Source organism: Tamandua tetradactyla, chromosome 11, assembly GCF_023851605.1.
Source record: "Tamandua tetradactyla isolate mTamTet1 chromosome 11, mTamTet1.pri, whole genome shotgun sequence".
Lineage (NCBI taxonomy): Eukaryota > Metazoa > Chordata > Mammalia > Pilosa > Myrmecophagidae > Tamandua > Tamandua tetradactyla.
Genome location: NC_135337.1, coordinates 88,416,384 through 88,648,826, shown reverse-complemented (window position 1 = coordinate 88,648,826; position 232,443 = coordinate 88,416,384). Strand labels below are relative to the sequence as shown.

Here is a 232,443-nt window from a genome sequence, read left to right as displayed (position 1 = left end):
CAAAGCAGCTGGGTCCCCAGGCCTGGCTTGGGCGGGGCTTCTGAGTTGAGGGGGCCGGGGGCGGGGGGGGGGGGGGGGGGGGGGGGGGTGCTGCCCTGGCCCAGCCCCAGCAACTTGTTAATTGTCTCTCAGGGTCACGGATCTTAAGGGCCCGTCTGGAGGGACCTCGGCCAGCTTTCTCCGAATCCATCTCACCTAATCTCTCCGCAGGCGGGCGGGCCTCTAAATCCTCCTTAACTCTCGTTTCCTGCCCTTTCTGGGCAAGGAGGCCCTGGGGCAGGGTTTAGCAGGCAGAGCAAGAGGGCTGGGAAACCGGAGGACTTTGGGGTGGGGTGGGGGTAGGGGAGAACATCTGGGCCCCCCCAAGTAGAAGAGAGCACAGTGGCATGGATGTGGGGGGCGCCCCTGGCCGGGGAAGGCTGGCTCCCCTTTCCTTTGACCCTGAGCAGCTCAGGACACCAGCCTGCCCATTTCTCTGCCCCTGTCTTGAAATCCACCATCGTGGGCTTCAGAATCCTGTAAAAAGCCCCTCGGGGTCAGTTGAGGCCCCCCGGGCCCCCCCTCTCCCCCCAGCAGGAAGGATTTGGGAGCTGGCAAACGGCCCCGCTTTGCTTTTCTTTGCCTCTCCTTAAAGAAGTCAAAGCTTCTGGAAACGTAGAGCATGGAAAGCTGCTTGGCCCTGGGCTGGCTTGCCTCTGCCCGGTCCGAGGAGGGTGTCTGGGATTTAACTGGCATGGCCCACACTTTTGGGGAGTCAGGTCAGTCGCTGAGGGGGCTCCCTGGATGGCGGAGAGGTCTCGGATCCCACCTTTGAAGGGAGCCCCAACTGGAGGACGGCGAAGTCGGGGCCTGGGGTCTCTGGCTGTCGGCATTGCTGTGCCAATCCCTAGGGCTGGGTCCGGGAGACAAGGTGGCAGGCAGGAGGCTGGGGGGCAATGAGGGGGCCAGCTCAGGGGCCCCAAAGGCGGTGTCCGAGAGGCAGACCCGTGAATATATAAAAAACTCTGGAGTCACAGCGACCTGGAATGGAGTCCAGGCCCCACCAGCTGTGGGTAGGAGACCCTGAGCGCGTGACTACCTCTCGGAGCCTGTCTTACCTTGTCGTCTGTCACCTCCTCTGGTGGGGTAAGCAAAAGGGACCTGGTTCCTAAGAGCTTTCCCACCTTGACCAAGAGAAAAATGTATCAGTCAACAGATGTGTGGAACCTAGCCAGGGAAGGAGAGCGGGCTCCTGGGCTGTGGGCTGAAGCTGGCGCGGGCACCTGCCCTAGCCCAGGTGGCTTGGAGGGCGTGGATGTGGGTATCAGTGCTGGGGGGGGGTGTGGGATGCCTTTACCCAGGAAGGGAGGGGCAGGCTCCAGCTCACCTCTCCCTGGATGCATGATGGAAATTTGCAGCCTTGTCTGAGCGCCTCATCGTGGGACATCCTTATAGCCACATCTAGCACACACTCTCCAGGCTTCCGGCCAAGCACTATCCAAAAGACATCAGGCATCTGAGTGAGATCACTTTTCTTGATGAGAAACAAAATCGGGACCGTGCAAAGGGCTCTCCTGGCGTGCCAGGCATTGTCCTGAGCCCTTCACATTCATTCATTCATTTAATTTCTGCAGCCACCCATTCATGGGAAGGAATTGGTGCTGTTGGCTAAATATTTCCAGCTCGCCCCATTCTGGGCACCCGGTGGAATTGCACTTCCTCCCACCTGCTGAGGGTGGAGGTCACATGACTTATTCCTACCAATGAGCTGTGAGTGGGAACTTCCAGGTGACAGCATTTGATTGCCTGTGTGAGACCCTCCAAAGTACTGATATCTGTCGGGCACAATAGCAAGGGATGTTCTAGAATGTGGTTGCCCCATCAAGGATGACCATGAGCACAGCCTCCCCCACTGACCTAAAACAGACATAAAGTATTGTGATTTCAAGCCACCGAGATGTTGGGCTTATTTGTTTCTGCGGCATAACCTAGACTCAACTGACCATTACAAACTATATCCTCACTTTGCAAGTGAGGAGCCCAAGACACAGACAAGCTAAATTGTTTATCCAAGGCCTTTGCTGTCTTGTTGCCCCAGATTGTTTGGAGCTTTTTTGTTTCTCCCTCTCTTGAGTGCTAGTTCTTCTGGAAGGTCTCTTTTATCCTCAGTCAGCTCCCCACCTAGACACTGCCTGGCTTAGCTTAGCTTTGCCCAGGCTGCGCCCAGTCATCTTCCCAGGCCTTGGAGGTCCCCCTGCCATCTCCAGACAGCTAGAATCATGGGCTCTCTGCACTCAGAGGCTCCCAGGGAAAACCAGGCAGCTGGGCTCAGGACATCTTTGTGCAAACCTCATCTCCTCCCCACTGACCAGTTAACCAGACACTTATTCTACATTAAATACCAATTGGACCAATTTTCTACTGTAATTAAACCTCTGCCAACATGTTCCCTGCTCGTCAGTGATGAGTTTATTAACCTCCAGCTCTGAAGGAATGTGGGAGCGGGGAGGAGAGAGGATGGGAAAGAATTTGCCTTGGGAATTGGGAGAGTGGACGCTGGGAGAGAGGCTGTGTTTGGAACTGTCCTGCTCCTTGCTCCTGTGCAGGGAACAGGTAGATGTCCATTTGCAAAGGCATAGCATCTCTGAGCTTGCTGCTTGTGCAGCAGACACAGAAATATCTGTCCCCTATCACCTTACCCCGCTGAAAATCTGGGCCTACCATATCAGAAGCAAATGTCGTTGTTTTCTTATGCTCCCATTTTCCAGGTTGCTGAAGGCAGCGTGTCTGACGTCCAGCTCAGGAATCTGGGTTTGCTGGGAAGTGTTTGTTATTGTGGCATAACCTAGGCTATTCTGACTGCTACATATTACATCCCCGTTTTATAGATGGTGAACGGGAGGCCCAGTTTGCTTACTAATGTAGCATAGTTCTTGGCATGAGAGTCCAGATCCTGGAGAGATCTCAATACCATCACATAGTTGTGTATTCATCACCATGGCCATTCACATCACTCTAGAAAAAGAAATAAAAAGAAAAAAAAAACCCTAAAAACTCATATATCCCATACCTCTTACACCTCCCTCTATTTGATCACTAGTATTTCTTTTTTTTTAACTTAAAAAAAATGTATATTATAGCATATATACAAAGCAAAGAAATAAAAAAGCAATAGTTTTCAAAGCACTTTTCAACAAGTAGTTACAGGACAGATCCCAGAGTTTGTCATGGGCTACCATACCATCCTCTCAGATTTTTCCTTCTAGCTACTCTGGAATATTGGAGGCTAGAAGGCTTTAATATTTTTTTTATCACCACAATTGACTATTTTTCCTTCTTTTTTTTTCATGAAAAACAATATATATACAAAAAAGCTTTAAATTTCAAAGCAAAGCACCACAATTAGTTGTCGAACATATTTCAGAGTTTACGTAGTTTACAATTTCACAATTTTAGGTTTTTACTTCTAGCTGCTCTAAAATATTGGAGACTGAAAGAGACATCAATTTAATGATTCAGCAATCACATTCATTTGTTAAAAATATCTTCTCTATATAACTCCACCATCACCTTTGATCTTTCCATCCCTCTCTTTAGGAGTGTTTGGGCTATGGCAATTCTAAATTTTTCATATTGGAAGGGTCTGTCACTAATATGGGGTAGGGAGATGGAATTATCTGATATTCTGGAGAGGCTGGGCTAGGTTTCAGGATTTATCTGGACCAGGAACCCATCTGGAGATTGTGGGTTTCTGGAAAGTTACTCTATTGCATGGAACCCTTATAGAATCTTATATATTGCCCTAGGTGTTCTTTAGGATTGGTTGGAATGGTCCTGTTTGGGGTTGGCAGGTTATGACAGGTAGCAAGGTCTACCTGAAGCTTGCATAAGAGCAACCTCCAGAGTAGCCTCTCGACTCTATCTGAACTCTCTCTGCCACTGATAATTTATTAATTATACTTCTTTTTCCCCTTTTGGTCAGGATGGAATTGTTGATCCCACGGTGCCAGGTCTGGATTCATCCCTGGGAGTCATCTCCCACGTCACCAGGAAGACTTTCACCCCTGGATGTCATTTCCCATCAACAGAGGTCCTCCAGAAGTAACTCTTAGGCATGCCTATAGGTAGTCTAAGCTTCTCCGTTACCTACATAAGCTTCACAAGAGTAAGCCTCATGATCGAGGGCATGGCCTATTGATTTGGGTGTCCCTAAAGTTTGACACAGTATCAGGGGTTTCCCTGATGGTAAGGTTTAATAGTTCCATATTCTTTTTCACTTCCCTCGGGGGACTTTGCTAATACTTTTTTTATTAACTGCTTAATATACTCTAGGACGTATCCAGGCATTGCAATAATCTATACAGGATTAAAAGATCTCTTTCTCATTCTGTGCTCAATGTGTGTCAATCGTTTAAATGAGCTATACAGATAGGTTGAATTAGATGATGCATTAAAGAAAATTTCAGTTCTAGACCAAAAAAAATTTTCTTCCATTGATCTCAGGAGTATGTGTAGTTCTAAAATATAGACACTGTCTTCCTTACCCCATGCTCTGAATTACTTTAACCCCAACCTGTTCGGCTTCGTTCTTATCTCTAAATATCAGGTTATGTATATAAAATAGCCCCTCAAAATCCAGAAACAATAATCACCACTCTGGACTTAATGGATCACTAGTATTTCAATCTACCCAATTTTTTTTTCACCCTTTATCTCCCCCATTATTTATTTATATTTTATTCTTATTTTTTAAATTTGTCTGTCCATACCCTGGATAAAAGGAGCATCAGACACAAGGTTTTCACAATCACACGGTCACATTGTAAAAGGTATATTGTTATACAATCTTCAAGAATCAAGGCTGCTGGAATTACAGGTCAACAGTTTCAGGTACTTTCCTCCAGCCACTCCAATACACCACAAACTAAAAAGGGATATCTATATAATGCGAAAGAATAACCTCCAGGATTACCTCTTGACTCTGAAACTTCTCAGCCACTGAAACTTTGTCTCATTTCTCTCTTCCCCCTTTTGGTCAGGAAGGCTTTCTCAAGCTCATGTTGCTGGGTCCCAGCTCATCCCTGGGAGTCCAGTCCCACGTTGCCAGGGAGATTTATACTCCTGGGAGTCATGTCCCACCTAGTGGAGAGGGAGAGGGCAGTGAGTTCACCTGCAGAGTTGACTTAGAGAGTCTTTTTTTGAACTCTGAACTTTTATTGCTCTCTACCACATCTGAGCAATAAAAGAGGTTCTCGGCGGGGGGTGGGGGGGTGGAGGGTGACACGTAGGCATAATTATCAGTAAGCTTAGCTTCTCCTTTGCAGGAATAAATTTCACAGGAATGAACCCCAAGACTGAGGGCTTGGCCTACTGCATTGGTTGTCCCCACTGCTTGCGAGAATATCAGGAGTTTCCCAGATGGGGAAGTTGAATATTTCCTTCTTTCTCCCTAGACCCCCAAGGGAACTTTGCAAATACTTTTTTATTCTCTGCCCAAATTACTCGGGGATGTATCAGGACATCACACTAACCTGTACAAACCAACAAGATCTCATGCCCTATTCAAGATTCCATGTAATTATAGTGTTCAAATAAACTGATCATACCAGTTAAATTAGATATTGCACTACCCAAAACATAGATTTTGCACCAAATAAACATCTCTTCCTTTGGTCTCAAACAGAAATTGAAGTTTTAAAATACGGGCCATATCATCCTTTACCTTACATTCTGATTTACCTTAGTCCTGTCCAGATCAGCTTTGTTCATATCTCTAGGCGAAGTCTGATCACTTTTTTAGCTTTTTTTTAAATCAGTTCCTGTGTTGGGGTAATGTTGATTTCATAGCTTCAGTGCTCTAACTCTGAGTCTCAGTTGTTGTTCTAGTTTGCTAGCTGCCGGAATGCAACACACCAGAGACGGATTGGCTTTTAATAAAAGGGGATTTATTTTGTTAGTTCTTCAGAGGAAAGGCAGCTAACTTTTAACTGAGGTTCTTTCTTATGTGGAAGGCACAGGATGGTCTCTGCTGGCCTCTCTCCAGGTCTCTGGGTTCCAACAACTTTCCCTGGGGTGATTTCTTTCTGCATCTCCAAAGGCCTGGGCTGAGCTGCGAGTGCTGAGATGTGGTGTGCTGAGCTGCTTGGGCTGTGCTACGTTGAATCTCTCATTTAAGCACCAGCCAATTAAGTCAAACATCATTCATTGCAGCAGGCACGCCTCCTGCCAACTGCAGATGTAATCAGCAACAGATGAGGTTCAGGTACTATTGGCTCATGTCCACAGCAACAGAACTAGGTGCCTTCACCTGGCCAAGTTGACAACTGAATCTAACTACCACAGTTGTCATATAAACACCGGAAGTTTCAGGGAATGACCAGGCTATAGACAAATAGCTCAGCATCTCAGAATTTAGAAATAACAGTTACAACTACCAAGTATATATGAGTGCTGTACGAGCTTTCAATCTAGGAATCTTTACAATAGGCTCCGCCCTGATAACCCATGCTCTCGACTTCAATTCTCTGAGTTTGTGTATTAAAGTTACTCTATATGAGTGAGGCAGGATAATATTTGTCTTTTTGTTTCTGACATTTCATTCAATATGCTGTCCTCGAGTTTCATTCACCTAATTGCATGCCTCACAGCTTCATGGGAATCTTTCTCTTTTTTGACTGAAGAGCATCTCTCAGTTTGTTACTGTATTTCCTTAGGGTGTTGATATGCTCTGTATCTATCACCCAAGCAGACTTTAGTTGCCATGAGCCCAGAGGCTGGATTTAAAAAAAAAAAATTTTAATGTCTTTTATTATTAAATATAACATACATCCAGAGAAAAGAAAGAAAAAGCAATGATGTTCAAAGCACACTTCAACAAGCAGTTACAGAACACATTTCAGAGTTTGTTATGGGCTACCATTCCTCTCTTTGAGATTTTTCCTTCTAGCTGCTCCAAAACACTGGAAGCTAGAAGAAACTTTTCTTCTTTCTTTCTTTCTTCTTTTTTGTAAAATAACATATATACAAAAAAGCAATACATTTCAAAGCACATCGCAACAGTTAGTTGTAGAACAGGTTTCAGAGTTTGGTATATGGCTTACAATTCCACAATTTTAGGTTTTTATTTCTAACTGCTCTAAGAGACTGGAGACTAAATGAAATATCAATATAGCGATTCAGCAATCATTCTTGTTTTTAAACCCTACCTTCTCTGTATAACTCCACCATCACCTTTGATCTTTCTCCCACTCTTTAGGGGTATTTGGGCCATGCCCATTCTAACTTTTTCACGTTGGAAGTGGCTGTCAATAATATGGGGTAGGGAGATGGAACTATCTGATGTTCTGGAGAGGCTGGCCCCTCTGCATTTCAGGACTTATCTGGTCCAGGGACCCATCTGGAGGTTGTAGGTTTCTGGAAAGTTACCCTAATGCCTGGAACCTTTGCAGAATCATATACAACCCCCAGTTGTTCTTTAGGATTGTCTGGAATGGTTCTGGTTGGGGTTTGGCAGGTTATGATAGGTAGTAATGTCTACCTGAAGCTTGCATAACAGTGACCTCCAGAGTAGCCTCTCGACTCCATTTGAACCCTCTCTGCCACTGAGACCTTATTTGTTACATTTCTTTCCCCCCTTTTACTCCAGAAAACACTGTTGTGACCAGGGTGCCAGGGCCAGGCGCATCCCTGGGACTCCTCTCCCATGCCGCCAGGGAGATTTTCACCGTGCATGTCACGTCCCACGTGCGGGGAGCAGAGGCCGGCTTTCGCTCATCATTTTGTCCCCAGCACCTGGCACAGGCCTGGCGCCTGACTTCCCCTTCCATTCAATGCATTTCCCGCTCCATCCCACAAATCTTCATTGTGCATCTGCTCTGTGTCTCATTTGGTCCTTTCAGTGATCTGGTGATGGAGATACGAGTTTCCGTGGCTGCTATAACAGATCGCCACAAACATGGTGGCTCGAAAGAATGGAAATTTATTCTCTCGCAGTTCTGGAGGCCAGAAGTCCGAACTCATCACCCATGGGCCAGAATCAGCACCTCTGCAAGGCTTTGAGGGGGGAGGATACTTCCTTGCCTTTTCCAGCTTCTGGGGGTTACTGGCCCTCCTTGGCCTGTGGCCACTTCCCTCCAGCCTCTCCCTGCTCCTATTCCCCTGTGTGTATTTTCTCCATGCATCATTACAAGGACACCTGCCATTGTTTTTAGGCCCCACCCAGCTACCCTGAGATGATCTCATCTCAGGAGCCTTAATTTAAACCCATCTGCAAAGACCTCTGTTTCCAAATCAGGCCGCAGTTGCTTGGGTCTGGGTATTGGGATGTGGTCATATCTTCTGGTGGGGTGGAGGGAAGCATCATTCAATCCATTACAAGGTACTGTTGTTACCCCCATTTTACAGATGAAGAAACAGAGGCAGAGAAAGTCCAAAGCAGGTTGCCCAACACCATGCAGCCTGCAAGAAAGGAGGTGGGCAGTATGCAAACTCCGGCAGCCTGCTGCACAGCCAGACTTGCAACCATATTTCCTGATAAAAACTCACGGAGTTTGAATTCTGGGAGAGGACATGAAAACAAATAAGTGAGTAAATGGACACACAATACTGTGCCAGGAGAGAACTGTGGAGCAAAATTAAGCAAGCATGAGAAAGGGGCTCTCTCTACAGCTGGAGCATTCAGGGAAGGCTTCCTGGAGGCAGCAGCATTGAAACAGAAACTTGAATAGAGCATGAGAGTGAGCAGGGCAGATATGTGTGTGTGCTGGTGGTGGTGGTGGGAAATTCAAACAGATTACAGAAGGATGAAGCAATGAGTGAGCCAGAAGCGGCCTTTTGCAATCATCTCTGCACCTTCAGCACCAACGCCTGGGCCTGGCACCCGGCCATGGCCAGATCAATGTTTGTTGATTGAATAAATGAAAGTGTAGAGGGTCTTCCACAGTACCAAGTATCACTCCTTTGACCTCAGCCCCTGAGAGACATAATAAATTTGGAAGACCTACAAAACAGTGTTTTCCGCCAGAATGTTCCACATTGATGGAATGTTCCCCGGTGATGGAATGTTCTGCGATGATGGAATGTTTGTGACGATGGAAAAGGAGCCCCAGGCCAGACGGTGAACTGTGGCTAATGCAACTGAGGGAAGGACGGGAGGCTTAATTTAATTTTCACTAATTTAAATTTAAATGGCCACATGTGCAAGTAAGCATCTGCCCCATTGCACAGCACAGCTTTAGACCCGAGGTTGGAAAACTAAGGTCCCAGGGCCAAAACCAGGCAGCCACTTGGTTCTGCCAATAAAGTTTTATTGGCATGCAGCCAGGCCCAACCGTTGCATATTATCCGTGGCTGTTTTCCTGCACAGCTGAGTAGCGGCAGCAGAGACCAAGGGATTCACAAAGCCAAGTTATTTACCATTTGGCCCTTTACAGGAAAAGTTTTCTCACCCCTGCCCCAGGCTCTCCTTTGGATGTCTCCTACTTGTTTAGCTGCGGCTGAGCAAATACTCCCCCTCTCTCTGCCTCAGTTTCTCCATCAGTAAAATGGCGGGGGGGGGGGGGTCCCTACCTACTGACCAGGCTTGTTGTGCAATTACAATCCCATGTTATGCATGAAGGGGCTGGGAAAACGGGGAGGGCCCCTGCAGTTGGCCCCTGCTGTGGTCTCAGTAGTCCTGAAGTTGTTTCCCCTTGGCCTCTGATTTCTCCCACGGCTGTTTTCCTCTCCCGGTCTCCACACCCCTCTCCTCCTTCCTTCTCACACCTCCACCTTTTCCTTCTCTTCTCTTTCCCTGGCTCCCTCAGTCTCCACTGCTTTCTTGCCCCGAATGCATGCATGTGAGAAAGTTCCTTTAGAAACTGCAATCTCCTCTCTCCTCTCAGGCGGCTGCTAGATAAGACAGTCAAAATCCGATTTTCAGCAATTTGCTGCATTCCTGATCGCTGGAGTCTCCCTTTCGCCCCCCCTGCCACGAGTTTAGCAAGATTTGCGGGTTTGGAGTGGTTATTTTTAGCCGCTTAGCAGGCAGAGAGGTTGCTTACAAAGTTTTCCAAGGCTGTGGCCCCAGCGCTGTGTGGCCCCAGGGGAGGGGCAGGCGGGAGGGCAGGTGCGAGGGCTTCCCGGGAGGAGAGATCACAGAAGGGATAAGGGCTGGGAGCACAAGGGCGGGCAGCAGAGTTACCAAAAGCAGAGAGAGAGAGAGAGAGAGAGAGCAAGCTGTGGGGAGAGAGCCGTGGCCAAAAGGAAAGCAATCTCGACCCTGGAAGGTGGGGAGAGAGTGGGGAAGTTAATGCACCAAACTTTCTTGTCTCTACCCACCCATCTCCTCCCAGTGTTTTTGTTTCCTAAAGGCTGCTGTAACAAAGTAGCACAAAGAACCGCAAATATGAAGGCTTAAAGCCCTGGAAATGCATCTTCTGGAGTCTGTAAGTCTGAAATCGCAGGGAGAGAATCCCTCCTTGCCTCTAGCTAGCTCCAGGCTGGTTGCCAGCAGTCCTTGCGCTTCAGCCTCTGCTTTTGGCATCACACGGCCTTGGGTCTTCTCCTCTGTCCCGCTCTGACTCCTGTCCCTTTCCTATACGGGCATGGGTCACTTGGCATTAAGACCTTGTCCTACTCCAGTATAGTTTCTTTTTTTTCCTCCCACCCCCCCAGGTGCATGGTCTTGGAATTGAACCCGGCTCTCCCATGCATCTGTAATAGAGTCTCATTTTAATGTGCCTAATTCTACCTGCAACGACCCTATTTCCAAATAAGGTCATTATTCAGGGGAGGTTCACTTAGGACCTGGGCAGACCTTTGTGGGGAATGCAATGCACCCCCTAATGCTGTGCCTCCTGTTGGCTGAGTCCAATCTAAAACCAGAGGGCACAGGGTTGCAAGGACAGCTGAGTGGTAGAATTCTCCCCCTGCCACGTGGGAAACCCGGGTTCGATTCCCTGGTCCATGCGCTTCCCCCCCAAAACAAACAAACAAACAAAAATGCAAGAAATGGCTCTGCAATAACAGGATGCTCGCATGGAAAAAGAATGAAATGTGGCCCCGCCATACAGCATAAAACAACAACAGCAGAGGGCAAAGGAGCCTGTGGTGCCCACGGAGAGACCAGCAAATAAACCCTGCAACGGGTGGAGAGAAAGACCAGCACAGGAGCTCTGTGCTCTGTCTTCTAGAAACACTCCTTGCTTTCCACCCCGGAAGCTAGCCTACAGACCAGCTGCACCTCCTTCCCAAAACCAGAGGGAGAGAAAAAAATGAACATCTACTGAGCGCCTGCTATGTATTAGGCATGTGTTAGCTTCTGCGTTGATCTGGCTCCCTCCTTCGCCTATCACAGTCTGTTCCCCTCACAGCCACCAGAGGGCGCGTGTGAGCGCCAGAGCAGGTGATGTCCTTCCTCTGCCCAGAACCCTCCATGGCTCCCTATGGCTGTTGTAGCAAATTTCCCACAAACTCAGCATTTTAAACGGCACAAATGTTTTCTCTCACAGTTCTGGAGGTCGGCAGTATGGTGCCACCCAGATAAGGTCAAGGTGTCAGCTTGAGGTAATTCCCTCATGGAGGCTTGGGAAATGGGTCTGTTTTGTGCTCATTCTATTGTTGGCAGAATTCAGTTTCTGGCGACTATAGGACCAAGGTCTCGCTTTTCTTGCTGCTGCCAACCGGAGGCTGAGGCCAGCTTCTAAAGCCTGCTGCATTCCTTGGCTTGGAGTCCCTTCCACCATCGTCAAAGCCAGCAACAGTGGGTGAAGTTTTTCTCTTGTTGCATGTCTCTGACCCCCTCTTCTGCTTCCATCTTCCACCTGAGAATCCAGAATAATCGCCTGTCGCAAGGTTTTAAACCTTAATCATATTGGTAAGATTCCTTTGGCCACGTTAGGTAACATCTTCGCAGCTTACAGGGTTTAGGATGTGGACTCTTTGGGAAGTTGTTATATTGTCCACCATCGGTTTCGCTCAGAACAAAAGCCAAATTGTCCCCACAGCCCACCAGGCCCTGTCCCATCTGCCCATCACCTCCCCACCACCTCCCCGCCCTCACCTCCTCCCACTTCCTCCCTCACTTCCTCTGTCCCAGCCACATGGCCCTCCTTACTGTTCTCAGACACACCAGGTGGGATCCAGCCTCAGGGCCTTTGAACATGCTGTTCCTTCTACTGGGGACACTTTTCCCCCAGATATCCGCATGGACTCCTCCCTCATCTTCACGTGTCCCCTCCTTGGGGAGGCTTTCCCTGACAACTTCTGCACCCCCTGCCCCATTTGCAGCTGCTGCAGATCCTCATAGCTGCATGATTTGTCCCCATTGTGCTCATAAGCCCGGGGAAGCAGCACCGATGTCTACTTGTTTAACTTGTGCCCTGTCTGGTTTCCCCCTCGAATGTCAACTCCACCAGGGCAGAGTCTCATTTTCTGAGCTGTTCTTTCCTGCCTCAAAAGCAGCTCTACCCACCCGCCCCCAGCAGAGAGGCTGGCAGTTGGACCAGGTGGGGACAGTACAGATGGGGAGAAGCAAAGTGATGAGTTGGATGTGGGTGGCCAGAGAGAGGGAGAGGCATCGAATCAGGGCTGACCCCAGGCTGCAGATCTGAGGCCCGGGAGACCTGGTCCCCAGCTCCACCCGTGCCCACCTCCCTCCGGTGTTTCCTTTACCCCCTTGCCCTGAGATCTCTCCCCCCACCCCCCCACCCCCGTCCCATCTGCTCTCTGTGTTCTCAAGGCAGGAAACCAGACCCGGGCTGGAGAGGGGCCAAGGAGCTACCCCCACCCCCAGACCCCAGGCCCCCAATGGATCCGTGAATCTGCTTCATCCACCCCATTCTAGCCAAACCAGCTCCCAGCCCGGCCCCTAGTCTCTCTCTCTCTCTCTCTCTCTCTCTCTCTCTCTCTCTCTCTCTCTCATTTTCTTTCTCTTTTTGGTAACTGAATTATCCCTGTCTGCCTCTTGCTGGTGGGGCTGCCTGCCGTGGCGTGGGAGAGGAGGGGGCCCGGGTCGCAAGCTCGAGATATTAAACCATTAATCACCCGCCTGTGCTGGCTCCCACGTGCCAGGGACCCTCGGCTCAGGCACCCAGAGGCAGCTCCCACGTGCCCCGAGGCCGGGGAGTGGGGGGCGACACGGTGGGGGCCGCGGAGGAAGCTCCCGGGTTTCCCTCCCACCTGGGCAGGTCCTGGCTCCGCAGCCACGGGGCTTGAGTTCCACTCCCCGCCCTGCCTCTCATCTGCTTGGGTAAGCCACTTCATCCCGTTATGCCTCAGTTTCCCCGCTGTAAAATGGAACTAATAGTGGAGGGATGGATCTGCAGATGAATAGGCAATTCGAATGATAAGTGACAAAATGTTCAGAGTTGGTGGATATGGATTGTTGTGGTTGTTTTTTGGGGAGGGGCAGGTAGGTTGGTGTTTCCTATATGGTTTTTTTTTTCCTATGTGGCTTTTTATTATTTTCACAACTGCCCTGCGAGCTTGAAATGATTTCGAAAAAAAGTTTGTTTTAAATGGAGATAACAGTTTACCCATCACTGGGGCTCCTTGCTAATGCAGGTGTGCTAGAAAGTTCTATCTGCAATTTGCTGCTACTATTTCCCGTGTCTAGGATAGAGGCGGTCCTTGGTTAATGATGAAAATCCTGGACCCAGACCAAATCTAGAGGCGTCCGTTTCAGATTACAAACGGCCTCAGCACTTTGCACTGGCTCTTCCCTCTGCCCAGAATGCTGTTCCCTACACAGCCTTGCTCCCAGGCCTCACCGAAATGTCCTCTCCTCAGCGAGGTCACCCTATTACACTTTCTCTCTGGGCCCTGCCAGCCCCTCCACCCCCTTCTGGTTTGGTGTGCGCCTGCACCTGACTTACGCCACAGTGTGTTTGTCCAGTTTGTCTGTCTGTCTGCACCATGGGAATGTCAGCTCCTTGGACAGGGTTTGTTCACTCCTGGCTCAGCACCGCACCAGCTACACGATAAGCACTCAATAAATACTTAGCGAGTGAATGAAAGAAGGCACGAGGGAGTGGATGAATCCCATAGGCTGCCCCCAGAGGGCCTCCCAAGACTACTATGGGTCTGTCGGCAGGGCTGACTTTAGGGGGAGTCACTGGGGACACCCGCAGGGGTCCAACTGGTTCTTCGGCATTTTCATGTAGATATATATAAACTTGGAATAAAATCAGCAGCACATACAGTTCATCATTTTAAAGCCAACGCTTCAGTGGCATTTAGAGAGGCACAAACCACCACCTCATCTAGTCCCAAAACATCTTCCCCACCCCAGAGCCAACCCCATACCCAGGAGCAGCCACTCCCCATTCTCTTCTTCCCCCAGCCCCTGGCACCCACTAATGCGTCTGTTACTCTGGACTTACCCCTTCTGGAACCTTCCTATAAATGGAATTAGACAGTATGTGGTCCTTTATGTCAGGTGATAGTATCAAAACTTCATCCCTTTTTATGGCTGAGTAATATTCCATTGTCTTGGCTCGACTGTATTTTATTTATCCATTCATCCACTGATGAACTTTTGGGTTGTTTCCACTTTTGGGGGAGTATGGAGCTTTAAAAGGCACACCTTCTTTGGGGGAGATGGTGGCGAGGAGAGCAGATATGGGATTTCAACCCTGGCAGCCTGCCCGGGTGCCGTCTTCCCTGAGTGGCTCGGGAGGTGGGGACATCGCACAGAGAGTAAGCAAGGGCTGGACATCCTCGCTGAGCATTCAAATGCTTAGCATCCTACATGTCCAATCCCCTCCGCCTGCAATACAGCAGATTCCAGCTTTCAACTCCTTCTACACTGCCTCCCCCACCCCTGGGGAAATCTGCTAGGAAACTGGGGTCCACTCCCAGGGGCACTCCCAAATCCTCCTTCTCACTGCCCCTGACTTACTTCCCTGCCCCTACAGCCTCATGGGGACCCCTTGCCTTCCCTAGCTCTTCACCCCGTCTCCCCTCCCCGCGTCTCACTCCCCAGGATCCCTCTGCACCCCACCTGTTTCTTCCAATTCTGTCTCTCCTGCACAGCGGCTATTTTTATTTTTCCTTCTTATTAAATCTCCAACTTTTGCAAACACCACGGCCCCTGCTTCACCAACCCCCCCCCGCCCCCCCCCCCCCCCCCCCCCGCCTTCCCCGCTCTTTCCCTCAGAGCGGATTTGATTCACTTGCGTTTTATTAACAGATTAACGAAAGAAAGAAAGAAAGGAAAAAAAAATCCCGCAGCTGCCGCCACACTCCGCTTTCTCCACTCTCTTGGAGATTTGAGGAAAAACTAGAGGGGAGGTGAGAGACTGTGGATTGCAGGTTCCCTCTGGATTTTAAATCCACCCTCCATCCCACCCCCTCTCTGACACCCCTGGGATGTTGGGCTTTTCCACCATAGCCTGAGGGGGAGGGAAAGGGTTTTGGAGATTGAGGTTGGGCCCTTTCCAGGTTTTGGGGGGGATTTGATGGGGTTTATGCCTCTGTTGTCCCCGAGCTGTTGCCTGGTCCCAAGGCAGAATTGGAATATTTAAAAAAAAACAAAACAGAAGGCAATCTTCTGTTGGGTGGCCCGCCTTTGACACTGGGTGCAAAAGGCTTGGGTGAAAAGCACAGGGATTCTCTGTGGGCCTCGGAAGTGGGGGCTGGGATTAGAGGCCCCCCCATTCAGAGCCAGCGTGGCCCCCACTCTCTCTCCTTTGGGATGGCTGGCTGGGAAGGGGCAGCAGAAGTTTCCAGACTCAGCTTTCCCTGTCCCAGGAGATTCTGATCTCTGTTCCCCTCCATTCTTTGCCGCCCAGAACTGAGAGTAAATTGCTTTTTCATGCCCCCGGGGTGTTTCCCCCCCTCCCCAAATACTTTGTGGCAGTTGCTATGGCAACCAGGAACCGGGTTCCACTTTATTTCCCCAGGATAGTGGATGGGGGAGGGGAGACGGGAAGCAGACTGGGTCCTGCTGAAGGCGAACTTCTTATACACCCCCCCATCCCCGTGCCCCCTCCCTTGAGATCCCCTCTTTATATGTCCTGTACGGGGCCTGGTCCCGCGGCCAGGATGCCCACCTGGATTGCAGGGCTGCCGCTGCCCTCTGCATCCTCATCAGCAAAACAGCCTGTTTCCCCCCAATCCATGGGGCTGCGATTGAACGGTGTCCCAACTCCTGTCGGAATCCCTTTCTTCCCTCTTCATCCCTTGCCTTTTCCTCTGACCCCCTAATCAGGGAAGGGCTGGTGCGGCTGGGCAGGCTGTGCACTGCCCAAGAGGAAGCGAGCGGGATTCGAATGCAGATCGCGAGGCCCCGTTTCTCCTTTGCTCATGGGCACCCTGTGGACAGGCCACGTGGCTGACGCCGTCTCTGTCCGCTACCGGCAGAGCCAATCACTGCAATCAAATGTTGCCATCCTGGCCACACGTCAATGCACGGAAGGAAGGGAAACTTTCTCAGGGGTTTTGAACAAACACAAGCTGCAATTCCTTCTGGAGCTTAGAGAACACAAATGTGGGGAGGGGGGAACTTCTAGAAGCGTCAGACATCGGGGTGAAGATGGGGCAATGACTTGGGGTAACCAGAGGCAAACGGGAGGTGATTTTCCAAAGCCCCAAAGGAGTAAAGGGGCTGGCGGGAGATTGATTGTTAGAATGGCCCCAGTTCTACCCCTTCTCCACACCCTTTGCTTCGGGACTTGTAGCCCCTCCCACTGGGGGTGGAGCCTATTTTCTCCACCCTTGAACCTGATGGTGACTTGATTTTAGCCAATAGAATGCAGAGGAAGTGGGGGAGGGGCTGCAGTCCTGAACTTACCCCTCCAGGGGCACTGCCTCGTCCCGTGCACCTCCTAGAAACCCTGTTGCTCCTTTGGAACAAGCCCATTCTCCTGGAGAATGCCGGAAACCAGAAAAGAACCCAGGAAGCCCAGCCAATGCCATCCTTGCTCAGCTTACAGCCAGCCAAACCTCCAATGCATGAGAGAGCCCAGCCTGGAGTAGCAGAGCTGTCTGGTCCAGACCCACTGCTGACCACAAGCACACGAGTGAGTCCCCCCGAGAGCAGAGACTCCTGAGCAGAGACTCCATATTATTCATATGCTGACTGTCCCAAACTGATGGGTTTTGTCGTTGGTTGTCGTGCAGCATAACGGGCAAATGGCAACTGACCTGTGGCCCATGTCATCAGGCAGAACATGCTCTCCTGCCTTCCAAAGAGCTGGACCCAAGCCCCGGGACACTTGGATTGGGTTGCCATCTTTTTCCACTTCCTAAGGAATCCTTCCGTGTTCCTCCATTCCTCGCTGTCTTTCTGATCTCTTCCCCTGTACTGTCCCCTCTTCTGTCCATTCCAGCCACACCAGCCTCCACGCCTCTCCTCATACTCTTCAAACTTGTTCCCACCCCTGGGTCTTTGCACCTTGGGTACAGAACCACTGGGTACCCAAGGAAATAATTTGCTGAAAGAATTTGAAGTTGGGAGATGAAGCCAATGGAAAAAAACCACAACAGGTTATTTGTTGTTCAGGGCAAAAATATATGGCACCAATCCTCTTGCCTCTGAGGTCAAAGCCCACCCAGGTCCAACCTCTACGCCCAACTCCAGACCCAACCCCAACCTCCATGCCCAACCCCAACCTCCATGCCCAATGCCAACCTCCATGCCCAACCCCAACCTCCATGCCCAACCCCAACCTCCATGCCCAACCCCAACCTCCAGACCCAACCCCAAACTCCATGCCCAACCCCAACCTCCATGCCCAACTCCAAACTCCATGCCCAACCCCAAACTCCATGCCCAACCCCAGCCTCCAGACCCAACCCCAAACTCCATTCCCAACCCCAACCTCCATGCCCAAACCCAAACTCCATGCCCAACCCCAAACTCCATGCCCAACCCCAAACTCGACCCAACCCCAACCTCCATGCCCCTCTCCAACCTCTTCTGGATTCCAGGCTTGGCCAAGAGTCCCAGAGCAGGGCCAGCCCTCTGCCCGTCGGTGCTTTCTACCTCTGTCATCACCATGATGAGATCGTGGGCTCGGTGGGGGCTTAGAGAAGGAGAGAGATTGTCTGCCTGTAGGTATCAACATTTCTCTCTTTAAAAAAATTTTTTTTTATTTTAAAACTCCCCACAATTCAAACGTTTCTCTTATTATCCTCTGCCAAGGGAAAAAAATTAATAACACGGCACAATATAAAATACTAAATTAAAGGCATTTTGGAACCAGCAATTATTTCATAAGCTTCTCTTTTATTGCGGCGCTAATGTGCCTAATTGCTGTCTTAATGAGGACATTAATTTCTGGCTAATGCGATGTTATTATGGAAATTGCAGTCAATCTCTTAAAAAGGGGAAAGTGCTGGAAAGCCATCCCAGGAAGCAGGGCTTCTGGTCACCCTGGGGCTGAGGGACAAGCAAGAGGGAAGGAGATGGTGCCGGAATTCAGGAAGGGGGGTCGGGGGAGAAGAACACAATGGCCGGGAGCCAGGGAAGGGGTAGGGAAGGGAGGCCTGGGGAGAGCCGGTAGCCTGGGGAGGCTCCAGTCTGAGAACCAGCTGTCGCCATGCCCAGGAGCCTAAGAGATGAGACTTTGGATGGAGGAAAGTGTTACAGCTATAATAAAACCTAATATCAGGGCACTGTGAAAGCATTTGATATTTTAAATCTTGCAATAACCCTACAAAATGGCATCCTCAGCCCCATTTCATAGATGGCAAGGCTGAGGTATAGAGGCATTGAGTAACTTACTCAATGTGGTGGTAGGTTCATATGTCATCTTGGCCAAGTGATGGTGCCCAGTTGTCTGGTCAAGTAAGCACAGGCCTAGCCATTGCTGGAAGGATATTTGGTGGACCTAAATCATTCGCCAGTTGGTTTCATCTGTGGCTGATGACATCTACAATCAACTAAGCGAAGGGTCTCTTTCAAAGAGGGATGTTTAATCCAACTAGCTGAAGGCTTCTAAGGGACAGATGATGACTTCTGTAGTCAGAAGAGAGAATTTTCGTCTCCACTTTTTTGCCAACTTCTCCTGGGGAATTCATCGAGGATTCATCGGAGTGCCAGCTTGCAGCCTGCCCTGTGGAATTCGGACTCACACATCCCCACGGTTGCATGACACATGTAAAATCTCATATTTATACTTATTTCCTATTGGTCCTGTCTCCCTAGAGCCCTGGCTATTAAATCCGAGGTTGCACACACAGCTCTTGCCTGGTAGAGATGGTATTTCCATCCCAGCCCACTTGGCTTGACCACTTGCTGCCACTCAGCCAGTGCCCAACCCCCCATGAAAGTAGCAATATCAAATAGCTTTGTGGATTTATTATAGGCCAGCACTGTCCCAAGCCCTTCACACACATTATCTCCTAGTGGGCTTTGTCTGAGGGCGAGGCCGTGGGAAAAGAGGGGTGGGAAAAGCTTCTTTTGAGCAGGGAGGACAAGCTGAGACTTGAGGCTGGAGGCTGGGGCTGCAACCCCCACCACAAGGACAGGAAAGTCATCGTGCAGGGGGCACACCCCAGGGTCCATGGGGTGGAAGTTCCTTTGTCCTGAGCCCCACCTTCTGGCAGGTTACTGTCGTGAATTAGAGTGGACTTTGAAGGCAGCTGGTCTGGGTTTAGAATTCTAGCTTTTCCCACTTCCTGTGTGACCTTGGGTGGATGGCTGGACCTCTCTGTGACTCAGTTTCCTCTTTCAGATTGGGGATAACATTGGAACTTACAGGGTCGTTTTAAGGATGCAGGAAATCAAAAGATTGTATTAGTCGAAAGAAACGAACGCACATTCCCCAAATTCCAATGGCTTAGCACTCAAGGTTTATTTTTCATGCAACAGCGTGGGGGGCTCTGCTTCACTTGGAAACCCAGGCTCCCTCTGATTTATGGCTCTACCTTCTCTCAGAGCCTCGGGACCCTCCAAGAAGTCCAGCTGGCAGGCAAGCAACAAAGAGACACCCATCGGGGGAACGGACAGGAGGTTTATAAGGTCCAAATGCAGGGTCCAGTGCTTTCCCCCACAGTAACAGAAGCACATCAGGTATGGAATGGGTCTGGGGGCCAAACAGCCCCTTGTCCCACATCCCACTGTCCCCCCAAATCCCACCTTCTGCACAGCCCCTTGTCCAAAGGCAGTAGGATACCACGTGACAGTTTTAGATTCAGACGGTTCATTACAGACATAGAAGGCGAAGGGGAGAGAATCCGAAGGGGAGGCAGAAGTCTGCAGGGCGAGCTGGGGGGGACGCCCCATTACTCAGGAGTCAACTCGGGACTGTGGTTAATGGTTCTTTGTCCTGCAGCTGTCCCCCAAGGCGGCTGGGGCCACGAGAAGTGTCCGCAGCAGGACCCAGGAGGCAGGTGATAAAGAATTGTCTCATCACCCCCTCCCGAGAGAACAGCCTCTCACAGCCTCTGCATCTCTCTTGATCAAGGCTTTCAGCCTGAGACTTGGGTTGGCCACGGTTCCAGCTGTGCCTGGCAGGGCCTTGGTGGACCCAGCAAAACCACCAGGGTGGAGTTGCCCCCCACCACTGCACAGTTTCTGTTTTCCTTTCCTTTTCTTTTTTTACTGCATTTATAAAATCAACTTAACTTTGTTTTAAATGTCAACAAATTCACCCACAAAGGAAACTTTCTGTCCCGGCTGCAAAAGGAAAACCAGAGTGAGTGGCCACATTAAAGAAAATGGAAGTATAAAATAAATAACATAAAAGCTATACGAGGCTGTCCAATTCCCGGTGGATGTGTTCTCCTGCTTTCTGTGTTAAAAGGATGGATTCACTATGTGATGATGTTAAGAATTACTGATTGCATATGTAGAATGGTATGATTTCTAAATGTTGGGTTAATTTCTTTTTTATCTTTTTTCTGTTAATTGATAAAAAAAAAAAAAAGGATGGATTCAGGTCCTGGCACTGTGGGATTGACAGTGCCTTCCTGATCAAAAGGGGGAAAAGAAAAAAATAAGGCATCAGTGGCCAAGAGAGTCCGAATAGAGTTGAGAGGCTATTCTGGAGGCTACTCTTTTGCAAGCTTCAGTTAGACAGTGCTAAGTGCCATGGTTTGCTAAACCCCAACCAATATCACTCCTGTTGACTCTTAAGAACACCTAGGGCTGGACTGAGACTCTACAAAAGCTTTATGCACTAGGTTTGCTTTCCTAGAACCTAACATTCCTCGAGAGTTCCTAGGTCAGATAAATCCTGCATCCCAGAGGGACCATCCTTTCCAGGATTATCAATGAATTACATCCCCCTATCCTTTAGTGTGGACACCCCTTTGCAACATGAAAAAGTCAGAACAGGCATTGCCTAAAGATCCCTATGGATTGGGCGAAGGATCAAGAGAAAAGGAGGTAAAACAGAGAAACTAGGATTTAAAAAATGAGTATGACTGCTGAATCTCTATACTGATATTTCTTCTAGCCTCCAGTGTTTTGGAGCAGCTAGAAGGAAAAATCTGAGATGGTGGAATGGTAGCCCATGACAAATTCTGGGATCTGCTCTATGACTATTGTTGAAGTTGTGCTTTGGAAATTGTTCCTTTTTTTCTTTCATTACTTTGTATATATGTTATATTTTACAATAACAATGTTTTAATAAATTGGGTACATGGAATACTAGCGGTCAATGAGAGGGAGAGGTAAGGAGTATGGGATGTGTGAGGTTTTTCTTTTTTTCTTTTTCTGGAGTGACGCAAATGTTCTAAAACTGATCATGAATACACGACTGAGTGATGATATTGTGAGCCATTCATTGTCCACCATCTACGGACTGCATGTGTGTGAAGATTTGCCAATAAAAATATTTTTCAAAAATGGGTCGATTTAGACAAGAGTGGTTGTTAAACTGGATGAGGTGATGACATGTCTCTACCCATTTGGGTGGGTCTTGATAAGTTTCTGGAGTTCTATAAAAGCGGAAATATTTTGGAGAATGAAAGAGACTTAGAGAGAGCAGAGAATGCTGTAGCACCATGAAGCAGAGTCCAGCAGCCAGCGACCTTTGGAGATGAAGAAGGAAAATGCCTCCTGGGGAGCTTCATGAAACAGGAAGCCAGGAGAAGAAGCTAGCAGATGACGCCGTGTTCACCATGTGCCCTTCCAGATGAGAGAGAAACCCTGAACTTCATCGGCCTTCTTGAACCAAGGTATCTTACCCTGGATGCCTTAGATTGGACACTTCTATAGACTTGGTTTAATTGGGACGTTTTCTCAACCCTACAACTGTAAACTAGCAACTTACTAAATTCCCCTTTTTAAAAACTAAAAAAAAAAAAAAGGGTCAATTTAGAAACATCGCAGGGCACCCAGTTAAGTGAGGATTTCCAGCAGACTTTCTTTTGAAGGGCTTGAGTAGGGAAGTGGGAACTGCCTTCTCACCGGTGATTCCATGGTATCTAAAGCCAGGATTGGGCACATGTTGAGGACAGAGAGGATGAGCCCAGTGCCGGAGCTCCTGCCCTGTACTGTTTAAACCTCTCTGCTGCCTGGATGGAGAAACAAATGAGGAGGCTGGGGGTGGGGGTGGGGTCAGCAAGTATCCCAGACATCTAGAGGCCCTGACTATTGGTTGCCCCCCTCCCTGGTCCTCGGTTTTCTCATCTGTAAAGTGGGGTCAAGTGGGTAGATGCAAACTGGAGATACACTTTGTAGCACTCTGCTCAGCTCCAAACTCGGTTTTCTGTTACAGTGTAGCTATTGTGGATGGAGGTATGTCCACCACCACCCCCCAACCCCCCACCCCGTGGCCTGCCTCCTTCACTTACACTCCTGGATTTTGCTGAGGCTTTGCACTGGTGTGCTGGGCCCCGGGAGTGACACTCAACCCACAAAGGATAGATAGAATTGAGTGGATCAGTACCCCAGCTCGCTCCCCCTCGAAAGGGGGGAGGGACTCTGGGGTGTGGGCTCTCTGCTGCCCCCATAAGGAACCCAAGGGGATTGCACTTCAGCTGCCCCATAGGAATCTGCTTGACACCACGTGGGGAGCCAGCTGTCTGTCCTTCCCCTCTTGTGACTCCTGGGATCACGTCCCAGATCAAACTTCTTCCACCTAAATCCTTAGCTCAGGGTCTGCCTTGGGGGAACCCAGCCTAAGACATGCGGGGTTCCCTTTTAGCCCCTTTCCCAACCCTATAGCAACAAAGAACGAGAAGGTGGAAATAAGGAGAATTTATTTTCTTCGAAAAGTGAGGCACCCTCATGAAAAAATGGCAAGAATCCAAACCCTCCTGAAAAGGGAGTCCCATTTCCCCTCTGTTTTTGGTTTCCTGGCTGCAAAAACAAATACCATGCAATGGGTTGGTGTAAACAATGGGAATTTACTGGATCATGGCTCTGGGGCTAGAAGAAGTCCAAAATGAGACATCAGCAAGGCGATGCTTTCTCCCAAAGAACTGCGGCGTTTTGGGGCTGGCTGCCGGCGATCCTCGGCCCTTGGCTTTCCTGGCACATGGGAACGCATATGGTGGCCTCTTCTGGCTTCTTCTTTCTCTTCCGGGTTCTATTGCCTTCCAGCTCCTGGCTTCTCCCTCTGGCTTTCTCTCTCCATGTGACTGTCCCTAAATGACCTTCAGTAGTAAGATTAAGACCCATCCTAATTGGGTCTTAACGGAAGTGTCTTCATCAAAAGATCCTATTTATATAAGAAAAAACAAAACAACAAAAAACCCCAAAGATCCTATTTATAAGGGTTAACATCCACAGGAAAGGATTAGGTTTAAGAACATGTTTTTTTCTGGGAAGACGTAGCTCCAAACCACCACACCCTCTCTGTTCTGCTCCTTCCCTGCAGCCCCCACCCCCAGCCCCATAGAACTCTGCTAAGAGCTACTGCCAGTATCCACTCAGACGATTCCATCCACTCACCAGCACCGATGTGGATAGCCTCCCTCTTCCTTTCACAAATGGGGTCCTTTACAGACGCACTGTTCCACGCTTGATTTTTTTTTCCAGTTAATTATATACCTCTGACGTCCTCCCCAAACTGGCTCGTTCAGACCCACTTTATCCTGCCTAATGACGGCAGAGTGTTGGTAGATGTGCATTAAGAGAAGAGGGCACCCGTGCGGTGCTCCCCCCGAAAGTTCTGGATCTGGGCTAATGGGATGGAGAACGATACTCCAATTTCTCCTTCATTTCTTCTGGCTTCTCTGTATTTGGGGAGCCAACCAGGACCTGGTTTGGGGTCAGCCTCATCTGAGGGGACAGGTACAGCCAGTGTCTGGGTCAGAGTAAGGGGTCTGGGGCTCTGTTCTTCATTGAATTGGGACCGCTCTGTGCTGGTTTGAATCTGTTGTGGACTCCAGAAAAGTCATGTCTTTTAATCCTCGTTCAGTATTGCTGGGTGGGAGCTTTTTGATTGTTTCCATGGAGATGCGACCCACCCAATTATAGGTGGTAATTTTTGATTAGATGGTTTCCATGGAGAATTGTCTCTACCTATTCAAGGTGGGGTTGCTTACTGGAGCCCTTTAAGACGGAACCATTTCGGAAAAAGCTTCAGTGCCCACGCAGCCAGAGACCTTTGGAGAAGAAGGAAAACGCCCCGGGGGAGCTTTATGAAACAGGAAGCAAAGAGAGAAAGTTAGCAGATGTGGCCACGTGCCCTCCCAGCTGAGAGAGAAACCCTGAACTTCATTGGCATTTCCAGAGTGAAGGTAACCTCTTGTTGATACCTTAATTTGGACATTTTTTCAGCCTTAGAACTGTAAACTTGCAACTTAATAAATTCCCCTTTATAAAAACCATTCTGTTTCTGGTACAGCACATTCCAGCCCTGTAAATGTGGACTTATTTGTAAATAGGATCTTTGGAGATGTGATTAGTTAAAATAAGGCCAAACTGGGGTAGATGGGCCCAATATAACCGACCTGTGTCCTTATGAGGAAAGGAAACTGGGACACAAAGGTGAGACAGAGGGAGACGGTCATGGGACAGAGGCAGAGATTGAGTGATGCCACTGCAAGCCAAGGGATGCCATGGAATGTCATCCACCCCTTGGGAGCCAAGGAGAGGCGAGGGATGGATGCCCCCCCTTCACCTGGACTGGACTTCTGACCTCCAGAACCACGAGCAATACACGTCTCTTGCTTGAGTCACCTCATCTGCCATGCTTTGTAACAGCAGCTCCAGGGGGTAAGGCCAGCTCCTCATCTAGCCATCTGCAGTCATGGGGAAAAAACCCATCCAGACCCCACAGCCAGATGTGCGTCAGGTCACCGTCGGGCTTTGCGGGGCCTGTCACGGAGGGCAGCTGGCATCTTCTCCTGGGTTTGCCCAGAAAGGGCATGTCCCACCCCTGTGCCACGACAATCTGGGAAGAGTCCATTTCCTACCCTAAATCCCCATCCATGCTGAGTGGTCATGCAGGGGGGTCCCGACTGTTCTAAACCCCTCTGAGGTCCCTTCTCCCTTTCTGTTAATTGGTTCAGGCATAGCATGAGTGTCCCACCCGTGTCCCCTTAGGACTCACTGTTCCAGCACAGCAATCCATGCCCAGGTGCACCGTCTAATTTATCTATCTAATTTTTTGTTGTTGTTGGGGCTAGTGCATGAGCTGGAAATCAAACACAGGTCCCCCACATGGCAAGCAAGACTTCTACCACCACCCATTTTTGTAAAAAAGTTTCATTGGCACACCGCCACGCCCATTCATTTACGCACGGTCTCTGGCTCCTTTCGCACTGCAGGGACAGAGTGGAATAGTTGCAACGAAGACCGAAAGCTAAAATTCTTTGCCATCTGACCCTTTACAGAAAACAAATTGCCTGCCCCTGGGCCAGGGTGTGGCAGGTTGAGCTGTGTTCCTCCAGAAAAACATGTTCTTAATCTTTATCCATTTTGGTGGGTCTGAACCCATTGTAAGTAGGACTTTCGAAGATGTCATTTGTGGTGAAGGTGTAGACAGCTGCATTGGTCAGGGGTCTCTACAGAAACAGAGCCAACAGGAGATATCTGTAAATAGGAGATTTATAAAAGTGCCGGATGAAATTGTGTGGATGCAAGGGTCCGAAGTCTATAGGGCAATCTGTGAAGCAGGCAAGTCCAATGAAGGGTCTCGACAGACTCCACAGGACAGACTCACTGGCTGAACAAACAATGAAAATTCTCTTTTCTCCCTTAAAAGTCTTCAGCTGGGGTGGTGCAATGGCGGCTCAGTGGGAGAATTCTCGCCTGCCATACTGGAGACCCAGGTGCCTGCTCATGCAAAAAAAAAAAAAAAAAAAAAAAAGAAAAGCAAAAAACTAAAGGATAAAAAGATGCTTTAAAAAAAAGTCTTCAGCTAATTGGATCAAATCCAACTGGATTATCTCATTTGTGGGAGACATACCCTTAGTTGATCATAGATGTAATCAGCCACAGATGCAATCAACCAGTTGATGATTTAATACACCACCTTCTGGTTTATCAACCAGCCACAAAATATTCTTGCCAAATGGGCAGGCCAGTGCTTGCCTGACCAGACAACTGGGCACCATCACCTGACCAAGTTTGACACCAGAACCCAACCATCATACCAACTGAATCAGATTGGGTCTTAATTCCATTTCTGGAAGAGAGAAAGCTATGGGAGAAGCCAGAAGCTGGAAGTCATTAGAACCCAAAGAGAACAGGGAGGACTTATTATCACGTGGTGGAAAAGCCAAGGAACCCACGGTTGTTCCTGACCCTGGAAGAAGCAAGCCTTCCAGCCTCTGAAACCATGAGACAATAAATTCCTGTTGCTAAGCCAACCCATTGTGTGGCTGGAAAATAAAGACACAGTATGTCCTACAGTCACCTCTCAGACACCCTGCTTTGTGCTTGAGTTCTTACCTCTGAGGCCGCTTCTTGGGGACTCCAAACCAAGAGACCATGGGATAAATTTCAGGTTAGGAAGCCCTAAAGGCAAATACCAGGAAAAGATTCCTGCCTCTTGCAGAAACACGGTTAAAGAAATGGTCTCTTTCGCTCAATCCACAAGGTCTGTGTGAGAGACCTGGAGTATTTGGGAGCTCTTGTGGTGAGAGACCTGTAGTGAAAGGGAAATAGTTGATTCCAATGGAGTAAAAACATTGAGCTCTCATTCTTAGGGTTGGGTGAGGTCAGAGGTGAGGTTTTTGCAACAGCTGGGAAAGTTTTTTTGCTGCACGTTGTTAGAAAAGGGATTTAATTAAGGAATTGTTATTAGCAAATTTCAAGAAAAAGATGATTATTTTGGTTTGCTAAAGCTGCCAGAATGCAATATATCAGAAGTGGGTTGGCTTTGTCAAGGGAGGGTTACTAAGTTACGAGTTATAATTATAAGGTCATAGAAATTTTCAAATTTAAGTCATCATCAAGAGGATGCCTTCACTGAAGAAAGGCCAATGGCATTATGGGGTTCCTGTGTCACATAGAAAGGCACATGGAAACATCTGCTGGTCCTTCTCTCCAAAATATCTCTGGACTTGTGTGGGCTCTTGCTTGTTTCTCCCAGGGCATTCTGGCTCTCGCGCTCTCCTCAGCTCTCTTAAGGGACTCCAGTAAAAGATTAAGACCCTTCTTCAGTTGGGTGGGTAACATCTCCATGGACACAATCTAAACAAAAGATCCTACCCATAAGAGGTCTGCTCCCACAGGAATGGATTAAAAGAACATATTCTTAAAGCAAAAAATGTCTATTGGGTACAAAATTTATATTTTGGCTAGTGCATTTCCTAATATAATTTATGTGGACAGCTTAATTGAACACCATGAGTACACGGAACCTTGAGTAGGGCATGAGATTTTGTAGGTTTGTCCAGAGTGATGCCCCGATAAATCCCAGAGTGCTTTGAACAGTGAGTAAAAAAGCATTTGCAAAGTCCCCTTGGGTGAATGGCAAGAAAGGGGGAAAATTCACCTTCCCCAACTGGAAAATTCTTGATATTCTCACAAGCAGTGGGGACAACCAAAGCAATAGGCCAAGCCCTCAATCTTGGGGTTTGTTCATATGAAACTTAACCCCACAAAGGATAGGTCAAAACTACTTAAAATTAGACTGAAGAGTCACCCCCATGAGAACCTCTTTTGTTGCTCAGATGTGGCCTCTCTCTCTCAGCCAACACAAGCAAACTCACCGTCCTCCCCCTGTCTACGTGGGACATGACTCCCAGGGGTGTGGACCTTCCTGGCAACGTGGGACAGAAATCCTAGAATGAGCTGGGACTCAGCATCAAGGGATTGAGAAAACTTTCTCAATCAAAAGGGGGAAGAGTGAAATGAGACACAATAAAGTGTCAATGACTGAGAGATTCCAAACAGAGTCGAGAGGTTTTCCTGGAGGTTATTCTTATGCATGAAAGAGATATCACCTTGTTAGTCAAGATGTAATGGAGAAGCTGGAGGGAACTGCCTGAAAATGTAGAGCTGTGTTCCAGTAGCCATGTGTCTTGAAGATGATTGTATAATGATATAGCTTTCACAATGTGACTGTGTGATTATGAAAACCTTGTGTCTGATGCTCCTTTCATCTACCTTATCAACAGACAAACTTAAAACATATGGAATAAAAATAAATAATAGAGGGAACGAATGTTAAAATAAGTTTAGATTGAAATGCTAGTGATCAATGAAAGGGAGGGGTAAGGGGTATGGTATGTATGGATTTTTTTCTGTTGTCTTTTTATTTCTTTCTCTGAATTGATGCAAATGTTCTAAGAAATGATCATGATGATGAATATGCAACTATGTGATGATATTGTGGATTACTGATTATATATGTAGAACAGAATGATCATATGTTAAGAATGTTTTTGTTTGTTGTTGTATATATTTTTAAATTAATTTAAAAAATTAAAAAAAGAACTTAATCTTTTCTGAGATACATACAGATTCAAACCAGCACAATGACATTGTAATATGACTGAAAAGTACAGCCATGGGAGAACTTCAGGCATGGCTGCATCAGGTGTTCAGATGATGTCACCAGGCACCTGTTTCTGTCCATCTGCTAACTCAGATTTCTCCTGATAGCTTCTCTCTCAGGCCACTCTCACCAAGCAGTGGCAAGCTGGTTTCAATTCATTCCTGGTTTACATCCCAACCAGCTTAGCAACCCCAGTAGAGGGAAAAGTCTTCTTTTCCAACAACTACAGCAGAAGTCTAAGGGCTGACTGTCATCAACCTGTCTTGTATCCAGCCCTGACCCAATCTGGAGGGGTGGAATGTTCTGATTGGCCCATGGGGGTCAAATGCTTATCAGGAAGTGAGGGGGAGTCAATCTCTCCATGATTCCCCAAGTGAGCCAAGAGGGAGAGGATGCCAGGGAGGTGGAAACAAAAGACTTCTACCAGCCTGGACTCAGTCTAGGTTGGTGTGTTAGTTTGCAAGCTGATGGAACGCGATATACCATGGTTCAAGAAGGCTGATGATGTTCAGGGTTTCTTTCCCAGCTGGAAAGGTACATGGCGATGTCTGCTAACTTTCTCTCCAGGAATCTTCAACCGTTTCCCCAGGGCTCTGTCTGTTCTGGTGGCTTGAGTGGCTCTAAAGCTTTTTCCAACATGGTCCCCAGTAAGTAAACCCATCTTGAATGGGTGGAGACACATCTCCATGGAAACCAACTTAATCAAAAGTTACCACCCACAACTGGGTGGGTCACATCTCTATGGAAATAATACCAAAGATTCCACCCAGCAATATTGAATGAGAAATAAAGGACATGGGTTTTCTGGGGTACATGATGGCTTCAAACTGGCACAGTTGGTCAACAAAGCAGAAGGTGCTGTAAACCTAGAGCTTTAGGATCTTGAACAAATGACGTTTGGACATAATCCCTGCCTACCTCTTATCTCTCCTACCATGGCGTTGACTTATGATGCAATGTGGGAAGATTTGCAGACTGCTGTTCAGAACATTGGAGTCAGGCAGAAGGTGTTAGGAATTTCTGCAGACAGGAATGGAGGAGCTAGCTCAGCATCCAAAAAGTAACTTGATGCTGTATTAGTCAGACCCATGCCATGATGCTGTAACAAAGAGGCCCCACGATTCAGTGGCTATAACAAGATATGAGCTTACTCCTCTCTCATGTAAGTGTCCAGAGATTAATGGTCCAGGGTTAATGGAACACCTCTGTCCTTTGCATCCCTTCTGGATTCCCTCTGGGGTCCCAAGGGTCCCTCTCAGCCCAGGGAAGCAGGAAAGAGGACATGCCTTGAAGTCATAATACTGCTTTTGATCACATCCCATTGCCCAGAACTTAGTCAAATGACAACACTCAGCTGCAAGGGAGGCTGGGAAATGTCATCGTTTAGAGGGCATCCATGTGCCCAGCTAAAACTCAGGGGACCCTAATTCTAAAAGAGAAAAGAGGAGAATGGGGGCAGTTAGTTTTCCACCCGGCAAGATGGATCTCCATCTGGGAGTGGGCTCTGTGATTCAGGACCACTGACCCCATAGGGAGGGGCAGGGCCCCCCTGCTGAATATCCCATACCTTCTTCCCAGGCACGAACATCCCGTCATCACTTTTATTTACCAGTACTGGATAGGATAACATAGATAAAGTACCTGGTACTTGGTAGGCACTCAAGAAATATGGCGGCCACACCCTGTGTTTGATGCTTCTTTTATCTACCTTATCGGCAGACAAGTAAAACATATGGATTAAAAATAAATAAATAATAGGGGGAACAAATGTTAAAATAAATTTAGTAGATTGAAATGCTAGTGATCAATGAAAGGGAGGGGTAAGGGTATGGGACGTATGAATTTTTTTCTGTTTTCTTTTTATTTCGTTTTCTGAATTGATGCAAATGTTCTAAGAAATGCTCATGATGATGAATATACAATATCATCAACTATGCGATGATATTGTTCATTATTGATTATATAACAAGAATGGAACGAACATATGGTAAGAATGTTTGTGTTTGTATGTGGTTATGTTTCATAAATAAATTTTTAAAATTAAAAAAAAAAAGAAATATGGCGGACACAAAATCATGGGCTCCCCAGTCCTGTTTCTTCTTCCTGTCCATGAAGAAGGACTACATTTCCCAGCCTCCCTTGCAGCTGGGTGGAGCCATTCCCACAAGTCAGTAATTAGCCAGAGCATGACAGATATGTGCTCTCCCCTTTGCCACAGTCCCCAGCACTCCCTATGGTGTCCCATAACTGTACCACGTACCAGCCTTCTCACAGTGTTTGCTGCTCTCCTTATGATAGAGGGAGAGCTATCCATACCCACATCTCTGTTTTAAAAGGACAAATGAAAGAAGTCCAAGAGGACTATGTGCCTCTCACCCTGGACTGGCTTTTCCCTTTGCCTTTCCTATCCAGTGATCTTTGTAGACTTCTGAGTTTGTCATCTCTGATGGATCATCAGGACATAAAGCGGTTTTCTGTGCCAGCTCAGAAGTGTGGATGTTGTCCTTTAGGCTATAGGGAACTATTGAAATAATTTTATTCAATTATTCAACTAATAGTTCGTAGCAGAATTTCACTCATGTCCCTCTGGCTGTATCATTTCAACAGGCTCCTGTTGATATCCTGCTGCTGAAATCGGCAGCCCCTTGCTGGAGGACTTTCTTGGAAGCAGTGGAAGTCTGTTCTGCCCTGAGCTTGGTCGGCTGGAATGATACCTTCATCCTGGGAGCATTTCTCAACCTGATAGGAGATGGTTGATAAATACATCACTTCCCTCCCCCTCTCTGCAGGGCCCTGAGCTGCCTTCCAGAGGTGCCAGCAGGACTGAGTTTCAGTTGCCCACGGTGGTTGATAATGGGCTTGTTTTTGGCTGCCTCTCCATCCCTGCCTCCCTTCCCAGCTCCCCTATAGGTGTTTCCTGGAGTCACCACCCATGTAAACTACTTGCACTTGAATCCTTGTGTGCTGGTCTGAATCTGTGGTGGACCCCAGAAAAACCATGTCCTTTGATCCTCGTTCAATATTGCTGGGTGGGAGCAAGATGTGACCCACCCAATTGTGGGTGACAACTTTTGATTAGATGATTTCCATGGAGGTGTGTCTCCACCCACTGAAGGTGGAGTTGCTTGCTGGAATCCTTTAAAAGAGGAAACATTTTGGAGAGAGTCCTCTTTTGGTAGAGTCACGAGAAAGCCAGCAGACGCTGCCATGTTCGCCATGTGCCCTTCCAGCTGAGAGAGAAACGTTGAACATCGTCGGCCTTCTCGAACCAAGGTATCTTTCCCCAGATGCCTTAAATTGGACATTTCTATAGACTTGTTTTGATTGGGACATTATCTCGGCCTTAGAACTGTAAACTAGCAACTCATTAAATTCCCCCTTTCAAAAGCCATTCCGTTTCTGGTATATTCATTCCAGCAGGTAGCAAACTAGAACACCTTGTCTTAGCTTCTACTTCTGAGGAACCCAAACTAAAACAGTTATTAAGCAGCTACTCTATGCCGGGAGCAAAGAAGACTCAGTTTCTGCTCTCAGGGATCTTATAGTCTAGTAGTGGGGGAGAAAGACCACAAATAAGAAATTATATATAATATAATTATAATTTTAAGTGGTTATAAGAGAAGAGAAGGAAAATAAAATAGGGTGTGGTTGTTTTAAAAATATGTCCACACTCTTAAACAATCGATAGGCCAAAGAAAAAATCACAAGGATATTAGGAGATATCTTGAGTTGAATGAAAAAAATTCAACATATTGAAATTTATTGGATGCAGTAAATGGAGTGCTGAGAGGGAAACATACAGCTCTAAATGTTTACATTTAAAAAGAAGGAAGATCTCAAATCAGAGAATAACTTGACAACTCAAGGATCTAGAAAAAGAAAGGGAAACTAAACCCAAAGGGAGCAGGAGGGAAATAAAGATTAGAACAGAAATAATGAGCTAGAGAACAAAAAGGCAATAGAGAGGATCAAATAAACCAAAAGTTGGTTCTTGGGAAAAATCAATAAAGTCAACAAAACTTTAGCCAGACTGACAAAGAAAAAAGAGAGAGGACACAAATAACTAAAATCAGAAATGAAAGGGGAGACCTTTCTCCTGACCCCATAGAAATAAAAAATGACTATAAGAGGATACCATGAACAACTGGACACCAACAAATTAGATAACCTAGATGAAATGGGAAAGTTCCTAGAAACACACAAACTACTTATGCTGATCAAGAAGAACTAGAAGATGTCAACAAACCAACAAGTAAAGAGATTGAATCAGTATCAAAAAAATTCCCAACAAAGAAAAGTCCAGCTGTCTTGACTGGTGAATTTTACCAAATATTCCAAGAAGGATTAATGCCAATCCTGCCCAAACTGTGCCAAAAATTTGAAGAGGAAGAAACACTCCCTAATTTGTTCTATGAAAAATGTGCAAAGACATGAATAGACACTTCTCCAAAGCCAATTTGTATTGGCTATACAAATAGCCAATAAGGACATGAAGAGATGCTCAACATCATTAGCCATTAGGGAAATGCAAATCAAAACCACAAGGAGATACCAGTTCATACTCACTAGAATGGCTACTATAATTTTAAAAAGAAAGAGGAAGACAACAAGTTTTGGAGAGATGTGGAGAAATAGGGACAGTCTTTTACTGTCGGTGGGAATGCAAAATGGCGCAGCCTCTGTGGAAAGCATTTTGGTGGTTCCTCAGAAAATTAAGCATAGAATTACCACATGACCTGGCAATCACACTGTTCTAGTTTGCTAGCTGCCAGAATGCGATATACCAGAAATGGAATGGGTCCTTAAAAGGGGAATTTATTAAGTTGCAAGTTTATAGCTCTAGGGCCGTGAAAATTTCCAAATTAAAGCAAGTCTGTAAAAACGTCTAAATTAAGGCATTCAGGGAGGGATACCTTGGTTCAAGAAGGCCAGTGATGTTCGGGGTTTCACTCTCAGCTGGGAGGGCACGTGGTGACGTCTGCTAGCTTTCTCTCCTCATTTCCTAAGGCTTCCCTGGGGGCATTTTCCTTCTGCTCCAAACGTCTCTGGTTGTGTGGGCCCTGCTGGCTCTCTAGCTTTTTCCAAAAATGGTTCCCTCTTGAAGGGCTCAGTAAGCAACCCCATCTTGGATGCGTGGAGACACATCTCCACAGAAACCATCTAATCAAAAGGTACAACCCAAACGGAAGCTCTATCCCCATTTATGGGTGGGTCAGGTAGGTCTGGGTAGGTCATATCTCCATGGAAACAGTCAAAAAGACCCCACCCAGAAATATTGAATGAAGATTAAAGGACATGGCTTTTCTGAGGTCCACAACAGATTCAAACCGAAATACCCACTTCTAGGCATACAGCCAAAGGAATAATTTGCACTTAGCCAAAAAAATGAAAGCAACGCAAGCATCCATCAACCAATGAATGGTTATACAAAATGTGGCATATACATATGATGGACTATTCTGCAGCTATAAAAAGGATTGAAGTTCTGACACATGTGACAACATGGGTGAACCTTGAAGATGCCACATTGAGTAAAATAAGCCAGACACAAAAAGACAACTATTGTATGATCTTGCTATATGAAATAATTAGAATAAGTAAAATCTTAGAGTCAAAAACTCTAATATAGGTAACCAGGGGCTGGGGTGGGAATAGGGGGTGAGAAGTTTAATAAATGGGGACAGAGCTTCTGCTTGGGGTGATGGAAAAGCTTTGGTAATGGATGGTGGTGATGGTATCCCAATATTGTGGACATAAGCAATGCCACTGATACATATTTGAATGTGGTTAAAGGGGAAATTTTAGGTTTTACATATGTCACTGAACTAAAATGTTTTTTTAAAACCATAGGACTGTTCAACACAGTAAACCCTAATGTACCGCATGGACTCCAGATAGTAGTGTAATTACGGTAATATTGTTTCATCATTGTAACAAAGTTCCCACACTGATGCAAAGTGTTAATAACAAACAGGGAAAACTGTGTGCGTGAGAGGGGGTGGTAGAGGGAAACTCTGGATTTTCTACACGATTTTTTGTAAATCTACAATTTCTCTAATGAAAGAGAGAGGAAGGAAAAAGGAAGGAAGGTAGAAAAGGAGGGAGGGAGGAAGGAAGAGAAGAAAATAATGTCACTTTGAGTCTCACCCATCTGTACCGAAGTGCATGCATCTTTACAAACGCGGGTCATAGAATACAGGCTGTCTTGTAACCTTTTCCTACATAGCGTCTCGTGGCACCTTTCCTTGCCAATAAGAACAGAGCAGCACCCTTTTTAAATGGCTGCACATTGTTTGGTTTCACACATGTACCGAAATCAATGAGGCAACGCCCTGCTGATGGATTTTTAAGTTGTTGAACAGTTTGGCTATTATAATCAGGGTTGACACACTTTTATATTTTCAAAGTCCGCAGATTCTTTGATACTTTCCCCTTCAAGAGATGTCCCCTTCCCCTCCCCTTGAGGGGCTGCATCACATAGCAACAAACTAGCGGGGAACAGGAGAAAGGGCAGAAACAGGAGGTGGCGGAGCTGCAGGTTCTCGTCGCTGTCCTGGACTCCCCACTCCGGGGAAGCCAGCCGCCATGCTGTGGGGACCCTCGACAGCCCTTGCAGAGGCTCACGTGGTAGGAACTTGGAGCCAGAACCTCGCAGCTCAGACAACACTGTGATTTCATAAACGGTTGTTGCCTTAAGCCACTGAGTTTGGGGATAATTCAGGACAATGGCAATGGATAACAGAGGGTGAGGGAGAATTTGAGTGGCTCTTCAAGGAAGGCTATGTAAGTGGTCATGTTTGAGCAAAAGACCAGAAAGGAGTAAAGGAATGAGCTATGTTCGTTCCAGGCAGAGGGAAAAGCAAAGGCCCTGGCGTAGGGACGTGATTCGGGTATTCAAAGAGCAGTGGGGAGGCCCAGTGTGGCTAGAGTTGGGGAAGGAGGTGGGGGGGGGCTCCAGTGGCTCATGGAGTGGGGCCATGCCACCCCTTTCAGAAATGTGGAGAGTTTGGAGTTGTCACAATGATCGGGGGTGCGCCTGGCATTTGGGGGTAGGGGGGCAGGGAACCTTAACACTCTGCCGCTGAAACCAGCCAAAGGAATGTTTCGGTGGTAGAATGCTCACCTGCCATGTGGGGGACCTGAGTTCGAATCCTGGCCCGTGAGCCCCTCCCCACACCCCCTCAAAAAGCTGCCCTGCCCCAAACATTCAGAACATGGCGTGGGAGAATTTTGAGCAGGAGAGACCCATGATCTGATTTGTTCTTTTAAAAGATTTCTCTGTGCAGAAGGGAATGTAGAGTCTGGTGTCTTTTCTGGGGAAAAAAAAAAAGTGGGGGGGTGGGTCAGAAAAAAATAGAAAAACATATTCACATTTGCCTGTATTCACTCCAAGACATGTAAGGAAAGATACATTGGACTCTGATCATTATAGTAATTTGTTGGGGGGGGCTACCAACGGGGTCCCTTGAGGTCTGGGGTAAAGAAGAAGACTCACTGGTCACCTCTTTGTATAGTTAAAAAAAAATTTTTTTTTAATTGTTCAACGTGTGACTCTATAGCCAACACCAATTAGACAAATAAATAGAAAAGAAAAAGATCCCTGGCTGGTGAGCGGAAAATAGGCTGCAGAGGGCGGTAGGGGGGGCGTGAGGAGGCCTGATGTGGTTAGAAATGAGGGTGGGATTCTGGGGGCAGAGGGCTGGTGGCGGTGGGAGCGCGGTGTGGGCGGTTTTCAGGACCCCAGGAGGAGCTGGGCTTGTCCACGGGAAGGGAACTGTCTGAGGCTCCCCAGAAGCAGAGCCTGAGGTGGGGATTTGGTTCCCGTGATTTATTGGGGGGGCTAGGGGAGAGGTGCAGAGGAAGGACCCCAGCCAGGAGGTGGGTTTGGCTGGGTCTGGTGTCCACTGGATCCCCCGGGAGCGCTGGAGGTCGAATTGGTCGTTCCCTGGTTGTGGTTTGAAGCCGCTTTTCCGGCCTCTGGATCGCTGTGAGCCACACACCTAGGGACACGGGAGTCCCCTCCCTGGGGCTCAGAGGAGGGGGCTCCCATCAGCCCCAGAAAAGCCCCAGAGAAGGGACAGGTGCCAGTCATGGGTGCTGACCTGGGGGGACACCAGCAGTTTCTATGCCACTGACCTTTGGCCAGGGACCCCTGGTGGTGAGTGGGTCAGGGGCTCAGCCCTGTCCTGAGTCTTACTTTTGTTTAGCAAACGCTGATGTGTCTCCTTCCGCGCACCAGGCACGGTTCCATCTTCAGACACCCCCCATGAAATGGGCACCGTTTTCCCCACCATCCCTCTGAACTCCAGCCTCCGGGGGTCCCTCGGTCAGCGCCTGCCCCCACGGGCCTCCTCCGGCCCCCACCTGTCACCCCTTCCCCCTTCCGGTGCAGGCCCCCAGCTCCTGCCTTCCACCATCCTCCTTCCCGCTCTGAATTGATTCTTAATCTGCCGCCTTGGTGCAGCCGGCCCAGGACGCAGGTGGAAATCATTTTCTCTGGCGCCAGCGGAGCCTGGGGCATCTGGGGAGAGACCCCCTCCCCATTTCTCACAGCCGACAGCCCCCTCCCCGACCAAGTCTGGTCCCATGTCTCCTCTGTTCCCCCAGCCACTCTCTCCTCACCCGCGGATTGGGAATGGGGTGGGGTGGACAATGTGGCCGAAGGGAAGCCCCCTCCCAAGGACCAGAGCTTTCTGGAGGGCGCTGGGAGACAGGGGGTGCATGAAAAAGCGCCCCTCCAGGCCCACCTATCTCGGGGCTGGCTCCACTCCCCGCCCCCAGGTCCAGTGTTCGGGTTGTCACGGCTGGGGAAGGGGCTGCCCGCTTCCACGCAGAGGGTCGGGGCCAAATGTCCACACTGCGGAGACTGGGGACCCCGTTTTAGGCTCTGCCCCGGGCCTCGGCTCGCAGCCTACAGGCTCCCAGGGGGTGGTGCCGGGGGCTCTGAAATTTCTCTCTGGGCCTCGCCTTCCAATGAGGGGGTCGTGGCCACCTCGAGGGCGTAGAGGGGACTCCCTGTCCCTTTGTGGCCCCTTGTCCCTCCCAGGGAATGAGGTGATAGCAGAGGGGACCCGGGAACTTCGTTTTGAAATCAAAGTCAAAGAATGAATGAATGAGTGAATGAATGAATGAGGTAGGAGGGTGGGAAGGGGAAAGAAGTGACCCCAGAGGCAAAAGGAGATGGGGGGGGTGGGAATGAGGTGAGCTCGGGGTTGTTCTGAGCAAACAGGTAACCCCGTGTCCCCAACACACACACACACAAACACAGTCACATACTCGCATGCACGCACACACACACACACACCTGGACACACTCAGTCAATTGAGTTTCACACCTTCATTCACTCTCACATTCACACACAGCCTCACACCTTTGTGTGCACATATTCACACCCACACACACTTTGTCACACTCACATTCACACACATTCACTGTATTCACACTCATACACCCTCAGTCACACACTTACATACAGTCTCACACATACATGTATCGTCTCACACCCTTGCACTCTCTCACACACCCATATGCACCCTCATACACACTGACACACTCACAATGTAGTCTCACACAACACGCAGTCTCACACGTCCACACCTACTCACATAGTCACACCCTCTCACATGCAGTTTCAAATACTCATACACACTCGCACACGCATTCCCTCACCCTCAGAGTTACGTGCAGTCTCACATTCGCATGCAATAACACACCTTCACACTCTCCCACACTTGCCTGCCCTCACACACTTGCATGCAGCCATACATATTGATGCACAACACATTCACACTCACACACACATACACACACACACCTGTGCTCCGCAAACACCTGTTGCCCCGCCCACTGTGCCCCCACCCCAACTGAAGCTCCCTAAGATCCTATAAATGTCACTAGCTGAGCTGCTGTGGCCCAGGCGAGAGCGTAAGACATGCTGGGAGGAGAGGGGTGGCCTCGGGCTCCCCCCACAAGCTGGCAGATGCCCCGAACCTTCCCAGCTCAGGACTGGGCCGATTTACAGAGAGGGCTGGCTGCGCTTTGGCAATCAGAACTGCCCCCTGCCCACCCCACCCTCTAACCCCAGAACCTTCTGGGCTCAGCAGAGCTCAAAAGAGTGTGTTCCTAGAGAACAACTGGGTCCTTTGGTTCTCTGTTTATTTACGAATTCATTTTGCATATATTTTTTAGCAACTCCTGGGTGCAGGTACTGAGGACACCGAGGTGAGTGAGAAGAGAATCTCTCTCCACGTAGAGCGGATGTTCAGGTGGACAGACAGATAGCAAGCCCATAGAAGGGTGCTGGGAGTAGATATGGATGTGGCTGCAGGGGTAGGGATAGAAGAGGCAGGGGGCCTTCCCTCCCCTTCCCCGAGTGTATGGAAATGGAGAGTCTGACTCTGGTGAATGTGTTTTAGGGTGTCCAGCTCACAGCCGGTGGCATTTCTGTCCCTGGTGGGGAGGGAGCAGGGTGATTCCACTGCAGCAGCACATGGACACAGAAGGAATAATGTGCAGAGAACATCTCCTTGCCACGGCTGGCCGAGAATTGAAATCTGTGGCAGTGGGGCACCGACACCCACCTGTGAAGCTGATCCTTCTCTGTTTTCCCTCTAGGCGAGCCAGACATCCTTCCATCGGAGCCGGTGGGAGTTGGGCTTTTGCAGGCCACCCCGACACCTGCATTGGAGGGAGGTGACATCTCTTGAGGCATCTCTTCCTCTGTCCTCCAGTAGACCTGGATAGAAGCAGAGGCAGGGAGGTACAGACAGAGGCACAGGCATAGATAGATGTGGATGTGGAAATGAAGTTATAAGGGATGTTCTGGGTTGAATTGCACCCCCCAAAATGGGGTTCAAGCCCTAACCCCTGTCCGTAAATAGGATCCAGAAATAGGGTCTTTGAAGAGGCGATTTGCTAAAAGCCATGCAACAGACAATAAGCAATATGCATGCAATGGACTGCTGCAATGCGTAAATGTTGCATATGGAGCCTTTATAAGAAGAGGAGAATTGGGCACACACAGGGGAGAAGTGGACGCGGAGACTGCAGGGCTGCATCTGTGACATAAGAAGCACCAAGGGTGGCCAGTCACCCCCAGAGGCTGGAGGAAGCAAGCAAGGACCGTCCCCTGCAAGTTTCAGCGGGGACGTGGCCCCGCCAACACCTTGGATCTCTGGGCTTTGGAACTATGAAAAAATACACTTCTGGGTATTTGGTTTTCTTTTCCTTGTTTTTTTCTAAACAAACACTTCCCCTTCCCCCATCCCATGGTAAGTTCGGTGAATTTGCTGTTCCTGAGGGTCGAACATGGGTGAGGCTATTCAATGCTTGCTCTTACACGCCTTGCTGGTTTTACTGAGCATCGAGTTTTCAAGGGCCTTCCATGTCTCCGAATTCCATCCCTTTTTATGACCGAGTCATAGTCCACTGTCGGTATAGACCACATTCGGCTCATCCACTCATCGGCTGCCTCACACTTGGGTTGCATCCGACTTTTGGCATAAAGCCGCCATGATCCTTGTTTGCGGTTCATTGTCGCAGCAGCCAAAGGACTCGAAGACAAAAGGGATAAAGGAGAAGAATGCCAGGGTGGGCTATGAGCGAGGGAGGGCTTCCAGGCTGAGGTTGAAAGGGGAGAGACGGCTCCAGGCAGGGGGGTCAGCAAAGCCCAAGCCCTAGGGCTGGGTGTTCAAAAAGCAGTCGATGCTTACTCTCTCCAGGCTCAAGTCTACAAGGGAAATCACTGCCCTCCCTCCTACGTGGGACTTGACATCCAGGGGTGAAAGTCTCCCTGGTTGCGTGAGAAATGACTCCTAGAGATGAGTCTGGCCCTGGCACCACGGCGTTTAACAATACCATCTATTCTAGTTTGCTAGCTGTCGGAATGCAATATACCAGAAACGGAATGGCTTTTAAAAAGGGGAATGTAATAAGCTGCTAGCTTACAGTTCTAAAGCTGAGAAAATGTCCCAATTAAAGCAAGATTATAGAAATGTCTAATCTAAGGCATCCAGGGAAAGATACCTTGGTTCAAGAAGGCTGATGAAGTTCAGGGTTTCTTTCTCAAGTGGAAGGGCACATGGCAAACACAGAGTTTCTCTCGCATCTGGAGGGGCACATGGCGAACACGGCGTCATCTGCTAGCTTCTTCTCTTGGCTTCCTGTTTCATGAAGCTCTTCAGGAGGCATTTTCCTTCTTCATCTCCAAAGGTCGCTGGCTGGTGGACTCTGTGCCTCATGGCTACGTCATTCTGCTCTTTCTGAATCTCCCTTTCTCCAAAACGTTTCCTCTTTTATAGGACTCCAATAAACCAATCAAGATCCACCCAAATGGGTGGAGACATGTCCTCATTTAATCCAGTTTAACAACCACTCTTGACCAAATCACATCATCCAGGGAGATGATCTGATGACAGTTTCAAACATACAGTATTGAATAGGGATTATTCTACCTTTATGAAATGGGATTATAATTAAAACATGGCTTTTGTAGGGGGCATATATCCTTTTAAACCAGCACACCATCCTGACCAAAAGGGGGAAAAGAAGTGCAACAAATAAGGTATCAGTGGCTGAGTTTAGAATTGAGAGGCTACTCTGGAGGTCAGTCTTATGCAAGCTTCAGTTAAACATTGCTACCTATCACAACTTGCCAAGCCCCAACCAAAACCATTCCTGCCAATCCTAAAGAATACCTAGGGCTTTATATGAGATTCTGCAAAGGTTCCATGCACTAGGGTAACTTTCCAGAAACTTACAACCTCCGGATGAGTCCCTGGACCAGATAAGTCCTGAAACCTAGAGGGCCCAGCCTCTCAGAACATCAGCTAGTTTCATCTCCCCACCCCATATTATCAACAGCCCCTTCCAACATGAAAAAGTTAGAATGGACATAGCCCAAATACCCCTAAAGAGTGGGACAGAGAGATCAAAGGTGATGGTAGAGTTATACAGAGAAGGTCAGGTTTAACAAATGAGTATGAATCCTGAATCATTAAACTGGCATTTCTTTTAGTCTCCAGTATCTTAGAGCAGTTAGAAGTAAAAACCTAAAATTGTGCAACTATAACCCATACCAAACTCTGAAATCTGTTCTACAACTAATTGTTGTGTTGTGCTTTGAAATTTATTGCTTTTTAGTATATATGTTATTTTTCACACAAAAAAGAGAAAAAAGTCAATTGTACTGATGAAAAAATATTTATTCCTTCTAATCTCCAATGTTTTGGAGCAGCTAGAAGGAAAAATCTGAGAGGGTGGAATGGTGGCCCAGGACAAACTCTGGGACCTGTCCTGTAACTACTTGTTGAAGAGTGCTTTGAAAACTATTGCTTTTTTCTTTCTTTGCTTTGTATATATGTTATACTATACAATTTAAAAAGTTAAAAAAAAAAAACCCCAAAAAAACCCAAAAACCAGCTGATGAATCTGTCGTGCGTGTGGAGAAGGGGGTTGGGGTTCAGGAGAACTCAAGTGGAATTTAATCCCAAGGGAGCATGGTCCAGGGAGGGTTTGAGAGGCAGAAGCTAAAGTGTATGAGTTTCCTGCAGCTGCTGTAACAAAATACCACTAAGTGGGAGACTTCGAATAACAGAAGTTCAGCATCTCACAGATCTGAAGGCGGCAAGTCAAAGGCGGAAAGCAAGGTGCTGGCAGTCCACTCCCTCCAAAGGCTCTAGGGGAGGCTCCTGGAGTTCTTCGGCTTGTGGTTTCTTCCTTCCCTTCTTTGCCTCCTTCTTCCCTTGCCCCGCCCCTCTCTGTGCTCGTCTGTGTCTGACACTCTTTCTCTTTTCTCTTACAAAATCATCAGTCGTTGGAGTGGGGACCCTCCCTAAATCCAGGCTGATTTCATCTCGAGATCCTGAACTAAATACACCTGCAAAGACCCTATCTGCCAATAAGGTCCCATTCCCAGGTTCCGGTTGGACCTGAATTTGGGGGACATTAATCACCCCACTACCCTTGGGTTGAAATAGCCGGAGCTGGGGGTGTCTCCGGCTTGGAGCACCCCTGGGGATCTCCCTCTCTGAGGGTCTCCTTGCCCTCTGCACACAGCCTTGCTTCCCCATGCCTGGGGCCCTTGTCCCTGAGAGCTACCCACGACCACATCCAGTCTGGTGTGACCCAGCCCCACTGCCCCTCTTCCGTCACCCTAGGATGTCTTGGAAGGGTGAGACACCTCTGCCCCAGAGCCCCCACTGGGAGAGACCGTGGGCAATTCAATCCCATTCCCTCCACCCCAGAGGCCCGGTAGAAAACAGGTAATTACACCCCCCACGGGGCGACTTCGGGCAGGTGAGCCCAGCAATCCACGGGCAGTCAGTGCCGCAAACACACCTGGATTTCGATATATATTTTTAATTAATTCCACAGCAATACTTTGATTAGAGAGCCGACGCGTTGCATACGACCTCAGGGACCTCATTATTTTTCTAACTCAAATAAATACGGCGTTGGGAAAGCAGGAAGGGGCAGAGGAAAAGAGCGGCTCGGGAAACCTCCTCCATAAAAGGAGCTCCAGCCTTAAGGAGCGTTTAAAACTTGCCAGCAGTCTCCCCAGCCCCCCAGCCCAATCCAGAAGCAGAAGAGTTCGGCTGCTCAGTCGGGCTGCGGGATTTGGGTGGGTGAGGGTGGCCGGGAGCACAGCGGGGGTGGGGGGCTTCTCGCTGGGGGAGGCGAGGTGACCCGGCTGGTAGCATCTGCCGATTTCCGAGGTGTAAATCCCCCCACCGTCCCGATTTTGAGGTCTGAAGGGGATGCCGCTGAGCCCAGCATTAGCAAAGGATATGGGCAGTGGGCTCTCCGCGGCCAGTTCCAGCGAGCTCCAGGGTAAAAAGGGGGTAGAATCTCCCGGCTGGGGTGGAACCCTTTCAGATTTTAAGCTCAGGAAGAAGGGAGGAAGGCAGAGAAGGTGGAGCGGGCTGTCCCCACCATGCCTTCCTTCCAGGGCTTTTACACTCACTCTTCCCTTTACCTGGATGTTACACGCCATGTTCAAACACTGAGCACCTCCCATCACAGTACTGCGGGGACAGTCCAGCCTTGGGTCTGCCCAAACGGGTGTGTGGGAGACCCTCTCTCCTCTAAGCAGCCAGCAACCCCCCACACAGGCCACCGTGCAGGAACTGTTAGTGCAAGCTCCCTACTTTATGAGTGGGGACACTGAGGCACAGAGAAGTCAGGCACTTGCCCAAAGGAGAGACCCAGAGAGCAGGGGACTAGCTAGCAAGCGGCTGCGCGTAACCACTGGATTTCCTACAGCACAATTCCATCTCCCCAGCCCCCACCCCACCCCCCACAGCCCGACTCCCTATCTCTGAGCCTCCATTTTCCCTTCTCTAAAATGAGTTTATAATTGCACCTTCCTGAACTGGTGGTGTGAGGTTTCACCCAGGGAGTATTTGGCTCATGGGACTCTCCAGCAAGGCTTCTCTGTCTTGGGGCTTGGGGCTGGAGCCTTCTTTGCCGTGGGAAGCTGTCCTGTGCATTTTGGGGTTTTTAGCAGCATCCCTGGCCTCCACCCACTGGATGTCAGTAGCACCCGCTATCTCCAGTTATGACACCCCAAGATGTCTCCAGACATTGCCCAATGCAGGGGAGAGGGGAGCCGGGAGAAGCAGATTTGCCTCAGGTTGGGAAACACTCAATGGTCCTTAACAGTGTTTGCACCTTAGAATCACCTGGGGAGACTTAAAAATCCCCAGAGCCTTTCCCATAGAACTGCACTGTCTGGGGCAGGGTCTGATGTTTTCAGAGTTCTCTAGATGCTTCCAGTGTGTGGCCCAGGTAAGAAGTGGCGATAGGAAATGGGGGCTGCACCCAAACTGGGCAACGGAGGAAGGTTTGATGGAGGCCGTGGGCAGGGGAGTTCTGGAAATCACGGAGGGGTGAGTGGTGCACCCAGGGCTGGCAGGAAGGAAGTGGGGGGGGGGGCTGGGACAAGGGAGGGAGCAGGTTCTCCACCTGGGAGACAGAGGGGGCCGCCGGCAGCAGGTGGAAGAGATGCAGAGGCTCCCATAATTTTTCTCCGCTTCCTTCCAACTTTCTGCAGAAGGAGCCAAGGGGGAAATAAGCCCCAACTTCTTTCCTCCCATCTTCCAACTTACGGCTGAAGGCAGACTGCAAGGGAGCTGTTGAAGGCTCCTGCATGGAACAGAGTAGGGAAGGGAGGTGCTGGAGGGCAGTGGCTGGCAACCTCCCCCTACCTCACTTTGGAGACATGCCCCCCCACAGCATTCTCGCTGGGGCCAGCTTCCCCCAGCTGCTCCCACTAAGGATTGAGCATGGCAGGGGTACCGGAGCTGGGTTGTTTAGTTATTCTAATGGGCTAACTGGATCCTTTGGCCCAGGCAAGACTTTCTCAGAATTGCTGGGCAGGCGGAGGCTCTTCTTACCCAGTCCTCCTCCTTGCACTGGAGACAGCCTTGAACCTCAGTCCTTCCCCCAAGAACCTCCTCCTTCCCCCTCTCACAGTCACCCCCCACCCCACCCCAGAGGGCCCAAATTGATGCAAGCGGTGGATGGAAAACCATCAGCACCCGGCCAGACGGCGAGCTTCCCAGCTTTGGGGTGCTGGGTACACAGCCCCTTCCTGGCTGGGATGTGCCGGGCTCCTGCGGCAGCTGATACAGCCCTGGGTGGAGCATGGGGTGGCCCCTGTCAGGGGCCCCTCAAAAAGGTGATTCAGGCAGGACAGTCTCCCCAGAGCTGAGGCTCCCCCAGTCAGGGTCCCCGGACCCCATCCCGTGTCCACCAGGGCTGGACAGAGGAAGCTGCACAGGGGACAAGGGCATCTCCCTGTAGGTGGGGCTTGAGCCCAGTTCTCCAGCTCCTCGAAGTGGGCGGGTGCTTTCTGCTCCTACATCTGGGCAGGAGGGGAATTTCCCATCCTCAAAAATGTTTGGAGATGCTGGGAAGATGCAAAAGGAACTCCTGGCGAGTGGGTCAGGGATGCAGGAGTGGACGGCATAGAGGTCAGCTCAACAGGGGCAGGGAGGAGGGGTGACCGCGGCGCCCTCAGCATGTAACCAGCCCATTCCCCGGGGAGCAAGGCAGGTGCATCTTTAAATGCAGATTCACTTATCCTTCTTTCAACAACTATTTCTTGAGGCCCTACTGTGCGCCTGGCAGTAGTGAATGCACCAGGGGACGAAGCCACAGAGACCCCTGCATTCCCATGATGGGGAGGCAGTCCACGGATAAGTTAAATAGACTAGAAGGTGATCATTTCTGCAAGGGAAATAAAGCAGGGAAGGGAGGTGGGGAGGGTTAGGGTTGGGAGTTACAAGTCTAATTGGGTAATCAGGGAAGGCTTCCCAGAGGTGGTGACTCAGGTGATTTGGAGATGTAGGTAGCCCAGAAAAAAAAATGTTCTTAAACTGAATCCACTGCTGTGGGTTTGAATCTATTGTGAATAGGACCTTTTGATGAGGTGACTCAATTCAACTGACTTAATCTGATGACTGGAGTCCTTTATAAGTAGAATAAAATTAAGAGAGAGAGTGAGATAGCCACGGAGGAAGCAGTCAAAAGTTGAAAGTTAATGGAACCCAGAAGAGACCAGATGACGCTGCCACGTGCATTGCCATGTGACAAACTAGGGATAAACGATAGCTGGCGGCCAGCCCCAGAAGGCCACAGTCTTCAGGGAGAACGCCTTGCCTGATGACACCTTGATTTGGACTTTATTTTAGCCTCAAAACCATGAGAAATAAATATGCACTGCTTAAGTTGACCCACGTCATGATATTTGCTTCAGCAGCCAAAGAAAACTAAAACAGTGACATTTGAGCAAAGAGCTGAAGGAGGGAGGAATGTGTATTAGTTAGCTATTGCTGCGTAACAAATCACCCCAAAGCAATAAAATATATCATCTCACAGTTTCTATAGGTCAAGAATCCAGGCTTGATTGGGTCTTCAGACTGTAGTTAGTTGTCTGCTGGGACTGCAGACATTCCCAGAAGCAGGTGCTTCCACGCTCACCGTGTCACTATTGGCAGAACTCAGTTCCTCGCTCACTGTTGGCTGGAGGCTGCTTTTGGTTCCTTGTCCCATGGGTCTCACTATAGAACATCTCACAACATGGCAACTGGCTTCATCAGAGCAAGAGGGAGAAAGTCCAGCGAGATGGAAGCCACCGTCTTTTATCGGCTAATCAGGTGGTCTCCCATCCCTTTTGCCATGTTCTTTTTGTTAGAAGTGAGTCATTAAGTCCAGCCCATACTGAAGGTGGCAGGGATTGCACAAAGGCCTGGACATCAGAAGGTGGATCCATTGGAGACCATCATTGAACAGGCAGTGCAAAGGCCCTGGGGCAGGAACAAGCTTGGAGCATGGTAGGGACAAGGGGGAAGGCAATGTGGCCAGAGGAGGGACTGAGAGGGAGACGGTAGAATGTGAAGGCACAGAGGCCAGTTGAGAAGAAAGCTGATTTTTTTTTTTCTAAGAATGATGAAATCCATTGGAAAATTTTAAGCCAGGACATTATGCCATCTGATTAACATTTTAAGATTCCTGTGATACATATTTGAGGATTTGGGGGTGAAATAATATGGGATTTGCTTTAAGATATTCCATTAAGAAAGAACTGGCCATCAATGGGTAAATGGATTAAAGAAATGCAGACTGTCCATTAATGGGTAGTGGCCCTGGTACTGTGGGATCAACAATGCCCATCGACAACCAAAAGGGGGAAAAGAACTGCAACAAATAAGGTATCAGTGGCTGCGAGAGTTCAAACAGAGTCAGCAGGCTACTCTGGAGATCACTCTCACACAAGCTTTAGTTAGACATTGCTACCTACTATAATTTGCCAAATCCCAACCAAACCCATTCCTGCCAACCCTAAAGAACACCTAGGGCTTTATTTGAGCTTCTACAAATTTCCATGCACTAGGATTACTTTCCAGAAACCTACAACGTTCAGATGGGTTCCTAGGCTAGATATGTCCTGAAACCCAGAGAGCCCAGCCTCTCCAGAACATCAACTAGTTCCATCTCCCTATTCCATATTATCGACAGCCCCTTCCCACATGAAAAAGTTAGAATGGGCTTAGCACAAATACCCCTAAAGTATCAAAGGTGAGAAGGATCAAAGGTGATGGTGGAGTTATACAGAGAACATAGAATTTAACAAATGAGTAAGATTGCTGAATCATTAAATTGATATTTCTTTTAGTCGCCAGTGTCTTGGAGCAGCTAGAAGGAAAAACCTAAAATTGCAGAACTGTAATGCATACCAAACTCTGAAACCTGTTCTACAACTAATTGTTGTGATATGCTTTGAAATGCATTGCTTTTTTGATATATGTCATTTCACAATAAAAAAAAGAAAAAGGAAAAGACTAAAAATAAAAAGAGCAATGAAAACCACTGAAATTTTCAAGCCAGCACATGATATCGTCTGATTTACATTTTAAGACTTCTGTGATACGTGTTGAAGAATTTAGGGGGTGACATAACATGGGATTTGCTTTAAGATATTCTTTTTTTAAAAGAGCTGTACATCAGTGGGTGAATGGATACAAAAAATGGTGGACTATCCATCCAAATGGAATATTATTCAGCCACAAAAAAGGAATGAAGTTTCTGATCCTATGTCACATGGATGACATTGAAAATATGATGCTCAATGAAAGAAACCAGACATAAAGGGTCATATGCTGCATTATTCTGCTTATCTGATCTGTCTAAAATAGGCAAATTGATAGAGATAGAAAGCAGATTAGAGGTTATTAGGAGTAGGGAATGAGTAGGGTTTTGTTGTTGTTGTTGTTTTTTGCATGGGCAGGCACCAGGCATCCCACCTGGGTCTCCGGCATGGCAGGCGAGAACTCTGCCTGCGGAGCCACCGTGGCCCGCCCCTAGTAGGTTTTCTAAAGTTATTTTTTATTTAATTGCGGTAAAATATATATAAAACATAAAATTGGCCATTTTAACCATTTTTGAGAGTATGCAATTTTAACCATTTCTAAGTCTACAACTCAGTGGCATTATTTCTATGCATAATATTGTGCAGCCATCACCGCTATCTATTTCCAGAGCATTCCATCACCAAACAGAAACTCCCCACCCATCGAGCAATTATTCCCCATTCCTCTCTCTTCCCCTGGCTCCTGGTAGCCTCTAAGTTACTTTCTGTCTTGATAAACTTGCCTATTCTGGATATCTCACACAAGTTTTTGAATCATACAATATTTGTCCTTTTGTGTCTGGCTCATTTCACCTGGCACGATGTCTCCAAGCTTCGCCTACATTATAGCATACATCAGCGCTCCATTCATCTTGATGGCCGAATAATAATATTCCATTGAATGGATATAGGAGACGTGTGTTTTTCTGGGGGTGATGAAAACGTTTTGAAATTAGAAGCGATAGTTGCACAACGTTGTAAATGTATCAAATGCCACTGAGGTGTCCACTTTATAATGGGCTAATATATGTTATATACAATTCACCATGATTGAAAAAAAAGTTGGGAGGTGAGAAAAGAAACAAAACTGGATAAATGATGATAATAGTAGGGTGGTGTGTGGGAACGCTGTATTTTATGCATTATTTTTCTGTAAACTTACAACTTCTCTAATAAAAAAAAGAAACAAGATTAAAATGTGGGTGATTGTTGACGCTGGATGATGGAATGGTCGAACTGTTTATACTCTATTTTTGCACATGCACGAATATTTTTGGTAAGAACAAAGAAAAGGAAATACATAAGAAAGATAGGCATATGGTTTCTGAGGAGGAAAATGACGCCAGGATGGGAGAAGAGACCGAGGTGGGGGCAAATACACTGGTCCAGGCTGCAGACATCAACTTGGCTCAAACGGAGAATGATAGTAGCAAGTGTTGACAAGGCATGGAGAAGCTGGGATATCAGGTACCGCCTGTGGGAGTGAAAACTGCTACAATCACTTTGGAATTGTTTGGTTAAAAAAAAAAAATTAAATTACACACTTACCATACAGTTCAGCCATTCCACTCCTAGATATTAACCCAAGAGAAATAAAAACATATGTTGGATGTTTACCCAAGAGAAATAAAAGCATTCGTCCGCACAATGACTCGTTGGCAAATGTTTATAGGCAAAAACACTCGAAACAGCCGGGACGTCACATGAATAAACACATCAAGGTGGGTTCATAGCATGGAAAACTACTCAGCAAGGAAAAGGAACAAGGCGCTGATACATGTATCAACACGGGTGACTCTTCCATGAATTAGGCTGAGCTGAAGAAGCCAGACAAAAGAGAACAGGCTGCATATGATTCTATTAATAAGTCATTCTCCGAAAGGGGATTTCTAATGCATGGAGCTACAAGTCAGGACACTGGTTTGGGATAGGGGGATGAAGGAGACAGCTTTACTGGAGGTAAATTATCCCGGGCGTGGGGGCGGAAATAATTGCATCTCAGGTCTGAGGACTGGTGGTGGGGGGTGGAGAATGGGGTCTGGGCTCAGTTTGTAGGCAAAGTCGGCAGGTGGTACCGGTGGGGCGGGGGGGTGGGAGCGGGGAAGGGATGGGTGGGGAGAGGAAGCCCGGCTGCCTCCCCCTTTGCGGGGAGTGGGAAGCCCCCATCTCTGCCCCCGCCGCGCCGCGGGGGATTCGCAGGCACTACTGAAAGCTTCCCCGCCGCGGCCAAGGCGGTCGATGGCAGACACCCCGGCTCCGGCCCCGCCTGCCGGGCAGCCCGGCCCCTTTCCCGCCAGCGCAGCCCCGGGGAGGAGACCCAGGCCCGAAGGCCGGAGCCCGCCCCGCAGCCCCGCTCCTGGCTCTCGGTTCCTCCCCGCGCGCGTCGCTCCATCCCCGGAGCCTTGGGGACGCTGGAAGGGGCGCGCGGCAGCCGGGCCTGGAGGATGCGCTGGGGTGGGGGAGGGGATGGAGGGGGGAGGGGCGCAGTCTGCGCGCACTTTCCCGCCATTGGCGAGGCCCCGGGGACCTCCGTGGAGAGCCTGGGGCGGGGGGGTGGGGGTCCATCTAACCGCGCACCATGGTGGGCCATTCCCACCAGGTCTCCACGACCTCATTCATTCATTCATTCATTCAACAAAGAGTTACTGATATTTGTCCCAGGCCACAGTAGAGAACAAAACAAACGTCCCCACCCTCGATGGCTGACCAATAGAAATAGGAGCTCTGAACAGGGGGAGGGCTGTATATATTATAGTTTTCCAGTAGCCACGTTAGGGGGGAAAAGTGAAAAAGAAACATGCAATTCATTTTAATCCCATATTTTATCCAGCCCAATATAGCCCAAATCAGAGTCTCATTTCGACATGCAAACGATATTCAAAAAAAATTATTAATGAGCTATTTTGCATGCTTTGTTTCCCTTACCAATCTTCGAAGTCCTATGTGATTTATACTTGGGATACATGACAATGCAGTGGGTTGGTTTCAAGTGTTCAGTGTTTTCACTGGTAACCGGAGGGTATGTGGAGGATAGTGGGGGCGAGGAGGACAAGGTGGGGACACTGGGGGGGGGGGTGGAGGGACACAGAGAATTTCACTAGGCATAAAACAGTGACTTGGGTTTCAGGGGCTGCCATCACAAAGTGCCTCACTGGGGGTGGCTTAAAACAACAGAAGTTTGTCTCGTGATTCTGGAGGCCAGAAAAATGAAATCAAGACATCCTGAAGCCTGGAGGGGAGAACTTCCCTTGCCTCTCCCGGTTTCTGTGGCCATCCCTTGGCTTGTGCAGCTCTCCAACTCCTGCTTCTATTTTCCCATGGTCTCCCTGGTGTCGTTTCTCCTCTTCTAATAAGGACACTGGTCATGTTGGATTAAACTCCCCATCCTCAGCCCACCCTCCCTACTCCCCTATGACCACGTCTGGGTCTACTATTGGCATCAGCAAATGACCATATATCCAAATGAGGCCACGTCCTGAAGTCTTGGGCATTATAACTTGAACATATCTTTTGGGGGGAACAAAAGTCAACCCATGTGAGATGGGAACCCCAAGAAGGTTTCGAGCAGGGCAGGAACATGTTCTGACTTTCCAAAGATCCCGTGGCTGCTGGGTTAAAATAAATGGGAGCGGGGAGGTGTGGACCCTGACACTGAAATGGCATTTTGAAAAATGAGGTTAGAGGGACCGAAAAGGACAAAACAAATACAGCCAGTATCAACTGCAGCCTCTTGGTGGTAGACAATTCTTTCCACTTTTCCAGACGTTGGATAACATTTATGATAAAATATGCAAGAATAGACTGCCTTAGTTTCCCGTGGCTGGTGTAATGAATAACCACAGACTGGGGGATTCAAACAACAGAAATGTATGCTCTCCCAGTTCTGCAGGGCAGAAGTCTGTTCCCGCTCTCTTCCGGCTTCCGGTGGTGGCCAGCATTCCGTGGCTTGTGGCCACATCGCTCCAATCTCTGCCTCTGTCTTCCCAGGGCCTTCTCCTCTTCTGACTCTTATAGGGACACCTGACTTTGGATTTTAGGGCCCACCTGGGTGATTCAGATGAGTTCATCTCAAGAACCTTAATTTAATTCCATCTGCCAAGACCCGATTCCAAAATAAGTTCCCATTCACAGGCCCCAAGGGTTAGGACATGGGTGTATCTTCTGAGAGGCCACGATTCTTGTATGACACATCAGCTGTGGGCCTGAGACCCAGGGCACAGCCTCTCTGAACTCAGCCACCCAAAGGGAAGAAGATAGCATCCTGTCACCCATACAGACTCTGGCATCGGAAGGACGTGGGTTCAAATCCTGGTCCTCCCATCTGAAAAGTTCGGTGACCTTAAGCAGGTGACCTGTTACCTCTGAGCCTCAGTTTGCCCATTTGTAGCAGAGAAGGAGGATGTCCTTCATTTGTTCAACAAATATTGATTTGTTGATCACCTACAGTGTATTGATTGATTGATCACCTACAGCTGCGTCCAGTACATCACAAAGTACCCCACACTGGGTATGGGGGATATGGGTGGGGGCAGTGGGTGTGGGAGACAAGAGATAAAACAACAAAAGTGCTATTTGGAGAATTAAAACGGGCTGATGGGTTGGTGTAGCCGAGGCAGGAGGGAGGGCTTCTTGGAGGAGACGACGCTAAACCGGGCTCGTGTGCAACCAGCAGGAGCCAGCCACACGGGGGCCATCGTGAACGCCCAACCATGGTGTTTCCGGTTCACGGCGTCGGGGTGGAGGATCCATTCAATTGTTCACTCGTTCCTTCAGCAGATCATCTGTTCGGCACCTTCCATGCACCGGACACAGCTGTGGACAAAGAACAAAACCTTGACACATCGAGACTGTTCTCCACGGTTCCTGGCCCACGGTTAAATGCTCGGTAAATGTCAGCGATTATCGACCTTCCGTAAATCCGAGTTCCTCTGTGACCGTCTCCTTCCCTAGAGCGCGGGCTACCCGGGGGAAGTGTCTCGGAACTGTGATCTTCTTTCCATGATGAAAACACATCCCCAGGGAGAAAATCTAGGCAAGTAGAGAAGAGAGGGAAATCCCTGAATTTCTCACCTTCTGGAGGAAAGAATGGGTCATGCTGTGAGGCCGTCTTTCTGGATGTTTCTCTGTGCACACAGGCAAATGCACACACCCACGTGTACCTGCACGCATCAAGGCACGCACACCTGCAGCTGTGTGTGTAAATGTTCGTGCACACATATGTGTCAACACTGTGAAATACACACACACACACAGGTGCATGGATGTGTGCATTAGTGTGTGTGCTCACACCCCCACACAGCCATGCATACTTGCATGCAAATACATAGGGGAACACAGGTCCAGCGTCAGGGCAAGTCTTGCAACGCAAAATCATCTTCTGGCCTGATTTTAAAATGTGCTGTTTTGTACCGATGGATTTCTTTGGGCATTACTTTTGCTTTTTTAAAAATATCACATTAAAATTTGACTTATCTCAGGGACTGGGGTTTTTTGGCGCCCACTTGAAATTTGCACCCAAGGCACGTGCTTCACTTGCCTCACCCTGATTTCGGTTCCTGCAGCCACACGTCCCCGGCATACACATATGTGCGTGCACTTGTCTGCACACGTACACACATGCTCACACGCATGCACCAATGCCCATAAGTGGGGTGAAATCAAATTAATCGGTGGGCACATCACTTTTTCACATTCTCAAGTTATCAAGAAGCCATCCTTCTTGAAGAGAAAAATACTGTACCACTTGGGGTGGGTGGGGGGAGCTTAAAGATACAGACATTTATTCGCTACTATTTCTGAAGTCTGAAACTAGACGGTCACAGGCCCACGCCCCCTCTGGACACTTGGGGAGGGGGGAAAGGGGGTGTGCTGGTTTGAAAGGAAGTATGCCCCCTAAGAAAAGCCATGTTTTAATGTAAATCCCATTTCATAAAGGTAGAATAATCTCTATTCAATACTGTATGTTTGAAACTGTAATGAGATTATCTCCCTGGATGATGTGATTTAGTCAAGAGTGGTTGTTAAACTGGATTAGGGGATGACATGTCTCCACCCATTTGGGTGGGTCTTGATTGGTTTATTGGAGTCCTATAAAAGAGGAAATATTTTGGAGAATGAGAGATTCAGAGAGAGCAACACTATGAAGCAGAGAGTCCACGAGCCAGTGACCTTTGGAGATGAAGAAGGAAGACGCCTCCCGGGGAGCTTCATGAAATAGGAAGCCAGGAGAGAAAGCTAGCAGATGATGCCTTATTCGCCATGTGCCCTTCCAGCCGAGAGAGAAGCCCTGACTGTGTTCGCCATGTGCCTTCTCACTTGAGAGAGAAACCCTGAACTTCATCGGCCTTCTTGAACCAAGGTATCTTTTCCCTGGATGCCTTTGATTGGACATTTCTATAGACTTGTTTTAATTGGGACACTTTCTCAGCCTTAGAACTGTAAACTAGCAACTCATTAAATTCCCCTTGTTAAAAGCCATTCCGTTTCTGGTATATTGCATTCCAGCAGCTAGCAAACTAGAACAGGGGGGATTCCTTGCTTGCCACTTCATGACTTCGGGTGGCCACCGTTGTTCCCTGGCTTGGAGACGCATCACCCCAATTTCTACTTCCAATGTCACATGACCCTTCCTCTGGGTGCGTACACCCAAATTTCCCTCCTTTCACAAGGATTCCACTTGAGCCTTAACTTACTTAATTCCACCTGCAAAGACCCTATTTCCAAAAAGGGTCCCATTCACACTTGACGGGAGTTAGGGGGTGGGTGTATCTTTTGGGGGGGACGCAGTGCACCCCAACCCGACGATGGGGTCCAAGGGACCGCTCGTATGCATGGTGTGGTTCTCTTTATGAGATTGCCTGACCTTTCTCAGTGGGAGCCCTGGCCCACGTCTCCAGTCCCGAGCCTTAGATTCCCTTCCCTGTTGATTTCCGCCATCCACTGCCCCCTTAACATGCCCTGAACTGTTGTCAGCATCTCATGAGCCTTATTTTATTTATTCTTGGCAACGATCCCCTGAAATCCGTGTCCTGCTAGCCCCATTTTGCGGACAGGAAAGCAGATGCTCAGATTTTGGGGTTCTTGTTTGAAGGTCATGCATGGTGAGGGGTGGAGTGGGCGCCCCCCCAGACCACACCACCTCCTGGCCGTGTGGTCAGGAAACCCACGTCATCGGGCTTCACACTTTCTCTTGCGGTAACAGACGTACAGCACAAAATTACCCACGTGGTCCGCTTTGGTGGGTTCGGTTCGGCGCTGTTAGTTACCATCAGAGGCTGTGCCACTGGCACCACCGCCCGTTTCCAGAACGTGTTTGTCACCCCAAACCAACCCGCACCCGTAAAGCAGTCTACATCCACTCTCTGGCCTTCATGAATATGCACATCCCAGCTCCTTCCTGTAAGTGAGATCAGACAGTGTCTGTCCTGTTGTGTCTGGTTTCTTTCACTCAACGTGACATCTTCAAGGTCTGCCCGTGGTGTCCCGGGGACCAGAACTTCCTTCCGTTTTACAGCGGGAAAATATTGCATTGCATGGCTGGACCGCATTTCGTTTACCCCTTCATGCGACCCTGGGCGCTTGCGCCGCTTCCACCTCTCAGTTTGTGTGAATAAAGGTGCCACTTATCTGTTGAGCCGTGTTCCAGTGGCCTTGATTCTTGAAGTTGATTGTATAACAATGCAGCTCTTACAATGCGACCGTGTGATTGTGACAGCCTTGTGTCTGATGCTCCCTTTATCCAGGGTATGGATAGAAGAGGGAAAAACATAAGGACAGTGCAATATATAAGATTCTTCGAAGGTTCCATGAACTAGGAAAACTTTCCAGAACCTACAACCTCCAGGTGGGTCCCTGGACCGGATAAGTCCTGAAATGCAGAGGGGCCAGCCTTTCCAGAACATCAGATAGTTCCACCCCCTACCCCATATTAGTGACAGCCCCTTTCAACATGAAAAAGCTAGAATAGCCATAGCCCAAACACCCCTAAAGAGTGGGAGAAAGATCAAAGGTGATGGTGGATTTATACAGAGAAGGTAGGGCTTAACAAATGAGTATGATTGCTGAATCATTATATTGATATTTCTTTTAATCTCCAGTATCTTAGAGCAGCTAGAAGTAAAAACCTAAAATTGTGGAATTGTAACCTATACCAGACTCTGAAATCTGTTCCACAACTAGTTGTTGTACCGTGCTTTGAAATTTATTGGTTTTTTGCATATATGCTATTTTTCACAAAAAAGAAACAAAAAGTTGACTGTGATGATAAAAGAAATCTATTACTTCCAGCCTCTATATTCTGGAGCAGCTAGAAGGAAAACTCTGAAAGGATGGCATGGTAGCCCATGAGAAACTCTGGGATCTATCCTGTAATTATTTGCTGAAGAGTGCTTTGAAAACTATCACTTTTTGCTTTCTTTGCTTTGTATATATGTTATATTATACAATACAAAAGTTAAATAGATAAATAAAGACAATAAATAAATAAATAATAGGGGGGATAAGGGGTAAAAAAATTGGGGTAGATTGCAATGCTAGTGGTCAATGAAAGGGAGGGGTGATGGGTATAGATGTACGAATTTTTCTTTTTATTTCTTTTTCTGGAGTGATGCAAATGTTCTAAAAAATGATCATGGTGATGAATACGCAACTGTGTGATGATATTGTGAGCCACTGATTGTACACCATGGATGAAGTGTGTGGTGCATGAAGATAACTCAGTAAAAAAAAAAAAAAAAGAAAGAAAAACGTTTTTTTTTTTAAAGATGTCAGTATCATTTATTTTTTCCTAAATCTGGCAAGGCAGAAATTATCCCCATGCTATGGATGAAGAAACTGAGGCAAGGGGCCACAGTGTCTCAGCAGGCAAGAATGCTCGCCTGCCATGCCAGAAGACCCGGGTTCGATTCCCGGTGCCAGCCCATGTAAAAAAAGAAAAAGCAAAAAAAAGAAACTGAGGCAGGGACAGGTGAGTGGACTTAGCCAACGTCACACGGCAGGTGCTGGAGCCCCAACCTGAGCCTTCGGTGCTGACCAAGTGGCTCTGAGAGAGGGACCAGAGCCTCTGCCTCCAGGCGGCTGGAGCCTCGCAGCCTCCTTCTGTGGCTGAGGGATGGGATTTGGGCTCCAGCCCCTGGAGACACCCCGACCCCAAGCTGTCACTCATGGTCTGTGCTCTTGGGCCACCCTGTGTCCAACCTCCACGTTGCCAGGGACCCAAATCAGCCAGCAGGTATTTCAGAGCTTGGGGACCTGCCCGGCACTGCCCTCTCCCTTCACGGGATTATTAATTAATGCTAATTAATATGTGTGTTCACAGAGCCAGCCAGGCCCCAGGGCTGGGAAAGCCCTGGGAAAAAAGTGTGAGCAACCCAGCACCCATCCAACAGCGGGGATTATGGGCTGTTCTGCCCAGGGCCAGCAGGGAGGGGTTTGTGGTGGCCAAAAGGGGAAACTGAGGCACGGACCAGGACCTACAGCCCTGGACAGCCTCGAGAGTGGTTGCCATTGGAAAGGAACAAGGACTCAAGTCTTGCAGACCCGAGAGCCTCTGGCTTCTGCATTAACTCTGGGTCTTGCTTCCATTCCCTGCCCCCCCCCCCACACACACCGCTGCCCCAGCCTCAGTTTCCACAGCAGTATAATGGGGACGAGTATTCCTTTTTGACATGCACATGTCAGAAGGACTCATCCAGTTTCTAGGCTTGAGGAATTCCTTGTACATATGCTAAGTGAAAGAAGCCAAATACATACTGTATGATTTAATTCCTAGGAAAATCCAGAATAAGGATATCTATAGGGATAGAAAGTGTATTAGATTAGTGGTTGCTTAGAGCTTGTGGGAGGGGGTGGGGGAGAGGGGAGGAAGGGTGACCGCTAAAGGTTATGGGTTTCTCCTTGAGGTGATGAAAATGCTCTAAATTGTATATATTCACAACTCTATAAATTTTTTAAAAACCATTTCAGAGTACACATTAAATAGGCAAATTGTAGGTCTGTGAATTATAGCTCAATAAAGCTAATTAAAGGGAAAAAAAACACCTTGTACTGAATTGGTTTCTAGTACGTGCGCAGTCCCTCCCCTCGCTGCTGCCTGAGAGGCCTCCTGCAGCCATATGCCTCAGTTTCCCTCTTCTGCACATCAGGAGCGAGCAAGATTTTGCTTGCTCCCTCCAGGAAATGTCAGATGTGGGGCCCAGAAAGTGCAAAGCCCGGGTGGATTCCAGGACGGGCAGAGCGCCTGGGGCAAGGCCCTGGAAAGCCAGCGACGATTCGCCTAATTAACGAAGCCGGCGCTAACGTGGCAGTAAGCGAGTTCCCTGGCCCCTGATTAAAAACAGACGTTTCCTCCACATTTCACCGAGACGGAGCAGAAGGGAAAACAAAGACGTTGCACGCTCGCGCCAGATAAATACAGACGCAAACACATGCAGGCCAGACAAACACACGCTGGCGCCCCAAACACAAGCGCAGCCGGCTGCACGCGCCCGGCCGCTGGGATGGGTTCCGGGGACAGCCGCGCCAGGGGCAGGAGACGCCGCCCGCACACACGCCGCCCTTGGGACTAAAGCTCCCTTCGCCTGCCCCGGGAGCAGCCCCCAAACCCCGCACGGAAGGGAGCTGGCGGATCAGGGTCACGCACCCCAGCTTCCTCTCCCAGCAGGCGCGTGAGCCCCGCTTGCGGAGGACCTCAGCACCGCGGAACCCGGGGTGCCACGGTGGCAAACAGCTGCGCGCCAGGCTGCCTCCTCTGTCTTGCGTTTCCTTCTCCCCATCCTCTCCCACATAGACACGTGCCCCGGGATCCTGGTTAGGCTGTGCCAGAGACTCCGATTCGCGCACTGAACCAGATGCATCCCTGCTGAAGAGGGTGATCAGGGATTCTGCCACCAGGGGACGTTCAGCCACATCTCGAGCGGTTGTCACCGCTGGGCTTGAGATGGCACAAGTGGCATCTGATGTCACCCGAGACCCTCTGATTTCCCCCACTGCAAAGAATCCCCAAGAGGGGGGAGTGTAGAAGTGGAGGCCCCTTGTCTACAGGGATCCACCGAGGACACACTCCCAGCCCCCAGCTGGGGACGATTAATCACCCACAAGCACACCCAACACAGACGTGGCCAAGAGGGGGTTTCCAGGTGGCATCAGGCCACAGCTGTGCATGGAAGGCGGGGGCGGTGCTGGGGGAAACAGGAGCCAAGGCGGGGGTGGGGGGGCTGGGGAGTGGGGGTGTGTGTGGGGTGTGAGGATGTGGGGGGGGGGTTGGGGGGGCTCCCTCCCGCCAGCACAGGATGGCTAGGCCACCCGGTGGACGTGCATGTCCCGGGCCCTGCCCAGGCTTTGTGTGCAAATCCTCCCAGCAGCCCTAGACGTGGTTCAAAGAGCATCGGACCCATTTTACAGGTGAGGCAACTGAGCCTCAGAGAGGGGAAATTTATTCCCGGTGACTCAACTAGAAGCTGAGACCCTGCAGTGAAGGCACCCCGTTACCATGTAAAGGGCTCGGAAAGCAGGCGGGAAGGACACCCCCCTCAGGACTTAGACGGGAGGGTTGGGGAGAAGCCAGCTTCCAAAACGTGTTCCGCTATCATTTTGGGTAATTAAGAAATCCATCTCAATTTTAAAAATTATTATGGTGGAAATCTGGGCAGGAGGTAGGTTGGAGTTCTCTGTCTGGGTTTTGTATGATTTTTGCAGCTGTCCTGTAAGTTTGAAATTATTTCAAAATAAAAGCTTTAAAAATGTTTTTTGTAGTGGTAAAATACCTGTACCATAACGTTTACCGTTGTCATCATTTTAGTGTGCAATTCAGTGGCATTTATACATCCACAGCGTGGTACAACGACCACCTTTGTCTACTTCCAGAGCTTTCTTATCACCCCAAAAGGAAACCCCATACCTATTAGCATTCACTCCCCACCCCTCAGCCCCCAGCAAACTCTCATCTGCTTTCTGTCTCTGTGGATTTGCCTATTCTGGGTACTTCCTATAAATGGAATCATATAACCTGTGGCCTTTTGTGTCTCGCTTTCCTTCAGCAAAACATCGTCAGGTTTCATCCATGTTGTCACATGCATTGGGATTTCCTTCCTTTTCACAGCTGAATGCCCTTCCATTGCAGGGACGGCCCACATTTTGTGGATCTGTTCACCAGTTGACTGACACATGGGTTGCTTCCACCTTTTGGATCTTTTGAGTCACGCTGCTATGGCTATAGGTGTACAAGTCTCTGTTTGAGTTCCTGCTTTCATTTCTTCCAGTCCCAGGACTGAAACTGCTGGGTCATATGATAATTTTATGTCTAACTTTTTGAGGAACCCTAAAATACTTTTAAAACCTGCTGACTCCTGAGTCAGACAGACCTGGGGCTCCACTTCCAGCCTCGCCACCTTCTGGCTGTGTGAACTCGGCCGAGCCAGGGACGCCTCCCTGAGCCTCAGTTTCCCCATTTGTAAAATGGGGACGTGTCCATTCGCCATCCTTCAAAGGAGCAGTGCAGACCTATATAGGGCTAGCGGAGGACATGCAGGTAGTTTGCACTCTAATCCTCCCCCCTTTCCCTCCCCGCTGGCTGCTTAACTAGTTTCATGGGGGTGGGGTGGGGGAGCCCCTCAACGCCCCCTCCTCAGCCCAGCCTCCGGTGCCTCGCGCACCCCCATCTGAACCAGGAGGTGGGACCCGAGGCAGCGTTCCAAGACTTCTCGACCAAATCCGTCCCCAGGAGGCGGACAGGGGCGAGAGCTCCAGCTGGAGGCTACCCCCACCCCCACCCCACCCCCACCCCACCCCCACCCGTTTTCCCACCTCCGCTTCCGCCGCTGCAGCGCGGGGAGCGGGCGCCACCTGTGGGCCGCCACTGAGAAGTGCGAGCGACTCCGGGGAAATTGGGTGGGCGCCCGCCTTTCTCCCCTCCCGGGCGCTCTGGGGTCCGCGAGCTGCTTACGGAGAAGCCACCGCCTGCGAAATTCTCCCCCACGCCCCGCTTTTCCCAGCCTCTGCTCCTCGGCAAACTTGCCGTCCATGCATTCCTCTGACAAGCGTCTATGGGGCACCTACTGTGTACGTGCGGAAGGAAGGGAATATGCCAACACTCCCCCCCACCCCGCCCCCGCCCGGTCCTTTTGCAGCTCACGGTCTGGGGTAGGCTCAGAGGAGTAATGGGGCAACCACCCTGGGGGAGCGTTGCTGCGTGTGGTAAGTGTTCTGATGAGGAAGTCACTGGAGGGTTGTCATCAAGGGCTCCTGGAGAGGGAAGTCCGCTTTCGATAAGGTAGGGGTGGTGGGGGGGGCACTCTTGGGGTGAGGGTGGGGGGTTGAGAAGGAAACGTCCCAGGTCCACCAAGAGAGGGACAAAGGCAATCCAGGTGTGGGGGTGGGGGGCAGAGGGGAAGGCAAGTGCAAAGGTCCTGGGGTAGAAGAAGGCTGGGAGTATTGAAGGACCAGAAAGAAGGCAGGGAGGCCAGAGCTGGGAGGGGAAGGGAGAGGTAGGGGCGGGGGGATGGCAAGGCCCCTTTTGAAGACAAACTCAACCCCATGGTTCTCCTGGGAAGTGGTCTCCAAAGAGCCCAAGTGGAGAACACACCTTGCGCTGAGTCTAAGGCCTTCCCTTGCCTCCACCTCCACACAGATGCCTCCATCTTGCCCACCTTGGAGGTTGAGACCAGGTGGGGTGCCCTCCCTCCTCCCCCAGGGAGAAGCCTGGGCCCTTCTGCCACCCCTCCCCCACCCCCAATTTCTGCTTCTGAGCTTAGTGACTCCGTTGGCATGGCCAAGTCACATGCTCAGTGGGAACCAGGAAATGGCCACACATAGCATGTTGGGAAACGGGGGTCTGGATTGTTGGGGAGGGGGCTGCAGCATGGGGGGCGAGCTATGCCGATCTGCAGGTCCCAGGATTCCTTCCATGTGAGCTGCTCCATGCCACACACCCCAGGGACACCGGGGCGGGGAACCAGCTCCGCCCAGTGAAGCCCCCTCCGTGCTACCTGCTCACCACCCTGGGAGACCCTGGGGGACTTCGTGGCCAGGCTGGCTCCTGGGACGAAGGCCTCGTTCTCAATACTAAGGGACAATCAGGGTCCAAGGGTCCGCCTGCCTATGTCAACCTGTGGGGGGAGAGTCCTCTGTCCCCTTTGAACAGTGCCCCTTGGGTCTGTGGCTAGTGTGTGTTTTGGGCACCCTCACCCCCATTTGGGGGTCTCTGCTTCAGCTCCCCCCTCCTGCAGAGAGAACAGCCCTGAAGGGCTGTCACCCGCTCCATACCCGGCCCCCAGCCTGGCTTAAACTTTGGGGACTGCCTAGCTCTTGGGGAGCGGGCGGGGCCTCCTGGCATTTCTAATTATGTTTTCAGAGGCACAGACTTAATTACTGCCTGGCGAAGGGTTAATTACCCTAATCAGTGGAGAATTCTCGCCCCTTCTAAGAACCAAAATATTTCCTCCCAGAAGCCCCCCCTTCCACTCCTTTCGCTGTTTCCCAGTTTCCCTGCACGGAGAGGAGAGTTGGGTCAGGCTGGGTTGGGAGGCCACGAAACCACCAGTTTGTCCTCAGAAAACCCACTTGCTTGGTCCCACACAAGCAAGGGCTGAATTCAGTGAAAGATGTTCCTGGATGGCTGGAGCAAGTTGGGAAGACTTCCTGGTAGAGGTGACCTAGGCTCAGTCTCAAGACCTCAAGTCCTGTCCCACCTAGGATGTGGCAGAACCTGGGGAAAGAAACTCTTCTGTCCTCATCCCTTCTGGCACCCTCTGCCTGGGTGTTTAGCAAGCCAGAGTATTTGCATTCCTCGTGCCTGCCTCCCTGCCCTTCGCTCCCCTCACCCTCTCACTGAGCCACACTTGTTGCCACCACAGGCCCTTTGCACATGCAGTTCCCTCTGCCAGGCTTACTTCCCCTATGATGGTCTGGGAATGTTGCCTCCTCCAGGGAGCCTTCCATGACCGCCCCAGCTGTCCATGAGCTACGTCCTTCCTGGGGTTTCTCCAGTTCATCACACTTTTACCCATCTGAGAAATTGTGTTGCTTTGATCCTGGCTTGTGACACAGCCTCTGTGGCCTCATCAGTAAAATGGGGGAAGGGGTGGCAGCACACACACCCTCGGAGGGCTGTGGGGAAATGAGGTGAAACCGTGAAAAGGACTCAGCGCAGGATCTGGGATTCTTCCTGGGCCCTCAGGAGCCAGGGTGAGCAGGAACCTTTTGTTTTTCAGTCCACGGGATGGACTTGTGGGGTTCTGAGCAAGGCACAAGGACTGTGAGCCGGAGAGCTGGAGCAGGGAGGCAAGCGTGAGGCTTGGATGATCAGAAGCTAAAGTCAGAGCAGGTCAGAGAGGAGGCTGGGGGTGTAGGAGATTGGGAGAGTTCAGGGGTTGGGGTTATTATTGCCCTCGTTTTACAGATAGGGAAACGGAGGCAGAGAGGTGCAGTCATTTGCTGAGAGCAAATTCTCACAGGCCCAGGAGGAGGGAGGGGTTATGGAGACATGTCAATTGGCCTGGGGAAGGGAAGGGAAGATGTGATGGGAGGATGGTTGCTGGGTGTGTGTGTGTGTGTGTGTGTGTGTGTGTGTGTGTGTGTGAAAAATCCAGTTTTCACTAGACTAAACGTTTAGGTTCAGGCTGGATGTGGTGAGGATTAAATTGGAGATGCAACGGTGGAAGGAGGGAGGGAGAAGGAGAGGTGAAAGAGAGAGAAAGGAAGGAAGAAGAGAAAGCAAAGAAGAAGAACAGAGAGGAAGAAACAGAGAAAGAAGGAAAGACGGAGAGAGAAAGGGAAAATGAATTGGTCAAGATTGTATGAGCTGCAGGTAAAAACCCATACCCAAGCCAGCTTAAAAACAACAACAACAAAATAATGTATTTGGTCCTTGTAACTGAAAAGTCCCAGGGATGTTGGCTTCAGGCACAGCTGTATCCAGGAGCTCAGACAAAATACTCTCCTCCTCTAGACTAAGCTGCCCTCTGCGGGGGGGGGGGGCAGTGCTCCATCCCCAGGAAACCGTTTCACATGGGGGGATAACAAGACCTAAGCAATCCCTGGGTTATATTTTATCACCCTAAAAACCCCAGAGAAAAATGAGAGCTCCTCTGCAGAAAACTGCAAGAAAATTTTTAAATAGAGGGGAGGTCAGGGGAAGCCTCGCTGAGGTACAGTGATATTAGAAGATGATATATGAATAGAGAAAAATAAAGCAAGGAAAATGAAGAGTGAGGGCTGGGGAAAAGGAAATGAGATTTTAAATAGAGGGGAGGCCAGAAAAGCCTCGCTGAGGTAGGTGAAGGAGTGGGAATTTCTGTTCCAGGCGGGGGGAACAGCCTGAGGCAGGACCGTTTCTGGTGGGTTTGGGGGGAACAGCAAAGAGACCACCGTGGCTGCGACAGAGTGAACCAGGGGACGCGTGGGAAGAGGTGAGGGCCGGGAGGTGATGGGGCAGATTGTTCAGGGCCTTGAGTTTTCGTCAGGGTGAGGTGGGAGCCATAGAGGGTTCTGGGAAGAGGAGGGACCTGAGCTGACTCAGGAAGAATAGAAGGTCGGAGGAGCAAAACAGCCATTATTATATACAGAGAGATTTTGCCTCATGAGAAGCTTGTTCTCCACCCTAGGCTGAATACCCACCCCCACCCTCTCCCTGGGTCTCCCTGCAGTTCAGTTCGATGCTTTTCCCCACAGCCCCTAACTGGGAGAGGCCCAGATGGCATGAGTGGCCACCCCGGGGTTCCCCACCTGGAGGCACCCTTGGGCAGGCCAGCTGCAAGTGTTTGCTTTTCCTTCCTCATTCTGTGAGAACAGGTGTGGTTGGGGGTTCGGGGAGCGGGGACCCAGTGCAGGCAGTGCAGGGGATGGGTGTGTGAGGAAATGCATGAGTGCAGAGAGTGGGGTCGCCCAGAGGACAGAGCCAGGGGCTGCTCTGCCCGAGAGGACACAGCCAGCTGCCGGCCCACCCTGTTTGGATGCTAAGACTTCTGCCCAGCCCGAAGCCAAAGGAAGGGGCATGGGTGGGGTGCAGCAGTGCGGCCAGGCTGGTTGATGCAAGTCTGATAAGGACCTCGGAAGGCTGGGTTTCAGCCCTGAAAGACTGGTCAACATGCTGCTTGGAAAGGTTTTTATGATTTTTCTCTCCTCCAGCCGTGCTCTGGCCCAAGAGAAGGAATTTCAGGCAGGAGAGCACGAGCCAAGTGTTTGGTCCTTTCCAGAAACCAAAAAAATACAGACCCTTCAAACTGCCCTAACAATGAGGTGTGCACATTTTTAAAAGGACAAAAAAGGAACTTAGTCCCTTATCTCACACTCTGCGCAATAAGGATCTCAAAACGGATCACAGACCTGTATGTACAATCTAAAACCGTAGAACTTCTTGGAGAAACATAAACGAAAAATCTTTGTGCCCTTGGGTGAGGCTAAGATTCCTTAGAGAAGTCACCGGAAGCACAATCTGTAAAAGAAAACATTGAGAACCTGAGCTTCAGCCGAATGAAAGATTTTGCCCTTCGAAAGCCATCATTAGGATAAATGAAAAAACAAGCCACAGACTGGGAGAAAGTATCTGCAAATCACACATCTGCTAAAGGACTTGTATCCATGATATATAAAAGACCCTCCAAACTCAATAATATGAAAACAAAACCCAGCTTAAAAATGGGCAAGCAAAAGTCCCTTGAGGGACGGGAGAAAAAAAATGGAACTATTAAACTTTACCACCAGGGAAATACCTGATGCTGTCTCAAACATTAGGGACGCCCAAGTTAATAGGCCAAGGCCTTGACCTTGAGGCTTGCCCTTGTGAAGCTTATATAGTGGAAACTTAAACCTACCTACAGTTACACCTAAGAGTTACTTCCAGAGGACCTCTTTTGTTGCTCAGATGTGGCCTCTTTCTGTCTCTCAGCCCAACTCTGCAAGTGAAATCATTACCCTCCCCCCTACATGGGACATGACATCCATGGATGAAAGTTTCCCAGGCAACGTGGGACATGACTCCCAGGGATGAGCCTGGCCCTTCGACAATGCTCTCCTTACTAAAAGGAGGGAAAGAATTGTAACAAAGAAGGTATCAGTGGCTGAGAGAGCGCAAATGGAGTCGAAAGGCGTTTCTGGAGGCTACTGTTATGCAACTTCAGCTAGGTATTGCTATTCATCATGGTTTGCCAAATCCCAGTCAAAACCATTCCTTCCAACCCTAAAGAACACCTAGGGCTTTATCTAAGTTTCCACAAAAGTTCCATGCACTATAATTATTTCCATAAACCTATAACCTCCAGATGGGTTCCTAGGCCAGATAAGTCCTGAAATGCAGAGGGCCCAGCCTCTCCAGAACATCAGCTAGTTCCATCCCCCTATCCCATTTTAGTGACAAACCCTTCCAACATGAAAAAGTTAGAATGGGCATAATCCAAACTCCCTCAACATTAGGACAAAGATCAAAGGAGAAGGAGGACTTATAGATTTAACACATGAATATGACTGTTGAATCATCATATTGATATTTCTTTTAGTCTCCAGTGTCTTGGAGCAGCTAAAAGGAAAAACCTAAAATTATGGAATGGTTTACCCATACTAAACTCTGAAATCTGTCCTATAACTACTTATTAAAAAGTTCTTTGAAATTTATTACTTTTTTTGTATATATGTTATATTTCAAAATGAAAGAAATGTTTATCTAGCTTTTTTTTTTTAGATGTTTTTATTATCAGTCCTACTATCCAGGATATTTTCAGGGTCTCAGGTCTTTCTTAATGTTGTAAACAGAAATCTGTCCAAATTATTTTGCATTTTTCTTACTCTATTAATAGCACATTATGTTCCATATTTAGAATAAATCAATGTACTTTTATGACAAAAAAAAAAAAAAACCCGAGTGTTAACCAACAGATGAATGGATTAACAAAGTGGAATACTATTCAACTGTCAAAAAGACTGAAGTTCTGAAACATGCTGCAACGTCTAACCTTGAAGACATCATGTTGAATGAAAGAAGCTACACAGAAAGACAAATGTTGTATGATTCCAATGATATGAAATATCTAGGATAGACAAATTCATAGAGACAGAAAGTAAACCAGAGGCTCTGAGGGGTGGGGAGATGGGGAGTTATTGCCTAATGGGTGCACGGTTTCTGTTTGGGGTGAGGGAAAAGTTTTGGCAATGGATGGTGCTGGTGGTAATTACATTTGCACGACATTGCAATGCCACTGAATTGTACATTTAGAAAAGGCAAATTTTAAGTTTCTATTTCCATATCTATCTATCATCTGTCTATCTATCCATCTACCTATGTGTGTGTATACATTATCACAGTTTCTAAAGTGGGCAAAAGATTTGAACAGATGGTTAGCCAAAGAAGATTTATGGGTCACAAATAAGAGTGCAAAAAGGAACTTAACGTCATTAGGTGTTAGAGAAGTGCAAATTAAAACCACAATGAAATATTACCATGCACAGCTGTTAGAATGGCTAAAATAAAAAAAGACTGACAATACCACGTGTTTGTGAGAAAGTGGAGGGACTGGAACTCATGCATACCCCTGGTGGGAATTTAAAATGACACAGTCGCTTTGGAATACAATTTGGCAGTTTCTTAAAAAACTAAACATACTCTTACCATCTGATGCAGATGTGAAAGCATGTCCACACGGGGACTTTGAATACACATGTTCCTAGCAGACTTATGTGTGATAGCCTCCCAAACAGGAAGCCACCCCAATAGCCATCAAAAGGTGAACGGACAAACGCGCCGTGTTCATCCATAAAATGGGCTAGTACTTGGCAATAAAAAGAATAAACTATTGATAAATGCACCAACCTCAAAAATATTATACTGAATTCCAGCAACCTTGATTGTTGAAGACGATTGTATAACTATATAGCTTTTACAGTGTGACTGTGTGATCGTGAAAACTTTGTGTCTGATGCTCCCTTTAGCCCGGATATGGCCAGATGAGTAAAAAAAAAAAACAAATACAAAAAATAAATAAATAATAGGGAGGGTATAAGGAGTAAAAAATAAATTGGGCAGATTGAAATACAGGTGGTCAATGAGAGGGAAGGGTAAGGGGTATGGGATATATCAGTTTTTTCCTTTTGCTTTTTATTTCCCTTTCTGGAGTGATGCGAATGTTCTAAAAATGATCATGGTGAAGAAGACACAACTATGTGATGATATTGTGAGCCACTGATTGTACACGATGGATGGACTGAATGTGTGTGAAGATTTCTCAAAATATATATTTAAAAAATATATTATACTGAGCCAAGGAAGCCAGACACAAAATATCACACGTTGTATGCTTTCATGTACGTGAAATTTCTAGAAAAGGCAAAATTATAGAGGCAGAAAGCAGATCAGCAGTTGCCTGAAGCTGGGGGTGACAATAGCTGTGCAACTGTGTAAATTTACTAAAAATGACTGAATCGTGTGCTCACGATGGGTGAATTTTGTGTTAGGTAAACCCCACCTTGATAAAGCTATGTATTTTAAAAGTTCTCCCAACAAGCCACAGATGGGGTCGTCACCATTCGATGGATTGAATTAATGAGCACTTCCTGAGCTAGACTCTTTTCTGGGCCCTAGGGACACAACGGGGAGGAAAACAGAAGATTCCCCGGCTGCTTCTGGGGCTGATGTTCTCCCAGGGAGTGGGGCAGAAAGTAGGGCCAAGTAATACAGCCTATAGAATGTCAGATGGCAGTAAGAGCCAAGAAACCCTAACATGGGAAGGAGAGAGTGCAATTTAAAATAGGGGGTCATATAAGTACATGGAATCTTGAGTAGGGCATGAGATTTTGTAGGTTTGTCCAGAGTGATGTCCTGATACATCCCAGAAGGATTTGAACAGTGAATAAAAAAGTATTTGCAAAGTCCCCTTGGGGGAATGGTGAGAAACGGGGAAAATTCACCTTCCCCAAGTGGAGATTCTTGATATTCTCACAAGCAGGGGAGTCAACAATCTTGAGGTTTGTTCATATGAAACTTATCCCCGCAAAGGATAGGCCAAGCCTATTTAAAATTAGGCCTAAGAGTCACCCCCAAGAGAACCTCTTTTGTTGCTCAGATGGGGCCTCTCTCTCCAGCCAACACAGCAAGCAAACTCACCACCCTCCCCCTGTCTACGTGGGACATGACTCCCAGGGGTGTGGACCTTCCTGGCAACATGGGACAGAAATCCTAGAATGAGCTGGGACTCAGCACCAAGAGATTGAGAAAAGCTTCTCAACCAAAAGAGGGAAGAGTGAAATGAGACAAAATAAAGTGTCAATGGCTGAGAGGTTCCAAGCAGAGTCGAGAGGTTATCCTGGAGCTTATTCTTACGCATTACATAGATATCCCCTTTTTAGGTAAGGTATAATGGAGGGGCTGGAGGGAAGTGCCTGAAACTGTGGAGCTGTGTTCCAGTAGCCATGTGTCTTGAAGATGATTGTGTAACTATATAGCTTTCACAGTGTGACTGTGTGATTGTGAAAACTTGTGTCTGATGCTCTTTTTATCTATGGTATGGACAGATGAGTAAAACCTATGGATTAAAAATAAATAAATAGTAAGGGGAACAAATGTTACAATAAATTTAGTAGATTGAAAAAATAAAATAAAATAGGTGGCCGTGGGAGGCTCACGGAGGAGCGATATTTGAGTGAAAGGCAGAAGGAGGTGAGGAGAGAGCCATAGGGGAGGTTTTGGGGGAGAAGCCTTCCAGGTAGAGCGAACAGCATGTGCCGTGGGGTGGAGCTGTGCCAGGAATAGCAAGGAGGCCCATGTGGCTGGAGAGAGTGAGCGAGGGAGGACTTGGGTTTCTGCTCCGAGAAAAATGGGAGCCGTGGAGGGTTCTGGGGAGAGGAATGAGGTGATCTGATGCAGGTGCTCACAGACGCCCTGTGGTGGGAGCTGGGGGAGGCTGCAGTGGTCCAGATGGGCGATGATGGAACTGGACCAGGTAGCGGGAGTAGGAGGGTGAGAAGTGGGTGGATTCTGGATAGAGTTTGAAAGTAAGAGCCCCCAGGATTGGCAGTGCGTGGGGGAGAGAGAAAGAGAGATCCTGGCTGACTTCAAGGGTTTTACCTGCACACCTGGGCCGACAGGTGAGCAAACAACAGCAGTTCAGGGGGGAATAAGCGTCGTACCTGGCTGCTGGTCCCCAGCTGGGGCGTGGCCCCACGCCTGCTCCCTTTTGGCTCCTCTGATGACTTGGGGACCTGAGAGATTGGAGGTTACTCAAAGTAGGCATCTTCTCCCTGGTATCCCCCTAAGCCCTGTGCCCCAATACTCCCTCTGGCCCCGCTCTCTTCTCTTTGAGTCCTGTTTCCAGCCTTCTCCTTGGGGAAAGCAGTCCCTGTGTTTCTCATTCCTTTGTCTTGAACTCATATGCGTGAGCATCCCCAAAGCCTTATGTGGAAAAGTCTGGAGGCTGTTGGGGGCGGGGGGGGGGGGTGTCCATTTCTCCTGGGAGGACGGGGCTGTATCTGGCATAGCCCATGGAGCTCAGAGGCAGGGAGGCAGCCTCCCAGGCCTGGCCAGACACGCTGCCGCCCTACCCAGGCTTTGGGGGGAACATCCCAGCACTGCCCTCCACCAACCCTGGCTCCGGCCACCCAGCCTCCCGCAGACCTCCCACATGCTTCCTCCTTGAAGCCCTGACCGTGGGATTTGGCCTCCCCCACCACCACTGCCGGCTCCCTCTGACTTCCTCTTTGGGTGTTCATAGCTGGCTTGGTTCCATTTTGTAGGACCCACAGCTCCCAGCAGCCCTGCAGGCCACAGCCACGGGAACATCTCCCTTCCTTGCTGGCGTCTCTGAACCACCCTTTCCACCTCCCACCATCTGGGTGCCTTATGTGGCCTCCTCCTTCTCCATCGAAAGTTCCCTGAAGAGCCCCCTTTGATCACTGGCTTTGCGCTGCTCCTGGGGACACAGAGTGACCCACTCTCAGAAGATAATACTTGTAGAGGCCTTATTGTGTGCTAATAAATTAACCTATTGATCCCCCATACAGAAGATGCAAAAGCTGCTTGCCCACGGCCACACTGCCAGAAAGTGGCAAAGGCAGGACTTGACCTGCAATTATTCCCCTGCTGCTTTTCACCTTGTCGGATAGAGTCCTTCCTCTCTGGAGTCCTAGGTGCAGGGGAGGGAAGACAAATGACAAATGAGCCAGAACGCATCACTCAGCAACACAAAACAGGGTGGCTCCATGGCAGCCAGGTGCTAAATTTGCAAATGGACCAAGGACGTGGAGGGTTGCATGGTCAGGAACCTGAGACCATCCTCTGGCTCAATGATTTGCTAGGAGGACTCACAGGATTCAGAAGAGCCGTGAAGCTTGTGGTTATGCTTATTACAGTGAAAGGATGCAGATTGAAATCTGTAAAAGCAAAAGGTGCATGGAGACAGCTTCCAGCTGTTCTGTCCCGGATGAGTTGTGGAACAGTGCTTAAATCTCTCAGCAACGATGCGTGACAGCATACACGGAGTGCTGCCAGCCTGGGATGTGCGCCTGAACCCTGGTGTCCAGGGATTTTTATTGAGGGTCCCCCCACCCCCAGCCTAGGCCTGGAGCACACACAGGGCTGACCTTAGTCACTCAGTCTCCAGTCTCCAATCCCTCTAGAGATCAAGCTGGTAGGGTGGGACCAAAATCACACTACCAGCCCAGACTTTCTGGTGTGGCCCAAGACCCCAGGTACACAGAGACTCTTCTTCCAGACAGGACATTCCGAGGACTGAGGCAACCTCCCAGGAGCCAGTCAAGCACCAGGCTTTTCCTTGGGATTTTGCAGGGTTTGGACAGCCGAGGCCTACTGAGTGGACCCTTCCTTGATGTACCAGGGAATTCTTCTTTGAGGGGTTAACATTAAAGCCAAGGCTGGAAGAAGGTAAAGCAGGAGCCATGCACTTATACAGGGGCAAAGAATTGCAGGCAGAGGAAACAGCTGGTGCAAAGGCCCTGGGGTGGGACCGAGCTTCCAAGAACAGAAGGAAGGTTAATAGGGCCAGTACAGGGAGAGGGAAGATGAGGTTAGAGGGGCCAGCTGGAGTCAGATTAGAGGGACAAGGGGACTGAAAGAGAGGAGCCCCAGAGGGCTTCTGGGTGGACCCATTCACCACAAGCGGAAAATCAAGGGTGGCAGGCATGGCAGACACACTCCAATATGGCGCCAGTCTTAAATCTTCCAAGCCTGCTGGGACAAACCCTACACAGTGGATTGGCTTAAACAACCAGAATTTATTCGCTCAAGGATTTGAGAAGTGATGGTTAGGTTCAGGTGTCACCTTGGCCAAATGATGATGCCCAGTTGTCTGGTCAGGCAAGCACTGGCCTGACCATTGCTGCAAGGATATTTTGTGGCTGGTTGATAAATCATCAGTCAGTTGATTGCATCTCTCATCTCTGGCTGATTACATCTCCCATATTGAGATAATCCAATCAGTGGAAAGCTTAAGGGAGAAGAAAGACTCTTTCACTGCTTCTTCAGCCAGGGAGCCTCTCCTGCGGAGTTCATCCAGGCACTTCATCAGAGCCGCCAGCTTCACAGCCTGCCCTGTGGATTTTGGACTCTTCCACTCCCATGGTTGCCTGAGATACCTTTATAAATCTCATATTTACAGATCTGACCTGTTGGTTCTGTTTCTCTAGAGAACCCTGACTAGCACAGAGTCCAAAATCGAGCCTTCAGCAAGGCGATGCTTTCTCCCCAAAGTTTGTAACATGCTGTGCTGGCTGCTGGTAATCCTTGGGCTTTTTTTTTTTTTTGGCTTTTCCACCACATGGCGATCTCGGGTGGGAATGCTCCTTTCTCTTGTGGACTCCTGCTGCCTTCCTGCCTCTGCGTTCTCCCCGTAGCTTCCTCTGACTGTCTGAATTTCTTCTGCTTTTAAATGACTCCCTCCAGTAATCTGGAGGAAAGCCCACGCACCGTTCAGCTGGGCCACAACTTAACTGAAATCACACCTTCACGAGGTTCACCTTAAAGCAGGTGCATTCCCCCAGGAATACAGCTCAAGACCAAGTACATGTCTAAATTGGGGTACATAATTTAATCCTCTATAGGCCCCAAAGCCCCATATCCTGGCATCCACGCCTTGGTTTACCCCCTCCCCTCAAGTGTGAGCTGGACCTGGAGATTCCCTTCTAATTCCTAGGTAAAGCAAAGAAGGGGGCTGTCACCTCTGAGATTAGGTAACAAAAGATGGTGACTCCTGTCCTGCTGGTGATGTCTCTCTCCCTCCATCTCTATCTCTCTATATAAGGAGATCTCTCTCCCACCCCCTGCCCCTTGCTGGTGTTGATGAAGCCAGGTACCATGCTGTGAGCTGCTCACAGGGTCCCATTTGACAGGGAAGCAAGGGCAGCCTCCAGCCAACTGCCAGCCATGGGGGTGAGCTTGGATTAGGGCCCTTCCCTCCTTGGGCCTTCAGATGAGACCACAGCCTCATAAAAGACCCTCATAAGAGAACCAAGCCAGGCCACACCCCATGCCTGATACCCAGAAGCTGAAAGATAACAAACGTTTGCTGATGCTTCAAGGTGCCACGTTGAGGGCTCGTTTGTTACACGGCAATAGATAACTCGTACACCTGGTCTAGGCAGAGGATAGAAAATGGATCAAGTGTTTTAGCTTTTGCGATGTTGAAAAAAGATTGTAATAGACATCCGCTTGTGGGGAGTCCCCCCAGTCAGAGACAAGGATGTGAGAACAGATAATTGATGAGGAGGGGTCCTGAGTGCCGGTAGAGAAGACAGAAAGTGAGGTAAGGAGGGGATGGCAGCCCACACCAGGAAAATGAATGCGTAGATTACGGCACTGGGTTACCGTGGTTCAATCCTTCTGGGGACCCCCGAGAGACAGTATATAGCATGCACCCCAGAGGGGTGAGGGAGCTGGGGTACTGATCCGCCAAAATTGGTGGAGGCTTGTTCCAGGGGACATGCCCAGGTACAGCTTCCCAGGCGTTTCCTGGGGCTGGGTGAGGCAGGTGAGAGCCAGAGACACTTTCAGCATTACTGGCATTTTCCTTTGCGCCAGGCCCCAGCAGCACTGTTACCGCTCCTGCCTTTATCGAAAATGTTGCCTATTTGTCCATCCTTGACTTTTTGGTATTATTATTTTTTTAATTGAAGTGAAATCCGTATTAGCATAAAAGTAGCCATTTTAAAGTGGGAATGCCACGGCAATTAATACATTCATGATATCGTGCAACCACCACCTCTCTCTCATTCCAAAGGTTTCCATCACCCCACAAGAACGACCCCAAACCCGTTAAGCAGCTATTTGTCATTTCTCCTCTCTCAGCCCCCGGTGACTTTCTACCTGTGTCTGTCTCTACCAATTTACTAATTCTGGATATTTCATGTGAACGGGATCATATAATATGGGCCCTTTTGTGTCTGGTTTCTTTCACTGGGCATAACGTTTTTGGGGTTCATCGGTGTTACATGAATGTCGTTCCTTTTTTTACGACTGAATAATATTCCACTGTGTGGCTGGACCACGTTTTGTTTATCCATTCATCCATTGATGGGCACTTGGGTTGCTTCCCTTTTTGACAATTGTGAATAATGCCGCTATGAATATCGGTGTGCAAATGTCTGTTTGAGTTCCTGGTTTTACTTCTTTTGGGCTTATACCTCGGAGCAGTAATTCTATTGTTTAACTTTTTGAGGAACGGCCAAACTGCTTTCCTTTCTAAAAAAATATTGCTTTCTGTTTTGCTGCCATCACCACAATCCATTAACAAGACCTATTTTGTTTGACCCCAAACAGAAACTCAGCACATATTAAGCAATAATTCCCCGTAGCCCCTTCCCCCAAGCCTTGATAACCTCATCCGTTTGTCTTTATTAATTTGCTTCTTTTAGATATTTATATAAATGGAATCATACAGTGCTCGTCCCTTTGCATCTACATTATTTCACGTGGCATGAAGCTTTCTAGGTTCATCCAAGTCGTAGCCTGTTTTAGAACTTCACTGCTTTCTGGGGCTGGATAATGTTCCGTTGTTTGAATAGGTGACATTTTGTTTATTTAAAAAATTGCTTTAAAATATTATTTATCTTGAATGTTGAGTTTTAGACGTCAGCCTGGGCAGAATGCCTCACTTGCCTCGCCCTGGCGTGCCCAGTCCACCCAGGACAGACTCAGCAGGGTGGCGACGGCGTCTGCTTGCACATCCACAGGGCAGGCTCTGATATGCTGCTGTAACGAGCAAGTCCCAAATTTTAGGGGCTTAAGAGGCCAGAGATTTACTTCTCACTTGGTCCCCATCTAGAATGTTGCTGGCCACTGCGGCAGAGAGAAAATAAAGCGTTGTCGGTGTCATCTCTTAAAGTTTCTGCTCAGAAAGGACAGTCCCCAATTCATCCACATTCACTGGCCTCAGCAAATCGCGTGGCCCCCACGAATGGGTGGGGCAGTGTCCCCTACCCTCCTGTGGAAGGAAGGGGACAAGGAGGGTTGTGGACAGCCCAAGGTGAAAGGTGAGTGGTCCAGGTGGGGATGGAGATGTAAGAAGCTTCGGGTATAATTGGTGTCTCCCCTGGGTGTGCCCGTCCCAGACGCCAGCAGGCGAGCACTGGCTCTGATGATGCACAGGGTCCAGTCTCAGTCCTGTCCTAACCTCTGGTAGGATCTGAAAGGGAGCTCAGTGTGGGTCCATGAGCTTAGGACTCCCCACGGGGTCCCCAGTTGTTTTAGTTTGCTAAAGCCGCCAGAATGCAATATACCAGAAATGGACTGGCTTTTGAAAAGGGAATTTATTAAGTTACAAGTTTACAGTTCTAAGACCATACAAATATCCAAACTAAGGCATCCAGAGAAAGATACCTTGACTCAAGGAAGACCGTTATGTGTCACATGGGAAGGCACATGTCTGGTGTCTGCTGTCCTTGTTCCTGGTCCCATTACTTCCAGCTTCTGATGCCAGGGGTTTCCTCTCTAAAGCATCTGTGAGCCTTCACTTAGCTCCTCTGGGACACAACTCTGGCTTCTGGCTTTCTTAGCATCTCATGAAGAGGTACGTGGCGACGTCTTCTGGGCTCTGCATCTCCTAACGTCCGTGTCTAGGCATCTGTCCCCTCTATGGGCACTCCAAGCATCTCCTCATACCAGCATCTTTGTTGGTTCTGAGCTTTCCCAAAATGCTTCCTCCTTTAAAGGATTCCAGTAAACTAATAGAGACATATCTTGAATGGGTGGAGTCACATCTCCATCTAATCAAAAGGTCATACCCACAGCTGGTGTAGCACATCTCCATGGAAACAATCCAAAGTTTCTACCCCACAATATTAAATCAGAGTTAAAAGAAACATGACTGCCTTCTCAAGACTGGATCAGGGAAAAGGACATAGCTTTTCTGGATGCCTTCCTTTGGACATTTAATAGCCTTAGAAGTATAAACGTGTAATTTAATAAGTCCCTTTTTTAAAAAGCCATTCCATCTCTGGTATATTGCATTCTGGCAGCATTAGCAAACTAAAAAGCTTCAAAGCAGCACACTGGTGGAAGGAAAACTTGTAGACAGCTGACCACCACTAATATTCCAGGACTTTACTTCTCCAAGCTCATGTCTTGTCTAATGTAGTTGTTATACAAATGCTTATCTCTTAGGGTGGGATTTTAGAAGCTTAAGGTGTAGAGGCAGGCGGGGCAGGGATGCAGATCCACGAGGGAATGGCTGCAGAGCCTCTTGGCATGAAGGTCCACGCCATAAGCCACGGAAAACCCCAGTGAGGCCTTGACTTCAAGGAAATGTCTCAGAAACGTCCCCCTTCCCACCACACAGAGAAAGCCAGGCTGTTGGTCCAGAGGAGCTTCTCCCCCTTCCCTCAGCTTCCCCCCCGCACCAGCCCCTTCCCCCCACCCCCAACGACAGCCTCAGTTGGACATGTTGCGCAGGTGGGATTGGTCTGAGGTTCACGAACCTTCACCTCCACATGCTTGGGGCAAAACCCATGGGTACCACCGATTTTTCCATAAACCGACTTGCTCTTTTTTTTAATTGTACGCGGAAATGAATTTATTTTGGAAGGAAATGTTACGTCACTGACACGAAACAAAACCAGGGCCTTTCCCACAGGCAGAAAGCAAAGCACAAAGGAAATACATGCGTTTGATACAGATTCTTTTGCAAAGGCAGATTCTTCTGCCGAGGACGCATGCACAGGACCAATTTCTGAGACACAGGGGTTTCAAAGAGAGAAGGAGTCTATCGCTAGGTAAAAAGCAGGAGAGTTGATGACCTATGGGCCCCAACTCTGGCTCCCCAAACTGTAATAATTCTGCTAGTTTTATAGTATCAAAAGAAGGGCAGGTTTTATGGCAATGAGCCCAAAGGTGCCAGATGATGTAATAAGAGGTGATCTAATGAGCGAGAAGGCGCAGATTCACCACGTGCTTAGTCACAGGGCGTATATAATCCAGATTTTCTTGATATGCTGATGGGCATGATTTTTAGTATTATAACAAGGTGTAGGTGACTTATAGGTTAAAATCTCAGCTATTGTGCATGTCAGGCAGACCCATTTAGGTTAGATCCACTTTCCGTTATCATGACGACTGTGGATTTGGGGTGGGTTAGTCCCAGCTGACCCAGGATCTCAGCAATAAACATTAGGCATTGTCTTTAGTGATCACAAAACTCTAAAGTTAAGAAAAAACAAAACCGGATAAAATGGGTACGAGTCACAAGGTTTACAAACACCAGGGCAGGAGATAAAGGCTATCCAACCATTATCAGCAATCAAGGAGCCTGGGTCACAGTGCAGAGATTTCACATATTTCCCTCTGCCTACTCCAACATACAAGAAAGCCGAAAGGAGTATCTATATAATGGCTCAGCAACCATCATCATCCCTTAAAGCCTAACTTTTCCGTTACAGCTCCTTCCTCTCATTCGATAATTCTCTCAATCTTGAGGGATATCTGGGCAACAACTCTTCTAACTTCATGTTGAAAAAGGGGTGTCGACCTTATGGGGCAGAGAGATGAAACTGTAGTTGTTCTTGGAGAGTCCAGTACTTCTGGGTTTCAGAGCTTATCTGGCATGGATCTGTAGGCTTTAAGTCTTTGAAAAACAAACGCAATAAGTGAACTTTTATACATCTCAGGATTTCCTTCAGGGTTCTCAGGAACACTGCTGGTTGGGGCTTGCCATACTGAGGCTGGTTGCAACATCTGGCTAAAACTTGCATATAATAAACTCCAGAATGCTCTCTTGACTGGATTTGAAATCTCTTAGACATTGAAACTCTATTTGTTTCTTTTCTCCCTTTTTGTCAACCAATCCCACGATGCCAGGGCCAGGTCCGTGATTCTGGGAAGTCATTTCCCATGTAAGGTGGGAAGGTCAGAGCTTGGCTTAGAAAGAGAGAGAGACTCCATCTGAGCAACAAAAGAGGCTTTTGTGGGGGGGGGGGCGATTTCTTAGGCATTAATTATAAGTTGGCTCAGCTTTGCTGAGCTTTGTAAGCACAAGTCTCATCATAGAGGGCTTGCCTTATAAGATTGGGGGTCCTTATTTCTTAAGAGAATGCCAGAAATTCCACAGGTGGAGAAGTTTAACAGTTCTACTTCTTCTCTAGTCCCTCAAAGGATTTTGTAAATACTTTCTCATTTTCTGCCCCAAATACTCTGAAATGAATCAGTGTATGACATTAACTTGTACAGAATATTGAGATTTTATCCCTCATTCTAGGTTCCATGTCAAATAAAGTTGAATTAGGGTGTTTAAAGAAACTGACCAGAAAGGTTAAATTAGATAGTGTGCTGTAGACAATTTAAATTTTGAACAAAATAAACATTTCTTCCTTCGGTCTTGCACAGAACTTGAAGTTTTAAAATGGACAATATCATGCCTACCCTGTATTGTGATTTACCTTATTCCTAACCAGATCTGCTTCAATCATATGTCCAATTGAAGTTGACCTCTTTTCAACTTCTTTAACAGTTGCTGTATGGGGTAATGCTGACTTTCAGAGCTGCAGAACTCTAACTCTGGGTCTCAGATGCCACACAGACTCTTAAAGTACCAGGGAACTACGAAGTTATACAAAGAGCAAAGCATCTCAGATTTTAGAAATAACAGTTAAAACTCAAGAATAAATGTTCCTGACCAAAGGGGGGGAAAGAAATGTAATGAAATAAGGTGTCAGAGGCTAAGAGAATTCAAATAGAGGTGAGAAGCTATTCTGAAGGCTACTTTTATGCAAACATCAACTAGATATTGCTAATTTCCATGGTTTACCAACCCCCAACCAAAACCATTACTGTGAAGCCTAAAGAACACCTAGGGCTCTGAGATTCTACAAAAGCTTCATGCACTAAGATTACTTTCCAACAACCTACAACCTCCAGATGGGTTCCTAGGCCAGATAAATCCAGAAGTACAGAGGACTCAGCCTCTCCAGAGCATTAGCTAGTTCCATCCCCCTATCCTATATTATCGACAGCCCTTTCCAAGATGAGAAAGTTAGAATGAGCATAACCAAATAATTCTGAAGACTGGGAGAAAGATCAAAGGAGAAGGAGGAGTTATGACAGAGAAGATAGGATTTAACAAATTACTATGAATGCTGAATCATTATATAGATATTTCTTTCAGTCTCCAGTGTCTTGGAGCAGCTAGAAGGAAGAATCTAAAGTTGTGGCCTGTAGGCCATACCAAACACTGAAGTCTGTTCCATAACCACTTGTTACAATTACTTTGAAATTTATTGCCTTTGTGTATATATGTTTTATTTCACAATTTAAAAATTTTAAAAATGAAAAAAAAAGTAAATGTGACTGCTATAAGAGCTTACAATTTAGGTCCTAATTTTCTTATAAATATTTTTAAGTGAAGGTACTTTCAGAAATAAAGACACTTGAGAGTTGTTTTACATTGTAGTCAACCACAAATCATAGCAGAAGTTTTATTCTGTTTCACCTTTACACATTTATCAGGATTATATTAACAGATAAAACATAGTTTATGTCTTTGTCCTGCCTCTTTTTTTTTTTTTTAACTTTTTTTGTCATGAAATGTAACATATATACAAAAAAGCAATAAATCTCCAAGTACATTTTAACAAGTAGTTATAGAACAGATTTTAAAGTTTGGTATGGGTTACAGGTCCTTGATTTTTTTGTTTTTTCTTGAAGCTGCTCCAAGATATTGGAGACCAACAGCAGTCATATTCAATTTGTTAAATCCTATCATCTGTTATACACTTCCTTCTCTTTAAATAACATATATACATAAAAGCAATACATTTCAAAATTCTTTTAAAGTCTCTCCTGGTTGTAGATGAAGCTCTAACCTGTGGCTGACCACATACACATTTAGAGATGCATCAGAGCAAAGCTGTATGGCTGACAAGTAAATCTGGCTGTTTCTATGATCTGTAGCCTTTTCCTAAGAATAACTAAAACCATGACTAACAACATGATAGTATTGTCTAACGTACGGATATTATCAGGATATAATATGGACAGTTGAGAACATTGTCAGGCTTTTAAGAATCTTAGACAATCTCTAAATATATGAATAATATTACATTCATGCAAATTTGGCTAATAACCAGATAGAAAATCCATTTAACCACTGTAATTCTTCTCAAGGACCGCCTGTGGAATATGTTAAACTGTTTTAGCACCTTACTTACACAAGGCGAGAGAACAAATCCTTTGTAACAGTTTTTCTTTAAAAGTGAAAAGACTTGTCTTATGAAATAAAGGATGATAATGCCAACATAAATATTAACAAACATAGTGTTCTGATATAAAATCTTGGTCTTTCAGACAGAGGACTCAGATGGTTAAGAAAAACTTTCTCGAACTGAGCCGGTTTATTATGTACCCCAGAAAGCCATGTTTTAATCTTGATCCAATCTTGTGGGAGCAGCCTTTTTTTTTTTTTTTTTTTGCATGGGCAGGCACCAGGAATTGAACCCGGGTCTCCAGCATGGCAGGTGGGAACTCTGCCTGCTGAGCCACGGTGGCCCGCCTGGGTGAATTTAATTTATTGAATTATTTAATTCTGATTCAATATTGCTGGGCACAAACTTTTGATTAGATTATCTCCACAAAGTTGCAGCGTTGCCCAGTTGTGGGTGTGGCCTTTTGGTTAGATGGAGATGTGAGTCCACCCATTCCAGGTGGGTCTTGATTAGTTTACTGGAGTCCTTTAAAAGAGGAAACATTTTGGAGAAACTTCAGAGCCGACAGAGCAATGCAGACACAGAGACTTGGAGAACAGTTGCTTCAGGGCCAACAAGAGACGTTGGAGATGCAGAGCCCAGCAGGTGTCATAGTGTACCTTCCCAAGCAAGCCAGAACCCAGAGTTGTGTTCCAGAGGAGCTAAGTGAAGGCCCAGAGATGCCAGGTGAGGAACGCTCAAAGGGAACAGAAGTGAAAGCCACAGGGTCCAGGAGCAAGGGACAAGCAAATGCCAGCCATGCGTCTTCCCAGCTGACAGAGGTGTTACAGAACCACCAGTCTTTCTTGAATTAAGGTATCTTTCCCTGGATGCCTTAGTTTGGACATTTTCATAGGCTTAGCATTGTAAACTTGCAACTTATTAAATTCCATTTTTAAAAGCTGTTCCATTTCTGGTATATCGCATTCCAGCAGCTTAAACCAATACAATAACTTTTCATTAAGACCAGACTAACAAGCCACATCACAGAAAGCAAAGTAAACTTTATAGTTTTGTTTAAATACACAGTTTAACCAAAATCTCTTTCTAAAAAATATTATGAAGAGGCTTATCAAATTTTGATCAGCATTGACTATGACAGACACAATTCGCTTTATAAACCTTCTACTATTTCCATAGTCATTCAGTGCTTGTAATGACTACAACAGACAAAATTTGCTTTAATCAGAAAATACGGTCATCTTAGTAGGGAAAATACTGTCCATCCCACCTACAGTTTTTATTTATCCAGACTGCATACAATTAGAAGTAAATTTGATAAAAAATTTACAATCCTCTTTGAACATGAATAATACCTTCCAATAACTGTACTCACGAAGAGGAGAAGAGACAGAGATACTAAAAATAATGGAAGAAGGAAAAAATTTATGCTTGCGTTTAGAACACAGCCAGGTATCTATATACTTTATATTCACAACACACAAATGATTACTTTACAATATGTCTAAAATCTCTCAGTACAATCCAGCACCACCTTCAAAGGGCAGAAAAGCCCAAGTTTGAAATACAATCAGCTCGTCAATAATTAAGGTATGTATATCCAGAAAAGACTCACATTTTTTCTCAACAGTACTCCCAAGCATGAAATAATATCAGAATGTTAGTTTGCAAAATTAAGTTATGGCTTTTAAAAAACTAGTTTAGAGCTCTGTTTATTCAAATTCTATTTTCTTATTTAAAGGTCTTACAATTGTCATCTCTTCTAGGAATTCTTCATAGGACATTCTTTATCCATCAAAAATTTTCCAGTATTTTTATTCCTTTAGGATAATCAGCAGGTTCTTTAAATATTACTGTCATTCTATCCCCTGGTACGCATATATTTTAACTAGAAATAAAACTATCAGAAGCTAAGAATTATGTCTTCCCCATTCATAGCTGCACTTCCTAACCTAATTTTGCAATATACTCACAAAACCTAAATAAAACCACTACAAATCTAAATTCTTCCACAGACTGGGGTAATTAACAACAAAGCAATTCAAAAGCCAGATTCTTTGAAATCTAGGTAAACAAGTTACCAAAAAAAAATCTCTTTTATATTTCTTACTAAACTTAAGTGATTTCTTAAATAAGATAAATTTAAAGCATCAGCACATCTTTCTTTTTATTATATTTTACGTAAGGGTCATCATTACCAGGTACATTACTGAGTCTATGCAACCTGCTTAGTTAAGCTATTTTTTTTTTTTTTTTTTTTTTTTTTTTTTAAAGAGAGAGGGAGGAAGGGAAGGAAAGACAGAGAGAAGGAAGGAAGGATGGAAGGAAGGAAGGGAGGAAGAAAGGGAAACATCTTTAAACATTTTCTTGTTTTATTATATTTTGTTTGTTTGTTTGTTTTTTACATGGGCTGGGGCCGGGAATCGAACCGAGGTCCTCCGGCATGGCAGGCAAGCACTCTTGCCCGCTGAGCCACCGCGGCCCGCCCAGTTAAGCTATTTTTAAGAAGAATTTTGAGAATGTACCAGCTCGTTTTTACCAGTAAGCTTGTATAAATTTAGGGAGAACATAACATAAACAGAATAAAATTGCATTTGTCCAATTCAAAAATTCATCATAAAATTCCTTCTATTGGAGATGGAAAAGCCTCTTTGTTTTCATACTATTTTAAAATGACAAACAACTTTAAAAATACATTGACTATTAAGCTCCCGAAAATATACCACAATTGTTTAATTTGTCCCAAGTTTAAATCCAGGAAAACTTTTCCATAAGTCTCAAAGACATTTCATTTTATTTACTGAAAATTTGGGCATTGGATTTTATTCAGTTGCTCCTATCCCAAGGCTATTTATATTTCACTAATGATTTGTTTACCACAGTTACCATCGCAAAGGCATTCCTGAAAAAAATTATAATTTTTTAACAAACAGCCTATTTTACGACGCTTCTTCTATACTTACCATTTCTAAACTCCAGGCCCATAGAAAGAATGCTCAACCACACCTTCCCAATTTTTCATAGCTTCCCCCATAGCTGCCTTAGGTGGCTAAATCCTGGGGGCAGGGGATGATGAGACAGAAAGAATGAGGCCTGGCCTGTGGATTTTGTATTTTAAAGCTTTAGATGAGGGCTGGGAGATTTGAGACTTCCTACACCCTCATATTCAGTATTTCCAATGATTTGATCTTTTTCACTTGAGGCAGTGACCCGGACAATTGGAAAAGGTGTTTGTCTTTTCCAGAGGCAGCTCTCTGGAAGCCTCCTGCTGCCTTAGGGAAATTCCAGGGCTGATTTCTTTCCAATGTCCAGGGTTTTTTTTTTTTACTAGTAATTGCAAAACTAAGACTTTGGACTCTGCTGCCCAGAGGGGTTTTTTTTTCCCTTCTGGGACACACACACACACATATATAATGTACTTATTCATTTTTAAGCTATTCAAATAAAGTTCTTTAAGATTTCTTTTTGTTAATTTGCTATTACCACCTGGAGGTCTGAGGATATACACTGAACAGAGAGACAGGCACAAACAGAAAGTCATTGACACATAAACACAGAAATACTTTTGACTGGGACAAAGAAAGGATTGAATGAACATCCTCTCATCCCATTTCTGCCCTTTTGCAGAACAATTTTTGAGCCATTCCCAGGCCATTTCTCCCCTGATTTAAAATCATAGTGAGACCAAATTGTATTACAGTAATAAACCGTTTTCTCATAGGCTCATAACTAAAATCTTTCCAATTTTTCAATATAGCCCCAAAGTTCCCGTTTTAAGGAATTTCTGTAATCAGTAACCAGTTAGGAACCCTCAACTAATACAAATGCAGGAAGACACCAACTAACACATTTAAAGACACTTAACATTTACTATATATTTAAGTAACACACCCATTAATAACTAGACGGAAACCCCCAACTAACCATTAAATGCTTAGCACACCAATTAACAATTAAACAAGCATTAAACACTTAACATGCTTAGATAACACACCAGCTAACAGTTACACGGGCCTACTGAATTTCACTGAACGCCAGTGAATTGTTGGATTACTTACTTTCTAGGAGTATACTCAACAGACAAACTCACGTCAGGGTTTTCAAGCCCGGACCACTTATTTTACCCAGAAAAGTGAAAGTGTAGCGGTCAGAGTAAGGGCGCTGGTTCTGGAAACGGGACCCACCGTACTAATGCCCCTTCCCCTTTTACCTCCATGACCCCGGTCAGATGTCCCGACTTAGGAACTGGAAACGGTTTCTCTCTTTGAAACTTTTTAAGGCGCGGCAAGTCTGGAGTGCCGGCAGAAGCGAGAAAAAACCCTGATTGCCAAGTTTCTGGACTTAGCAGCTGTAAAAGGCTTGGCTACTGCACTCACCTCGGCTGCCAGGGCCCCAGAACCTCGGGCCTCGGGCCTTTTTGCTTCTTATGACATTTTGGTCCCCACGCCCCCACTCTGTCCCCCACAGTCACCAACTGATACTGCACAAAGGCAGTGAATTCTCTGCCTGGTGCACGCAAATGACCTATTCCTGAGACCTCGGGATTCAATGAGAGGGTTGGTGAAAAGCAAGAGAGCAGGTGGCCTGTTGGCCCCCAAATCTGTCTCCCCGAATCGCAGTGATTCTGCTAGTTTTATAGTATCAAAAGATGGGCAGGGGGCGGGCCACGGTGGCTCAGCAGGCAAGGATGCTTGCCTGCCATGCCAGAGGACCCGGGTTCGATTCCCGGTGCCTGCCCATGTTAAAAAAAAAAAAAAAAAAAAAAAAGATGGACAGGTTTCAGGGCAGTGAGAGCGGTGGCCCCAGATGATGTGATTAGAGGGACTCTATTGAGCATACGTGGATCGATTCCACGCTTAGTCACAGGATGCGTGTAAGAAAAAGGAGGCTTAATATGATGATGGGCCTGAGTTTTAGTATTATAATGAGATAAAGGTAATTTACAGATTCAGGTCCAAGCTACTGTGCATGTCAGGTGGGCCCGTTTTGGTTAGTTCCAGCTTGTGTCATCATGATAACTCGGCTACCCAAGTCCCTTTGTTAATAAACATTAGGGGCTGTCTTGAGTGATCCCAAGAGTCCAAAGTTGAAGAACCGGATAAAACAGGTAGAAGTGAGGGTCAGTCACAAGGTTTTTACAATCACGCAGGGGCGCAAGATAAGGGCTAAACAGTCATTATCAGAGATGAAGCTGATTGGGTCACAGTTCAAAGATTTCAGGAATTTCCCTCTGTCTGCTCCAATATACGAGAAAGCAAAAAGGAATATCTGCACAATGGTTCAGCAACCATTGTCATCCCTTAAATCCTAACCGCTCGGTTATGGGGGCGGGGATGTGGGGATGTTCTGTTAAGGTGGTGGCCGGTTGCAGGCCCAGAGCTGGGGGGTTGGGGAGGCAAGTGGGGTCCCTGGGTCTCCCATTTAAGGGGCTGCTCTGTCTCAAGACCCAGCTGAAAAGCCACAGCCTCCCCAAGTCCAGTTCTGGTTGGAGAGGACTGCTGGTTTTGCTGAAAGAAAGAGTGAAAAGGGGAAAGAGAGAAAGAGAAAGAAAGAGAGGGAAGGAAAGAAGAAAGAAAAGAAGGAAGGAAGAAGGAAAAGAAGAAAGAATGGAAAAAAGAAGTAGAGACAGAAAGAAAAAAAGGAAAAAGAAAAGAAAGGAAGGGAAGGGGAAAGAAAAAGGTAAAAAGGGAAAGGAAGGAAATGAAAACAGAGAGATATTAGCAAGGTGTTTAAAGATGTCTGATACAGCCACCATAAACTCAGATATTGCAATCATTTAGCCATTATTGGGCACCAGCTGTGCGCAGAGAACTGTTCCAGGTGCAGAGCCAATGCACTAAAGAGAGGGGAACCGTGAGGAATGGGTTCTGGAAATGGGGAGATTCACACTGTCTTAGAAAGAGGTAAGTGCCTGGGGAAAAAAAAAAGAAAAAAGCAGAGCAGGTTAAAGGGGATGAAAAGAAAGTATGGGGAGGATGCAATTTTAAAGGGGGTCAGAGTAGGTCGCAATGAGAACGGTGACATTTGAGCAAAGGCTTGAAGGAGGTGAGGGAGGGGCCGTGAAGTTATTGGCGTGGGGGGAGGATTCCAGGCAGAGGGCACAGCACGTGCAAAGGCCCTGAGCAAGGGGGGAGAGTGGGGCAGAGAAGGTCGGGCTGTGCCTGGTGGGCCGAGGGGAGGACTTGGGCTTTTGCTCCCAGTGAGGTGGGAGCCATGGAGGGTTCTAGGGAGAGGAGGGACGTGGCCTGACTCAGGTGCCCACAGGCGCTCCCTGGCGTCTGTGTGGGGAACAGATGATAGGGGGCAGAGGCAGGACCCGGGGACCATGCTGGGGGTGACGGCACTGTTTCGCAGAGTGATAATGGGTGCGGGGGCAGAAATCACCCCGAGTTCAGGCCCTACCCTAGCATAGTAGTTCCGTGGACCTCCAGATGTGCTGCCAGCTGTGTGATTCCAGGTGGTCCCACCCCTACTCTTGCCTCAGTTTCCCCACCTGTGCTGTGACCCGGGGGTCTTCCTGCTTCATGATTCTAAGGATTAGATTTCAGGCTCAGAGCTTCCGATCCCAACTTAAGTCCTCGCCAGCCTTGGACACAACCTCGAAGGTGGGGTTCAGTATATATGGGGGGAGTGGGGGGGGGTTTCTGTGCAGGAGGAGACGCCGTGGAAAGTTCTGCCCTCTGGGGGCTCAGTGAAGGCCAACGCAGATGTGGGGGGCCAGGACAGAGGAACTTGAACAAAGCTGGTGCAGCATTGGTGTCCCAGAATCACACGGCCTTGGGGGCCCAGAGAACTGGGTCTGAGTCCCTTTGGTAGTGTCCATGCTGTGTGCCCTTCAACCACCCCCTTGACTTCTCTGTGCCTCTGCCTTCTCCTGTGACAGGGACACACAGGCAGGGCTCTGGCTAGGGGACAGCTGCCCACGGACAGCAGCTGTTCGAGCCGGGCAGTGTCTACACTTTGCTGGGTGTAAATATTTTGAATATCTTCCCCTGACTACACTGCCTGGCGCACACCAGCTGGATCTCGTTGTCTCTCCTGCCTTACCTCCCACCTCTCTCCTCTTTGCTCATAGGACTCCAGCCACCCGGGCCTCCTTGCTTTCCCAGCTCCAACCTCAGGACCTTTACACATGCTGTTCTCGCTGCCTGGACCCGCTCTTGCCCCAAATATCCCCAAGCTCCCCCACCCCGCCTCCTTCTGGTCCTGGCTTAGATGTCACCTCTTCAGTGAGGCTTTCCCCAGCCACTCTATTTAGTTCCACCAGCCCCTCCCCACCCCCAGTGTCCCTTCCTCCTTGGTTTCCCTGCTTTGTTTTGCCATAGTCCATATTTTCCTCCTGAATGCACTTACTTCTCTGCCTCTTGGTGCCCTCCCATCCTGGAATGTCAGCCCCACAGGGTGGAGGTTTGGCTCTGGCTCGTTCCTGGCTGCACCATCCCCCCACCCCCACCCCAACTCTCTCCTCCCCTACTGCACACACCTGCAACAGGACCTGGCACAGTGTTTGTTGAGTGAATGTGTGATGTTAAATTTGTTAAATGACGAGAGAGCCATGGCCATCCCTGCTCCAAGCTGTTGAAAGAGCCCACAGGTAGAAGGGGTCTGGGGTGGAGCTTGGGGGTCTCTGCCCATGGCCCCCTCAGTTGTTTTTTGATGTCTGGGGACCTCTTTCTTTTCTTCCAAAGCCTTACTGTCCAGCCCCCTTTCTGGACTTTCTTTAAAGTAGCCTTGAGGATGAACTGTGGGTGTGCAGAGAAGGCTAGAGGAGACCTATTTTCAGCCACACCCAGACCCCAAGCTCATGGACAGAGCCTTTGGAGACAGGGCTTTTGTTTTTTTAACTTACAATATTTCCCTTAGAGTACTTGTAGGTTTACAAAAAAATCATGCAAAAAGTTCAGAGGTAGAGAAAGTTATTTTTATTCCAGTCCCTGGCTTCTTTCCAGGGATGGCTGTGATGGTGGGTGCCGTCTCTATGGACCCTGGAAACCTGTGACACAGGGGGGCCTGGCTGGGGAAACTGAGGCAGGGCCAGAGGGTGCACCCAGGCACCCAGCCCCAGCCCTTTTCCTCCCCTGCCCCACCCCTGCAAGTCCAGGGCTGAGCTCCAGGACTCCCCTTGCAGCACCCTCCGGAGGCCGGACCCAGCTCCACGGGGGGGCAGTGGCATCCCCCAGCAGCCTTTGCAGAATGGGGAAGAGGCCACAGCGGTGAGAACGTGACGGAAACCTCACCAGCGAGCAGTGTGTTCCCAACACAGCCCACAAAGTTTCCTGTTGGTCCCTGCCAAACCCCTCCCTTACCACACACCCCCAGCCTCTCCCCCTCCTGGATCAGCGGAGCTTTCCCTGCTCCAGCCATTGCACCACCTCTCTTTCCTCCACTTTCTTTGACCACTTCTCACCATAAACAATTCTCTCATTAAATTTTTTTTTAAAACCTCAGATTCATAGACTCAATTACACATAATTCTTGTTGTCATAAAGGATCTATCATATTTTTAAAATATGCGTTTCCCACGCATCGATAAAGAAGATGTGACCTGACTCCCCTACCCCACTTTTTTTTTTTCAAAGTTTTAATTCACATGCTCCTAGGTTATTGAAACCACACTTGCTCGGCTATCTTTGGATCAGATTTCTGGAGAGGATGCTTTTGTTTATGCCTCTGGGGCCTCGCTTTCTTGTTTCCTCAAGCATCTGCTCAAGCTTTTGCCATGTGATGCAGCAGACCGTGGCTTGAGAGCATTTGCCCTCGACTACATCTTTAAAAAATAAGACAAGAATGTGTTCTGACGGCCCAGCCATCTTGTGGTACATGCCTGGAGTCCTTTTTTCACAGCTGTATAGTATTCCTGTCCTTTGTTCCCATCAACTGTGCCCACTGCTTTAGGGTTTTCCTTCAAGTCTTAATGCCCACCGTATTTACATCCCACCTTAAAGGATAGCTGCGCTTGCTCCTTTCAAACCACTTATCCTTGATTTCCCCTTTACTCCCCTGAACCACAGCCATTGCCCCGGGAGGGGTTGAAGGGGGAACTTCCAGGCACACCTCTCCTGCAGAAGCCCTTTCTGTTCTAGCCACCCCCTGTTTGACTGCTGGGGCAGCTGCTTATAAATGATCTATTAATAGTTCAGCCCCCACCCCCTGCCCCACGTCACCGGCCCCCAGGCGGGTAACCAGTTAGCTCAGCTGGTGAAGGGAAAAAGGAAGTGGGGTTGCCAGGCGCTGAGGTTTGTTGGGGGTTCAGGGGTATCCTGCCAGCTTCCTGAATTGCTCTGTTTCCTAGAACCCGAGAACACTGGGGTAACAGCTCAACCCCTTCTCTTACCGCAGTGCATTGTAGGGGTGAAGGAGGTAGAGGGACAGGGTGCAGGGACCCCGAAAACAAACATGCACCCTTCTCCTAGTTCCTGCAACCCCTCAAATGTGGGAGTGACCGCCTAGCGAACTGGAGACCGGTGTAGCCTCCTGTTTCCCGGGTGGGCACGATTTGGCATCTCTGCCGTGTCTCTCTGTACCCTCACCCAAGGGTACACATCACCCGGGAGGCCTCCCACTGCCCCCCAATCCTAACCTCAAGGAGATCGAGGGGGCAGGGCGGTCTGGGGAGGGGCCTGGGGAGCTGGCCTGGGAAACACACGCTCCGTGTCCCCGCCCCACTCTGGCCCCAGGCAGCCTGGCTTCTATATTTAGGAGGCTTGCTCAGCAAAGCCAGGGAACTATAAATATGGCCCCGAGCAGTGCCTGCCTCCAGACTCCCCAAACGGGGCTGGAATGAGCAGTGGGGGAGGAGGTTCAGGGGGTGACAGCTGGTGGGCTCTGTAGATGAGGCGGGGCTGGGGGGAAATCCAGGTGGCCTTCCTGCAGGAGGAGACAAAGGCCCATTGTCAGGCCAGCCCAGGGTAGGGGGGTCAGCGCAGGCCAGAGGCCTCCCAACCCTTTCCCTGGTGCTTCCTGGTGCAGGGACAGCTGTCTGGGCTCACAATTGCCAGGCCGCCCTCCTGGAGCCGGCAGCCCGGCTCATCTGTGCAGGGAACGGTCCAGCCCCTTCCTCTGCCATTGTCTCCCAGCCAGGGGACTTCCTGTTATGCCCCTCCGAGAGGACCCAAGCTGACCCCTGCCCCAGCGTGGGCTTGCATGGCCGTGGGTGGCCCTAAAAGAGGGGGCTAGGACCTCGGTGTCCCCTGGGAGACGGGACAGTGGAGAGAAGGTTCCCAGGCCTTGGGGTTGTCTTAACACCCCGATACCCCAGTGCTATTGTTCATTGAATGTCTTCTCCAAGCCACGCCCTCACGATACATCAACTCGCTTGGGGTCCGCCCTAGAGGCTGGAGAGTTGCTGACCGTTTCCTAGATGGGGAACTGAGGCCCTGAGGGGTTCCCCCCCGCCTGCTCCGCAGCCGAGTCCACTTTTCCTGGAAGGAGAGGAAGCAGGGTCTGCCCAGGCCCTCCGAGATGGGACAGGCCGTGCTCGGTGACAGGAGCCGAGCCAAGCTGTTTGGCCGCTCTGGGCCTCGGTTTCCCCATCTGTTAAATGGAAGTCATACTGCCCGCCTCGCGGGGTCTGGAAGGCGACGTGAGTGCGGTTGCTGTGATGTGCTTCGAAGAAGGCGCTGGCCGAGCGTCATCCTCGAATGTCGCCACATATTGCCATTCTATTGTTGCAGCGCTAATAATAATATATCAATAATAATATAAAATAAATACAGATAGAAAATATGCGATGAATATATAATACTACATATTACAGTTTTATACCGAGGCCAGATCAGGAAGCTCAGAGGAGAGGCTGTTGGGGGTTTGTGGGGGGACAGGGTAGCAGGAACGGTGCCAGTGGGGGGGCACTGGGGGGCATCACTAATTCACTTAATTAGCAGAAAAGTCAGTGAACCAGAGGGGCTAAATTCCTCACCTCAGGGACTGCCATTCTGGCGGCGGCGGCGGGGGTGGGGCGCATTGGAAAGGGAGGCACAAGGAGCAAACAAGGGAAGTAGCTAAATTACATGGTGGGTGGATGGCGAGAAGGGCTGCAGAGAATAAATAAAGTGGGGAAGGGGCAGTGGTGGTCAGGGTGTCAAAAATGACACTTTAGATAAGGAGGAGCTCTCAGGGGGTGTATGAGCAAAAACCTGAAGGGGGCGAGGGAGGGAATCACGAGGCTACCCAGGAAAGAGCTTCCCAGACAGAGGGAACAGGCCATGCAAAGGCCCCAAGGCAGAACTGTGCCTGGTGTTTTCCTCTAGGTGAGGGGGAGTCTGGGAGGAGTTAAGAGGCAGGGAAGGAATGGGGCAGGTTGGTGGCAGAAAGGTCTTTGACTTTTGCTCCAAGTCAAGTGGGAGCCATAGAGGGTTCTGGGGAGAGGAGGGACATGTCCTGACTCAGGTGCTCACAGGCGCCCTCTGGCTGCTGCAGGGGAAACAGACCTTGGGATCCAGGGTGGGAGCCCCGGGGGGGCCCAGGGAGGAGGTGACTCCCCTGATTCCGGTGGGAGATGGTGGTGGCTGGACCAGGTGGAAGCCGAGAAGGGTTGAGAAATGGGCGGATTTGGGGTGTCCGTTGAAGGCCGAGCCACAGGACTTGCTGACGGCCAGTTTATGGGGGTGAAATAGGGATATCCCTGTCCTTCCTTCCCCAGGATTGAAGCAATTATTTTGAATTCCTTTCCCTGTTCCATCTCCACCTTGTTCTTTGAGGTTAATGGGTAAGCATTTAGTGTGTCTTTAGCAGATAGGGAAACTGAGGCTCAAGGAGGCTAGACCTGCTTTGAGGGCCTCAGACCCAACCCCAGGGGGAGAAAGCACAGAGGGGAGTGGAAACAGCTCTGGGGCAGCACCCTGACCCCCCAGCCCCCAGCTTCTCTGGGCACAGCTGTCTGACCTGCCTGTCTGCAGGAAAAAGGACACCAAGTCTTGGGGTTTCCGGCTTTCTGGGAAAAAAGCCAAAAATCCACTCGGTCCTAGTCTCTCTGCCTCCCCTCCAGCCTCCTCCCAAGTCCACTCCCTTCCTCCCTGGCCCTGGCTCCCCTAAAGGCTCAGGCAGGAGCGTGGGACTCAGACCCCAATTCTCTGTGCCCAGGTCAGGGGGCAGTAGATTTGCTTCCTGGAGCTGCCCTAGCAAAGCACCACAAACCAGGCAGCTTAAAACAGCAGAAATGTAGGCTCAGAGTTCTAGAAACCAGGAGTTGATAATCGAAGCATCGGCAGGGCCGTGGCCCCCTCCCCACCCCCCAAAACCTTTAGGGGAGGCTCTGCTGTGGCCTCTCCGAGTTTCTGTTGAGTGCTGGCAACTTTTGGTCTCCCTTGGTTTATAGAGGCTACTTTCCAATATTCTAGCATCCATGGCCACCTTCTGTCTGTCTGTCCCCATGTACAAATTTCCTCTTCTTATATGGACACCAGTCCTATTGGATTAGGGCCCACCTTAGTTGACTATGACCTCATCTTAGCGAATTCCATCTGTAACGACCTTATTTCCAAATAAGGTTCCATTCTGAGGTAGTGGGGTTAGGATTTCAATATATCTTTGGGGGTGGGAACACGATTCAAGCCAGAATAGGCAGGAAGGGGTTAATCCAGGGAATTGGGCTGGGGTAGGGGGGAGCTTTTAACCACCCCAGGATGTCACTTCTAAGACTCTGGGCCCTGGAGATTTATTTTCCCAGGACCGCTGACCTCCCCTTTGCTTAATATGATCTTTTCCATTCATCTTTCTTTTTTAATCATTCATCATTTTTGATGATGATGAATGCGTTAGTTTAAAAAGAAAACTTTTATATCTGTGCCCACATTGGAAAACCCTTGTCATTGCCCCTGTAGCAGATAAACAAAAATAAATATGAATATGAGGAAAATAAAAACAGCTGTTTTGACGTCTGGCTGGACTAGACTTCTGCTAAACCTCAGGTTCCCCGTAAAAACATACTCGTCCCCAGCAGAGAGTTTCTCCTGGATCTTGGGCTCTTTGCAAGAATCTTGGCTTGGCCACATAAGAGCCGAACAAGTGACCTGTACATCAGTTTTCTCGTCTGTAAAATGGGAATCATAACAGCATTTATCTCCATGGGATTGTTTGGGGGAGTCAATGGGCTAAATAAAATAGGTAAAGTGCTCAGAACAAGACCTGACTTAGATGAAGTGCTTTAGAAATAAAAACTTTTTAGCAGTAGCAGTAATATATGGCTTGAGAGACAGTCATGTGATTTATTCAAAAAGAAAACAATTCTATCGTGATTCTGTGTGTCCAGGAGCCCCTGAAATAAGAGTTTCCCACGAGGAGAAAGGGCCCAGAAAAGTCAGTCTTAGGGACGGTATGGCCTGGTGCCCTGGTCTTCCTGTTTCCTGCCTGGCATCCAACCCCCAGCCGCTGCTTGGATGCTGTTTCTCTGAACCTCTGTCTCCTCATCTGTCACACAGTGGCGACTCAGATGGTGCAGTGGGAGACTCAGGCTTGCCGAAGCTTTTGGCACATTTTGGGGGCCACTCAGGAGCAGGGAGCTGTTTCTGACTTGCCCCCTTGCCCAGCCTAACACCCTCAGCCCCACCCTGACCCATGCCCTGTCTAAGGGGAGAAGCACCAGGCAGGCACTAGGCGAGTTTCCCTGCTTTTCCCTGCCTGCGGCGGGCCTGTTGTGCAGGGGCCCGGGATCTGCCAGAAGCTCATTTGCCGGGAGGCCCAGGCAGAGGGTTGGAAAGCAGGTGACACCTCAGAGCCGCCCGGCTGGCCCACGTTTCCTTCTGTGTGTGTGTGTGTGTGCGTGCGCGTGTATGTGTGTGAGACTGTGTGTGTGTGAGTGTGAGTGTGTGTGTGTGAGAGAGAGAAAGAGGGAAAGAGAGCGCTCGCGCAGCGCCCCTGGGTCTGTGTTTTCACTGCGCTTTCCTGTCGCCTTCTCGTTGCCCCGCCAGTTCCGGGGAGGGCCCTGGGCCAGCGCTACCCCCGCGCCACCCTCCTGCTTAAAGACCCGGCCTCCCCGCGGCCCGCGCAGCTGCCCCAACTCCGCCACCCGGGACGCGCCCTGCCCCACCCCCCGCTGCGCCATGGGAGACCCACGCCGCTCCGTCCTTCTGGGTGAGACTGCGGGGCTCCCCCGGGAAGACCGCACCCCCCGCCTTGGCTCCGCGGCGGGGAGCGGAGGAACAGATGGGGTGGTGGATGTGGGCCGGTGGTTGGGCGGGCGGACGCAGCCACAAGCCCCGGCGCCCGCGTGCGCTCGGGGACAGGGGTTGACAGTGTCCGGGCACCCCCGGACGCCCTGGCAGAAACCCCGCGGGACTCCCAAAGGGCCCGCGCCCCTCTACTCGGAGGGCTCGTCCAGCTCTCTACTGCGAACGAACGGGGCCGATTTGGGCGGTGCTTCTTAATTGGGGAAACTGAGGCACGCGGGAAGGGAAGGGGCCCAAAAGCAAGGACTGGGACGCAGTCCGCAGCTGCTTGTCATTACAGGGCATATGGGAGGGTGTTGGGAAGCTGGGGATTGGGGGCTTCCCCACCGCAGAGTGTCCCCTGACAGCCCCCCCCGGCCCCCAGCCCTCCACCCCGCTTCCTCAGTGGAAGGGACGCCCCCCCAGATATCCCAGGGATCTTGCCGGCTGCGACTTTGAACTTGACTTTTGTGGCGACTTCCCCGCACCCCTGGGGCTTTCCTTCCCGCCCCACCCAGGATGGCTCTAACGGTTATCGGGACAGCGTGTTGCCTCAGCAACCGGGCAACAAAGAAAGGGAAGAAATGACATTTGGGGCACAAAGAGCGTGGGTCCTCCCCGCGCTGGCCTGAGGACGTGAGGCGCCAGCTCAGCGCCCAGAAGCGAGTCGGGGGTGCGGGAGGGCGGTGGGGATGTGCGGGGGGGGGGGCCCTTGGGGGGCCCTACTGAAGGGGGGCCAACCCTCTGATCCGCACCCCCCTCTCCCGGACTCGTGCTTTCCTCATCTGTGAAATGGGGCAAGATGAGTTTCCACTTTAGACTGTGTTAAGCAAGTTCACATCCAAACTATTCCTGCTTGGGTCACGGCAAGAATTAAGTAAACAGTATTTTTTTCCTTTTTTTTTCACTTTGCTTTTCAGAGCTGGTGTACGTTTCTAGAAAAACCGGGCGGAAAGTACAGTTCTCATTTCCCCCACCACCCACCACACCCGTACAGTTTTCATTTTAATTACGGTTTTGCATTCGTGCAGGTCCCTTGCTATGATGATAGAGCAATATTTTAAAATTTTTGTTACTAAGCGAAGTCCACTTGCTGTGTTAGGAGTCAGGCTTTGTGTTGTACAGACTTAAAAACGGTATTTAAAAAAAAATTATTTCCTTCTGGGTAAGACCCCGGAGGGGTGGGTGGGTCAGCCTTGGGGTGGGGGTGGGGGGTCCTTAGTGTGAGGAGTGAAGAGGGCGATTTCCCCACCACCACCCCGGGGGAGGAATGGAGGGTGGCTGGCCCAGCTGCTGCCCCGAGCTCAGCCCGGGAATGCAAACCAGCTGGACCTGGGAGAAGACAAACAGCAGCTTCCCGCCAGGCTCCTGTTTGGGTGACTTCCAGTGCCTCAGGGCTGGAAGTGGGGGATGAGCCTAGCCCAGGCCCAGGAGCCAGGGGGTGGGGGCCACCAGGGGGTGGGGGCCACCAGGGGCTGAGGCCCTTGACCCTTTGGTTCCCACTTGCCCCAGCCCCCTCTGTTCACCCGATTCTTCCCAAGCTTCTCCGTGCCTCTGTTTCCCTTCTGTGCAATGGCGCCTGCCTCATAGGATGGTTCTAAGCCGGTCAGGGAATGATCTGGAGCGTGGGGGGATAGGAAGGAACTAGTCGTGGCTCCCAGCCATGGGGGAAGTCCATTTCATGCTGTGTCCTGCAAAGAGGAACTGGATCCTGGCTGGGCGTGGGGCGGTGGGGGGACAAACCATGAAGCTGTGGCTGGAGAGGAAGAAAAGAGGGGCGTGGGGAGAGGGAAGGCCAGGAGCTGGGCCAGGATGTGGTGTGCCATGCCTCAGTTTACCCCTTCCAGGAGGGGGCCTCTCCCTGCACAGCCAGGAGGGACCTGAGTTAGGACACAGGGCTAAGTGGTCGGGGAATCCTGCAGTTCACAACCCCCCCACAGCCTCTCAAGCTGCACTCACAACCAATGACCTCGGGATTCCCCCGGGAGACCCCTCTATGGGCAAACTGGGGCACCCCTACCATGACTCATTCCTTCCCCTCGACCAGGAAGTGACTCACGCCTGCCCTCCCGCCTCCAGCCCTCCACCCACAGCCTCCCTTCAGGGCTCCCTGGATTATTGGGGTCCACGTTGCCTCTGGCACTCCCCAGGGATTTGACATCTCCCTAAATCCCTCCTCTACCTCCTGCCGCTGTGGTGGTCCCACCCTCCCTTTCTCAGTCCCATCTTACTTCTCCTTCTGATTCTTTGTCTCTCTCCATCTCTCTCTCTTTCTCTCTCTCTCTCTCACTCACCCAGTCTTTTTCTTTCTCTCTCTCTTTGTCTCTGTAGCCCTGTTTCTCTCTCTTTCACACACGTCTCTTTATCTCTCTCTCAGTCTCTGCCCCCTGTCTGTCTCTCTCTGTGAACAGCAGGGAGCCCCCCACCTCCAAAGCCTCTGAAGGAACCTGGCCTTACAGCGGGGATCCCCATAGCACCCGGAGTGGCCGGAGAGGAGGAGCCCATCCACCCAGCACCCCTGACTTGTGGGAATGAGTCCCGGACGAAATGTGCCCTCTGGGTCCCAAGATGGGACACACAATGTGTGTGTGTGTGTGTGTGTGTGTGTGTGTGTGTGTGTGTGGTGTGTAATATACGTGGATCTGCGATATCTTGGGAGGAAGAATGGGTGGGTGGGGGGGGCGAATGGATCATCTTTGAGCCCTGGGGGGGCTGTGGAGTTGGGGTGTTCTGAGAGCACCCCTAGTCCTGCTCATTCCTTTTTATATAAAGAAATGATGACAGCAGCGGACAGGGAAACGTAACAGGCAGTACCCGCTCAGTTAATTCTCATGATGCTCTAGGAAGTGGGTCCCATCAGTGCCCCCACTCTACAGAAGGGGAAACCGAGGCACAGTGATGCGATACAAGCTGTCCCAGGTCCAGGGACCCCCTGTGTGCTAAAACAGCCTACAAGCTGCGCTCAGGCACCCTGCCCATGCCCCCCACCTGTCCTGAAACCCACCTCAATGCCAACGCAGGGTCAGATCCCCCAGCCCGGGGGCTCTGGGTGTCAGATGCCCAGGAGGCACCGCCTGCTCCCCTCACATGTCACCCTGGAGCTCTGCTGGGGCCCCTATGACTGCCTGCCTGCCTTGCTCTCTTCCAGTGCTCAGCCTCTTGCTGATTCTGTTGGAAGTTGGATGCCAGAAAGCTGCAGGTGAGTCTGCTGGCAGCACATACAATCCCCAAGCCTGGGGGGGGAGGGGCTCTGGACCCCCCGCCCCACCCTGCACCCCTCAGCCCAGAAGGGGAAGCCAGGGCTGGGCCCCCACCCCTAACCCCAGACCCAGTTTCAACCCTCAGTTTCTGACCCAGTCTCTGTCCCAACAGACAAATGTGCCCACTGGTGCCCCAAAAACTCCACCTGTGTCAGCGCCACCAGCTGTCGCTGCCATCCGGGATTCGCAACTTTTAATGGGGATATCAGCAACAGCCCTACAGAACTTTGCGAAGGTACTGATGCTTGGAGGCAGTGGGCGGGCGCATCCAAGAGCATCCAGGGGTTCTGGCCCTTGTCTGAGTTCTGTCATAGGAGGTCCCTGTCACAGAAAAGAGAAAGTGAAAGAAATAAGGAAAAAAAGAGATGTTAAGTGAATAAGCCTAGCTTCCTGTAGAGAGAAGAGCTGGGTCCCTTTGAGTCTGGGATCTGTGCCTTTGATAAGTGGGGAGGATGCAAAGCTTCCTGCACGCCCACCCCCTCCATGACACTTGCCTGCTGTGTCTAAATCTGGGGAGCCATCCCGTGTGGCCTTCAGGAACGGCTGGCTCCAGCTGCAGCCCAGCTTGGGCCGTGCAGCCTGAGAGTCTAATTCTTTCCAGAAGACACTAATGCATTAATGCACCACTGATTAATTAATCTAACTCTTTCCAAAAGACAGGGGGAGGGGGTCACGGCCCCGAGGGAACTTTGCCCTGTTATGTTCCAGACATCAACGAGTGTGTGCGGTCCACAACAGTGTTGTGTGGGAAACTGGCAGACTGCCAGAATGTGGAGGGCAGTTACTATTGCACCTGCAACCCAGGCTATGAGCTCGCTTCTGGGAATAAGATGTTCAGGAACGAGAGTGAGAACACATGTAAAGGTGAGGACCCCCAGCCGCCCCCTCTTCCCTCCATCAGATTTTGGGCACACCAGAGCCGTTCCTGGGGAACCAAGTGCCACAGCCCTGCTTAGGTGCAGTGCTGAGTGTCAGTGGAGTCAGTTGTGGCGTGCACCTGTCCCACCACCGGGGGGGAGGGGTAGAGGTGGGGGGGTTGGGGGGTGGAGGGAGGAGGTGGGGGCAGGTGGTGGGGGTTGTAGGGCTGCCTGACGGCCAAGGATGTTGAATCGGGGGCAAGGAAGCCTGGAGGGAAGGACCTGTTCCTGTCCTACCCAGGGGTGGGCAGTGACACTGGCCAAGTGACATGGGCGAGGATACTTCTCCAAAAGTCACTGTTAAGGTTTAAGTTGCAAAAATATTATTTCATGTAAAAAAAAGAGAGAGAGAGAGAAAAAAAGAGCAAGAGTCTCTGTCCTTTAGAAACAAAAGCAAAAGCCACTTTGCCTTTTGTTAACAGTGTTAAGGCTGGACAAATTACTTCGCCTCTCGGTGCCTCAGTTTATCCTTCTGTAAAGGGCAAGGGTGGGGTGGGGTACAAAAAGCGTGCTTGCCTCATTGCCGGGAAGATAAATGAGATTGCAAAGGCGCTCATCGAATGTGCTATATCGACAATGGCTGCTGGTTTAAAAAGCTATAATTATGTCTGAGCTGGGGTTCGCCGAGACAGGGAGTTAGCGGAGAGCCCAGGAAGCAAGGAGAGGTGGGGAGCCGAGACCGGAGGTGAGGACCTGACAAGGGTCAAGCAGGCCTGCCCTGCTGTGAAGAGAAAGCGCTGCCATGCCAGCCCTCCCCTCCAGGCCCTGGTGGGAGGGAGGGGGACATAGTGTGGCTCTGTGTGCTGGGGACATGGCAGGCTGGGGGTGGGGGAAAGCCAGGGGACTGCACCTTCACCTGGATTAGAAGCAAGCCCCTTTTCTCCAGGTGGACACAGTTCTGTTAGCGGAACAGAGAGGTGGTTGGTTTTCGGCCCCTTTGGCTGGGCACCCCTTGTGCAATGCCCAACCTGGGCAACTGTACTTGGCGTTCATGGGTCCTTCTCTGCAGGAGCCTCTCATGAGCCCCTGGACTGGGGAAGGGGGTGGTTATGGAGGAGGCACGTTGCCATTTTTAGAAACAGACCAAGGCTGAGAGAAATGAGCAGTGGAGAGGCTGAGAGATGCCCCGTGGACTTTAAAGACGCCTGCCAGGGAGAATGCAGCCTGCTGCCTGCTCCATGAGGGGCTCCGCCTGGCCACCCCACACCATGTCCTCAACCCACTCCAGCCTGGGCCACCCCTGAGGACACGTCCTATTCGCCATTGTCAGTGCCAGCCAGGAAGGATCACCTGCCCCCGGCTCGGGCCCACATCTGCCTCTCCCAGCTGGACCTTCCCGTGCTCAGCCGTGCCTGGAAGCTTCCCTGCTCCCCCAGGCCAGGATGGACTGATGGCCCCAGGCTGAAATGCGGAGGAGGGAGACTCGAGTGTGGGCCCACTGACCCTGGTGCCCTGGCCCCTGTCTTCTGCCGCTGCTGCTAGAGCTCGGGTTCCTCTTCCCTGATGCTCTGCACCCCCCTCAGTTCCCTGCCTGAGGCTGCACCCTGACCATCCCCAATACACTGGGTCAGCCCCGATGACCGTGGCACCAAAGGAGCCCATGGCAGGGGCAACGTATAATCTGACCTCCCCGACTCAGACAGTTGGGTAAAGGAAGAAGCCCCCCGTCTGGAGCAGAGAGCAAGAGAAGGTGCCGCCAGAAAGCCATCTCCCTGGGGCCGGGCATTTCCAGGACAGAAGGTGGAGGCCAAGTCCTGCTCGACGGCACCCAGCGGGGACAAGGGGGCGAGATGACGGGCTGCCTCTGCTCGGATGGGGCTTCACACACACATCTTGCATGTGGATTGTGAAAAGGCACCTGCTCGGTCCCAGGGCCAGGGGGCCGGATGTCCGGCAGGGTTCAAGGGCTGACCTTGAATGCGTGGCCCTCACCCGGCGGCCCTCCTTGTCCAGCAGGCCTGGCTCAGGGGCCGGTCTCGGTCCGTCTCCAGGGAGCTGGAGTCCAAATTGGGGTCACTGGGACTCCAGTCCAAGCAGAATTCGGCCACCCTGGGAGCCATGAAGGGGTACCCCCTGGGGGGGAAGCAGCATTTCACCTGCATGCTATTTCCAGCAGGCCTACCCTGGCCTGGGCTCCATCTCCTCAGCCTGGGACACTGTGGGGGACTGTGACGTCCCCGCACTGGCTGTGAGCTGCCCAGGGAGGCCAAGGGCACTGGAGGTGCCCGACATCAGGACAGGAATGGTGCTCCCTCCTTGGGGAGAGACAGTGGGGTCTTCCGGAGACTCCTGTGCTGGGAAACGTGGCCCCATCCCCAGCCCCGAAAGGCTGCCGCAGCTGCAGGCACCCACCCCCTTCTCCTTCCCCTTGCAGACGTGGATGAGTGCCAGAAGATCCCCAGACTCTGTAATAGTCGGAGCATCTGCGTCAACACCCCAGGAAGTTACACCTGCCAGTGTCTGCCCGGCTTTCAGAACAAACCGGACAACCCGAAGCTGTGTGCAGGTACAGGCCCCCGGAGGCTAGACGGGTCATGCGGCCCGAGAAGAAGGGAGAACCTTCCCCCAGTGTGGAGGGGCTGCTGAGGCCCTGTCCGAGGACTTGCCCCCCACCCCCCAGGAAGACCTCTGCACAGGGCAAGGAGGTGGCAGAACCTCCCAAGACCACCCCACTCCACCCCCTCGGCCCTTCCTCATCCTGTGGCGCCTAGACAGAGAAGAGGGAGGAGCCACTGCTGGTTCTGAGAAGGAGAGCTTCGGCCAGGGCTGGGGAGGGAATGAGCGCAAATCCTTGCTCAGGAAGTCCCGTCCCTGTGACTCTGTTTCTTTCCTGGCTTCCATTTCATCGCCTGTAAACCAGGGACCATGATCCCTGCTTGCATCCGTCCTGCAGGGAGGGCCACCTTAGGTACTTTGAGAGTCAGGTTGACGGTCACCAGGTGGCAGCACTGGTGATGACGGTGTGACCCTGGGGGCCAGGCAATAAACAGATGGGGAAGTGAGTGTGGTGAGGTGGAGAAAGGTCTGAACCTCTAACTTTGTCCTCAGACGTGAACGAATGCATCTTGGAGCGAAAGCCATGTCACAGCTCCACCCACTGCCTTAACAGGGTGGGCACCTATCTGTGCCGCTGCCGACCTGGCTGGAAGCCCATCCCTGGGTCCCCCAATGGGCCAAACACAACCATCTGCGAAGGTCTGGAGCTCAGATCTCACTGTCCTGTAACCAAAACATCTGGTCCTATATGGACCGGCACCTGCATTGACAGAGCAGAATGAAAGCTGGAGGCTAGATGTAAAAAGATCTGACAGTCCCAGGGAAGGAGCTGGGCCAAGGGGTGGGGTGGGGGGGGCTCTCTGGGGACCTCTGGGCAGCAGCTAATGACCAGCCGGGATGAAGGTGCTTCAGTATTTTCACACCTGAGCATCTGTAGGAGGCTCCCCTATTGCATTTCAGGGTTTTACAGACTTCCAATAATTCCTACTGCATCCATCCTCTGGGATGTGGGATCCCCACGGGATGTCACTTCCAGCCAGTGAAGGGCACGGACACCAGGAAGAAGGGGCACGAGGCAGGCAGAAGAGAGGGGGGCTGGTCCCAGCTGGACAGGTCCTGACCCTCTTCTTTGTGTTCCCAGATGAGGACGAGTGCAGCTCCAAAACACATCAGTGCCACAATTCCACCTACTGTGTCAACACTGAAGGCACGTACAGGTGCCACTGCCACCGAGGCTGGGTGCCCAAAGCCGGGTTCCCACCTTATACAAATTCCACCGTCTGTGAAGGTGCGTAGCCTCCCCTGAGCTCCCAGAGCATACACTCACACCCACCCCTTCCCACCTAACGAGCCTCTGTCCTCTCCCCCTGCAGAGACCTCCTTGCCCCCCTGGACCCCGCCTTCTGGAATCAGCAGCCAGGTGAGTGGTCCCAGCAGGTAAACTGCCTGTGTGGCATGCCACCCCCCGCCCCTGAGCCCCTTTAGGGTCTCTAACCTCTCCTCCCATCTCCCCTCTCCTCAGAGTCTCTCCCACTTCTTTGACAAAGTCGAAGCTCTGCGCAGAGACTTCAAGCCAGCCACAGCTGAAAACACCATCCAGGTGAGGGGGGACCCAGGGGGACGTACAGGGGTGGGGGTGGGGGGACACTGCAGTGTCAGTGGAAGCTGCGCTTGGCCCAAGCCAGGGCCTCAATTTAGAGACACACATGTGTCTGTATGCAGAATACACACACACACACACACACACACACACACGTACACCCATTACACAAATGCAAATGTACATACACACCTTGACTCTCACGCACACACACACACACACAGGTGAATTGTATAATTACTCCACTACCCAGTGAAATTCAGCCTCTGGAGTCCAGGGTTTGAATCCCAGCTCTGCCACTTCCTGCTGTGTGAGCTCGGGCAAATGAATCCCCTGCTCCGAGCCTCAGTTTTCCACATATGTCATGGGCAAGAAAGCAGTGCCTACTCTGCACAGCTGGTGTGAAACTTTAAATGAACTAATGCAAGAACGAGCACATGCCCTTGGCCTTGTATTTTCTGCTAGCAACATCACACCAGCTGTTTATGAATTTCTCAATGTTCTATCTAGTTGCCGCCACTTTTTAAAAAAGTAAACATATGCAAGTGAAATTAATTCGTAAGATCTTATTCAAAATATGTATCCAAAACGTTACCATTTCAACATGTAATCAATATAAAAAATTTATCAAGACAGCTCACGTTCTTTTTTTTTTTTTTTTGCACTGGCTTTGAAATTATGACGTGTACTTTATGCTCGGAGCACGTGTCGGGAGGGACCAGCCTCTTGCAAAGCCACCTAGCCACATGTGGCTTTTGGTAGCCATCAGGGACAGCCCCGACTTAGACCAGCCCGTTACTTATGTATATCTATGTATATGCTCAGGGGCACTCCCCCACCCCGCACTTGTTCTCTGGCTGCTGTAGTACTTTGGTGATACTCGTCTCCCAGGCAACCCGTTGGTTCTCAAGTCTGCCCCCTGGTGGAGAGTGAGATCAGGGTCTTTCAGTCCCCACCCCCCACGGTGTCCAATGACCCTTCCGTCCTGTCACCCTAACACCCCTTCCAGAAACTCGTGAAGTCGGTGGACGAGCTGCTGGATGGCCCTGGGGACCTGGAGACCCTGGCCCTGCCCAGCCGGCACCACCTGGCCACCCAGCTGCTCTTGGGCCTCGAAGACACCCTGAGAACCCTGGCGGAGACCTTGCCTGGAGACTCCCTTACCTATGTCAGCCCCGGGGACACAGGTGAGGCCCCCTCCGCTCGGCCCCCGCGCTCATCCCGCACTCAGTGCCCGGCGTTCACCGCCCCTCTCCCCTCAGAGCTGTCCCTGATGATCCAGGAGCAGGGAAATGGGAATGTCACCGTGGGCCAAAGCCACGCGCGGATGCTGCTCGATTGGGCCGTGGCAACCAGAGCTGGGGACTCAGGTAACGGTGGTGGAAGGAGGGGGTGTCCAGTGGGGGGATCCCCATGGGAGAGGGAAGAAGGGAGCTGGGGCTGAGGTTCAGGATATGTAATAACAGGGAACTGACTCATTTGGGGGGCTGCAGACATCATGAGGTGGGGGCCTGGCCCGTCCTGAATTAGGCGTCTTTGGAGGGAGACCTCCTCTACCCTACGGCGAGGCCACGCCCACTCCCAGGGCTAGATCTGGGGGGCGGGCCCTGGAGGCGTGTGGCCCCTCCCCTCGGCGCTGGGGGGTGGGCCACGCCCACCCCCGGGCCTAACCTACGTGGGCCCCACCCCGCCCCCCTGCGCAGCTGTGGGAGGAGCGAGGGCGGGAAGAGGCAGTGCGCTTGTCCGTCTGTCTGTCCTCAGGCCCCACCGTGGTGGGCATCCTCTCCAGCAAGAAGATGCAGAAATTGCTGTCTGACGCCTCCCTGGCACTGGACCCCGAGAAGAAAGCCGAGTTGAAGGAGACCCACCAGAGCCCTGTCCGTGGCGCCCAGCTCGAGCTCCTCTCGGCGGTAAACTCTGTCTTCCTGAGCAACAATGACACCGAAAAGCTCAAGTCCCCTGTCACCATTGCCTTCTCCCACCAGGTGAGTCCTCAGGTGGGAGGTGGGGGCCGGCCCCACTGCTCGCCCCCTCGCCCAGGCCTCGGGACTCCTCTAGCCCCCCAGTTCTCCACTCCTGTTCCCTCTGCTCCTTCCCCAACCACCCCAGGGCCTTTGCACTTGCTGGCCCCTCTGCCTGGAACACCCCTTCCTGGGGTGACTGATTCCTTTATCTCTTTTCCGTCTTTGCTCAAATGTCACTTTCTCATCCAGCCCTTCCCTGACCTATTTAATATACAACCTGCAATCTCTCCTTTCCCCCCCAATGCTATTTTAATGCATTTTAAAAATTGCGGTAACATAATATTACCTAAAATTTGCCATTTTAACCATTTTTAAATGTACAATTCGGTGGCATTGTTTTCATAATTTTGCTCTACCATCAGCAACGTCCATTACCAAAAGGCTTTCATCATCCAAAATAACAACTCGCTACCCAGTAAGCACCATCTCTCCCTATACCCCCTACCCCAGTCCGTGGAAGCTTCAAATCCACTTTCTCTCTATGAACTTGCTTATTCTAAATATTCATTGTAAATGGAATCATACATCTGCATTCTCTTCTTAGCCTGTTTCCAAGGTTTATTCATGTTGTAGCATGTATCATAGAATTCCATTCCTTTTTTTTTCACAACTGAATAATATTCCTTTGCCTAGACAGACCACATTCTGTTCATCTGTTCACCTGTTGGTGGACATTTGGGTTGTGCTATTTCGTTTTTCAATAGCACTCCTCACCCTCGAAGACACTATCCAGTTTGCTTATTTATCAAGTTAATTATTTAGAGTCTGTCTCCCCCACTATCTTCCAAGGGCAGGCATTTGTCTGCTATGCCCTGGGCCTGGCAGACGGCCAGCACTCAGGAAATGTCTTGCCAAATGAGAACCAGCTCACCCTTAGCCCTGGACCCAAAAGGGGGCTCAGGCTGGCCTCTCTGAGCAGCCCCATCTGCCCACAGCCGGAGACGCCCGGACATCGGCAGGAGCTGCTCTGTGCCTTTTGGAAGGGGGGTGGCGACAAGGGCGGACACTGGGCCACCACAGGCTGCTGGAGGCTGGGCAGCCTAAATGGCAGCACCACCTGCCAGTGCAACCATCTGAGCAGCTTCGCCATCCTCATGGCTCACTACGATGTGGAGGTGAGCTGTGTGCAAGTGGGAAGGGGGGCTTAAGGGAGGCAACCAGCTGCTTCTCCCTCTTCTGACCCAGCTAGTAAACCCGGTAGCCTGGCACTGGCAGGGACTGCTCTGCTGGTGGACCGTGCCACTGTCCCCCCTGCACGGGTTGTCAAAGAGGATGTAAAAGCTCCCCCACGTGGGCAGCTCCAGGGAGCACACCTTTCTTTGTGGCTCCAGGAGATAGATCTGTAGAAAACCCTGCCCCGGGGGGGATAACTGAGGTTGCCCAGGGAGAGGAAGGGAGACCAGTGGTCCAAGCAAAAGGTGAATTGATAGGTGTGACCAGGTATAGAAAGTGGGAAGGGCAGGAGGTAAATGAGGGCAGAGGGGCTGGGTCTGAGAGCTGGGACAGTTGAGGTTTCACTGGGGACTGTGGCCAGGACGGTCCCGGTGGGTCAAGGGTAGGGTCAAGGCCAGGCAGCAAGTGGCCAGGGGACAGGAAGGGGCATGGGATCCCTGCTGTGCCCACGGGCGTCTTTTTCTTGGGATGACAGCGACCCGGCCAGGCTTGGGTAGAGATGTTGCAGGGAAGGGGAAGGACCGGGGAGGTAGGACCGCCTGCGGGGCAGGAAGACCCCGGATCCGATCGAGTCCCGCCTGCCCGCAGGACCCGAAGCTGGCCCTGATCACCAAGGTGGGACTGGTGCTGTCGCTGGTGTGCCTGCTGTTCTGCATCCTCACCTTCCTGCTGGTGCGGCCCATCCAGGGTTCGCGCACCACCGTGCACCTGCACCTCTGCATCTGCCTCTTCGTGGGCTCCGCCATCTTCCTGGCGGGCATCGAGAACCAGGGCGGCCAGGTGCGGTCCCAGCCCCCGCGCTCGGTGGGCGGGAGCGCCGACCTCATCTGGCCCCGCCCCCGCACTATGGCCCCGCCCCGCGCTGACATGGCCCCGCCCCGGCCTGCAGGTGGGGCTGCGCTGCCGCCTGGTGGCCGGCCTGCTGCACTACTGGTTCCTGGCTGCCTTCTGCTGGATGAGCTTCGAGGGCCTGGAGCTCTACTTCCTGGTGGTGCGCGTCTTCCAGGGCCAGGGCCTGAGCAAGCGCTGGCTTTACCTGCTCGGCTACGGCGTTCCCGGCCTCATCGTGGCCGTGTCGGCGGCCGTTAACCCACAGGGCTACGGCCGCGCCCTCTAGTGAGTGCGGGGCGGTGTGGGGAGCGCGCCGACCACACGGGGCCCGGCTGCCACCTGCGGGCCCCGGGGTGCTAACGGGATCCCTCCCGGCCTCCCTGCCTCCCCAGCTGCTGGTTGGATCCGGCCCGTGGCTTCCTCTGGAGCTTCCTGGGACCCGTGACCGTCATCGTTTTGGTAAGTGCCCGCCGCCACCCGCCTTGGCCGGCTCCCCGGGCGCCCCCTAAACCTAACCCGAGTGCCCCATTTCCCACCCAGTTCAATGCTGTCATCTTTGTGACCACCGTCTGGAAGCTCACTCAGAAGTTTTCTGAAATCAACCCAGACATGAAGAAATTGAAGAAGGCGAGGTGAGAGGAGGTGCTGGAGGGGGTGAAAGGGACAGGGGAGCTGGGGCAGGGCTTGGCACCAGGACTGTGCAGACCTCCCTGGCCACTGCAGCCAGCTCCCTCCCCCCCACCTCTGTAGGGTGCTGACCATCACCGCCCTGGCCCAGCTCTTCGTGTTGGGCAGCACCTGGGTCTTCGGACTGTTCCTCTTTGATCCGCACAGCTGGATCCTGTCCTACACCTTCACCATCCTCAACTGCCTGCAGGGCCTCTTCCTCTTTCTGCTGCACTGCCTGCTCAACAAGAAGGTGGGCCGGAATCTGGGGACCTCGCTTCCCCTCTCCTCCCCTCTTCCCCCAGCCCCTCACCACTCACTGCTCCCACAGGTGAGGGAGGAGTACCGGAAGTGGGCCTGCTTGGTCACTGGGAACAAGTACTCCGAGTTTGCCTCCACCATGTCTGGCACCAGCCACAACCAGACCCGGGTAAGGGCGATGCTCGGCAAGGGTGCAGGAGGGAGGGATGTGCACCCACCCCACCCACAGCTTGGGCTTCAAGGGCTCCTCCTCCCCCAGGCCCTCCGGCCGTCGGAATCAGGCATGTGAAGATGGCTTGGCCAGGCCAGCAGCCCCAGTGGCCTCAGCAGCTTTTGCACAGGCTGAAGACTGTTCTTCTCTTCCATTGCTCTGCTTCCTCCAGCCTCCTGCCTTGGCGTCCACATGGGCCAAGGGGAGTGGATGGCAGCAGGGGCCTGGCTGAACCCCAGAACGCTCAATCAAGGTGGAGAGTTGAGCCAGCAGACTTTTTCCACTGCATCTGGCTGTCACCCCAGGTAGGGGCAGGAGCTGGCCCCAAGCTGCAGCCCCCAGCCCCCGTGTAGGTCCCAGGACGGGCGGAGGGCCTGGATGTTGGGCTCCACTTTCCTCTGAAGCTAAGACTGATGTTAGGGGTGGGGCAGGGCAGGGCCCCCCAGCTCCGCCACCTGAAGCTCACGGTACAGACACCCCTGCCTCTGGGGCAGGGGATTCGAACTGTTTTGAATGTCATGGATGTTGTGTAATTTTTTTTTTTGTCTAAATCTTTCAATGTTGACCCTTAAAATTAAATACCATGCCAACAGAGACCAGTGACAGCACTGCTCACTGGCCAGGCCCACAGCGTCAGTGTAATGCCAGTGGGCGGCTGAGAACAGATCGGGTGGGAGCCAGGCTTCCATAATAAAAATTTATTCTTACACAAATCTACAGTTTTAAGACAGTAAAAAGGGAGATCTGTCGTGGCTTAGAAAGAACGTGAAACAGCACGTGGGAGGCGGAGGCAGCTTGGGGCCTGGTGAGGCACTTGGTTACCGGCTCTGCTCAACTGCAAGACACACAGGAGGGGCCGGTGAGGGAGGGAGAGGGCTCCAGCCCCTGCCCTGCCCAGCCCAGCCCAGCCGACCAGCTTACTGTATGTGGAGATGTCAATTTCTTCTGGAAGCTCTGCCACGTTCACTTCAAACCGGTCCTGCACGTCATTGAGGATTTTAGCGTCGTTCTCGTCAGACACAAAAGTGATGGCCAGGCCTTTGGTGCCAAAGCGACCTGCGCGGGCCACCTGCCAGTAGTGGATGGGCAGCGTCAGGCCTCCCTCCAAGCTCTCCCTGGAGACACGCCCTGGGGACTGCCATGGGACTTACGCGGTGGAGGTAGGTATCTGAGTCCTCGGGCATGTCATAGTTGAAAACGATGTTGACGCGCTCGATGTCCATCCCTCGGCCAAAGAGATTGGTGGCCACCAGGATCCGTCGTTGAAAGTCCTTGAACTGCTGATAGCGTGACAGACTGGGTAGGGGAGGAGGAGGCTGTCAGACACGTGGCTCCCGGCACCCCACCCCCACCCCTCCCTGCACTGGGCGTACTCACCGCTCCTCCTGCGCCATGCCCCTATGGATGGCGATGGCTGGGAAGTTCTGCTCTACAAGCAGCTGGGCCAGGGCCATGCAGCGCTGCACCGACTTCACAAAGACCACCACCTGCAGGGCAGAGGTCAGCCCAGCTCGCCACACCTGCGCCCCAGCCCCTACCCCTACCTGGAAACAAGCTGGTGAAGGCAGCTCACCTGGTTAAACTCCAGCAAATCCAGGAGATCAAAGAGCTTGCGGTTTTTCTCACTGTCCTTAAGCTTGACATAGTACTGCTGCAGGCCGTGCAGCGTCAGCTTGGTTTCATCGTCCACAAACACCTCCATGGGCTGCAGGAAAGGAGGCAGCAGGGGCGGGTGGGCAGGGCTCACACTTGGGACTCTTGCAGGCCCCAGGACCCTTCCAGCAAGCAGCGCTGGGCTGTGAGGCTCCCACAGGGCCTGCCACATCCCAACCACAGGAAATCCTTCTCCACCAAGAAGGGACTCTGACCCGGGCCTGGCTCAGGCCTAGGCCAGACAGAGCTGACAGGAGGCCCAGCCTTGGGGGAGGAGGGCGGATGAGGACCGCAGGCATAGCCTACTCACGTCCTGCATGAACTTCCTGCACACGGGCCGGATCTCCTTGCTCAGGGTGGCACTGAACATCATGCACTGCTTCTCGTGGGGCGTCAGGCGAAAGATCTCCTGTACGTCCCGCCGCATGTCTGGGAGGGCAGATGAGTGGGGGCAGGTGGGCATGACGCCTGCAGGCCGAGGACCCCAAGGAGCAGCCCAACCCTCCCCCCAGGCCAGCGGCCCCAGGATGGGCACATGAGTGAGAACCAGGGGGCGAGTCCCCAGGCGCCTGAGGGGCTGGACTCAGGGCAGGCGCAGTGGGAGGAGCTGCCGTCCACTTACACGCTGCCAGCGCAGAGCAGCCGGGCCAGTGCGCCTCGGGCCACGCTTCAGGGAGGGGAGCCTGAGGCAGAGACGGCCACTGGGGTGAGAGCTGCAGCTGCCTCCCCGGCGCCAGCCCCTCCCACGGGCCCTGTCGGGGCTCACAGCAAAGCCCCGGGCGTGGGCGCCTCTGCTCCTGCTCAGCGCAGGGTCACTCTGCCAATATCGCCTCTTTCCCCACAATCGTTTCCGGAGGCCTCAGAGGGTCTGCCCCGCCCCGGTCCCACCTGGGGGACGCCTTCGCCTGTCTTGCTGTGGCCCAGGGAAAGCAGGCTCTGCTTCTGGGGAAGCCCGGGAGGGGGCACTGTGGTGAGTGGACCTCGGTGGCCCCGCAGCCCTGAGGGACACTCACCCAGCTGCTCCAGCATCTTGTCACACTCGTCCAGCACGAAGTGCTTCACGTTCTTCAGGTTGAGGCTCCGGTTCCGCACAAGCGCCAGGATGCGGCCCGGGGTCCCCACCACCACGTGGGGGCAGTTCTTTTTCAGCACCTCTTCATCCTTCTTGATGGACAGGCCCCCAAAGAACACGGACACCTACAGGGTGGGATAGGGAGCTGAAGGCACGTACCCTACTCAGTGCCAACACCTTCCCCTCCCACCGGGGCCTTGGGACATAGGAGCCCCCAGGGACAGAGGCCGGCTTGAGAGCCTGGCCCCAGCTCCCAGGAAAGGCAGCCCAGAGCTGGGCGCGGCCAGGCCTCTGGGGCTGTGCATAATTCATCAGCCTCTTAAGGAGCAGAAACTACTGCTAACCTCAAGGCAGAAGCTGCAGCCGAGCTTAGAAAACGCTGCTGCCTGGGCCAGAGCCAAGCCTGGAGGTGGGGGGGGGGGGGCAGCGATGGCACAGGGTTAGCCAGCCCACCAGACACTCACCTTGACGCTGGGCATGTACTTGGAGAAGCGCTCATACTCCTTGCTGATCTGGAAGGCCAGCTCCCGTGTGTGGCACATGACCAGGACTGTTACCTGGGGGGAAGGAGGACAGGCCCGAGTTCAGTGCCTTCCAGAGGCTCCACTCCTGGCTGGCCTGGGACCACTGGAAGAGGCTGCACAGTTTTCTGGTCACAAGGCCAAGCACGACGTGGCCTCAATATGGCCTTCCACTAAGTCCTCATCCCTTACAATTTACCTAAAGGGAACCAAGGCCAATATGCTGCCGCTGGGGTGCATGTCCCAGAGTTATTCCCAAGGACAAAATGCGGGGGTTCATCTAAACTGCCCCTGAACCACAGGACACAATGCTATGGGCACAGAAGCCAGCCTTGGCAGATACCCGCAGTCCTAGAAATACTCAGTTCACTCCCACCATCTAGAGAAACACCCAGGAAAAGAGCAGGCCCTCCCTGAGCAATAAGGCATGCATATTTCCCACAGGTTCCTTTCCCGTAACAAGCAAATTCTGCACCTGATTTTGAAAGTCTTAAGAACGTGGAGACAGACTTTATAGAGGTGGCGAGTAATGCCGACAGCCACACACCTGTCCATTGACGGGCTCAAGCTGCTGCAGGGTGGCCAGCACGAAGACTGCTGTTTTGCCCATCCCGGACTTGGCCTGGCACAGGATGTCCATGCCCAGGATGGCCTGTGGGATGCACTCATGCTGGACTGCAGAGAGAAAGGGCATGAGCTGCTGAAGCCAGGTCTTTCTCGCCTGCCCTGAGTCGCCAAGGGCAGCCCTGGACATCCATGGGGGCCCCCCAGGGCCTACCCTCAGATGGATGCTCAAAGCCACAGTCCACGATGGCTCTAAGGAGCTCTGGCTTCAGCAGAAAGTCCCGGAAGCCAGAGCTGTGGATGGACACGTAGGAACCCTTGACATCTTTCTTAGGGGGTGCTGGAGTGCTCTCAGTAGGAGCCTGGGGCTCTTCATCTTCTTCATAATCCAGAAGCTCATTTTCCACATCCTGCTCAGCCATGGTGCTGGGATGGAAACAGGCAAGAAGAGCAGGGGCTGACACAGGTGCCAGGGGCACATCCTCATAGCAGCCATGAGAGGCCCATCCAGTGGACAGGCCAAGCTCCAACATCCTCTGATCCCTTTCCCTCACCCCCCAGGCCCCAGCAGGTCCCCCATGAGATGCCTCCCCTTTCACCTGGACTCCATACCTCCACCCATCACCCTAGTCCAAATATTTGGTGCTTTTCCCCACCAAATACAATCGGCCTGGTCACAGCCACCCAGCACTTCCAGCAGCTTCTCACTTTTCTCAGTGCAAAACCCCAATTCTTCAGCCCAGCCTTTACAACCCTCGCCCTGGCCCAGCTGACCTCCTCCCCTACCAATCCCCTTCAGACAGCCCCAGCCTCATTTTGCTTCTCAGACTCACCATCCCACCCACCCCCCACCAAGTCTGCCACTGCTGCTGCCTGGAATGCTGCTCCCAGGGCTTTGCAGGGAGGCCACATCCTCAGCTCCAATGCACTCAGGCTGCACCCAGCCATCGCTCCCCAAGCTCCCTGCTGGGCCTGCAGGACAGCCCAGCCCCTGGCCTTGTCACCCTCCCCAACTTCCTCCAGGCCCAATCCCAGCTCTTTAAGCACCGCTATGCTGATGCCTCCCAAAGGTCTGTCTCCAGCAACAACTTCCCACCTGAATGCCAGACACTACCCAGCTGCCTCCTCCAGGTCTCCCCTTGGAAGTTGAACTCAAAATGCTCCGAACAGAACTGTTTCTCCCTGAAGCCTGCTTCCCCCACCTCGTGAAGGACAACTCCATCCACTCCATAGTTCTGTCTCTCTCTCGCTTCCTCCCTGTCCAATCCACCAGAAAAGTCCTTCCCAGCCCCTTCTCACCCCTCCTACCACACTGACTTCAGCCAGCATCGCTACTCTCTCATAAAAAAAAATTTATTTAGAACAGTTTTATTGCTCACACGCCATATAACTCAGGGAAGGAGAGGGTGAACAACCCACAGATGAGCCATCCCGTTATATTTAAAGTATATAACGTAATTGTCTTTCGTATATTCAGAAACAAGTTTAGAATTTTAAAACATTTTCATCACCTAAAAAGAAAGCCTGTACTCTTTAGCCATCACTCCACTATACAGTGTACCCCATCTCAAACAACCAGTGATCGTTCTGTCTCTATGGATTTGCTTATTCTGGACACTGTGTATAAATGGAATCATACAATAGGTGATCTTTTGTGACTGTGCTCTTTCACTCAGCATCATGTCTTCCAAGTTCATCTATGTTGTGGCACACATCAGAACTTCATGCATTTTTATGGTTGAATAATACTCTGTTGTCTGGATGGACCACAGTTTATCCATTTGTCAGTGACAGACACTCGGATAGTGTGGCCTGGTTTATGCCAGTAGCTTCCATACAACCTCCCTGCTTTCTTTCTCACCCCTTCAACTGACTCCCCCACAGCAGCAAAGCAAGCCTTTTAAAACCTGAGCCGGGTCATATCACTCCTATCTTCAAAATCCTCCACTGGCTCCCATCATGCCTTCTTCTCCTACACAGATGAGCCGACTCTCAATGCTCAGACCTCATCTCCCCCATGCCCCTCATTCCCTGGCCTCAATGCTGTGCCTCAAGTATGCCTCAGTGCCTCTGCTGCTCCTACTGCTGGGAACTCTCCACCCACAAATTCACAGATCTTTCCCAGTTTATTCAAGCCTCCACTTAAATTATGTCACTTCAAAAGGGCCTTCCCTGACAGTCCCAACTGAAAGGACCCCTGCCAGTCACACCAGCCTAACACCTTACACATTTGTCATTCTCATCCAACTAGCTGGTCTGTTGACTGTTGCATCTCCAGTGCCTGGTACACATAGCCTACCCTACCCAGGCACTCACTAAACAATGGCACGATTATGAGCTAAAACAACTATATCTCCTCTTCTGATTTTTTGAAGAGGCAGCATCAAGGCTGGATGGCATCCTCTCTCAGGTAGCAGGAGAAAGAACAGGAGCCAAGAAAGGTGAGTCTAAAAAGCATCAGAACTTTTTGGGGAACGCAGAGTAGGACAATACAAGACAAAGCTGGAGATGCTCATCTGGCCCAGGTTATTTGTACTTACCACTGATCAGGTTTTGGAATCGAGTGACTCAACCAGGATTTCCCAAGAGTAATTTAATCTGAAAGTGAGGACGAGACCAAGAGCAGGGAAAACCGGTCATGGAAATGAAAGAGAATTAACCAGGGTCGGGACACTGAGTAGGGAAGGAGAAGGTGAACAACCCACAGATGAGCCATCCCCTGGATGACCCAAAGAAACATAAGACCCAGAATCATCTACCCTGGGCTTTGAACTCTGGTGACCAGGAGGCAACAGCGTATTTAAAAGAAATAGGGAAGCCAAACGGAAGTTGTTTATTTTGGTTTTGGTGGGGGGGTGAATTTGCATGGGGACAGACGAGTGAAGCACAAACATTTTCAGGGGGTGGCTAGACAGGGATCTCAAGCTCAAAACAAAATAGATCAGGAGAGAAAACACGGCGGGGTTGTGTCCCGCCCAGAGGGAATGATGCGGAGACTGAGTCCCGAGGGGATGAATTTAAAGGCTGACGCGGGGATGAAAAGACAACCCAGACACGTCGCTAAGTGCTACGGGGGGCTTCCTTTCCCACTGGGGACTTCTATTTCCAAAAGAACGTCTTTTCTGCTCCGAAGGTCGAAAACCTCGAATCGCCCCCAGCCCCACTCCCCACAAGGTAGGGCAGAAACAGAATGGGGGTCGTGGGAAGGGGGAGTCCTTCGGACTCGGAGAAGCCCGTCCCATCTCGAAGCTTCGGCTTCTCTTACCGCTGCCCCACCTCCCGGACCTCCCGCCCAGAGGCACCGTGAAGTCTGTGAAAGAAGGTAAGCTCGTTCTCACGGACTGAGCTAAACTGGGGCTGCCCGTGGCGGCCATGGCAGCCGTTCCCGGAAGCAGCCCCTCGCGCCAACGGCCGGCCCGCCCCCTCGCGCATGCGCCCCTGCGCCCAACGGCTGCGGCGCGCGCGCACCTCAGCCGCCCCGCCCCCACACCCCGGCTTCGCGCCCCTTCCTCCTCCTCCTCCCCTCAACCCCCGGCGTCTCCCCTAGCCCGCTCGTTCGCAAGTCCCGGGCCACCGGACGGCCACCCCAGGCCCCAGCTCCGCCGCTCACCTAGTGCTTTGTTCGCCTTCGCGTGCTGGGAGAAGAACTGACCGACTCTGCTTATCAACCGCGCGCCCCGACGCGAACCTCGGCGCTTCCTGCCTTCCTGCGGCCGACTACAGCCCACTCACTGGACCGCTGCCTTTTCATTCAAAGGGAGCCGGGGGCGGCGATTGGGCCATCCGGAGACCTCTGAAGGCGATTGGTGAAGAGCGGTAAGAGGGCGTGCCCCACTCCTCACGTTCATTGGCCAATCTAAAGGTAGCCCGCCCGAACGGACTGGTGGGGGTGGGAGCCGGCTCGCGCGCCGTCACGTGACCGGACGTCCGCCCTCGGTGTGAGCAGCCATGCTTAGTACTGGCGGGCGAAGCCGGGGGTGCTTGACCTGTGGCGGGGGCCCTACCCTTAGGAAACGTGGCGTCTGCGCTGGGCGCGGAACCTTCTCAAGTGTTCATCACGAAGTGGACATCAGTCTGCGGCTTCGTGGTCCTCCACGGCAGCCTCTTTGAAAGGGCTCTGAGGAGGGCTGAGAGTAAGGGGTTCCTCAGGTCGTTAGGGTTTGAGAAATGGTTGTACGCAGCGGTTCCCATTTGTCCAGAGCAATGACCTGGGTCGGACACTGCCAGGCCATGGCAAGTGTAGGCCACAAGACACAGCTTTTTTTTTTTAGGTCTTGAAACTCTGTGTTAATTTTACTTTTTCCTAGTATTAATTTCCCCCACCCGTTTATCTTTTTTTACCAGTAAGCTGCTGAAGTACAACTTAGAGTGAAAGGAACAGATCAGTGAATTTTGATCGATGCACCGAGTGACAACTACTTCGTTGAAAATGCAGAGCAGTTTCCATCACCCCAGAAAGTTCTCTTGTGCCCCTTTCAAGTCAACCTCACCCCCATCCCCCTCCAGGCAACCACTATCCACGTGTCTGTCACCACAGATTAGTTTTGGCTGTTCTTGTTTCATATAAATGGAATCATACAGTGGGTTGTCTTTTGTGTCTGGCTTCTTTTGCTCAGCCTAATGCCTCTGCGATCCATCCTTGTTGCTGGGTCTATCCGTGGTTGGTTGTTTTTGATTGCTGAGTAGTATTCCACTGTGGCTATACTGTAGTATAGGCAATATAGTCTCTTTATTCACCTGTCAAGGGATATTTGTTTGTTTCCCAGCATTTGGTCATCATTTAAAAAGCAGCTAAAACCACCCTGGTACAAGCTGCTTTGAGAGCATAGGTTTTTCATTTTCTGGAGCAGACACTGAAGAGCAGAATGGTGGGCCATTCACACATGGGTGTGTATGGCTTCAGCTTTAATAGATACTGACCATTTCCAAGGTGTTTTTTCCATTCTGCACTCCCACTAGCAACTGTGGAAGTTCCGTTTGCTCCCACACCTGGTATTGTTGGTCTTTTCCCTGATTTGGGGGTGAGGGAGTGAGTATATGCGATAAACCGGCTCCAGTATTCCCATCTCCCTAAGCCCGGAGCACTTTCCTCCATAACCTTCTGGAGAAGTTCTAGCATGTCAGTTTCATTTAGTGTAGGCTGCCTTTGGGTCTAGATTTCAGACTACAAAGTCTGAGAGTTGATATAGGTCAAAAAGCCCAAAGAAGAGGAACCAGTCAATCCAAGCCAACTGGTGGAAAGATTTGAATGATATGAACGTGTCATTTTATGTCTTAATTACTCCATGCACTTGTATAGCACTTGTTATGTGCCCAGCAGGGCCAGGACAGAAGTGAGCCAAGCGAGGCATTCACCCAGGAGCAAAATTTAAGAGGGTGCCAAAACCTCAGCAATCAAGATAAATCTATTTTTTTTAATTTTTTATAGAGAAATGTCCATACACATACAGTCCAACTGTATTACACAATCAGTGACTCAGCATATCATCACATAGTTGTGTATTCTTCATCATGATCATATTTAGAACATTTGCATCACTCCAGAAGAAATAAAAAGAAAAAAAAACCTCATACATCCCATACCCCTTACCCCTCCCTCTCATTGACCCACAGTATTTCAATGTACACAGTTTTTACTCTTTATCTCCCCCTAGTATTTATTTATTATCTTTTTTTTTTTTTACTCATCTGTCCATATCTTGGATTAAACAAGCATCAGAAACAAGGTTTTCACAATCACACGGTCACATTGTAAAAGACTGTAAAATAGTTATACAGTCTTCTTCAAGAATCAAGGCTACTAGAACATAGTTCAGCAGTTTCAGACACTTCCCTTTAGCCACTCCAATACACCATAAACTAAAAAGGGATATCTATATAATGTATAAGAATAACCTCCAGGATAACTTCTCAACTCTCTTTGAAATCTCTCAGCCACTGAGACTTTATTTTGTCTCATTTCTCTCTTCTCCCTTTTGGTCAAGAAGGCTCTCTCAATCCCATGATGCCGGGTTCTGGCTAATCCTGGGAGTCCTGTCTCACGTTGCCAGGGAAATTTACACCTCTCAGGGTCATGACCCATGTAGGGGGGATGGGCAGTGAGTTCATCTGCTAACATGGCTTATAGCGAGAGAGGCCATGTCTGAGCCACAAAAGAGGCTCTTTTAGGCATAATTATCAGTAGGCTTAGCCTCTCCTTTGTAGGAATAAGCTTCATAGGGGTGAGCCCCAAGATTGGGGGCTCAGCCGATTAAATTGGTTGTCCACACTGCTTGTGAGAAAATCAGGAATTCCCCAGATGGGAAAGTTTAATATTTCCTCCTTTCTCCCTAGTCCCCAAGGAGACTTTGCAAATACTTTTTTATTCCATGCCCACATTACTCTGGCATGTATTAGGGAATCACACTAACCTGTATACAATAAGATCTCATACCCTATTCAAGATTCCATGTAATTACGGTGTGTGCTGGTTTGAAAGGATGTATGTCCCTTAGAAAAGCCATGTTTTAATCTAATCCCATTTCATAAAAGCAAAAGAATAATCCCTATTCAATATTGTATGTTTGAAACTGTAATCAGATCATCTCCCTGGAGATGTGATTTAATCGAGAGTGGTTGTTAAGCTAGATTAGGTGATGACATGTCTCCACCCATTTGGGTGGGTCTTGATTAGTTTACTGGAAACTGTTTTTTTTTTAGCTAATAATGTATTTATTGCAAATTCATCCAACAAAATCAAATAGTATTTTTAATATTACATCTGTTTTTTTATTATTAATTTTAAATTAAAAGAAAATTACAAGAAAGAAACACAAACATTTTTTAAACTTTTTTTATTAATTAAAAAAATTAACAAACAAAACATTTAGATATTCCATTCTACATATACAATCAGTAATTCTTAATATCATCACATAGTTGCATATGCATCATTTCTTAGTACATTTGCATCGATTTAAAAAAAGAAATAAAAAGACAACAGAAAAAGAAATAAAATGATAATAGAGAAAAAAAAGACTATACATACCATACCCCTTACCCCTCGCTTTCATTTACCACTAGCATTTCAAACTGAATTTATTTTAACATTTGTTCCCCCTATTATTTATTTTTATTCCATATGTTCTACTCTTCTGTTGATATAGTAGCTAAAAGGAGCATCAGACATAAGGTTTTCACATTCACAGAGTCTCATTGTGAAAGCTGTATCACTGTTCAATCATCATCAAGAAACATGGCTACTGGAACACAGCTCTACATTTTCAGGCAGTTCCCTCCAGCCTCCCCACTACGTCTTGAACAACAAGGTGATATCTACTTAATGCATAAGAATAACCTCCAGGATAACCTCTCGACTCTGTTTGGAATCTCTCAGCCATTGACACTTAGTCTCATTTTACTCGTCCCCCTTTTGGTCGAGAAGGTTTTCTCAATTCCTTGATGTTAATTCTCAGTTCATTCTAGGGTTTTTCTCAGTTCCTTGATGCTGAGTCTCCGCTCATTCCAGGATCTCTGTCCCACATTGCCAGGAAGGTCCACACCCCTGGGAGTCATGTCCCACGCAGAGAGGGGGTGGGTGGTGAGACTGCTCGCCGTGTTGGCTGGAGAAAGAGGCCACATCTGAGCAACAAAAGAGGCTCTCTTGGGGGTGACTCTTAGGCCTAAATTTTAAGTAGACTTGACCTATCCTTTGTGGGGTTAAGTTTCATATGAACAAACCGCAAGGTTGGGGGCTCAGCCTATAGCTTTGGTTGTCCACACTGCTTGTGAGAATATCAAGAATTCAACTTGAGGAACTTGAATTTCTCCCCATTCTCACCATTCCCTGAAGGGGGCTTTGCAAATAGTTTTCCACTCACTGATCAAATCACTCTGGGATTCATCGGGGCATCACTCTGGGCAAACCAACAAAATCTCATGTCCTACCGGAGATTCCAAGTACTTATGACATTCAATCAAACTATCTACATGAGTTATATTAGGAAATGCTCTAGTCAAAATCTAAATTTTGTAACAAATAAACATTTTTTGCTTTAGTCTCACACATAAGGTGACATTTTAAAGTATTAATTACCATCTATTTTTCAGCACCCTGCAATAATGACATTCCTTTGTTCTTCCTCATGCAAAAACATTTTTAAAATTTGACATTGTACATTTCACTATTATTATACACTCTAGGCATTCCTAGATTATACCATCTCGATCTTTAACATCTATCTTTCTTTCTGATTTCATTTATGTCCCCAGCCCTCTTCCCTCTATCATTCTTACATGCAACTTCATTCAGTGTTTTAACATAAATTATATTATAGTTAGGTAGTATTGTGCTGTCCATTTCTGAGTTTTTGTATCCGGTCCTGTTGCACAGTCTGTATCCCTTCAGCTCCAATTACCCAATATCTTACCCTGTTTCTAACTCCTGATGGTCTTGAAACACAAACATTCTTAACATATGCTCGTTCCGTTCTACATGTATAATCAGTTTACTGGAATATTATAAAACAGGAAACATTTTGGAGAATGGAAGATTCGGAGAGAGCAGAGAATGCTGCAGCACCATGAAGCAGAGAGTCCACAGCCAGTGACTTTTGGAGATGAAGAAGGAAACGCCTTCCAGGGAGCTTCATGAAACAGGAAGCCAGGAGAGAAAGCTAACGGATGAAGCCATGTTCGCCATGTGCCCTTTCAGCCGAGAGAGAAACTGTGACTGTGCTCACCATGTGCCTTCTCACTTGAGAGAGAAACCCTGAACTTCATTGGCCTTCTTGAAGCAAGTATTGGACATTTCTATAGACTTGTTTTAATTGGGACATTGTCTTGACCTTAGAAGTGTAAACTAGCAACTTATTAAATTCCCCTTTTTAAAAGCCATTCCGTTTCTGGTATATTGTATTCTGGCAGCTAGCAAACTAAAACACGGGTGTTCAAGTAAACTGACCAAATTAAATTAGATAGTGTGCTACCCAAAATATAAATTTTGCACCAAACAAACATCCCTCCCTTTGCTCTTGCACAGAGGTTGAAGTTTGAAGGATAAATAATATTTTAATGCACTCTTTTAAAATCAAAGTCAGTGTAAAAAAAAAAAAGCTATGATGAGAAAATAATCAAAATCTTAAATAAAGGAAGAATCAGTTACAAGGCCATGTTGGCACCTAAATCAAAAAAGAAAAATCAGGAGCACTGATTCTGTCTTTATTTGAATTTGAATTGTTTGCATGATTTCCACCCCCCCCCCCCACTCCTGCTTGGGCAGGCACTGGGAATTGAACCCGGGTCTCTGGCATGGCAGGTGAGAACTCTGTAACTGCTCCACCATCGCCCACCCGGTTTGCATGGATTTTGAGTAAAAGAAAAAAAATACGTATTGCATTAAAAGAATGTGGATCTTGAACTTTTTGGAATGCCTTTAAGTTTTGCACCTCAGACAGATACCTCACTCGCCTCACCTTAAATCCAGTTTATTCTGAGTTCTAAATATATCAACACATTTAATCCCCACATAAGCCCAGGCCATTAGAATCCACATTGCTCAGTAAGTGCCCTGAGGCCCAGAGAGTGTAAGCCCCAGGCCCAAGGTCACATAAGTGTCAGAAGTTCAAGTCCAGGCCATCCCCCTCCCTTTGACTCAGCGATGTCTTCTGAAGATGGGGGAAACCAAAGCCAAAACCAGGTAACTCGGGAGGAAACCAGTCCCCAGGGGGGTGGAGGAGTGCCAGGAAAGCAGGTGGGAAGTGAGCTCTGAGTGATTAGATCATCTGAGATGACAGGGAAGAAGCAGTGAATCCAGGTGAATCCATTCAAGAGGTCTGGGGAGAAACAAAACCCGGGTTTCCCACCATCCGTGCAGTTGGGGGCAGTGTCTACATTTCAACCAATATGAAATCCAGACAGAAAAGACTAGAGCCTCTTAAAGTATAAAAACAAATCCACCACCCAAGATGATCAGAGGTTAACATCTAGTCGTATTGGCTTGTTTCACTTGAGGGTTATTTTAAAATACAAAAGACCTGAAACACACCCGACCAGACAGGAAAGGAAAAGACTGACAGTCCCAAGAACCGGAGAGGCTGTGGAGCAGCCACAACTCTCACCCATGGCTGATGGGAGGGATCATGGCAAAAGCCACTTTGGACAGTAGTTTGACAGTTTCTACAAGATGACCCAGTGTTTCCCAACCTTGGCAACCCTCAACATTTGGCGCCACCTCATTCTCTGTTGTGGGGGGCTGCCCTGTGTCCCAGAGGATTTCCAGAAGCATCTGGGTCTTAACCCACTAGATACCAATTAGCACCGGCCCAGTCTTGATAACCCAAAATATCTCTAGACATTGGTCCTCAGCCCCCACTACTCTCTGGGTTTGGGGAGGGGGTAAAACCATTCCTGGGATGAGTCAGCTGGATTCAACGACACCTACAGCGTGTCTGAACAATTCTTCTAGGTAAGTAGAGACTCAGCAGTCCAGAAAATGCTTTTTGCCCAAATGAAGACACAAGCAATGAGTATTCTTTGCTCGTAATGACCCCAAGTTGGAAATAACCCAAATATCCATCAACAAGGGAATGGATAAAGAAACTGCTTTATTCAGAAATTTTTTAAAAAGGAACCAATTATCAATACATGCTACAATATGGAGAAATCTCAAAAACACTGTGTTCCTTATGATTGCACTAAAAACTACCAAATTGAACATTTTCAAAGGCTGGGTTTTATCATCCCTGAATTATGTATCTCCATAGAAAACACACATTTATGGAGCAAAAGAAGACAGGTACCAAAGAGTACATACACATGATTCCCATGTGGCATGAACTTCAAGAACAGGCATGATGAATCACTGGTGATGGAACCCAGAGGGGGTGGCCTGGGAAGGTGCATCAATGAAGTTCAGTTTGGGCTGGATGGTGGTGGTTACAGGAGTGTCATGATGGTTAAGTTTATTTGTCAACTTGGCTGTGTTATGGTGTCCAGTTGTTTGACCAAGCAAGCTCTGGTCTGATTGTTATTGGGAGAATATTTCCTGGATTTCAATCATCAGTCAGTTGACTGCATCTACAGCTGATTGCATTTACAATCAACAAAAGAGATGACCTTCAGCAATGAGAGAAGTCTTGTCCAATCAGTTAGAGGCCTTAAAAGGAGAATAAGGATTTCAGCCCAGTCAGAAAGAATACTTGCCATCTCTACTTCAGCCAGCCAGCTTCTCCTGGGGAATTCATCAAAATCTTCATCGGAGTTCTCAGCTTGTGTCCTTCTGTATGGAATTTGGATTTGTCCAACTCCATGGTTGCATAAACCAATTCCTATACTAAATTTCATAATATTTACATTACATATATACATATTTTGGCTGTTTCCCTAAAGAACCCTGACTAATGCAGGTGTACACACATATAAAAATTAATCGAGCCATAGCCTGGAAGGTCTGTGACTTTATCAAAGCAGAAAAGACTGTTTCTTTATCAGAATAATTAGCAGTGAAAGAAATAAAACATTACAGTTAAAGTTGAAGTCATCCCTGTTCATCCCATCTCAAGCCACCCCCCATCCCAGAGACAACATCCCAAGTAAAATGATACTGAATGATTAGAACCCCTGCTCTGTGCTTTTCAAGAATTAAAGCTTCCCCTCAAACCTGTAGGGTAGGTGTCACTCTCATCATCCCCCCCCTTTAACCTTTTTAAATTTTGAAATATTAACATCCATACAAAAAAGCAATAAATTTCCAAGTACTTTTTTTTTTTTGCATGGGCGGGCACCAGGAATCGAACCCGGGTCTCCGGCATGGCAGGTGAGAACTCTGCCTGCTGAGCCATCATGGTCCGCCCTCCAAATACATTTTAACAGGTAGTAATAGAACAGATTTTTAAAAAATTTATTTATTAATTTAAAAAAATTAACAAATGAAATAAAAATTTACATAATCAGTAATTTACAATATCATCACTTAGCTGCATATTCATAATTTCTTAGAACATTTGCTTCCATTCAGAAAAAGAAATAAAAAGACAATAGAAAAAGACATAAAACGAAAACAGAAAAAAGAACAAAAAAAAAGATTATACCTACCATACCCCTTACCCCTTGCTTTCACTGATCACTAGCATTTCAAACTAAATTTATTTTAACATTTGTTCCCCCTATTATTTATTTTTATTCCATATATTCTACTCGTCTGTTGACAAGGTAGATAAAAGGAGCATCAGACACAAGGTTTTCACAATCTCACAGTCACATTGTGAAAGCTATATCATTATACAATCATCTTCAAGAAACATGGCTACTGGAACACACCTGTATAATTTCAGGTAGTTCCCTCCAGCCTTTCCCTTACATCTTGAATAACAAGGTGATATGTACTCAATGCGTAAGAATAACCTCCAGGATAACCTCTCGACTGTTTGGAATCTCTCAGCCATTGACACTTTATCTCATTTCACTCTTTCCCCTTTTGGTCAAGAAGTTTTTCTCAATCCCTTGATGCTCGGTTTCAGCTCATTCTAGGGTTTTTCTCAATCCCTTGATGCTGAGTCTCAGCTCATTCTAGGATTTCTGTCCCACGTTGCCAGGAAGGTCCACACCCCTGGGAGTCATGTCCCACGTAGACAGGGGAGGGTGGTGAGGTTGCTTGTTGTGCTGGCTGGAGAAAGAGGCCACATTTGAGCAACAAAAGAGGCTCTCTTGGGGGTGACTCTTAGGCCTAAATTTTAAGTAGACTTGACCTATCCTTTGTGGGGTTAAGTTTCATATGAACAAACCGCAAGACTGGGGGCTCAGCCTATAGCTTTGGTTGTCCACACTGCTTGTGAGAATATCAAGAATTCAACTTGGGGAACTTGAATTTCTCCCCATTCTCACCATTCCCTGAAGGGGGCTTTGCAAATAGTTTTCCACTCACTGATCGAATCACTCTGGGATTTATCAGGGCATCACTCTGGGCAAACGAACAAAATCTCATGTCCTACCTGAGATTCCAAGTACTTATGGTGTTTGTGGTAGTTAGATTCAGTTGTCAACTTGGCCAGGTGAGAGCACCTAGTTCTGTTGCTGTGGACATGAGCCAATGGTAGGTGAATCTCATCTGTTGCTAATTACATCTGCAGTCGGCTAGGAGGCGTGTCTGCTGTAATGAGTGACGTTTAACTTAATTGGCTTGTGCTTAAATGAGAGAACGCAATGTAGCACAGTCTAAGCAGCTCAGCATTCCTCATCTCAGCACTCGCAGCTCAGCCTGGGCCCTTGGAGATGCAGAAAGAAGTCACCCCGGGGAAAGTTGTTGGAACCCAGGGGCCTGGAGAGAAGACCAGCAGAGACCATCCTGTGCCTTCCACGTAAGAAAGAACCTCAGTGGAAAGTTAGCTGCCTTTCCTCTGAAGAACCAACAAAATAAATCCCTTTTATTAAAAGCCAATCCGTCTCTGGTGTGTTGCATTCCAGCAGCTAGCAAACTAGAACAGTGTTCAATCAAACTATCTACATAAGTTATATTAGGAAATCCACTAGTCAAAGTATAAATTTTGTATCAAATAATTAGAGCAGATTTTAAGGTTAGGTGTGAGTTACAGTTCCATGATTTTCTGATTTTTTGTTCTAGCTGCTCCAAGACACTGGAGACCAAAAGAAATATCAATGTAATGATTCAGCAGTCATACTCATTTGTTAAATCCTATCTTCTCTGTTATACTCCTCCTCTTTAAATAACATGTATACCTAAAAGCAATAAATTTCAAAGTACATCGAAACAATTAGTTGTAGAATAGATTTCAGAGTTTGTCATGGGTTACAATTCCACGATTTTAGGTTTTTATTTATAGCTGCTCTAAGGTACTGGAGGCTAAAAGAAATATGGGTTTAATGATTCATCAGTCATACTCATCTGTTAAACCCTACCTTCTCTGTATAACTCCACCATCACCTTTGATCTTTCTCTCACTCTTTAGAGGTATTTGGGCTATGCCCTTTCTAACTTTTTCATGTTGGAAGGGGCTGTCGATAATATGGGGTAGGGAGATGAAACGAGTTGATGTTCTGGAGAGGCTGAGCCCTCTGTGTTTCAGAACTTATCTGGTCCAGGGACCCATCTGGAGGTTGTAACTTTTGGAAAACTACACTAGCACATGGAACCTTTGTGGAATCTTATGTAATGCCACAAGTATTCTTTAGGATTGAGCAGGAATGGTTTTGGTTGAGGTTTGGCAAGTTATGGTAGGTAGCAATATCTAACTGAAGCTCGTGTAAGAGTGACCTCCAGAGTAGCCTCTTGACTATTTGAACTCTCTCAGCCACTGATATACTTACTTGCTACACTTTTTTTCCTCTTTTGATTAGGATGGCATTGTTAATCCCATGGTGCCAGGGCCAAGCTCATCCCTGGGAGTCCTCTCCTACACTGCCAGGGAGACCCTCTCCCCTGGATATCATGTCCCACATAGGGGGAGGACAATGGTTTCACTTGCATAGTTGGGCTTAGAGAGAGAGAAGCCACATCTGAGCAACAAAAGAGGTCCCCCAGAAGTAACTCTTAGGCATACCTATAGGTAGGCTAAACTTCTCCACTACACACATAAACTTCACAAGAGCAAGCTTCAAGATCAAAGGTTTGGCCTATTGATTTGGGTGTCCCTACTATTTGGCACTGTATCTGACATTTCCCCAGTGGTAAAGTTTAATAGTTCCATAATTTTTCTCCCATCCCTCAAGGGACTTTGCCAATACTTTTTGATTATCTGCTTAATATACTCTGGGATGTATCTGGGCATTACATTAAGCTATGCAGGATTAAAGGCTCTTATTCTTATTCTGGGCTCCTTGTGTTTGGATTGTTTAAATTATCTATGCAGATAAGTTGAGTTAGATTGTGTGCTACGAAAACCTAGGTTCTAGATATAAAACTTTCTTCCTTTGGTCTCAAAGAGTAGGTAAAGTTCTAAAATACAAGCAATGCCTTCCTTACCCCTGTATTCTGAATTATCTTAATCCTGACCCAATCGGCGTCATTCTTATCTCTAAATAACAGGTTATACATACATAAAACAGCCCCTAAAAATCCAGAAATAACAAAATAAGTGTGACTGCTATAAGAGCTTACAGTCTAGGCCCCAGTTTTCTTATAAGTATTTTCTAAATGAGATCATACAATATTTGTTCTTTTGTTTCTGGCTTATTTTGCCTCACCAAATGTCCCACAGCTTCATTCACAATGTTGCATGCTACACCACTTCATTCCTTTTCATAGCAGCTCGGTGTTTGATCATATGTTTACACCATTACTGGCCACTCTACTTCACAATCAGGGAGGTAACATGTTTTTATAAACTAGATACATAGTTTCACTTTCAGTTTTGAGTAATTGATTGTAAACTGTGGGTAGTGTTTCTACTTGCTTATAAAATGTAAAAACTGTTTCAACTTGTTCTGCAGCCAGCTCCCCAACATTATTTTTGTTTGTTTTTTTGGCAGGTTTTATAGAGATATATTCATTTATCATATATTCTGTCCAAATTATATAATCAACATCTCACAGCACCATCACTTAGTTGTGCAATCATCATCATACTCAGACCATTTTCATTACTCCAACAACAAAATTATCAGATAGGCACACACATAAAAAGAAAACCACAAACACCCCATATGCCTTATCTCTCCCGATTATTGACACTTAGTATTGGGGTGGTACACAACTTATTGTCCATGAAAGAATTTAAGGTATTACTGTTAACTATAGTCCATAATTTGCAATAGGTATTTTCCCCCTATTATTAACTCTTTGCACCAGTGTCATACATTTGTATGTGCAGGTAGTATTTTTATTTATTTATTTTTTGGTTTTTTTTAGGTAGTATTTATAAACTTGCAGTGTTAACTGGTGACATATATGACTCTAAACATCCCTTTTAACCCTCAGCGTTTTTTGAGATAGCCTTGTTGATACTCAGCTCCATTCTTCTGGCTTTAGATAAATCTGCCCTGGTTTCTTTCCTTTCCTTTCTTCCTGTTTTATTTCTTTACTTTTTATTGCAGCAATGTATGTGCAGTGCAGAATTTCCCTCTTGGACCATTTTCAGCTGCACAGTCCCACTGACCTGTTCGTTATACAGACTGTGTCATGCCACCCTCACTAACACCCATTGCCAAAACTTCGCCATCCCCTCAAACAGAAACTTTGCACCCATTAAGCAGTAACTCCTCATTCCCCTGCTACCCCCATGTCTTTCTCTGGTCGCTGTTAGTGGACACTTGGTTTCCAAACAGCCTTCTTCTGAGAAACACAATCCTCACTTAGAGCCATCAGTGGCTCCCACTTGCCCTAGGGGTCAAATCTGAAATCCTTGGAGCTGCTGTAACCCCGTGCCCACCATCCGTAGCAACCAGAGCATGCTACCCTACTCCCATGCCCCCCACCCCCAGACACCAAACATGCCAGCTGCCCCCTATGAGATGCCCGGTTGGTTTATCTATCCATTCATCCAGCAGTTATTTATTGAGCACCTTTTGCATGCCAAACCCTGTTCTAGGAACTGGTGACCCAGAAGTAATGAACCCTATCTTCAGGGAGCAGACATCCTTGTGGGGGAGAGAGACAAGAAACAAAACAGTGGAGTAAAATTTAATGACAATCTGCAAGGAAGAAAAATCAAGCTGTGGGAGGGGATAGAGTGTGGTAGGGATGGGGCAAGGTCTTTTTTAAGTGGAAGTGCAATCAGGGAACACTTCTTGGAGGAGGTGACATCTGAGAAAAGATGGGAATGAAGTGAAGAAGAGCATGCCAAGGTGAGAAGCAAAAGGAGTGGGGAAAGCCAGTGCAAAGGCCCTGGGGCTGGAAGACCGGATTACTTGAAGAGCAGAAGGCAGGTGAGCAACTCGGCAGGTGAACTCATTGCCCTCCCCTCCTACACAGAACATGACTCCCAGAGGTGTAAATCTTCCTAGCAGCCTGGGCCATGACTCCCGGGAATGAGCCAGGACCCGGCATCATGGGATTGAGAAAGTCTTCTTGACCAAAAGTGGGAAGAGAGAAGGGAGAAGAGTGAAATTAGACAAAATAAAGTCTCAGTGGCTGAGAGATTTCATACAGTGTTTCAAACAGAAGTTATCCTGGAGGTTATTCTTATGTATTATATAGATATCCCTTTTTAGTTTATGGTATATTGGAGTGGCTAGGGGATACCTGAAACTGTTGAACTGAATTTCAGTAGCCTTGATTCTTGAAGATGATCTAACTATATAGCTTTTGTGATGTGACTGTGTGATTGTGAAAACCCTGTGGTTGACTCTCCCTTTATCCAGGGTATAGACAGATGAATTAAAACACACAGACACACACAACAATAGGGTGAGAGGATAAGGGGTTAAAAAAATGAATTGGGTAGATTGCAAAACTAGTGGTCAATGAGAGGGAGGGGTAAAGGGTATGGGGATGTATTTTTTTTTCTTTTTATTTCTTTTTCTGGAGTGATGCAACATTCTAAAAATGATCATAATGATGAATACACAATATGTGATGATAATTGTGAGCCATTGATTATATATTTTGGATGAACTGTGTGGTTCATGAAGATAGCTCAATAAAAAAATATTTAAAAATAAAAAGAAGGCAGGCAGATTAGTGTGGCAGAAGAGGGGTGAGGAGGGTGGGAAAGGGGGAGGCCAGACAGGTGGGCAGAGGCTGGTCCAGGACCAGCTTTACAGGCCAGGTAAGAGATGAGTTTTTCCTAAAGCACTGTGGAGCCAGGGGAGGGTTTCCCAGCAGGGAGGAGAGATGGGGTGTGATTTAAGCTTTCCAAGGCCCCAGAGCAAATGGTAGAGGGGAGAGCACAGTTCTTGTATATTGTCGAGGTTGTATGTTAGTCGTCCATCTCCCTGTTTTTACACCCACAGTGCTGTTCCATTTCCAGCACCAGCAAAGCCCCCAGGGGGCACCGATAAATGTTCACTGAGTAAATGAACACCGGGAGGTTAGAGTGAGAATCTGGCAAGGCTCCCCAGCTGCATCTGCGGAGGCCGCCTGGAAGCTGGCAGGCGGGAGAGGCCCATCCCTGGAAAAGTCCGTTCCTGCCAGCCCAGTCCCAGAGTCCCAGCTAAAAGGGCTCAGTCTGCCTCATGCTCCCCATCTGTGAAATGGGTCACCTGAAAACTTAGAGAGAGAAGTCACGTCCTTCTGGTCATAGACGGCAATCAGCCCGGCACTGTTATCCAGGCGAGAGGCTTCTCTTTGGGCTTTTTTTCCTCTGCAAATTGGGAGCAAAAGACAAGCTGTTAGGGTTTTAATTCAATCAACAAAAGGAGGAGGCCACCGTGGCTGGAGCAGGGTGAGCGAGAGGGGAAGCCAGAGGGTCAGGGAGGTGACGGCGGCTGGAAGGACTTAACTTTTGCTCCGGGGGAGGTGGGAGCTATGGAGGGTTCTGGGCAGAGGAGGGGGCCTGACCTGACTCAGATGTCCCTGCGCAGGCTCTCTGGTCTCTGTGGGGAGAAACAGGGAGCAGCCGCGGAGCGCAGAGAACTGGGAGGCGGCGACTGCTCTGGTCCAGGTGAGCGAATGGCCAGGTGGGGGCGGTGGAAGGGGAGAGGAATGGACAGCTCCTGGCTGGGTCTCACTCGCCTCCTCCTTCCCTTCCTCCCTCTGTTTAAATCCCCGGAGAGTGGCCCGAAGGAGCAAACCCTGCGCCTGGGTTTCTGGGACCACGCAAGCCGAGCCGAGCCACGTGTAACCGAGGCGCCCGCAGCCCTGAGCGTTGCGGCTGGTCCCGGGAGGTCGCAGCACGCGCAGGCACCGCCTCCAGGGAGCTCTCCAGGCTCGGAGCCCGGGGGACGGCCGTTTGACTCTATCACCGGGTTTCCAAGGGATTGAGGGGGTCCGGAGGCCGCCGCGAGCCCAGCTTGCTGCACTCTCGGGAGACCGGGCCGCGCGAGAGAAGTTTCCGTCCTGCCTCCGCCGCATTTATGGAGCGCCCCCTAGATGCAGCAGCTCCCGAAGAAGAGACTGCCCCCCATTTTGCAGCGGGGAAACTGAGGCTCGGCGCTGCCCGGGGATCCACAGGGCCCGCTGCAGGTCAGCGGCCGAGTTGGGATTCCCACCCCTTTTAAAGAGTGACAACGACCGTGACATAAAAAAACGACGGCAGCTCACATGTACTGAGCGCTGGCTGTGCGCGCGGCACCGCTGTCAGCACTTCGCTGTCCACTCTGGGGTTTAATGTCTCCAACCCTCGAGGGGTGGGTCCCTCCTTCCCGTCTCCCCCTGGAGGCGCTCTTAGGGGCTCGTGGCGTCCGCCAAGGCCTGGGGCCTCGGGACTGGAAACCAGCCCCGTCCCCAGACGACGGGGACGCTCCCGTGCCCTGGAAGCCAGCGCGTCTAATCCTGGGTTCAGGAGGCCTGACTTCGCCATCGGAGGAGGGTCGGGGTGCCCCGGGGGCGCCCAAAGCCCTGCGCCCCTCCCCGCTTTAACGTGGCTCCTTCTTTCCTTGGGGCGGGGCGGAGGGGGGGGACGAAGAAAGAGGCCAGCGCGCGGGGCGGGAGGGGTGGGGGGCGGACGCGAGGCCGTCCGGCAGGGAGGGGGGCGCGCCCGGCAGGCGGGACCCCGCCGCCCCAGGGGCCGCCGGGAGCCGCGCCCCCTCGCCTCGCCCCGCCCCCTCCCCGGGCGCCGACCTCGCGGTCACGTGAGCGGGCCCCGGCGGCCGCTGGGGCCGGAGGGCGCGGCGCGCGGACGCGGCGGCCGGGCCAGGCGGGGCCGGAGCCGAGCAGGTCGGAGCGGGCCGCGCGCCCCCCTCCCCCTCCCCCCGCCCCCGCCGCCCCGCCCGGGGCGCACGCGCGCTCCTCTCCCGGCTCCTCCCTCCGCGCGGGGACCCCCGGCGGGCGGCGCGAGGACATGGCCAGCGACGCCGTGCAGGTAGGCGCACCTGCGTCCCACGCCGCGGGGGCCGCGCGCTGGCGGGACCCCCCACGCCGGGGCGGGGCAAGCGGGGGCCTCCCGAGCGCCCGGCGCCCCCTCCCGGGCCGGGAGCCGCGGAGCCAGCCCGGCCCCCCATCTCGACAGGTGGAGGTACGGACCCGAGGGGGGCGTGCGGGGAGGGCCGGGCAGCCCCCGCCGCGCCTCGGAGCCCGGGCCCTCCCCGAGAACTGGAGGGGGGCGCGGCGGCGGCGCGACGTGGGGTGTCAGGGGCTGGTCTGCGCGTCCCGGTGCCTGTCACCCACCCTGCATCCACTGTCCACCCCCCACTCCCCGGCACGCGGCTCCCGGCAGGTGCCGCTCCTCCTGGGACAGGTGCCTGGCGCGGGGCCCGGGGAGGGGAGGAGGCCGCTGGCCCGGCCCCTCCCCCGCATCGCAAAGCTCCAGAGGCCCCCGCCTCCCGACAAGACATTTACCATTTACGATGGCCCCGACGCCAGCCCGATTAGCACCTGTTGGCGGAAGTCCCCGAGTCACCTCATTGGGTCGGGGCCCCCCCCACGCCCACTCTCGGGACTGCAGGTGGGACCTTCTCTGCCCTCCCAAGTGGGCTGGGCTGGGGTGTTCAGGTGGGGAATTGCCACCATACCTGGAATCCTACTTGCCTGTGGGCGCCAGGGGTGTACCCCATTAAATGCCACCCCCCTTGCTTGTGACTGGCACCATCCAGGCGCTGCCTTGGCCTCTCTGACCTCCTTGCTTTGGACTCAGTCTCCCCATCAGTGACAAGCAGGGCAGGTGGCCTTGGACCTTTCTTGGATTGCTTGACCCAAATCAGACATGCCCTGTGCCTCTGGTGCCCGCTGTCAGCATTCCACCATCTGGTCATTTGTCCCGTGGTCTCATTGTAACCGGGTTCTCGTCTCCTTCTGCACCTGCCCCTGTCCCCTCTGTGTCTCCCCCGTGACCCACCATGCCCCCCTCCCCCAGTCCTGCTGATGGCCTGCCAGCCTTGCCGAGGAGCTGGGCGTATCTGGTGTTGCAGAGCGCACAAGGTCAGACCTGGGAAGGGGGTGGGCCGGGGTCCCTGCCTCCTCCCCCGGCCCAGGGTGGGGGGCTGTGTAGGAGTCCCCCAGGTGCATGCATACGTTGGGCATGTACCATGCGTGACCCAGACAAGGCTGTGACTCCCAGAATGAGGCTGGGCCCGTGCCCTGGTCCCCCCTTCCAATCCCTTGCCTGCCCTGTGCTCCCCTCCTGTTCCTCCCTTCCCCGTGGATCTTGGGCCTGCTGCCCCGTCCCTCTGTCTTTCCCGACATGTGCCTGTCTGTTCTGTGTCCGGCAAACGGATGTCCTATCCACATTCTGGAAACGCCCAAGGCATTGAAATCTCTGGACATGGGGGTCTAGGCCCATGGCTGCTCTGGGAAGCAGGGATTCTCCGAGGCTGGCCTAGGCCCCCTGAATTCCTGGGTTCTCCTCACTGGGCCTCAGGTGACCCCTTACCCTGGGGTAGGAGTGAGTCACCCGGGGAGGAGGACCGGAGAGGCCGGGCCCCCCTCCCTGCCTGCTCTGCATTTTCTCAGGCATCCGCTGCCGGGAGGTGGGGCCCAGGGAGGCTGGACTTCCCCATCTGGGCTGGCCTTGCTCCTGGCTGCACCCCTGCTCGGCCTGTCTAGGATAGGGGTAGCTGCTTGGGAGGGGATATTTGAGGGGAGCCTGGGTTTAAACCCCAAGGCTGCCACTTGCTCACTGTGTACCCTGGGCCAATGTCTTTGCCTCTCTGAGCCTCGGTCCTGTCACCAGAAGAGATAGACACCAGACAGTGCTCGGAGCTGCTTCCAAATCGATACTCTTTCCACCATGGTGTCCCATCCTTAGCTGGATCCTGGGCACTGAAGGTGTTGAGGAGCCTTCCTGGTCTCCCCCCACTGAATGCCAGGACCACCTCCTCTCCTCCCAGTGTGACAACCGAAAGTGTCTCTGCCCATTGCCAAATATTCCCTGGGAGCAGAATCACCCCAATTTACTCTGGATCAGGGGATCTCATTGATACCCGAGACCCTGCATCCCATAATTATCTGACTTACTGATGTCCTGTGATTCTGCATGCGTTTAAATACACAAACTGAGTGGCAAGGGACAGAGGAGGTAAATCCCAGAGGTTTACGCTGTCTCACTCATGGGGAACTGATTCTGATGTGTGGTGTGAGCTAGGGACCGAACCCAATTGTTTTCCTGAATAATTAATGCAGGGTTTCTCAGCTGGGGCACCACTGACTTTTGGGGCCGGGTCATTCTTCATCATGGGGGGCCGACGTGGGCATCATGGGATGGTGAGCAGCCGCTCTGACCTCAACCCACTAAGTCCCAGTAGCAAACCCCTCCCCCCAGTTGTGATAACCAAAAAGATCTCCAGACATGGCCCAGTGCCCCCAGCAGTGGATATAAAATTCCCCTCCACTGCTCATTTCAAAATTCTGTTATAACTCCTCCACGCCTGTTTCTTCGCCTGTTTAATGGGGAGAATAGTGGCAGTTGGTCAGGGGCAGATGGCGACGGCTTTTCTCATCTGTGAAGTGAGTGACCCCAGCTGACGGAGGTGATGTCCATGGGGCACTTAGTGCCATGCTGACCCCCAACCCGGGCTTGGGTGCTGGCCACTTCTGTTTTGGTTCCCAACCCTGCCTCCTGCTGGCCGTGGGAACTTAGAGCAAGTTACATGACCCCCCACCCCCACCCCAGGCCTCAGTTTCCTTATCTGGAACATGGGGTGGTGTTAGTTAATCTGGGAGAAGTTTCTAGTAACTGCTATTAGAAATAGGCATGCTTGGCCGTTGGTATGTGCCCAGCTGGCGTTGTGAGGGTTGCTGGTTTTGGCTGATCTGTGCCCCAGCCCCCCAGTGCTGTCCTCTCTCTGTGTCAGCCTCAGGGCGGTCCCACCAGCCTTTCAGCTGTGGTTGGCAGCAGCGGGCCAGTCGGGGACGAAGCAGGAAGTCAGGGCAGCCTCAGCCTGCAGGAAGGGGGCCTGGTCTCTGTAGCACTCGCTGTCCTGACCCCAAAGGGGAAGTCAGGGACAAGGGGCGGGCAGAAGCATCTGGCTGTAGGGACACACGCAGGTATCAGCAGAGCTGAAGGCCCGTGGGAGCATGGGGAGGCCATGGGGGCCTCGGAGAGCGTGTGGGTATGTGTGTGTGTGTAGTGTGTGTGTGGCACCCACGTGGGCAGGTGGGAACGTGTATTGTACAAAGTTTGGGGGGGCATGTAAATATTCTCAGGCACATGCATAGAAGTATACACATGCGTGGGCGAGGGAATGTGCACACACCTGAAATCATTGTCCCATATGCATATCTATAGCTGTGGGAGTGTGCACACTTGTGGAAGTGAGAGTGTGCACACATGCCTGAGTTTGCGTTCCTTGCACACACCTGTAGATTCAGGAGTGTACACACATAAGTGAATCTGTATTCCGTGTGCACACCCATAGATGGGAGAGTGTACATGCACTTGTGAGTCTGCGTTCACGTGCGTGAGCTTGTGTTTTGTGTACTTGTCTACTGGTACGTGAGAACAGGCAGCCACCCAAGCCTTGGGAGCATGTGCATGCTCACGGATGCCTATTTGTCACATACATGCCAGTGGCATGGGAGCATACCCACCAGGGTGCCTCGGGGAAGCAGGCTTGTCCTGGAGGAGGGGTTATAAGGAAGGTCCCCGAGATGCCCTGGTGCCCGGGCTGGCCGTGGGGGCTGCCGGGAGCTGGCAGGAAAGAGGAAGTGGCGGGCGAGAGGCCCCGGCAGGGCGGAGGCTCAGGAAGAGGGCGGGGCCCTCACCTCGGACCCGGGATGGCGGAGGCTGAACCCCCTTCCCACCAAGAGCTGGAGGTGGGGCTGGGGTCCCTGTGGGGACTAGCGGGACAGGACTGGGTGGGTGGGAGACGGGCTCTGGCCGCCATACGTCCAAGTTTTGGACAGAGGAGAGGAGATAAGACGGGGGCTGCAGAGTCTTCATTTTGGAGGAAGAAGAGATTTGGGGATCTTTGGGACTCCCCCAGTGGGGAGACGTGGGAGGAAGGAGATCTACTCTGTTCTTTAGGGTCCTAATTGTAGAGGTCGGGGGAGCTGGGGGGGAAGCAGGGCCTGCTCTCAGCACCTACTAGTTTTGGGGGGACAGAGAGGGGGCACAGGGCCTACCCTTAGCGTCTCCTAGTTTGGGGAGACAGCTGAGGGGAGATAGACCTGCCCTAGGCCCCTGCTCCTTTGGGGGCTCAGCACTGGGGTGCTGGAGCCTCCCTCTGGAGTCCACTGCCTGAAGGACAGACAAAAGGAAGCAGTGCTGTCTCTGGGGGGTCCTCTAGTCTGGGGGGCCAGGGCCTTGCCAGTTTTGGGGTCTCTGAAGAGCAGGTCAGGCTCTTGTTTTTGGGAGTCCTGATGTGGGGGGAACCTTCCTGGCTCCTCTGACCCTGCCCTGTCACCTGCAGAGTGAGCCGCGCAGCTGGTCCCTGCTGGAGCAGCTGGGCCTGGCGGGTGCGGACCTGGCGGCCCCCGGGGTGCAGCAGCAGCTGGAGCTAGAGCGGGAGCGGCTACGGCGGGAGATACGCAAGGAGCTGAAGCTGAAGGAAGGCGCGGAGAACCTGCGTCGCGCCACCACCGACCTGGGCCGCAGCCTGGGGCCCGTGGAGGTGCTGCTGCGTGGCTCATCACGCCGCCTCGAGCTGCTGCACCAGCAGCTGCAGGAGCTACATGCCCACGTGGTGCTGCCCGACCCTGTGGCCACCGCCCATGGTGAGCTAGGAGGCCCGGGGGGCGTGGGGCACGCATGCCACCTCCACCGCTGGGCCCGGGCGTACAGTACCAGCTGCTGAGAGACATGCACCACCAACTGTACACATGCAGTCACACCAACAGGCAGACATGCACCCCCAGCTGTGCATATGCAGTCATACCAACAGGCAGATATGCACCGACAGGCAGACACGCACCACTAGCTGTATACACAGTCACACCAACAGGCAGACATGCACCCCCAGCTGTACACATGCAGTCACACCAGCAGGCAGACACGCACCCCCAGCTGTATATGCAGTCCCACCAACAGGCAGACACACACCCCCAGCTGTACACATGCAGTCCCACCAACAGGCAGCCATGCACCCCCAGCTATCCACAGAGTCACACAACAGCAAGAGACACAGTATCGACTGCTGACCTCCAGAGAGATATACGTGGTCACACCCACTCCCAGACATGTACCACTGGCTACATACACACAGTCGCACCAACAGGCAGACATGCACCACTGGCTACATACACGCAGTCATATCAACACCCAGACAGGCAACACTGGCTCCAAAGACCCCAAAGGGACACGTGGTCTTGGCAACACCAAGTCTTTTAATACAGTCATAGCAAACACTGCAATCTGCAGTCACACCAATACCCTGAGACTCACCCACAGTCAATACCAACACCCAGAAAATGCCAGAAGACTCTCTCACAGTCCCACCAACACCTGGACAGCACCCAGAGACACACATGCCCAGCTGTACCAACACCCAAAGATTCCCACGCAGACTCACACAGCACCCAGGGGTCCCAGTTCGTAGCTGTATGAATGGAAACGTATGCATAGGGCCACCTCAGTACCTGGCATCTCACGATCGTTCCATCACCTGACATCTCCCAGTTACACACATAGCAGGCGGGAGACACACAGACCTCCTCACACCCACAGTCACTCACACTCAGTTGCATTAACCTCTAAGGACTCAGACACCTGAATAAATAGTTGGGGATTCCCACACATGCTTGCACCAATGTCCAGGAACTTACACCACCTGCCTGTGCTCACTTATGTTGGGTCATGCCACTGAAGAGGGGTGGGGGGATATTCCTGGGGTGGCTGGGGGTGGCTAGAAGTTTCTGGGCCCGGGTGTCCCCTACCGGCCTGTCCGCTGGTGCTGGGGGCCATAGTGACGTGCTCTTTCCCGCCCCCTCCAGATGCACCCCAGTCCCCCGGAGCGTGTGGCTCGGCCTGCTCGGCCACCAATCTGAGCCGTGTGGCTGGCCTGGAGAAGCAGCTGGCCATCGAGCTGAAGGTGAAGCAGGGGGCCGAAAACATGATCCAGACGTACAGCAACGGCAGCACCAAGGTGGGGGCCATGCATGCACATACGCACCCACCCACACGTACGTGTACAATCTTACACACACATTCCATACATAGGTGTGCACTCACCCTACATGCACACATATACCTGTACACATTTACCTGTGTGTGCACACATGCCCCCTATTAACATACTTCCTACACACACACACCTGTATGCATACTTGGAGACAGGATCGGGATGCAGGTAGCTCCTAGGGGCATATGAGGAGTGTGTTTGTGTTGGGGGGGCGGGGGGGTGATGTCAGAAGGACCATCACGGAGATTTTTCGTTGTGGTAAAAGGCACATCGTAACACAGGCCATCGCCCCTCCCCCACCTCTCATCTTGCCCCTTTGGTGGGCCCTGGACAGGGTCCTAGAGGAAGCCCAGTGGCCGTCATGCACACACTGGTGTCAGATGTCTGGCCCAGGCTCTGTGGTGGTGACCTGAGGAACTTGCTGTCCCAGAGCTTGTCCTGCCCATGCAAAGGGCTCCCAGAGCTCCCCAGGGAAAGCCATCACGTGGCTGCCAGGGGCAGGGATTGCCCAGGGCAGTGGCCAGGGCCTTGAGGACACTGCTTCCTTGGGAAGAAGGGGTGTTCGTGCCCAGGTGTATGGGCGGATTCTAGACCTAAGACAAGAGCATGCACAGAAAGGACCCGGGAGGCCCCTGTCTTTGGCCCGGAGCTGCTCTCTGAGCTCACCGTCTGGGTAACCCCCCGATGGAAGCAATCCCCCAGGCCGCTCTGCAAAGACCTGCATAGGTGTCTCTTCCTCCTCTTCATCCCACCACCTCCTCCTCCACCGCCTCCTCTTCTCTTCTTGTTAGCTCCTGGCATCCAGGGAAAGCTCTGTCACAATGCTAGCTGGAAGTTAAACAGATATCAAAGCAAGTGACATGGATTAGAATGTTATAGATTTAGGATGTTAAATTTCAGTCCCAGGCAACCACAAAGAAAATATCAGAGAATAAGCAAGCTCAGAGAGACAGAAAGTGGAGTCAAGCTTGGCAGGGGTGGGGGGCAGAGGCAACGGGGAGTTTGTGCAAAACGAGGTGAGGTTTCTTCTTGGACGGAGGGGAAGTTCTGTAATGGATAGTGGTGAGGGTACCGCAGCATCGGGCGTGTGATAAATCCCTCCGAATGGCAGGCCTGGGAGGGGATGGGATGGAGATTTATGTTGCATGTATGTTCCCGCTAAGATAAACCAGAGAGATAATGACAAATGCAATAATATGTGGTACTGGATGGAGTCTAAGAAAATGGAGGAGAAAAGGCTCAAAAGGACATTTTAGGGACATAAGAAAAATTGGAATATGCAACGTAAACTTTGTATCAGTGTTAAATTTCTTGAACTTGGTGAGTGCACTTAGGGTGACTAGCCTTGTTCGTAGGAAATGTATATAGGAGTATTGTATGTTTAAGGAGTATGGCATGTGCTACCTGCTGTCAGATGTTCAGAAGGTAGGTTGGTAAGTAGGTAGGTAGGTAGATACATGGATAATACATAGATAAGAGATACATGATTGAAAGATAGGAATATCTGCCATGGTAGGTGTATGTTGGAGTTCTCTGAATGGAGTTTGTATTCTTTTTGCAATTGTCCTGAAAGTTTGAAATTATTATAAAATGAAAAGTTAGAAAAAAAAATTGGCCACTGCAACCGTTTGAAAGTGGAAAATTCAGAGACATTAAAGCACTTTCAGTGTTCTGCCCCACCCCCTTTATCTAGTTCCAGAACATTCTCATCACCCCAAAAGGAAACCCTGTCACCATCAGAGGTCACTCCCCGTCCCCCCTACCCCCAGCCACCACTAATCCGCTTTCTGTCTCTCTGGATTTGCCCATTCTGGACAGTTCATACAAATGGAATCCTAAAATTCATGGTCTTTGATGTCTGGCTTCTTTCCCTGAGCATAGTGTTTTCGCATTTCATCCACATAATAGCATGGATCAAAAGTTCATTCCTTTTATGGCCAAATAATATTCCGTTGTATGGATGGACCATATTTTGTTTATCCATTTGTCTGCTCCTGGACACTTGGATTCTTTCCACCTTTTGGCGATTGTGAATAATACTCCTATGAGCATGCATGTACAAGTTTTGCTTGAATGCTACCCCATGAAAAATGTTTAAAAACTTTTTATTTCAGGGTGCCACAGTGGCTCACAGGCAGAGTTATCACCTGCCATGCCAGAGACCTGGGTTCAATTCCTAATGCCTGCCCACGCAAAACAAAAAAACTTTTTATTACAAACTTATGGGATTTTTATGAGAATAACACAAACCCCAATAGGAGAACTCCAACCTACCCATATCGCCACAGATACCAGGGTTCCCCAATTTTAACATTTTGCCACATTTGCTCTACCATTTTATCCATCTGTCCAGCTATCAGTTCATCTGTCTATCCATCTATCCATCTGTCCATCCATCTTCAATCCATTTTCTGAACGCTTGAGTGTAGACTGTATAGATTGTGCTTTTTGAACACCTAATACTGCCACATACATTTCTTACACCCCATGAAATTTAAATCCCTCAGATAAGCTGTGTATCTTATACTGTAGGTTTATCTGTGCTTAAAACACAAAATGAGTAAGGGCTTTTCACCCCCCAAGAACGAATTTCCACCCCTTGGGAGTGACGTGGCCCCCCTTGAACACACATGGACTGGACATAAATGTCTTGGAACAGTAAAAAATGGGTGGGAAAATCCACAACCAATGCCCAGCACTTGTGCACACATGGGGTCCTTGACTGTGCCTGGTCATGGCCCTCCAAAGAACCCCTACCTAGGCCCCCACTTTCTGCAGACTAGATTATCTCTCACATTCACACGCTGTCACCCTTGAGACTCACCCACACGGCTGCAGGCAGGGCTGTATCCTCCATGGGGACCACCCACCCACCTGTGGGACATCCTGACAGCTAGGGTGGAAGCAGCACCACCGTGTGCCAGATGCTGTCAGCCCCCTGTTCTGCAGTTGGGGAAACTGAAGACCAGAAAGATTGCGTGGCTTGCTCAGGATCACACAGCAGTAAGCGCAGAGCTACTACATCCATTCACCTGGAAACAGGCGGAATTCCATCGTAGCCGCCCTGCATGGCATTGATGCAGGGCCGGTGGTCCCGAGCCCTTGGCCAACCAGCTGTCCCCTCACGCCCCACTTCTACCCCCAGGACCGGAAGCTGCTGCTGACGGCCCAGCAGATGCTGCAGGACAGTAAAACCAAGATTGACATCATCCGGATGCAGCTCCGCCGGGCGCTGCAGGCTGGCCAGCTGGAGAGCCAGGCCCCACCTGATGAGACCCCAGGTGAGCCCCTCGCCCTCAGCCAGCCCGGCCTGCGTCCTGCCCTGTGCCACTGCCATCCGTTTCTGACCCTCTCTGGGCCTCAGCTTCCCATTTTGTCCCATGCTGAGTTCAGACTAGATCAGCAGGTCTGGGTAGACTATGGCCTGTGGGTCCAAATCCTGCCTGCCATCTTTTATTTATAATAAAGTTTTATTGGCATGCAGCCACGCCCATTCGTTTCCTTGATTGCATTCAGGCTACAAGGTAGAGTTGAGGAGTGGTGACAGAGTCTGTGGACTGCAAAGCTGAAAATATTTATTGTCTGGCCCTTTATGGAAAACAGTTTGCCAACCCCGGAAATCGATGGTGGCTTTGTGGTGCTGCTGGCCCCGAGCGTGTATAACTGGGTGTGACGGCAGGTGGGTGTGTGGTCTTAGTTCCTGTGGCTGCCGTAATAAAGCACCACAAACTGGGTGGCTTAAACAACGGAAATCTATTGTCTCACCATTCTGGAGGTCAGAGATCCCAAATCAAGGTGTCCACAGGGTTGCACTCCGTCTGATACCTTCAGGGGAATCTCCCTAACTTCTGGTGGCTCCCTGCCATCCTTGGGGTTCATTGGCTTGTGGCCACAGCACCCTGATTTCTGCGTCCAGGAATCACATGGCCTTCTCCCCACTGTCTGTCTGTCTGTATCCAGTCCTCTCCAGTCCCAGTGGATCAGGCCCCACCCTATTCTGGTTCGGCATCATCTTAATTAAACCACTTCTTCGGCTTTCCAAATAAGGTCCCATCCACGGAACCGGGAGTTAGGACTTGAGTGTGTCCTTTTGGGGGACGCGGTGCATGTGAATGTGTGAGATTGTCCTCATGAATTGCAACAGTGTCTTGGTGTACTGTGGATGGGGTGGTGGGGTCCACGCCACTGGCGTGTGCACCCGTCTGAATGTGACTGTGACCACGTGATGCTATGTGTGCTGCTGTGAGAGGGTGGGGCCGTCACTTGGTGGTAGAACTTTGTAACCATGTGGCGGTGCATGCGTGTCTCTGGGGGGTGGCCCTGTGCTCCGGATAGTCACATGGGTCTCCCAGGATCTGGTGTGCTGGGATGACCCTGTCACTGTGCTTCTGGGTGACACTGCAACCATGACGATGGTGTGACTGTGCCCCTGTCAGTGTGAATGTCTCTGTGGCTGTCTGAGTGCTGTGTGATGGCAGGCCTAGGAGGGACATGGGCCTCTGGGTCTGCGTGCAGGGGTCCGGATGAGTGCCGCACACTTCTGGGTGATGTGAGCCTGGCACTCTGTGACCAAGGGCCAGCAGACGAGTCTGGGTCATTGGAGAACTTGGGACTGTCCCAGGAGCTCACAGCTACTCTGTGGCTTGTCCCTCTGGCAGAGCGAGTGTGCCCTTATGGTTCTCCCCAGGATGGGGTTTGAGTCCCGGGGGGCTGTGCCCCTTTTCTTGACCATGTGTCTGGGCATAAGGGAGTTTGTGTCCTTGTGACTATAGTCTTTTGCCCCTGTGACATGTCCCTATGCTCAGGGGTAGCAGGGCTGTGTCTGTATGATGGTAGGGAGACTGACCCCAGGAGAGTGTCCCTTTGCCAGAGACAGAGTAATGGCATAGTTGTGTCCCTGTGGGTGACATATCCTGCTGGGTGATATGTCCTTCTGGGTGACAATGATGTGTCACTGTGTCCCTCTGGGTGACATGTCCCTGTAGGTGACGTGACAGTGATGGAGTTGCTGTGTCCCTCTGGGTGATGTGTCCCTCTGGGTGACAGCGACGGAGTTTTGTCCCTCTGGGTGACGTGTCCCTGTGGGTGGCAGTGGTGGTGTTGCTGTGTCAGTGTCCCTGTGCTAGCAGCATCGTGTGACAGTGTCTCTGTGTCCCTGTGGCTGTTCACCCATCCTGGTGCCCCTGTTTCTGGGTAACTGTTTGGGGGCGAAAGTGTGTCAGTGTCTGTATGTCAATGTGATGGCACCCCTGCATCCGTGGGCATCCCGGCTGTCACTGTGTGCATGGGTGTGGCAGCGAGTGGGTGCTATGTCATGATGTGCCTGAGTCTGTCCCCGTGACAGCCCCTGGGTGGGAGTGGGACTCTGATGTGCCTGTCCCATGCCTGTGTTGGCTTTGTGCCTGCCTAGCCCTGACCCTGGGCCTATCCCTCTGGTGATGGTGTTTGGATCAGAGTGGCTGTGTGTACTGTGTGTGCTGACGGCTTGCAGTGACCGTGTCACCATGTCACCACATCGGCCCCTTGGGACTTATACTTGGTGAACCTCAGCACCCTGGGTCTGGGCGGGGGCACCTATGGCTGGGCCTGGGACCTGGTTGGTGGGTCCCTGGCCCCACGTGCCTCACTGCCCCGAGTGCCACCTCCACAGGGTCTCCGGACCTGGGGGCCGTGGAGCTGCGCATCGAGGAGCTGCGGCACCACTTCCGAGTGGAGCACGCGGTAGCTGAGGGCGCCAAGAACGTGCTGCGCCTGCTCAGCGCTGCCAAGGCCCCGGACCGCCGCGCTGTCAGCGAGGTGAGGGGCAGGGCTCCGAGGGGAGGACTCTCGTGGTGGAGGAGCCACTGATGAAGCGGGGCCATAAGAGGCGGGGCTGCACTGGGGCCGGGCTTCAGGAGGGAGGTGTCCCCATAAGGGTGGGGCATGGTAGGGGGCAAAGCCAAGGTGGGGACTCGGTGAGGGTCAGGGGCCTGAGTGGGTGGGGCGTTGTTATTGTGGCATCTCGGAGGAGGGGAGAGCCCGAGGTGGGAGGGGACCCCTTGGCGACTGGCAAAGTTTTAGAGGAGCCCTAGGGTAGGACGAAGATGGTTGGTGTCCAGGCCTTCAAGCAGATGGGGTCCAGGGTAGGACTGAGCCAGTCTGGGGGCGGGGTCTGGATCTTGCTGGGGGGGCGGGGCGTCAGTGCCCGCAGCCTAGGCCCCGCCCCTGTATTGCCCCGCCTCCCTCAGGCCCAGGAGAAGCTGACCGAGTCGAGCCAGAAGCTGGGGTTGCTGCGTGAGTCTCTGGAGCGTCGTCTCGGGGAGCTGCCTGCCGACCACCCTAAGGGCCGGCTGCTGCGGGAGGAGCTCGTGGCAGCCTCCTCCGCTGCCTTCAGCGCCCGTCTGACCGGGCCCTTCCCTGCCACGCACTACAGCACCCTGTGCAAGCCTGCGCCGCTCACAGGTGGGCCTGAAGCCCAGAGACACCGGCTCCCTGACCCTGGTAGTCTGGGACCCCAGGCACCTGCCTTCTTTTCCTGCACTGCTGCTACCCACAGCCCCAGCTCACCACCCTCCTGGCTTTGGTCTCCTATCCGGGTGTCCCCCATCCCTCTAGTCCTGGACCCCATTTCCTCAGGCCATTCAGCTCCATGCACCTGGACCTCCTGCCCCACCCCTTCATGCACACACACACATACACACACAGCTGGTACTTGTTACCAGCTCCAGTCCCTAGCCTAAACCCACCCTCAGAACTCCAGCCAGACCCCTTAGAGCCCTGAACCTCTGAGCCCCCAAGCCAGTCAGCCCCATCGTCCTGAGACCTCCCAGCCTCACCCTAGACACCCAATGGCAGGCACAGACCCCAGATTAGCCTGTAAACCCCACCCTAGGCAACCCAGTCCTTTGTCCCTAAACCTCAGCATCCAGACCCCCTCCCTAGCCTGTCCACCCCAGCCTTGGCCCCCAGATCCCTTGTTCTATATTTCTCACCTCCGGGCACAGCCGTCCCTGGCCCCCCAGTGCCCTGGCTGACCCGCCCCTGTGCCCCCTCTGCTCACTGGTCACTTCCGGGCACCCTCACTTCCCCTGTGGCCTCTCGAATGTGGCCACTGCTTAACCAGCCCCTCCTGCAGGGACCCTGGAGGTGCGTGTGGTGGGCTGCAGGGACCTCCCAGAGACCATCCCCTGGAACCCTTCATCCTCAGCCGGGGGCCCTGACAGCCGCACCCCCTTCCTGAGCCGTCCAACCCGAGGGCTTTACAGCCGAAGTGGGAGCCTCAGTGGCCGGAGCAGTCTCAAAGCAGAAACCGAAAATGCAGGTGAGTGGGCATCACGGGTCTTTGAGGGATGAGCTGGGCTGGGGGTCTCGGAATGCTTCACATTCATAACGCTTTTAAAAATCAACACTGCTGCAGGGTGCAAGGGTAGTCCAGTGGGAGAATTCTCACCTGCCATGCGGGAAACCCAGGTTCGTCGAATCCCAGTCCATGCACTTCCCCCCAAAATAAACAAACAAGCAAAACAGACAAAAAAAATTCAACAAATGGTCCTGCAGTAACATGATACTCACATGGAAAAATAATGAAATGTGATCCCACCATACAGCATACAAAAAAAAAATTAACACTACTGAATCATTATATTGATATTTCTTTTTAATGCCCAGTGTCTTAGAGCAGCTAGAAGGAAATACCTAAAATTATGGAACTGTAACCCATGCCATACTTTGAAATTTTTCTGTAACTACTTATTAAAATGTACTTTGAGATTTATTGCTTTTTTATATATATATTTCACAACCAAAAATATTTAAAAAAATCACATACGCACAAAAGAACTAGCACATACCTAGAAGAAAGAAGTGCACGAAACAAAGAATAAACAATATAGCAAGTACCTATACTGTCACCACCCAGATCAAGAAATTAAACATCGCCAGTTCCCTGGCCCCTCCACTCCAATCCCAGCCCCCTCCCCAGTTCCAGCCATCTCTTTGTCCTACAGGTAGCCATTCTTCTGATTTTTTAGGATTAGCATCTCCTTGCTTTTCTATATAGCTTTAGGAGCCATGTTTGTATCTCCAAACAGTATAGTTCATTTGTACCTGGTGTAGCACTTTATATAAATGGATTGCATGGAATACTAGCTTCTTTCTTTCAACACTGTTTGTTACACTCATCCATGTCATTGTTTTAAGCTGTATAGTTCATTCAGTTTTTTAAAATATGTGGGGTGGTAAAATATATGTACCATAAAATCTGCTGTTTTAATAATTTTTTAGTGGAAATTAATTAAAGTCATATTGTGGTGCAACCATCACCACTATTTCCAAAACTTTTTCATCACCCCAAAGAGAGTCACTCATCTGTTAAGCAATAGCTTCTTGTGGGTGGCTGGTAACCTCTCATCTGCTTTCTTTCTCTATGAATTTGTCTATCCATTCATTTTCATTACAGTTTAATAATCTAGTATATTAGATTTGAGGCATATCAAATTGCCAGGCTTTTTTTTTTTTTTAGGTCAGAAATTGTTGATTATCGGCAATGTCATGGTCCAGCCTAATAAGACTGTGTCACAATTAATAGATGAGTTCTGTTAATGAACATGGAATATCTGTCATTTGGGGCCATCATATAGCATATAGCTTCATGTGTGTCTACCAACGTCCATCTGTGTGTGTTTTTCTAGAGTGAATACTTAGGACCTTGCTGGGACTTCCACATAGAATAAAAATGAATTTGGAAAAAAAAAATGAATTTGGATCCTTACCTCACACCGTACACAACTATTGATTAGAGTTGAAACAGGCAAAACTGTCAGGCTTTGACAAGACAGCCTGGCTAGATGTTTTTGTGGCAGGGGTGGACTAGGGGAGGATTTATTTAACTAGAGACAAGAGGCTCACCCCCTATTTTTCAACTGTAACCCCCCCACCAATTCCAGGTGAGGTCAGCACCGTGCTCAAACTGGATAACACGGTGGTGGGGCAGACGTCCTGGAAGCCGTGTGGCCCCAATGCCTGGGAGCAGAACTTTACTCTGGAGCTGGAGAGGGTGAGCTGGGGTGGGGGTGGGACATGATGGGGCTTGGGAGAGGAGGGTCTCCAGGTCTCAGGCGCCCCTAGCGCTGACCCTGTTCCTCTCCCTTGAGGCACGGGAACTGGAGCTGGCCGTGTTTTGGCGGGACCAGCGGGGCCTCTGTGCCCTGAAATTCCTGAAGTTGGAGGATTTCTTGGACAATGAGAGACATGAAGTGCAGCTGGATATGGAACCCCAGGGCTGCCTGGTGGCTGAGGTACAGCCCTGACCCCTCCCCACTTTCCCGCAACCCCTAAGAAAGGGATTCCTGCCTCTTTCATCCCCAATTTTCTAGAACTGGCTCTTTGACTGTTCTCGGAGCCTTGATAGAAAAGAGCATATCATCAGCCATACCAGTGATGCAATCTAAGCTGGGATTAGTTTTGTTCTGAGGCAGAGTTTCATGAAAGAATCACAGAATTTCCTCTAATCAGAAAACTAAGCAAAACTGGGTGTCCTGTCGGAGAGCTTGGTGCTAGAGCCACAGTTGAGTAAGCAAGGATTCCTTCTGCAGAGGCATCAGGGCAAAGTGTCCTGCCTGGATTTCCCAGCACAGGCCTTCAGGGCTGGACCACCCTCTGTGGGCGCTGTTGTGTGCACTATAGAATGTAAAGCAGCAGCCTTGGCCTCGACCTGCTAAAGAGCAGTAGCAGCCCCACCCACCTCCAAGACAATGCTACGTGTCCCCTGGTTGAACACCCCACTCTGAAGAGAATTTTCAGCTGAGCCTTTGTAGCAGCAGCTGGGCCTGTCCTAAATGCTTTACAGACATCAACTCACCAGTTCTCACAGCAACCCAATGATGCAGGGACTGTTATTCATTATTTGACAGGGAAGGAAACTGAGGCACTGAAAAGGAAAGTCACTGGTGCCCTGACTTAGCCAAAATTCTCCTCCACAGTTCTTTAAATTCATCCCCAGTGTACACACGGCCCTGTTTTGTGTGTCTGTATCTCCCCATGGCCCTATCCCTGTGCAGAAATTCTTATATGGTGCAATAATTGAGGACTGCAGAGAGAAGGGCTAGCTTCAGATGATGGGACAGTTAGATCCAATAGGACGGCTGTCCAAAACCAAGTGATGGATGACAGTGGGTGGCCAAATTCTGAGGCATTCCAGCTCACTTACCTGCAGAGTTTACTTCCAGCATTCTATTTTATTCTTAGGCCTCTGCAAATCTCCATCCAATAGAACTTTCTACAGGTCTATTGTGCATGAACCTACAATGAATGTAGATGGGAATGTTCAGTGGCCATGTCATCTGACATGGTATGGTAGCCATGAGGCACGAGAGTGTGTCCAGGACCACGGAACTGAAATTCTAATTTTCCCTAATGCTACCTAATTTAAATTTAAGTCACCACATGTGGCTACTGGCGACTCCTCAGACTACAGTTCTTTAACTTTGATGCCTTCTAGAAGATGCGTTTGAGTTGGGAGGATGAGACTTGACCAGTTGTTTCCAAGTGTAGGTGGCCCCAGCACCCCATGAGAGCTTGTTGAAGCAGAGGGCTGGGTCCTGACTCTCGCCTTTCTGATTCAGTGCATTGGAGGTGGGCCCTGAGAATCTGCATTTTTCACAAGTTCCCAACTGATGCCAGTCTGGGACTCCACTTGGAGAAGCAGAGTACTGGGTAACTCAGACCCATTTGCAGGATTTGGATGCAAACCTTGGCGAATAAGACCCCCTACCTTCTTCCTAGAGGAGGGGCTAGTTGCCTGCTTTTTGCTTTTCCAAGATGGTGCCCTAGAGGATGGCTCCACTGCACAATTTATTGGTTTTATGACTCTTGCATAACATCTTCTAGGGTTGGATGAGTTGCAGAGGAATCTGAGCAGCCAAACATTGGGGCAGCACCCCTATACTCCCAAGGTCTTCCATGCTGAGCTGTCCTGAGGCAGGCAAGGGGTTCTTACTCTCTGTCCCCTGTCCAGGTCACCTTCCGGAACCCCGTCATTGAAAGAATCCCCCGGCTCCAACGGCAGAAGAAAATCTTCTCCAAGCAGCAGGGTGGGTAAGGGGCTGGGCCAGGACTGGGGTGAGGCCAAGGCCAGGAGTTCCCCGGGCAGGGGCAGCAGAGGGTGATGCCCGCCTCCCTCCCCCATCGCTGCCCCCCATGCAGGGAAGGCATTCCAGCGTGCTCGACAAATGAACATCGATGTCGCCACGTGGGTGCGGCTGCTTCGCAGGCTCATTCCCAACGCCACAGCCACAGTCACCTTCAGTCCTGGGGTTTCTCCGGGACCTGAGACCCGGCCCCCAGGGTAAGCGGGGAGAGCCCCTGATGTCCCTGGCTGCCCCGCATTGCTTCCCAGGGTGCCGGGTCCCAGACATGTCCTCTTCCCCTTTGCGGCAGTGACATCTCTGTGGAAAAGCTGAACCTTGGGGCCGACAGCTCGCCCCAGAAGAGTCCGCCGGGTCCTCCTTCCAGCCCATCGAGCCTGGTGAGCATCTCCTTTCTTCTCCCTGGGTCCTGCTCCAGGCCCCAGGCCCAGAGACCACCAGGAAACTCCCTAGGCCCGGCAGCACATCTCTGGTGCTTGACCCTGGCTTAAGATGCGAGCTCAGGAGCCAGGCTGCCTGCTCTGCCACCCGCTGGCATGACCTGTGGCAAGCAGTTCCACCGCTCTTTACACCAGGGTCCTGCCCTGCAAACCAGGCAGCTTGAAAACTCATGCCAATGATAGAAGTCAAGAGAGCAGTAACCTCTGGATGGAGGATATTGACAGCGTAGGGCCCAAGGGAGCCTGCCTAGGTCACAGGTCAGCAAACGTTTTCCGTAAAGGACCAGAGAGTCAATATTTTCGACTTTGCCAGTCAGACAGTCTCTGTCCCCGCTCGTCACTTCTGCTGCCGCCGCACAAAAGCAGCTACTGCCAATCAGGGTGTGGCTGGGTTCCAGCGATATGTTACTGATAGACACCCCACGTTTGAATTTCATACAATTTTCATGTGCCAGGCAGTTCTTATGACTCTTTTTAACCATTTAAAAGCAGAAAACCCATCTCAGCTGTGCAACAGCAGGCAGCAAGCTTGAGTTGACTGACTGCTGGTCTAGCTAACGGGTTCAGAATTGGACGTATATATGAGAGCTTGCCTCCTTGCATACCTCACTAAAGGTATTTTATGCCTCATTTTTTTAAAAAAGGAAATAATATATACTTCTTGGGATTAAATGAAATGAGGTGCCTGTGAGGTTGTCAAAAAATAAAAAGTTCAGTAACACTCAGTGCTGGGGAAGATGTGGGGAATTGACGCATCCCCTTGGGAGGAAGATTTGGTGATAGGGGCTGAATTAAGAATGAACCTTCTCTTAATCCAGAAATTCTTCTCCTGGACATTTGCACACGCACACAAAAAAAGCATGTTCTACATGTTTACTTCAGTAACTTGGTGTGGTTGAAAAAGTAGAAACATTTGCAGGGTCCGTCAGTAGGGTCTGGTGCTAAGTAAATAACAAGATGGAAGAGTGCACAGCTGTTATAAACAAGGCAGGGCTCTGTGTGCCAGTGTAGAAGGATTTCCATCATAAAATGGCAAGTGGGAAATGCAAGATTAGAATATTATCTGTGGTGGGTGGAAAACAAATGGAGCCTGTACCGGAATTTTTGCTTGCGTGAATATAGAATGTATCTAGAAAGATATCCAGAGAATCTCTAATGGCTCTGGGGAAGGCAATTGGCTTCCCAACATACATCTGTTCGCACAGATTGAATTTTTATTTCTAGTACCTTCTTACACTTGATCTTAGCCAAAAGGCCGAGAAGCTCTAGTACCTTCTTGTAGGAGGAGGGAGATGGACCAATAGGTATTTTTTCTACTTGAAAAATTAGTTTCTTAGAAGAAATTTAATATCTCACTACTTCCTGACAGCATGCATCCTACTTTAAAAGGATATAAATAAAATATATATATATGTAAAATAATATAAGGTATGCTATATAAAAGCATTATGGACAATAAAAACATAGTTTTGATTCTTTCTAATTATATTTGCATGAGGTATAAAGAATCTATAATGTTCTGTAATGCATCATTCCAGTTAACAAAGTAAATAGGTAAATGATAAAACATATTTAGAATGTGGAAATATTTAGAACGTGACAAAAAATAAAATGGGGAAGAGGGGTGGGAGCATGTGGGGAGTTGTGTTATTTAATAAGGGGGTCAGCTGACTATTGTGGAGGTGAGGGAGAAGCCTACAGGCATCTGGGGAAGGAGTTCCAGGCAGTGGGAAAAGCCTGTGCAAAGGTCCTGGGGTAGGACTGGGCAGGGTGGGTTCATGGGAACAGTGAGGGGAACAGTATAGCTGGAGGGTAGTGAGCAAGGGGGCGAGTGGTAGGAGAGGTGGGGACAGAGGTGTCAGGGAAGTTCATACAGGGCTTTGGGGGTTCATTGTGGTTAAGGCCCACCCTTACTCCATTCCCCTTGATCTCTCCTCTCTGAAGAGTTCCCCGATCCGGGATCCTCCCATCACTCCTGAGCCATCTTCGGAGACCCAGGAGACCCCAGGCCCCGCCCCATGCAGGTAACGCCCCCTCCCCATATCCTCCCCCGTAGCCCCTGCCCTCTCCCCTCGTCCCCACCAGTGTCCTTTCTCCACAGCCCTCTAAGGAAGTCAGCCCTGACCCTTGAGGACTTCAAGTTTCTGGCGGTGCTAGGCCGGGGTCACTTTGGGAAGGTGAGCTGGGGAGTGGGGTCTGAGGGTCCAGAAACCCCGGGGCCCCTGGGCTGGCCGCTAAGCCACTCTACCCACTTTGGTTCCAGGTGCTGCTCTCCGAATTCCGGCCCAGTGGGGAGCTGTTCGCCATCAAGGCTTTGAAGAAGGGGGATATTGTGGCCCGAGATGAGGTGGAGAGGTGGGGACCCTGCTCAGGCCCTCTGGGAGCCTTGGTCTTCGTTTCTGGGAAATGGGAGACAGAGCAACCCCCTTATTGGAGCTGCTGTGAGACTGACTCAGTCAATTCTACTATCAAGCTAGTGTTTAAAATAATGATGACTCTTCTAAAGCACCCATCATGAACATTACTTTCAGCAACTTACGTATCCCCCACAACAGCCCTATAAGATACATACTGTCATTGTCCCCCATTCTGCTGATGGCAAAGAGAGATTGAACAATTTGCCCAAAATCCCACGCCAGTAAGCAGCAGGGCCTGGAGTGCCTCTGCTTTGGGGTCAGCAGCCCTAGCTTCAAATCCCACCTCTGCAACATGGTTGGAGATCTTGGGAAATCGCTTCACCCTCTGAGCCTCAGCTTCCCTATCTGTAAAAGTGGAGTAATTATGCCTCTGCATGATTGTCGCTTAGATCAAATGTCGGGATGCATCTAAAGCCCGGCCCCCATAAAGCACTGAGCAGAGGTGCTGAGATTATACCCAGTCCTCCCGACATCCTTTTATTAATCAGGTACTCAACTCAAACAGGCTTAAACAAATAAAGGAATTTATTGGTCTGGACTAGAAAAGTCGAGAGGCAGGCTGCCTTCAGGCATGGCTGTATACAGGTGCTCAGATGAAGCTGCCTCTCTGTTCCACTTTCCGTATGGGCTTTGCTTGCAGTCCCCTCGGAGGAACTGCCCTCCACTCCAGAAGCTTCAGGCTCATCCCACTAACTTTAGCTCTTTTTCCTTAAAAATTCCAGCGGAAATCCTGGGATTGAGCCCCACTGGCTTGGTTTACCCATCCCAGAGTCAACCCTTAGCCAGAGATAGAGCACTTTGATTGGTCTGGTGGCTCCCCAGAGGGAAGTTGGGGGGCCCTTAGCAGGAGGAGGCTTGGGTTCCCGTGGGGGGGGGGGTGGGTGTCGGAGGGGCATTTGCCAAAGAGGCTGTTGAGCTTGAAATATTAAGCAGGTTGGCCAGCTTGGCGCAGCAAAGTGAGTTCCGAACGCAGAACTAGGGTGGCGCCCAACAAATATCTGTTCATTGAAAGCTCTGCCGCGTGTGGGAGTCAGGGGTAGGGGGGCAGTCTTGGCCTCTGACCCCTGACCCTGACCCCGACCCCGCCCAGCCTCATGTGTGAGAAGCGGATCCTAGCGGCGGTGACCAGCGCCGGACATCCCTTCCTGGTCAATCTGTTCGGCTGTTTCCAGACGCCCGAACATGTGTGCTTCGTGATGGAGTACTCGGCCGGAGGGGACCTCATGCTGCACATCCACAGCGACGTCTTCTCCGAGCCGCGCGCCGTGTGAGCCCCGCCCGGGCCCCGCCCTTACGTGTGGCCCCGCCCATTCCCCGCTGGGCCCCGCCCCTGCCTGGTCCCACGCCCCAGGCCCGCCTTCTCCTAGAGTTTGAAGGACTGGGGGGGCTTTGGAGGACTGGAGAGCCAGGCTTCCACGCCCGCTCCTTGCCAGGAGGCCCGGCCCCCTCACCTCAGCCTCTCTCCGCAGCTTCTATTCGGCTTGTGTGGTGCTCGGCCTGCAGTTTCTCCATGAACACAAGATTGTCTACAGGTGCGTGTATGCACGCGCGCTCTGCCCACTGGGGGCCCAGACCCCCCCCCCCCCCAGCCTTCCTTCCAAACCCCAATCTCTCCACAGGGACCTGAAATTGGATAATTTGCTCCTGGACACCGAGGGCTACGTCAAGATCGCAGACTTCGGCCTCTGCAAGGAGGGTGAGGGGGATGGCTGGAGGGGGGCAGGGGACAGGACCATACGTGCCCAGCAGGGGGCTGGGATCTGAAGGGCTGGACTTTGGGATTCGATAAAGAAGGGAGAGAGCCAGTGAGGGCTTGTTCCCCACTCCCCCAACCGTGCTTGGCGTCCCGTCTACTCACCTCTAGGTCAGGCTACTGGTGAGACCCTCCCCCATAACGTTCCATGGCTCTCCCCTCCCCAGGGATGGGCTATGGGGACCGGACCAGCACATTCTGCGGGACCCCCGAGTTCCTGGCCCCAGAGGTGCTGACGGACACGTCCTACACGCGCGCAGTGGACTGGTGGGGGCTGGGCGTGCTCCTCTACGAGATGCTGGTTGGGGAGGTGAGCCCCCCTCCACGCCCCTGTCCGTGCCCCCTCGCATGTGCCTATGGGCGGGTCAGGGTGGAAACCTGTTTCCATTGTGGGCTGTGCCATTGGTGGCAGGTGGCTTGCCCTTTCTGACCTCAGTCTCTGGATCTGTAAAGTGGGGGCACTTACCCTCCCATGCAAGCCAGCCCACCCAAGTTGCTGAGAGGGCATCGCCTGTGCAGAGGGCTGGGCTTGGAGAGGCCCAAGGAGGTGGCCTGTGTCACCTCCAGCCCTTCCTGTCCCCAGTCCCCATTCCCAGGGGACGACGAGGAGGAGGTATTTGACAGCATCGTCAACGACGAGGTTCGCTACCCCCGCTTTCTGTCAGCCGAAGCCATTGGCATCATGCGAAGGGTGAGGGCTCCCTCCAACACTGGGGTATATCCCCGGTGGGCCTCAGGGGGGGCTCTGGGGCCTGGGAGGGGACAGGTGCCTACACTGCTCCCTTCCCCAGCTACTGCGTCGCAATCCTGAACGGAGGCTGGGGTCCAGCGAGAGAGACGCAGAGGATGTGAAAAAACAGCCCTTCTTCAGGGTAAGGCTCCCCACGACCTAGTTATTCCCCCCTAAGGGCCTGGTCGACCCCCACTCCCCTCAAGAAACTTGGTCATCCCCTCCCCCAGGGACTCGGTCATTTCTTCCCCAAAAGCCTGGTTGCTTCATACCAAAGGTTTTGCCCCCCCCCCCCAGGACTTGTCATTCCTAATATGTCACCTTCCGCTGGTGCCCCTATTTCCTTTCCCCTCTCTCTTTGCCCATGCCCTCCCCTATCCCCTCTCCCACTTACCCTCCTGCTCCCACACCGACCCCAGGCCGGACTGGTTGGAGCATTGTCCAGTGTAGGAGCACAGGTTACCCCCCCCACTGACCTTCAGGGACACCCCTCTCATCCACCGACCCTGATTCTCCAGGCCCTCCCCCACCCCGTGCCTCTTATCTTATGACCTGTCATGCTGGTCGCACAGACGGTGGTCCAGAAGGAGGCGCTAGCGGGCTGGTCCCGCGTGGGGTCTGCCCTCCCACCCCCTGCTGTACTGACTCCCTCCTCCCGCCGCCCCTCCCGCCCCCCGCCTCCCGCGCCCCGCAGACGCTGGGCTGGGACGCCCTGCTGGCCCGGCGCCTGCCGCCCCCCTTCGTGCCCACGCTGGCGGGCCGCACGGACGTCAGCAACTTCGACGAGGAGTTCACAGGGGAGGCCCCCACGCTGAGCCCGCCCCGTGACGCGCGGCCCCTCACGGCTACAGAGCAGGCGGCCTTCCGGGACTTCGACTTCGTGGCCCGGGGTTGCTAGCCCCCTCTCTTACCCCTGCCCCCGACCGAGCTCTTAGTAGTTTTTAAAAAAAGCCTTTGGGGTTTGTCCCCGCCCATGCATCTTTGTCTCTTCTTGTGCGCAGTGTGTGTGTGTGTGTGGGGGGGGTTGCAAACAGGGAAATGTGGGGAGAGTTGGGGAGGGGAGGGGAGGAATCAGATGGGTAGTTGGGGAGTGAGGCAGGTCTCTGGGCTATGGGGGGGGCAACTAGTCAGTGTCAAGGGAGGGGACACCGTGGTGGCGGGCGTGGGTGGGCCGCGATGGGAGGGGGCTCGGAGGTATGCGGACCTCGGGGTTTCGAGGCAGTGATGGGCTTGATTTGAGGTTAGGGCGTGGGGGCGGTGTTGGGGGAGCTCAGGGTTGTGATGAGGATGGTTGCGGGGCGTCCGTCCCGGCGCAGGGCGGGTGAGAAGCGCCCCCCAATCCCCCGCTGTGAGCGCAGGGGCGCCTCGGCCCCGGGCGGCGGCGGCGGCGTGCGCATGCTCCAGCGGCTCGGGCTCCGCGGGAGGGGTCCTGCCGCCTGTAGAATGGTGTCTCCGCGCCCCCGCGTGTCCAGTTCCGGAACTGCATCCTCCCGGACGGCGCGCGCGGCGCTTCTGCCGCCCCCGCGAGGCCGCGAGAGGCGCGGCAGCCCCGAGGGGACACCCCGCCCTTGGGCTGGTCGGAAAAGTGATTTTAGCCTCCAAAGGCTCCGCGCCTTGGACCCAGGCCCAGCCCGGGATGACCGGCTTAGCCCTTGGGCCTACGGACGCGCCTAAAAGTGGCCGAGGCCACTGTGCCGGGAGCTGCGCAACGAGCTGGCTTCCCAGGCGCTCCGGGTCAGGCCCAACCCCGGGGGAGCGCCCTTGGCGCGGGCCCTTGGGGGCAGGAAACGAAGCAGCTGGCGCAGCACGGCCTGGCGCAGCAGGATGTACACCCAGGGGTCCAGGATCTGGTTCCAGGAAGCGAGGCGGACGGCCAGAAACAGCGGCTGCTGCAGTGAACTGGAGCCCCAGCCCCCAAGGGCCAACACCACCAACACCTGCGGAGAAGCAGGTGTAAGGGCAAGGCCAGGAGGGCCGGGGACGTGAGAGAGAACGGAGCTGTTGGGAGAAGCTAGCTGGAGCGTGCAGCGAGGCTGGGGTCACGGGAGTGGGGGGCAGGGGAAGAGCGCGTGACTGGAAGGTTGGGCACTGAAAGGGCGAGTGAGGGGTAGGGGCAGCATAGGGGAGGGCAAATGGGGGTCTCCGGGGGTAGGAGCTATGAAAGGAGGAGTGAAGAGGCGGGGTAGGGAGAGAGACCCGGGGTGAGTCGGGGCAGCTGCAATAGTGGGAGAGATTCCAGTTATATGGGTAGGAAGGAAGGTGAGTCCGCGTCTAGAGAGAAGTGGCTGGAGAAGCGGGTTCTGGTGGGCTCCGAGGACCCCAAGAAGGAGACTGTGAGAAGGGGTGGGAGTCAGAGAGCGAGGGCAAAAGGCGGGCTCCCCTCGCAGGAAGAGTGTGGCCTCGAGAGTGCAGGGCCCTGGCGGGGTAAGGGAGAGGCTTCAGATATCCCGGGCAGGAGGACAGTGCGAGGCTGGGAAGGAGGGTGCGGGAGGGTGCGGGAAGGTGCGTGGCTGTAGAGCGCGTGCCAGGTGCCCGGGTCTCGGACCGCACGCCCGTCCCGCCCCTCACCAGCAGCGGGCTCCAGCAGACGCACGACACCGCCATGATGCCCACCAGCTGGCCCACCATCTCCACGTCGTGGGTGCGGGCTCCACGCAGCGAGCCGCCGCCGGGGGAGCCGCCCGGGACCACGGCGGCCGAAGCCAGCGACGAGGCGGACGAGGCGGAGGCCGAGCGCGTGCCCCAGCGGTCGCGGCGGCGCCCTCGGCCGCTGTCGGTGCCCGCGACCCGAGGGCGCCAGAGAGAACGGCGGCGCCAGCGGGCGCGCAGCAGGGCCAGGCCGCTGAGCGTGTTGCATACGAGCGCGGCGAGCAGCGCGGCCAGGCCAAGGCCGGCGAAGAGGCCGGCGAGCAGCGCCTGGCGCCAGCCGCCCGCCGGGCCCAGGCCGATGAAGCACCAGGTGCCGGGGTACTGCAGCTCGTAGCGGCCCACGCGCGCCAGGGGCAGCAGCGCCACGGCCAAGGCCACGGCGGCCAGCGCGGCCAGCGCCAGGCGCGCGCGGGCGGTGGAGACGCGCGCCGCGTGTAGCAGCGGCCGCGTGACGCCCACCCAGCGCTCCACGGCCATGCCGCAGCCCAGGAGCAGCGGGCACAGGCCGAAGAAGACCATGCAGCCGCCCAGGAAGTGGCAGGCGCCGCCGGTCGGCGCGCGCCCCGCCGCGTAGAGGCGCAGCACCAGCGCCCCCGGGATCACGTGGCCCGCCAGGTCAGTGGCCAGGAGGCTGGCGAGGAACAGCAGGAAGGTGGCGGCCGAGCGGCGGCGCCGCAGGCGGCCCGCGGCCTGCGCCAGCAGTGCCAGCGCCAGCACGTTGGAGACGGCGCCCAGCGTCATGGAGAAGATGGGCAGCGCCGGCGACCCGCCCGACGTGGGTCCGGCCGACGTGTTTGGGGCCCCGGCCGCTGCCCACGTGGTCGCCTCGATGGCCAAGCTCCGGTTGAGGGGCCCGCACGGGCTCATGTCAGGTGCCGGGGAGGCTGGGAGGAGAGAGGAGGGCAAGGTGCGGCTGGCGGGGGTGTAAGGCTGCCTCGCAGGCGGGGCCACTCAGAGATCCCTTCCCTGTCCAGTGGGGCCCATGTGAACCTGTGGCCGTGTCCGGCTGGCTTGCTGCCGGGTGGTTCACCCCTTTCTTTTTCACCTCTCACCATTCCATATCCTCCTCAGGGCTGACTCTCTCTGCCTCAGCGCTCCCCGTTTTTATACTTGTCAAATCCCTGCCCCATAGCCCCATCTCACACCCACAGTTCAATTTCTCATCCCAAGGGCCCAGGGGACCTCACGGCCCCGTCTTTACCACCGTGGGCAAATGGCTGTCCTCGGCCTCATACCTCTCCCAACCTCATCCCTCTCCCCAAGGCCCCCTGCCCACTCCCACAGCCTCGTCTGCCCCCCCCACCCCCAAACTCACCCCTTCCCCACAGCTCCCTCTCTGAGCACCATTGCTCTTTCTCACCTGGGCCCTTCCCCCCTGACCACTGCTGCCTCACCCTGGGGCCCCCCAGTTCCCCACGGCCCCACGCCCACCCTTCCCACATACCTGCCTTGGAGGCCCGAAGACCCACCCAGGACCATCCATGCCCCCTACCCTGGTGTCTGGAGCTGAGAGGGGAGTCGCCTGCTAGGTCAGGTGGCAAGGGAGGAGGGACAGATGGTAAGACTGATAGGGATAGACAGGGCTGAGAGCCGAGGTATCCAGGATGGACAGATGGTGTAGTCATAGCCCATCCTTCCAGCCTCCCCAGAGACCACCGCGCCCCTGGCCTTCTTACCCAGCGCTGCCTGGATCCGCGAGTCCCCATTGCCTGCCGCTCGGCCCCTGCTGCCCGCTGTGCCCTGGCTGACCGGCAGGCTGCTCCTGTCCCTCCTCCAGGGGCGGCTCCCGGGCTCCCTGCCTCCTCCCGCCCGCCCCCGCTGGCCTCCAGGGACCTCTCCACCGCGCGCGCCTGCTGGGGGATCAGGGTGGCAGGAGAACCCCTTTCCCAATTCCTGGCAGTGGATGGGGGCCACTCTGGACCCCAGCTCCCCCCGCCATAGGTTGGGAGGCACCAGGGGGTGGCCAGCACCCCCTGTGACCCTCTTTTCCCCAGCAGGGCGGGAGCAGCCCCCTTCCCCCCTCCCAGGCCTGGGCTTCTCGCCTGCCTCATTAATAAAGTGGATAAAATCTAAACACTGGAAAATGTGAGCGTCGCCCCAGGGCGGTCCAGGGCGGCTGCAGGGGGTGCCGCTGCACCCATCCAGGCTCCCAGGTTGGGGGCCTCACCCTGCGCACAGACAGCAGCCACCACCACCCCTGCCATGCTGAAGGCTGTGGATGGCAGGGTGGGTGGTGGGCAGTGCCTGGGTTGGGGTGTGGGCTGGGCCAGCTTGTGTCGGGCCTGGCTGGACCAGGGGATCCGCCCACTATTTATACAGGGGCTTAAGCCCAGACCAGGGCCAGGGCGAGTCATGGGAGGGAGGGAGGCCGGAGAGGGACAGGGAAAGCAGGAAGCCTGGCTATTGGGGACTCTTCCCCCAGCACCTTGGCCCGGACTAGGACGAGAGTCTCACACCCTAAGTCGCACACTCACACCTCTTGCAGCCCGACACCCAGCTGCAGTCACACCTGGCCCCGGTGTACCAGCAGCCACATCCTCCAGTGTCTTGGGGTGAAGCCCTTGGAGGTACCCCAACAGTCTTATCCCCAGCACTGGAGACACAGCTAACATTAGGCTTAGACACCCCACTTCCCTCGACACCCTGAAACATAGCCCTCTGAGACCGGGATCCTCATGACTCTTAGTGCTGGGAAAGTGTCCACGCGCACCCCAAGACACATGATTGTACCTCTTACCACTGAGAGTCCCTGGTCACTCACCATATCACTCAGAGACACCCCTAGCCCTCCCCCCCAGGGACACCCCAAGACATAACCGATACAGCCCTGAACACATGGACACCTAGCTGGTCAAATCTGCTCCCCGGAAACAGCAACAGCTATTCTCAGCACGCCCGCGGCCCCATGATGCAGCTACACTGCCAGTCCACACCGCCAGACTCTGCCGGGCATACCCGTGGATGCCCTGGGACACCCCGCAGCCGTAAGGACAGACACTCCTGAGACATACACACAACCGCACCCCTTGGCCCCGAGGTGTCTTATTGGCACAAATACCCAAAGGTCACATGAGAAACCACACGTGCCTGCAGATGCCGGAACCCAACACTACCAGCCCACCTGGCCTACCCCACACCTGCAGGCCTACATGCAGACCCTCATTGCCCATCTCCCTGGATCCCCTGGTATGATGCCCTACTCCAATCGGTACCACCCACCACACCTTTGTAAGTTGGGAGCAGCCTCTGGGCTCGCCCCCAGACACTCCTGCAAAGACCTCTGGCCTACAACCCCTTCTTCAGTCCTCTGCCTTCCTCTGCAAGTCCCACTGGGGTCCCACTCTGCCTCACCCCCAGCCCTTGGCTCCAGAGACCCTGCCCATCCACAAATCCACTGGAGTAGGGGTGGGGCAGCATCGTGAGCCCGGTACCCCCCCAACCCTGGGGGAGGGGCGCCTTCCTGTTGGCACTGGCGGGATTTGAACCCTCAGTAGGCCACGGAGCCCGCGCCTTGCCTGGAAGCCTTGCGGCCTGCAGCCAAGAGCTCATGAGGCTGCGCGGTGGCGGGGGGGGCAGCCCGGCCGGCTCTTAATTTAATTTGGAGCCTGAAGCGGATGGATTTCAGCTGCTGCGTTCTTTCCCAGCCCCAGCCCACCCCCCTCTCCCACCCTGAAACCACACGGGGCCAACGGCAGATAGATTCTTTATGTTCAAGACAGCAAATCCTGATACAACCCTCCCCGCCACCTTTGTCCCTCCCGCCCCCGTCCGTCTGGGAGGATCTGGGGGGGGGGAGGGAGAAACAGGGGAGGGGTGCGGGGGGTTCACAGCAGATTTGTTTCCAATGTGACGGTAACAGACTCCAGGGGGCTCCTCTGGGGGGAGTGAAGATATTACTGCATTTGCTGAGGGGAGACACCCCCCCCTTCTGCATTCCCTGCATCGGGAAATTAGGGAGTTCACAACCCCCAAACAGAACTCGCGGCCCCAGGGAGACAGAGGGGCCAGTTTGGCAGCTGATGTGGAAAGTGTTGGGGGCGGGGGGCGGGGGGGCGTGCCGTCCAATTTGGCTGGTTCCTCCCGGTGTCTGATCAGGCTGAGGTAGGTGGGGAGCAGGATGTGTGTGTGGGGGGAGCCTGGGGATCCCAACCAGGCTGGGAAACGGGGAGGGGGTGGTACCGAATGGCGTGGGGCAGGGCCTGGCCCACCTCCGCCTGCACGGCCCTCACGCTGCCGGATGAGGGGGTTCAGGGTGTGGTGCTCCCTCTGGGGCCCCCCACCAGGCCGCGCCCCAGTCCTCGCCGACTCCTCGTGTGCCTAGTAGCGGCCGACCTTGGCGTCCCCAATGGCGCCCCAGACGTCAAAGACGAACTCGTCTGGGAAGGCGAAGTCACCGAGCCCCTCGTCCAGGGCCTCTGCCAGCTCGTCTGGGTTCCTTTTGTCTTTTCCTAACTCCACCATGGTGGCCGCTGGGGGTGGGCAGAATGGAGGCCCAGATGGCCCAAGGGGGAAAGGGAGCCAGCGGAGACCCAGCCTGCATGGGGTCCAGAGCCCCACCAGCCCCCACCCCCTGTAGGGGCCCCAACTCACCCAACTCCGTGTCCCTGATGCCCATGTAACTTTCCAACAGATCATCCACCTTCTCAATGGCCTTTTCCTCGAAGGCTGAGGGCTGGGAGGAGGGGAGGGAGGGGTGCTGTCATATCAACATGCGGATGATAGTAATTGCATTTTCCAGGTGTCAGGGGCTCTTTTTAATCCATGTCGTTGCATCCTTCCAACCCCGAGTGGAAGGTATTGGCCTGAGCAACCCCATTTTACAGATGGGGAAACTGAGGCCTGCTTGCCCGAGGTCACAGAGCTATCTGACAGGGGCGGCTGTGGTGCTGTAAGCTTGCAGCAAAGGGGGGCTGGGGCCCGGCAGGCACACTCACCAGGTCCTCCACAGTGGCCGGGCCCCGGGAGCGCAGGCGGAGGGTCCCTCGACCAGTACCCAGCTGGGAACCAGTGCCAGGGTGGCCAGCTCCGGAACGCTGGCTGATCATGTCTGGGGGGAGGCAGGGAGCGGGGTAAGGGCGGAGATATGCTGCGAGCAGGAACCCAGGAGTCCTGGCTTTCCACTCCCCAGTCTCCCTGCAGGCTGCCACACTCCGGAGGATGGGATGGGGGCCAAGGTGACCCTAGGAGGTCAGGATTCCTGACTTGGGCTTGGCATGAGTGTAGGCCGAGCTGCCAGGGTCTGGGAATGGGAAGGGCTGGAGGGAGCCACTTCCGGCCAGGGCCTGGGTCCCCAGCCGAGGGGGGAATGGCGGCTGAGCCACCATCAACCCTGCCTGCTGGGGTGGTGGGAGTGTGGATCGGGTGCTTGAGAGTCCCCCACCCACAAGGCAGTGGCCTCGGGCCCATTCCTGAGAGTTACTGAGGCCAGACTGAAAAGTGGGGGGCTGGCACGGGGCAGCCAAGCCTGGCTCCTCTGGCCTTGCCAGGGTTGGGGGCGCTTGGCTGGGCTGATGGCTCCTGGAAGGTGGGTGTGGGGGCAGCTTCCTCCTTGCCCCCGCCCCTAGCCCCGCTCCTAGCCCCGCTCCTCCCCTCCGGCTGGGCTGAGCGCCAGCTTCCACCCCTGGGCAGGGCGGCCTCTCCCCTTCCCTCCTCCGGAGCCGGCGGCGCTCGGATGCCCCCCTCTGGCGGCTCCCGGCACTGCAGCCGGGCCATCGCACCGGGGGCTTCTCCCTTCGCGGCCCCTCACCGAAGGCTTTGCGGGGCTCGGTGAGTTTCAGTGTGAAGGCGCGGCCGCGGGGCAGCTCCTTGAGCAGCCGGGCCACCTCGTAATGCCGGCAGCCCAGCAGGCTCTGCCCGTTGATGGCCTCGATCATGTCGCCCACGCTGATGACCTGCAGGTGGTCGATCACGCTGCCTTCCTTGATGCGCTAGGGGGTGTGGAGGCCAGGTCATTCCCTGCGGCCTCAATCCCTCGCCCCCCAATCCCACCCTGGGGAACCCCGGACGCCGCATGCCCCGACCCCTGGGAACCACCTTTATGAAGGCGTAGCCGGCGCCGTTGTCTGTGATGGTGAGCCCCAGCGCCTCCTCCGCCTTAAACACCTCCACCTCCTTGCGCTGTCCCTTGACATGGGCGAAGATGAAGTCCTCCAGCCCAATCTGTCCCCCCAGGAGCTTGTCCATGTCCACTTTGTGGGTGTTGAGCGTGCAGAACATCACCTGCAGGGGCCGGGTAATGCTCAGCCCTCATCTCCTCCCTCCGGGACCCCTTCCGGCTGGGGGATTGGGTGGGGAGAGCAGGGAAGGGCCTGGGGTGGGGGCAGGCACCCTCAGTCCACCAGGAGGTCGACTCTGCCGGCCTGAGGCTCATGTTCCTGCTTCCTGCTCACCCACTCTCCCTACTGCCTCTCCCTTCATCACCCATAGCCCTTGGGCTCAGCTCTCCCAGTGCATGATGGAGGAGTGCAGCTCATAGCCGACCTTCATCCTACAGTCCACTGGGGTCTGGGCCTCCCACTGCCTGATGGGAGCTCAGGGTCCAGCTGTGGACACCCATGCCCACAATCCACTGGGGCCTAGGCCTCCCAGTGCCTGAAGGGAGCTCAGCATCCTGCCCTGGCCATCAACCTCCCCCCCGCAACAACAATCCACTGGGGCCCAGGCCTCCCAGTGCCTGATGGGAGCTCAGCATCCAGTCCTGGCCATCAACCCCCCCACAATCCACTGGGGCCCAGGCCTCCCAGTGCCTGATGGGAGCTCAGCCTCTGGGCTCCATCCAAGCTCCCTTGGGGGTTACCTCGGCAGCCGGCAGGCGAAAGGCCTCGGCAATCTTGCCGTACAGCTCCTTGACGTTGGTGAAGCCCTCGATGCGGCCAGTGGGGCTGCCGTGGGCCAGCTGGGTGTGGAACACGAGGCGGGGCCGCAGGGCCGGGGGAGGAGGGGGCAAGCCCATTTGGGGTGCCCCTGCCCCACCCCCACCCAGGGGCCCCGGCTCCCCCACGCCCAGCCCGCCACGGCCTGGCTCAGCCTCCTCATTTTCCACGAGAGGCGGGGCCTTTTTCCGCCGCCCCAGTCCCAGCGGCATGAGCAGTGAGAAGCGTGGAGGCGCCCCCAGGAAGATCTGTGGGGGCAGGAAGGTGGGTTCAGGGCCTGGGCTACCAGCTCCAGCCGGGCCCCAGGATGTGCTGGGTGAGCAGACTGGCCTTGGTTCCAACTGTGCCCCTGGCAGTCGCTCAGCGGTCAGAACAGCAGCTGATGTTTATTACAATCCCGTGCTAACTACTCTGGTAGCTCATGTAATTCTCCTTCCACAAAACATCATGTTGGGGCCATATTAGGCTGTGGGGAGTGCTGGCTATGCCCATTTTACAGATGAGGAAATGGAGGCTCAAAGAGGTGACATTTCTCTTTCTCTCTTTTGATAGGCTGCAGTCATCTGTGCTTTGTCCTTAGTATTTCTGATTCTCTTTCCTCTAAGTCCATGGGCAGATAGTATTTGTTGACCCTTTGTGCCTGGGTAGGTGCGTGACTAGTTCTGGCTAAGGGGTTGAGAGAGGAAGTGATGCAGGTGCTTCTGGGCTGAAGCATTTAATTGCAGGTGCGAGACCTTGAGAACGCTTATGTTTCTCAAGCAGGGTGACCAGCCACATTTGGTATGGTGGCTGTCCCAACAGACTATGGAGCAGTGACTATGATGAATGGAGTCTCCCATTAGGCTGCAATGGACACAGGGCAGGAATGGGACATAAACCTTTGCTGTGTTCAGTCACTAAGATTTTGGGGTTGTTTGTCACCACAGCAAAACCTGTGTCGACTGATAAACTCTTCCTTTCCTCCATTATTCTTTACCGGCCCCTCTCCCCACTGCCCTTCTGCCCTCCGTTTCTTTCTCTCTCTCTCCTTCCAAACAAACATTCATTGTGCGCTTTATTCCAGACACCATTTTAGATGCTGGGAGTACTGCCTTCGATAAGACAAGCAAGGTCTCTCTGTCGAGGGCCGCTATATGTAGTTGCACAGGTTGTTCACTGTGCAAAAGCACCAGCCCAAGGTGGCCAGTGCGAATGAAATTCAGGCTCATCGTGGTGTGGGGGTGTGTCCAGCAGGAGGAAGGGAGCCTTTTCCTAATTTACTGCACAGGTACTGTTTCGGCTACCTGGGGCTCTGTCCATGCTATTCAGAAGCGTATAGCCCATATGGGAAACAGGCAGTGTAGAGGCCAAAGTGTCAAGGTCTAATATAATTCCTACTAGTGCTCTGAAGAGACTAAGACAAGATCAGTTCTTTAGATGAGGCGGTCAGGAGGGCCTCTCTCTGGATCTGAGGAAGCAGAGCTGGACCTGACACCCAAGTCACAGGAGGTAGCATCCATGCAAGGAACTGGGACAAACGCATTGCAGGCAGAGGCAAGAGCCAGTGCAATAGCCCTGAGGTGGGAATGTCCTTGGCATGTTTCGAGGAACAGAAAGGTTGGCCAGGGTGGCTGGAGCAGAGTGAGCCAAGGGGCAAGTGAAGGAAGTGAGGGCAGGGAGGTGACAGGGCCAATCATGGGGAGGGCTCTGGCTCTGAGTAAGGTGGGAGCCATGGAGGGTTCTGGGAAAAGGCAGTATGGGGTCTGACTTGAGTGTTTCCAGGTTCCCTTGGGACTCACAGATCAATGAAGGGACCAGTATGGGTGGAAGGAATGAGCAAGGGGGAGAGGAAGAGGAGATGAGGTCAGGGAGAGGATGGGGCAGGTTATGTGGGGGCCTAATAGATTGGGGTGAAGAGTTTAGGTTTCATTTTTAAGTCACATGTCCAAAGTCACAGAGCCTGGTCACCCCACCCCCACCCTGGTGTGTTCAACTCCAAGTTTAAGCTCATAACCCCAAATCTGTCCTCGAAGCAACTCAACCTTCCTGGGCCACAGTTGCCCAGTCTATAAAGGGGTCATGGTAAAGAACAAATCATATCAAGTTCTACCCTTCTCTATAAGTGGGACTTCCTGCTCCCTCCCTTCAGAATGCCTCTTCCAGGGGGCTGTCCTGGATTCAGTGGAGCCTGGTTGGCTGTACCCATCTTCACACATGCATGAATTCAATCATTCCCTAAAACTTCCTTTGATCCTGCCCTGGCCCAGCCCCGTCATCACTCACCGAGACTAATGCAGTCACTTCTTCCTGGTCACCAGCTTCCGTCCTTGCCCCCCACCTCTTCCTGGTCACCAGCTTCTGCCCTTGCCCCCACAGTCTCCTGTCAACACAGCAGCCAGAGCGATCCTGTAAAACATAAGTCATGTCACATCTACCCTCTGCTTGAACCCCCCAAGGGAACCCCCTGACCTGGAAGAAAAGCCAACATCCTCCCTGCAGCCCACAAGGCCCTGCGCGACTTGTGCACTGACCTCCTCCTACTTGCCTCCTCGCAACGTCCCAGGCATGCTCCAGCCTCAGGGCCTTTGCACGTGCTGTTCCCACCAATATTCACAGGCCTATTTTATTATTTGTCGTATACGTCCCTATATCCTTCTTGCATAGAACAGTGCCAACACACGTGGTAGGAAATGAATAAAGATTTGTTGCCTGAATGAATGAATGATCCTAAGACTCACTAGCCCATCCGTGCCTGTGCCCCACTCTGGGAAGACAAAGGGGCAAAGAGTATGGTCCTTGTCCCCAAGAGGGTCTTGTTTCCCCTACAAAATACCAAGCCCCACTACTGTGGTTCCCCTCCTCATTTCCCAGCACAGTGGTGGGCACACAGGAGGTGTGTCACCCAGCCAGTCAGCTCCTTGAGGGTAGGCAAAGCATCTCCTTCACCTTTCATTATGGCTTCATTTTTCACTTTCCTGAACTCGATGATACTGAAGACCTTCTGACATATCTATTAGCCATTTGGATGTGCCCTGTTGTGAATGTCCTGTTTAAGTCTTTTGCCCATTTTGTTTGTTTTGTTTTTTAAACATATCTGAAAATACACTTTGAGAAGGTTCCCCTTGAAAGGAGAGGTCTGCGTCCCCTCCCTTTGAATCTAAGTGTGCTTCGGCTGCTTTGACCAATAGAATATAGTAGAAACCATGCTACAGAACTTCCAAGGCTAGATCACAAAAAATCATGCAGCTTCTAACTTGTTTGCTGGAAGACTGATTCCCAGAGTTTTGAGATATCATGTAAGAATCTGACTCCCCTGATTTTGCCCGGTTTTTAGTTGCATAGTCTGTTTTTTGTTTGTTTGTTTTCTTATTGATTAGTGGGAACTCTTTATATATTGTGGATAGGAGTCTTTTATCTTTCCCTCATCTCTCTATCTATAGCACCCATCACAAGATTTGGCACACATAGACACTCACTGAATACTTGACAAGAAATAAATTTTGAATGAACAAATCAGTTCTGCTCCTTCAAGTTATTTTATTACACTCAGTGTTGCTAAAAAGAAAAACGTCATTTCTCCCCTGACCCTCCCTCTGCCCCCACTATCGAGGAGATAGTGAATCCTTCAAATCCTCCTGAATTGCCCCAGGAGATAGGAATTCTAAGAAAATGGGTATGGAACCTGGCTTTGTTTCTTACTAGCTGTGTGACCCTGAGCAGGTATCTTTTTTTCTTTTTACATATATAATCAGTAATTCACAATATTATCACATAGTTGCATATTCATTATCATGATCATTTCTTAGAACATTTGCATCAATTCAGAAAAAGAAATAAAAAGACAACAGAAAAAAATTCATACATACCATACCCTTACCCCTCCCCTTCATCTATCACTAGCATTTCAATCTATTAAATTTATTTTAACATTTATTCCCCCTATTACTTATTTTTATTCCATATATTTTACTTGTCTGTTGATAAGGTAGATAAAAGGATCATCAGACACAAGGTTTTCATAATCACACAGTCACACTGTGAAAGCTATATCATTATACAATCATCTTCAAGAAACATGGCTACTGGAACACAGCTCTACATTTTCAGGCAGTTCCCTCCAGCCTCTCCATTACATCTTGACTAACAAGGTGGTATCTATTTAATGCATAAGAATAACCTCCAGGATAACCTCTCGACTCTGTTTGGAATCTCTCAGCCATTGACACTTTATTTTGTTTATTTTATTCTTCCCCCTTTTGGTCAAGAAGGTTTTCTCAATCCCTTGATGCTGAGTCTCAGCTCATTCTAGGATTTCTGTCTGACGTTGCCAGGAAGGTCCACACCCCTGGGAGTCATGTCCCACATAGAGAGGGGAAGGGCGGTGAGTTTGCTTGTCGTGTTGGCTGGAGAGAGAGGCCACATCTGAGCAACAAAAGAGGTTTTCTTGGGGGTGACGCTTAAGCCTAATTTTAAGTAGGCTTAGCCTATCCTTTGTGGGATTAAGTTTGCTCATATGAGCAAACCCCAAGATTGGGGGCTCAGCCTATTACTTTGGTTGTCCCCACAGCTTGTGAGAATATCAAGAATTCTCCACTTGGGGAAGTTGAATTTTCCCCCTTTCCCTGAGCAGGTATCTTAACCTCTCTGTTGTTCTCTCTCCTACCTCACAACTCACTGCCCCAGTTCAGGCCAGCTTCTGGGTCCTCACCTGCAAACTGGGACTAATGGTGGTGAGGATGCTTAATGAATTTGCCTTCCAGGCCCAGAAAGGCAGTGTGGCCTGGGTTTGAATCCCACCCCTGCCACTTACCAGTTGTGTGACTGTGGGCAAGTCAATTCACTTCACGAGGCCTCAGTTCCCTCATCTGAAAAAAGGCAGAATTCCCATCTCTTAGGGAGATTATGCATATAACTAACTTTCTGCTCTGACACACACTTTAGGAAGCTGTTATTATTACTGCTATTAATATTGTTTTCCCCTTCCCCATTCTGCCAAGGTACATCCCAGTCCTTTCAGCCTGATAAAGCCAACTCCACACCATCTCCTCCAGGCAGCCACCCTGGTTTGTCCCAGCCTGCTGGAACCACCCCTGTGGTCCAGAGACTTAAGCCAATGCACTTAATTACATGTTGTCCTGACAGAACGCTTGTCTTCCATGCTTGAGCCGTTATTTAACGCTGTCTCTATTTTAAAATGTAAACCAGATTGCACCACTCCCCTGCCTCCAACCTTTCAATGGTTCCCCATCTTACAGCGGAAAAACTCCAAATTCCTTCAACCATAGGCTGCTGTAGAACTCATCTCCTGCCCCAGGCATGCTGCGCCAAGCTCCATCCAGTCTCAGGGCTGTGCCCTCTGCCGGATTTTTGCTGAGCTGGTGCCTTTTTTGTCATTCAGGCCTCAGCTCCAGAGTCACCTCCCTTGAGATTTTTTCTTTCTCTTTTCTCTCTATCATATCACCCCTTTCTATTTTGCATTTATCACAATCTGCAGAAATCTTCTTTATTTATTTACTTGTTAACTTCTGTGTTGCCAGCTTCCCTCCACTGGAATGTCAGCTCCCAGAGAGCAGAGATTGATCGCTGTTGCACTCTTTATGCCAAGAACAGGGCCTGGGCACTTAGTAGATGCTCAGTAAATATTTTTGGAATGAATGAAATATTTGTGGAATGTCCTCGTTCTTACTGTCCTGAGACCCCTATCCTCAGAGCAGCCCCCGAACATGCCTGCTATGGGGTTGTTATATTGGCACTGCTCCTCAAATCTGATCATGAGGGCAGAGAAGACAAACTTCAACCCCCCAGCACAGAGCTACAAGCTGGAATTGCAGCATCCCCTCCCTTGCATCCCTGGGAAGGGTGTGAAACTTAGCAACCCCAGAGCCAAACAGAAGCGCAGTGGGGCAAGCAGGAAGTAGGAAAGAGGGTCCCTGGCAGCTCATACAAGGCTGGGGCAGAACACCACACCCAGGCTCCCCCTTCCAGCAGGGTAGCGCTTTGGCAAGAATGAGGGCAGGAGGCCTCTGATTCAGTCTTGAAAAACCGGCTCCTGGGTGTTTCCAGGGAGAACGCCTACTGCCTGGGCTAGACTCAGACTGCCTAGAGTGGCTGGGAAATCCAGAGGGCTTAGGACTCCAGGCCCCTGCCCCTGCCCCATATCATTCTTTTCTCAGGACCCAGGAGGTATTTGATTTTTGCCTTTCCAGTTCAGAGGAGAAGGAACATGGGAGCAGCTTCCTGTTTGAGCGACAGGTGTCTGGTGACTTCAGGGTTGGGGGGAAGGCAAAGCCCAGGAGGTGTGGCTCCGGGGTGTTAAGGTAGGGGCAAGGGTAAGCTGGTAGAGCAACTGGTCCAGTGCACCTGATCCACGGAGCTACTGGGCATGGAGTCCAGAGGTTCAGGACTCAGAGCCATGGGTTCGAGTCCCAGCTGAGTCACTTACTAGCTGTGTGACCTGGGGCAAGTCGCTCCACCTCTCTGTGTCTGCAGCCTCACCTCTAAAAGAAGTAACAGCAGTTCCCACGAGGTGTTTAGACTCAGTGATATGCATGCTAATTGCCTGACACGGAAGCACTCAAATCCTAGCCGGGGCCACCTTTTCATTACCATTATCTGGACCTGGTTCTCCCGGGGCCCCCCACAAGCCCTGGAGGGCTCGGACGCGGCCAGTTCCCGGTAGGTGTCCGGATAGGGGGCAGAAATATTAGACTCGCGCCCATCCCCGTGGGGATGGGGACTGTGCAAGGGGGGCAGGGGGAGCATCCGGAGACCCCTGCCCAGCGGCGGAGACGCCTTTGCCCACTGTCCCCAGCGGGAGGGGAGGCGCCCCCCTGGGAAGGGGCGGCGGGCATCCCCGTGTCCAAGCCGGACCTCCAGCCGCGTCCACCGGCTCGACCGCACCCCGCGCACAGCGGATCAGCCGGGACCCCGCGTGTCCGCGACCCCGCGTGTCCGCCCCGGGGTCCCCGAGCGTCCGCGTCCTGCCGCGGGGGACACTCACCTGGGCCGTCGCCTCTTGAGCGCGCCGGGCTCGGCCCTCCGCAAACTCCGGCCGGGGCCTCTCCCGCAGCAGCGGCCAGGAGGGGCGGGGCCGGCGCCCGCGCCTAGCCAATCAGCGCCTGCGGTCCGGCGCTCGCGGCCAATCCGCGCCTTCCCGCGGCGGGTGGGCCTGACCGCATTCCAGAGGGATCCCTCCGCCCCGCGTGGCTCTTCCCGATCCCCCTGCGGCGCGGCACAGTGGACTATTCCCCCCCAGCTAGGCCACGGCGGGCTGTACCACCGCAGGGCAGCGGAGGGGGTAACCGCGGCAGGGCGGCCAATCGCGGGAGGGAAGGAGGCGAGCGGCCAATGGGCAGCTGAGGCCCCTGGACCACGTGCTACTCGCCCAGTGTCCGCTGGAGTGTTCGGAGGGCTGGGGGTTAAGGGGCGGGCGTGGGTCTGGTGACCTAGGGTGAATTTCGGGAAGAAGATGCGAATTCCCAACGTCCGCAAAAGCGAGCCCTAGAGGAGGTCTGGGCGGGGAAGAGGGTGTTGAGGGCAGCCCCTAACCCGGTTACCGGCCCTGGCGCGGCCATCCTCGGGGTGAATCAAAAGATGCATTCATTCCAGACTGGCGGGCGGGGACGGGGGCGGGGGGAGCTGAGATGAATGGGAGGCGGGAGGGGGGAGCTGGCCTGAGTGTCTCGGCGTCCTAGGACTTCACAATGGACAAGACATTCATTCATTCGTTCATTCATTCAATCACTCATCAAATATCTACCATGCAGCTGCTCAGTGCTAGGCGCTGACCTACCTCTGCAGACACATCCCGGGATAGGCGGACTCAGCTCCTAACGGAAGGAACCAGCCTGTGCAAAGGCCCGGAGATGGGGCCTAGAGACAGCACACTTGAAGGATAAATGCAATATCCTAGAAGCCTGGAAGGCAACGTAAAGAGCTGCAACCGGATGGTCACGAGAGCGAGACAGCCTATTCGGTGTGGGCTCCCTTGGCCAAAATTGATCGAGCACCTACTTTGTGCAGAGAATCTAGCCAGCCCAAGCCACTGCCCTCTCAGGGAGGTAAACTTTGGAGGGCCTGCCTCCTCCATCTGATCGAGTTCCTTGAAGGCAGGGGCTGTTTCTCTTATCCCTTCTGGTCCCGAAGTTGGTGCGGAAAAGCGTCTCAGCAAACTGTGTAGTGTGCGCCAGGAGATAATCTCATCCTCTCCAGGTTTGTTTTGTTACCGGGATTTACCAAGCAGGAACAGATCCGAGAAATAAAGACACACACAAACACACACACACACACACACACACACACACACACACACAGCACCTGGCACTTCGGGACGCTCGGTTCCCAGGTCAGGTGAAAATTCCTGGTTTTAGTTCAAAGCTGCCTCTTCGGGCAGCTGGAGCTGGAGCAGGGGTTCGCGGCCATTCTGGAAATTGTAGTCTGTGGCTGCAGCGAGCCTGCTGGCGCCTCGCGGAATGACTGAGTCTGTGCGACCAGTGTGCCCGCCGCGCAGGCTTGCAGTGGGGCAAATTGAAAGGAGAGAGCCGGCCCAGGCTCAGCGGCTGCGGGCTGCCCCGCTGGCCCCACCCGGCTGGCACACGCGGCGACTGTCCAGGCAACGCGGCGCAGCTATTGTCCCTCCCTTCCTGCTCGGCTGACCTCTGCCACCCCCGCTGAGGCTGGGCCAGTGCTGTCAGTGGGAATGTGCCTAGGGCCCTGCTCGAGGCTGGCATCTGAACTGCCTCCTGCGCACACTTGGAGAGGGCGGGAGGATGTCAAAGGGGTTCCTTTTTTTTAATGAACAAAAATCTGCCAAATTTATTGAAGAGCAAGTGAGAAGAGATCTTGAAGGAAAAGAACAGGAGGCCCCCATTTTAATAGAATTAAGTACAGAAATTGAGGGAAATGTTATACTTCTTTTAAAAACTAGTTTTGGGTGACCCACCGTGGCTCAGCAGGCAGAGTTCTTGCCTGCCATGCCGGAGACCTGGGTTGGATCCCCGGTGCCTGCCCGTGCAAAAACAAAAACAAAAAAAAACAAAAACAAAAACAAAAACTAGTTTTATTGAGAAATCTTCACACACATTGAGGCCATACATGGTGTACAACCAGTGGCTCACAATATCATCCCATTGTTGTGTATTCATCACCATGATCATTTTTAGAACATTTTGTATCACTCCAGAAAAATAAATAAAAAGAAAAAACTCATGCAGCCTCTATCCCTTACCCCTCCCTCTCATTGACCACTAGTATTTCAATCTACCCAATTTATTTGACCCCTTATATGCCCCATTATTTATTTATTTTTATCCATATTTTTTTACTCATCTGTCCAGACCCTGGATGAAAGGGGCATCAGATACAAGGTTTCACAATCACACAGTCACAGTGTAAAAGCTATATCATTATGCAATCGTCTTCAAGCATCAAAGCTACTGGAACACAGCTCTACAGGTGAAACTAGATCTAAACTGATGAGCGAGCTCTCACCAGAATTTTTTTTAACCTTTTTTTATTGTGAAATATAAAATATATACAAAAAAGTGATAAATTTTGTGCTGGTTTGAAAGGAAGTATGCCCCCTAAGAAAAGCCATGTTTTAATATAAGTCCCATTTCATAAAGGTAGAATCGTCCCTATTCAATACTGTATATTTGAAACTGTAATGAGATCATCTCCCTGGTTGATATGGTTTAGTCAAGAGTGGTTGTTAAACTGGATTAAGGGACGACATGTCTCCACCCATTTGGGTGGGTATTGATTGGTTTACTGGAGTCCTATAAAAGAGGAAACATTTTGGAGAAAGGGATTCAGAGAGATTCAGAGAGAGCAACACTACAAAGCAGAGAGTCCACCAGTCAGCGGCCTTTGAAGATGAAGAAGGAAGATGCCTCCCGGGGAGCTTCATGAAATAGGAAGCCAGGAGAGAAAGCTAGCAGATGATGCCGTGTTCACCATATGCCCTTCCAGCTAGAGAGAAGCCCTGACTGTGATCGCCATGTGCCTTCTCACTTGAGAGAGAAACCCTAAACTTCATCGGCCTTCTTGAACCAAGGTATCTTTCCCTAGATGCCTTTGATTGGACATTTCTTTAGACTTATTTTAATTGGGACATTTTCTTGGCCTTAGAACTGTAAACTAGCAACTCATTAAATTCCCCTTTTAAAAAGCCATTCTGTTTCTGGTATATTGCATTCCAGCAGCTAGCAAACTAGAACAGATTTCAAAGAACATTTTAATTGTTATAGAACAGATTTCAAAGTATGGTATGGGTTATAGTTCCACAATTTCAGGTATTTCCTTCTGGCTGTTCCAAGACACTGGAGACTAAAAGAAATATCAATATAATGATTCAGCAGTCATACTCATTCATTAAATATCTTATCTGTTACAGCTCCTCCTTCTCCTTTGATCCTTCTCCCAATATAATTTAGGGGTATTTGGGCAATGACCATTCTAAGGTCTTCATGTTGAAAAGGGGTGTCAACAATACGGGGCAGGGAGATACACTGGCTGATGTTTTTGGAGAGACTAGTACCTCTGGTTTCAGGGTTTATCTGGCTTATGGACTATCCATAGGTTTTAGGTTTCTGAAAAACTAACTTAGTGACGGAAACTTTATAGAGTCTCAGATAGAACCCAGGGTGTTCTTTAGGGTTTTCAGGAATACTGTTGGTTGGGGTTTGGCAAACTATGGCCATTAGCAATATCTAGCTGAAGCTTACATAAGAGCAGCCTCCAGAATAGCTCCTTGACTCTATTTGAAATCTCTTAGCCAGGGATACCTTATTTTGTTACGTATCTTTTCCTCCTTTTGGTCAGGTAGGCATTGTCGGTCTCACAGGGCCTGAGCCAGGCGCATCCCTGGGAGGCATGTCCTACATTGTCAGGGAGACTTTCATCCCAGGATGTCATGTCTCACGTAGGGCGAGGATGATTTTCCTTGCAGAGCTGGGCTCAGAGAGAGAGAGGTCACATCTGAGCAACAAAAGAGGTTTTCTGGAAGTAACTCTTAGGAGTAATTATAGGCAGCCTTAGCTTCTCCACTACAGAAATGTTTCATAAGGTCAAGCTTCAAGATCAAGAGCTTGAAGAAATAATAGAAGCCTCAGAGCCAACAGAGAGCAGATGTAGACACTTGGAGAACAGCTGCTTCAGGAAACAGAGACACGTATGTTTTGGAGATGCTTGGAGCCCAGCGGATGTCGCCATGAGATGCTAAGCTAGCCAGAACCTGGAGAGAGCAAGGGAAGCTAAGAGATGAAAGCCAGCCCTGGAGAAGCACAGTGACGAACCCCCACAGGCATAGAGGCTGAAGGCAACAGAGCTCAGGAGCAAGGGACCAACAGACGCCAGGCACGTGACTTCACAGCTGACAGAGGTGGTCCTGACCCATCAGCCTTTCTTGAGTGAAGGTGAAGGAAGCAAGCAAACAAACAAGCTCTTACATCATCATATAATCTCCTGGAATCTATTAGTCATGACATCAGCTTGGAAGTTTCTGTATTAAAGTCAGACTTTTGGAACTCCAGCATCTTCTCTTAAAGTTATTTTCTTTGCCAAAGGCTTCACAACTGTATTTTGCAAACCAACTGTAAAAGGATATTTTGAGACAATTGTGAAAATGTAGCTATGAACTAGTTATTAGAAGTCATCAAATATTGATTCATTATTAATTCTGTTGAGTGTGATAATGGTCTCACGAATACGAAATCAATACAAATATGAAAATATCTATATCTCTTTTAGAGAAGTTAGTGAAAGCTATGGTGGAATAATGGTAAGTGATAAGAGATAAGAAGCTGGAGCAGGAGGTAAGAGAGATAGGAAAGGCCACATATGCCATCCTTTGATTTTACGCAGGTGGCATCAAACAATAGTGGGGTAACATGGTTGATTTGCATACAGGGGGGATGAGAAAGTACGTTTGTGACTGGGAGTTGGGAAGCTGGAGGAATTTTCAAGTTCTTCCCTTTCCTCATCCCCCATAGCCAAATCTACCAGCAAACCCTGTTTGCTCTCTTAGCTATATCACCTCTCCATTCAAAGCTACCATCATTTCTTACCTGGATTCAATAGTTTCCTAATTATCAACTAACTACTCTCTCTCTGCTTCTGTTCTTTTTCTCTATAATTCATATCCACAGAGCTGCTTAAAATATGCACTGATTTTCAACTGCATTTAAAATAAAATATAAACGTTACCATATCAGTGGCAGAATTCTCACCTGCCATGCCGGAGACCCGGGTTCAGTTCCCAGTGCCTGCCCATGCAACAAACACACAAACAAAACAAAGCAAAAAAACAAAAAAACCTTACCATAGATCATGAGTTCCAATGTGATCTGACCTTTACTTCCTGGCCATCTTCTTTTTGTGCCACTTTCCTCCTACTCATCAGTTCAACTACACAAGCTACTCCACAGTTCCCTTTTATTCACTTACAGTCAGTTCATTTTTCAGGAAAAGTTATCTATTAATAGTTTTGAATTGGTAACTGTTGTAACGTTTTAATCAAACTAGAGCAAATTGCACTTAACTGCAATTTTTCACATAAAAAGAATGAAGAACAATGAAGTGAGAAAACAAAACAAACAAACAGAAAGATCAAGGGCTTGGCCTATTAGCTTGGGAGTCCGTAATGTTTGAGAGGGTGTCAGGGATTTCCCAAGGCACCTACCTGATCAAGAGGCATGCCTGGAAAAAAAAACAGGCATGCCTGGGCTGTGGAGGGGGCTGGGCAATGGGAAGTGCATAATTAATGGGTTCAGAGTTTCTTTCTGGGGTGATGGAAGAGTTTTGGCGATGGATGATGGTGATGGTGGTACAACATTGTGAATGTAATTAGTCCCACTGAATTGTATCCTTGAAAGTGGTTAAAATAGGACATTTTATGTCATATATATGTTACCGCAAAAAAAATTGTTTTGAAAATTACTTCCACAGCTCACAGAGTTCTCGTGAGCAGTGCTGGCCATGCTGCTTTCTAGAGAGTGCCGTAATAAAGGACCTCAAACTTGGCGGGTGGTGGGGGTGCGGGGTGGGGATGCTTAAAACTACAGCCACTTATTTTCTCACTACTCCGGAGACCAAAGTTTCAAATCCAGGGGCCAGCAGGGGCGTGCTCTTTCCAAAACCCTGTAGGGGAGAATCCTTCCCAGCCTCTCCCAGCTTCTGGTGCTTGCCAGCTACCCTTGGCTTGTAGATGCGTTGCTCCAAGCATTGCCTTGTCTCACACGGCTGTATTCTCTGTATTTCTGCGTCGCTTCTCCCCTTCGTATTGGGCTAAGGGCCCACCCTGCTCCAGTCTGCCCTCGTTTTAATGTAATCACTTCCATCTGCAATGACCCTATTTGCTAATGAGGCCACATTCAAGGGTACTGGGGAGTTGGGGCTTGAAAATATCTTTTTAGGGGATACAATTCAACCCACGACACCTGGCTTTCTCCCACACCCCTGCCTCTTATCTGTCAGCAAATCCTCCCAATTCTATTTCCAAAACACGTCTTGGACTGTTTCCTACCTCTTCCGTGCCCCCTCTGGGACGGAACTTATCCTCGCCCACCCGGATCAGTAGTCTCATCTCAGGACTCTCACCTTAGCTCCGGCCAGTTGGGCCCCCACAGTGGCCAGAGGGCCTTGGAGCCCCTTCCTCTCCCAAGGACCCTCCCGTGTTTCCCTTTGAGCCTGGCCATGCCCATACTGAGTTGGAGTGACATGGCTACATGGGTTCCCATGGTGACAAGCCATCCAGGGCTCAGCTCTGACTTCTGGGTGAAAGCAAATCACGCTGTTGCCCTCCCTGGAACCAGCTTCTCCTCTGCCCTGAGCACTCGGCCTGTCCCAGTGGGGCCCAGATGCTCTGGCTTGGCTTATCTCCAGCCACGCCCGGCCCTGCCCTCCCTGGTCCGGCCCCATCAGCCCTCGAGGCCCTGACGTGGTCCCCATCCGGGGGGCCCGCCAGCCCCTCCCTCCAAGCTCCCTGCCTTGCCCAGGTGCCGGATTGAATGGTTGCCCCCAACCCGATGCCCCCCAACAAAACAACAACAACAACAACAGTCTACCCGGAACCTCTCACTGTGACTGTGACCTCATTTGGGAAGAGTCTTTGCAGATGTAATTAAGCTAAGGCTCTTAAATACATTCGAGCCCTAAATTCAATGGCAGGGATCCTTATAGGAGAGAAGATGACATGGAGACACATGGAAGGGAAGGCTGTGTGGGGGCAGATGGAGAGAGTGGAACCCTGAGGGCAGACGGCAGGGACCAGCGGCCAGGAGAGGGGCATGGAACAGATTTCCGGCTGAAGGCCCCCCAGAGCCAGCACCATCTGCCCCACAGCCGGCCACCTCCTACCACTGTGCCCCCAAGAGCTTCCGGGAGGTACCGACCGACGCTGCCCACACCTTGACTTTGGAAGTCTTGCCTCCTGAACTGGGAGAGAAAACATTCCTGTTGTTTGAAGCCGTCCAGTTTGGGGTCATTTGTTTTGGGAGCCCCAGGGAGCTCAGACCCCCGAGTCGGTGTTTCTAGGGAGATTGGGAGTTGAGGAAATGCCCTGGGCTGGTCAACTGTGCCCGGTGACTAAATGCATGGATTGTGAGGTAGGAACAGCTCCCACCCCCTTCCCCAGGAGAGGGGGCTTCTCCTGCAGCCAGGCTGGGCATCCACTTCTCCCTGGTGGGTACTGGGGTCCTGGGTGGGGGAGGAGGCCCCCAGAAAATGCCGGGGGTCAGTGGTCCTCCCTCTGCACAGTTAAGTGACCACAAGACAAATGTTGCAGGTCCTCTTGTTTTAATTACTTGGTCACTTAATTCATTCATTCATTCGTTCGCTCTTGCAGCCATTCACTCATTGAACTTTCAGAGGGCCAGCTCTGGGCCAAGCACTGTGCTGGGTACTGGTGATGCACAGGTTATAAGGACATAGTTGGTGACTGCAAGGAAATTTGGGGTTGTGCTGAAGGGGAGCTTTTGGAGTGTTCCCTTGGGTTGTCTCTCCTACCCCACCCCTACCCCCAAAGAGGAGATTGTTTGAATAATTATAGACACAGAGGAAATCGTTGGCCCTTGGGCAGTCGTAGAGGCAGCAGATCATATAAGCGTTCTTTGGGCCATGGAAGGGAAAATGAGTGGCTTTAAAGCTCAGGTTTTAATAGAAAATACTCATTATGTGTCTTCTGCTATTTCAAGATGGAAGTTCAGGGCCTTCATATTTCACAAAAAGAGACTGATGAAATATCTCAGAGACTTTATCAGACAATAAAATAAACACCCATTGCCCCCCAAAGGAAAATTATGACAAAACCAGAAAAATCTTTTGTGCTGGTTTGAATCTGTTGTGTATCCCCAAAAGCCATGTCCTTTAATTCTCATTCAATATTGCTGGGCGGGATCTTTTCTATTGTTTCCATTGAGATGTGACCCACCCAATTGTGGGTGGTAACTTTGATTAGATGGTTTCCATAGAGATGGGTCTCCACCCATTCAAGGTAGGGTTGCATATTGGAGCCCTTTAAGAGGGAACTATTTGGGAAAAAGCTTAAGTGCTGACAGAGCCCACACAGCCAGAGACCTTTGGAGATGGAGAAGGAAAATGCCCTCACGGAAGCCTTATGAAATAAGAAGAGAAAGCTAGCAGATGCAGCCATGTGCTTTTTCAGCTGACAGAGGTGTTCAGGACCCATTGGATTTTCTCGAATCAAGGTATCTTTCCCTGGATGCCTTAGTTTGGACATTTTCATGGCCTTAGAACTGTCAACTTGCAACTTAACAAATTCCCAATTGAAAGCCATTCCGTTTCTGGTATATTGCATTCTGGCAGCTTTTACAAACTAAAACACCTCCCAAGCTGCCAACCTCACTCAGGGAAAGCCAAAGTCCTCTCTGCTGTCAATCAGCTCCTGACTAATCTACCTCTGTCCCCTTTCTGCTTTCCTCCCACTCTCTCTGTTGCTCAATCCACCACAGCCTCACTGGCCTCTTCGCTGTTTTTTTTTTGGCATGGATAGGCTCTGGGAATCAAACCTGGGTCTCCGGCACGGCAGGCGAGAATTCTGCCATCGAGTCACCATTGCACCGCCCTCTTTGCTGTTTTGTAAATTCAGGCATGCACCTGCCCCAGGACCTTTGCACAGGCTGTGACCTCTGCCTGGGATACTCCTTAGATAGCAGCATGGATCGCTCCTTACCTTCCTCAAGTCTTTGCTTAGATGTCACCTTCCCAGTGAGACTTTTGCTGGGGCATAAAAAATTGCACGCAACATTCCCTACTCTCAACTGTTGTATTTTTCTGCCATTCTTAAGTACCATTTAGCATTTCATGTATTTTATTTATTATTTCTTTTCTCCCTTCACCTGATCATCAGCTCCATGAGGGCAGGGATTTTTTGTTGTTGTTGCCAGTTTTGTTCACTGCATTTTCCTGTTCCTTAGGTCACAGCCAGGTACACAGTAGGTGCTCAATAAATATTTATTGAATGAACAAGTGCTTATTATGTGGGCCCTGTGTTGGGAGTGCCAACCATAACAAAAAACAACCACAATAATCAGAAATAATATTTAAGGAAACCTGGGGTAGGTTTTCAGTGAAGTGCTTTAGAAATAATAGCTCATGCTTATTGCACACTGGCTCTGTTCTGGGTCTGCAGAAGCCCTCCTCAAGGCCTACCTGAGCTCTAGCTCTGGTAGGTAGGGTATGGGGGCGGGGGGCGCTGTTACTAATCCCATTTTACATGGGAGGAAACCAAGGCTGGGAAGTCTTGCCATTCCCTCAAGGGAATGCAGTGAGTGGGCCTTGAACCCGGCACATCACTCTCTGGAAGCCAAGCTCTTTTCCTCCCTGCTGTACCACCTCACCCTGTTCCTGCAACACCTCTATGATGTCTGCATCTTCATCTTTCTTGTTTTTCAAAGGAGGCTGCTGAGGCTCAGAGAAGTGAAGCCACTTGTCTAACAGCATCCAGTAGCAGGGTGGCAGAGCTGGGCCTCAAAGCCAGGCCTGCCAGCTCTGGAGCCTGAAGGAATCTCACTACCTCTGTTAAAAGAGCAGGATGTCAAGAGTGGGCATGGGAGTGAGCTGGCTTCAGGTACAGGTTTCTCAGGCCAGACAAGGGCCAGGGTTGACAGGGTGGGTGGGAGAAGGGCCCAGTGGCTCACCTGGCAAGGCTATTCCTCAAGCTCAGCTGACTCTAAACGGCTCCATCCCACCTCGGTCCTACACAAGACAAACTGTGGGCTAAGACACCTTCACTAAAAATCTGGAAAATGAAATGTCCACCGCCCCCACTCCAGAGGAGTGTAATGATGCTGACAGCAAGAAGTGACACAGTGCTTTCTCATTCTACGCCAGGCCCTGTTCTCAGTTATGCATGGCTCAGTTCCATATCTTTAAATCCTGATATTTTAAAAAATCCTGATATTTTAAAAGAGAGGTGCAACTACTATGACCACTTCATGTTTGAAGACACTGAGGCACAGGGGAGGTTAAGTCACTTTCCAAGCTTGCACAGCTAAAAAAATGGCAGAGCTGGGACCTGAATCTGGAATCAGGAACAGTGGCCAGGGAAGGGGCAGGAGCTACTGAACTCTTTACAGGATCTTTGCACACCCCCACCTTCCCCGACCAGGAAAGGCCTGGCAGAATAAAGGTGTGGCCTTGACAGCCACGAGGAAGTGCTTTTTTCCCCCTACACATTACTGTGTGTGTGGTGCACGGAAATGAGGCAGGGGTGTACAATATGTTTCATTTGGGTAAAAAAACAACAAAAAAACGAAGGACATGTATATCACCCAGCAAGTCAGGAAAAGCATGTAAGTGATGAGAGAACACTCGCTGGGTGTGGAACAGAATGGAGAGATGGGAAGGGTATTTTCACTCTCTGCAAGCTTTTGAATTTTGTGCCGTAATCATGTATCCCAAAACATGAAACTGAAAATTCAGAAGTTATGCTTCTGCTTATATAAGCAAATTCTCCCTCTTGGAGGATAGCTGAAAAAAAATTTTTTTTATGTTAAAATGTAGCCTTAATTTCTTTTCTCCCCACCCTGCCCTCTCCCTTGCATGCCCAGTCACCCCTCTGGCGCCGGTCTTGTGGCACCGCCTCCCCTCCCCCACCCCTCCTCCACGGGGTGGGATATAAAATGAAACGTAGCCTTATATTTTTAACTAAAACACTAAATTTTAACTTAGATACTGCAGGCCCAGGGCAGGGATTGAGGGGGGTTGACCCCCACCCCCCTCAATGCACGCACATTTTGAGTGTGGCACTGCACGAAAAGCATGTACAAATGAAACGCTGAGGTATGGAGGATTATCTTGCAGGTGTGTCCCTAAAGAATGAGGAAGCTCCACGTGTACTGACATGCAAGGAGCTCAGAGCCCAGCTTAGAAGGCAGCGTGGGAAAAGACAAACACATTAAAAGAAGGCGAAGGGAGCAGGAAGGAAGGGTTCAACTTGCATAATTTACACCTCCGCAAACACACTGGCTAGCCCAGTGGAGGCCCCTGTGGAAAATGGCACTTCCGAGGGGCAGCCTTTCTCTCCACTCTGCCCCTTTCTTTTCTACCATGAACTTCTCCCCCAAAGTACTATACACCTACCCCCTTCACTAGCACCCCAGGCTGGCTGTGTAGCTGGGGGTGGCGATTTCCAGAAGACTATGTATTTTCAGGCTCCATGCTCTTTGTTGCAGAGGTACTCCAATGTAAAATTCATGAAGACCTACTCTGTGATGAAGGGAACCAGGTGGGATGGCAGCCCTGGAGACCTGGGAGCCCACTGAGGCCAGGGCCATCTCTGCCGGACCGTGATCCTGGGGCCCAAGGTTGCTCAATAATCTTTCAGCAAGGTCCCACTTGGCTCTCTTATTCCAGGGGGCACCTTCAGCCCAGGATGATGCCTTCTGGCTTGGCTACTTTTTAAGAGACTCAAGAATCATACCTGAGCAAGATCCCGCTAGAGTTTGGCTGCCCAATAGCGGCCAACAGCCATGAGTGGTTAGTATGCCCGAGGAACTTCACTTTTAAGTTTTACTGAATTTTTAAGAATTTAAGTTTAAATAAAACTGATAAAGACCACTTCTACATTGCAAAGACTATTTATTGGGCAGTGTGTCCCTGGACTGTTTTCAGAAATTCAACTGTTTCAGTGAGAAGACAAAATAACTCCTACCGCTCAATTAGGTTTTGACTTTGAAACATTTTTGTACCCAAGTAGCAATAATGTTTAAAGTAAGGGTAGCTGTTTACTTTATAATAAAACAAGTTCCTTAAAGCAAGCTACAAAGAAAAAGCAGCTTCAGCGTCCTCAAAATAAAGCCATGGCAGGAAGTGGGTCTGCTCTGGGGTGGGGCCCAGCCCTGGGACGACTCCCTAGCTGCTGGAATTCTAGTTCTGGTTTGGCCAGGCATGCCCGACACCCTGCCTGCTCTGGCAAGAACAGAGCAGATGAGTACTTAGTGGGCAAACGGCTCACCTCTTGGCCTCATTACCAGCCCCGGAGCAGGGAAGTCGGGATGTCTGGAAGACAGAACTAGGAGCCAACCCCTCTTCCCCCTTGACTTTAGCCCCAACATTTAACCCCCGCCCCCCCCCCCCCCCCCCAAATAAAAAGAACCAAAGCAACTCTGAATCCACTGCATTCTGGTTTCTTTGGATGTCTGCATCTAGAGTCTGGGCAGGTTGTTTACTCACTCACCCCAGGCCCAGGAGACTTGAGCCCATGCAGAGATCCCTATTACCCCATCCCCTGCCCTCCCACCCATCCCTGAGCCAGCAGAGCCCTCAAACAGAGTCACAAGACTGCTCCCCTGAGGTTAGCATCAGTCTTTAATGCCGTCTGTCTAGCCGCACATTGACAGGTCACATGCTTTGGTCTTGTCGGCAGTGGCAACTTTACAACGAATCTGAAGGGCTGAGCACCAGACTGGCCTCTGGCGAACAGACACTTCTTCCAACACCCCCTTCCCCCAAGATTTCATCCAAATTCCAACCTGGCCCTATACAGAGCAGGACCCGTAGAGGACTGGCTTCGTTTGTGTGCACATTAACTTTATATGGAATTATAAAAACATATTTACAGGCGATCCACTGTGCTCCTGTAATCAGAAGCAAACACCCTTTTATCAAAAGGGATTATAACTAGGGCTGTGCAAAATTCAAAAGGATCAGATCCCTTTGAAAGAATCCCGAGTCCATTAGTTCAGAAGGAAACAAAAACTGATCAGGGCTTCTGTTAATGCTCCAGGTATGCCAGGAGATTGCCTTACAGGAAAAGAAAGGGTGTGAGCTGTGAATGAACACGCTCAGCCTCACCAGAGCTGGGGTCCCAGGGCCTCTTCCACCCTCCGGCCAGAACCCCAGACCCCAGCAGCAGAGGCTGTCTGCACGACTCACTCACTTGAGGCCAGCTCCCTTGGTCCCGCTGGAAGGAGATATTGCTTGTGAGTGCCGGCCAGGCAGTACTGTAGAAATAATCTAGGTTCTCAATTTGAGATGACAGAAGAGAAGACAGCATTCTCCAGGGGAACAGCAAGACATTGAAGATAAATACAGAATAAAACACGGACTGATCACATAACGGAATGGGAAGAGTATACGGTCTGGTAACTAAGGTGGCAGGCTGGACCCAACCCCAACAGCTGCAAGCAAAAGGACTACAGAGGATCAAGTCCAGCTGTGGGTTTGCCTCTCGCCCCACCTGTAGGCTGAGGAGGGGTGGGGGGCTCACACCGGCAGGGGCTGCAGGACCCAGGGGGGCCAACCAGGTGCCTTTTCCTGCACTCCCCACCACCTACCACCCTATCTTTTGAAAAACCACTTAAGTCTAGCACACAACTTTGAAAGATTGTAATATATTCTCTGGAAAACATTCAGCAGTATGAAAGCCCTCCCTGGGCCACCCCGCCCTCTCATGGGCCCACAACTGGTAGAACGGTCCAGAAAGCCTCACGCTCCAGAAAGGTCCCTGGTCAGTCCTTGGGGAGTGCAGGTGACTATATAGGAAGAACCTGCTCCAGTACGGTTCTTGACGTCTGGGGAATCCTTTCAGGGAAGATGACTTCAAATTCAATAATGAGGTCCCCGCGTTTCTCAGGTGTTTTGGGCAGGGGGAGGCCTTCTCCAGGAACTTTTCGCCTCATGCCGGGCCTGATGACATCTTTGAAAACGACGGGTTTGGTCCTGCCGTCCAAGGTGGGGACGTTCACCGTGCAGCCACACAGAGCCTTGGGAAGCAAATGGACAACATTAGATGGAGGATGGCTTAGGAAGCACTACTCCTGCCCAGAAGTTTGGAGACAGGTGAGATCCATCAGACCCCTGCAGCTGGGACCCTGCCTCCAAATCTACTCAGATCACTGGGACAAAACTCTGAAAGAGCCCTAGTCAGTCTGGTTCACTGCCATATCCCCTGAGGCCGGCACACACTAAGCCCTTACAACTATTTGTTGAGGAAATACTGCCTGCTTCAAAGAATAGCCCTGTCCACCGCAGACACTGTGCCACCTAGCACCTTACCTCCCGAAGGCTGATCCTGGCTGGGTAAACGACATCAGAGCCATCTCTCTTAAAGATATTGTGTGGCTTGTCCTTTAAAACAAAGACAATGTCGGCTGGAATGTTGTTGGAGGTCTGGTCTCCTTCCTTGGGGAAGGTGATTTTGGTCCCTTCTTTCCACCCTCTCTTCACTTCAATGGTTAAGATCTTGTCTTCGTTGCGAATGCTCTTTCCGTCAGGGTTCAGTCGCTTGTGGGAGATTTTCATTTTCTTGGTACAGCCGCTATAGATCTCTTCAAGCGAGACCCGGAGGTCGTGGGTGACAGGAGGATCCTGTTTCTTCCTGGAGGGCTCCTGGGAGGGGCGGGAGCGGCCAAAGTTCACGCTGGTGAAGCTACCCATGCCCATGGGGAAGCCGGAGAATGGGTCGTCGATGTCCATGCCTTCCTCTCCGTTCCGCTGGCTGAAAAAGTTGTCAAAGGGATTTCGACCACCAAAGATCTCCGCAAACATGGCATGGGGGTCTCCGTGGAACGTGTAGCTGAAAGAGGTACCATTAGCACCACCGCTGCTCCCACCACTGGGACCACCGCCTTTCAGGCCTGAAAAGCAAAACCGGAAGTTGTCAGGCAGCTAGCCAGAACTTCTCTGGAAAGGTTTACATAAGAGAAAAGAACTTGGGAACCCTCCGAAGACAAATTCTGTGGGATCTGTTAAGAAAAGCAAGGAAGAAGCCGAAGCCTCTGCAGCACCAGATGAGACTGACAGTGGATACCAGCCTAAGCCCCGGGTTGGGCATCCCTCGGTGCCACTCAGGCTAGGCCATCTCTTGGCTGGTTCATCCTCCCCACCAACGTTATTTCAAGGATTTACCAGAAACCAGATGCAAAGGCCGGAGTCAGTATAAGCCCTCCCTGTTTGCTCTTGACATCTTCCGGCTAGTGGTGTGCATGGGAAGAGTAGAAAAAAATAAGAAATAAACTGACGTTTTCAAGTTGTCACCATCCTGTACCAACATTAGCTGCCACCATCTTACACAAAGTCGGCTCATTTCTTGAGCCCAAAAGCCAGGGTGAGTCACCAAGGGGCAAGTGGACAACAGGAAAATCTCTTTCTCTTCCCCCTGAGGAGGGCCATCCTAGCCCGCCTCTCCTACGTGCCGGGCCCGGTGAACACCGCAGTCGCCCGCGGGGGGCGGGGGGGGGGCGATAGGCGCCCCCTCCCCGCAGGTCGTGCCCTATGCGGGCCGCGGGCCCAGGTGCGCCCAGGTGAAGCCAGGTGCACCCGGGACCGTGGGCGGCGGCGCCCAGGGAGGAGTAGCCCGGGCTTGCTAGAAGCTTCTGGGCGAGCAGCGCAGCCAGGGCTCCTCCTCCCAGGGCGGGGACCCCGCGGGCAGGCGGCGGCGGCAGCTCCCCGGGCAGGCTGGGATCGCCCCCCAAGCCTCGGTTTCCCCGCCTGTCAAACGGCGGAGGCGCGCCTCGGCCGCACGCACACACCTTCCTCCCCGTAGCGGTCGAAGATGTCGCGCTTGCGCGGGTCGCTGAGCACGTCGTAGGCCTCGGCGATCTCCTTGAACTTCTCCTCGGCGCCGGGCTCCTTGTTCTTATCCGGGTGGTAGCGCAGCGCCTGGCGGCGATAGGCCCGCTTGATCTCCTCGTCCGACGCGCCGCGGGCCAGGCCCAGCGTCTGGTAGTAGTCCTTGCCCATAGCCCCCGTCTGCGGCCCGCCGCCCCGCTTTTGCCGCGCCCCGGCTCCGCCGCCGCCGCCCGCTCCCAGACTGTATATACCCGCCCGGCGGAAGCTTCCAGAGCCCGCCAGCCCCCTCCAGAACCTTCCGCCCCGCCCCCCGCACTGCGCCGGCCAATCGCCGCCGCCCGCCCCGCGACGCGCGACGTCCGGGGCGGGGCTGTGCCGCCAACGGCCGACGGCGCGCGGCCCCGCCCCTCCCGCCAGCAGCCTCGGCAACGCCTCGCTGCGGCGCGTCCTCCCCCCCGGCTGGAGGCGGCCCCGCCCAGCTCTCCCCCGGGAGAGCCAATCGGGGTTTGCTTCCGCCCCGCCCGCCGGCTAGGCTGGCCGCGAGCCCCGCCCTCTGCGCGACTCCGCGAGTGATGACGCGCTCCCACCCTACGACCGGCCGCCCTCGCCGGGAAGGGGCGGGACTAGCTGTGGGCCCGCCCTCCGAATATGTTCCGCCGGGTCCCCAGGAGCTGTTTAATCCGCCGGCCCGCCAAATCCCAGGGCCCCGCCGGGTGGCTCAGGGGGAGTGGCAGTGCCTCTCCTTTCCCCAGCCCCACCCCCCAGCCCCACCCCGCCCCCTGTAATATGGGCATAAAAAATACCCCTGACCTCACCATACAGGTGATGCAAAGGTCACCTTTCCGGAGAAGTGTTCCAGTCCCTTCCCTCCTACATTTTGCTTTGACCGATATCTCAAAAGCACCTGCCACTGAAATCTGAAATAATCTGGCCCCTTGGCTTTCATCCTGACCCCCCCCACACAAACCCCGGGGCCTGTGGCCTCTGCCAGGGCAGGGACCTGGTCCGGTCTCCACTGGGACCCGGTGCCTGGGACAAAATCTGGCCAGCTGTGCACCTTTCATAAATATTCCTGGTTGCTCGGACGCAGCTGCTTCTTTTTCTCTCCCCACTACCTTTTTGATTTGGGGGATGGACACAGCTCTCAGTGCTTCCATTTGCTCATGTGTGGAACAGTCTGAGTTTGGCGTGCCCCTGACCAAGGACAGAATTGATGAGGAAAAGCGGTGCGGAAAGAGGCGTAGGGAAGAAGGGCCAGGGTGAACGGCGGTTCTGGAGGACAGCCCAGGAGGCCAGCGCTCTAGAGCCTCTGGAGCCAGAAGGTGGAGTCTGATTCCCAGTTCCAGCACTTCCTGGCTGCGTGAGTTTCGGCTGGGTCCTTGACTGTTCTCAGCCTCAGTTGTGCCATCTGTACAATGGGATAACTGTTGTATCTTTTGTTCTGAAGTTTACAAGAGTTGACATTTGTCAAGTGCTGAGGACAGCTGTGAAAAGGGTGAATTACCAGTTTGTTCAGTGGTGGGCTGCTGAGCCACCCCGTTCCTGGGCAGCATCACAGCAAAACCTCTGGTGACTGCTTGCCTGCTCTGGTGCAGGCTGAGATTTCCAAGAAAGAAAACCCAGCAGCCTTCTCCTGGTGCCTGGACCTCCCTGCCCACTCACTGACCCCAAGAAAACCCTGTCAGCAAAGACTTTGGACTAGGACAGGGCAAGGGTCCTGAACCAGTTATAAGGGAGAGAGAATTTGATACTTAAAAAGTTGTGTGAATATTGATTGGAGAGGCTATTCTGGGGGCTATTCTTATGCAAGCTTCAGTGAAATATTGCTATTTACCTAGGTTTGCCAAACCCCAACCAAAACCATTCCTGCCAACCTTAAAGAACTTTATCTGAGCTTCTACAGAGGTTCCATGCACTCGAGTAACTTTCCTGAAACCTATAACCTCCAGATGGGCTCCTAGGCCAGATAAGTCCTGAAACCCAGAGGGGCCAGCCTCTCCAAGAACATCAACTAGTTCCATTCCCTTATCCTATACTGCTGATAGCCCTTTCCAACATGAAAAAGCTAGAATGGGCATAGCCCAAATACCCCTAAAGATTGGCAGAAGCATCAAAGGAGAAGGAGGAGTTATAACAGAGAAGACAGGATTTAACAAATGAGTATGATTGCTGAATGGTTATATTGGTATTTCTTTTAATCTCCAGTGTCTTGGAACAGCTAGAAGGAAAAACCTAAAATTGTGAAACTGTAACCCAAAGCAATAATTGAAATCTGTTCTATTTGTTCCATTGTACTATGAAATTTATTGCTTTTTGGTATATGTTATATTTCATAATAAAAAAATGTTTAAAAAAAGTTATGTAAACAAATAATAGCTGAATAGGAGGCGAGTCACCATCGTGGGGGAACAAAACAGAGCTTTATGGACTTCCTTACACTCTAGGATTTTATAGTGTGACGTAATTGGGAGTTACAAATGTGGCAGTGACATCTTTTTGCTGATGTTTTGGCCTCCATAGGTCTTAGCCAGGACTTAACTTGGCTCTGGTTTTACAAATGGTTCTTTCCAGACCCGAGGGCAAGGAAACGCTGGGCCACGGGTCACTCCCTTCCTCCTGAAACAAGCCAGGGACACGTTTTAGAAGTTTTTTTTTTTTTTAAAAAAAACAAAGCTCTCCTTTGACCTAGGCAAATGAGTGGTCATTTCAGAATAGTACAGGGAAAGTGGCCTCCGTGGAAACCTCAGCCAATCTTGGGCTCTCTGAGAAGCTAAGAGGGCAGGGCTGAGGTCAGCCTGCCACTGTGCAAATCCTGGACCCATTGTTTATGCTTCTTTACTGACTCATTGATCTTACACAACTTGCTTGATCTTTTGGAGCTTCAGGTCACTCCTCTGTAAAATGGGAATAAGGGAGGACGGTCCCTGCTGAGGTTGCTAGGTGGACCATGTGAGAGAGGCCGGGTAATTAATATTTTAATGACAGCTGCTGCTGACCTGGCTGTGCTTTGTGCCAGGCGTGTTCATGCATGAATTCATTTAAGCTGCCGGACAGCCTCTGAAGTGGAACTAGTGTTACCTCCATTTTACAGGTGGAAAACTGAGGCCCTGAATGGTTACATGACTTGTCTAAGGTTACCCATTCAGTAAAGTGCTGAAGCGTAGCAGGCTTGGCATACTTAAGTAGTATGTAATGCAGGTGATAATAGAGCTTTAATTAAAAAAAAATAGCCTTACAAGTGCATCAACTGTTCACCTGTACATCCAAAGACTTTCAAGAGCAAGCCGGCCGTATGATCTGGAAATCCCACTCCCGTGAAACACCTGAGTGAAATGAAGTCTGTTCATATCCGCCGTGGGTGCTCACTGTGGTTTTGTCTATAATCACCAAAAGGAAATAACCGGAATGTCCTCCAATGAGTTAGTGGATAAACGAATGTGATCTGTATGTATGAAGGAATACTACTCTGCTATAAAAAAGAACTGGTGACTGCTACATGAAACAATGCAGACAAACCTCAAATGCATTGTGTTTAGTGAAAGAAGCCAGACTCAAAAATCCATCTACGAGAATAAAAAAGTATTTGCAAAGCCCCCTGGAGGAACTGGGGAGAAAGGAGGAAATCTTAAACTTCCCCTCCTGGGGAATTCCTGATATTCTCGCAAGCAGTGGGGACAACCAATTTAATAGGCCGAGCCCTTGATCTTGGGGTTTGCCCCTATGAAACTTATTGCCTCAAAGGAGAAGCTAAAGCCTACTTATAATAATGCCTAAGAGTCATCCCCAGAGAACCTCTTTCGTTACTCAGATGGGGCCTCTCTCTCTAAGCCAACTCAGTAGGTGAACTCACTGCCCTCTGCCTTATGTGGGACATGACTCCCAGGGGTGTAAATCTCCCTGGCAGTGTGTGAAAGAACTCCTGGGATGAGCTGGGACTGGCATCACAGGATTGAGAAAGTTTTCTTGATCAAAAGGGGAAGAGAGAAATGAGAAAAAATAAAGTGTCAGTGGCTGAGAGATTTTAAACAGAGTTGAGAAGCTATCCTTGAGGTTATTCTTATGCATTATATAGATATCCTTTTTTAGTGTATGGTGTATTAGAGTGGCTGGAGGGAATTACCTGAAACCGTTGAACTGTATTTCATATTCCAGTAGCCTTGATTCTTGAAGATGATTATATAACTATATAGCTTTTACACTGTGACCGTGTGATTGCGAAAACCTTGTGGTTGATGCTCCCTTTATCCAGGGTATGGACAGAGGAGTGAAAAAAAACAAGACAAAAAAATAAATAATAAGGGAGACAAAGGGTAAAAAAAAAAAAGGGTAGATTGCAATACTAGTGGTCAATGAGAAGGGGTATGGGATGTATGGGTTTTTCTCATTCCTTTTTATTTCTTTTTCTGGAGTGATGCAAATGTTCTAAAATTGATCATGGTGATGGATACACAATTATGTGATGATATTGTGAGCCACTGATTATATACTTTGGATGGACTGTGTGATGTGTAAAGATATCAATAAAAAATAGTTTAAAAAACAAACAAACATGCTGCCTGATGTATGATTCCATTCATAGGAACTTTTGGAAAAGGCAAAACTATAGCTACTGAAAGCAGGCCAGTGGTTACCAGGGCTGTGGCTGGTTATAAAGGGGCATGAGGGAATCTTTTGGGGTGGTGGAAATATGTTTCTATAGCTTGCTTGTGGTAGAAGTTATGTGATTGTGTATGTTCAGAACTATACACTGATCTGGGTGAATTTTGCTGTATGTAAATTATACCTCAATGAAAAAAACCAAAGAAACATATTCACAATAGCCCAAAGGTGCAAGGAACTCAAATGTCCATTGCAGATGAATGGATCGACAAAATGTGATGTTTATGTACCATGGGATATTATTTGGCCATAAAAAGGAGTGAATTTCTGACGTGTGACAACACGGATAAATCTTGAAGATGCCATGTTGAGTGAAATAAGCCAGACACAGAAGGAATAATATTACATGATTTTGCTTACAGGAAATGTCTAGAATAAGAATAAGCCAATTTGTAGAGCAAGAAAGTAGATGAGATGCCTGATGGGGAGAGCAAGGAAATGAGGAGTTATTGCTTAATAGGCACAGAGTTCTTATTTGGGTGATGAAAGGTTTTGGTAATGGATGTATTATAACTTTGTGGATGTAGTAAATGCCACTGAACTGTAGTCTTAAAAGTGGTTAAAATGGGAAACTTTGTGTTATATATGTGTTACTGCAATAAAAATTTAAAAGGATGGAGGGAAAAAACCACACATACACAAATATCCTCTGGATTTAAAAAGAAGGGAAGCCAGGAGAGGGCCTGGGAAACCTCTCTCCCAGGTCCCTGACATGATAGAAAATTGCTAACCAGCCTTGGCTTGTCGGCTCTTGTCTTCTTCAGACAACCCTGCCCAGGAGGATCACGTACCCGGAGACATAAGCCACGCCAGGTTTCGGGAAAATCAAAACGATACTTTACTAGCACTTGGGAAATACAAAAGGGGCTTGTGAGACACACACTAACAAACCCACCAGCTCTTTGATGTCCAAATGACGGTGGGTTGGCCCTGCTCAACCTTCAAAACTGCCCCAGTGCAGGTCCCCTCTGGAGTTTCCCCTTTAGAGGTGGCTTTAAACGGGCTTGCCAGCAACCACCAAATATATCCGTCGGTCGCTGTGCTGGGGATGCTGAGGACATGGAAACATTCATCCCAGCTACTGTACCCATCCCAGTACCATCCCAGCCACCGTACAGCACCATGGGTGACTCGAGCAAAGCAGCCAGCCTTAGTTCAGAGGATATTTCTGCAGTCAGCCTGGTCACTGGAACGAGGGGAGGAGAATGAGGGCCCCCCCTAGCCTGCACTGTCGGTCAAACACGAGGAGGAATTCTACTTTCTAGGTCTAGATTCTGAAGGTGGGGCTCATAAAGACACCCTCAAAGGGGAAATTCCAGTATGATCTGAGTCCGTAGGAGTATGCATGGAATCTCTCCAAAAATCACGTCTACTGGGCCATCCGCCTTACCTAGCTGGAATCCAGCCATAGAGAAGGCTCACCCACTCAGACCACACGGGAGAATGCAGATATCAGCAGAAGTGGCAAAGGAGCAAATGGGGGCTAGAGTTTGGAGGCTTAACCCACACCCCACGGACCATTCACAACTAGATAACTGGAGTAATGCAACCGAGCCCAACTTGCCGCCTCCAAGTGTATAGCCATGCCTCTCTTCCTTGGGAGGGCAGGGAGCAAGGCCTGTCTAGAAGCCTCCAAACTGCCAACAGAAAAAGATGTGTGCTTTTGAAAGCGCAATTAGCAAACACCTTTACATTTTAATCTGCTTTGCTCAGAGAGACACAGTGAACTAGATAGGTGTTTCTGAAGTCTGCACGCAGGCATCGACTGAGTTTATTCGGAGACAGTGGGTCCCAGAAGGCTACGGCTTCCCGAAGTTTCTCCAGAGCTGAACCGGGATGACTCAGTGTCAAGTACTGACTCACCCTCTCCCTGCTCAGCTCCTCTGTGAATCAGTGATCTACCTTTGAGAACTCCTTACCATGTTGGTGAATTCCAGAAGGGTTCAACAACTGCTGAAGACTACCGTGAACAGAGGGCCTTTGTTCCGAGGCTCAGGGGCAGGGTCTGGAAGAAGGAGAAAGGAGAGAAGGTGAGGGACAGTGCCAGGAGCTGCTTGCTCCTCAGGTTGTACTGAGATCTTCAGCGTTTGTGTGCGTGTGTGTTTGCATGTGTGAGTGAGTGTGCGAGGTCAAATGGTGAATCACTACTGTGATTCATGCCTGTGATTTCAAATGTTCTAGTAGGTGCATTAATAAAAAAAAGTAAAAGAAACAGGGGAAATCAATATCTTTTAAAGTTTCTAAAATAGCATTTCAACATAAAAAGTTATTAAAAAGGTATTTTATAATCTCCCTCTCATGTAAATCTTGGCAATTGGGCATGGGCTTTGCATTCACAGCATATCGTAGTTTGGACCAGTCACATTTCAGCAGGTAGAAACATACGTGGGTCCCCTGCCCAAAGGGATAAGGAAGGTGGCACGGGAACTTGTGCTGAAAAGGGAGCTGAAGATACCCCCAGAATGGGCCGGGGGTCAGTTTTCAGGTTAGGGGGCGTTCCGGGGGGGTGATCTTCACTACCCCTTCCCTATCTCCCCTTCCCTCGCTCCATTCATGACAGATAGGGTCACCCCCCCCGACGCTGAAGCCTCACCCTCCAGGCGGCCTAGTCCGCGCCTCCACCCCCCAAACCCTCTCCCGGGACCCCCGGAGGCCGCCCACCTCGTAATTAACTCAACCGCGCCGCCAGCCATGTGGACCCTGCTCTCCCTGTCACTCAATTTCTTGCTCCCGCCTCCCACCTTTCCGCAACCGTCGCGTCCTTTGGTTTCCAAGGCGACGCGGTCAAGGGGCGCTTGGCGCCGAGGCCCTCTTTTGATTGGTGGGTGGGCAAGCCCCGTCTTTCCCACAAGCGCCCTCACACCGCCCCGTTCGGTGGGTCCCGCGAGCCGATTGGCCATTCCCATGGGGCGAGGCCGGTCCTCACTTGGCCCGCCCCGGGGGACGGGAGCGAAGGTGGGTGCCCCGCGCGCTGATTGGCCGGTGGGGCCCGCGCGCGCGCACGCGGCAGGGAGGGGAGGGGCCGGCGCGGAGCTGCAATTAGTCTCGCGCGGCGGCCGCGAGCGCGGGAGGCTGCTCGCTCCGTGTCGCGGGCAGGGAGTAGCAGCATTCGTAGCGCAGCATCGGCTGCTGTGAGAAGGAGCGATGAAGCACTATGAGGTAAGAAGCGAGGACGCGGGGGCTGGGTGGCCTCCTTGGATACCCCTTCTCTGTTTCTTCTTTAGCGGGCGCGCGAGCCATCCCGTCAGGCTCCTGCGCTCCGAGGAGGCGAGCCCAGCGGCGCAGGCGCAGTGGACGCGCGCTGCGCCCCTTGGCCGCTCACAAATCGAGATGCGCATGTGCGGGGGAGGTTTTTAAATTTAATTTAATTTTATAATTCTGCAACCAGGCTGTTTTGGGGGGTGCTTTCTTCCTGGGGTCTCTGCAGGGCCTGGGCAGCTTATGGGTGCCCTTCGGCTCCCACAGCGGGATGAGTTGCAGGTTTTGGCAGGGGGGGAGCGAGGGCGTGGGATTCCTGCTTTCCATTCTAGGACAAAATCTTGCGCAAACCTTGCACCATTGCCACCGCCTCCGGCTTAGCAAGGGGCTTTGCATTCGCCACGACCTTTGGACCCCTTCCCTCGCCCCGCAAGTCCCGGACCAGCCGAGACGGTGCCGTTTCAGGGCTGGCTGCAGCCGAGCTGCAAAGCTGATCTTACTTTCTGCTAGTCTTAAGAGGTCAGCTTAGCCAACTCCTGCGTGGCACCGAGGGGAAATCTCACGTTTTGAAGCCCAAGACTTCTGACTCCTAACTTCGGTATCTTTTCTCTTAAAACGGAGTCTTCTGGTGAGCTTATCGTCCTGGTCGACAGTAGAATACGAACACTTTAGTCATTTAACCGTTGCTGCCTTTTAAGTAACTTTATCCATAAAAAGTAAACTTATTGAGATTAATAATAACACAGTGCAAATAAAAAGTCATTTATCATTTGCGTAAAAAAAAGGTTAATTATAAGAATAGCAAGTGCTTACTCTTAGGGCTAGTGAGATTCTATTACCTTCCTTCTGTTATCTAAGAGGTCAGTCTATTTTATTATTCCTGTTTTTATAGATGAAGAAACAGTCTCAGGGATAGCAAGTGACTTGCCCGAAGACCTCAACCTAGTAAATGCAGAAGAAAGAGAGCAATTTAGGATGGTATCTTGTCCAAAGTCTTCTATGCCCTGTTTGCCCCTCAATGGAAATTAGCAGGTCTAGAGATTTCTTGGTTCTGTTCACAAGTTGAATACCACTCTCTCTTTGCCCCCTTTACTATTGTTACTATTATTTTAGTAATTTGCCCAGATTCCTTCAAGTCCTTCCACAAATCCTCAGTCATTTTTGATAGGGTACCAAGAAGGAGAAGGTAGGATCAAATAAAGTCTCATGCCCCATTTAACTTTATGATTCCAGAATAAGGTTCTTCTAACACAGATTTCCATTTCAAACCCTCCATGTAACCCTAGAGAAAAAGCCAGGTTTAATTTGAAAGATGGAAGATACCAGGATGGAAGAGCCACATGAAATTTTGCAAAATGAAGTCAGTTGCTAGTCAGCAGTTGAATAAAGAAGGTCTCCGAGAACCCTTGGAGTGGGTGATGCATAGAAGCTGTGAAAAAGTTTGATGGCCCCGGCTTGGATTTCAGAATAGGTTCCACTTCATTTCAAACCTTTTCCTTCCAGAAGGAAGAGGGAGCTTCAAACCCACTGCTCTGAGTGACCTTGGAGAATAAAATATATTGTTGTTTTGCGGTGTCCTTCTTTGCTATCATTCTCTGCTGATATCTGCTAAATGCTGCAGCTACAGGGTTTCTCTCTCAGAGCTGTGCTTGTACAAGCAGTGTTTTTTAGCCGATCACCAAAAATAACAGAGAGGCTTTTCTTTGCATTTAGCAGAGGTTTCAGTTATCCATATCGAAGAATTTATTTCTGTTTGGGACTAAATCCATCGCCCACCACCTCCAAGCAACCCTCCAATCCACAGAGTGGTTAGCCTGTCTCAAAAGACTTGTATGGAGACTTTGGATTAGATCACAGAGTCCAGTTTACTAGTGAGAGAAGCAGTATCACAGAGGTGTGGGGACTTGTTCCACTGTCCCGGCTGGGTCAGGGCAGAGTTCTAGCTGGTGGAGAGATTTGTTGCTGCTTTGATTACTGTTTCATATCACTGTGATCTGAGGGGTGGTAGGGGCGGAAGTATCCCCCAAGGCTTAATTGAGACAAGCAGCTGAAAGGGTCACCCTTCAGGCCTGTACTGAAGCTGTCTCCTTTCCAGGCCAGAGCAGGTCTTGGAATTATCTTGAGGTCAGCACAAGGTTGATAAGACAACTGTTTACCCTGACAGATACTCAGCCTAGCAGGATTGTTATTATTATATTTTTTAATTGCTGTTTAAGACTCCTGGCAGATGAGACTCAAAGTAAGGATCTCAGGAGCAAATGGAAAAATTGCTTTCAAACCCTTTAAATTCTTTATCCCCCTTAGCCCACTTCACTGCCGGTTTCCCACTGCCGGGTACTGAAAGCAAGAAAGCACCGCTTTCATTGAAGATCTTCCATTAACCAAACAAAGTAGCTCTTTTGGGCCCACCTTGCAAATAATCCTAGACCCACATCAAGCAGGTGGTTTCCTTCAGCTTCCTTCATGGGAATAAATACCTGAAAGTCTTGGGAGAAGAGTTCTGGTCAAGAGGCAATTGTTTGGAGCCAGAAAACTGGCAAGGAAGGCGAAGATAACAGGAGAAAGTAAACTAGTATGTAATGATGAGGTGGGTGCATGGGCTTTGGGCCAGAGGCGAAGCTGGTTCCGCCACTCACTGAGTGTGTAACAGGGCAAGTTACTTAGTTCCCTGGAGCCTTTCTGTGGCTGCTCCCTGGAGCAGAGCCCATTTAATTGCGAAATCAAAGAACAGTATTCCTAGAAATATATCAAAAGTTATGCACAGAAGGGGAGTTGCCACATGGAGCCCTGGTTTATGCATTTAAGAAATGTTATATGGAATTCCACAGTGTGAGACAAATCTAGTTTGATTTACCCCATCCTTTAACAATGAGTCTCCAAACATTACTTTTTTTTTTTTTAAGAGAAAGTAAGGTGCAAAGTATTCTATAAATCAAAAAAAGTGTACCAAATGAGATTCCCCTGGACCTGTTTATGACCATGTGTGCAATTAATGGCTGAAGTTGTAATAAGAGGTCAGAAACATGCATGTATGAGAATCATACAGTAATTCAGAGGAGCTGTTGCCCACAAAGTATGAGAGAAAGACGGGAAGCAGGGGGCTTTACCTGTGTCCATTTTATTTAAAAAAAAAAGAGGGGAAAAAAAAAGAATCTGGAGTAAATAGAATAAAACCTAAATATCTGTTAAACCTGGGAGGTTGGATCCTTCGGTCTGCCTTGGCATTCTGTAATTTTTCTTCTGGAGTCTTCCCAAAGGTGAGGGGTAATTGCTTTTTTTTCTGGGCCTGGAGCCTCTGTTTTTATGCTTAGGTCTCTGACTCTCACCTGTTAAATGGGGTGCGCTCTGTTCTCAGGCAGGGGCTGCTTGATCTCTTCACCCTTCTGCTGCCTGCATCGGACAGGCTCCCCACGAAGCTATTGGATTGAAAAAGCGCCTTCAGAAATGCTCTTTTTTTTTCGGTGAAAGCCCCTTTTTAGTTGGTTTTAACCTCAGAGCTGTACTTCCACAGGGCAGTTTAAGTTCCTGGGGAGCCCTCACTCCAACTCTCACCCGTTTGTGACCAGGAGTGTGGAGCTAGAGCCACTTTCCTGGTTATCAGGTGGGCAAGAGGCCCCCCCCATCCATCTGATGAGGTAGATGGGCCCCAAGCCCTTCCTTCACAGACCACGCGCCGGCCAGGGGATAAAGCCATCCCTCGACAGCTCGCAGGCCTGTCCCCTGCTCCAACCCGGCTCTGTAGATTTAAGCAGCACCAGCTGGCTATTCACAAACTGCCCCGGACACACTGCAGGGGCCTGTGCTGTTTCTGGGCCCTTCTGGATCCTTTCGCCCCTTTTCATGTGAGCAGGGTACTCCGGCAGGAGCCGGACCAGGTCGTGTGGGGGCCCATTGGGGGTCGTCGCCTGCCTTAGGGGTTGCCTGCCGAGTCGGGGGCCAGGGGTTCACACCGGCTCTGGGACTTCATTGAGCATTGGGGAGGTGGGTGAACGGAGGGGGTCGCGGTGCTGGCTCCCCCAAATTTCTTGGAAGGGGTAGTTGTTTCTCAGGACATTTGGATATTTCAGACTTAATGGATCCAAACTTGAGTTCCACATCTTTCCTCCCAAACCTGCATTGTTCCTGCTCAGTACCTGCCCTCCAGCACCTGGTCCCTGAACTCTTTGCCCATCTTCTCATGCCTGATGCCTAAAGCCAGCAAATCCTTAGCTCAGCCTTCAGCCTCCTGGAACTAACCATTTCTCGTCACTTTCCCTCCATCAGCAGCTCTATGCCAGGGGTCAGCAGCTCAGCCAGCAGCTTAGGCTCTGCGGGCCCAACAGCCTCTGTGGTCACTTCACGCTGTCGTGGCAGCATGAAAACGTCATGGATGTGATGTCCGCCGAGTGGGGCTGTGTTCCAGGAAAACTTGACTCCTGGGCCTTGAAGCTTGAAGTTCGTGATTCTCATGCCCTGAAACACTAGTCGTCTTTTGATTTTTTTCCCAACCGTTTTAAAATGTAATAACCATTCTTGGCGTGTGGGCCGTACAGAAATGGGTGGTGGACCGGAGTGGGCCCTAAGGCTGTAGTTTGCTGACCCCTGGTTTAAGCCCCCATGATCTTGACGGGATTATTGTCATAAGTCTCTTACTGGGCTCTCGCTTCCTCTCTTAATTCCCCTGCAGCCCAGAGAAACCCATGTCAGATCACATCCGTCCTCTACCCAGAACCCTCTGTGGCTCTCACCTCAGGGTAAAAGCCCAGTCCTCCCTGTAGCCCAGGACACCCTCCATGACCTGCTGTGCCCCCTCTGGCCCTCATCTCCCCCCACTTTCCCCTCGCTCACTCCCTCCAGACACGTGGGCCTCCTTGAGCACACCAGGCATGCCGCTACCTCAGGGTCTTTGCCTGGGCTGCTCCATTGCTTGGTCTGTGCTTCCCAGATATCTGAGCAGCTCTTTCCTTGACCCACTCAGGGCTGGGCTTAAAGTCCTCCCTCCCCCTGCCCCTTTCTCCATAGCACTGTCACCGTCTGATGTATTTGGCATAACTATTTTATTATCTCTGTTTCCTGCTAGAATGTCAGCTCCATGCGGGCAAGGATTTGTGTCCCTGCTGCTGTGGCTGGACCCCACAGCCCATAACAAGACCTGGCCCTTAGCAGGCGTTCGGTCAGGCTTTGTAGCATGCGTGGCTGAGCCTCAGCGTCCTGCTGTGCAGAAGGGGGCAGAAAGCTGAGATGCAGTGCTTTGTGCCTAGCCTGCCATGCCCTGTGCAGGAGGCAGCTCCTGTGGGTGGGACTGACCTGCTGCCTGGACCGGGCCGGAAGGGAAGGGCACAGGTGGGCGCCTGGCAGGGGGGTGCCTCCTTGCCCTCCTCTTCTCTGCTCAGTGCGTCTGGGGGGCTCACAGACTCCATTCAGGTTCCGGCCTGAGATGGGAGAGACACAGGTGGTCACCGATTGTGGCCTGGCTGCAGGGGTGCAGGACTGGGCCTCGCCCAGGGGCTTGGGGCCTGGACAGGTGAAAGTGAATATCAGGGACAGTAAGTGGCCTGAGGCCACCCTTCTGGGGAACAGTAGGTGGAGGTCCTGCTCCCTCCTTCCCCCAGTCTTATAGCTCTGTCTTTGGGCTGGTTACCTTTGAGCCCCAAATCTTGGCTTCTTTGTCTCTAGCCTGGGGTACCCGTGCCAGTCTAATGCTCAGCGGGTGTGTAGAGTCATGGTGAGGGCAGGTATATAGCAGTTCCCTGGAGGATGATTGTCAGTGGGGGAAGGGGAGGTGGGATGGGAGGGGGCCAGGGTGGGTGCCGGGTGTGGGGCTGGGGTGGCCGGGCCAGCGTGTTGAAGTTTTTGGGCTTCACCCCAAAGGGCAGGGGCCTTGGTGAGGTGGACAATCCAGGATGTGGTGATGCCTCTCTGAGTCGCCTGGGGCCATTTGAAAGCTGTGGGTGTCCCCGAGATTCCCATTGCCTTGGTGTGTGTCTAAGGGGAGAAGCAGGCCTGGGATGTTCCAGTGGTGTCCACCTGCAGGACCAGCCGCCACACCCCGGGAACGTCCCCTCTGGGCGAGCCTGTGCCTTGGGGCCGGACAAGGTGACCTGCAGTGTCCAGATGCCACAGGGAGATGCACCGGAGCCTCCGAGCATCCTGCCTGGCACCAGGATCCTCAGGCCTAGAGGGGAGAGTGGGGGCCATGGGTCGCGCCCCTTGCTCCCCAGCCCCATGGAGGCCCGACCTCCCCAGACTGGGTGGCGTCCAGGTCGTCGGACCCTCTTTCCCCTTCAGCTTTAAAGCCATCGGCCCTCCTCTTCCCAGGGGGCAGTGCCACCTGCCGTTTCCGAGCCTCGGTTTTCTGAGCTGCGTGACGGGCACAGTCCTTCACCGTTAGGGACAGGGAGAAGGTTGGGGCCCTAGGCTGGCGAAGCCCGTGACCTTTATTACAGGGACTATGGGCGCCCCCAGATGCTGGGACGAGGTGGGTCTGGATGCAGCCTCCCAGAGGCTGTGGCCGAGGCTCCCCTGGACAGGAAATACAGCCCCAGGCTTTCCGGGCCCTTGTGCTGTCAGGAGGAGGTGGGGAGACCCGTGTGTGGGTGGCAGCGAGTGCCGGCCTGGGTGCTGTTCCATCGCCACCCGGGGGCCCAGCGCAGAGATGAGGTCATGGGTTGGGGAAGGAGGTATTTCTGGCCGAGCAGGTGCAGCCTGTGTGTGCTCCCTGGCAGCCGAACCCCTCCAAGGCCTTCTCAGCTGGCCTGGCATGAGCAGCGTGATTCGATATTTCTGGAAAGTGGAAGGGGAAGGGAGCAGCAGGGAGATACAGATCCGTGGACCTCTGCATGTGGGAGTGGACGAGTGGCTGGGCCTGGTCCCGGGCTGCTTCCTCAGGGCTCAGTGGCAGCCACCTGCCCTTTCAGGGAGCGTAGGCAGCCCTCACGCCTGCGGGGCTCTTTGCGTCTTTGTCTGGGTCTTGGGTTGCACGGAGCAGGGTTTGTACCTCCAACCAGGCCTCTTGGGGCTCCCAGGAGCTGTGCCCTGGCCTTGGGAGGAGATGTTACTCACTTCCCTCGCAGGCAGGCCTCCCTGCTTGGAAATAGCAGGTGGCACTGCCCCCTGGGAAGAGAAGGGCCGATGGCTTTAAAGCTGAAGGGGAAAGAGATGTGGGTCCGACGACCTGGACGCCACCCGGTCTGGGGAGGTCGGGCCTCCATGGGGCTGGGGAGCAAGGGGCGTGACCCACTGCCCCCACTCTCCCCTCTGGGCCTGAGGATCCCTGGGGGTCCGAGCGCACCTAGTCGGGGTCCACCGAGCTTGTGCCGCCTTGGGGGTAGGGGGTAGGGCAGCCTTGCCTTGGATGGGAGCACGCCTTTAGGGCTCAGGCAGTACTGGCGCTCAACACACCTTGGACCTTGGCCTCCTGTCTCTTCGGGTCCCTGTGGGTTGAAAGGGAGGCGGCTGGGAAGCCACGGCAGCCCCGGGCCCCAGGTGGGAGGCGCAGGGAGTCCATACGCTTATGAGGAGGTGGGGAGGGTGGTCCAGAACCCAGGTGGGCTCTCAGGCCTGTGCCTCCCCCCCCCAGGAGGGTGTGGAGGCACCTGGCAAGTCGAACCGGATAAAGAGGCTGTGGGGCCTTGAGGTGGGGGCTCTGCAGCCAGGAGAGCCCAAGAATCATCAGTTCCAGCTGTGTGTCAGGATGGGGAACCTGAGGCCTGAGGGGGCCTCCCCAGGCCTTTGGGGTCCTGAGTCTGGTTGTCGGTGTGGCTGCCCGAGTGCCGTGCTGGGGCGTCCAGCAGTTGCTGCAGACTCAGCTCTTCAAAGCCCTCCCACTGCCCCCAACTTGGCCCCCTCCTTCTGGGGCTCAGGCCAGAAACCTGGGGCTCCCTGTCCCCTCAGCCCCCTAGCCAAGCTGTCAGCAGGTTCTGTGGCTCTCCCTTCACAACTGGGCAGGCTCCCTCCCCCTCTTCTTGCCCACTGTTCACCACCTCTGTCTGGTCATAGCCCCTCACTTCCCACCGGCACCCTGTTCAACCAGCTCTCGCCCCCACAGTCTGTTCCCTCCACAGCCGCCAGGGGACGCTTGTGAGCATTTGATCAGGCCGTGTCCCTCCTCTCCCCAGAACCCTCCGAGGTTCCCACTTCACTGGTAGCAAAAACTAAAGTCCTCCAGATGCGGCCCACCAGGCCCGGCGTGATCTGCCCCATCACCTCCTTGCCCTTTTCTCCTCCCGACCTCCTGCTCCACTGAAAGGCCCAGCATGTGCCTGCCTCGAGGCCTTTGCACTGGCTGGCCCCTAGGTCTGAAATGCTCTTTCCCCAGATGAACGTTTCCTTGCTTTGCTGTGGGCCTTTGCTCAGATGTCCTTTCTCAAGGTGGCCTTCCTGCCCCCCACCACTCCTGACACCCCTCTCCTTTATCTCCACAGCACCAAGTGACAGCAGGTGCTGCCGTTGTCTGCCCTCGTCCCCCACCCCCCCAGCACACACACTACACGTGTCCCATCAAGGCTGGAACATGGGTCTTCTGATCACATGAGTAGTGCCTGAGATACGGGAGGCAGGCAGGAAGGAGCGAGTGAATGAATGAATTGGGTGCTGGTCAGAGCCAGAGCCAGGGTTGCATCTCCTTAGTGGGTCTTTGGGTCTGGCCCAGAGAGAGCCGTGTCGCCCGGTGGCAGGGGTCGGGGACAGGCACAGTGCAGGGCTCCCCCTTCGCGGGCAGGTGGGTCTCGTCCTGGTTCTGGCTTCCATCAGCCAGCGGGGGTCTCCTGGCCTCCCCAGCCCTCTGCCTTGGGGTCCTGTACATGGGTTCTTCTTGGGGCTCTGTGGCTAGTAGTCTTTGTGGTTCTTAATGTGATTCTTTAGTGTCTGCATTACTTGCCTTTCGCTTCTTACGGTGACTTGAGGAGGGTGGTGGGCAGCCCACTGGAGGTGAAAAGTTTGCAGCCTCAGAGGCGGGGAATGACCTGTCCAAGGCTGTACAGCCAGCAGGAGGGTGAGTCCTTTTGCCTTCAGGGCCCAGGGAGTGTGTTTACAGCGTGGGAGGCAGCCTGCTGCAGCCCCCAGCTTGCCTTTCTTGCCAAGGAGCCCACCGATGTGTCTCCCATCTTATGCCGGGGTGCTGGTGAAGGAGGACAGCCAGCCTCCATGGGTCCCCTGCGCCCACTGGCTGAGCCTTTCCCTTGATGGGCTGGCCCTGTGGTGCCTGCGGGCTTTTTGGAGCCCCAGGCCTGAGTCACCCGCCTGGTTGAGGGGAGGCTCCTACGGGCAGCTCCTGTGGCTGCCTCTGCCTTGGGCTCTGCCAAAGGCACAGGTGGGAAGGGGGCTTTGGACTCCAGCCCATTGGGCTGGTGCAGGCGTTTCATGCCCTCCCCAGCTGTTCCCGAGCACAGCTGTATGCTGAGTCTGTTCTGGGCACCAGGAGAAGGGCAGAGAGCAGGCCAGAAAGGGTCTGCCCTCACCAGCTGTTGAGCCAGCAGGGAGCCAGGCAACCAGGGTCTTAGGGCTGCTATTTTAAACTGATGGCCAGGGAAGGCCCCGCGGGTAAAATCGGCAGGCCTGGGGGTGGTGCACATGGCAGCTGGGGAAGACTGTTCCAGGCAGAGAGAACAGCCTATGCAGAGGCCCTGCTACTTGGTTTTCCCATCTGCCAGACATACAGGGGCTTTGCTTCCCCAGTAGCTTGGTCAGCAGTGCTGGCCTGGAACCTGGAACCTGTGCTCGGACAGTGGGAGTCCCTCTCTGCTGCTCTCCACTCTATCCTGTTGGGGATCCCTTTATCATTACCCCCACATGGGCCTGGGAAGCCACAGCCAGGCCCCACAGCCCACCCTGGCCCCACCCTGACCCCTGCTACCACGAGTGGCTGTTGGCCGGCCCCGGAATCTCGGTCCTCTGGGTGAGAATTCCTCCCTGGCTTGTGGAACTGTCAACACCAAGCCATTTGTCTGCAGCCCCAGCCAGGGTGCCTGCCCGCGTCCTTGTCCTCTGCCTGTCTATTGTCTGTTGTTGGCAGTGGGGCCATACACCCTGCCTGCAGCCAGCGCCCCGACCTCTGGCCTGATCCCCTCCCTCCCAGGCCTCCTTTTCTCCACCTACAGTGGCAGGGGTGGGGGTGGGCTCTCACCACCCCCATGGCTATGCAGAGCAGGGCTGCGAGGGGCAGGAAGGGCTGCCTCAAGCTTCCCCCGGGGACCCCCACTCTTCCTCAGGATGGGCCCTGAGCTGCTGCCAGCTTGTAGGAGGCCGGTGTGATTCCAGGGACCCTGGCCGCCGCCCTCCATGCCCTGGGCTCCTGCCTGGACTCTTCTCTGTGGCCACCAGTCCCCACCCCCGTCCTGGAGGCAAACCTTCGATGTGGGCTGTGAGCTCAGGCCAGCACACGAGGAGGGGTTACAGAAGAGTGAGTGGGGGTAGGAAGCATAGGGATGGGGCCCCCAGAGTGAGGTTCATGGTCTCGGGGGGTTGGGGAACCTACTGCTGCCCCCTGGCCCTGGGACCTTTTTTTTTTTAAGTTTGGAGTTTGAAATCATTCTAATTGCCCAGGAAGTTGTAAATATAGCACAGAGAAGTCCTGGCTACCCCTTAGGGCTTGAATCCTCTCTCTGGGAGAAGATGGCTGCTGGGTCCGGGGATTTGGGGCAGGAAGTGGGAGAGGAGCAGCTGTTCCTACTCGGAATGACCGGAATGACCGTGTGGCAGTGGCCCCCTGCGGGCTGGGCTTACCTCTCGGTGGGGCGGCCGGGCCTCCTCTCTCCTGTGTGAGCCACCTTCTCCTTCCCCTGCAGCTGGGCCCTCGACGGCCGTCTGTCCGTCTGCACTTTCCCTCCTGCCTTCCCTGGTGTGGTGCCCTGGCTGGGGAGAGGGTAGGATTTCACCCCACCCCCACCCCCAGCAGCTGCCCAGCAGGGAGAGGGGCCCATTGTATTTTAAGCTGTTGAGTGGTTCCGCAGGAACTCAGAAGCCGCCTTCTCCTGGTGGAGGCTGTGCCGTCCCACAGGTCCGCAGCCCCGAGGGCCTGGGTCAGCAACTATTAATACACCTGCAGCTATGGGCGGGCCTGGCGCTCTCCCCCGGCCCTGTGCTCCCAGCCCTTTCTCGCATTTTCCAAGTATGCCCTTGCCCTCTCGCACAAGTCCCTTGGGGGGGGGGGGGGGCTCTGTGTGCCAGCTCAGCCTCACCCTGCCTGTGTCAGCCCCTGTCCCTGTGGCTGGGGATTTGAGCCCACAGTTGACATCAGGCCTCCTCCCCGCTATGCTGTTGGTGGCAGCACCTGGTCCCCTGGGGTGGGTGGGTGTGTCACTCTGGGCAGATGAGTCCCCGTGCCAGAGTGGCCTGCTGGCCGTGGGCAGCCAGGATGCAGACCTGCACCCTGGGCCCCTGGGCCTGTCCTAAAAGGTGCAGTTATTGAACCCCCGAGTGAGGATCCGAGGGAAGACATGTGCCCAGAGTCACCAGCTCCTGGGTCCCCCGTGGTCACCCACATGTGGTCATGTGTGTGAACGCATGTGTGCAAGGGTATGCATGCATGTCTGCACATTGGCATGCATGTTTGTTCACTTGTGTCCCTGCACGTGTGTGAGGGAAGCCCAGCTCTGGTTTAACGGTGAAGCCCTTTCCTTCACCGTTTCCTTCACCTGGAAGGCTCGGGTGCTGTGAGTGCATCTGTCTCCCCCAACTCCAGGCAGATGGCTGGGGGTGTCCTCAGTGGACTCCGGTCAAGCCCCTTGCCCTGGCAGTCGCCTTTGTAACCCTGCCCGGGTACTGCTGGACTCCCCCTGTGCAGCCTCTGCTCTTTCCTTTTCTTTTCTCCAACCAGTGCCTTTTCTGACCCGCTGGGGATGGGCTCAGCGGCCTCTCCCTTATCTGTGGCATTGGGGAGCCCGTGGGCCAGGGGCTGTGTGCGCTGGGCTTTTTGGGGGGGGTGCAGAGGGGGAGCAGGGTTGGGCCTACACAGGCGCGTTCCAGAGCTGGGTGGACCTGGGAGGAGAGAGCAGGGGGTGGGCAGGTGCTCTGGTGGCCTCGTGCAGGGCGCTTGCCTGAAACCTCCTGTCTCTGACACCATCCACACCCAGAGCCTGAGAGTCTGGTTCTCTGCACCAATAACTGCGGAATCTGTCACCTCCCTGGGAACACTAATGCGCAAGGACAATAATCCAGGGTGTCTCTCGCAGCTCAGCAGGAAAACAGAGGAGCTCTTTCGCGGATTCTCAAAATAGCTGGGATTTCTCCAAGCCCAGGGAGCGCCCCAGCCCTGTGCTGGGGGCCTGGCTGCCCTCTGGCCTCTCACCTCCCCTTCCCTTCCCTCTACTGGCAGTAGAGGCTGGGCAGCACCCCCATACCTGGCTCTGGGCCTCTCCCTGCTCCTGGACTCTTGGGGTGTTAAACCCAAATGTTTTCTGAGGGTGACCCGGCCCTGGGGGGGGCTCCCCAGGGACCCTGCAGAGGAGGTGTGTGGCCTGGCTCCGGGGAGGGGGCTCCGTCTGGGACGGTTTTATATTTAGCTGGGCTCTGGTGGGGCTACTCGGGTTACATCTGGCAGGGAAGCGGGTTGCACCAGTGCCTGGGCGGGCCTCCTTCCAGCACCGCGGCAGAATTTGATCGGCCCCGGCCCCGGCCTCGGGCGGCTAGAGTGGGGAGGTCTGTGGTGGGGGCTGACTTGGGCCTGTAGCTGGGGCCACTGGCCTTGGGGCGCAGAGCGCAGCGGGCGGCATGGACATGAACGTGGTGGCCCGGGATGCCAGCCCGGGACTCGTTCTGGGCCTCAACAGCCTCCCCGGACCCGTGCCCCCCAAGACGGCCAAGAAACCTAAAAAGGCTGTTCTCTTCTTTGAGGTGGAGATTCTGGACGCAAAGACGCGGGAGAAGCTGTGCTTCCTGGATAAGGTAGGGCGGCGGCCGGCTGCCGTGCGGGGGGCAGGGCCTGGCTGGGCACCCCTTCCAGTACGTGGGCCAAATCGGGCATGTCCTGGGGGCGTCTGGATGGGGCTGAGGGCCTTCGTTGTGGGGGCCTGCAGCTGGGGGTGGAGAGGAGTGAGGCCTGGTGGGTGGCAGGCCCGGCTTCCCTTGCTCAGACCCTCCCCCTGCTGGGCAGGGAATGCGAGCTGCTCAGGCTTAAGCCTGCAACCCCTGGCCCGTGGCTGTCCCCATTTTTTGGCAGGGCCCTGGGCTGTCCCTGCCCTGGCGCTGACCATGTGGAGAGGGACATGGATTCCCCCTCCCCTCCCCAAACCCCCTCCTTCACCCCACTAGCAGCTGCCCAGGTCCCCCCCTCCCCCATGTCCCCACGGCCTGTGCTTCCCCCAGGTGGAGCCCCATGCCACCATTGCCGAGATCAAGAACCTTTTCACCAAGTCCCGTAAGTCCAGGACCGGGCCTCGGGGTGGGCGCCTCTGGGGGCTGCGGGGACCCAAGTTTCGCCCTCCCGGCCGGCGCCCCCGTGTGGTCGCCGCGGGAACACCCCTGCCCCGTGCCAGTGCCCTGGGGCCACCTGGGCCCACGCAGGCCTGGAGGCAGTGCCCATGCATTCCGGGGCGCGGGGTGTGTGAGGAGTGGGTGGGGATGGGGGCGTGATGGTACTCGCTCTCCCCGCAGACCCGCAGTGGTATCCTGCCCGCCAGTCCCTCCGCCTGGACCCCAGTGAGTGGGCAGTGCCTGGGCTGGGGGGTGGAGGGGAGGGGTGGAGTGGGGAGAGGGCTGGAGCAGGGTCCGGGCTGCACCAAGCCCCTGCCTGCTTCTCTGCAGAGGGCAAGTCCCTGAAGGACGAGGATGTCCTGCAGAAGCTGCCTGTGGGGACTACTGCCACGCTGTACTTCCGAGACCTGGGGGCCCAGATCAGCTGGGTGACGGTGAGCCCCCACCCCACCTCCCACCACCACCGATCAGCCTGGGCGGGGCCTGATCTCGCCCCCCTCCGCCCCTCCCCTCCCGTAGGTCTTCCTGACAGAGTACGCGGGGCCCCTTTTCATCTACCTGCTCTTCTACTTCCGTGTGCCCTTCATCTATGGCCGCAAATACGACTTCACGTCCAGTCGGCACACGGTGGTGCAGTGAGTGGAGCCCTGCGGGTGGGTGAGTGGGCAGCCGGAAGGGGTGCCGGGAGAGCCTCACGGAGCCCCCTCGCCTCCAGCCTTGCCTGCATCTGCCACTCATTCCACTACATCAAGCGCCTGCTGGAGACGCTGTTCGTGCACCGCTTCTCCCACGGCACCATGCCGCTGCGCAACATCTTCAAGGTGAGCCGCCCCCGCCACGCCCCCACCCCCACCCCGCCCACACCAGTGCGGCTGCCCCACGTCTGCCCCACTCCTTTCCAGAACTGTACCTACTACTGGGGCTTCGCCGCTTGGATGGCCTATTACATCAACCACCCGCTCTATACGCCCCCCAGTAAGTGGCGCACGCCCAGCTCTTCCCCCGTCCCCTCTGGCGGGCTTTTCTCTCAGGACCCTCCCCTGTTTCCTTGGCAGGCTATGGAGCTCAGCAGGTTAAGCTGGCATTGGCCATTTTTGTGGTAAGAGATGGGGTGGGGTGATGAGCAGGGGTAAGGGGTGATGGGGTAGGGGCTTGGGCCTGACCTGTCCCTCACAGATCTGCCAGCTGGGTAACTTCTCCATCCACATGGCCCTGCGGAACCTGCGGCCGGCAGGTGTGTACCTGCCTTGGGGAGCACGGTGTGGGGGGGAGGTCAGGAGGGTGGGGCCTTCACCCTCTCCTGGTCCCGCCCACCAGGGTCCAAGGCCAGGAAGATCCCATACCCCACCAAGAACCCCTTCACTTGGCTCTTCCTGCTGGTGTCCTGCCCCAATTATACCTATGAGGTAGGGGGCTGCCCCATGCCCTCCCATTACTGGGAGTGGGGTCCCAGGCAGGGGGGGCTGCCCGTGGCAGCAGGTGCTTGGCCCCATACTGCTGCAGCCCTTTGAACCCTGAAGAGGGGGAGAAGGGCGGCTTCACTGGTCATCAGGAGCATGAGTGGCCTTTCCCTTCTGGAGTCCCACATGGCCGCTTGTCCACCTTGTCTCACTTAGGCTCCTCTGCCATTGAGTGTGGTCCTATCACCCTCCTGTCAGGGTTGGGGGAAGGTGGCTGGCTGTTCTGGGTAGGGGTGGGCAACGCCTTGGGGAGCAGCCAGTGCTGCCCATCTCACCTCCCCCCACCCACAGGTGGGCTCCTGGATCGGCTTTGCCATCATGACACAGTGTCTCCCAGGTGAGCCCCTGGCCCCTCTGTAGCTGTGCCCTCTCTGGGCTGCCCTGTCTCCCCAATCCTGACACCCTGCTCTGCCTGCAGTGGCCCTCTTCTCCCTGGTGGGCTTCACCCAGATGACCATCTGGGCCAAAGGCAAGCACCGCAGCTACTTGAAGGAGTTCCGTGACTACCCACCCCTGCGCTCCCCCATCATCCCCTTCCTGCTCTGAGCCGCCTGCCCACCCAGGGGCCAGGGCCAGGTCCGTGCCAGGCTCTGGACCTCAGTGTTGTTCTGGGGGAGGAGTGGGGGCCACAGCTTCCCAGCCCCGGCAATAAAATCTGCTTGCCCCACCCAGCCAGACTCGGTGTGCTTCTTTGGGGGTTCCAGCAAGAGTCAGACACAGGGCACAGATGCAGACGTGGGGAAGGGTTTGAAAGCTTTATTTCTTTGAAGGGTCCTCAGTGAGTTGCAGGGCCCTACAGGGCCATCTCTGGGGCCACTTCACCAGGCCCTTGGCCTCTGGCCACGCTGGCCTCCCTCTGTTCCCGCCGTTTCTTACGCTGGAGCAGGCGCCGCTCTCGCTCAAACTCCTTCATACGCTGCACATAGCTGGGGGCAGAGCAAAGAGGGGTGTCAGGCTGCAGCTCATGCCCCCATGGCTGAGTCTGAGGTAGGTGTCCCAGATCTGGGAGAAGGCCTCACGCTGGTCTGGCAGCCTTAGGGCAGCCCCCGGCTCAGAGGACACCAGGGGGCCCCAGGCGGCTGAACAGCAGATGGGGGGGGTCACTCACTCGAGGTGCTCGCAGTAGTCCCAGTCGTGCTGCTCGTGCTTGCAGGCCAGGAAGTTGGGGAAGCTGTCGCGCTTGCACTTGAGCAGCCGGATGAGGTAGTGCGCGCAGTAGTCGCGCTGATCCAGCTTCAGCTGTGCGTCGTTCATCTCCTGCTGGGTGGCCACCATCACTGCGGGGGCGCAGTCCGGGCCAGTCAGCCGGGTCCCCAGGCTCCTACCCTGTCCTTGGGGCCATGTCTCAGGGGCAACCCCTACCCACCTGCCAGGAGCAGTTGGCAGTGTATTTGGGCCACCCTCTAGCAGGTGGAGTTTCTGGAGGAAGGGGTCTCCCCCCATCAGCCTGGGGTGCCTCCCCAGGCCGGTACCCTGCACCCCATTCACTATCCAAATAGCTTTTTGCAGGGAAGGAACCCCTTTCTCACTTGCCTCTGCTCCTCCCATGGTGTGGCCCCAGGCCAGCCTCTCCCTGAGCCTCAGCTTCCTTTCTGTAGAATGGGCTCTCAGCCCTAACTCCTTGGATACTGCGCATGTTCACTGAGCTGAAAAATGCAAGATGCCTCAAAAGATGGAGCTGACGGAGCCCTGGGTCCTGGTGCCCATGCACCCGGGCAGAACCCAGCTTGACAGGGTAAATCAGCCACCTGGGGTACTATGCCCCAGCTTGTGCCCCTTCTCCAGCCTTCTGGCTCCCCTGCTTGCTGCGTCCTCAGGGACACCCCTCCGCTCTGACATCTTACTTGGTTTTAGCTGCTTCCACATCTGTCTCAACTGCAAGTCCATCCCGGCTGCCTTTTTACTCTCCTCTGTGCTTCCTAGCACCTTCACTGTGTCTCTAGTATCTCCAGGTCCTCTTTCACTGACTCCACCAATGCCCAACATGGCTTTCACGAGGTATTCCCAAAACTGCGCAGTTCCCTCCTTCTGGAAACCTCTTCCCATCTCTGTGGCTGCCCTGCTCTTCTCCCCAGGGGCAAGCTCTGGCTTCTTGGGACTCTTCTGAAGAGCCCTCTGTGCCTCATCCTCGAAGGCCTCGAACGTCACCCTACGCTGATGAGCTCCAACTCAATCCCTCCAACCCATCTCTCTGAGCACCAGTCCCCCTGCCAACATGCCTGGTTTCCATGTCAGTGCAGGGGCACAGCAGGGAAGAAGACCTGCAGGCAATCCTGCCCTGGCAGAGGCCACTTGGGTGCATCGGAAGGCATGTGAAGCCAGGAGACCAGCAAAAACTCTCAGGGAATGGGATTAGAGACAGAGAAGGCCAGAGCCCTGGGGAGGTGAGGAAGAACCAGCGAAGACGCCCCCAGAAGGGGGTGGAGAACCAGGGGAGTGTGGGATCCTGGAGCTAGGTGAGGGGGCTTCCAGGAAGTGGCAACTGCCAACGGTCCCTGATGCTGCCAGCAGATTAGGTAAGAACTGAGGACTGACAGCTGAATTGTGTCTTGACATGAGCCCTTTGTGCAGTAGCTGGGGGCAAAAACCTGACTGGAGTGCGGCTGCATCTTTGGAGGAAGGTGAGGAATGGGGCAATCAGGAGGGGGAGATGGCACAGGAAGGATTTTAAAGTGGTAGAAACGAGTGCACTGAATTGTAGCAGAGAAGGCGGACTCTGAGGACACATAGGGAGCTATGCAGGGTGCATATGAAAGTTCTTCTCTGGTTGTTTCTATCCTCTATAACAGGGGATGCAACATCAAGGGCTGAGGGGGCAGGAAGGATGTGCTGGAGTCTGAGGAGAAAGAAGGACAAAAGATTGTAGCAGAAAGGCTGGGAGACATGCAGGGTGGCTGGAGGGAGCCTTTGGAGACCACTCAGCGAGATTCAATTGCATGGGGGCAGGTGGCAAGAAGGGGAGAGTTGGGTTGAACCAGGGTTATAATTTAAGAGAAAGGGGCAGGGGGTTGTGGGTGTCTGCGAAGCTGGTTGTGGGTAAAGTGGGTGAAACATGCATGGGTGGATGGATGGACTGAGGACCTTGTGAGGTTGGAGGACACAAGAGGGTGATTGTACCACCTCCCAGTGCTCTCAAATGCGCTGACCTCTCTGCACACACACCACTCAGAAGTTTCCCTGTCTCCAACTCATCCTCCACCCAGCAGCCAGCACCACCTTCTGGCAGAATAAATCTGATTGTGTCCCTCCCGTGATTACAAAGAAGCATTGGCTCTGCCCTCTTAGGCCTCTCTCTACCTGGTCAACACCAGGAAGTCTTCCCCGCAGTCCCCAAGACCTGCCTGCTTCCACTGCTCCCCTCCGAACTCCCTCACATTAGGCTGCGTTCCCTGCAGACAGCGAGTGCGTCAGCTTGGGACACAGCCCAGGGTTGGCGCTTGATAACGCCGGTGATATATTGATGAATAAAAAAAGCAGCGTGCAGAACAGTATGTGCGGCTGAACCCCTTGTGTTTACCTAAAAATAGCAGTGGCATCTGGACAGGTGTACCAATGAGCACGCCCCTTCCGTGATAACCGCCCCCCCCCATCCCAGGACAAAGCCCCAGCTCTTGAGTGTCTCAATCACCCCTCTCTTCCGCCCAAGCCGGGACCTCTGCCTGGAACACCTCCCCACTGACGCCGAGGCCAGGACTGAGCCCAGACACTCACGCGCGACGATCAAGCTCAACCCTGGGGACCCCGGGTTTCGGGGATGGCAGCTCCCGGGCCTGCGCACTGGGCCTCACCGCGCTCCTTGCGCCCCGGGAAGCCGTAGTCGGGCGGGAAGCTGGGCATCTTCAGGGGGTCGGGCTCCACCGAAGCATCGCCCAGATAGCGCCGGGACAGATGTGCCCCCATCGCTGCTGCCACCGCGGTCCCAGGGGCAGCCGGGGTCACCTCGCGCTTTCCCGGAAGCACTGCCCCTTCACCAGCATGGCTTCCGGGTCGCGCAGGCCGCCGCGGAGATGATAGAGGCACGTTTCCGGAGGACTTCCGGTCTGAGCCGCCGCCGCCCCCTGGCGGCCGGTTAGGGGCAGGGCCGCTGCGCTCGCGGCCTGGAGGGATGAGGCTTGGGGCCGAGGTGGTTTCTTTGGGCGGGGAAGTGGGGGGAGCGGTGGGGCTGGGGCTAGTCCCACCCTTTTTGCGGCGTCCCGAGACCAGAGTATAATACAAATTATTTTTCATGTCTTTTTTCAAAAGAATGTAATTTTTGTCTTCTAGAACATTCGAAAGTGTCTCTCCCCCCGCCCCCCAACATACACATTCAGTGATGGAATGCGCGCCTTCCATGCGGGAGACCCGGCTTCGCTACCGGACCGTGCACCAAAACCAAAAAACAAAAAACAAAAAACACCAAACCCCCAAAACTCCCGCCATACCTGTTATAACTAGCGAATGTCAATATTGGAGTAAAATAATTTAAAATAGATATCCTGGGTGCAGGGGTGGTTCAGTGGTAGAATGCTCGCCTTCCATGCAGGGGACCCGGTTAGATTTTGATTCCTGGACCGTGCACCTAAAAAAAAAAGATCTTTTAATTAAATTAAAATTTAAAAATACAGACAATTACTTATACATAAAATGATTTAAAGCTGACCTTTAAAATAAAGCCTGTTGAATATTTAAAGTAAGTCTCTTGAGTATTTTTTAAAAATATTTTTATTATAAACAACGAATGCACATACAAACTTTTTTTTTAGAAATGTTTAATCTGGACTATAAATGTTTTCCTTTTAATTTTTTTAATGTTTATTTATTTTTTGCATGGGTAGGCATGGGGAATCAAACCCAGGTTTCTGGGTGTGGCAGGCGAGAACTCTACTGGCTGAGCCACTGTAGCCCACCCCTACAAACATTTTTACATACAAACATTCTTGATGTGCTTACAATCACTGGCTCACAATATCATCACATAGTTGTGTATCCATCACCACGATCAGTTTTTTGAACATTTGCATTTCTCCAGCAAAAAAAGAAAAAAGAAAAATTCATACATTCCATACCCCATACCACTCCTTTTTGTTGACCACTAGTATTTCAATCTACTCAATTTATTTTAACTTTTGTTCCCCCTACTATTTGTAAAAAACATTTTTTAAAATTTATTTGCTTTGGCAGCACATATACTAAAATTAGAACGGTACAGGGATTAGCATGGCCCCTGTGTGAGGATGACATGCAAATTCGTGAAGCGTTCCATATTAAAAAACAAAAACAAAAACATTTTTTTGTAAAATATAACATATATACAAAGCTAATAAAGAAAAAACAATAATTTTCAAAGCACACTTCCACAAGTAATTACAGAACAGATTCCAGAGTTTGTCATGTGCTACCCTTCCACCATCTCAGATTTTTCCTTCTAGCTGTTCCAGAACACTAGAGGCTAGAAGGAATGTTAATATGCTGATTCAGCAATCATACTCGTTTGCTAAATCTTATTTTTTTTCTGTTATAACGCCTCTTTCTCCTCTAATCCCTCTCCCAATTTATAGGCAATGCACATTTTGACTTTTTCATGTTGAGAAGGGGCTTTAATTCCAAAGGATAGAGGGATGTAATTAATCGATAATCCTAGAGAGGTTGGACCCTCTGGGTTTCAGGGTTTAACTGACTCAGGAATCCTCTGGGAATTATATGTTCCAGGAAAAACCTAGTGCAGGAAACCTTTATAGAGTCTCAGTTTGAGCCCTAGGTGTTCTCAAATGTCAGCAGGAGTGATATTGGATGGGGTTTAGCAAAGTATGCCAATTAGCACTATCTAACTGAAGCTTGCACGCAGTAGCCTCCAGAATAGCCCTTTGACTCCATTTCACCTCTCTTGGCCACTGATACCTTATTTATTTATTGCATTTCTTTCCCCAGTTTTGGTCAGGAAGGTATTGTTGATCCCAGGGTGCCAGGGCCAGACTCATCCCTGGGGGTCATGTCCCACATTGTCAGGGAGATTTTCACCCCTAAATGTCATGTCCCACGTGGGGGTGGGGGAAGGTGTGATTTTCCTTACAGAGTTGGGCTTAGAAAGAGAGAGGCTACATCTGAGCAACGAAAGAGATTTCCTTGAAGCCACTCTTAGGCCTCGTGATGACTAGTCTTAGCTTCTTTCCTAGGGAAATAAGTTTCATAAGGGCGAGCCTCAAAATCCAGGGCTTGGCCCCTACCTGGGACATGACATTCAGGGGTGAAAGTCTTCCTGGCGGCATGGGAGATGACTCCCAGGATGACCCTGGCCCTGGTACTGTGGGATCAACACTACCATCCTGACCAAAAGGGGGAAAAGAAGTGTAACTAATAAGGTATCAGCGGCTGAGAGAGTTCAAATAGAATCGAGAGGCTATTCTGGAGGTCACTCTTATGCAAACTTCAGTTAGACGTTGCTACCTATCATAACTTGCCAAACCCCAACCAAAACCATTCCAGCCAATCCTAAAGAACACCTAGTTCCATCTCCCTGTCCTATATTATTGACAGCCCCTTCCAACTTGAAAAAGCTAGAATGGCCATAGTCCAAATACCCCAAAAGAATGGGAGAAAGATTAAAGGTCATGGTGGATTATACAGAGAATGTAAGGTTTAAAAAATGAATATGATTGCTGAATCATTAAATTGATATTTCTTTTAGTCTCCAGTATCTTAGAGCAGCTAGAAGTAAAAACCTAAAATTGTGGAATTGTAACCCATTCCAAACTCTGAAATCTGTTCTACAACTAATTGTTGCAATGTGCTTTGAAGTTTATTTCTTTTTTGTATATATGTTATTTTTCTCAAAAAAAGTGAATTGTGATGATAAATGCACAGTAGATGATATTGTGAACCATTCATTGTACACTTTGGATGATTTCATAGCATGTGAATATTTAATGTACATCACTAAATAGATATAATTAAAAAAGATCAAAGGAGAAGGTGGAGTTATAAAAGAGAAAATAGGATTTAACAAATGAGTATGACTGCTGAATCATTATACTGATATTTCTTTTAGTTTCCAGTGTCTTGGAGCAGATAGAAGGAAAAATCTAAGGTTATGGAATTGTAAGCAATACCAAATTCTGAAATCTGTTCTATTAACTAAGTGTTGTGGTGTGCTTTGAAATTTATTGCTTTTTTTGTATGTATGTGTGCTGGTTTGAAAGGAAGTATGCCCCCTAAGAAAAGCCATGTTTTAATATAAATCCCATTTCATAAATGTAGAATAATCTCTATTCAATACTGTATGTTTGAAACTGTAATGAGATTATCTCCCTGGATGATGTGATTTAGTCAAGAGTGGTTGTTAAACTGGATTAGGGGATGACATGTCTCCACCCATTTGAGTGGGTCTTGATTAGTTTCTGAAGTCCTATAAAAGAGGAGAATGAGAGAGTCAGAGAGAGCAGAGAATGCTGCAGCACCACGAAGCAGAGTCCACCAGCCAGCGACTTTTGGAGATGAAGAAGGAAAACGCCTCCCGGGGAGCTTCATGAAACAGGAAGTCAGGAGACAAAGCTAGCAGATGACACCGTATTCGCCATGTCCCCTTCCAGCCGAGAGAGAAGCCCTGACTGTGTTTGCCATGTGACGTCTCACTTGAGAGAGAGACCCTGAACTTCATTGGCCTTCTTGAACCAACGTACCTTTCCCTGGATGCCTTTGATTGGACATTTCTATAGACTTGTTTTAATTGGGATATTTTCTCGGCCTTAGAACTGTAAACTAGCAACTTATTAAATTCCCCTTTTAAAAAGCCATTCCATTTCTGGTATATTGCATTCTGGCAGCTAGCAAACTAGAACATATGTCATTTCTAATTTTCCTTCTTTCTACACTCTTCTCCACACCTCTCTCTTTTGTCTTTTCGTATCTGTCTCTAGTGCTCCCTTTAGTATTTCTTGCAGAGCGGGTCTCTTGGTCACATATTCTCTCAGTGATTTTTTGTCTGAAAATGTTTTAATTTCTCCCTCATTTTGAAGGACAACTTTGCTGGGTATAGAATTCTTGGTTGGCAGTTTTTCTCTTTTAGTAATTTAAATATATCATCCCACTGTCTTCTCACCTCCATGGTTTCTGCTGAGAAATCTACACAGACTCTTATTGGGTTTCCCTTGTATGTGATGGATTGCTTTTCTCTTGCTGCTTTCAAGATCCTCTCTTTCTCTTTGACCTCTGACATTCTGACTAGTAAGTGTCTTGGAGAACGTTTATTTGAATCTATTCTCTTTGGGGTACGCTGCACTTCTTGGATCTGTAATTTTAGGTCTTTCATAAGAGTTGGGAAATTTTCAGTGATAATTTCTCCCATTAGTTTTTCTCCTCCCTTTCCCTTCTCTTCTCCTTCCGGGACACCCACAACATGTATATTTGTGTGCTTCATATTATCATTCAGTTCCCTGAGTCCCTGCTCATATTTTTCCATTTTTTCCCTATAGTTTCTGTATCTTGTCGGATGTCAGATGTTCCGTCCTCCAGTTCACTGATCCTAACCTCTGTCTCTTGAAATCTATCATTGTAGGTTTCCATTGTTTTTTTCATCTCTTCTACTGTACCTTTCATCCCCATAAGTTTCGTGATTTATTTTTTCAGACTTTCCATTTCTTCTTTTTGTTCATTTCTTGCCTTCTTCATATCCTTCCTCAATTCATTGATTTGGTTTTTGATGAGGTTTTCCATGTCTGTTCGTACATTCTGAATTAGTTGTTTCAGCTCTTGTATCTTATTTGAACTATCGGTTTGTTTCTCTGACTGGGCCATATCTTCAATTTTCCTGGTGTGATTTGTTATTTTTTTGCTGGCGTCTAGACATTTAATTGCCTTAATTAGTTTATTCTGGAGATTGCTTTCACTTCTCTTACTTAGGGTTTTCTTGCTAGATGAATTTGTTGTTTATCTATTCTTTGACCTTCAGTTCAGCTTTTTTCGGACCTTTAGCTTAGGTTTTGTTTAACAGAGGATAATTTTTCAGTTCTTGTATTCTTGTTTCTTGCCCTGCTTGTATGGTACCTTTTCCCTTCCCACCCTTAGGAAGGTTTACGTAGGTATTATAGACTCCAGCAGGGTTTTCGTGGACTAAACTGGCCTCCTATCAGGGGGAAGGAGTCACCTGCATCAGTTTTCCCTGAGGGTGAGACCCAGCAAGTTAAAAGACTTTCCTGTGAAGTCTCTGGGCTCTGTTTTTCTTATTCTGCCCAGTATGTGGCGCGTCTGCCTGTGGGTCGCACCAGCAAAAGATGTCGCGGCACTTTTAACTTTGGAAGACTCTCCCTGCTGGGGGCATGGTAGAGATGGAGGAGAGGTTGTAGGCTGGTTTTAACGGCTTCAAATTGCCCAGCCCTGGGGTCTGAATTCCTTGAGGGAGGGATTCCACCTGAGTTGGGCTTCACCCCTCCCCTGGGGAAGGCACAAGTGGGAGAGAGCCCTGAAAGCAGCCTGGTTTCTGCCTATGCCTGGGGCAGTTGCAGCCTGAGAAGTCCTCTGAATCCAGAGGCTGCCAAGTCTCCGTAGAAACACAGCCACTAAAACCTCCGTTTCCTCCCCTTTCCTCTTTTTCCATGAGTCCAATGAGTGACCTCCACCTTGACCAGGTTTAGAGTCTCTTTCCTTTCCCTCTGGGAAGCCACCTGTGGGGGAGGGTTGCTGGCCGCCAAGGCTTGGGGAACTCACAGTTCTGGGGGGTGCTCGCAGCTGGTCCAGCTGGTCCAGACTGGGGTATGCTGTGTGTCTGGTCACTGACGTGGCTCCGGGAGCTGTTCTGTACTGTTTCTGGTTATTTAGTAGTTGTTCTGGAGGGCGAACTAAAACGCGCACATTGCTAAGCTGCCATCTTGGCCCCTCCCTCTGCCCAGAACTGATACTTTTTTTAATTAAATTTTTTTTTAAACATAACAACATACAAAAATGAATATTCTTACCAAATGATCATTTCATTCTTGGTATATAATCAAGAACTCACAATATCATCACATAGTTGTATATTCATTACTATGATCATTTCTTAGAACATTTGCATCAATTCAGAAGAAGAAATAAAAAGAAAAAAGAAAAAAACTCATACATACCATACCCCTTACCCCTCCCTCTCATTGATTACTAATATTTCCATCTATCCAATATGTGTTAACCTTTGTTTCCCCTATTTTTTTCTATACCCTTTACCCCCTTCCCTTTCATTGATCACTAGCATTTCAATCTACTAAATTTAACATTTGTTCCCCTTATTATTTATTTATTGTTAATCCATAGGTTTCACTCATTTGTCCATACCGTAGATAAAAGGAGCATCAGGCACAAGGTTTTCACAATCACACAGTCACACTGTGAAAGCTATATCATTATACAATCATCTTCAAGAAACATGGCTACTGGAACACAGCTCTACATTTTCAGGCAGTTCCCTCCAGCCTCTCCAATATACCTTAATGAAAAAGGTGATATCTGTATAATGCCTAAGAATAACCTCCAGGCTAACCTCATGACCCTTTTTGAAATTTCTCATCCATTGACACTTTATTTCGTCTCATTTCTCTCTTCCTCCTTTTGGTCTAGAATCTACCAATATTTAAAAGTTATCAGCCCACTATAGTCTGAGATGTATCCTGGTATTATATGAAGCTATTCAGAATTACAATGCCTCATTTCCATTCTGGACTCCAGGAGTTTGGGTTGTTTAAATGAGCTATCCAGGAAGGTTGACTTAGAGTGTGTGTTACAGAAAATTTAGGTTCTAGACATAAACCTTTGGTCTGCTGAGTAGGTGAAGGTTTAGAGTACACACACTACCGTTTCTGATTTACCTTAGACCCAGCTAGATTGGCTCCAGTTTTAACTCTAATCTCTTTTTCAGTTACTTTAACTGTTATTATATATAGCTATGCTAACTTGCAGGACAGCAACCCTCCATTTCTGGGTCCTAGGTATCACAGGGTTATTCAAATTTCCAGGGAAATACCAGCTGAAACACATACTGCTCAGTGTCTCAAATTGAGAAATACACTCACAACTTCAGATTAAGTGTGACTCTATGAGAGCTTACAATCTAGGCTCCTATTTTCTGAAAGAGACTTTAGCATATCTGTTCTTTTGTTTCTGGCTTATTTTGCACCACACATTGTCCCCAAGGTTTATTCAGTTGGTTGAATGCCTCTCAGTATCCTTCCTATTTGTAGCTGCACCATATTCCATCACATAAATGTATCACAGTTCACCATTCTGCTTCTAAGTCATTGTAACCTTTGCCTCCCTCAATCCATTGGGCATCATGGACAATGTCCAAAATAAACAGATTATGTCTTACAGAGCCCTCACTTGGTTGTACAGTCAGTATCACTCTTGCATGGGCAGGCACTGGGAATCAAACCAGGGTCTCTGGCATGGCAGGTGAGAACTCTACCTGCTGAGCCACTGTGGCCTGCCCAGTCAGTAGCACTCTTAATACTAGGCAATTTTCATTGGTCCATAGCAAAAAAGAACTGACAAACACAGCGTCACCAACTATCAAACAAAAATTTCCCCTTATCGCTTGTGCCCCCCCGCCCCTCAGTTAGTTACCTGTGGTACTGCTGATATCTTCCTGCTAACTACTGGCCATAGCATGCATTTTTAGTTTTCCCCATACATCCCCCCTAATATTGACTCCTTGTCCACTATTGAACCTTTGAAATAGTTCATGCCAGAGCTTACATACAACTGTAGATTCAATCAATGGGATAAATGACACTATACATCCCCTTTCAATCATATTCATCTTCAATATGATAATGTTACTTATAGCTCCTCTAATTAGTTACCATTACTTCTATCCATTCCCTTGCATTTAGGTTCAATCTCATTGGGGAGCTTTTCCCCATTTTTAGCTTTGTGCACCTCTAGGTCTGCTGTATTCTACAGTGTAACCTCTGAGATTACCTTTACCAGAGTCACAATAGAGACATGATACAAATATGTCCTTTTGTGTCTGACTTATTTCACTCAGCATTATGTCCTCAAGGTTCATGTATGGTGTCATATGCGACAGGACCTCATTCCATGTTACTGCTACATGATATTACATCCTATGTATCTACCACATGTCGTTTATCTACTGTTCTGTTGATGGGTGCCTGGCATGTTTGTATCTTTTGGCAATTGTGAACAGTGCTGCTACAAACATTGGTGTGAAAATGTCTGTTCCTGTCACTGCTTTCAGCTCTTCTGTATATACCAAGTATTGGTATTGTCAGGTCATAGGGCAGTTCAATGTTTAGTTTTCTGAGGAACCGCCAAACTGTTTTCCACAACGGCTGCACCATTATATATTCCCACAAACAGTGAATAAGTGTTACAATATCTCCACCCCCCCCAACTTTTGTAGTTTTCTGCTTCTTTAATAGCAGCAAACCTATAAGAATATAGGTTTGAGGTGGTATCTCATTGTCATCTTAATTTGTGTTTTCCTTATAGCTTATGAAAATGAACGCCTCTTCATGTGCTTTTTAGCCAACTGTATTTGCTCTTCAGAAAAGTGTCTATTCATGTGCTCTGCCCAGTTTATGATCGGGTTGTTTGTTCTTTTGTTGTGGAGTTGTATGATTATTTTATGTACACAGGATATCAAACCTTTATCCGATTGTGGTTTCCAAATATTTTCTGCCATTGAGGTGGCTGCCATTTCACATTTTGATGAAGTCCTTTGAGGCACAGAAGCTGTTGATCATAAGTAGTTCCCATTTGTCTGTTTTCTCTTTTGTTCCTTATACTTTAGGTGCAAAGTTTAAGAAGCTACTTCCTGTTACTAGATCTTCAAGAGGTTTCCCTGCATTTTCTTCTAGAAGTTTCATGGTACTGGCTCTTGCATTTAGGTATTTAACCCATTTTGAATTCATTTTTGTGTAGGGTGTAAGGTAGGGACCTCGTTCATTCTTTTGGCTATTGATTTCTAATTCTTCATTGCCCATTTCTTGAAAAGACTATTCTATCCCAGTTCAGTGGATTTAGGGGCCTTATTGAAGATCAGTTGACCATAGATTTGGTGGTCTATCTTTGTACTCCCAATTCAATTCCACTGCTCAATACTTCTATTTTTGTGCCTGTATCATGCTGTTTTGACCACTGTGGATTTGTAGTAAGCTTTAAAGTCAGGAAGTCATAATGTTCCTATTTCACTCTTCTTTTTTAGGATATCTTTATCAATTCGGGACTCTTTCCCTTCCAAATAAATTTGATAATTTTTTAAGTAGGTTGTTGGGATTTTGATTGGCATTGTATTGAATCTGAAGATCAATTTGGGTAGAATTGACATCTTGATTACATTTGACCTTCCTTCCATGAGCATGGAATGTCTTTCCTTTTATTTAGGGCATTTTGATTTCTTTTAGCAATGTTTTGTAGTTTTCTGGGTATAATTCCTTGACATCTCTCGTTAAGCTTATTCCTGGACTCCTGATTCTTTTGGTCGCTATTTTGAATGGATTTTTCCCTTTAATTATCCTCTCCAATAGATCATTGCTTGGGTATAGAAACATTACTGTATTTACTTGGTTTTGCATTGCAGGTTTCCTTTTGCACTTGGTTGGCCAGTAATTCCTGCCAAATGAAGGCTCGAATCTCATGTAGTGGTACAGTTCTCCTGAGGGTCTATTAAAAGCTAGGCAGAGTGCACAGGTAGTTCAGTGGCAGAACACCCACCCTCTGTGGATGTGATAATAAAAATAATGATAATTAAAAATACAATCAAAACAAACAAACAAAAATAAATATACTTCAACAGCAGTAGGTCCCAAAGTCAGAAGGAGACACCCCAAGATATATTGGGAATGAACTCACAGTGATGCTCACAGAAGGAAGTGAAAATAAACAAATAGATTGATAAAAATAAGAAGTAAAAATAAAAAAATTTAAAAAATATATAGCTATTTTAATATTAGGCAGATAGGGAGTTTGCCAGACTGCAGTTACCACTTCTTCCCAGCAGGTGGCAGTCTCGAAGCTCCTCCTCCCTCAGGCCCGCCCCTCCTGGACTGCCCTGGCAGGCTGGGGAGATGGCGGGGTGGGATGGCTGCTGCACGAGCACAGGACCCGGGAGCCAAGAGCAGCACTCAGGGGAGTAGCTGAGCACAAGCGCCCGGCACCTGGCAGATCCACTACTCACGTGCAGGATGGCTTTTCCGGGGGCACAGCTTTTTGCAACATTCAGCCATGCAGACCTTTGAGCTTCCCTTGGGCACTGCTGGCTAAGAGCCACCCGGGGACGTTTCCCCAGCCAGCGGGCCGGGGCAGGCTGGAGCAGAGGTATGGTCAGGTCTACAGCTCTGTCCTTCCCCACGTGGGGATCACAGCCAATCAGACCACCCCTGCTTTCCCTGTCCAGGTCTCCCTGCCTCTCTCCTCCCCAAGAAACTCTGGAGACTCTCTTAAATTCCTCACCCCTCAGGACCACAGTCCTAGTCATTCTCTCCCCATCTCTTATCTTGTCCCACAGAGCAGGGGTGAAACCAGTCCACCCCACCCCACCGTCTTCCCGGAAGTCTTCTCTCTCCCTCAATTTTTCTTTCTTTTTTTTCCTGGTCCAGGAGGCAAATCTTTCCCTCAATTTTGAAGGACAGCTTGGCTGGATAAAGAACTCTTGGCTGGAATTCTTTCTTGTTCAGGATCTTAAATATACCATACCATTGCCTTCTCACCTCCATGGTGTTGGTTGTGCAGTCCAAACTCAGTCTTATACAGTTTCTGTTGTATGTAGCGAGTTGCTTTTTTCTTGCCGCTTTCAGGAGTTTCTGCTTCTCTTCAACATTTGACATTCTGATTAGTATGTGTCTTGGAGTACGTCTATTTGGATTTTTTTCTATTTTGAGTTCATTGGGCTTCTTTGATTTGCATCTTTGTGTCTTTTTATAAGAGTTGGGAAGGTTCCCCCATTATCTCTTCAACTAACTTTCCTAGCCCTTTACTCATCTCTCCTTCTGGGACACTGATGATTCTTATATTTGTGCTCTTTGTGTTGTCATTTTCCTGAAATTCTGCTCCATTTTTTCCCCATTGTTCTTGCCATTTGTTCTTTTTACACTCGAGTTCAATTGTCCTGTCTTCAGCTTGCTTATTCTCTCTTCATCTCTTCAAATCTGTTGTTTGTCTCTAGTATATTTTTAGTTTGGTCTAAAGTAACTTTCATCTCTGTGAGCTCTGTTATTTTTCTAGTTATTCTGTCAAATTCTTCTTTATCCTCCCCCAGTGTCTTCTTGATATCCTTTATGTCATTATGAACATCCTTAATTTTATCGTTCCAAATCCTGTGTCCCCTCCAGTGTTTTAATTTGATATTTTGGCTGGACCATACCTGCCTGAATCTTTGCATGTTTTGTGATTTGCTGTTGCATTCAGGGCATTTGTTTATCTTGATGAGGTTATTTTACAAGTTGATTTCCTTGACTCATTTAAGGTTTTGTATTTGCTTGGGTTTGCACTGAAGTTCCCCATTTGCATTTAGTTTGTCAATAATTACTCACCCAGATCTCATGGAGAGATGCACTTCTTCTTGAGGCTTCCCAACATGTGGTGTTTTGAGCCACCTCTTCTCCTACCCGCCTCTCCCTGACTGTGGCTGCCTGGTGAGCAAGATGGCATGGGATGGGACAGCTATTCTCATGCCTGGTGGGTTGACTGGTCCAGGTGGCACAGCAGGGCTTCTCATTCCCTTGCGGAACCAGTCTGCCATACCCATGGGAGAGAGGTATCAGCTTCCATGGCTTGAGAGACTCACAGTTCTGTGTGGCCCCTCAGCTATTCCACTGCTCCAAATTGGTATAAGATGTGTGTCTGGTCGCTGACATCCCCCAAACAGTTATTCCATACAGTTCCTGGCTATTTACTGGTTGTCTTAGAAGATGAACTAAATTCCACAATTCACAACACCATCATCTTACCCTGCCTCCTCTATAATCAATTTTGAGTTAATTTTGTATACAGTGTGAGGTAGGGGTCCACCTTCATTCTTTTACACATGGACATCCAGTTTTCTGAGCACCATTTGTTGAAAATGACTATTCTTTTCCCACTGAGTGGACTTGGCACTCTTTTAAAAAATGAGTTAGTCATAATGTGAGGGTTTATTTCTGAACTCTTATTTTGATTCCATTGGTCTTTATGCCTAGTTCTTGTGCAGGTACCATGCTTTATTTTTCCCCCATGGCCAGGCACTGGGAATTGAACCCGGGTCTCCGGCATAGCAGGAGAGAACTTTGCCACCGAGTCACTGTCGCACCACCTGGTACCATGCTTTTTTTGATTATTATTGTTTTGTAATAAGTTTCAAGTTTTCATGATGGCTTTGGCTATTCAGGACCCTACACCCTTCCATATCAATTTGATGATTGGCTTTTCCATTTCTGCAAAGAAGGATGTTAGAATTTTGATTAGGATGGCATTGACTCTGGGTATCACTTTTGGTAGAATTGATATCTTAATGATACTTAGTCTTCCAATCCACAAGCTCATTTATTTAGGTCTTTGATTTCTTTTATCAATACTTTGCAGTTTTCTGCATACAAGCCCTTTACATCGTTAGTTAACTTTATTTCCAGATATTTTATTCTTTTAGTTGTTACTATAAATGGAATTTTTTTCCTGGTTTCCACTTCAGGTTGTTCATTGCTAGTGTGTAGAAACTCTACTGGTTTTTGTATGCTGATCTTGTATCCAATTTTTTTGTATTTCAAAAAAATTTGCTGAATTAATTTTATTAGCTCTAGCAACTTGTTGTGCATTTTTGGGTTTTTCTCTAAATAGGTTCAAGTCATTTGCAAATAGGGAAAGTTTCACTTCTTCCTTTCCAATTTGGATGCCTTTTATTTCATTTTCTTGCCTAATTTCTGTAGCTAGAACTTAACAGAACAATGTTGAATAACAGTGTGACAGTGGGCATCCTTGTCTTGTTCCTGTTCTCAGAGGGAAAGCTTTAAATCTTTCACCATTGAGTAGGATATTAGTTGTGGGTTTTTCATATATGCCTTTTATCATGTTGAGGATGTTTCCTTCTATTCCTAGTTTTTTTTTTTAAAGCAAAGAGGTCCTTTAATCCTGTATAGATTATTGTAATACCTGGAAACATCCTAGAGTATATTAAGCAGATAATCAAAAGAGTATTGGCAAAGTCCCTTGTGGTATAGGAGAAAGAATATGAAACTATTAAACCTTACCAGCAAACCCCTGATGCTGTGTCAAACTTTAGGGACACCCAAATCAATAGGCCATGCCCTCGATCATGAGGCTTACTCTTGTGAAGCTTATATAGGGATCAGAGAAGCTTAGACTACCTATAGGCATGTCTAAGAGTTATTTCTTTTTTTTTGGATTGAAAAAAAATTTTTAAAAAAATATAGCAACATGCAAACACGAACATTCTTACCATATGATCATTCCATTCTTGGTATATAATCAAGAACTCATGATATCATCACACAGTTGTATATTCATCACCATGATCATTTCTTAGAACATTTGCATCAATTCAGAAAAAGAAATAAAAACAAAACAAAAAAATATTCATTCATACCATACCATTTATCCCCCCTTTTCATTGATCACTAGCATTTCAATCTACTAAATTTGTTTTAACCTTTGTTCCCTCTATTATTTATTTATTTTTAATCCATGTGTTTTACTCATATGTTCATAAGGTAGATAAAAGAAGCATCAGACACAAGGTTTTCACAATCACACAGTCACATTGTGAAAGTGATATAATTATACAATCATCTTCAAGACACATGGGTACTGGAACACAGCTCTACAGTTTCAGGCAGTTCCCTCCAGCCCCTCTATCATACCTTAACTAAAAAAGTGATATCTATTTAATGCATAAGAATAACCTCCAGGATAACCTCTCGACTCTGTTTGGAATCTCTCAGCCATTGACACCTTATTTTGCCTCATTTCTCTCTTCCCCTTTTTGGTTGAGAAGGTTTTCTCAATCCCTTGATACTGAGTCCCAGCTCATTCTAGGGTTTCTGTCCCACATTGCCAGGAAGGTCCACACCCCTGGGAGTCATGTCCCACGTAGAGAGGGGGAGGGCAGTGAATTTGCTTGTCGTGTTGGCTGAGAGAGAGAGAGACCACATCTGAGTAACAAAAGAGGTTCTCTGGGAGTGATTCTGAGGCCTAATTTTAAGTAGGCTTAGCCTATCCTTTGTGGGGTTAAGTTTCATATGAACAACCCCCAAGATTGAGGGCTCAGCCTATTGCTTTGGTTGTCCCCACTGCTTGTGAGAACATCAGGAATTCTCCACATGGGTAAGTTGAATTTCCCCCCTTTCTTGCCATTCCCCTGAGGGGACTTTGCAAATACTTTTTCATTCACTGTTCAAATCACTCTGGGATTCATTGGGGCATCACTCTGGACAAACCCACAAGATCTCATGCCCTACTCAAGATTCCATGTACTTATGATGTTCAATTAAGCTGTCCACATAAGTTATATTAGGAAATACACTAGTCAAAATATAAATTTTGTACCAAATAAACATTTTTTTTGGTTTAGTGTCACACATACGGTAAAATTTTAAAATATGAATTACCATCTATTTTCAGCACCTGCAGTAATGACATTCCTTTGTTCTTCTCAGCTAGATCTTGATGTGCTTCTGTGAGAAGTACCTACCATGTGTCATTAAGTGACAAAAACATGCTAGAGGGGATACACCAATTGCGATGGCATCTTCCTTTCCTGGGCTCCCCCAGGCCACTGTGTAGATTTGTGATCCTGTGCCTTTCTTTACTCCAAGGGGCACTGTTCACACGGTGGGCTCTGTGAATGCTGTCTTTTGGAGTTGTGCAGTGCACAACCTGTGCAGTTGCCCCAGGCAACCCTATCTTTCCTGGGTGTCTCTCCTTCCCTTTGTTCCCTGTGCCTCAGCTGTCCACCTTGAGGTTAGAGCTGGGATGACTCCAAGGGAGGCAAATTACATTCTTGACTTGTTCCCTCTGTGCAACCTTGGGAAGTGACTTCCTCATTTGGAGACTCAGTTTACCCATCTGTAAAATGAGTGCAGAAACACTTACCTCATAGAGTCGCTGGCCAGGACTTCTATATACCCCTGATACTTGCTATACTTTCCCTGCTTTATTTCCCTCCTTAGCCCTTAGCACCATCTAACATGCTATGTATTCAACTTATTTATCATGGCTGCTATTGGTTTCTCTTTCCAGAACATCAACTCCGGGAAACAAGGATTCTTTTTTAATTGAGGTGAAATTCATATAGCATAGAACAAACCATTTCTTTTTTTTAACTTGGGTAGGCACTGGGAATCGAACCCAGGTCTCTGGCATGGCAGGCAAGAATTCTGCTGCTGAGCCACCATCACTCCGCCTGAACAAACTATTTTAAAAGTGAACATTCAGTGGCATTTAGTACATTCACAATATTATGCAACAACCATACCTTTCTAGTTCCAGAACATTCTCATTACCCCAAAGGTAACCCCACACCCATTAGCACTCACTCCCCATTCCCTCCTCCTCCCAGTCCTAGAAATTTCTAGTCTACTTTCTGTTCCTATGGATTTACCTATTCCGGACTATTCCACATAAATGGAATAATCAAAATGTGACTTTTTGTATCTGGCTTCGTTCATTCAACATAATATTCTCAAGGTTCATCCATGTTGCAGCACGAATCAGAATTCATTCATCTTTATTGTTTAGCAATATTCCATTGCATACATATACTACATTTTATTTATCCATTCATCCATTGATAGACCTGTGTGATGCTCCTACCTTTTGGCTATTGCGTATACCGTAGTAGGCACGCATGCACTAATGTATGCTTGAACATCTCCTTCGCATTCTTTTGGGTGTGCACCTAGGAGTAGAATCGTCTGATCATATGGTAAATCCTTGTCTGTTTTAATTTCCTAGGCTGCCCAAGCAAAGATGATGGAATGGGTCTGGTTTCACAACAGGAATGCTCATGGTTTGAGGCTGTGAAAAAATCCACATCAAGCCATCATTAAAGTAATGCTTTCTTCCCAAAGGCTGGGGCACTCTGGAGCTGGCTGCTGCCAATCTTTTGTCTTTAGCCTGTCACCTGGTGGCATCTCTTGGTCTCTTTCTTCTCTTCTGGGTTCTGGTGAAGTTCACTTTCTTGCTTCCTGTAGCTTTCTCTCTCTCTCTGTCTGAATTTCATTCTTTTATAAAGGACTCCAGTCAAAGGATTAAGACCCATCCTGACTGAGGTAGTTCACACTTTAACTGAAGTAGCTTCATCAACAGGTCCTGCTTACATTGGGTTCACACCCACAGAAATGGATTAAATTTAAGAACATGTTTTCCTGGGGTTCATACAGCTCCAAACCACCACCCTATTTGGCCCACCACCAGACTGTTTTCCAGGGGCAGGGATTTTTATCTTCTTCACAGCTACAATTCCTGCACTTGGAACAGAGCTGGTTCCCAGTAGGTGCTTAGTAAATCTTTGCTGAAATTAACAAATGTGTGCACAACAGACATATAAACAAATGCATGAATGCATAAATTGGGAGATGGAGAAGAGTCCTTTGGAAGGCTGTGAAAAAGCTGACACATAATAGATGCTCAATAAATGCTCCACTGTTATTACTTTTATTCAAGCTGAGCTTTCTAACTCGGAAGAGTGTCTAAAGAAGGTCCCCATCATGGGGACTGTTGAGTTTTTTTGGTTTCAATCTTAATTAAATAATTTTAATGGGAAAAAATTTTCACTTTGAGCACCAAGCAAGGACTAGATTTTCAATCACTCTGGAGTGGACAGTCGGGGAGGCCGGCAGGCACACTCAGGCTCAATGGACCAGCGTCCCACGGTGCTTGTGGCACAGGTCGATGGCCTTGCTCACAATTGCATCTGATTTGTCCTGGGGGATATTTTCCAGAAACTTTCTTATCTTTGCTGCACTGTTGAGTGCCATTCCTTTCATTTTTAAACGTTAATAAGATTTCCACAGCTATGAAAACTAGAATCCTACGGATGCACTTACAACTTTATGCCAAACTCTCTGTCAGTGGGCTCCAGGTAAGTATCCTGCAAAGAACATCTTGAACCAGAGGTCATAGGGAAGTTTGGACACCGCAGGACACGTTTTCAGGTGATTCAGCAGCGTGATGTCTTCCAGATCCAAGGACTTCCAAAGCCTTTGGTAGCTGTTCTTTAATCAGTTCACAATGCTTCAGAGGATCCAGCAACAGTCGACATTATCTTCCATCATCTCTTCCTTCGATGACTTTTGCAATGTCCAGAGATATCTCATCTTCTGGCTTCAGTGGAAAAGAGGGACTTGGAGGCAGCTTCCCTGATTTCAACCGATATATTTCAAGATAGATTTCAACCTGAGGGCCGGGGTCACTGAAGAAGCGAATGACTTTCAGGGCATGAAAGATATGAGTTCTGATCCTCGGGGCACATTATCACAGGGTGTGGGACTCGTGGTGTGAAGGCAGGATCCCTAAAGCCACCGTGCACATTGAGGCAGAGTACATAGATGGAAGACTAAAGGTGCAAAGCTTCTCAATATCCAATCAATCATCTTTTAGGAGAACTTCTAATGATTTCTTTTCTTCAACGCCACAAAACACCACATTCTCATAATATACTGAAGAGGAATTTCTCTGCCAGGCCTTGGTCACGTTTCATTCTCCAGGAGGGACTCGCATCTGGCTGAGGTTAAGTGGTCCGGGAGAGCCCTGGAAATGAGGCCAGCCGAAGCCTGTGGTAGGAAGGGGTAGCCTTTGTGTGTGTTTTTTTTTTTTTTTTTTTTTTAAATTTTTTTATTAATCAAAAAAAAAGAAAAGAAATTAACACAACATTTAGAAATCATTCCATTCTACAAATGCACTCAGTAATTCTTAGTATCATCACATAGATGTATGATCATCATTTCTTAGTACATTTGCATCGATTTAGGAAAAGAACTAGCAAAACAGCAGAAAAAAATATAGAATGTTAATATAGAGAAGAGAATTAAAATAATAATACTAATAATATATATATATGTATATATAAAGGAAAAAGAAAAAAAACAAAAACAAAAGATACAAACACACAAACAAACAAACAAAAAACCATATTTCAGGTGCAGCTTCATTCAGTTGTTCCAACATAGTTACATTACACTTAGGTATTATTGTGCTGTCCATTTTTGAGTTTTTGTATCTAGTCCTGTTGCACAGTCTGTATCCCTTCAGCTCCAATTACCCATTATCTTACCCTGTTTCTAACTCCTGCTGGTCTCTGTTACCAATGATATATTCCAAGCTGATTCTCGAATGTCGGTTCACATCAGTGGGACCTTACAGTATTTGTCCTTTAGTTTTGGGCTAGACTCACTCAGCATAATGTTCTCTAGGTCCATCCATGTTATTACATGCTTCATAAGTTTAGTCTGTCTTAAAGCTGCATAATATTCCATCGTAG

General features: G+C 50.7%; 8 protein-coding genes, 3 long non-coding RNA genes and 2 pseudogenes across 23 annotated transcripts; 5 read left to right on the top strand and 8 right to left on the bottom strand.

Moving 5' to 3' along the window:
- Positions 1 to 94,590: 94,590 nt before the first annotated feature.
- Positions 94,591 to 109,132, top strand: ADGRE5 (adhesion G protein-coupled receptor E5). 2 transcript variants are annotated; one of them, XM_077121592.1, is made up of 20 exons: positions 94,591 to 94,906; positions 98,129 to 98,179; positions 98,353 to 98,475; positions 98,949 to 99,104; positions 101,532 to 101,663; positions 102,206 to 102,352; positions 102,795 to 102,941; positions 103,027 to 103,073; positions 103,176 to 103,253; positions 104,263 to 104,440; positions 104,516 to 104,623; positions 105,015 to 105,238; positions 106,213 to 106,392; positions 107,039 to 107,230; positions 107,340 to 107,566; positions 107,674 to 107,740; positions 107,822 to 107,913; positions 108,032 to 108,200; positions 108,279 to 108,377; positions 108,468 to 109,132. In XM_077121592.1, the coding sequence occupies exons 1-20, from the start codon at positions 94,606 to 94,608 to the stop codon at positions 108,495 to 108,497; spliced, it is 2,748 nt and encodes a 915-aa protein (XP_076977707.1). In that variant the 5' UTR covers positions 94,591 to 94,605; the 3' UTR covers positions 108,498 to 109,132. The 2 variants fall into 2 exon arrangements, with proteins under 2 accessions (XP_076977707.1, XP_076977708.1); XM_077121593.1 differs by lacking the exon at positions 102,206 to 102,352.
- Positions 109,081 to 115,971, bottom strand: DDX39A (DExD-box helicase 39A). Of its 3 annotated transcripts, none has more exons than XM_077121596.1 (12): positions 115,840 to 115,958; positions 114,770 to 114,827; positions 112,444 to 112,655; positions 112,213 to 112,340; positions 111,609 to 111,701; positions 111,086 to 111,269; positions 110,383 to 110,501; positions 109,993 to 110,124; positions 109,797 to 109,906; positions 109,571 to 109,715; positions 109,341 to 109,488; positions 109,081 to 109,254 (listed from the first exon to the last, which is right to left on the bottom strand). In XM_077121596.1, exons 3-12 carry the CDS (start codon positions 112,649 to 112,651, stop codon positions 109,238 to 109,240), a joined length of 1,284 nt encoding a protein of 427 aa, XP_076977711.1. In that variant the 5' UTR covers positions 112,652 to 112,655; positions 114,770 to 114,827; positions 115,840 to 115,958; the 3' UTR covers positions 109,081 to 109,237. The 3 variants fall into 3 exon arrangements, with proteins under 3 accessions (XP_076977711.1, XP_076977710.1, XP_076977712.1); XM_077121595.1 differs by lacking the exon at positions 115,840 to 115,958 and adding an exon at positions 115,495 to 115,652; XM_077121597.1 differs by lacking the exon at positions 114,770 to 114,827 and having other exon boundaries at positions 115,840 to 115,971.
- LOC143650608 (uncharacterized) lies at positions 115,715 to 116,809 on the top strand. The gene is made up of 2 exons (XR_013159621.1): positions 115,715 to 116,045; positions 116,574 to 116,809. It is a non-coding gene; the product is annotated as an uncharacterized LOC143650608 (long non-coding RNA).
- Positions 116,810 to 122,792: 5,983 nt separating this feature from the next.
- Positions 122,793 to 131,696, bottom strand: LOC143650605 (uncharacterized). The gene is made up of 3 exons (XR_013159620.1): positions 130,660 to 131,696; positions 125,198 to 130,462; positions 122,793 to 124,872 (listed from the first exon to the last, which is right to left on the bottom strand). It is a non-coding gene; the product is annotated as an uncharacterized LOC143650605 (long non-coding RNA).
- Positions 131,697 to 132,043: 347 nt separating this feature from the next.
- On the top strand, positions 132,044 to 155,750 carry PKN1 (protein kinase N1). Of its 3 annotated transcripts, none has more exons than XM_077121591.1 (22): positions 132,044 to 132,121; positions 136,605 to 136,908; positions 138,124 to 138,275; positions 141,457 to 141,592; positions 143,962 to 144,107; positions 144,539 to 144,752; positions 145,426 to 145,611; positions 147,236 to 147,345; positions 147,443 to 147,586; positions 149,305 to 149,380; positions 149,493 to 149,634; positions 149,727 to 149,814; positions 151,819 to 151,898; positions 151,976 to 152,051; positions 152,138 to 152,229; positions 153,382 to 153,558; positions 153,761 to 153,823; positions 153,911 to 153,987; positions 154,212 to 154,354; positions 154,628 to 154,735; positions 154,836 to 154,916; positions 155,469 to 155,750. In XM_077121591.1, exons 1-22 carry the CDS (start codon positions 132,101 to 132,103, stop codon positions 155,670 to 155,672), a joined length of 2,820 nt encoding a protein of 939 aa, XP_076977706.1. In that variant the 5' UTR covers positions 132,044 to 132,100; the 3' UTR covers positions 155,673 to 155,750. The 3 variants fall into 3 exon arrangements, with proteins under 3 accessions (XP_076977706.1, XP_076977705.1, XP_076977704.1); XM_077121590.1 differs by lacking the exon at positions 132,044 to 132,121 and adding an exon at positions 135,267 to 135,305; XM_077121589.1 differs by lacking the exon at positions 132,044 to 132,121 and adding an exon at positions 135,915 to 136,008.
- A 475-nt stretch (positions 155,751 to 156,225) lies between these two features.
- On the bottom strand, positions 156,226 to 159,143 carry PTGER1 (prostaglandin E receptor 1). Its single transcript, XM_077119588.1, has 3 exons — positions 159,100 to 159,143; positions 157,343 to 158,307; positions 156,226 to 156,711 (listed from the first exon to the last, which is right to left on the bottom strand). The coding sequence occupies exons 2-3, from the start codon at positions 158,288 to 158,290 to the stop codon at positions 156,445 to 156,447; spliced, it is 1,215 nt and encodes a 404-aa protein (XP_076975703.1). The 5' UTR covers positions 158,291 to 158,307; positions 159,100 to 159,143; the 3' UTR covers positions 156,226 to 156,444.
- A 1,971-nt stretch (positions 159,144 to 161,114) lies between these two features.
- Positions 161,115 to 172,880, bottom strand: GIPC1 (GIPC PDZ domain containing family member 1). Of its 6 annotated transcripts, XM_077121583.1 has the most exons (10): positions 172,288 to 172,577; positions 172,067 to 172,190; positions 169,085 to 169,139; positions 166,558 to 166,680; positions 164,220 to 164,543; positions 163,457 to 163,642; positions 163,170 to 163,350; positions 162,358 to 162,470; positions 162,014 to 162,095; positions 161,115 to 161,892 (listed from the first exon to the last, which is right to left on the bottom strand). In XM_077121583.1, exons 5-10 carry the CDS (start codon positions 164,505 to 164,507, stop codon positions 161,741 to 161,743), a joined length of 1,002 nt encoding a protein of 333 aa, XP_076977698.1. In that variant the 5' UTR covers positions 164,508 to 164,543; positions 166,558 to 166,680; positions 169,085 to 169,139; positions 172,067 to 172,190; positions 172,288 to 172,577; the 3' UTR covers positions 161,115 to 161,740. The 6 variants fall into 6 exon arrangements, with proteins under 6 accessions (XP_076977698.1, XP_076977699.1, XP_076977697.1 ...); XM_077121584.1 differs by lacking the exons at positions 172,067 to 172,190; positions 172,288 to 172,577 and adding an exon at positions 172,591 to 172,880; XM_077121582.1 differs by lacking the exons at positions 172,067 to 172,190; positions 172,288 to 172,577 and adding an exon at positions 171,275 to 171,364.
- An 11,203-nt stretch (positions 172,881 to 184,083) lies between these two features.
- On the bottom strand, positions 184,084 to 194,753 carry DNAJB1 (DnaJ heat shock protein family (Hsp40) member B1). 3 transcript variants are annotated; one of them, XR_013159618.1, is made up of 4 exons: positions 187,266 to 187,570; positions 185,791 to 186,371; positions 184,673 to 185,498; positions 184,084 to 184,536 (listed from the first exon to the last, which is right to left on the bottom strand). XR_013159618.1 is itself a non-coding variant. In XM_077121579.1 (4 exons), the coding sequence occupies exons 3-4, from the start codon at positions 186,280 to 186,282 to the stop codon at positions 185,268 to 185,270; spliced, it is 723 nt and encodes a 240-aa protein (XP_076977694.1). In that variant the 5' UTR covers positions 186,283 to 186,371; positions 193,884 to 193,969; positions 194,626 to 194,753; the 3' UTR covers positions 184,084 to 185,267. The 3 variants fall into 3 exon arrangements, 2 of the variants coding, with proteins under 2 accessions (XP_076977694.1, XP_076977693.1); XM_077121579.1 differs by lacking the exon at positions 187,266 to 187,570 and adding exons at positions 193,884 to 193,969; positions 194,626 to 194,753 and having other exon boundaries at positions 184,084 to 185,498; XM_077121578.1 differs by having other exon boundaries at positions 184,084 to 185,498.
- Positions 194,754 to 194,971: 218 nt separating this feature from the next.
- On the top strand, positions 194,972 to 210,682 carry TECR (trans-2,3-enoyl-CoA reductase). Its single transcript, XM_077121580.1, has 13 exons — positions 194,972 to 195,123; positions 207,973 to 208,023; positions 208,444 to 208,495; positions 208,732 to 208,776; positions 208,882 to 208,985; positions 209,071 to 209,186; positions 209,267 to 209,372; positions 209,454 to 209,526; positions 209,607 to 209,650; positions 209,728 to 209,785; positions 209,869 to 209,957; positions 210,303 to 210,348; positions 210,430 to 210,682. The coding sequence occupies exons 1-13, from the start codon at positions 195,109 to 195,111 to the stop codon at positions 210,555 to 210,557; spliced, it is 927 nt and encodes a 308-aa protein (XP_076977695.1). The 5' UTR covers positions 194,972 to 195,108; the 3' UTR covers positions 210,558 to 210,682.
- LOC143650602 (uncharacterized) lies at positions 198,263 to 206,147 on the bottom strand. The gene is made up of 3 exons (XR_013159619.1): positions 205,864 to 206,147; positions 200,449 to 200,573; positions 198,263 to 198,578 (listed from the first exon to the last, which is right to left on the bottom strand). It is a non-coding gene; the product is annotated as an uncharacterized LOC143650602 (long non-coding RNA).
- Positions 210,683 to 210,752: 70 nt separating the features above from the next.
- Positions 210,753 to 214,000, bottom strand: NDUFB7 (NADH:ubiquinone oxidoreductase subunit B7). Its single transcript, XM_077121581.1, has 3 exons — positions 213,800 to 214,000; positions 211,120 to 211,288; positions 210,753 to 210,937 (listed from the first exon to the last, which is right to left on the bottom strand). The coding sequence occupies exons 1-3, from the start codon at positions 213,909 to 213,911 to the stop codon at positions 210,805 to 210,807; spliced, it is 414 nt and encodes a 137-aa protein (XP_076977696.1). The 5' UTR covers positions 213,912 to 214,000; the 3' UTR covers positions 210,753 to 210,804.
- Positions 214,001 to 215,159: 1,159 nt separating this feature from the next.
- Positions 215,160 to 215,259, top strand: LOC143651076 (U6 spliceosomal RNA; annotated as a pseudogene).
- Positions 215,260 to 230,815: 15,556 nt separating this feature from the next.
- Positions 230,816 to 231,659, bottom strand: LOC143649230 (TBC1 domain family member 7 pseudogene; annotated as a pseudogene).
- Between the last annotated feature and the right edge of the window lie 784 nt (positions 231,660 to 232,443).

Coding starts and splice junctions, on each gene's coding strand:
- ADGRE5 (XM_077121592.1), top strand. CDS start 94,606: ATGTGTGTGAGACTGTGTGTGTGTGAGTGTGAGTGTGTGTGTGTGAGA. Junction 99,105..101,531: donor GAGTGAGAACACATGTAAAG/GTGAGGACCCCC, acceptor TTCCCCTTGCAG/ACGTGGATGAGTGCCAGAAG. Junction 104,441..104,515: donor TGTCAGCCCCGGGGACACAG/GTGAGGCCCCCT, acceptor CTCTCCCCTCAG/AGCTGTCCCTGATGATCCAG.
- DDX39A (XM_077121597.1), bottom strand. CDS start 112,651: ATGGCTGAGCAGGATGTGGAAAATGAGCTTCTGGATTATGAAGAAGAT. Junction 111,270..111,608: donor AGTACATGCCCAGCGTCAAG/GTGAGTGTCTGG, acceptor CCCACCCTGTAG/GTGTCCGTGTTCTTTGGGGG. Junction 110,125..110,382: donor GCAGGAAGTTCATGCAGGAC/GTGAGTAGGCTA, acceptor CCTTTCCTGCAG/CCCATGGAGGTGTTTGTGGA.
- PKN1 (XM_077121589.1), top strand. CDS start 135,970: ATGGCGGAGGCTGAACCCCCTTCCCACCAAGAGCTGGAG. Junction 141,593..143,961: donor CCCACCTGATGAGACCCCAG/GTGAGCCCCTCG, acceptor CCACCTCCACAG/GGTCTCCGGACCTGGGGGCC. Junction 147,346..147,442: donor TTACTCTGGAGCTGGAGAGG/GTGAGCTGGGGT, acceptor CTCTCCCTTGAG/GCACGGGAACTGGAGCTGGC.
- PTGER1 (XM_077119588.1), bottom strand. CDS start 158,290: ATGAGCCCGTGCGGGCCCCTCAACCGGAGCTTGGCCATCGAGGCGACC. Junction 156,712..157,342: donor TCTGCTGGAGCCCGCTGCTG/GTGAGGGGCGGG, acceptor GCTTCTCCGCAG/GTGTTGGTGGTGTTGGCCCT.
- GIPC1 (XM_077121584.1), bottom strand. CDS start 164,507: ATGCCGCTGGGACTGGGGCGGCGGAAAAAGGCCCCGCCTCTCGTGGAA. Junction 163,643..164,219: donor TTCGCCTGCCGGCTGCCGAG/GTAACCCCCAAG, acceptor CGGCCCCTGCAG/GTGATGTTCTGCACGCTCAA. Junction 163,351..163,456: donor CCGGCTACGCCTTCATAAAG/GTGGTTCCCAGG, acceptor CACACCCCCTAG/CGCATCAAGGAAGGCAGCGT.
- DNAJB1 (XM_077121578.1), bottom strand. CDS start 187,476: ATGGGCAAGGACTACTACCAGACGCTGGGCCTGGCCCGCGGCGCGTCG. Junction 186,372..187,265: donor CGACCGCTACGGGGAGGAAG/GTGTGTGCGTGC, acceptor TTTGCTTTTCAG/GCCTGAAAGGCGGTGGTCCC. Junction 185,499..185,790: donor CCAGGATCAGCCTTCGGGAG/GTAAGGTGCTAG, acceptor TTGCTTCCCAAG/GCTCTGTGTGGCTGCACGGT.
- TECR (XM_077121580.1), top strand. Junction 208,024..208,443: donor AGCTGTGCTTCCTGGATAAG/GTAGGGCGGCGG, acceptor TGCTTCCCCCAG/GTGGAGCCCCATGCCACCAT. Junction 209,527..209,606: donor CCCGCTCTATACGCCCCCCA/GTAAGTGGCGCA, acceptor TTTCCTTGGCAG/GCTATGGAGCTCAGCAGGTT.
- NDUFB7 (XM_077121581.1), bottom strand. CDS start 213,911: ATGGGGGCACATCTGTCCCGGCGCTATCTGGGCGATGCTTCGGTGGAG. Junction 211,289..213,799: donor CCCGGGGCGCAAGGAGCGCG/GTGAGGCCCAGT, acceptor GCGCCCCCGCAG/TGATGGTGGCCACCCAGCAG. Junction 210,938..211,119: donor GACTACTGCGAGCACCTCGA/GTGAGTGACCCC, acceptor CTCTGCCCCCAG/CTATGTGCAGCGTATGAAGG.